The sequence below is a fragment of the Lethenteron reissneri genome, chromosome 11 (genome assembly GCF_015708825.2).
Source record: "Lethenteron reissneri isolate LAM-NWPU_2019-01 chromosome 11, ASM1570882v1, whole genome shotgun sequence".
Taxonomy (NCBI): domain Eukaryota; kingdom Metazoa; phylum Chordata; class Hyperoartia; order Petromyzontiformes; family Petromyzontidae; genus Lethenteron; species Lethenteron reissneri.
The window spans coordinates 1,340,089-1,628,446 of NC_083789.1; the positions used below are offsets into that span (position 1 = coordinate 1,340,089).

A 288,358-nucleotide genomic window follows, 5' to 3' on the forward strand; every position below is an offset into this window, starting at 1 on the left:
CGCGTCCCCCTCCCCCACCCCGCGTCCCCCTCCCCCACCCCGCGTCCCCCTCCCCCACCCCGCGTCCCCCTCCCCCACCCCGCGTCCCCCTCCCCCACCCCGCGTCCCCCTCCCCTCCCCCTCCCCCACCCCGCGTCCCCCTCCCCCACCCCGCGTCCCCCCTCCCCCCGCGTCCCTCTCCCCCCCGCGTCCCCCTCCCCCCCGCGTCCCCCTCCCCCCCGCGTCCCCCTCCCCCCGCGTCCCCCTCCCCCCGCGACCCCCTCCACCCCCGCCTCCCCCTACCCCGCGGCCACCTCCCCCCCCCCGCTCCCCCCCCCGCTCCCCCCCCCGCTCCCCCCCCCGCTCCCCCCCCCGCTCCCCCCCCGCTCCCCCCACCGCTCCCCCCCCCGCTCCCCCCCCGCTCCCCCCCCCGCTCCCCCCCCCGCTCCCCCCCCCGCTCCCCCCCCCGCTCCCCCCCCCCGCTCCCCCCCCCGCTCCCCCCCCCGCTCCCCCCCCCCGCTCCCCCCCCCCGCTCCCCCCCCCCGCTCCCCCCCCCCGCTCCCCCCCCCGCTCCCCCCCCCGCTCCCCCCCCCGCTCCCCCCCCCGCTCCCCCCCCGCTCCCCCCCCCCGCTCCCCCCCCGCTCCCCCCCCCCCCGCTCCCCCCCCCGCTCCCCCCCCCGCTCCCCCCCCCCGCTCCCCCCCCGCTCCCCCCCCGCTCCCCCCCCCCGCTCCCCCCCCCCGCTCCCCCCCCCCGCTCCCCCCCCCCGCTCCCCCCCCCCGCTCCCCCCCCGCACCCCCCCCCGCTCCCCCCCCCGCTCCCCCCCCCCCGCTCCCCCCCCCCCCGCTCCCCCCCCGCTCCCCCCCCCGCTCCGCCTCAACTGCATCGCTTCATCATCCCGCTCACTCGGCATCGCCGCCTCTATGCGGGACCCGGGGGAGCGTCCCTCCCCGCCTGCGACGAACGAATGAATGAAGGAATGAATGAAGGAATGAACGACTTTTCCCCGGGCCGGTCAGCGATCTCCCCGGTAGATGTACAACAGCGGAGAGGGCACGCAATGAAGGATTAGCGACGGGGGAGGAGGAACGACTCTGAACGACTCTGTTCGAGGAAAGACTTTTATTGCTGAGCAGTCGGACAAACACACACATACACACGCGTGCGTGATCTCTAAATGAGTTTTAGATTAAAGCAACATCTGCAGAGGTCGTGTCCAACAGGAGAAGAAACGAGTCATGGTGGAGAAGAGACCATGAAGTCACCGCGATGGAAGCGAGGGTAAGTGGAGCCTCCGGGCTGCCCGGAGCGACCCGGGGCGCGCCCAGGGCGCCCCGGGGCTGGCGGAGGACGAGGGAGGAGGGCAGGAGGGGGCGGGGGGGAGAGAGGAGTAGGGGGAGAGGGGGGAAGGAGGGCGGGAGGGCGGGAGGGCGGGGAAAGAGGGGAAGGAGGGCGGGCGGGGGGGGGGGAGGAAGGGCGGGCGGGGGGGGGGGAGGAAGGGCGGGCGGGGGGGGGGAGGAAGGGCGGGCGGGGGGGGGGAGGAAGGGCGGGCGGGGGGGGGGAGGAAGGGCGGGCGGGGGGGGAAGGAAGGGCGGGCGGGGGGGGGGAGGAAGGGCGGGCGGGGGGGGGGAGGAAGGGCGGGCGGGGGGGGGAAGGAGGGCGGGCGGAGGGGGGAGGGCGGGAGGGCGGGGGGAGGGCGGGAGGGCGGGGGGAGGGCGGGAGGGCGGGGGGAGGGCGGGGGGAGGGCGGGAGGGCGGGGGGAGGGCGGGAGGGCGGGGGAGGGGGAGGGGGGGGAAGGAGGGGGGGGGGGAAGGAGGGCGGGGGGGGGGAAGGAGGGCGGGGGGGGGAAGGAGGGCGGGGGGGAGAAGGAGGGCGGGGGGGGAGAAGGAGGGCGGGGGGGGGGAAGGAGGGCGGGGGGGGGCGGGGGGGGGAAGGAGGGCGGGGGGGGAAGGAGGGGGGGGGAAAGAGGGCGGGGGGGGGAAGGAGGGCGGGGGGGGGAAGGAGGGCGGGGGGGGGGGGAAGGAGGGCGGGGGGGGGGAAGGAGGGCGGGGGGGGGGGAAGGAGGGCGGGGGGGGGGGAAGGAGGGCGGGGGGGGGGAAGGAGGGCGGGGGGGGGGGAAGGAGGGCGGGGGGGGGGGGAAGGAGGGCGGGGGGGGGGAAGGAGGGCGGGGGGGGGGGAAGGAGGGCGGGGGGGGTGGCGGGGGGGTGGCGGGGGGGTGGCGGGGGGGGCGGGGGGTAGGGTGGCGGGGGGTGGGGTGGCGGGATGGCGAGGGGGGTGCAGCGAGTGAGGTGGGTGCATGGGGTGGGTGTGTACTGCGTGGGGATGTGTGAGATGTGTATTGAACGTCGCGTGTGGTTTTGTGCAGATCTACTGCCTGGATGTATATGGTTATGTGGTCGGGGTGTGTCTGGCTGTGTGTGTGTAGTTGTGTATATGGAGTCGTGTGCAGGTGTGTGTAGGTGTGTGTAGGTGTGTGTGTGTCGGTGTGAGCGTGTGTAGGTGTGTGTGTGAGTGTAGGTGTGTGTGTGTAGGTGTGTGTAGGTGTGTAGGGGTGTGTGTGTAGGGGTGTGTGTGTAGGTGTGTGTGTGTAGGTGTGTGTGAGTGTAGGTGTGTGTGAGTGTAGGTGTGTGTGTAGGTGTGTGTAGGTGTGTGTAGGGGGTGTGTGTGTGTGTAGGTGTGTGTGAGTGTAGGTGTGTGTGAGTTTAGGTGTGTGTGTAGATGTGTGTGTGTGAGTGTAGGTGTGTAAGTGTGTGTAGGGGTGTGTGTGTAGGGGTGTGTAGGTGTGTAGGTGTGTGTGAGTGTAGGTGTGTGTGTAGGTGTGTGCGTGTGTAGGTGTGTGTGAGTGTAGGTGTGTGTGTATATGTGTGTGTGTGCGAGTGGGGAGCGGTAGTGTAGCGGTTAGCGCGCTGCGCTATGAACCTGGCGACCCGGGTTCGATTCCCGCTCACGGCTAACACCAGTGACGATTATCTGAACCGGTCCTGGGCCCCCCCTAGGTCGACTCAGCCTTAAATGAGTACCTGGTGCGGTGTGTAAACATCGCCACTAGGGAGACAAAGGCGGTCGGGCGTGGTGCTGGCCACCCACCCCCTCGTGTACCGTTCCGGCCTTCATAGGTGCTCGCTAACAGCACTTGCCCCTACAGTCTGTTCAGGCTATACGGGGGATCTTTGTCTTTTGTTGTGTGCGAGTGTAGGTGTGTGTGTAGGTGTGTGTGTGTAGGTGTGTGTGAGTGTAGGTGTGTGTATAGGTGTGTGTGAGTGTAGGTGTGTGTGTAGGTGTGTGTGTAGGTGTGTAAGTGTGTGTAGAGGTGTGTGTGGAGGGGTGTGTGTAGGTGTGTGTGAGTGTAGGTGTGTGTGTAGGTGTGTGTGAGTGTAGGTGTGCGTGTGTGAGTGTAGGGGTGTGTGTAGGTGTATGTGAGTGTAGGTGTGTGTGTAGGTGTGTGTGTGTGTAGGTGTGTAAGTGTGTGTAGGGGTGTGTGTGTAGGGGTGTGTGTAGGTGTGTGTGAAGGTGTGTGTGTAGCAGTGGCGGCTGGTGATATTTATTTTTGGGGGGGCACATTTTTTAAATTTTATTGAGGGGGGCAAATAAATATAAAGCAGTACCAAAAGCCATTTTGACTACTTGAATATAAATTTTGATGATCTTTATTTACATTTCAGACCAAAAGAAGTACCAAAAAGCATGTTTCCTACTTGAACATAAATGTTTCTCTTTTATATACATTTCAGACCAAAGTACCAAAAAGCATGTTTCCTACTTGAACATAAATGTTTCTCTTTTATATACATTTCAGACCAAAGTACCAAAAAGCATGTTTCCTACTTGAACATAAAAACGTTAGTTTCATGCTATTATCAATATGGCTGCGGCTACTTTCATGACGTTTGCATTTGTCAGAGAGATGTTTGAGGTCTCTTACCCCCGTCGTTGTCCACAAAACTTCAGTGCCGACACTTTGAAATAAAAGACAGGGAAAACAAAAAAGAGAATTGCTAACATCACATCCAGCCAGCCACCTCCGTTTCTCATAACAAGCGCGGGTGAAGCTTCGTGTGTAGCTTCGTCCTCTGTCACTGGCCTGCTGCTGGATTTGTAAATCGGGTTGGTCCGGTCCGAGATCCTTTATCTTTTTTATTTCTTCCAGCGAAAGCCTTGTGAAAGGGTTTTTTTTGTAAATAAATTACAGAATTTGGATGAACTGCTGCCATTGTTTACACAAAAAATTTGATCAGCCTAGCAAGTGTCAAAGTGGTGTCGCCTTCGCACTCGCAGTAGTGGCCTACAGCGTAAATTTGAATGACAGGTGACGAGAACCAATCAGATTGGATAAAATAACATGTATCCAATTCTGATTGGCCAGGGACGCAACGACTTGCGCCCCGAGGAGAATCTTTAAGAAACCAATTAGAGACCAGCTTCAGGTCACATGCTGTCCGAAAATGTAAAGTCTCACATAGACATCCATTTGTCCGGCGCCCCGCATAAAACACATTGAAAAACATAGAAAATAGTTGACCGATTAAAGCCAGTTTTTATTAAATGCTGATGCTTTTCTTACTACCAGCCGGCACATCGTATGAAAAAAATATTTTATTTATGTATTTTTATATAAATTTTGTATATGTATATTTCTGGAATATTGATGGGGGCGGCGCCCCTGCGCCCTCTATTGACGAGCCGCCACTGGTGTGTAGGTGTGTGTGTGTGCGAGTGTAGGTGTGTGTGTGTGAGTGTATGGGGTCGTGATGGATGATCATCCTGTCCGCGCCGCGCCGCTTCTCCCTCGCCCCACCGCTCCCCTCCCCGAGCCGCACAGACCCCCTCGCCAGCGCGAGGAGCGCCGTGCCCTCCTCATTCACCCATTGCCACTCTCACGGGCACAGGCAATGGGCCGCTCGTCCGGTGCGCGCTGCAGATCGATATCACGCCGCCTCTCTGATCCCTCCGCTACGCGGGAGGGGCCATTGGCCGAAACGTCGCCCGTTATATAATTTTAACGCTTTTTGGGCCCCCCCCGCGTTTGGTTGACGCATGCTGTTGGGTTGTTGTTGTTGTTGGTGGTGGTGGTGGCGGCTGCGCTGCCCCGCTGCTAAGGCGGCAGCAGCAGCAGGAGGATCAGGATCAGCAGTCCCCGGCGCTCTGGTGATGCGCGTGGCCACGCGTGGAGCCGGGGGCGGTGGAGCTCACCCGGATCACAGCGCGAATCACAGCCCGGATCACAGCCCGGCGGCGGCGGTAGCGGCGGCGGTCCGGGCAGCGCGCGGAGCAGCAGCCCCTCGCCGCCTCGCCTCCCGGCCCGCCAGCTCGGCCACGGATCCTCCTGCCTCCTCCTCCACAGCGGGCGGTGAGTGAGTTGCACCACCCATTAGGCGGCCTAATGAGATTGATCGACGCTGGCGGTATCGGGTTAAAGCGATGTTAATGACAATGGCCAACTTGCGCAGGCCACGGCATTCTCCCCCCCCCCATTCCAATCCCCCCATCCCCCCCACCCCGCCATCCCCCCCCACCCCGCCATCCCCCCCCACCCCGCCATCCCCCCCACCCCGCCATCCCCCCCACCCCACTGCTCCGTGGCTATTCCCCGCCGGGCGGATTGGATGCATGCGACGTGCTGCATATGTATTCGGCGCGTGTGTGCGTGTGTTGGTGTGTGTGTGTGTTGGTGCGTGTGTGTGTTGGTGCGCGTGTGTGTGTGTGTTGGTGTGTGTGTGTGTGTGTGTGGTGTGTGTGTTGGTGTGTGTGTGTGTTGGTGTGTGTGTGTTCGTGCGCGTGTGTGTCTGTGTGCGTGTGTGTGTTGGTGTGTGTGTGTGTTGGTGCGTGTGTGTTCGTGCGCGTGTGTGTCTGTGTGCGTGTGTGTGTTGGTGTGTGTGTGTTGGTGTGTGTGTGTTCGTGCGCGTGTGTGTCTGTGTGCGTGTGTGTGTTGGTGCGTGTGTGTGTTGGTGCGTGTGTGTTCGTGCGCGTGTGTGTCTGTGTGCGTGTGTGTGTTGGTGCGTGTGTTCGTGCGTGTGTGTGTGTGTGTTTGTGTGTTCGTGCGCGTGTGTGTCTGAGACGGTGCTTGTCGAACGCAATTGAAACGGCGAATAACTCGGATTCATGTCTCGTGGATTGTATCACGCTGCAGTGGAGTGTCTCGTGGAGTGTCTCACTCGGCAGTGGAGTGTCTCGTGGCTTGTCTCACTCGGCAGTGGAGTGTCTCGTGGAGTGTCTCACTCGGCAGTGGAGTGTCTCGTGGCTTGTCTCACTCGGCAGTGGAGTGTCTCGTGGAGTGTCTCACTCGGCAGTGGAGTGTCTCGTGGATTGTCTCACTCGGCAGTGGAGTGTCTCACTCGGCAGTGGAGTGTCTCGTGGCTTGTCTCACTCAGCAGTGGAGTGTCTCGTGGAGTGTCTCACTCGGCAGTGGAGTGTCTCGTGGCTTGTCTCACTCGGCAGTGGAGTGTCTCGTGGCTTGTCTCACTCGGCAGTGGAGTGTCTCGTGGAGTGTCTCACTCGGCAGTGGAGTGTCTCGTGGAGTGTCTCACTCGGCAGTGGAGTTTCTCGTGGAGTGTCTCACTCGGCAGTGGAGTGTCTCGTGGAGTGTCTCACTCGGCAGTGGAGTGTCTCGTGGGTTGTCTCACTCGGCAGTGGAGTGTCTTGTGGAGTGTCTCACTCGGCAGTGGAGTGTCTCGTGGAGTGTCTCACTCGGCAGTGGAGTGTCTCGTGGAGTGTCTCACTCGGCAGTGGAGTGTCTCGTGGAGTGTCTCACTCGGCAGTGGAGTGTCACGTGGAGTGTCTCACTCGGCAGTGGAGTGTCTCGTGGCTTGTCTCACTCGGCAGTGGAGTGTCTCGTGGAGTGTCTCACTCGGCAGTGGAGTGTCTCGTGGAGTGTCTCACTCGGCAGTGGAGTGTCTCACTCGGCAGTGGAGTGTCTCGTGGAGTGTCTCACTCGGCAGTGGAGTGTCTCGTGGAGTGTCTCACTCGGCAGTGGAGTGTCTCGTGGAGTGTCTCACTCGGCAGTGGAGTGTCTCGTGGCTTGTCTCACTCGGCAGTGGAGTGTCTCGTGGAGTGTCTCACTCGGCAGTGGAGTGTCTCGTGGAGTGTCTCACTCGGCAGTGGAGTGTCTCGTGGGTTGTCTCACTCGGCAGTGGAGTGTCTCGTGGAGTGTCTCACTCGGCAGTGGAGTGTCTTGTGGAGTGTCTCACTCGGCAGTGGAGTGTCTCATGGAGTGTCTCACTCTGGCAGTGGAGTGTCTCGTGGAGTGTCTCACTCGGCAGTGGAGTGTCTCGTGGAGTGTCTCACTCGGCAGTGGAGTGTCTCGTGGAGTGTCTCACTCGGCAGTGGAGTGTCTCGTGGAAGTTGAACTCCCGAGCCGGGGTCACTGGCTAGGACGCGCCCTTGTGGGGTGGATGGGGGGGCACGTCTGTGAAGGCGAAGTGAGCGGTGAATGCGCGGACTCGATTTGAAAACCGGCCTCTGCCATCTGGCTTGATTTGAGCCCCGTGTCGTGAGTGCTGTATGGAGGACGGCCAGCACTGTGCGAGTGTGTGTGAGAGTGAGAGTGTGTGAGTGTGTGTGCGAGTGTGTGAGTGTGTGTGCGAGTGTGTGTGTGTGTGAGTGTGTGTGTGATAGTGTGTGAGTGTGTGTGAGTGTATGTGAGTGTGTGTGAGAGTGTGTGAGTGTGTGTGTGAGTGTATGTGAGTGTGTGTGAGAGTGTGTGAGTGTGTGTGCGAGTGTGTGAGTGTGTGTGAGAGTGTGTGTGTGTGAGTGTGTGTGTGATAGTGTGTGAGTGTGTGTGTGAGTGTGTGTGTGAGTGTGTGTGTGTGAGAGTGTGTGAGTGTGTGTGTGAGAGTGTGTGAGTGTGTGTGCGAGTGTGTGAGTGTGTGTGCGAGTGTGTGAGTGTGTGTGTGAGTGTGTGTGAGTGTGTCTGGGGAGCGGTAGTGTAGCGGTTAGCGCGCTGCGCTATGAACCTGGCGACCCGGGTTCGATTCCCGCTCACGGCTAACACCAGTGACGATTATCTGAACCGGTCCTGGGCCTCCCCTAGGTCGACTCAGCCTTAAATGAGTACCTGGTGCGGTGTGTAAACATCGCCACTAGGGAGACAAAGGCGGTCGGGCGTGGTGCTGGCCACCCACCCCCTCGTGTACCGTTCCGGCCTTCATAGGTGCTCGCTAACAGCACTTGCCCCTACAGTCTGTTCAGGCTATACGGGGGATCTTTGTATCTTTGTGAGTGTGTGCGTACACACGGGGCAGGGCATGCCCCAAGCGCTCACATCGCCGCGTCGGCGGCCAGATGTTGTGAAGGCGGTCACTTTTGTGTCTGGCTCGCTCGCTCGCTCGCTTCCTTTTAAGGCGAAGTCCGCCTGTCGAGACGGGACGAGTCGCGAGCCACCCTCCCTGTGCGGGAAGAGAGTCGAGCCCTCCGCTCGTGGGTGCGAGAGCGAACAATCCCGCAGCGACTCTCCTGCTCCTCCTGCTCCTGCCATATCCTACATAATGCGCTCCGATCAATCCGACTCGATCGGTACCAGCCCCGGAACACCCACTGCCCCCCCCCCCTCTTGTCCCCCCCCCCCCTCCTTCGCACACCGCCCCCCCCGGGGCCAGCATACCTTGGCAAGGACACAAGCACTCCATTGTTCCCGTGCCGCCCTTTAGCGCAGCAGCAGCAGCAGCCTTGCAGACATTTTACTGCTCCGTGTCCCGCGGCTCCGAGCGAGGCGTCTGCGTGGTTTTGTTATTTTGTGATTTGTACTCAATCCCCTCTGGGTTCTCTATCCAGCCATGAAGAAGAACCCATTGCCCGAACCGTCGTCCTTTTGATTAACGCAATTATGTATATATGTTGTTGTGTGGGGCAGTGATATTGGTGAAAGTGAATGTTCGTGGTGAGACACTGCTTCGAGATGATGTGCACGAGCAGACGTCACAAAACACCACTCGTGAACAATAACAACAACATGATAGACCACGTGTCACAGGCTTCCATCTCTCTGCCATGATACAGGACGTTTCATAGCAGTGCTATTGACCAGTGTGTGTATGCAGCGATGATATATGCGGACATCCTGGAAAACCAAAGCAGGTCCATTCATCGCGTTAGTAATTATCCAGGCACGTGGCGCAGATGGAGATGCCCGGTTGTTGTATTTCACATTTCGAAGGTCGAGGAAATAGCTTCAGCAGCTGAGCTCACAGCTGTGACGTTAACATAAACCCCTCCGAACTGTGACGGCGGCCGACACATCACAGTCACGTCACAGTTCACGTCATAGTTTACGACGTCACAGTTCACGACGTCACAGTTCACGACGTCATAGTTCACACCGTCACAGTTTGCGTTCACGACACTCTGCCTCTGCTTTCGAACAGCGGTGAGTTGATCAGCAGCATTCATGCCACAGTCGTGTCGAGGTTGGTGGTGAGCCCGTGGTGACGGCTTCAGGAGTAGCCTCGTGGGGAATTTTCGGCCACGCTGCCGACGACGGATCCGAGTGGCCTGTGGTGTCGCTCGTGACGATATCCTGGGGGCTTGTCGGACAATTTATGCGACAATAGATTTCAGGAAAAATCGATTCAGTGGGTTTTACTCCTGCTGGTGGGGGGGGGGGGTACAGCTGCATCTCGCAGTCATCTCAGTCAGCCAGCCCATGGCACCTGCTGGGTCTGTCCCGTGACCTCCCGTCGGCGAACATTCGACACTCTCACGCGGTTCTCAAAGTGCACCTGGCCTGGCACAGGCGCCGTGGTGGCGTCGCCGTCACTCGGGGGCGAATGGCGGCCGCGTTGGTATACCTTGAGTTGATTCACACGCGGTGCTGATTGCCCGCTCTTCTGGGTGGAGGGGGAGGGGATGGATTGAAATGAAAAGAAGGCTGTAAATCAGAGATGCGCGCGCGTGTTGTGTGATGGATGGGGCCCGGCGGGGCGCACGGGAAGAAGGGTCACTCCGTCACGCGGAGCTGCAGACTTCTTTGACGACGCTGGCTCCTTCACAGTCGCGCGTCGGATGAACGATGGAGGAGCAGCGAAAGGGGACGCAGACACCGACCGTGCAGCTCTGCGGGTCTACACTGCATCATCATCATCAATCATCATCGTTAATGTAGCTCCACACACACGTTTGATAGTACGCTTCTTTAAGGGTGACATTGAATGTTATTTTTAAACCTTGATTACAAAGGTGCTGGCTTTATTGAAGCTGCATTTGAGGTCGCTTTGTCTCTATCGTGCATTCTGGAAGGGGTCTTGAGATGCTGGTGCATTTCTCGGTCATACAAATGTGTTTGTGGATTTGTGTATAATTGTGTGTAGGCGTATGCGTGATGCAAGCATACGTTATGCACAATTGATAAATGCACAGGTTGAGCGATTCTCTGTCCATTCTGCATATCAGCGAATGCAACGTCACTCTTCACGACGTCTTGCACATCTCCCGTGCTGAGCTAGCAGGCGATCCATATTATATTGCTGTAACTTGCAGACACCCCACGGCCGAGATGTGAGTCTCCTTGCCCTAATGAGACTGAGCTATCCAATGCAGTGTCAGTACCGGTAGGTAGACCACGCTGATGAGCCCTAGCGAGGGTGAACCTTCGTGTGTACGAGCGCGGCTCTCTTTGTCAACTCGCTGCTGGATGACAGCATCCCCACGCCGTGCATCCTCATCACCGATCAGTGCCGGTTGATGGAGGCGAATAACACCGAAGTACGGTACAACGCTCGCCTTTGCACTGCCCTCTTGTGTCGGCAACTCAGCCTGGCAGCCCCATGATGGTGTACTCGTGTGTGTTGGTCGCCCGTCCTAAAAGTATCCACTCGACCCTGCTGAGCTCCCCGCATTTGACTGGTCGAATTCATGAGAGACCAATGTCTATAATGGATATCTGATGTTTTGATAAACCATCCCAGTTGCAAGTGATGATTCAATTCTCACTGCCAAATGTTAATAGCTCGCTGATATCAGGGCTATTGTCGGGTTATAAGGAGGTTCCTCGGTGAATGCCAACGTTGCCAATAGAAGAATGACAGTCACATGAAGATGACGAGCCAATGGTCAGTAGACCGACCAGCTGTATGGGAGGTGTTGGTGTCAAGGACATGGATTCACATTCGTTGTCCTATCATTACACAGTCCAGCGGATATTTTTACTTGAAGCTAGCATGACCCCAAAATGTTGTATGGAATGCACAAGTGACGATACAATGTAATGGTGAATACGCAGCCATAGCCTGCACAATTATATAACACCCTCCTCCATTATTATTTAGCAGATCTAGCCCACATCTTCCAATCACTCCTGCCCAATTGCTATCTTCATGACTCACTCAGGCTCATGAGTACCTTAATTAGATGACTCTATCCCAAGCGGCCGCTTGAGGGCCAACACTTGTGAGATGGGGTCATGGAAAGTGTGTGACTCATTCGCCTTGCAGGCGTCCCGACATTAATGTTCGTCTTCTGTGGGGGCGTATAGGCAACCACTGCCACCGCCACCACCACTGTTGCTCGCCTCGTGTTGACAGGGAGTTTACACAGCTCGTGATCCACAGCCTCCCACGCCTCTCTGCCATGCTCTCAAGCCCCCTCCGTTATTTTATTCATGAGATACACTCCGTGTTGTTTGATGTTGTCCTGCCCTGAGTAGAAGAGGACTGTCCACGCCTTGCAGTAACAGGTGCCCGACCCAGGCCCCCAGACCTCCTCTACTGCTGAGGTCCAGGCAGCACAAAGCCCAGCTTCCGACAGCGTTCGGACATTCCACGTGGCCAGGTTGTAGCGTCGCCCTCCTGTTCAGCTCCGTCGTCACGGCATCACGGGGTGTGAGTCGTCACGGGGCTTGCAGGCAGAGGAAGTGAGTGCAGCGCGATCAGGAGTGGCCCAGACAAGGTGCTGCGTCCACGTCAGTCCAGCACTGCCGCACTGAATGTGAGTCTAGAGAGCGCGTAGGTGCGCGCTCTTCTTCAGCCCCGATCGTTGCCGCCTGCAGGGCGCGATCTGTGATAAAAGAGCTTCATAGCTCATCGGATTCCTCCAGTCGACATACAACTTCTGACTCCGATAGCAGAGGGCAGGGCGCCTGTTAGCAGTTGGCACGGCCTGCAAGGCCCCCCACCGACACCGCCCTCGATCTCTCGCCCCCACCTCCAACTCGCACGCCACGACCTCGCATCCTGCTCCCGCGCCCCCACTAACAACCAAAGTGTTGTTCACCGAATCCCGTCTTGTGCAGGTGTTGACTTCAGCGCGGTGGGCAAGGAGCTGGGCAGCAAGACCGAGACGTCTCGGTTTGGGGAAAGTTGGGCCTCTGGAATGGGAAATGGTTTGGATTTGGAGCCATTCCTTCCTCGTGCTCACCACCACCACCACCACCACGCTGACCACCACGCTCACCACCACCACCACGCTGACCACCACGCTCACCACCACCACCACCACGCTCACCACCACCACCACCACGCTCACCACCACCACCACCACGCTGACCACCACGCTGACCACCACGCTCACCACCACCAGGTGCCTGCCGCCGATGACGCGGAAATCAGCAGCTGGTTCCATAGAACTCTCCTAAGCGGGGGGTGTCAGAGGGCGGCACGAGAGTGGAGGGAGGGCGGTACGAGAGTGGGGGGAGGGTACGAGAGTGGGGGTGGGGGGCGAGGTACGAGAGTGGGGGGAGGGTACGAGAGTGGGGGTGGGGGGCGAGGTACGAGAGTGGGGGGGGGGGCGAGGTTCGAGAGTGGGGGGCGAGGTACAAGAGTGGGGGGGGGCGAGGTACGAGAGTGGGGGGGGGGGCGAGGTACGAGAGTGGGGGGGGGGGGCGAGGTTCGAGAGTGGGGGGCGAGGTACGAGAGTGGGGGGGGGGGCGAGGTACAAGAGTGAGTGGGGCGAGGTACGAGAGTGGGGGGGGGGCGAGGTTCGAGAGTGGGGGGCGAGGTACAAGAGTGGGGGGGGCGAGGTTCGAGAGTGGGGGGGGAGGCGAGGTTCGAGAGTGGGGGGGGGCGAGGTTCGAGAGTGGGGGGCGAGGTACAAGAGTGGGGGGGGGGGCGAGGTACGAGAGTGGGGGGGGGGGCGAGGTACGAGAGTGGGGGGGGGCGAGGTACGAGAGTGGGGAGGCGAGGTACGAGAGTGGGGGGGGGGGGAGGTACGAGAGTGGGGGGGGGGAGGTACGAGAGTGGGGAGGCGAGGTACGAGAGTGGGGGGGGGGAGGTACGAGAGTGGGGGGGGGGAGGTACGAGAGTGGGGGGGGCGAGGTACGAGAGTGGGGAGGCGAGGTACGAGAGTGGGGGGGGGGAGGTACGAGAGTGGGGGGGGGGAGGTACGAGAGTGGGGGGGGGAGGTACGAGAGTGGGGGGGGGGGGCGAGGTACGAGAGTGGGGGGAGGCGAGGTACGAGAGTGGGGGGGGGGAGGTACGAGAGTGGGGGGGGGAGGTACGAGAGTGGGGGGGGAGGTACGAGAGTGGGGGGGGGGGCGAGGTACGAGAGTGGGGGGGGGGGGCGAGGTTCGAGAGTGGGGGGCGAGGTACAAGAGTGGGGGGGGGCGAGGTACGAGAGTGGGGGGGGGCGAGGTACGAGAGTGGGGGGGGGGGCGAGGTTCGAGAGTGGGGGGCGAGGTACGAGAGTGGGGGGGGGCGAGGTACAAGAGTGAGTGGGGCGAGGTACGAGAGTGGGGGGGGGGCGAGGTTCGAGAGTGGGGGGCGAGGTACAAGAGTGGGGGGGGCGAGGTTCGAGAGTGGGGGGGGGGCGAGGTTCGAGAGTGGGGGGGGGGCGAGGATCGAGAGTGGGGGGCGAGGTACAAGAGTGGGGGGGGGCGAGGTACGAGAGTGGGGGGGGGGGCGAGGTACGAGAGTGGGGGGGGCGAGGTACGAGAGTGGGGAGGCGAGGTACGAGAGTGGGGGGGGGGAGGTACGAGAGTGGGGGGGGGGGCGAGGTACGAGAGTGGGGGGGGGGGAGGTACGAGAGTGGGGGGGGAGGTACGAGAGTGGGGGGGGGGCAGGGTACGAGAGTGGGGGGGGGGGAGGTACGAGAGTGGGGGGGGGGAGGTACGAGAGTGGGGGGGGGAGGTACGAGAGTGGGGGGGGGCGAGGTACGAGAGTGGGGGGGGGGCAGGGTACGAGAGTGGGGGGGCGAGGTACGAGAGTGGGGAGGCGAGGTACGAGAGTGGGGGGGGGGGCGAGGTACGAGAGTGGGGGGGGGGGGAGGTACGAGAGTGGGGGGGCGAGGTACGAGAGTGGGGAGGCGAGGTACGAGAGTGGGGGGGGGGGAGGTACGAGAGTGGGGGGGCGAGGTACGAGGGTGGGGGGGGGCGAGGTACGAGAGTGGGGGGGGGCGAGGTACGAGAGTGGGGGGGGGGCAGGGTACGAGAGTGGGGGGGCAGGGTACGAGAGTGGGGGGGGGGCGAGGTACGAGAGTGGGGGGGCAGGGTACGAGAGTGGGGGAGGCGAGGTACGAGGGTGGGGGGGTTGTTGTGTGGACTGCATGGGTTCTGCGGGTTCACGCAGTGCAATGGCTGCTGTCGCATTTGACGAGATGTCTCGGCAGAGACGTGGATTTCACAATTGCGGCGTGATTCCCCTCGGGAAAGATGGTCTCGTGAAATGAAAAACTAGATTTAGAATTCCCAGGCAATCAACCACGCGACGTGCACTCGTGCTGTTGTGTCAGAGGATGCGACTCGCCATTGAGAGATTGCGAAACTCAAACGGTGGTTGGGATCACCTCGTAACGATTGTCTTCGTGCGGCGTGACTGGTCCTTGCCACACGAATGAGGATTTTCCACCACCGTCTCGGGACCGCCGAGGGAGATGAGCACCAGGTGAACGAGACGCTTTCTTGTGTTTGTTTTAGAAAGGTGGCAAGAGGTTGTTGTTGTTTTTCACTGGTGAGTTGACTCCCAGGCTCCGGGATGTCCACGTGAGTGTCAGCAAGGCGATCTTCGTGCCAATGCCGGCCGAGCAAAGTCAATGATTCGGAGGCGTTATTCTTGTCGACGAATTGACACGGACTCGTCACCTCGTGAACCCGGCCAAGCCGAGTTTGTCGCGACAGCGGTGGCTCGGCGCAGCGGCGAAATTATCTTCCGCGTTGCCGGCTCGGACAACGTCCCCCCTAGGGACGCATCAATATAATTTGCGGGTCATTTCGAAGTGGCCTGAAGTGTCAGTGAGCCGTGTGCCGTGAAGGATCGGGCACGAGCCCACCACCGCCTCCTGTGCACGTTTGTTCCTATGAACGCGGCCTGTGCGCAGGACGTCGCCCCCCTGCAGCGATTGGGTTTCATTGACAGGCGCTCATCTCACGCCGCGGGTGAGCTCAGAACACGTGTCGGAGGGGGGGGGGGGTATCGGAGGGTGGGGGTATCGGAGGGGGGGTATCGGAGGGTGGGGGTGTATGGGAGGGGGGGCCCAGGCGTGTTTCACGAGAGACGGCGCCCTCGTGCACGCTGCGAGGCGTCTCTGGAGTCGATGAGCGCCCTTCAGGCGAGCAGCGAGCGAGCGGCGTGACGTGTGGGGGTCGCTAGCCCCCGAGATCCCTCCCTCGATAACGCTAACGGCCGGGCTAGCATCATCAATCGCCCCCCCGCTGCTAAGCGAACCGCTGCTAAGTTCCTCACCTATGGTGTGGGAGCCGTCGCCCGCGGATTCCCCTCCACCGCGGGTCCGCGTAATGGGCATGGTTAATTACCGATTAGTATTCTGCCCCTCTCTACTATGATACTTCCCTTTCCTAATCGCGCGCCTGCAACCCACGCGGGGCGAACGCACGCACGCCCACACACACGCCGCTCCGCGCACTCCAACTCAACTCACGTTATACTCGCGCGCCTGTATCACACACGGAGCGAACACACGCGACACCCACTCTCTCACCGCTCTGCGCAGCGCTCCCCCGAGGCGAGCCGCAGCACCACAGAATCACTGCGTACCCACGCGCAACCCGCGCGCTCAGCTCCGCGCAGCGCTCACTCACGTGGCGAACCACTGTGCACACAGCGCACCCACACGCTCACACCGCACGACAAGATCACGCGAGACCACGCTTCGCTATTAATGATTTATTATATGCTACCTGCGAATTGATGTGGAATCAGTGAGTCGACGAGGCTGGCCTATTCCACTAAACCTGTACCCTATTCCCTATTTATCGGCTTACGATACCCTACTTCACCTCCCCACTCACTGCTTGGTGCCCGCGGAGGTTCGCTGCTCTCTGCGCTAACAGCGTACCTCGATGCGTCGCACGGACGTCCGGGTCGCTGGCTGGAAGTCCTGCTGGTCCGCTGGCCTGGAGAGAAGGGAGCTATTTTCCCTCTGCGCCCCTCTATTTATCCTCCCTACCTTCAAGGGGATGCTGCGCTAAACAATGGGCTCGCGATCCTCTGGCACGCGCACGGCGGTTCTGGGTGCTGTTGATATGCTAATCAGTGTGCCGCGTGCAAGGCGTAAATCCTACTTAATCCCTTACCCTCCCTAACAATGGGGCCTGCGCGCTCAAGCGCAATTATCCCAACCCTCCATGACTATGCGCAACAGCCCCTGTGACCCCGCTATTCATGCTGTCTCGTGCCTCCCCTGCTTGCCCCGTCGACTCGTGGGGGTGTGTGTGGGGGGAAATGCGCCTCAACCGCGGTGGCCGAATGCCCCACGCCACGACCTACCATATTAAGGCCGGCCGCAGCGCCGCGGTGCCACGTAGCACGGGGAGGTCATCCAATTCCCTGATCGCCGGAAACCGTGAGAATTAATCCCGATAAGGGTCTCTCGGATAAAAACCGGTCGATCAGGTGACCTTCCCTTCCAGCTCTATGGGGGGGGGGAATGCGTGCGGGTGTGTGCTTATGTGGGGCGGGTGATGGGGGGCAGTGCGGTGGGGGAAGCCGGGCGGCTCCCTGGTTCGGCAGAGCGGCCCCGTCGTTGTGGCACCACAGACGCATTTGCGGCCATGCGGCTGTTTGTGATGAAACATTCCTGTTCAGCGCGCTTCCTCCCAGCGTGCTGTGGTGACGGTGACGGTGGTAGGGGAGCGGCGGTGTAGCGGTCAGCGCTACGAACCCGGCGACTCGGGTTCGATTCCCGCTCACGGCCAACACCGGTGGCGATTATCTGAACCGATCGTAGGTCGGCTCAGCCTCAATCGAGTACTCGATGCGGTGTGTAAACATCGCCACTGGGGGAGACAAATGCGACCCACACTTACACACACCCTCACACACACACACTCTCAGGCGGTGACGTCACCACGACGCTTGTGCCAGGCCATGTGCACCTTGAGGCCACGTGAAGTGTCGAACGCCCGCTGGCAGGAGGTCACGGGGCAGACCCAGGTGCCACGGGTCAACTGACTGAGATGACCGAGATGACTGGCTGATGCACCACCTGTGCCCCCTACTGTGCCAACTTGCTGTGCTTTATCCACCCGGTGCTCCGCTCGTTGTTGTGAGCGTCGCTCCTCCGCCCTCCATTGTTGTTGGAGGGCGACTGCCTCCAACTGCCCAGTAGCGTCCTTCACGAGCTTCCTCTACAGAGGCCGATCTTGACACCGCTGGTACCAGTCATCGGCAAGTCCACTCAGCTCCACGTCCTCCTGTACCACATCACTCCATCTCTTCTCTAGCCCGTGCCGCGCCCGTTTAGCCCCCTCAATCCGGCCGAACAAAAGCTGTTTCGGCATGCGGTGGCTGGGCATGCGGGCTACCTGACCCAGCCAACGCAGCCTTGCTTGCCGGAGGAGCTCACCAATGTAACTTTGTCCAGATCTTTCAAGGATTTCTGAGCTCGTCACACAATCCAGCCTGGTTAAACCCAGGATGTATCGTAGACAGGCCAGCCTAAATGTTTCTAACTGGCGAAGATGTTCCATTAGGGGGGTCCACGTTTGGCAAGCGTAGAGAAGGGAGGGAATGGCCGTGGCCGAGAATACCTGAAGCTTCGTGCGGAGCGATAGACCAGGTAGCTTCCACACAGCGTTACGCAACCGATGAAAATATAATGCCGCTCTACTGATTCCGAGTGAGACCTCTGCTGTTAAACCGGAGCCGGTCATGAGCACACTGTCCAGGTATGGGAAACTCTCCACTCTCCACAACTGCCCTATCACCAATTGGGAGTTGTGGGAATGGAGTGTCCGATGGTACAAAATACCCAGGCAGGTGCTTCGTTTTAGTGGGGCTGATGGTAAGGCCCCACCTCTTAGTGGCAAGCTCCAGGTTCAGCAGCAGCGCCTCCAACTCCTCCTCTGAGTGAGCAGCATTCACCAGATCATCGGCATACATAACGTGGTTGAGCAATAGGGAGCCATCCCTTGACCGCACCCGGGCATCGATCAGCCTCCCATTGTATCTGTACCAGATGGAAATTCCTCCCGTGCAGCTATTGAAGGCTTCACGAACTACGTGGTCGAAATAAATCTAAAATAACGTAAGAGCCAGTGGACATCCCTGTCGCACCCCAAGGTGTACAGGGAATGGCTCCGATTGGCTCGCTCTCACGATGAAGAAGGCTGGCTCGCTCTCACGATGAAGAAGGCTGTCTCGCCCTCACGATGAAGAAGGCTGCCTCGCTCTCGCAATGAAGAAGACTGGCTCGCTCTCACGATGAAGAAGGCTGCCTCGCTCTCACGATGAAGAAGACTGTCTCGCTCTCACGATGAAGAAGGCTGCCTCGCTCTCACGATGAAGAAGACTGTCTCGCTCTCACGATGAAGAAGGCTGCCTCGCTCTCACGATGAAGAAGACTGCCTCGCTCTCACGATGAAGAAGGCTGTCTCGCTCTCACGATGAAGAAGACTGGCTCGCTCTCACGATGAAGAAGACTGGCTCGCTCTCACGATGAAGAAGACTGCCTCGCTCTCACGATGAAGAAGACTGCCTCGCTCTCACGATGAAGAAGGCTGCCTCGCTCTCACGATGAAGAAGGCTGCCTCGCTCTCACGATGAAGAAGGCTGTCTCGCTCTCACGATGAAGAAGGCTGCCTCGCTCTCACGATGAAGAAGACTGCCTCGCTCTCACGATGAAGAAGGCTGTCTCGCTCTCACGATGAAGAAGACTGCCTCGCTCTCACGATGAAGAAGACTGCCTCGCTCTCACGATGAAGAAGACTGCCTCGCTCTCACGATGAAGAAGACTGCCTCGCTCTCACGATGAAGAAGACTGCCTCGCTCTCACGATGAAGAAGGCTGCCTCGCTCTCACGATGAAGAAGGCGGCCTCGCTCTCATGATGAAGAAGGCTGTCTCGCTCTCACGATGAAGAAGACTGCCTCGCTCTCACGATGAAGAAGGCTGCCTCGCTCTCATGATGAAGAAGGCTGCCTCGCTCTCATGATGAAGAAGGCTGTCTCGCTCTCACGATGAAGAAGGCGGCCTCGCTCTCACGATGAAGAAGGCTGCCTCGCTCTCACGATGAAGAAGGCTGCCTCGCTCTCACGATGAAGAAGGCTGCCTCGCTCTCACGATGAAGAAGGCTGCCTCGCTCTCACGATGAAGAAGGCTGGCTTAATGCGTACAAGTCAAATCCACACACAAGCGCTCGCCCGCGCACAGCGGTTGTTGTCTTCTTGCACCGGCTGAGATGTGCGGTGCGAATTTATTTATAAAAAAAACTGCAGCTGGCGATAGTGCAGCTTGGCAGGCAGCTCCGCGCCTCTCTCGCACCCACCCAGGGAGTGTTTATAATGACCTCATTGGTATGCTCGCGTGGTATAATACCCAGGCAAGGCGGGAGGGAAGACAGTTTGCTTTGAAGGTGCTTGATGGTGTCGCATGTGCAAAACAACCGAAGCTCTTTGTTGGAATCCGCTCTCTCGCTCGCTCGCTCGCTCTCTCCTGGAGATTCCCACCGAGGGCTGCTGCATCGCTATTTTGGCTAAGCGCGGTTGATGATTTTCGGTCATAAACGAGGTCGTCGTCTCGTCTTTACAACGCGCGTGAGTAGCGCGAGCGCTTACGGTTTGCTTGAGGGCGGTGAGTACATTAGGAGGCTTTGACCACGTTGCATTATCTGCCTGCGATATAAACGTGAATATCAGGATAATATAAATAAACAAACACGCACACTCGAGCATGGTTTATCTGTGCACAAGGGACCAATCAGATGGGCAACATTAATTCTGCCGTTTCCCAACGGCGAGGTAGCATACCAACCTGCAAACGATCTGAAAAAAACCCCTGCCTACGTTACACCATCATTAGCTGACCACACCTGCGAACAGCACTTCCATCAGCATTGAAACATGTTTCACCATTTCTAATCTTATTGGAACACTCGTCACTGAGCAGTCGTCGGTGGCTGGCAATGCACAAAGCCGTCGCTACTCTCATTAGCAAATCCATGCTGTCATCACCCGCGGCTCCACCACCATTAGGTGCGCTCTGTCAGCCCTGCTGGAAGCTCGTCTGCCTTTTCTTAGTTGTCAGCCACTCCGAGGTCAAACCACCCTGAGGTCAAGGAGGCCGGTTACCGGTTAGCCACCACTTTCATATGACTCAAAGCAAGGGCTTTAGTTCTTACTGGATACTCTCCAAGTCGCTGGCAGACTGGAAAGTGGGCACGGGCCACTAGCCCACGGCCATCGCGAGGTGTATACTGGATGTGGTGCACCGGGTGCAGAAATAATTTAGCGAGTCACCGCTGCCGACAGACCCAAGAGAAATTAAGCCCGTAACTCCAACACATGCAGCTTCACACATCCGACAGAGAGGATGGGGTTTTGTAATGTATGAGATTATCGCGTTTCCCTTGCTGGCTCCGTATCGTCGCCATCTGTCACGGCCCTGCGATGCAACAATCCATCTCGGAGTGCAAGCACGTGACCTGAGCGATTGCAGCGAACCCATCCCCGGTACTTGTCTGGCATCGCGGCCGCCGTTCAGGTATCTTCAACGTCACCGTGCGAAAGTGTCCACCCGCAACTCTTGCTTAACATAGATTCACTCTCGCCACTTTGACACCCGCCAAAAAGGGCATGGGGTTCGATTTCTGACTCCGATGCCTTTCTGTGTGGAGTTTGTTCGATTTTTCCCCCTGTTCTGTCCTCCCCTAGCTAAAATTAAACACACACACACAACGTCACTCGTGTTGGCCAAACACTCCGATGTTGAAAAATGACCTGCAGCAACATCGCCCCCCCCCCACCCTACTGTGGAAACTTGGCAGGACCCTCCTGATAACAGAGAGTCTTTGGACTCTGTGAGGCTCCCCTGGGTATACACGCGGAATAGCAATACCACCACCTCCGTGGCAATCTAAACCTATTGATGCAGCCCTGTACAGCCCGATCTTCAAGCCAGATGTCCTGTGCTGCCCCTCTGCTTGTGTTGTGACCTATCGCTGCGGCGCGACTGTTCCAGTGAACGCGACTACCGCTGCCTCGTCCGCTGCGCCGACTCGCTGCCGAGTCCGATGACTGCAGCGCGAGTCGCCGGCGTCGCTGCCCCGGTATTGAAGTTTGGGTTTGCCGCGGGTTCTTCTGCCCGTCGGGACCTTAATTTCGGGATGGATATTGCGTGGCAAAGATTAAACGGTGGTAACTCTGGATCGCAGTGGAATCCCATTGTATCTGATTTGTAATCCCCGCGTAATTATTTTAATATATAGGGTGATCTATGTATACATACCCCACTACAATGTTTACATTTCATCGTATACAAATCAACATTTATTCTATATATTTTTTTTACCGCTAAACGTCTCCTACCAATCTCAATTCGCTTGCTAAATCGTCCAACGATCTCCTCTGTAACGCGTGGAGCCGTCGCTTTACTTCTGAAACACTTCGTCAGCCGCACAGCATTCTGGGAGTGGCTAACTTCAGCAGCACTGATTGAAGACGAGCACACTTCTGAACCGGTGTCGACACGCAGGGTCTCATCAGCAGCAGTCAGGCGCGCTTGCATCAACGCTGGTGGACTGCTCAGGAGGCAAGGGCACTCTCTGAGATCTAGGTGCTGGGGGTGCACGGGATTAGGCCGACCAGGGCTGTTGCGCCTCAGATCAGCGTTTGACAGCACAGAGTAGAGCACGCTGCCGAGTCGCTGCCGAGTCGCGTGCCAGAGACCACACGTGGTGCTGGCGATGCTGTACGGTTACTTTAGACTCCATTATCCTGTAACGCCTCATATCCAAAACATCCTAATGAGCTACTGGCAGGATTTATCTCCCTTGTTGAGCAGTTTCTAATTGTTTGTAGTCTCATGCGCAGTATACATGCCACGTTCCTCACTGGGATCATAATGCAGTTTGTTTGCCATGAGTGTACACGAATTAACGTGCCGTATTCTTGATTCTTTCGGTAAAGTCACGTAGAAGGGACATTTTATTGTTTTATATTTTTATTATTTCATTGTTTCCCTTCTACGTGACTTTACCAAAAGAACCAATAATATGAATCCCTGCAGTCACGAAAGCTTTACATAAAAATTTAACGTGCCGTAGTTTTCACACTGCAATATCCACCCGGACGCCCGAGTTTGACTCCTGGCTGAATCAGTCGTGACTCTTCCCTTCACCCGGGCTGCCTCGCCATGCCCGCTTCTGTGGCTCGGCTGTGCAGTGGAAAAGCGGTAGAAGTGTGCCGCGCACGCCGGCAGAGCTCTGACGTCGTTGGCACGCCGTTCTTGACACGCGAACCCCGTGGCTCCCGCAGCGTCTCCTGCCTGATCGCGCCAAGAGACATGACCCTGGTGCTGCCAACGATCAAAACATGCAGACTCCCGGATGACGAGCACACGGAGACACCCGCCCATGCGCAGCCCTGGGAGCGACACCGCCGAGCGAGCGCCCTCGTCGAGCCAGACTAGGGCCCTGTCGCAGGTGAGGATCCTCCACAGCGGCACCTGCACGACGAGCGGAGCGCTCACGCGGCTGATGATGCCGCTCGCTGGCGCACGCAGCGTGTGCGGACACACGACGCGAGTTGGTTTCCATTTTTGTTTTTTACACCGATAGTCCCGTTTAGCCAGTTGATCGAGTTCGATGACCGCTCGCGGCCAACATCGGTGACGATTATTTGAACCGGTCCTGGGCCTTCCCCTAGGTAAGTTCAACCCCAAATGCGTATCTGGTGCGGTGTGTAAACATGGCCACTGGGGATACAAAGGCGACCGGGCGTGGTTGCCGGCCACCCAGCCCCGTGCCGGACTTGTCCCCACAGTCTGTCACGGCTGTCGGGAGAGCCTCGCCTCGAACCCTCCGTGGGCGCCCGCGTGCGCGTGACCCCTTCCCCCTCCTCCTCCGCAGAGGGTCCCGGTGCCCGAGGACCGCACGCACATCCTGCAGCTCTCGGTGGAGAAGCTGCGCATCATGGACGACCCCGAGCTGCTGCTGCGCCGCTCGGTGCTCATCAACAACCTCCTGCGGCGCATCCACCTGCAGCTGCGCAGCGAGTGGAGCACGGACAGCTGCTGCCCGGGCCTCCAGCGGGCCACCATCGCCGCGGCCGCCGCGGCCGCGGCCGCCGCTGCCGCCGCGGCGGCGTCGTCCGAGCACGGCCACCGGCAGTACGCGGCGGCGTCCGAGGCGTGGCTCGCCACCCACTGCGGCCTGTCGCCCCTCTCGCCGTCGCCGCCGCCGCCCTACGGCAAGCGGCCACGGCTGTCGACGGGCCGCGCGCACGGCCACGAGTGCGAGGAGCGCGCCGCTTGCGCCGTGGCGGCCGGCGGCGTGGGCGGCGACGCCGGCGAGGCCGCCGACGAGTACCGCTCGTACGCGGATTGCGCGGTCGGATACCGCACGGCGGCGTCCGCGTTCGGCTGCGGCGCGTGTGCTGCCGCGGCGGCCGCGGCCGCGGCCGCGGCGGCCGCCGCTTACGCCGATGGCCCCTCGGCGGCCGCGTTCCAGCGGCACCTCGGCGCGGCTGCGGCGGCGGTGGCGGCGGCCGGCTGCTGGGCTCGCTACGTCCACGCGGCCGCGGCCGCCGCCGCCGGGAACGCCGGGGCCGAGGATCGCGAAGCGGACGACGAGGGGGCCCCCTCCGGGACCCCCGCCGAGGAGTCGGAGGAGTCGGAGGAGGACGCTTCGGGCGGCCGCTCGCATGCCACCGCCGCTTTCCCGCCGCGCGGCGTCGCGGGCGACCCGAGCCGGGCGGTGCGCGAGCCGTCCTCGGGCGTCAAGCCCCGGTGCTGCCGCCGCCGAGGGCTGGGGTCGCGGGAGCGCGCGGACGGGGCCGTGCGCGGACGTTCCAAAGTGAGGGAGAAACGCGGCGGCGGCGGCGCGGGTCCCGTGGCCCGTGGGGATCGGCCGAAGCGCGAGGCCGAGCCGGGCCTCTCTCGGTGCGCTCCTCCCGGGAGGCCCCGCGCCGTCGCTCTGCTTGCAAACCCCGAGACCTTGCCAGAGCAATCAGGGTAGATGATGAGGCCTGGGAAAATGTCTCCCAGATGTTCGCTTGTCTCTGTTAATTTACTCGGTTTTAGTCTCTTATGCATAAGAGATGCAAACTCAAATCCGCACGTGTGCTCTTACCTCCTGAGAGTAAGCTTCTGTTTGCCGAACCCGAGCAGTAGCAGTCAAGCCTAACGCTTATTCCCTACCCCATAACCATCGTGCAGAGAAGCTCATTTTAATTCTGCTCCGCTTCCCCGGTATAGGTCTTGCTATCCACGGAGATCAACTGTTCTGCCATTGTCCCTGATACTGCAGATCACCAATGGATGGCGTCCAAGATGTGTGAAGAATAGTAATCATTACTATTCTGAAGATGGAGCGCTAGTGCAGGAAAGACACAACTATGTTTATCTGAGCATGAAAGTGCTTTGCCTTTTTTTTAAACGCCTATAATCGATTGGCTTGCTCGGTGGCACCGAGGGAGCTGGGGCTGCCGCAGCTGCCGCAGTGCAGTCGATGCGGGCGGTGTCGGGTGAGCAGAGTGCAGCTCCACGGCAAATCCGTGCGTCAAGGTAGCCGGGGCCCGTGTCTGCCTGCCGCAGGTAGCCGGGTGTCATGGGTCCACGGGGAGCGTTCCTGTCTCTTGATGCGCACATGCATCTACGTTGGAATAATTTCGCGCTCCGTGCGTAGCCAACCGCGCTCATTGGAGGTGCACGGGAAGGGCAACACCAAACACAAAAAGCAGTTCTCAAGAAAAAAAAGTGTCTGAGACTGTGAAATCCTGGCTTTCCGGTCCGAGGCCACGAAGCAGCACATCACGGCTACATCATCATCATCGTACCCCAAACTCAGCCACCAACTGCATCATCATCATAATCATGCCAACCCATCATGCCGCCGACTCCACCCCTTCCCCATCACCAGAGGCGGCTTTGATCCTCACACTGCCTCCTGCCACTGCTCCCGCTAGGCCAACGCGTGCTCGTGTTGTCCACGATCGTCATCGACAAGCGGCAGCAGCATAAAATGGAGCCCAAAAACAAACAACAAGCCACGCAATTAGGATGAAGCCCGCACCTGTAACACCGCAAGAGGCGTGATTGTCTAATTGGGACGCGCCTGCGGCTGTGCGCGCCCCGTGGGCTGTCTGAGGCCGTCGCCTGTCACCCACGAAGCGGGGTGATGAGTTAGACTTGAGCAGGGGTCTGCAACACAAATAACAAGAAAATTAAAAAAATATATTTAGTAAAAATAAAACCTCGTTCAAGAGCCGCAATGCTCGTGAGTCCCAGACGGTGGTGGTCCTGAAATAAAAAAAAACGTCACGAAGCAGTCGTAGGTTGCGGAGACCTGGACTAGAACTTAGCTTAAATAAAACCCAAACACGAAAATTAGTAAATCAAATCCGAAATGTATAAGTAATCTAAACAGACACTGCAACATAAACACATTCGTGATGAAAAAAAGATAACGCAATTATATTCTGAACATAAATAATAATCGACTTAAAGCTTTCGTGATTGCAGGAATTCATATTCTTTGGGTTTTTCGGTAAAGTCACGTAGATAGGTTGAGAGAAAATAACAAAAAACGACGACGATTCCATCGCAACACAAGCGATCGTCATCAGGAGGGAAAACAACTTCTTTTTTATATTATTTCAACCTATATATGTGACTACCGAAAGACCCAAAGAATATAAATAATAATTATATATATTTTTGTTAACTTTTTCTGTTCATCATTGAATTCCACGGCCGGCGCTCGCAGGGCGCTGCCGTTGGCCCTGCACCACCCATTGCCCCCCCCACCTCTCCATTGTCTCTTTGCCCCCCCCCCCCCACAAGTTCTCTCCTCCCTCGCCGTGAATCACTGATACGGTGCCCCCCCCCCCCCCCACACACAACGGCTCGACTGCCCCCCCCCCTCTCCGAGATGAGCTGATCCGGACCTGATTGACAAACCCATTTAACAGCCCCCTCTCTATAGCGCCGTGATGGTATGCTCCCCGTACTCGAACGAAGAATAACCGCATCGGTTGCTATGAAGAGCCGCAGCTCGAGGCGGGAGTGGAGGTGCCATGATTCGTGTTGCCAGTGACTTCTCTCGCGATCGGCGAGACCAGAGTTTACGACCACCGCTACCCACGGGACCTTCAGACAGAACTCGGAGTTTTTTTGTCGATTCCCCCACCCCACCCTCACCGATTTTGGCGTCATCCTGAATTTAGTAGAAAGCATCCTCACATTGAGGAATTATCTGCACTCGTTCTGTCTTTACTCCAGATAAGATGTGTATGCAAGGTAGGGTGAGTGGCGAGTCTTCATGCCTGCGCAACAATGCTGCAGTTTAGGCGTATTGTCAATGTTTATATTTCTTAATTATTTTAACGAAGCCATCCCAGTCAACAAGGAACGTTGAGTCAACGTTTGGTTTTCACGTTGGTCCAACCAGATGCCAGCGCTGGCATGTCGACTGGGACGTGACGTCACGCGTGTGTGAACGCGGTGTGGACATTACAGCGGTTCGAATGAGGATCGTGAACTCGTAGTGAACGTGGTCTGTGGATGCATCATTGCTCTCGACTCACACCTGCACGCTCTCCAACCCGAGACCTCGCTTCTCTCGCTTCGCTACGGGGTGGAGGTCACGAGCACAGAGGAGCTGGGGGTCATTTTGCCACTGCTGAGTATTACTGATGCCAAGAGTTTAAACCGCTACTCAAATCCATTATATCAAAGAGACGCATCGACATCTTGATACAGCCAATGTCTATAGAATAGCTACTGGTTACGTTTAACAAGCTTTCTTGTATGCAAATTAATTGCAATGATACGTTTACAAAAGTGAGTAGTATTGAATATTGATGAGCGGCATTGCATTTCATGACGTAATTTTTTTCAAAGATAAAAATGGAAAGGTGTTTTTTGTAAATGAAAATGTTAAAGAGTTGTGAACTTTGTACAAAAGTGACTCAATAAATGGATATGAATACATTTTCATCAAACGGATGGAAAACTGCTTGGTGTAAGGGAGTCGTTTATTTATTAAATCGGCCACGTTCCTCTTTCTGTACCGATCTGTTTTCTTTCTTCCCGAAATCGACGAGATCCATTCGAGGTTTCCTTGAAAAGCTGTCAGCAAATCTCACCTCGCACCGCTGGCTCCCTGTCGCCATCCAGTGGACCGAACACGTGTCATTTTAAAAAACGGGCTTATTTGCATGTTTGAAATTGTAAGTTATCTACGAATTCTAAACGAAATATAGGTTTTATTTTACCAGGTAAGGCCCACTAAGCTATATAGCTCTTTTTCAGAGGCCATCTGGCCACAAATGGCAGCCAAAATAAGTCGCTAATCATGTGGAAATTCGAAATTCATATTACTAAACGTGGAGGGAAAAAGCGGAGGACCTGAAGAAAAATCCAAGCGACCACGGGGAGACACGCAAACTCGAAATATACAGCAGGCGTCAGGGTAGGGATCGAACCCACGGCCTCATGCAGACCAGGCGAGGGCGTTAACATCTCGCCACCGTATTTATTTCGAGTTAGTTGCTAATTGGTAACTTATGAGTTACTCATTCGGATACTGAGTATCCCACCTCAGTTTACTTGTGGAACAATGCCTGATATGTTTTAACGTACAAGCGGTAACGGTGGTAAACCCGCACTTGTAATATACTGCACAAGTACAGCACAGGCACACCTCGCCGAATATGGGGGGTTACGTTCCAGGAAAATGCCGTGTTGAGCAAAACCTCGTTTGGCAAATAATATACCTTATTGGAAACATAAGATTGCGTTCCTGGGTCTGAAATTATCACCCCCTCCTTTAACTAATTGTGCAATATTTTCTGCTTTTGTTATTGTAGTGAAGGATGCTGAGTAGCTCTCAATTTCTTGCGTGCACTCGTTACGTTTCCCTTCCACTTCCACACAAAAACCCTGGAAATGCCAGCCCGACTCTCGCCCCGGACTCTGAATTGACAACACAATCCTCGCCCCTAACTCTGAATTGACAGCACAATTCTCGCCCCCTGACTCTGAATTGCCAGCCCGACGCTCGCCCCTGACTCTGAATTGCCAGCCCGACTTTCGCCCCTGACTCTGAATTGCCAGCCCGACGCTCGCCCCTGACTCTGAATTGCCAGCCCGACGCTCGCCCCTGACTCTGAATTGCCAGCCCGACTCTCGCCCCTGACTCTGAATTGCCAGCCCGACGCTCGCCCCTGACTCTGAATTGCCAGCCCGACTCTCGCCCCGGACTCTGAATTGCCAGCCCGACTCTCGCCCCGGACTCTGAATTGCCAGCCCGACTCTCGCCCCGGACTCTGAATTGCCAGCCCGACTCTCGCCCCTGACTCTGAATTGCCAGCCCGACTCTCGCCCCTGACTCTGAATTGCCAGCCCGACGCTCGCCCCTGACTCTGAATTGCCAGCCCGACTCTCGCCCCGGACTCTGAATTGCCAGCCCGACGCTCGCCCCTGACTCTGAATTGACAGCACGATTTTCGCCCCTGACTCTGAATTGCCAGCCCGACGCTCGCCCCTGACTCTGAATTGCCAGCCCGACGCTCGCCCCTGACTCTGAATTGCCGCGTGCAATTCTATTTGCGTACTTTTCAGGTTCCTTTTCAGCGTTGTGGGGTTTTTTTTGTCATGGAAGGAAATCTATGTAGAACATGGGCAATAGAACACACACGACTCGACAAAGAAAGGCGCCCGTAGCCAGGAATCGAACGCCAGGCCGCCCTTCTTGCCGTGGGACACAAGTGCCACCCCCGCTGTCCAATCATCACAGCCGGAATCATCGTTCCTCGTGCGCGCGTCATGGTGGCCCTTGCGTGCACCAGGGGGCAGTGCGGGACGGCCTTGAGAGGGCACGCTCGGCCCACGCCTTGACGCTGCTTCATGATCCTCACAATTGCCACTCCCAACTCAAGTTGGCCCACCTCTCCCGGCTTTCCGAGGACGTCCTCTCGTCGAGGTAGCATTCAACGTCCAGTTAAACCAATCGGAGAACAATGGGCGCATTCGCACGCAGTCCCCCCACCTTCCCGCATCGTCAGAGATTTCATTCTTCGCTTGCAACGTCCGGACCTTTTTGTACTGCACGTATACCAAACGCCGAAGGAATAAATGTTGTTCATGTTTTGTTTAATAGATGTTTTGTGGATAAGGGGACGTCCATAAATGACGTCACGCACCTAGGGGGGGGGGGGGTCAGACATTTGTAACGATGTGTGACAAGGGGGTGGGGGGGGGGGTGAGAAATGTGACGTCAGATCAAAATGCGCAACTTTAAATATAGACAACACGTTCTACTTAATTAAATTGACTTTTAAATGTTTTCTCCTACAACATCAGAGTGCAGCGGCACATTAAATACGCACTACGATGACAATAGTTTAAAGCGATTTGAAGCATATTTTTGGTTCCTTCGGTTTGTCACGTAGAAGGGAAATAATAAAATAATAAAAATATAAAACAATAAAATTCTCACGACGTTTCGACTGCAACACAAGCACTCATCATCAGGTGTGACATCCACAACAAGAAAATTTGATGATGATTGCTTGTGTTGCAGTCGAAACGTCGTGAGAATTTTATTGTTTAATATTTTTATTATTTGATTATTTCCCTTCTACGTGACAAACCGAAAGAACCAAGAATATGAATCCCTGCAGTCACGAAAGCTTTAAATCGATTTGAAGCATGTTTTTTTTGAGGGGGGGGCAGAGCTTTGTGACGTCATGTTTGAGGGGGGGGGTCTGACTTTTTGTGACGCCGTGTGACGATGGGGGGGGGGGGGTCAAAAATTGTCCAAAATCGCGTGACGTCATTTATGGACGGCCCCTAAGAGGACATTTAACACGTAGGATGAAAACGCCACTTACCTGTGAATGTGTTTTCCTGCCAAGTTGATGAATGTGCTTCCACTGTCGAGCTCACCTGCTCAATTAAACAAACCAAAAAGCAATCCGACCAGTTCCCCTGGACGATGGTTGAGAGTGAGATCATCAGGCCTACGGGGCCATCGGCTTAACATTAACGAGGTGACTGGCTGAGCTGAATTACTTCAAACCATGCACTAATTAGGGGCGGTGGTGGTGGTATCTATGACCCAATTGGGACATGGGACTCTATTTTGAAATGAGCTTTGTCTGGGCATATTGTAGGTGGATTGTGTTTTCCGCGGTGATTGGAGGCACTGGACTGAAATTTCATAGATTATCAGGGACGTGGAGTTGCTCCAGATCACTTAGTCAGCTCCGCTTAACATTGCCCAGTCGTCAAATCCACGCCGACTCGTGTGAAGAGTCGCCCAGCAGCCAGTGATGCATGCAACATCGCCTCCGCTTCCCGACTGTGCCCTACTTACTCACCTAATGTCCCCTGCGGATTACAAACCCCGGGGCAAAGCTCACTCACCTCACTACCTGGACTGGAATCACTACATATCCCTGCAGGCAATGTGTGTAGTTCGCCACGAGAGATATTAAGCTGTACTTTAATAGCACATTTTCACTGTAATCATATCAACATCTGAGCTGAAGTTCAAGACATTTTTTGTTCACATTTCACGATGAGCTGTGGTTAATGTAACATGCTAATATGGTGAAATGAGAGAAGTGAAAAGACATTTCATTGAATGTTGCTTTGCCGGATGCCTGCCTAAAAAGGCAGAGCAGATAAACATCGGACGAAGCGAGGAGCGAGAGGAGGTTGGAGCGCTTCGGAAATCCGCGCTCGATAGCGAAAGGGATGCTTGGCATCCGTGGTTGTTGCACGCTTTCGACGCATGGATCAGAAACTGCGACGCTTGGGAGCAAGGCTGACAACGGGAACAAAGTTGACAACGGGAACAAAGCTGACAACGGGAACAAAGTTGCAAAGTGCACAAGGAAACGTGGCGAACGGCAGGCTTCGAATTACAGCGCGACCGAGAGAATAATGTGTGGGTCAGAAAGCAAGCGCAGAGTAGAGAGACACCATCACGACGGTTGAGTGGGATAGGGAGGGGTCATCGCCCGAAAGGGGTTGGTGGTCGATGGTCAGGAATGGCCAAGTGATCGAGAGGACGACCACAGCGGAGACGGAGCGGACGAGACTGGCTCGCGTGGGACACGTGTCGTTGTGTGACGAGACCGTGAGGGTCCGCGACGACTTGGGGAGGCCTTCATCCAGCAGTGGATAGAAGATGGTGGGAGACATTACATTGCAGTGCATACATAGGCTACACAAGATTGACTAGATTTCACCGGATGTTTAAGTGATGTTTACTACGTTAAGTAAACGTAGCAACGACCTGCCCCTGTTATCGTTGGGCGCTCAACATTTTACACAGCGAGTGGTTATCACATTTTTAATGTTTCGCTTTAGCTATGATTGTGAACTGTAGACCCTACATCATCCATATACAGGTTTCTTTCGGGGTTAGATCGCGTAAAATGATTGATTAGGAAGGCCCAACGATGTGTTCTCTCCTATTCTCATAATGCAGGATCAGGGCATATGACATCTCTAACAAGCTATGCACGACACCTTCAGATACACGGTGAGATTAAAAGGGAATTAGCTGGATTATTGAAGGCCCTCGCTAAATCTCATGTGAACTGAGAGATCCATGGAGAGACAAGTCAGATTAAGCTGGGATCAGGAGGGAAGAAAGCTCTTACTCCAACAGTACAGTCACGGTAATGGATTAAGAAAGGCTTTTAAAATACACTATTAAGGGAGTCGTACCAAAGTGGCAATTTAGTAATTGCTCAAAATACTGTAGTTTGTTGAAAAATCTATGTCGATGATGTTATACAATGGTTGATGACGCCTTCTTCCGTAAATATCTCAAATGAGCAACAAAGTAGGTGTTACACAGATACACATTAATTACACTACCTGTAAACCGGTGAGCGCAGCCGGCAGGGTTGTTAGCAGCTGGCTCGCCAGTGTCTAAAGGGCATTACCAACGTGGACATCAACTCTCATTGTGCTTGAAACAAGATTACATACTGTATATTAACAGTAATATAACACAAAGGAAAAAATATCACTCGTATAGCCCTAACAAACTTGTTGGGGCAGGTGGCGTTAGCGAGCACCTATGAAGGTCAGCACTGCACACGAGTGGACGGGTGGGCAGCATCACGCCAGACCGCCTTTGTCTCCCCAGTAGTGTTGTTTACACACCACACCAGGTACTCGTTTGAGGCTGAGTCGACCTAGGGGTGGCCCATGATCGGTTCAGATAATCGTGTTGGCTGTGAGCGGGAATCGAACTCGAGTACAGGGTAAAACGCTATAACTACCGCTCCCCACGAACACGTGTACACACACACACGAACACGATCTGAATTTCAATCGGGCGCTCTCTGCTTGCCGCGGTGCTGTTGTTTAGCAAGTATCAGGCACGTGCAGCGTGTGGAGCTATTTAAATGTGTATGTCAAAATAAAATATTGGAAAACATGGAGAGGCAGACGGTGCTGGATCACGAGGGCTGGTTCATCCGAGTAGTCCCCACCTCCCAACAGGTTCACCCGAGTAAGACCCAACACACGCAGCAAGTGACGAGCGCAGCAAGCCTGTAGGAGCAGTGTAATACTTTAATAGACACTTGACGTCTCACACAAAGGGCTCACGATTGCTTGGCATGTCAGCACGTTATATTCAATGATAGTGCTGTGCTGCATGCCTGTTTCAAGTACAACGCATTTCCAAACACGTGCCCACATTTCCCTCCAGTGTTTAGTGTCACGTTAATGACGTATCATAAAATAACAACGACAACAATAACAATCATACAAATACTACCTCTCGCCTTAGCAGTAGACGCCCAAGTAATTTTTTTTTTGCTATATCAGCACTTAAGTCTTGTGTTAAGAAATCAATTTAAAAGGAATCTATGGAGCCTTGCACTTCCAACAGCTGCCCCACTCTGTGCGAACCCTTCAGTGCTGGCGTCAACGACCGGCAGCGTCAACGAGCAGCGATGTAAAAACCTGATAAAAAGCATCAAACGTTTCTTCACTTTTCGAAAATGTAATTTCGTGACTTAAATACGTAAAAAACATACCTGAATATAAAACAACTCCCAAAAATATGGTACAATTTTAATTGCATTCGTGAAGTACTGTACTCAAAACACCAGTGACTTCCACTCTGAATCTTCACTCCACTGCTCACGGGTGTGACGTCCTAGCAACCTCAAGTAATAACACTCATGCAGTATTGTTTTATTAGTGATTTTATAGCGGCGCTCCTAGTCTCCTTATTGTTTTTTCAGAACGATGCATGCAGGCAAAACCACAGTCAAAACGTAAGGAAGTGTAAGGCTCTAAATGCATTCCAAGTAAAAGCAATCTGACTTTTGAGCAGAAATCTGGAAATAACAATTTCCTATTCACAGCTGCTTCACACACACACGCAGCACTGTAAACTCGGTCATGATATCTTCTCACCTCTTGCCGTATGCACAGTACCTTGTTTCGCATTCACGCGTCTCGCAGCAGTCACCACAAGGAATTCTTGACCACCTCACTTTATATAAAATAGAGTGTGATTAACGTTCACAGCATTTTAAGAAATCCAAGACAAATGTCGTTACGTCACTACCGTGTTTCAAAAATCCTTTTTTTTTTTTTAAAACCTTCTACCGAAGCAAGAAACTGTTATGCAAAACCTTCTCGTTTAAAGCTAGTTTTAGAATTGAAAGTTTTCCTTGTCGGGCGACGGCGTTATGGGCCTCGACATGTCGAAGACATCCTGCGGGGAGAGGGCGGGCGAGCGCGGCGCCGTGGAGGGTGGCCTCGCGTCCCTGCGCAGGAGGCCCAGGATCTCGGCGAGCTGCCTCTCGAGGCCCGTGACGCGCTCTCCCAGGGCCTCGATGTCCTCCTTGAGCTCCAGCTTCACCTCCACGACGGCCGCGTAGAGGCTCTGCTCGGGGATCGGCGAGAACGGCTGCTTGCCGTCCGCGGGGGGGGTCATCAACGCCACCGTCGTGGTGGCCGCCACCAGCGTGGCCATGCCGGACGCCGCCGCGGGGCTCGGCTCCGTAGGGCTGGGCCGCGTCGTGCTGGGGCCGCTGGCGCCGCCGACGCCGACGCACGCGCCGATCACTGGGCTGCCCGCGACGTTGGCGTCCCCCGCTCGGTCGAGCCGCAGGTCGCTCTTGGTGATGCCGCTGTCGCACGAGTCGGTCTTGCGTAGCGGCGGGTGGATGTCCTGCACGTGCATCTGCGCGCGCGTCCGCTGCGGCAGGGTCTCCATCGACTCGGCCTTGGCCACCTGCTCGCCCGCCCACTCGCCCCTCTTGGCGCCCTCCACCTGCAGGTAGTCGGCGGGGCCCTTGATCTTGGCCCAGCCCTTGCCGCCGCCGCCTCCGATGCTGGCCCTCTTGGGCGCGGACGAGACGGCGGCCCGCGCGTCGGCCACCTGCACCTGAGCGGCGTCCGCGTTCTGGACTTTGGGCCGCAGCAGGGTGACCACGGACAGGTGGGCCTCGCCGGCCGCGGAGACGCCGGGCGGCGCGGGGCCCGCAGTGTCGGCGCCGAGCTTGTCGTAGAACGAGCCTCCCGTCTCCAGGTCCTGCTGCTGCAGCTGGCGCTGCCGCTCCGCCTGCAGGCGCGCCTCCTTCTGCTGGCGGAAGCGCTGGAAGAGCTTGCGCACCGGGTGGTCCGGCGGGATGTCGAGCGGCGCTTCGTTCTTGAGCTTCTGAAGCTCCTCCTCTTCGCGCTTCACGTCGCTTATCTTGCGGAAGATCAGCTGCGGGGGACGAGACGCGCGCTCAATCGACGTGTGCTCGAGCGAGGGCGCGGTCGGTACGCGAGGCCACGCCGTCCGATTTCAAGGGGGTTTTTTTTGCCTCGGTATGTGAAGCTGAATAATTGATGAGGAAAAAAAATCTGCACTTAACCGCTCACAGTTATTACTCAAACAAAAAACTATTTTTTTAAAAGGAACTTCGACGAAAAATTTTCCTGCAATTGGAATCTGAAAATAGGAAATACACACATCGCAAGGTGAATACTGAATGTGGAATTATTTTCTAGAATTCATGGTCAAAAGTCAAACATGCTGTTCTTAAAACACAACATATGTTGGTATCCATCGTATGTCTCGAATGAAACGAACAATCAAATTAAAAGTGGTATTTATATATTGCCTATTTTGTGATACGTTAGACCTGTGTTTCCTCACAAGGCCTGGGCTGGATTTACACCAGGGGCATTCTCCCCCTGTTCTGCAGAGTTTGAGTGAGCGTGTGGAGTTTGTATGTTCTCCCCTTGTTCTGCGTGGATTTTAAATTCCGCGTTCACCGGTTCCTCCCATAGCTACACAACACACAATGTCACTGCTATTGGCCGAACATAGCAATGCTGAAAAATAACCTGACAATTACTCAATTGGGATTACACACAGCAGCAGCAACGTCGCTACATACTGAGAGTCAAATAGACTTTCCTGGATCATAAAATAAAAATAATAATAATCTTAAATGTTTTTATTTATGAAAAAAGTGCTGTCTCTTGAACCAATGATGCGGCAAACAGCCAAAGTGTGCGTTTCAGGTGTAATTCTCAAGACGTACACCAGGCCCTCAGTGTTATCGTTCACCCGCTATCCTGATGTGGCATCTGCATGTCTGTTGAACTTCTTTCGCACCACCGCACGTAGCCAACCGTGCTAATCGGAGGTGCGGGGGAAGGACAACAAACCAAACACTAAACTGTACAGACCCCTGACCTGCAGAGCGCTGAGGCTTTTTGTTAAAATAGAAGCCACAGTCTCTTTGCCAGTTCCCTTGGCAACGGCGGTGATGCGGGGTCCCCAGATAGAGGTTAGAGGAGCGATAGGCGTTAGATGATAGAGAAGCAAGGGTCAGTGGAATGAGGAACCCATTTGAAGGAGATTGAAGGTGACACGTGTAGTGGCTTGGTGAACCTGGCGACAGCTTTGTAAGTGTTCGAGGTGACAAGGTCGAAGTGGAGGAATGAGCGTGTTAACACGGGGGCACAGCAGCTACAATGCAACGTCTGATGAATATTGTACCTCCGGATCCTAAGCTCTTTTTGCAATTGCCAATAGCTTTACTATTATTATCTCAAGCATCTTGAGATGCAGTTGGATTCAAATGCCATTTACATTCAAATGTAGATGTCATGGCTCAATGTCGAGCTTGCAGAGTAAGTCATAGCACACTCCGCACTCGCTGAACAGCGCTAACAGTGCGAGAATATTGGAGCCCTGAGTAGCAGATGTCACGTCAGGGCGTCGCTTCACATTAATTAATTTATCGTAAACCTGCTCGACCGTAGCGCGGGCGCACTCACAGAGGATATTTGAGAGAGCATTGACATGTTTTAGCTGAACTCTCTACACTTAACCCTTGCTGTGTATCGTGCATACAAATGATTTGTGGAATATAGGTGTCGTGTTCGAAGACGGAATGCACACTCGTGTTTCTCTTGCTTCTTGGCAGTGTAATTTTTCTGCTGTTCTAAGTGACATGAATAATGGAGAATTTGTGCGATAGATTTTTTCATTTGATCAGCAGATGAGTGGAATATTTATCCTTTAGTGATATAGGCGCTTCCGCGCACGGGCTGTTCAGTGTGAGCGCGATGTAGGTCGTGCACGCACACACAAACACACACACGCACACACATATACGCACGCACGCACACGCTCGCACGCTCGCTCACCCTCTTGCGGAGCGTGTAGGTGAGGATGAGGTTCCTGGAGAAGGAGTTTGCGAAGGCCATGTAGAAGTCGAGGACCTTGATGAGCGCGTCGCGCCGGATGACGTGCAGGTCGCAGTAGGTGAGCGCGCGTACGTTGGCGCACGACGGAGCGATCACCCGCTCCTTCCAGAAGACGTCTCCAAACACGTCACCCTTTCCTGAACAGTTCCCCAAACAAAAACACAAATATAGGCGCTCTCCGGTTTACACCGGCACACATCTACGCATCTTATATAATGCCACCATGGATCTCCAACTGCTCAGCACTCCCAGGTCGAGGTTGCGCTCTGTTGGTGATCGTGCTTTCGTGAGCGTGGCACCCAGACTATGGAACGTCTTGCCACTTAAAATCAGGCAATCAAAGTCGGTAGATATAGTTAAGTCTGCTTTGAAAACCCATATCTTTACGTGTCCTTCCCTCTTGAGTTTTCTCGGTTGCCCTGCTGGTTCTGTTTTAGTTTCCTGCTCTTCATGCATTGCGCATTGTGATCCTAGGATGGAATGTGCATGATAAATCAGAATGATTGTTTACGACGCATCCCCCAAGACGACTCCGAACACATTTGAACAGTCAGTCCGGTTTCCGACGTGACCTGGCTGAAACTTTTTGTTACTCCGAGGCGTTTTTTGCGGATCGTTACCGATTACACCACGTTAGGTACACACCGGCAAGTGCTGTTTGTACTGCTTGTACTGTCTATGGGAAATTCGGGTCCGATTTACTACGATCCGATTTACGGCGCAGGTTTCCAGCAACGCTTTGCGTTGTTCAAGCGGGGACCGCCTGAACATGTGTGTAGAGAATTACGTTTTCATTTGATGGTGTCTAACGTGTAATCAGCGGTGGATGGTCTGTGCGGTGCCTCGTATAGACAAGTTGCTTTCGCGTTTTTACAAAAATATATACAAAGTATGCTTTTTAAATTAAAAGAAACAGTTAAAATAACCGTTTAACAAGTTGTTAAAATGTATAATTGATGTAGGTGGAATTGATTACTAAATTATATTAAATTCAAGGAGTCCAGTGTGTCCGGCCTAATGATACCGCTTAATAACCACTTCCCATGGGCCCTTGCGCACCACCAGCAGCCGTGCCAAATATTCGGCAAAGGTCGCGAATAATTAAATAATTCCACTTCCATTTTAAGGCCCCCCCCCGCCCGTGCCCCCCCCCACCGCCCCCTCGCCCCCCTCGCCCCCCCACCGCCCCCTCGCCCCCCTCGCCCCCCCACCCCCCGCACTGCCCCACCAAACATTTGAGCCACCGGCCACCTCAACACTGCACTCTGACACCAGCCGGCGGTCCCTGCACACACACACGCGTGCACACACACGCGTGTGCACACACGTGCACACACACGTGTGTGTGGAGACACGTGCACACACACACACGTCAACACCCGCCACAGGTTAACATTCAACGTAAGTCCTCAATACAATGCGCATTCTAATAAAATGACACCAATACAAAAACTAAATTGATAATTTTTAAATATTATTGATTACAAAATAAATTAGTCGAAACTATTTAATCTTCATTTGAATTCTAAATTTAAAAAGGCAACAATTTCCCATTGGACATTGCCACTTTAAAAAAATATAATCAGAATGAATGATCCCTGGATCATTGCAGTGCTATTTTTGTACTCTGGTGTGAAATTACAAATTAAGTTTCTATTAAAGTACAGTGATTTCTTTTTACTGAAAAATCTCATCGGTGCTATGGACCTAAAAGCAGATAACAGTCCCCCATCGCAGCCGTTGCCACACGGTGTGATCGGTGCATGCGGAGGGACCGAGCGGGAACAGCCTGTAGACTCCACAGTTACACGGTGTCTGGTGCAATTACACTTTGGGGTAAAGTGTGGAAAAGTAGGTAAAAATAGGCTGTTGATGGGCTCCCTGGTGCTCCGTCGAGTAGAGGCCCAGCAGTGCCGTGTACGTATGTACGTGTACGTATGTATGTGGAACTTCTTTCGCACCGTACGTAGCCAACCGTGCTAATCGGAGGTGCGGAGGAGAGACAAAAAGTTGTTGTTGGCTGTCGCGTCGCATCGACGATGACTGCCTGAGAGAAGGCTCGGCGAGTGCATCCATGTGTCTCCACGTGGCTCAGGAGAGTGATTCGGATGGTACAACAGCGAGCGCAGAGCTCTCGCTCGCAAGAGCCGGAGAGAGAGGGGTGAGGGGGTGCCTCGCGTGCCGCTCCCTTCCGTTCCCGCAGCGAGCGGCCGTCGCGCGTCAGCTTTCAAGTGGCGCACGGCCGTGGTGCTGCATGGAGGAAGGCCGTGGGGAAGCCGCCTTGCGTGCGAGCGTGCGAGCGAGCGAGCGATGGTCGCGAGGCCGCGGCCGTACCGGGGCCGCGTGTTGCGGCCGCGGCGGCGGCGGCGAGAGGTGACCCGGGCGGCGCCCTTACCCAAGATGGCCACGACCTCGTCGTCCTGTATGACCTCGAGGGAGCCCGACACGACGAAGCAGAGCGTGTCGACGCTCTCGCCCGCGTGGTAGATGAGGTCCCCCGGGGCGCAGTGGTGCGTCTGGAACTCGACGGCGAGCGCGCGCAGGCACCCGTCGCTGGCCAGGCGGAAGGCGGGGTGCTCGTTGAACACCTTGCGGTTGAGGTGCACGCAGATGTCCGCCCGCATGTCCTTTGGGCAGATGTGCAGCACCTGCAATGGATCGGAAGGGTAAGGCTCGGGAGGCTAAAGTTGTTTTGATCGTTGTGTCTGGGTTGTTCAATGGTCGGGCATTGGCTGCAGGGCCGTGGCGAAGGAATGCAGATGTGGTCACGTAAATTATCTTTAACTTTTTTCGCACTGTACGTAGCCAACCGTGCTAATCAAAGGTGCTATCTCTCTTAACTTTCAATGCCTAATAAACATATTTTAAGGTTTCCGATGTTTATTTAAAAATATGTGATTATTTGATTATATATACATCCCTTCCTAAAAACGTATCATACTTTGTCCAATAAACATATTTATGAAGCAGTGAATACGTTTTGTTTAGCAATCCTCTACACGTGGCGGATTCCATCCAATTACAGACACTTACAATGAGCACACACGCGGCGTTCGAAACACAACCCACAAATCAGCGCACAATGCCAGTAGGGGTTCTTAAAAGAAGGGCCACTATGAGAGAATGCAATTGACGTGTACATTTCCTGTCATACGGAAATGTTAAGGTGGCCATTTACACAAAAAATGAAACAATGACTGAAAAATGCACAGAGATGCACGCTTGGAATTACACTGAACGACACAGGAGCACATTGGTCAGAGAACACTAAACTAAACTTTTTTTTATTTTACCAGGGAAGGCCCACTGAGCTACATCGCTCTTTTGCAGAAGCGACCTGGCCACAAATGGTAGCTCAACGAAGTGGCTTATTACGTTGCAATTTATCGCAGCCAAAAACTCTAAATGAATGTTTCTAAATGTGAAGGGAAAAACCAGAGGACCCAGAGAAAAATCCACGCGACCGCGGGGAGATGGACATACAAATTCCAAATATACAGGTGTCAGGGTGGGGATAGAACCCACGACCACCTGTATACCAGGTGAGGTAGTTAACATCTGGCCAACGTGACGCTCACACCCTTGGGCATGATGCATCACGAGAAGGGACGATTGCCGATGGTCAGGTACAACGGAGTGGCAGCCGAGGAACGGAATGCGTCTGAGAGAACGTTCACCATGAAGGCGGAGCGATGAAATCGGTTCATGCGCAGGTGCCGGGTGGACTATCACATTGCAGGATTGTGAGAGGTAGCGGAGGCTTGGGGAGGCCTTCATCTAGCAGTGGATTGAACCATGGCTGATGATGATCGTAAGGAAATGTTATTCATGAACATGGCAAGTTCTTTTGGTATTTTTACTTTGACACAACTGCCAATGCTGTGAACAAATTTAGTTCAATTTATTTATGTATCCAACAAGATTGTTTGAACATAACATTCCCGCAACTAGTGATTGTGGAGGTGTTGGCCCAGGGGGCGAGTGCGCGAGTCCGAGCGCCGCCTGCGGTCAACTTCCCAAGGTGGCGATGGTCTCGGCTTCGTCACCGATGACCGCACTAAGAAAACACGGCGGCATCTTGAATTCGGTTTGACACGAGCATAGAGAATGCGCTTAACACGTGGATAAAGGGGTCCGCTGAAGTGACTTCATGAGCAACCCTGTGACATCATCGTGGTCCAGCGTTGCGCCACGGTGGAGCTGACGCAGTGGAGACGAAGCCGGCGGTGGTGGCTCAGAGTTGTTGGTGGGGCGGCGCTGCTGCTGCTGCTGCCCACGCCGCCCACAGTGGCGTGGGCAGCAGCAGCAGCAGCAGGGGGTGGCTGTGCGCGGATGCTACCTTGGGCCAGGCACCAGCGTGTCTAGCTATGCCCCGCTCAATCACGGGCAACACCTGTAACCGCTGCTGGAGGCCTGCAGTCACGCACGGAGCTAGACGAACAAACACAAGACTCTGTTATCTATTTTAATTCACCGTATTGTCAATTTGAAGACACTGGTAGATTGGGGGCCCTAAAAGTAATTACTGCTGGTGAATTATTGCTAGAACCCGCTATCACCATTGGGCACACACGTGGCGGTGACATACCTTCTCGGTGTCAATGCCCTTGGACATAGACCAGGTGGACACAATGTAGTCCATGACGCGCTCGCTCAGCCCCTTGGGCACCTGGTAGAGCTTCAGGAAGTCCCTGACGCTGTTGAGCATCTCGTGGTAGCGGTTCGTGTTGGCGTACATCTGCTGGAAGATCGTGGTCACGTTGCCAAAGATGGTCGCGTACAGGAGCGCTGTTCGGATGAAACGAGGCATTTCACAATGTTAACGCAATTGCTTTCTTGTTCCAAGAAAGGGTTATAATATCGATGTCACGTGTATCTGTCCGATGCACCTTTGGGTTATGTATGCCTCGAGGTCTGACGTTTCGCTTCACGCGTTGAGAGCTTCTTCAGGTAATGGACTGAAATGTCAGCACAACTGGAAACCGGATCGCGGAGCCGCACAGCACAACCGCGAAAACGGACACAGTGGTCGTGCCACTCCTAGAGCCTACGGGTGTCACCTTCACCCTGCGTAGGGGCTATCAAAATTGTCAATCCACAGCGCGCAAGAGCGCACGTTCCGGCAGGTTCAACTTGTGCACGCACATCATTTGCATTTAATGACAAAGTTTTAAAATCAGCACGGAACGTTCCGTCCGCCGAGAGGAGTAAACACATCGGGCGAAAGCCAAGCGCGGTCAGCCCTACCGGATCCGTATTTAATGAGACGTGCTGTATACACTGCGCGATATGGGAGGGCAGTAACGGATATAAACATTCGGTGACGCGAAGGCGACTCTAACGAGCACGCCGGCGTGTTTGCTCCACGCCAACTCGGCCGCTCTTCTCCCGCGCGTCCATGACCCCGGGTGACGTCCCGGCAAAATTGGGGAGAGAAGACGCTGCCAAGGTCCTTTCTGCTCCATTGTGCGTGTGTGTGTGTGTTTCACGTGTGTAGTCCGCGTGTAGTTCACGTACGTGTGTACGTATGTTGAACTTCTTTCACGCCGTACGTCCGGGGAAGTACAACACGCTTATTTCACGTGCGTAGTTCATGTGTAGTTCACGTGCGTGTGTATTTGCAGCACGGAAATGCAACTTGTTTCCTTTAACCTCGTTAATTTCTAAACGCGTTTGCGAGATTTTAAACTACATTCATCTGCGCGCGTCGCTTTGCATCGTGCTCTGGGCAGCGGCGCCGCGATCACGAGTCTCTGCCACGTGATGGTGCGCCAACGATTGGCCTCAGCAAGATGCTCATTCTTGGTTTATCGTCTACGCTGTAAGCCCCATCGCGTGGACAGCCCGCTTCACTTCATTTATAATTGATACCGAGCGAACTTCCGCCCGCCAACCACCTAAATGGCATCGATTTTCAAAGCGAAAAGAGAAACAACCCCGAGCGGAACGGCGGCGTACGAACAGCGACGGTGCCACCGCGGCGTAGATGGCGAGCGCGCTCGGCATGACGGCCGGGAGGTCGCGGGGATCGTCGCTCTCCCGGCGCGGCAGCCCCTTGACATCACCCCCCGCCGCCAGCGTCCACCATGCGGCGCGAGGCGCACGAGCGTCCATCGCTGGCCTCGCTTTGACTCCTGACTCACAGCCCTCCAATGTCTCCATGCTCTCTCTCTCTCTTCCCACACCCCCTCTATCCTGTCAGACGTTTCCTCCTGACGATAATTTATTTTCACGATTTGAATGCTCGTGAGGCGATTAGGACACCGCGCCGTTTAGGCGCCAAATTGAATGCAAATACGCACACACACACACACATATATATATATATCCTTGTAATTAGGTTGATAAGACACAAAGCTAGTTTACTGTCAGAATACCGCACGCTGTTTTCATTTTGATTCCGCCCCTGTAAATAAACCTGCTTTTCGAAAAACCAATTACATCCAAGGTGTAAAAATACGATGTCTCAGAGGCCATATAAAATAGTGCATGTCATTACTGTGGTGCTGCACCGCACGGTCCAGACATATCGAGGTAGAAGCTCTCGCTCGCCGCTGTACTCGCAGAGATAGGCGATGACTTTGAGCAAACACGAAGGGCCTGGGCACACACAGATACGGGGTTTTGAGATCTAATTCGTAGAGAACAGCTGCTATCGCCGCCTTTGTGGGTTTGAGCAGGGATAAGCAGGGCTGTAAAGCGACGGCTCACGCATGGCGACACTGCTGACCCCGCAGCACCGGGGCACCCACACCACCGGGGCACCCACCCCACCGGGGCACCCACACCACCGGGGCACCCACACCACCGGGGCACCCACACCACCAGGGCACCCACACCACCGGGGCACCCACCCCACCGGGGCACCCACACCACCGGGGCACCCACACCACCGGGGCACCCACACCACCAGGGCACCCACACCACCAGGGCACCCACACCACCAGGGCACCCACACCACCGGGGCGCCCACACCACCAGGGCACCCACACCACCAGGGCACCCACACCACCAGGGCACCCACCCCACCGGGGCACCCACACCACCAGGGCACCCACACCACCGGGGCACCCACACCACCGGGGCACCCACACCACCGGGGCACCCACCCCACCGGGGCACCCACACCACCGGGGCACCCACACCACCGGGGCACCCACACCACCGGGGCACCCACACCACCAGGGCACCCACACCACCGGGGCACCCACACCACCAGGGCACCCACACCACCGGGGCACCCACACCACCGGGGCACCCACACCACCAGGGCACCCACCCCACCGGGGCACCCACACCACCGGGGCACCCACACCACCGGGGCACCCACCCCACCGGGGCACCCACACCACCGGGGCACCCACACCACCGGGGCACCCACACCCAGCTGCTGAGGAGGAGGAGGAGGAGTTGCACTCGAGGTGCAGATGCTGCGACGAGGCACGGGCTGGCCGCCCCACGCGGTGCGTGCGGGGCGCGATGCGGTGGCCCCCCGAAGCGCCGCTCGCGGCTCGGCCCTCCCGTTCTAAACCCGTCGCCTTTCACTTTGGTTTAAAATTTAACATTGACCGGGTCGCGCACCCCCCCCCCCCCACCCCGAGTTACTGTATGGCCCCACCTCCGTCTTTAACCAAAGGTCACGCTTCAGGGCTGGGTCAGCGCAGTGGACGGTGACGGTCGGTCGTCGTGTGCGGGGGGGGGGGGGGTGAAGACGAGGACGCGCGTCGGCAACTCCAACTCACATCCGATCATCATCATGGCGACGGCGAAGATCTTCTCCCCGTCGGTGGTGGGCGCGATGTTGCCGAAGCCGATGCTGGTGAGGCTCGTCATGGTGAAGTAGAGCGACGAGATGTAGACAGCGTCCTTGCTGGGGCCGCCCTCCCACTGGGTGCCGTTGAAGTGGTACGGCGTGCCGATCGTCTCGCCCAGCTGGTAGAGCCACGAGTGTTTGCGGATGAGGTTCGTCGACTCGTCGATCACCTGCGCGCGCCGCCGCCGCCGTTGATTAGGGCGGAGGTGGGGGGTGTTAGGGGAACACAGCTGCTAAAACGCGGCAAGTCGGCACGGGGGCACAGCTGGCGCATCGGCCGGTCATCTCGGTCAGCCGGCCCACGGCACCTGCTGGGTCTGTCCCGTGACCTCCCGTCGGCGAGCCTTCGACACTCTCACGTGGTTCTCAAAGTGCACCTAGCCTGGCACAGGCACCGTGGTGGCGTCGCCGTCACTCGGTGGCGAATGGCGGCTGTGTTGGTACTGGAGAAGACGGCGAAGCGTCGCCATCGTCGCCGTTTGTTATTTGCGCCACGCCTCCCGTGCAGTGGGGACAGCTCAAGGCGGTGGATTCAACTGTCGGGAGTTGAGGGGCAGCAACTTTGACAGGGAGGAGCATTTCCACGTTGACTGGCTCATGAAGACGAAGTGTGTCGCGTTACCCTCCTGCGCTCGATTTGTAACCGGCTGATAAGAAACTGCAACGCCGCGTATGATGCACCCTCACCTGCCTTGAATGGAACACACCTGCGCGTCATACGTACGCGTTAAAGCTGCGTTCATATTGATATCAAAGAGCATCAGGCACTCGAATTCACGTATACTCATCAGCTGTCCGTAAATCTCCTGGCAATCCAGAAAACTACCAGGTTTGGAAGGTTTCACAAATCTTTTGTGATCCATCAACTCCAGGACGGGGCTTCTACCTGTCCTGTTTCCCCCCCCCCCCAGAATCCTCCTTGTCTAGAGGTAGCTGCCCTGGGAAATCTGAAAGTGGCGTAATAATTACACCACTGATTTACACGGATCTCCAAAATTCTGATGTTGTGAGATATTCTTTTTGCCAAGATATGTCCCGGTTTTTTTAACCTCAGAGGTGGCAACCCTAATTCCCATCCATTCCACGTCGATGTACAAGCCCATTGTTAAAGATTGTTTCAGAACCTCTGGAGAAAAACTTAAATCCAAGATAATATTCGTCTGTTATTTTAACGCTTCGGAAAGTAGAGAGCGGCCGTGGTTATAAACACAGACGTGTACATTTTACACAATTCACACGTTGGTGGGAGAGATACAAACACGACATTTCACACAGAAATGCAACATTGTAATCAAGTTGTCTTTCCTGCAACTTTCCCGAACGTTTTTTTGTAGCAATCACCTGAGAGAAAAATGTTTAATTCAACAATTAAACTTTTTGACATTATTTGTTTAACCTCCATTCTTGCGTGCAACGTCTATGAAACAAACACGACGTCTAGACGATGATCGCACCGGTTTGCCCTCATTCCGTTGTCTCTCGCTAAGCAGCGCCTGCTATCAAGCTGTCGTGGAAAAGGGCTCAGAGCTAAAGCATACGATTGGGTAAAGCCGTCGGGCCATCGGCGTGGAGAGCGGAGGAGGGGAGCCGGCCACGAACGCCGCTTCTCCACACCTCCAATTAGCACGGCTGGCTACACCGGGCCTGGCACGTAAACTATCGCTAATTCCGTCAATGGACGACGACTTCGCGAAGCACAGCCAAGCATGCAATAATGCGCTCGCTCGGGTAACACGGACACACGAGGTGTCGCGCACGCGTGGTCCCGGCTCGCTCCGGTAACACGGACGACGCGTCGCACAGGCGTGGTCCCGGCAGAGAGCGGCTCAACGCGGCGTGGACGCACCTCGTAGTCGCCGATGCTGTACCAGATGCAGGCGAGCCAGTGCGCGGCGAGGCCGAACACGCACACGAGCAGCACGAGCACGGCGGCGCCGTACTCGATGTAGTGGTCGAGCTTGCGCGCCACGCGGCCCAGGCGCAGCAGGCGCACCACCTTGAGCGAGCTGAACAAGCTGCTGATGCCCTGCGGTCCGACACACGGCCACGCGTCCAGCAGCTGGGGAGGGAGACCTCGTCCCGAAGGGGCCCCGGCTCTAAGCGGCCCGGACAACTTCCCCGACGCAGTGTTCGGGCGGGTTTCCGCGTGTGTCGTTCGGCACGGTGTCCGACGTTCCGCCCGACAGTGCCGGGAGCTTTTTGAGGAACTGAATTGGGAGAAGCTCGGAGCGTGCGGAGCGGAACGCCGGACGTCGTGAATGGCGCAGCACGACCGGAATGCACAACGAGGAGATACGCGGCGCCACCCAGAAGACCTGTGCACCGGTGAATAGGCGAGACACCTTGTCTTGGAGGCATCCTTGACAACATGACGTGTGAGTTCCAAGATTAGTTAGTAGAGAAAGAAGTGCCAAGCGTTATGAGCTTACGATCGTGAGAAAGAGGCACGGGCTGAATAGAAACTGGATGTGCTGCTTGCGTTTGGCTCAGCAGAGACAATGAGAGAACGAGTCTCACATTGAAGGTGACAGGGCCTCAGAATCAGCGAATCAGTGAAAGGTCAGCGGCGAGCTACAGGAATCTGTCCTGGCCGCCTGCAGCAGCTGCTTGGGAGCATCCAGGGTGGACTTTGAACGCAGGATTACAGCCAGGTGTAGCGTCGCCAGCACCACGGCGGACGGGGCTGATCGTGAAGAGCTGCTACTTCGTTACGCTGTCGTAGATCGACTGTTTTTTTCTTTCAAACCAACGAGCTAATCCTCAAGAGTCGGAGTTCATACAAACGATGTGAATAATCACGTTTTAATACGATGGGTGTTTTGTGTCATCGTTGGCGACTGGGCGGAGACCGTCAGGCATCATGGACTCGATGAACCCAGTTAAATCACGGGTGGTTGGCCGCGTTTTACCTCGGGATATCAGAATTGCCAACTCAGTGCTTAAAATAGAATCGTGCTTAATCCCTCTGAGCTACCCAACCACCACGGAAAATAGTTTAGAAAGAGCAGATCCAGGAGATATTTCGATTAAAAAGAACATCTTGTAACTAATCTATAGCTATGAGTTAAATAACCTGTGGCTTCTGTAATCCCCGTCAGCTGACACCTCCGGTGGCCAACCGGATGGTCCGAGCACGTGATGACATTACCCGGCAACTCGGTAGTAGGAAGGCAACCCTGGTGGCTCCTTGTCATCCGTAGTTTCACTAAGTATCGCCCAGTGTCATCAACCACTGATAATAATAATAATATTGTTGTGTGGGGTAGACTCCTAAAATAAAATAGGACATTGCCTAGATTTTCAAACAAGTGTAACGACTGCATTGCCATAGGGAGACACGTGCAGCCAAAACAAAGAACCCCCCACACTGTTCGCTTGAATGTGAATTCTGAAAAGGAAAGCGCTCACATTTGAAAATGAATACGGCAAATCAAAACAGCTCGTATGACGGGTGAAGCAGCGGCAGCAGCAGCAGTGGTTGCAGTGGCGGTGGCAGTGGCGGTGGCAGTTCTATGGTTCACGGACGATGATGTGAACATGGCGGCAACCTGAACTCAAATCGAGCCAACGTCCATGGAGAGAGAGAGAGACCTACGATCCAGTCATGGGCCACCCCTTTACCAACCGCCACTCATCGGGGTGGTAAAGTGTGACCACACAAGCGCCATCGGGACCTGATTCGGCCCGTGTAGCACATCATCCAGCAGTGGATCGCTAAAGGGCGGAATGTTATTACTTCACGTTGTAAGATACACTGCGAATGAGCAATAGCGTGTGTGGACGACAGAACCAGCATTGTGAGCCGCTCCTAATGGGTTCTAAGATCATCTGATTGTGCCTGGTCATCACCCAAACAGGCTTTGTCCAGGCTGAATTCTGCTTAGCTTTGGCCACCGGGCGCATCCCGTGTGATTAGGTGATAGGTGAATACTGATGCAAGAAAGTGCTACGCCACAAGAAATACATCTTCACTCTTAACAATCAACCAACCAACGCCGCTCGTGGAAGGAAATGGGATGAAACTGTGGAGATGAGACACGAAGCGTGGCTGGTGGACAGCAAGCTCAGGGTAGAGACGGAGGGAACGACGCCGTCAGACGCAAGGTTCAGACGATCAGTTTGTGCCCAAGGCGTTTCCAGGAAAGATTTTGATTCTCGCAAAACGCTGCGGTGCTGTTCACCTCACGTCGTGAGGTGAATGTAGAATTGAACATGATTATGCTCGTTGGCAGCAGTTTCATCGTCGATTCGTAACGCTGTTTTCAGATCGCAGCGATTTTAAGGCATACGGCTAGAAACGTGGCTTCGTAGACGTAGTTAGGGCTGACTCGGCACGAAGGCTATCAGTTGTGGCTAGGTTGCTTCTTAAAAATATCTATATAGCTCAGTGAGCCTTACCTGGTCACATAAAAAAAATTAGTTTTTATAGTAATTCCGCAGGCACGGGTGACGTAGGTGGAGGCCGAGCAATGAGCGTCTCCTCCCATCAAGCTTTTGCCACGCACTACTGCAGGCATCTTCAGGAGTTGAAACAATGAATCACTCACCCGGGTCTCCACTCTTATCAAATTGTTGTCTGTTAACGGAATAACAATGACAATAAGAGTGGCGACCGGATGCTTCGCGAGAGTTTGAGAGAAGAAATGTTCAACACGTGGCCACACTCGGACAAAGGACCAGGTGGTAATTAAAGCAGTACATTCCGGCAGGATAGCACTCGCTATTCACGTTTGACAGCATCGTTGGGAAAAATGGCGACCTGAGCACGTGGGAGAAACCCCACGTGGGGCTTCTCCCACGCCTCGGTGAGAGTCTCTCGTCGCTTACAGGACCCGCTGGATCTGAAGCACGATTTTATGCGAGGTGGACGGAGCCGTCCCCTCTCGTTTGTTTCCTCATCTCGAGGACGACGGCGCATGGTGGTGCGGTGCGTTCGCTGCTGTGCGTGCGTGCGACGCGCGTACTCGCGTGATGGCGCGCTCGTTCCAGCTCTGCGCGGGCACGACATCGCGTCGTCCAGCCATGCAAGGAGCGAGTCATGCAGCGTGAGGAGGGAACACGGGTAGCAGAAAACAAACAGATAAAGAAGGAAACCATAACAACAACAACACGGGGCGGCAAAGGCAGAAATAAAAGAAGATAAGTAACGCCCCCGAACGTCCACTGGACGTGTGCGGGGCACGAGGCAACAGGTGTCGTGGCCTCGTACGTACGTACGTTAAACTTCTTTCGCAATGTACGTAGACAATTAGCTAATCGGAGGTGCGGGGTCGTGACCGCGTAGAGAAAATTAAATGTAGAGCGAGTCGGATAGGGACGCTCGATGTTACGTGCTTTACGAAGCGAGATAATTGCGTGTCCCTTTCGTTTTACTGCAGTTCAACTGTTTTTTTTTGTTCTTTAACACACACACACAAAAACGTAGCCTACTCTCCATGACACCTCCCATCGTTGAACGTGGATAAGTGGGCAGAGCAATGTTTTTTTTTATAAAATGCAACCACGGCAAAAATAAACCAATGTAAAATGCGCGGCTGTGGAGAGAAGCGGAGGACACGGCGTTACACCCCCCCCCCCCTCCGACGGCTCCCTCCGCACGCGGGAACTACTCCACCCACCTCGTCGACGTTCTCGAAGGCGTTGATGATGTCGTACGGCAGGCAGGAGAGCAGGTCGATAACAAACCACGTCTTCAGGTAGTTCATGCGGATTAACTTTGGGTCGGAGATTACCTCCCCGGCTGGCCCGACGAACGTGGTGTGAAAGTTCAAGACGATGTCCACCAGGAATATGACATCGACCACGCTGTCCACCACCAGCCAGGCGACGTTGTTTTGCTTGGTCTTAAACGAGACGTTATAGGGGACCATTATGGCTGTGTAGAAGGTGAGGATGAGGATAATCCAATCCCAAGTGGTTTTGAAGGCACAGTAGTGAAGGATTATGTGTGGAGGTGTCTTGGGTGTCTCTTGCTTGTACTGAGGCAAGATGTCCGAGCCCAGCTGAAGCACCTACACAGTAAAGGAGGAAATGGGCATGTCGAGGCATGTACTTGTAACTTATAGGAATTATTCCACGTAGCATCATTGGTGCAAGTTGCATCTCAAAACGCGGCGGAATATGTAACAGATTTTTGTACAGAAGCACATTAAACCACAGCCTCGCGGCGAGGCGGCCAGGAATGGAGCCAGCAATTTCCCAAGCTCTGTGGTCCTACAATGGGATGGATGGCCAAGCCCACCGACGAGTGCTCTATACACGTGGGAGGAAACATGAGTTACCCGAGAAAACACACGGTGCGAGGTGGGCAACACTCAGTCCCAAACAGGCGGAGATTAACCCGCTTGCTGGACTGCAATTCACTTGTGATGCCGAGATGGCGACCTCGACGCCCACGGGAAGCGAGTTTCACGAATTTGTTGCCTTGAACCACCAACCCTCGCTGCGGAGTGCTGGACTACGGGCAGCCACGTGCAGCCGCAGAGCCACCAGCGTCTGGTTTGAGATCTATGTTTCACCACATTGAGACCAATTGTTCAAAGTAAGGCGAGCGTGCAATGATTACAACTCAATCTGTGCCAACACACATGACCACCATCATGCGTGAAGTTGCCAGGAATGTGCCGTTTACCGTCTCTGTTCAACGTTTGGTGACGACCGTGGTAATTCCGCCGGCCACTCCCGCTCATGGCAACCCGGGTTAGAGGAGGTGCACGTGTACGCGCGCACTTACGGGGACGTGGCCACGAGCTAAGCATCGGCGGTGCCCCCACGCCGTCCGGCCTTAGAAAACTCGAGGCATCGCCACCCAGAGCCCCCGCGGTCGTCAAGGGAGAGAGGAAGACGAGCAGCTTCACCCTTTCCCGTTCCTAGACGTCTGCAAGTTGCAGGGTGGTGATGGTGGTGGTGATGATGGTGGTGGTGGTGATGATGGTGATGATAATGGTGATGGTGGTGATGATGGTGGTGGTGATGATGATGGTGATGATGGTGGTGGTGGTAGTGGTGATGATGGTGGTGGTGGTGGTGATGATGGTGGTGATGATGGTAATGATGGTGGTGATGATGGTGGTAGTGGTGATGGTGGTTATGATTGTAGTGGTGATGATGGTGATGATGGTGGTGATGATGGTGCTGATGATGGTGGTGATGATGGTGGTGGTGATGATGACGATGATGGCGGTGATGTCGATGGTGACGGCGATGACGGCCGAGTTGTTCTCGCGCTGCTCGTCTGTGCCACTGCTGCCGCCACTGCGCGCTGTGCTGGCCTCACCTCGGCGAGGCGTGAGTGCTTGTGCACGTTCTCCCCCTTGTGCACGTTGGGCGTCAGCTGCTGCAGGACGCTGCGGCTGTTGGTGAGGGCGCGTGTCAGCCGGGCAAACTTGGTCCAGCCTAAACGGTAACAACAACGGGAACGCACCGAACGCACAGTCGCTGTCGACGGCTGACACGGCACGGCGAGCGCAACACCAGAGTGCGCCTCGGGCACCGCGTGCCATGGGCGTGATGCGTACGCGTCCCCGGCGTGACTCTCGGCAGAGACCTGTCGCTCGGCGGTGACGTCCCTAACGCCGCGACACCGACAGCGGAGGTGGCGATGCCGCCGGCCTGCGGGAACGCCGTCGCCTCGGCTACCGCGACGACGGCGCACCGGAGGGACGGCGCCCAAATCGTCGATCGCTCGGCCGCGGCCGGAACAAACCTCGCCCGAGTCGGGCACCGTGCGGGTCGCGTCTCAGCCCTCCGGCGACTCCGTTGGCCGCCCACGGAGCGGCGCGTCGAGCACGAGGCGCCCGCGAGCGCTCTCAACATGGCGGCCGGCCACGCCCACGCTCGGTGACGTCACAAAGGCCGATCCCGACGCCCGGCGGGCAAATAACTGGCCGACGTCGCTTCGCGGTCTCCGCTCTCCGATTAGCGCGGTTGGCTACGTACGGACGCTCTGGACGCGCATTCCAGCGGTCACCGGTTCAGGCTGACCTCCCGGCGCGGCAGCTGAGAACGACGGTGCAAGTTTCTTCAATGGCCCCCCTCTCTGCCTGCACCATGGTAACACCGCATTGTGTCCATCGGCGGGTCACGTTTGGTGGGCCTCAAGTGTGGGTACTGCCACCTATTTCAAGATGTCTGGCCCGCGTGATCACATAGGCCACCACATGCACGCATCAGCTGCCTGCGGGAACTGCGCGGCGAGCGATCCGCCGTGAGGTGACAGCGGCGGACGGGGCTGTGTGGGGAGAGACGCCGTCGCTCCGCGCCCCGTGTGAGCGACTCGCCGCACAAAGCCTCATTTGTATTGTTTTCACATCTCTTTGTCAAGTGATTAGGCTTTCATTTTGCTCTTTTGTCTGCTGGGATGATTATTTTAGCAACAGTTTAATTAGACTAATCCAACATTTGGGCTTTGACAGAGGCGTTTTTGCTTAATGAAGGGGGAGCTGGTTGAAAATATTAACCTCATAATTATATTTTTAGTGACGTAACTTATTGTTAAAGGTTTTTTTATGAACGTTTAACATTATTCAAATCGTGGCATTTTGTGCGCAAATGGCGAGATATGAAAATCTAATCGGTTCAAATCTGAAAATATAAAAATATGCAACAAAAAAAACCTTCAATTGGCTCGAAAAATAAAAAAATCTGATATCCAAAAACATTTTTCTGAAACGCATCCCTCATACACAGCAAATCAGCAAGCCGCATGCTAAGATGCGCACAGCATTCTCCAACACAACAACAAAGAGGCGTTAACGACCAAAATTCGCATTTCACGCCATGAATGTCGTAAGTGGCACGTTCCTTCTCCGAATGACACGTGCTTTTGTCAGAGCAGCTTTGTCCGTGACATTCACAGACTTTGGAATTGCTGTTCTTAGTGAAGATGAAATCAGATATAAACCTGGAAGAAAATTAGGCTGACATTTTAGTCAAATTGTATTTTAAAACGGTTGTACGTTATTTCGGCCGGGGAGGGGGAAGTGGGGGGTGGGATAAAATGACCTGCGTTGCGCTCTGGGTGGTCAGTGGCCCTGGCTGTGGTTTAGCTCACAGCCCACGGGCATCTTCGCCACCTCAGGGGTCACAACTCCTGATACCCGCTTTGCTTATCCACAACCCTCTCCTACATTGTCGCAGGTAAGAGGGGTTGTCCAGCATCAACGCTTCTACTGATAAGGCGTGGTGAATTATGGTGAAATATGGTGAATTATGGTGGAACGCACCCACGACCAACACAGCGTGGCGAGGTTTTCATCCATCGGTGGAATGATAGAGGGCTCTGTGAATTATTAATATTTTAAGTGGTTGAAAATAAATGTTCATCAGTCGTGGTCAATCCACTGCTGGATGAGCCACGGCCACCTCTCACTACGTAAACATCCACCAAGCATCTGCGCAATTCATCGATTTCATCGCTCTCAAGAATACGTCATCTTGGATGCGTTCCCTACCTTCATCACACTTATAAGTGTTAAAACAAATCAACAAAAAACGATTGCATTACGTGCAAGTGGATGATACTCAAAAAATTATACGGAAAATTCTTAGAAATATTTTAATGCCGTTAATTTGGTGACACGTTTACACAGATCAGACTGCCCAGTGGATCGACGTCAGTACAGCAACCCACCTTTCGTGGAGTCGTCTTCTATGGGCTGCTTGAAGGCCGTGATGTCACGGAAAGTGCAGAGGAAGAGGACCACCTTATCGTGCTCGTTACGGATGGGAGCGATCTGCATGTAGAACCACAGCGGAGTGCCTGGGGGAGCGAGGGTGGGGGGGTGGTCAAGATGAAGATCATCAAGGGAGGAGCACGTGCGAACGCCTGCCTTTCAAAACACATAAAAGACAAAAGTGCAGCCCTGCATTTGCTTGTTCACGCAACTGCTGGTAGAAAGCCCCTCGTTAGACGGAGCTCTAGAGAGGAGCTCCTCTGTGGTGGCCTACGTGATCACGCGGGCCAGACATCTTGAAATAGGTGGCAGTACCCACACTTGAGGCCCACCAAACGTGACCCGCCGATGGACACAATGCGGTGTTACCATGGTGCAGGCAGAGAGGGGGGCCATTGAAGAAACTTGCACCGTCGTTCTCAGCTGCCGCGCCGGGAGGTCAGCCTGAACCGGTGACCGCTGGAATGCACGTCCAGAGCGTCAGCCGTCCCCCCACGGTGGTACCATTTCATCAGTCCGACTGATAGAATCTCGCAGCGGGACATCTGAATTGAGACACTGAGCTGACAGCTGAGGTTATCTCCGCTGGCTATACAGAGGATCCCCTGAGTGGCCTTATCCTCGAATTTAATACAATTCCACCCCTCCGGGCCGACGGAAACTTAGCAAAACCAGGCAATGGAAATACACACGTGGGGCGTTTTAATTTCCGGCAGCATTACATGGATAATGGAACCAACCGCACGACTCGTCTCATCTACAGCCACCTCGCTCACAATCCATTTCCATCGATGATGTCTAGGATCGACTCTTCTTGCCTGTGCATTACAGACGAGTCCAGCCGTAGGGGAATAAAGTAAAATGTAAACAGTTCTTGACGAAAACGGTCCCGCAAGGAGGCAGATCGGTCCTGTCCACAGTTGTCATCCAATGTTGTTTTAATTAGATCATGAAAATGGCTTGGAACAAAAGCTGAAAATTACACAAGAACGCATGGAGAGTGAGTGATTGGAGGTTTGCACGGATTGACGCAATCTTAAGCGTAGGCCCTCCGTTAGTTGCCATGCCATCTTCATTTTCGAGCACTGGCCATCAATCCCTTCTGTCCTTCATAATCCACTCACTGTTATTGTGAACAGTGTATTGGATGTATCTCACTCGGGTTTCCCTTTCTGCCTCTCAGCTTCATTCCAAGCACGCACGTCTCCACGTTTCTCGTGCATTACGTCTTCAGGGCTCTTCTATGTAAGGAGAGCAGCCAAAGAGAGGGTGCAGGGAGTTCCGACTCAAACGAACTCGCAGGCACCGTGGGGGAGGGGAGACACAGCCTGGGCTGCAGTAGTTTCCAACGCCATGACAGGCTACGGTTGCCACCTCTAAGGGTACAAAGATCTGGGACGTATCCTTAAGGGAAAAAAAACTGCCTGACAATTCTTTAAGAGGGAAACATTTCATGTAAATTAATTTTCTTCAGCGACGTCTTCATAACCAAAACCAGGATTCGGCGTGTCTCATAGAGACTTACAGATTTGCCAGAATCGCAGCGGTCTCGGCAAGAGAGGAGGGGAAGTAGATCAAGCAGGGGCCTCGGGCCTGATTGTGGCCTCGGGCCTGATTGTGGCGACGGGCCTGATTGTGGCCTCAGGCCTGATTGTGGCCTCGGGCCTGATTGTGGCCTCGGGCCTGATTGTGGCGACGGGCCTGATTGTGGCCTCGGGCCTGATTGTGGCCTCGGGCCTGATTGTGGCCTCGGGCCTGATTGTGGCCTCAGGCCTGATTGTGGCGACGGGCCTGATTGTGGCGTCAGGCCTGATTGTGGTGACGGGCCTGATTGTGGCGATGGGCCTGATTGTGGCCTCAGGCCTGATTGTGGCGATGGGCCTGATTGTGGCGATGGGCCTGATTGTGGCCTCGGGCGAGACTGCACACGGATATTGCAATCATACCGCGCATGTGGGGAATGGGGATTGAACTGTGCTTGACGACTCTTGCTCATTGCTCGCATATATACACTCTGTTCTCCTGTAACGCCGCGTTTTCATGACGCGAATTAGATATGTAACGCGACCGAGTGAACGGAACTACGTCGCGCGAGTCGGAACAAGCGGTCATACGGCTGCCTCGGCGTAGCATCGCGCAACAAGGCGGCGGCGGGATGCTGCTGGATGCTTCTAGATGCTAACCAGGCGCCCCGGTCTTTGTTCAACCTGCGTACGCATCTCACGCGTTATCGCGGCCTGCGCTTTCCCCTATCTTATATATGATTTATTGTCACGCGAATTTTCCATTACGCGGTGATCTTCAGGAACGCAACTACCGCGTTATAGGAGAACAGGCTGCACGGAGAACTTCTTTCTCACCGTGCGTAGCCAACCGTGCTAATCTTACTTCGCTCTGCTTGACAGAGCACACGCCCCCTTGAGTGTTCAATTCACGTACAGCTCTGAGAAATTAAATATTGGTGCACGACGAGAGAAAGTCTCCCCACGCTGGACGACGTGGGGCAAAGGAGAGCGGGGAATTACACAGAAGCGACGTTGCCCTCAGACCTCGTAAATAATCTGACATAAATATTTAAATCGAGCGCAGCCTCTGAGTGCTCACAGGCGAGACCTCACATGCGTAATGCGAGGCGTCGCGGTGGAGTGAAAGTGAACACGGGCGACATGAGAGCGAATGAAAGAGAATGAAGGCTCCGCTTGGCTCCGCTTGGCTCCGTGGGAGTCTCGGTTCTCACCGGGTGACAGCAGCACTCGGTCACATACGATGAGAACATTCAAGCCTGAATGTGCGTTTTCCTTGCAGTTTAGGGTTGATGACAAAAAATCTGAACAACTCCAGAGCCATGCTCGAGAGCTGGCCAGGAGGGTCAGAGGTCACAGGGCCAAGCAGGCATCACCGACGTCCTGGATTTGAATCCGGGCAGCCAACGAGCGTCCTAAGTTGATGGTCTTAGCCAAGTCACCAATGACTGCCAGAAAAAAATAACTATTCCATTAAATGTGGTTCTGTATTTAGTTTGTCTAAATTCCTGCTCTGAGGATTCTTAATATCGATTTGAGTGTCGAAGAGAAGGTGAGAAAGTGTTTCCCAGTACTGGGTGGACAGCATTTACTTTAAGCGATATCAGATGTAGTATCTGCTTCCGTGGACTGTTTTCTGACACCAAATGATGCACTGCTCTATGAAATAACCACTGGGATACTTCATCTCATGCCATGACACCGTTAACACATTTGTAAAACAAAATCATTGGGGCAAAGACCAAACATAAACCAGACAAGAGTGTGGAGAGCTCACTCATCGTGGTGCTGAGTGTGGAGACACTACTCACGGTTCTTCTTGTACATGAGGATCTCAAAGGAGCAGGACTCGTAGTTTTCAAACGTCTGCTTCACCTTCTCCACCGTCTCCTTGTCGGTGAGGTCCCCGTACATAAAGCTGCCAGGACACAGATGCGCTTCATAAAAATGCACAGCATCCAATTATTCATAATCTTCATCTGAAAAATCTATCGGATCCACATATCTTCCTATCAATTGCCGACTCTATGGGTTTACAGAGAGATTGAAACGTCACTCTAACCACAGTTTGGTCCCACGACGTCTGTGGTCGGTGTGAGTCTGAGTGATGCCGAAGAATCGAAGATTCCCTGTCTACAATATTAATAACGAACGCGGACGTCATCGCCTGCAGTCGGACAGTCACGCTCACACCGAGCTGCCCGGTCAGCTTATGTCTCCCGTGCATCTTCATCGGAGATAGAACTCATGGCAAAGGGGGCAAGATAGTCAATGACAGCTGATGCCCTCACAATTCTCGCCTCCACTCCCGATTGCACATTCCAACATCCTTGCAAGATCCGCACTCTGGCTTTAGATCCGGATTAAAACCTCCGTTGAGGCCACTCCAAGGTTTGTCTCGTCACCTGCCCAAGGCTGGCGTCTAGAACTCCCTTGCTCACGCATCCTGCTGAGAAATTACCAATATCCTAATTACCAATATCCTCCACATGCACCACTAAATAAATCTTGTACAGATTCTATATCTATTTAAGTTTAGCCTCTCTAATCCATACAGTAGCACAGACATTACTGTTATCTCAAACACCCATATCCCATAGAAATGATTACCACTATAATCATCCAAAGTGGTTACGTCGCCCATGTAAAAATCCACCCCAACATTTCTTCACGCGCATTACTCCACAGGTACACAGATTGTTCTACAACTTCTATCCGGCCATGCTGACTGTTTGCTTACCCACACCGTGGACCGTATATGGTGAACCACACGTGGTCTGCGTTCCTTCAACGGAGGAGGAACAGCAACGCTCCGCAAACTCTTCCTCCTGAAGCCCCCTCGTTGCCAGCAGGCCTCAACATTGCCATTGAACTCCTGAACATTCTCGAACTGCTGCTGCCACCATGCATTATAATATAATTTACCCTTTGGGTGTTAAGTGACTTAAGAAGGGGCATTGACACTGCATTACACTGACGTGTAGCTTCACGGTGTGATTATTGGGATACATGAACAAAAAATGTGAAAAATTATTGACTAAGGACACCCGTCGAATGGAATCGCTACCTGTTCAATTGCCCACACGGATGTGCACGAGTCCTTACATGAGCTTTAGTGACTTGAGACTTCCAGACACTTGGAAGTATCCACAAAAGTGTTCTCGTCACAGGGCAGAAACTCTGTTCACCGAACGCCGAATTGATTTGCTGAGCGGAATCCCTTTCCACACCGACGAAGCATTCTGCTGCTTCCCGTGTGCGGCATCAAAGCGTCGTCACCACGGGAAGCGCTGCGGACATCGCCGTGACCCTTTGACCCTAAGAGGCGCGGGGCTTCACGCAGCGGCTCCGTTCGTTTCTGCACCCGACCCCCCCACAAGGCCGGGTGCTCTTCTGGGCCGACACGCGGCATAATGAGGCAAGGGACGCGCCGAGTGCACGGACATCTACCGCCCACCTCAACCCACTGCGGGACGAGGGCTCTTCACGACGAGCAGAGCGAGTGGGGCACTTGCCCATACCTCACCACGCTGGACAGTCCGGTTTGGTTAATGTGGCGGAGGTCAGCGATGGAGATGACCGCACTCTCCCCTCTAATGTCCACAACGTGCCCTCTGTGCCCATCTTTTGAGCAAGGTGGCCGCCCATCCAAGCACTTTCCAGGCTCAACCCAGCTTAGCTTACGAGGTGTAACCGGATTGGGTGCATTCTGTGTGCTCGTAGAGAGGGTGAATATATTCACTCCGACAAAGACGCTCATCGTCATCGTCGTCTTCTTGGTCGTATCAATTTGTCCGCGGCCCATGGCGTCACACTGCAGCTAAACATCGTCAGGTCCACGCGCTCTTACAGCTGCCGCCACGTGCGTGCAGTATTCCCACGGACGTGTGGATTTAAAACAGCTGCATTAAGATACCGAGTTGAATTGTCGAGGAAAAACCGAAAAAAGAAAGGATGCAAAATCCAACAATGACCCGCGCACTGCAAGCCTCCTCGCCAGCCGCTGGACGCCGACTGTCACATCCGCCGCCGCCGCCGCGGGCACCCGGAGCCTCAAGCCGCAGCGTCTCCTCGTCACCGAGGAGGTGGCTGGGGTCGCGCGGCGTCATTCAAGTAGACGGAGACGACGCGATCGATTTGCCACTCGAGAAAAGCCATTAGGGCGGCCGAGGGCGTGCGGCAGGGCCCTGGGGGCTGTGTGCCGGGCCCCGCGGGGTGGGAGTGGGGGTGGGACACGCGCTGGCCGTGTCTGCCTGCGTGGGTCACTCGCTGGTCACGGACACGGTGGTGAGACGGCGCGCCGGGCTTCTGCTGATTCGGGGCTGACAATCTGTGGGGGGGGGGGGGGGGGGGGGCAGCGCCGGCGTCTCCCCCCGTGCTCCTCGCTCGAGGTGGTTCACTATCCGTCCCACAATCTTGTCACGTTACGAGAGACGTCAAATGCGTTCAGCACGACCTTGCGGTAATTCACCGTCGGATACATCGGGCAACGTCGTCTGAATCAGTCAACACCAAGTTGATACTTTTTATTTAACTGAACTATTTTTTTTACCGGGTAAGGCTCACTGAGCTATACAGCTCTCTTTTCAGAAGCGAGCTGGCCACAAATGATAGCTCAACGAAGTGGCTCATTATCACGTGGAAATGCATAGCGGCCAAATACTACAACCACACGATTCTAAATGTGTAGGGAAAAACCCGGAGGACCCGGAGAAAAACCCACGTGACCACGGGGAGAACAGGTAGGCGTCAGGGTCGGGATCGAACCCACACGCCCGGTAGGTAACACCTGGCCACGCGAATTTAAAACGCGCGACATTTAATGACCAGCCCCTCACCCTCCCCTGGCCCTCCCCTTGCAACGTGGGCATCTTCTAAATCCCCCTGGGACCCGAGTCGAGCTTGTGCGCGCCTTGCTCTGAGGTACGCGCAGGTGAGCAGTTCAAGGTACGCACAGGCGAGGTACGCGCAGGTGAGCAGCAGCAGACGCGTGGAGGTAACTGCGGGCGTACCTACACGTGCTGCTCTTCTGCATGACCTCGGCGCGGTGGTACCCCGAGAGTTTGCAGAATCCGTCGTTGCTGTAGACGATGGGCCAGTCCAATATCTGCGCATTGCCCAGCAAGAAATTTGTATCTGCGGAGTGGATTGCGGAGTGGATTGCAAAGCGCCGGCGTGTTGGGGGCGGGCGGGGTGGAGAGTTTGCGGATGCGCGCGCGCGGGGGGTGTTTGAGCGTTCGTGTGCACGCGCGCGTATGGTGTGCAGGCGAGTGAATGTACGTGGTGATGTTCGTGTGTGTGTGCGTGTGTGCGTGCGTGTGTGTGTGCGTGTGCGTGTGTGCGTGCGTGCGTGTGTGCGTGTGTGCGTGTGTGTGTGTGCGTGCGTGTGTGCGTGCGTGTGTGTGCGTGCGTGCATGTGCGTGCGTGTGTGTGCGTGCGTATGCGTGTATGCGTGCGTGTGTGCGTGTGTCCGTGCGTGCGTGTGTGTGCGTGCGTGTGCGTGCGTGTGTGTGCGTGTGTGTGTGCGTGTGTGCGTGTGCAGGGAAGGGGAAAGAGAAAAAGAGAATCTGTGATTTCTGCGAAGCACGTGTTCTGACTGTCGTGTGACACAAGTGATTTCTAGATAACACCACTTTCTTTAGAACTTCTACATATTCAGCTGGGTATCTTATATATACAGACAACAACCCTCCCGTGTAGCCTTAACAGATTTTTGGGGCAAGTGGTGTGAGCAAGCACCTATGAAGGCCGGCACGGCGCACGAGGGGGTGGGTGGCCAGCACCACGCCCGGCCGCCTTTGTCTCCCCAGTTGCAATGTTTATACACCCCACCAGGTACTCATTTGGGGCTGATTCGACCTTATCTATATACACACACATATGCATTAATTAGTGCTGCTACATTGGCCGTGGTGTACAAGCACAATTAACAATGAGCCTAATATGCGGCACTCGCCAGCCTGAAAACTCTCCGCCCTGTGTGAAAAGTCATTCCGCCCGAGCAAGAAGTACGAGTCGAACTCAGGCGTAGAGTTTCGCGACGAGAGAAGCTCCGAAACGTTGAATGGCGAGTTCGGGGGCACGCTCAGCTGACTCGACGCGACGTGGAATTTGCTTTCGGTAAATTCTGACGCTTCACGCTCGCATCGAGCGCTCCCCGTGGTGGCCTCGTGGCAGCCAGGACCGACGTGGCGCAATGCCGAGACGGGAACATCGCTCCGATGGTCACGTTGAGATGAAGGCAGGGCATCGTTTCTCATTTCTCCTGCCCAGAGTGGCCACTCTCACAGTCCAACCCTCCATTTCGGAAAGCCGGAAAGCCGGAATCTGTGTTTAGACTGCAGCAGCAGCAGCAGCAGGAGGAGGAATCCGGTGAGGTCCGAAGCGCTTTGTTCACAGATGTCCAGCAAGGGCGGCTCAAAAAGTTGCAACAACGATGCAAAACCCGACAGAGGTGAAAAGTATCGGAAAGGTAAGCAAGTCGCTACAAATAAACAACAAAGCATGTAAGTGCAACGTACATATATACGCCTCACACACAGCCTCCTAATATGCGAGATTCATCGTCCAATCACATATGACCCAAGTCACCAGGAATACCCCCGATCTCATCAGATCTCGCAAACACAAAAAGCAGCTCTAAATAAATTTGTTTAAAAATCTCGAAAATGTGTTTTCAATCTATGAGAAAATTGCGACCCTATTTAGAAATTGTCATTGTGGCTCTCAAAGGCGGCGCGAGTGGGTCGTGGTGGAAGGGTTCAGGGTTCGAATATTGGCGTCGTGACTCAGGACTGTGAGCTGGAGACGGGCACTTTCCTCGGCGCTCATTGGAGCAGCAAATCACGGTTTGCCGATTTGGTGTCATAGAGCCTTTAAATGCAAACGCATCTCAAGATGCTGTTCAAAAAAGAGAAATTGGCAAGGCTAATTTGTCCTCTCCTGACCAAACACAAATGCATTTCAACATTATCTTCTTTCCATCACACACAAGGGCTGACGTGCCAATTTGGGGAACGTATCCACCGTTGATGGCCTGACAGACCAATAAGATGGCCTGGCTGGGAGTTTCCCTGATTGTGCTATCAGTGTCATGGCACGCGAAGAAATATTCATTCGAATCTCTCTCACAAGCAGTGCAACTTTGACACGTTGGACAGCGGCCCACTGAAGCGAATTATCACGGAAGCTACTTGGGTGACCTTGAGCTCACCCAGTCGGGAGCAGCCCTCTCCCACCCACCCTGGCAATTGAGAGCCATGTTTGTTGCGTGACGGTCAAACCAATATTAATAACCGTCACGGCTGCCACTTAAACACATTCAGGACGGAACCAAATTGTATTCTGATTGATAATTTGCGCAGTCAGTGGTGACCGGGCCGAGATCATCGACGCGAGAAGCCGGTTTGATCGCAGATGGCTGGAAGCCATGATCTCAGTGGGGCCAGCCAGCCTGAAGTCTGGTCTAACACGAGACGGCATGGCTAGGTCTTAATCTAGGGGCGGATTACCTGTGAATGATCCGCTGGTTATGCTGTATGCGATCAGGCGTTCACATGGCCCCTGCAGCTACGATTTGAGACGTGTTCACCACAATGTAACAAAAAATATTGAATTAAATTGTGAGCCCGAAACATGACAGTTCATTCAAATTGCGAGCAGAACAAGTTTCTTCCTGCCAGGAGGTGCCAGTACAGCAGTGAGGGCAGTCCACAGACAGATTTGGTTCAATAACTGGATAGAGTTTTGGCTCGTCGATTGAATCTATCCGTTTGGAGTGTTGAGTGTTGATCTACCCTCCCCACGATGCGCGGGTTCTCTCCAGGGCTCTGTTTCCCTACCACCCATTCATCGGATTGGCCAAACGTCTCAATAGAGGAGCCACCTGAAAAAGGGCCTTAAAGACTCAATGAGGATTTACAATGAAAGTAATTAACTTTATTGAGTATAATAACGTAATAAATGTTTTTTAAGCAAGCCGTCATTAACAATCGTGGCGTTCTATTGCGTGCTAAATCATCCCAAACCCGTGTTTCTGCTAATATTGTGGATATGTAATTTTCACACGTTTCAAATGTCAAGTATATTTTGTGTAACCAGGTGCGAATTCAAGAGACCAGGACAGAGTCTCATTTACACGAGTGACCGGGGAGTGGGGGGGGTCACAAAAAATGACAAAAGATAAAAAGATATCCTCGCGTGTACGGCAGAGCAACGGGGCAATTGGGAATCGAGAGTAGCACAGGAGGAGGAACGCTGCTACCGCTACCGCTCCATGCCGACGCTATTCCAGAGTTTTCATTACAGCGGCTAGAGAGGCCAAGAGGTCGCGTGCAGTGCGCGTCCACGGCTCCTCGTGACCCCAGTGACCCCGCCGAGCGCATCCCGAGCCTCGCAGCGGAATTGAAAAGTCGGGTCATCCAACAGCCACACGGAGCATCGCTGACCGACAAAGTACTGGTGCAGTGTTAATCACGTGTTGACATTGTACACGTGATCACGTGACGACTACTACCATTTAACGAATGCCTCTTAATAGTCCGTTTAGTGTACGGGCACGGGGTACCGTGTTGATAACGGTGTGGTGTGGGTGTTTTGGAGTGTAAGTTCATGGCGATGGTGCTTTGAGGCTGTGATGACACAACCCGCTGTGACCCATAACGCTCAGCAACAACGCATTGTGAGTTTGCACACCACGCTGCGTTTTTTTTGAGAGGGAGTGCTCTTGCCACTAATTTGTGATAATTATGCAGCAGCATTCGTTTGACAAGCCTGCTTCTGCTGATGAGACCTCGACGGTCAAAACCGGTCCGGATTTTTGTTTGGCTAAACACACGCTTGCTGGGCAATACTGTATTGGTCTGGGATGCAAATATGCTGACGGAATAAAAAAAACCACGTTATTTATATGTGTAGATACACAAGGGAGATGATGCTTATATTTGTCATTACTTAGGGTGGAGACTTCTCACAGAGGAAGGGTTCATGCCAATAGCCCAAATAGTGCCTCACAATTCTCTGTTGGCCTTTGGGCAGCAGCCCACCCCAGGCTGTAAGCACCCCACAACAACCTGAGTAGCCACGCAAGAAGGAGCAAGTCCCAGTGGGGTTTCTCAACAGCAGCCGACACCTTGAGGTGCGCGCGCGCACGTAACGGGTCGCTCTCTCCCATCTTTGCCACCACAGCACCAACGCACGCCACGGTCGTCCGCGCGATGAGAGAGACGCGACTTCACGTGGTGGCGCCAGCGATGATCACAACGGGGCTGTGTGACGCGTGGCGTGCTCCGTGAGGCTGTGAGAGAGTTCGCGTCGTCACTGCCCCGAGCCAAAGGGTCGGCAAACGAAATAACAAGACGCATCTTTGTTTTACGTCGGTAAAAAAAACCCTCAATATGTCAAGATCCGCAATGCATGTGAGCCGTAATAAATGACGTCACGAAGCGCTCCTTCACGAGCCGCATGCGGCTCCGGAGCCGCAGGTTGCCGACCCCTGACAACAACAACAACAATAACAACAGCAACAACAACAACAATAACAACAACATGCATGCAGTATATATATATGTCGATATAAAACAGGTGATGTTTCCAGAAACGGGCTTTGCTCACAGCAGGCATCATCAGTTTGATGAACGCGTCAGGCTGTTGTGCTGCGTGCTGACGCACCACTGCCAAGCCAGCGTCACAACAACGCCAAGCAGATGCTGATCCCCACTGCATGCGCCATTCCCCTTGGCGGCACGTCCACACTCAAACAGGTCTTCACGACACCGCGCAGCCCAACACGCGCAGCCAGAGATTCATTTCAGCCGGGTCTGTCGAGGTGGGTGACCTGGACAAGGTCTGCTCACTCGGTGCTTCACTTGCTGCAACAGCAGCAGGATCGCTCCCGCTGAGAATGTGGGCTACCAGTCACACGCCCGAGTCCAGATCGACCAGCCACCAGGGAAACATTCAGTGGAGAATTAAGCCCTGCTTACATCATTCAGTAACATGAATGCACTCCATGTAACAAGGGGACGTACGAAGACCAACTAGATATTGGTAGCAAAAATAAGCAGCATTCTGCTCAGTGTCTGCACATATGAAGACAAAAATATTGTCCTAAGTCCATCAGACGACAGTATTGGCTTTTATCTTCTTGGTTCTTTCGGTGAAGTCACGTAAGAACCAAGAAGATGAATCCCTGCAGTCACGAAAGCTTTAAATCGAAATTTAGTATTGGCTTTCTGGACCAATACAATCCCACACAGCGCCTGTTTGAGCGAGAAAACTCAGGACCGGTTTCGGCCTCCTGGGTCAAATCAACGAATGCCGCTGGTTCATCAGAAGTAATAATCGTGGCGCGAGCACTCCGTCCAAACTCGGGGACCGCGAACAACACCCTACGAAAGACGTGACGACTGTATGAGCGCAGGGCTGTACACCCACGTGCTTCTGCTTGCACGGGCAGCCGTGCCCCTGCTGTGTTGGCGTCCACCCGCAGACGTCGCTCCTCCGCGCTCGAGGCCTCCTCGCCTTGCGCGCGCGTCGCTTCACGAGTCATCATCGACACGGTCGGCCGCAGCGCCGCGGGGCGAGTGGCGTTGCCGTCACCAGGCTCGCCGGGATTGCCTCTTTCACCCCCTGTATGGTCCAACGTCGGAGTATTTGTGTACCGACTAACGCGCCGAGAGCGTATACTGGGCGGATTGTTGTCGGTGGGCGCGCGCGTGTATCGGGTACTTAACTACCGAAGGTATACCATTCACGCGAACTCCGATCACCCGCACGCACGCGTCACGTGCACCGCGCGCAGACGCATTTGGACGTTTCGGGGGACGCCTCACACGCAGGAGCTGTGATTGTTCTCGTGCCGAGCTAAGCTCAACGCACGGAGCCCCCCACCACCACCCCTACCCCTGACATCACACACACAGCAGCAGCAGCGGCAGCAGCAGCAGCAGAGACACCGCAGTGAGCGGCGCAGTGAGCGATGCGTGCGTCGTTCACAGCCCCGTGGCTCTCCACTGCTGGACGAGGGCATCGCCACCGCCGAGTTGGGTGTCATGGGGGGGGGGGGGTTATTTGACCATACTTCACCACGCCGCTGAGTACGGGTTGGTGAAGCCAGACTGATTACAGGACTCCAACCCGGTCACCGATCACACCCCTATAACATTTGCCTTCAAACGAGATGACGCGCACCGCCCGCTCAAAGTCTATGCAAGGCTATGGATCAAAGCAAATAAATAAAATGTGGATTATATAATTAACAATTTGCATTTCGTGGCGGTGGTTGGACCGGTTGAGTCGGTAGGGGTAGAGACGAGGGGTGGGGGGGGCTACCCTGAGAATACAATGACAATAGTCTGGTACTATTAGGGTAGACAATGACAAGTCTGCTAGTACTATTAGAGTAGACAATGACAGTCGTCCGGTACCATTAGCTCTGCGAACGATGTTCTCCAGGAAGGTGTTTTGCGGAGCCACGAGTCCCCGCGTGCCTCCGGGCATGGTGGAGGTGCCGCCGCCTCCTCCACCGCAGTGCGCAGCCCCCGCGCCCGTCCCAGCAGCAGCAACAGCAGCAGCAACAGCAGCAGCAGCCTCGGCTCAAAGGCGGCGGCGGCGATGATGATGATGGTGGTGGTGGTTGTTCCCGGGGAGGGCAGCAGCAGCAATGCGGCGGCGGCGGCACTGGTGGTGTGCAGGGGGTGGTGATGCCAGTGCCCAGCGGTCATCCTAATCAGCGCGGTGCGATCCCAGCTGCAGAAGCGCCCGGGCGCTGCCGAGTCGAGGAGGAGACGCGGGTAACCCCGCGGAGCATGCGCGCTGACAGGGGGGCGCGCAACGCCACCGCACGCCGTCCGTGTGTGTCCGTGGTGTGTCCGTGGTGTGCGCGCGTGTGTTTACTGCTGGGTACTTGTGCGTGTATGTTTGTGTGTGTGTGTGTGCGCGTGTCTGGCTGATTGTATGGGGCGGAGCGACGGCAACTGGGCTAGCGCGGTCACACACACACAGAGACAGGGGAGATATTCCTGTGAGATGACGTAACGCCAGCAAACAAAAGCCTTAGCTGGGATGAATCTTTGGTAATTAATTCAAGAGGCTGTCATGCGTGAGACTCGGTCGACGCTTGCACTGTCAGCGGATCTTCTGCCCCTGCGGGGATGTTGCCTACGCGCCGTCTCCACCTAGCGGGCACGTGGCCGCACTGCGCGCCCCACGCCTCTCCGAACGCCACGCGCGTCGTCCGTGTCGCGGTGAGAGGGGCCCACCACATTCGCCAGGGACACCATCGCAGCGACACCCAAACCACAGACAGACGCCGCAGTCGGTGGTTGACTGCATCCAAACGCGACATCGTCACGACTCTTCTTGGTTCTTTCGGTAAAGTCACGTAGAAGGGAAATAATAAAATAATAAAAATAAAACATAATAAAATACTGTAATTCTCACGACGTTTCGGCCACACCGCAAGCAGCCGTTCTCAGGTGAAGATCAGGTCTGTCCCTTCTACGTGACTTTACCGAAAGAACCAAGAAGATGAATCCCTGCAGTCACGAAAGCTTTAAATCGAAATCGTCACGACTGCCAGTGGGTTCCCGCTGAGAGGCAGGGGGACATTGCTTGACTCACACAATGCGGCACTGACGCCAGTGGTGATCGCGCTGCGCTAGCGAGGAGTCCCAGTGTCTAACGCCGGCTGCGGCCGCTGTTGTGAGTGGCGTTGGATATCTGAAGCGCTCCTGCCACACCACCTCGGAACTTTTCACCAATCCGCACTGAGCAAAACGCAGCTTTTGAGAGGGCCTTCATTCAGCAGTGGATGATTGACAAAGGAGCCGTAAAGTATATAAGTTAAAACATTTCTCCACATTCACTGCGTCCTAAATTCACGCATTCCATAACAAAACACATGGACGTGTAAATGGGACCTCGCCTAGGCGGAGGTCTTAAGCGATATCATTCCGACCCATCCGATCGATTTTTGCAACAATAACAAAAACCGTTTCAAGCGAACAGCGCCGATTTGAGCAAAAAACACAGAGGAATGATACCCGCAGGGTGTGCACATTGATTCCCCTCCCCATAATAACCATAACACAACCTCCTATTAAATGTGTATGGCAACGAGACCAATCTAATTACGCCTTCTATTATTATTATTTTAAAATGAAGGCCATTGTGAGCAAGAGAAACGGAGCGCGAGAGGGTTATCATCAGTGAACGTTGATTTAAAGCTTTCGTGACTGCAGGAACTCATACTCTTGGGTCTGTCGGTCAAGTCACGAATTTTGTATTGACGTAACTTGATCGAAAAAGCCAAGAGTGTTAGTGAATGTGTTATGTTGTTCTTATGTATGGGAGTCGCACCGTATCTAGATCTACATTCCCATCGTGACGCTCTGGATCTCTCAAACGGTGCCATTGCTGTTGATGTGTCAACTCGTTGTTGGTGATGATGTATGCACTATATGGATGTTGCACTTCTTTCGCACCGTACGTAGCTAACCGTGCTCATCGCAGGTGCGGGATAAGTGATATTGTTGTCAATGTTGTCGATGTGTCGTCACACTATCGTCAGTGCTGTTGATTGAAGGTAGGCTCGCGGCTGTGACCGGGAAACGAACGGTAATGAAGCGACATCGCTTGCACGGCACCCGGAGTGCCGTCGCAAGCGGACAGACGCGGCGCTTGCAGCACTCGAGCCGGGCCATCTGCTCGTGGGATGGGCGCCCTCACAGCTCCAGTGACTCCGCGTGCTTGAAGAGAATCGCATCCCCATCAGTTCTCTCTCCTCCCGTGTGTGCAGGTCACTCTCAATTATTCGTCTGCAGATTATCCACGTTGCGGATATACCGCGCTTGTGGAGGGAGAAATACAGAGAGGGAGAGCGAGCGGTTGTTCCACAATCACTCGTGTCCCGTACGCGCACGGCGCTTTTACCCGTCAGCTGTCCATCACCCCGGCGACCCCGGTGACAAATTCCTTTAAAAGAGACAGCAACACCGACACAGGCTATAGCAACAGACAGACAGACAACGTGTCTGCTCACTTACATAGGACGGGGGCGAAGGTGTACAATGTGTCTCGTGGCGAGGCAGGCCGCGGGTTTGTCTGGACCCGCGTTTCTCACCACGGCCACGCGTTTAGTTATTCCGAGGATGCAGCGAACGCTTTATAAGCCGGCTGACTCAATGATGTCCAACCCACCAGCAGTCGAATTGGACCGGGTCTGCACGCTCGCCTCACCACCCCCAGAGCTGGACAAGGGCGTTGGTATTCATCCATTATTATTATATTATTAATCATCATTAACCATTATTATTCATCATCATTATTATTTTGATGATTCATCCGTGCAAGGGCGTTGGTATACCCCCCCCCCTCGTCGCAGCGACTCGCTCGTGTGACGTCATTCTATCTATGAGAATATATTTTTGCCAGCAACCCAAAATGATGAAAAATAAGCATAGGTTTTTACCCATTCTGGCAATAAAACAGTTGTGTTAAAATGTTCAAACACCAAACAGATACCTTGTGCAAGGCAATGTAAATATTATCATCAGAGCATGTGTGTTTGCATGTTTCTGCCGCAAGTACGTGTTGGTCAATGCTGACGTCATTCTGTTTGTGTTTCTTTTGCGAATTCGTTTCCGCAGATTTTCATTGAGCGCGTGCCGTTGCGGTGTTGTGACTATGAATATTGGTTACCGCAAACCATTTTTTATGACCCACGAACACATTTTCTCAACCACTGGGGGAAACCCCCGTGCCCCCCCCCCCCCCGGGGTACGACTCCACACCACACGCCCAAGAAATATTCAATTGTTTACGCGCGGAGATGTGCGCACGCACAAAGGAGTGAACGCACCTGCTCGCGCTACACGATTTCGCACCTCCGACGAGTACGTTTGGCTACGTACTGCGCGCAAGAAATCCAACATACATACAACATACATACAACATACATACACCTACAGTACTGCGAATGCTCGCTTGTATGACTTGGTCGACCCCCATAATTCGATTGGCGATCTGTGATGTGTGCGCGCGCAATTCAGATAATGTAAAGGAATTGGCAGTGGCTCTGCCAAGATTCAAATCGGAGGACAGCTCCGTTTTCATTTTCTGTCTGACCGTGAAAGTTGGGAACTGCGTCAGTGCTCCTGACAGGCTATTTATAGCCTCCAATACATTAATGCACTGCGGGCAACATTCCTTTCGCAGACATTACATTAACCCCACATTCCCACCCACACGCTGCAGGGATGCCGCACTCTGCCTGCCCGTGTGTCAACAAGGAGGCGCCTTTGGCACAATCCCCAAGGCCGCCCTCCTCACCCAATTCGCGCTCTGCGATGTTTGCGCCTTGCAATGGGCAGCAGGGCTGCTGCAGCTGCTGCTGCCGCGTTGGACTTGCAAGTCAGACACAGATCGCCGGCTCGATCTGCTGACGAGGCAGCTGGAGCAATGGGGCCACGCGTTTCTTACACCCGTTACTGCGCACCTCTTAGCAGTGCGCACGGGCGCGGCACAGCGAGTCGATTGGCGGTTCGCGTGTGATGGGCTCAAGTGCTGGGTTGCTCCCACGTCATCCGCTTGTAATAGTTCACAGGCCGGAGAGAAGTGGCTCTCTAGAGCACCCTCCCGCCTCGGGCCTTCCGCCAGCAGCGGCACGAGCTCGCACTTGCGGGGCTGCACCTTTACCGTCGCCCTTGAGCGATGCCAGCGGCGAGGATCGAGCCGGGGGTGGCCGCGTGCGTTCGACGCACTGCGTCTTCACCCCGCGGCTGCACCCCCTTGGGGGGTAAACACGGGCGCGCCGCTACATTCGGCGCCTTCGCCAGCAGCAGCAGCAACAGCCAGTGCCGCATTGTGTTCATCGCGCAATTAAGCATTTGTAAGCCCACCGTGTGCTTACCGCAATACGCAACGCCGTTAGGGACCGGCAGCAAATCATGCATTGTGCAGCGCCGCCGCTGCCGCCGCTGTTCCCACACTCGCTCGGTGCCCCGAGCCCCAGCCTCCTCGTGCTGCATTCGCGCGTCAGAGCCACGCGTTACAGCTCTCGTCACACACCCCACACACACACACGCGCAGATGTCACTGTCGGGGCCAGGGTGCTGTTAGCGAACCTCTATTAAGGTCGGGCGCGGGGCTGAGGCCGCTACCACGCGCGACCGACCGCCTTTGTCTCCCCAGTGCGGATGTCCACGATGAGTTTAACACGGAGGCTTTTGCGACCAATATCATCTATAATACACGTTTTTTGGGTTAGATCGCGTAAATGTACATAGATCATGTAAATGTACGTGTACATTTACAAACCACGTGTATTATGTTCACGATTGCTCGTGCACATTGATGGGTGGCGCTGCGTCTCAAGACGCCGCTGCACGCATCCACAGCGGGGACTCGCCTCTTGCTTTCGTGCCAAGGGAAGAGGCAGCCTCGGACACCACCGCTCGATGTTCTCCACGGCGGGGAATCGAACCCAGGCGCCGCTTCGTAGCGTGTTGGGGTAAACCACTGCGCCACGGAGTTCTCGTTGCACGCAATTATTGCCGTTGAGAACACCTCAAAGCGCCAGTCGAGATGCTACACGCGCTCTCATTTGAAAACGACGACGAACCACGGTGGCATTCTAAACGTGCATGACATATACGCGCCGTGTGTTTGCTGTTCCCGTGGCTTTGTTACTAAGCCCGAGGCAATTAGATCCTTCTGCTCAATAATGAATCACAGCGTGAATACATAAATGTGGCAGTCGGACACCACGTCTCCATCAATCAGAAACACCACAGAAAGTCGATGGGCACATGCCTTGTTGATGATGGGTATGGTGGGCTCCCAATTACAGTCCTGATCGATCAGGAGCGGCAGCAGCAGCAGGCGACTATACACGCCTCAACATGACGAAGCTCTGCACGGAACGTGTTGCCAGAAATTGCAAACGAGAGTGGCTGCCAACTCTCCCCGAATTACTCTTCAATCCTCGAACTCCCGGGCAGACCAAGCCTCCCCCGGCCCCCCCGCGGCGAGTCGCCTCGGTACCCTGCGACACGGACGAATCTCTCCGCTCGTTTTCTCCCCCTCGCCGAGTCCACGTCGCCAATTATCTCGGCTCACTTCTGCGATGTTTCGATTCGCTCAGCACGATGCGCGCCTGTGCACGGTGCCGATCAACAGTCGGAGCCGGCTGCTGTTACCCTGCGTGTCCCTCTCCGGCGAGATGTTTTTGTTTCATCTTCCCAGTCGAGCGACCGCGCCCGGCGAAGCAAGAAGCCGAGTGACTCATGCCAATTAACCAATCGATCTTCATCCATCTCGCAACTTCACATCGGCTAATGAATCTCGGGGACGTGAACATTCATCACTGAGCTGGCAAGCCGTGGGACGCCGTCCCGTGAGACGTGTCGCTCGGCGCCGGAGACAGAGAGAGCGCCAGTCGGTACACACTGTGACTGTGTCCTGCAGAGCCGTGATGACACGGAGGGCCCCTGTCCCCGTGTGCGTCAGCTGCTTCAGTTTCATTTATGAGGCATAACCCCGAGTCGTCGCGTCTGCTTGTGATGTGCCTCCAAGTGGGAGTCGTCTCTGCGTTTGATGCGTTTGCGTGCGACGAGCCTTCGACACTTGACGTGACCTCGAGGTGCACCTAGCCTGGCACCAGCGACGTGGCCACGTCACCGCCACGCAGTGGCGAATGGCGGTCGCTGTTTGTTGTACGTCTTGACCGCATCAACAATCGCGGGACTCACCGCGCTGCAAGGGTTCACACGTGACTCGGTACTTAATCATCTACTACAGGCGCGGCGGTCTCTCACCACAAGGAGGTGACAGACAGACGACCTTGTAATTGATTTGGTGAACACCCTCGATCAATCTTCCCTCAGGACACGAGCAAAGCCCGTCGCTTGTTGCTTTATCAGTGACGGTCATTGCCCTAATGATGGGTATATATTTGTGCTTTCACTCTGGCGGGAATTCGTCCCAAGAGCTATTATTGTTATTTATTATTTTTGGATTGGACAATGCTCACCCTTTAAAGGACAAATGTGTTTTTTTTTTATCTCAGGATATCGATTTGTCACGAGTCAAACCGATTCTCGTGTAGATGGGTTCTGTAAGCGGAAGTGACGACAAAACAGTTGGGCCCTTCGTGTTTTAGTGACTCGTTTGTAAAAATGTACAATTAAAACACGTATCATGCTGTTTGCAGAAATGGTGATGAATGTTTAATGTTAAACTTTAAAATACACATTAAACCATTTAAAAATGCAATGTTCAAAATTTAAAACACTTATTACAAAGAGTCCCTTCGGTTATGCATACATGCTTCAATCGTAGTATATACATATATAAAAACTAACTTAAACACATATAAGAATAGAAACTCACTCCAGTGGTGACGGTAATATGATTGAACAGAAATATCCGGACACCTTTTGAATAATTGCAGAGGTAGCATTATGAGGGTTACTTTAAAACAATCTCTACATATCACAGTGGGACGTTTGGTAATTATTGAGAGTGTGTTTGTGTGCCAGTGGCCACACTCAATGGTTCAAATCTCAAACGTCATTCACCCATCACTCCGCCGGGTTGTTATAATGCATACCGCCTTGTGCTATACAAAGACAAGGCTACAGACCCAGGGAACAGCAAAGGTGAGCATGGAAACACTGTGTATTTCAATTACATTTAGTCAGATATTGATTATTGATTTTAACGGAGAGAAACTAGGTTATTTACGTTTAAGGTTGAGGAAAGTCAATTTGAAGTTCATAATATAATACTTTAAAAACTGTTGTTTCGCCTCAGCATTTACATCAAAACAAGTTTATCTGGATTGGATAAACACAGACAACATTTTAATTAAGCAATGAGTAAAAAAATCACTGATATAACATGCTATATATTTCCCTATGCACATGCACCCAATGCGACAGGGTGTGTCTGAAGCTCGTAACCAATCTGCGACTAAAACAATTTCTGCTGCTGAGTCGACGGGTTACAGAGATGAACATGTTTATGAAACAAGACTTTAACCTTGAGGAAGACGAATTATTAGTTTGTTTTATAATATAGCGCAGAGTTCGGAGCATTGCACCGCCACTACTGAGTTCCTGGGCTCAAACCCAGCAAGTGGCCTGTGCTCCAACTGGGTTCTCAAGCTACGAGAGTTAATGGTCAACCGCTCACTAACGACTGCACAAAACAAAAACCCTTTGCATTAAAATTTGGTTCTGTGGTGGCTAAATTACAATATCGCTTTGAATGCCATGTCACCAACATTACTGTCATATGCAGCAGAGCGTGTGTCAACGAGTTCCCTTTGCTGTGTGGACCACAGGTCACTTGCTCTGTGAGATCCACTTATGTGGAGGCTTAAGTCCCCATGACAACACTGCAGGAATAAAACTGGGTGAAAATGGCAACGTTATATATATATATTTTAATAAAACATAGACACACAGACATACCGGTGAAGTGGTACGTTAGTCTGAGTAGTGCATCGTTCAGGATACCGGCATGAATTTAAAACTGCGCCGACAAGGACGTCAAACAGCGAGAGATCACCCCTTGGCAACAGGGGCAGCAGAACGTAATCAGCCAACAGTTGTGATCGCAACTGCTCATTCATCTGCAAACCTGCGAACACAAACAATAATAACAGACATACCTTTAAACAAATTGTACATACTGTGCACCTACAAATAAGCAAAGGGAGAAGATGTCAGAGAGTGAATGTGTTAATAATAAACAAATTAACACGTATGGCTAAATTGGGACCACTTTATTCAGGGAACATATTACACGATGTCCAAGTCGATAAGACATGCTTCATTAAATGGCTTAAATATAAAATAAATGGCCGAAATATACAACATTATAAGCCTTCCTAGTATAGGCCCAGGTTTAAAACATTCTTCACCCCAGTTAATCTCTGATGTTTGAAAAGTATTAATACCAAAATTAAATCAGGTAGCTGCCTAGTAATCCACAAAAGATGCTCAAACAGAACGATTCAACCTCCGATTCCAGCCCCGGTCACCGGTGTCATAGTCCAGCGCGCTAACCACTGTGCCATTGCTCCTCCTTGCAAACGGGTAAAAGCGCAATCCTGCAATAGCTCGCTCACCCCACTGCTGTCAGAAGGGCCTCCGCTAACGGGTGCTCTGGAGGCTGTTTGGTCTACTCGTCCACGCTGGCCAGACGTGTTTGGAAGAGGTAAGCGTGCCCAAGCCTGTACCCCACCGCACACGACTTACCGATCAACTAACTGTGTGCCGATGGGTGGATAGAGGCGGCGGTGCGTTTTATGAAACTTGCGCAAATATTGTAACTGCCGTGCCAGGAGATGGAATCGAACCGGCGCCCTCTGGGGAGTGCGGTGTGCCAACCATCACACACTAGGGCAGCTCGCCGCTTTAAAGGGGTACGAGGGGTGACGTTTGAACGTGGGTCACGGCATCACTCTGGCGCTCCTTGCACAGCGATACGGGTTGTGCTAACGTGATCTGCAGAACACCGCGTTTCATAAAGGAGAGACACAATTAGCACCACCATGTGTGCTGGAACAAAAAAAAATCTTTTACTCCTCAGTATATCGTGTGTTATCATTGCAAGGTACGTAACTTTGTGTTTCAGTCCTTTATTTGCTACCGCTGGGTAGATTTTCTCGGACCGACGATTCGTCACTAAAATGATAATATTTCTGAGGCCGTACAAATGATTTGTACAATTTCTTGTTTTTCACTTGATCGCTGCCATTTTGTTTCACGACAAAAATCAATCACCCAACTTTGTGCGTTGTTTGTGACTCCAGGCCGAAATTACACGATGAGTTCCCTTACTGCTTCCGACAAAATTACACATCGCCAGGGCAACTCTCACCCACGCTGCCATCAAATCTTCCCTGGCCTCATGTAGCAAGCGATCGGTTTTGTCACCGCACGCGGTTATAAATAAAGACGTAGATTTATTCATTATTGTTTTTAAAACACTTGCAGCTTTGAGTGTGGGAAGAAGTCCATGCCAATCCATCACTGCATGAAGGCCACCCTTTACCACGTCAATCGTGGAGATTTGTTTGACCATACGTCACCACGCTGGTCAGCGCGTCAGCGAGGGGGGCAGCCTACGAGCGGTTCGGACGTCGCTCGCCGCCGATGTTGGCCGTGGCGGAGAATCAAACTCACGTCGCCGGGCTCACCACGGTACAACGCGCTCACCACGGTACAACACGCTCACCAGGGTACAGCGCGCTCACCACGGTACAGCATGCTCACCACGGTACAACACGCTCACCACGGTACAGCGTGCTCACCAGGGTACAGCGCGCTCACCACGGTACAGCGTGCTCACCACGGTACAACGCGCTCACCACGGTACAGCGTGCTCACCACGGTACAACACGCTCACCACGGTACAGTGTGCTCACCACGGTACAGCGTGCTCACCACGGTACAACACGCTCACCACGGTACAGCACGCTCACCACGGTACAGCGTGCTCACCACGGTACAGCGCGCTCACCACGGTACAGCGTGCTCACCACGGTACAACACGCTCACCACGGTACAGCACGCTCACCACGGTACAGCGTGCTCACCACGGTACAACGCGCTCACCACGGTACAGCACACTCACCACGGTACAGTGTGCTCACCACGGTACAACGCGCTCACCACGGTACAGCGTGCTCACCACGGTACAACACGCTCACCACGGTACAGCACGCTCACCACGGTACAGCGTGCTCACCACGGTACAACACGCTCACCACGGTACAGCGCGCTCACCACGGTACAACACGCTCACCACGGTACAGCGTGCTCACCACGGTACAACACGCTCACCAGGGTACAGCGCGCTCACCACGGTACAACACGCTCACCACGGTACAGCGTGCTCACCACGGTACAACACGCTCACCACGGTACAGCGTGCTCACCACGGTACAACACGCTCACCACGGTACAGCGCGCTCACCACGGTACAACACGCTCACCACGGTACAGCGTGCTCACCAGGGTACAGCGCGCTCACCACGGTACAGCGTGCTCACCACGGTACAGCGTGCTCACCACGGTACAGCACGCTCACCAGGGTACAGCGCGCTCACCACGGTACAACGCGCTCACCACGGTACAGCGTGCTCACCACGGTACAACGCGCTCACCAGGGTACAGCGCGCTCACCACGGTACAACGCGCTCACCACGGTACAGCGTGCTCACCACGGTACAACACGCTCACCACGGTACAGCGTGCTCACCACGGTACAACACGCTCACCACGGTACAGCGTGCTCACCACGGTACAACACGCTCACCACGGTACAGCGCGCTCACCACGGTACAGCGCGCTCACCACGGTACAACACGCTCACCAGGGTACAGCGTGCTCACCACGGTACAGCGTGCTCACCAGGGTACAGCGTGCTCACCATGGTACAACACGCTCACCACGGTACAGCGTGCTCACCACGGTACAGTGTGCTCACCAGGGTACAGTGTTCTCACCAGGGTACAACGCGCTCACCACGGTATAACACGCTCACCAGGGTACAGCGTGCTCACCACGGTACAACACGCTCACCAGGGTACAACGCGCTCACCACGGTACAACACGCTCACCAGGGTACAGCGCGCTCACCAGGGTACAGCGTGCTCACCACGGTACAACACGCTCACCAGGGTACAGCGCGCTCACCAGGGTACAGCGCGCTCACCAGGGTACAACACGCTCACCAGGGTACAGCGCGCTCACCACGGTACAACACGCTCACCAGGGTACAGCGTGCTCACCAGGGTACAGTGTGCTCACCACTTCAGCACTGCGCCCCAGGTTTCAGGTAGTGAATCACAACACGTGGCCTAGCTGGAGTTGCACAGACGGGTAATGCGGTCGAGTATCTAGTCTTCGGCCCCACGATCACCAGCGATGATCTCTGTTCCCCAGCGGCATGCACGACACGTACGATGGGACTTCCGCTAGCGTGCGACGCGTTACTCACCTGCCACGGTCACGTCGCCTTGCTGCTGCTGAGGGCCGAGAATGGAGCCAGCAGCTCCTGGTTCAGCCACTCCGCTTGCCGGCGTAGCTCGCGCACGGACAAAACGCCTGGACCACGTGCGGCGCTGTCCCAGGGCGGCTCGCGGTCCTCCGGCTCCGCGGGGAGAAGCGTGGGGCACGGCCCGGTCTCCTCGAGGGCCTCCCCGGCGCGGGCCAGCAGCAGCAGGTCGAGACGCAGGATGTGGAGCGCCGTGTAGGGCCGGTTCTGTTGCACCGCGGCGAACACCTCGGCCGGGCCACCGCCTACGACAGGGGGCGGCAATCAAAGTAACAAGAAGAGACATTTTATCCAAACTCGGTTAAAAATAAAACCCTCCATATTACAAGAGCCGCAATGCATGTGAATATGAGACGGTCCCTTCATAAATAACGTCAAGAAGTAGTCCTTAAAGAGCCGCAAGTTGCTGACCACTCGCTTAGAATAACAAAGGTAAAGGCTGCTCGCGTAGCCTTAACAGACTTTCGGGACAAGTGCTGTTAGCGAACACCGATGAAGGCAGGCAGGGACACGAGGAGATGGGTGGCTGCCTTTTGTTTACACGCCGTACCAGGTACTCGGTTTAAAGGCTGAGTCAAACTAGGGGAGGCCCAGGACTGGTTCAAATGTTGACCACTGTTATGTTGGGTTCATAGCGCAGTGCACTAACCACAATAATAAGCACAGCGTACCCCTACACTGCAAATATTATTTCTCTCAAAGCTATACACACTTATTTTAACAAGCACATTCATTCATTCTAATTATATTTACCCATGTATGTAATAGAACATTTGTCTCAAGACTTGTTTTAGGATGTTCTTGCCATGTGTGGCCATTTCCTTTCATGAATATTGTTGTTCAATGTGGTAGGCAATTTTCTCTAATCTTAATTATGGTGATTATTTTGAAATGTGTGTATTAAAATGTGCGTACTATGTACATTTAAACTAACATAATGGGGTGGGGGGGGGGAAATATGACCATTTAAAACTGGACATGACATTGCATTAGTCACCCCTGAACGTGCCCAACCACCAAGGGAAGCCGAGGAGTTGCGGCGAGAGACGCGGCTACAACATCGCACACTGTCCACCGCTGTGCGAGATTTGAAGGCAATTAAAAATTTGGGAACCCAAATCTACACACACACACTGGTCTACTCTTGCAACGCAGAAGTGCGAAGGGGGTTGGCAAGGTGTGGTGGTGGTGGTATCAACAGCTGTGGCCATGATGACGTCTTGATCTTGCAGGTTACTCAATCTAGATTGAAAACTCGTTTCTTTAGAACTTGTTGTTGTTGTTGTGTTTAGTTTGTTGTCCTTCCCCGCACCTCCAATTAGCGCCGTTGGCTACGTACGGTGTGAAAGAAATTCAACATACATACATAAAATTAGGTCTTTGTTGTGCAGATGGCTCACTTTGGTAATCTCACAAAATGAATTAGGTGGCTGAAGACAGTATCATCCCCTGACTAGCAAGCTGACTTGGCGACCAAGTGTTAGCCTCTACTCCTGCTGACTTATCAACGAGGGAAGATGTGGAACATTGACAAAAGTCGCTTCATACGTGAGGCCATGATGGCACGAAGCAATTCAATGTGCTGATACCATCTCTATTCTCTGTTGGCTCTCATGAGCCGCTGAGGGGTCAGACATTTATACCAAACTGGGAGAGAGTTATTGGCAAGAGTAAGGAAATGTCCTACTGATGAATAATATGGCCAGCGATCACATTCGTCATGGGTTTAATGTAATGTAATAAGTTCACAGTGTTGTTTACTTGTGAAAAGGTCCACTTAACTGTAAAGAATCTGCACTCGTAAAATGTGTGTTCTGGCCGATGGGCCGATGGCATACATCACGATCACATGTCATATTAGTGCGGAATGACCGAGAGGCAGGCTCTTGCCAAAAAATGCAATAATAGAACCATGATGCTGAAGGGGCGTTTGTCTGCGGAGCCCGGAAAGTCGACGGTTTAACGTTTCAGTCCAGGGTATGCTTGCCTGTCACACGTTACGGGTCTTCCTTGGGCATCCACATTCCCGAACGTGAGCAAAATTACTCGAGAGATAATTCATCGGATCATTTGAAGCGTATTGCGTCTTCCCAAGCCAGGACCACTGTTCAAAATAACACTGAATAAAAGAAAAACATTCACCGCGAGAGAAATGCTCTTCCTGCTAATTAACATGTTGGTTATACTGTTCAAAATGTCAAGCAAAGTCATTGGGCTTACAAAGCTCGCTAGAAGGGACGATGGGAGATGATCAAGAGTAACGACGGAGCGACAGCCAAAGGATGGAACGTGTTCGGGATAACGTTCACTCAGGAGATGGAGCTTTGAAATCCGCTCGTGTGCCGGCGCTAGTTGGATTATTATGCCGCAGGATCGCGAGGCATGGTGACGGCTTGAGGGGGGCCTTCGTCCAGGAGTGGATTGATCATGGCCGGCGATGATGAGTGGCAAAAAAAAAACCCCATGAAACTAAAAAGGCGCCGTTCGACTCCCTTCACAAACGGGGGGGGGGGGGGTTACAAAATCTCCCGGAGACACTCACACTGGCTGTGGAACTGGCGGCAGTGCTGTAGAAGACTCCCGGTGGAGGCGATTCCACTGAGCAGCCAGGCGCCGAGCAGGCTGCGGCCCTCGGGGTGGGCAGCCCAGGAGACCACGGCCTGCTCCAGCAAGGGGGCGGCCAGGCGAGCGAGCGCCAGCGGCTCTCCGTATGCGCTCCCCTCCTCCTGCTCAAACAGGTTCAGGGGCCTGCACGCCGCGTGGGAGGAGGAGAGCATCATAAGTCAAAACTATAAACTATTTAAACTAAAATATTGTTTTGTTTACCGGGTAAGGCCCACTGAGCTATACAGCTATTTTTCAGAAGCCACCTGGCCACAAATGATAGGCCAACGAAGTGGCTTATCATGTGGAAATGTATGGTAACCAAATAGTCTAAACGCGTGTGTGTAAATGTGGAGGTAAAAACCGGAGGAACCGCAGAAAAATCCATGCGGCCATGGGAGGAACATACAAACTCAGGTGTCGGGATCTAACCCACGACCTCCTGTATACCAGGCGAGGTATTTAACACCTTGCCACCGTGGTTCATGGATTCTCACTATGCGCACACTTATAGATCCGTAACATTTAACCCAAAGTAAAAGAAGAAAGGTAAAGGTACAGCCCCCGCAACAGCTCGCGTCACGCGAGTAGTTACAACCAGCGTCGTCGGGCAAGCCACAGAAATGTAAACGTGAACATCCGGGCTTGGGGGTTAAGCATGTTTTTCCCGCTCAGTGTTCAGTGTTGTATTCCTTCACCGGATGATATCCTGTAAGCACGTGCCATTCTTCCATTTAAGTCGCATTTTTTATTCTGTCAACTTTCTGTTTTCATAATTGTTATCATAATCAAAAGCACCTTACAAAGAACCTGTGTCCAGAGAACGTAAATATGCATTCCAATTGTAAATCTTAGGTGAAGCATTGGTACTGTGAACGTGACTTTAATTCATCGTTGACTGTCATTGATTCTCTGGGCAGCTCAAGGGTGCACACTTTGATCCATAAAGGGAGCCGCACGTAGTCCGCACGCTGGTGCTTTGATGTCGGAAACCTCAAACAGCGTCCCAGCTGCTGACCTTAGGGTACAAGCAGACCGAGATCCGGGACATTATTCATAAGATATCTACAGGGGAAACTACATTATAAAGTCAAATGCAATATTCCATTAATTACTTTAACATTAAATCTTGATTGCGTGGGGCAATGCTTCATTGACGAGCAAACTGCGCCATGAACCCAGCAACAAAGGTTAAATGTCAGATCAGAGTTCACATCAGTGGGGAACGATATCTAAACCCGTCCTGGGCCTACCCCACTTCACCGTCCTTTGCAACTCCACCTTCGCCATGTCCTGTGATTGACTACCTGCAACCTGGGGAGCAGTGCTGCGGTGGTTAGCGCGCTGTACCCTGAACCCGGCGACACGAGTTTGATTCCCAGCCGTGGCTAAGGTCGGCAGCGAGTGACGTCTGAACCGGACCGAGGCCGCCCCCTTGCCAACGCGCACTGACCAGCGTGGTGAGGTACGGTCAAACAATCCCCAAGATCCACTCTGTGGATTGACAAAGGGCTGCACACGTACACAGAAACGAATTCAACTTGTGCACAGCTCACGCCGCCAATTTAACTGCGCAGCGCGGCGGAAACGAGACCACACGGCGCTAAGCGTTCGCGCGACTCACTTCGACGAAACCGCCGCGTGGACGTGCAAGGCGGCGCCAACGTCGGGCAGCGCCAGGAAGCCGTGGAGGGCGACCAGCGCCTCCCAGCACCGGCGGCGGGCCAGGCGACCGAGGAAAGCCGCGGCGAGGCGCGTCGCCACGCCGCCGTGCACCGGCTCGGAGGGCGGCGCGCCCAGGGGCCCCGTCGCGGCGGCGTCCTCCTGCTCCTCCTGCTCCCCCTCCCGCCGCTCCTGCTGCGGCAGCGGCGACGGCGTCGCCTCCTTCTCCTCCTGCTCCCCCTCCTGGCTCTCCTGCTGCGGAAGCGGCGACGGCGTCGCCTCCTCCTCTTCCCCCTCCAGCTCGAGCTCCGAGAAGCAGGAGGCAAAGCAGGCCGCGTCCAGCCGAGCGGCCTCTTCCTCGTCGCACAGCAGAAGGACGGCGGCCCGCGCAAGCCTGGCGGGCACGAGAGCACGCGATTGTTCCGTACACGGCAAGTGACTGGAAGATTGTTGTTATTTTAATTCATGTATTAAAAAAGCTACTGCTATTTTTAATGTTAATTATGCCAAGGAACAGAACTGGCAAGTCCCTGGTGTCAACAGTAGAGGGCAGTGCAGCAGCGCATCGTGAACTCAAATCAGCAAGTGTTGGATAAGATTTACAGCAAAATTGTCCATCAATCTTGTAGATGAAGCCCAAAGCACGGACAGCCATCCAAACACTCATGCAACGAGAACGCACAGGGAACTGTAAGATCAGAACGTATAATTGGGTGTCCTTCATAAATATGGATGCGTGCGCATTACGAGTCTCGAGATGTACCGACTGAGTCAGCCCGGCGGCGGGGGAGGGAACGCGCTGCAGCAGAGGGAACGGACTGCTGCAGAGATGGAGCCATGAAATCGGCTCTTGCGCAGGTGCTGGATGCATTGTTACATTGCAGGACGGTGAGAGGTGGTGACGACCCGGAAAGGCCTTCATCCAGCAGTTCATAAATCACGGCCGATGATATGCGTTGACTTTGTGACAATGAGGAGCGTGAAGGATTGTGTACATCTCACGGGATATTCATGGAGGGGTTTGGTTCGTCGCACCTGAATTGTCAGAATCAGAATCTTTATTGAGACTCGTGGAGGGGGAATCCCATGAGCTATGAATCTCTGTTTCGCTGATGTCCAGCAGGGGCGGAGAATTGTAATGATCACAAGCAGCCCATGGGTTCACACGTTAAAAGCTGAATGCCTTTTGCCATTTAAAACATTCTACTATGCTAAGCTCCCACTGTCAGATTTGCCGAATGGCATAAACTTAAGCAAATTTATGATCCAAGAGTGCTGATCTTGCCTTGCGCCACGCAGAGACAGCTGCCACTGGAGGATCCCCTTGATGAAGCCGCAGCAGGGCATGGAATGGTTAAGGTGAAACGTGATGTAAGGCACTTTCAGTTGTTAAGCAGGCACCATTATACATGTACATCTGTAGCCTTGCGGTGCAGAACATCTCTAAAGTCCTCCGAGCAAAGGAGGAAGTGGGTCTCCTGATGTTTAGCTATGAGAGTGAGTCGACAGATCTCATGAGCCAGATGGAAGACCAACACTCTGGGCTAGGGATTCTTGGTGGCAGGGACTGGGTAATCAGCGTCACTGAAGCTTCCGCGGGAGTCGTAGTTCAGCCGGCACACATTTCTCCAATGAATCGAAAAGAGGGTGGCGAGGGCAAAAGCCCCTGCCGCTTCAGACAAGAGTTCGCATTCTGCGCTGTAGGGCATCATCAGCTAGCCGAGATCAATCGTGGGATCCGAACGGCTGCCTAGTCCCACTGCGGAAACGTGGTGGGCGCAAAATATTTGACAAGTGCTTGTGCACACGTGCGCGCACGCACGAGTCTGAAGTACATTGATAAACATGTGGAATTTCTCCATGATGGGGTAATGCTCTCTGACAAGTCCTTCCCCACAACACGTCGCTGGCTTCTTAAGAGTCGGGCTCTGCAGGTGGGGCGATTCACAGGGGACGCGGAGTGCGGGACACACGTGAAACAATGCAGAACACCTCCACGTGACAGCTCGAGTACAAGCCTCCCAGCTGGATTGTGAGCGAGCACGAACGAGCAGCGTGCCTGCTCACGACTAAAACAGCCTCCTCGGCGTAGTTGTGGTAGTCGAGTTTTGAGAAGGGGGGGGGGGAAGGAATCTACATCGCTACGTTATGCAAGCCGAAGAGGAACGGGTGTCTCGTAAATTTGGCGGCGAGGGCATGAAAAATCAACTATGGAGGTAAATATGTTCACAAAATAAGTCTAAAAATACAACTCGCGATAGATTTTTTTTCTGTCTTTCACGTGTGCGGAAAGTGCTGCGATGTTTGAGTTGAAATGAAGTGGAACGATTTTTTTAAGCTCACTCAATTTCACAGCCCTATTTAATTTGGTGCGTTTCAAGCGTTGTTATTTGAGTCAAGTTTAAGGTAAGGATTAATTACTCAACGATGATAGTGATACAGCACTCGGTCAATCCACTGCTGGTACAAGGCCTCGTGGGGGTTATTTGAGCACACTTCTCCGTGCCGGTTAGTGCAGCCTGGTGAAGTTTGGCAGAGCCAGGAATGGCTCAGATATCGCTCGCCACTCAGGTCGCCAGGTTCATCGCTACGACAACAAATTCCCTTTCGAACGTATTGATAAAACTCGACTATATTTGTACAGAACTCAATTTCTTCTGTATGAATTACATCATCGCCGACGCAAACAAAACAGATGCATTACCTCCAATTAGCACGGTTGGCTACGTACGGTGCAAAAGAAGTTGAACGCACATACCTACATGTAACCTACGACTGCCTGGTTTAATATTAGGCTCAGATGTCGACGTTAAAACGAGTCAGAGACATGCAAACGTATGGAGAAGCATTCCACGTAGCTTGCTAACTAACATTGCATGGCCGCCAACATTCGTCAGTCACAGCCACCACTCTTGATTTCGCCCTCTGCACACCGGTCCCAATCGTCGAGTCCACGAGAACGAACGGAACGGATGGGGATTGTTGGAGGATTATTCACGGTGGAAGGGGGGGGGGGGCGAATTGGAAATAGAATCCATTTTGAAAATGGTGGCGGTGCGGCCGCCCTGGTTGACGCCGCAGTGGCCCGTGTCACCTCCGGGGTTTTCGCTCCGAATTAAGAAACGAGCGTTTAGATCATTTGGATTATTTGGCTGCTATACATTTCCACATGATAAGCCACTTCTCATTGAGCTGTCATTTGTGGCTAGGTAGCTTCTGAAAAAGAAGGTAATAGCTCAGCAGGCTTTACATGGTAACATAGAAAAATAGTTTAGTTTAACTTTTTGTGTGGTTTGCTCACCCTTCCTATACTTTGCATTCCTCTGTCGTGTTTTTGTTTATTGTAACTTTATGACCCGTCCCTACTGGACATGTGTGAAGAAGAGCTTGGTAGCTCATCGGATCCCTCCTACAATATACATAAAGATTCCGATTCTTACTGCGTGCCATCTGCTCCGCCGTGGACGGTGAAGACCCCGTGATGTCATTCTAAAAAAGAGTTTGCCACGACGCTGCCATTTCAGTGCCGGTGTCATGGTCACATTTGAAATTTTACTTTTAAATGACTGAATTTTTAAGACGAAAAAAGCCCACAGCGACACCCCAGGGCTCTCCTGAGAAAGTTCCCCGATAAACAAACGTTCCATAACGCATGCTTTGGAAGTACAGCTCTACTCCGAGCATGTCACCTGATAAGCTCTAGCTTGTAAGATTGAGTATGTACATTTTTGTAAAAGAGCAAATAAACTAATTAAAACTGCACATGTGAAAGAGAAGTTGAAATGCACGCACATCTTAGCTCACGCCCAAAGCGACACGGAACACGAAGTGTCGCAGTCCTCAAAGCAACATGGAGACGTACAGAGGAGTGCAGATTGAATTAACAACTTCACAGCAATTCCCACGATGAAGAGCAGGCGCATCGTGCAGGTAAAGGTGAACACGAGACTCGAGTGAAGGTTGCTCCCAGGGTAAACACTGCAATAACACGTGTCAAGCGGTATTCGGTGCAATACACACACACACACGCGCGCACTCTCATCACGCGTGTCCCTCCAAGCGCACCGCCACCCTCAGTCTAATTCTAGCTCCCAATGGAACAAATGAAAAGGTAAAGTTGCAAGCCGTGCACATTTCCTGCTCATGCCACTGCTGGCTGAAGGCTTTCCGCGAGAGGGAACCCCTCTAAATGGTATTTGATCTACTCTTCCACACTGGCCCGACATCTTGGCAGTGCCCACACTCGACTCCACCACACGTGAACATCAGAGACCTCTGGACTGTGAAGTCCAGGCTGTTGATCATTTCGACCACATAAATTTAACAAAACAATGAAAATTATCACCTTTGTCATAAACACTGCATCATTATGTAAAATTACAGTGATTAAAATATCTTATCTTGCAAATAGAATGAGTCCCAAATAAGTATTTTTTAAAATGTATAACATAAACAAATAGAACTAATTATCCGGTGAGCCTCAAGGGATAAAACACGAAATGCAAAATCAACAACAATACAGGTGATCTTCATTTTACGACAATCCACGTTTACGATGTTAATATAAGATGAATTTCTTCCGACACGACTCCGAACACATTTGAACAGAGTCGGTCTGGTTTCCGATGTGACTTGGCGTGGAGCTTTTGTTTTATGGTGCCGCGGTGGCGAGATGTTAACTCCCTCGCCTGGTGTGCAGGAGGTCATGGGTTCGATCCCGACCCTCACACGTCTGTATATTTGGAGTCCTCAATGTGTTTCGACTATTTGGCTGCTATCAATTTCCACATTATGATAAGCTACTACTTTGAGCTACCATTTGTGACCAGGTCGCTTCTGAAAAAGAGCCATATAGCTCAATGGGCCTTAAAAATAAAAATAGTTTAGTTTATAAATAGTTTTTAGTTTGTGTTTTGTGCAGTGGGTTACCTGACTGCTATGGGGAGTGCCCTCCCCCGCACGCGCAGGCCGAACGTGACGGCCACCCGCCCCGCCAGACGCAAGCTGCTCGCCGCTGCCAAGCGCAGCACGTCCGGAGAAGAGTCGGAGGCGTTGGTCTCGAGCGTCAGACTCCAGCGCTCGATCAGCGGGAGGGTACGCTCGTCTGCAGTCCTGTTCACGGCGCCATGTGCAAACATACCCAAAGAAAAAAACACACAAACCACTGATACAGCTATCGTGCTGTGACGGTTCCACCTGAAGACGGAGGCTTGTGTTGCCTCCGAAACGTCGTGATTTTTATTTTATTTTTATTTCATTAATTTAAATTTTTTACCTACGTGACTTTACCGAAAAAACCTAAGAATATGAATCCTTGCAGTCACGAAAGCTTCAAATCTAGAAACACAAACCAATATTGGAAGAGAAAAATATTGCCGGGTTCTCCATATTATCAGCTGCTCTGGATTGGCAGATGCACCCAAAACTCTTGTCCAGTGTCGATGAAGTTATACAAATCTGGTCACACCAATATCAATATGCGCCATTCGCCACTAAGTGACGGTGACGTCACCATGACACCTGTGCCAGGCGAGGTGCACTTTGAGGCCACGTGAAGTGTCGAAGGCTCGCTGACGGGAGGTCATAGGACATACCCAGGTGCCATGGGTTGGCTGACCGGTAGATGCACCAGCTACACACACAAACACACACATTCCTGTACTCCCAACTACTTTTGCTTCAAGATCGAGAGAGAAAAGGTTGCGTATTAAAATCTGCGAATGCTCGCTATTTCCGAGTGCTTGCGCCACACGGCTCTCCGCTGTCTCTCAGGTCGTGCCGCGCGAGGCTTGGCGCGATGTCCGACGTTTGACATGGAGAGAAACGTCGGACGTCAACGTCCAACAACCCCAAGAACACTTCGGAGAGGAAAATATCCTCGATGCTCATTTATCAGGTTTTACTCTGTAAGCCACAAGTTGCTGAAAAGAAATGAGTTCGTGCAAGGTTTTCTTGCGCGATCAAAATTAGGTTTTGGATCGGAAGAATTCGACCCACAGAGCGATCAAAACTGGAGCTTTTTCATTCGTTAACCACCGCAAAGGGGTCTGTAAGAGCGAGACATTGTTGGCAACTGTTGAGAATTATTGAATGATAGCTCCATGCAATACCTTCAAATGTAAACTGTTATTCAACCAAAAGTATTGGTCCAGTCTTATTAGTATATCCATCAATTTCGCATCGCAAAAAAACATAGCATTAAAGATTTTTAAGGCAGCTAATGGCGCTATTAAGTCCGCCGCAGAAACCTCACACTCGGGCGTTGTTTGCTTTGTTTCAGGTGACGCTGGCGGCGCGAGCGTCGCGCAAGCGGCAGCTGGGCCCCCGCAGTAGCGCACATGTGGCGAGCGCGGAGCCCGGCGCGCAGAGATGAGCTCACGTTACTCCTTGTGAAAACGGCTGCCAGGTGAAATTAATCCAACGGAAACGCGTGCAACACGGCATTTTGTAGTGAGGTGGGGGGGGGCCCGGGGAGGAAAATAAATTAATATATAAACCGAATTAATGCAGCCACATCAATGTACAATGTAAGAAAATAAATAAGTGAATAATTTTAGCGGAGCCCAGCAGAACGGCCACAACGCCATTCTGAGCACGCGCGTTCATTAATGAGTTAATTAGCCAGCCTGTTCCTGCACTGCTTCAAATTTCACTCTGTGGACACTCTGGAAAAATCAGTCTTCTTGTGCTCTCCTTGTGAGCCCCACATCCAAAGAATGCTCTCTGGGAAACACAGAGCCCTCACTGTGTGTGGCAATATCTGCTGGATTTCAGGCATCAGGAAAACATGCATTTATACGTACCTCTCGATGCATAGTGTGGTCTATATAAAGCCACAAGCAATGTGATGTTAATTTCTACACATGTAAGAACACGTGGAACAGGTGAAACCCAAAAAGAGGGAGCGGGGCTGGATACTTTCAACCGTCACCGCACTTTGGCTGCCGCGTGCTTGCTCCCAAATTGAAGATTTTCAGACGCTCCCGTTGTGTGACGGCGATTCGGGAAGGAGAAACCAAACATGCAACCGGAGAGAAAAGACCAACGCCGAGGATCGAGAAAAGTTGTCGTGAAGCGGAGAAGAAGTGAGAGGTCACAGCTCGGGCTTCAACAAAGCGAAGGCAACAGACTGTTGGACAGGCAACAGACAGTTGGACAGGCAACAGACAATTGGACAGGCAACAGATAACACGATGTAACACAATTTTTGTTCCTGGGTAGTGTAATTGCTAATGCCTAAAGAGTAGAGAAAATGTCTATTATTCCCTACAAACTTTGCTTTTGTGACCAGGACAGTGATATTTAGAAATTGTAATTTTGATTCGTATGTTGTTTTTGTCTGACTTCATGTGAACGAAAAGACACAAATTCGTCCGTTTTTTCATTGAAAATAGGTAAATTAAAAAAAATATCACTATCCTGGTCACAAAAGCAAAGTGTGTGAGGAATAATATCGATTTTCTGTATTTTTGAGACATAAGCAATTAGGAAATAACACTTACTACCCAGGAACAGAAAAAAATGTTACACAGTGTATAATTGGACGGGCAAAAATTGGTAATGAGGAGTTTCCCCTTCGATGGTGGTTGTTGTAGGTACAGTGAACCCTTGGTTCCGATGTTCTTCAAGGGACTGACCAAACTGAAGGTTCGATGCAAAAACATTTTTGACGAGAGACCAACTTGAATGTGCTTCTTTATTTGAGACAGCACATTCTGAATCGCCGGACTCTTGGAAGCGAGAGGTGTTGGCGAAGCTGTCAGGGGAGGGGGGGGGTAAGGAGACGAATATCGTCGACGCTTGCGACCCGCGCGCGCCGTAACCTGTCGGAGACGAGGCGAGGCAGCAGGCAGGCGGCCATGCGGAGGGCGCGGGCGGCCAGCACCGGGTCGAAGGTCGCCGCACAATCCTCCCCGCGCGCGGCGAGGGCCAGGAGCGAGCGCACACTCTCCTCGCAGCCCTCCCGCTCGCAATCCGCCACGCCGAGCCCTCCGCTCGAGTCGAGCAGCGCCACGCAGGCCTCCAGGTGCAGGCCCAGGCACCGGCGGTCGCTCTCCTCGTACAGGACCCTGTGCAGGTCCTCCTGCGACGATGCCAGCAATCGAGCGGATGTGTCGCTTTCCACACAGCGTGCAACTCGCGCAGACAGAATCATTTCTAGGCACCCCACTGACTTCCAATGCCCCTCTCCCTCTGACTTATCGTCATGGGAGAGCGTGAAAGCGATCGTTCCGTAGCTCCAACAAGAAGGGTCCCACCCAGTAACCAGCGTGAGGCAGGCGATGGAGGAAATGGAGTGTAGGGAAAACAAGAAGCTCTGTTCTAAAGTCTAGACGATGGACGGGTATTAGAAAACCTTCCTTCACCCTGTCAGCTCGTTCACGTGAATGAGCTGACATTCATGTGAATATAAATCAAAGTGTTTTTCCTTTTTCTTTTGGGAGTGGGTTTATATCGCTGTATGAGAATATAATGAATGAGCCCATTATTGTAATTAGCCTGCAGGGTATGGAATCGCATTGTGTCGGCATTAGCACTTTGCGAGCGAATGTTGGCCAGCTGCTGCAAAGATGTCGCCCTGCCCAGGCACCACGACACGCGCAATGCCATTCACAGCAGGCGCTCGCCCAACGGTGCTTTCCTCAGCAGTCTAGGTTTCAAATAATGCCTGTGTGTGTCCGTGCGTGCAGGTGTGTCCAGGTGTGTCCAGATGTGCGTTCAAGGCGACCCTCCACTTCAGGTGGCCTCGTGACACGATGGGGCCTCAGGTGCGGAGCGCACGCCACGCGCAGCGCAGCAGCGTCCACCCCTCCCCGGGGTCCCTCCTGGCAGACCCCCCAAGTGAGCTCCAAGATTATTGGGTGGTGAATGGTGTGGCTGTATCCCCACGGACGTTCACACGCGCACACACGCGCGTGAACGTTATGACTGCGCGTGGGCGCGAACGAGACTGCGTACGTGTGCGCGTGTGGAAATGTGCAGTCAATTGCAAACCACGACGGCGTGTCACCGGTCAACTTGACCGTCAACAAACAAGCACGGGCACTGCTGGTCGGCACGGTGCACCCCTGGCAGCTGTGTGCAACATCATTACGCCACGCAAAGTCACGACGCGTGACTGCGGTCGCCAACTCGTGTGTCAACAACTACAAATAAATAAAACCACTATTGCAATTGCCGATCGTGCCAGTAGAGGTCACAATACCACTTTAAATATTAGCTTTAGAAGCTTGGTGGATTTCATCCTGCAACTAATACACCTTTTAGACATGTGGCTCTCTTTTTAATATTTTTAATGGCGACTGATAGTGACGACTCTTAAGGTCTTATGCCTACATTAATTTAAACATGACGAGGCCAGCCACTTTGAGATTACTTCCTAGGTGCACGCTGACTCAATACAAGCAAACTCTGTGCTGGTTTCGACATACAGAACCTCATCAGCAGTGTCAGGCTTGCTTGAATCAGTGTTGGTGAACTTCCAGATGTTATAGGCACGGATCCCTCTCTTTAAGATATGGGTCCTGCTGATGAGACACTATGTCGAAACTGCTTGAATTCAATCAGCCGTGCGGGAACGACGCACTCCCAGAAGGCTGTTGGAGGGAATAAGTTGCGTAAAGTATACTGACGTGGAGACACGGATATATATTCTCCACAATCACGCGAATTATTGCTGTGTTCACGGTCGTGTTTGATCACCTCCCCAAAGATGGCCACACAACAAGCTGAATAATTCACTAAATGGACCGAGCCTCAACAACCAAAGGCACACCCACCCCAGCAGCTCTGGTGTAGCTCCCACGTATTGCATTACTGTATTATTCCTCGATAACACCTCGAGCATGAGGTAAAAACAGCTTGCGCCAAAACGAAAATGCTGATAAACTCACCAAATAATTTCTTTGAAAAAAATGCTTGGATACATCTAAGAAAAAATGGTTAAAAAATATAAAATAATTAAAGTGGCTCATTGATAATACTGATTACTCAATATAGTTTTGATGCTCACTTCTTTACAAAAGTGCCAAATATTATCAACAAAAATGGCATTACTTAGGGCTGTACCCTAAGCAGCGTCTCTGTTCTGGCTCGGCCTCAAACTCAGGGCTCGGCTCCGGCTTGGGTCGCTCGGCTTCTTCCAAAGACGCACGAGTGGCTCGGCCGTGGCCTGGCTCGGCCGTGGCCTGGTTCGGCCGTGGCCTGGCTCGGCCTTGGCTCATGGGAATCCTGAACGTGGCCCGGTCTGTGCTTAGAGCCGGCTCAAGTCAAGCACGGCTCTGAGCCGGCTCCCTTGAGCCAGAGCCAATCCTGCGCGAGGCTGTGACAAACAAAAATAGCGAGTGGACACGAGCACGGCTTTAAACTTTCATTGGCAAAATGTTCACGGAAATAGAGTACTGCCAATTAGTTGGTAAGTTAAACAATTTCAACAATGTTCAATGATGAGGTACAAGTGAACTTTCTCCCCAAATCCTCTCACTCCCAACTGGGGCAGCCCCATATCCAGAGGGCGTGAATCGGAGACATTCCCCCGTTACACAAATGTGTGTACCAGTTGAGGCATTACAGAGGGGTTTCCCTCGGTCAAGGCTGTGACGTGGTCAACAGCGTATGCTTGAGGGCCCCAGTTTTTAAACTCATGCCCAAGTTAATATTCAATGTTCATATGCATGCACAGCCATTCTGTCACTCTACCATCAGATGAGGGTCTGCTACATGTGGGTCATAGGGGCTGTTTAACCATACATCACACCGTTCATGTGGGGAGCATAATTGGAGGCGCATATTACAGTACAACAATGAGCCTATCCCAGAGTTCCCCTCTTCACTGAACCCGCACTGACAAGCGTGGCGAAGTATGGTCAGACAGCCCACGTGACCGACAAGGCCTTGATCCAGCAGTGGATTGTTTAAGGGCTGCAAAAGTGGGATGGATCAAGAGCAAGTACGAGTCTCTTTGGACACAATCGACTCGTACATGACAAGGCATCATCAGGTCACGAGATTGTAATTTCTCCACATAATGGTCAACGTTGGTCAATGCGCTTCTAGCATGGTGACGCGAGCACGACGACACCATGACAGTAGAGGCCTCAGGGTACGCGTCACAGCGACCCCCGACCTCACGTCGGGCCCTGCAGCCGTCAAGCCTTCAGCAATATCTGTTTCAATGCCGCCGTCGCCTCCGCCGCCCGTGAACTGCTTATCCCACTTCCTGCCATCGCGTTCACACGTGCAGCAGGTGTCCCTGTGCACAAGTCCACACTCCGCTGTGAAACTCAGCAGCCTCACCAAGGCCCTCTCCGGCTGGAAATCTGATTCAGACCTCCTGATTCCAACTACCGCAGCATCGCTGGGCACCTAGACGGGGCGCTACGGTGAAACTGCCGCTGCTGCTGCTGCTGCGGCGTAGCAATTGACTGACATTGTGCTCTCCACACGTCTTTGTCAGTGCAGTGGACTATGACAGACTCCTTGTGCATACCTTATAGTAAGACCTGAGGATTTGTAAATTATGCTTGTGTTGAAGGCAGAAGCCCTTTTTAAATTACAGATGAGGTCAAGTCTAAATTATTTTATATACGGCAGAATTACTACTATGAGCCAATAATGTCTGTTTGTGTGTAACGCGCGTGACGTCACTCCACATGCCGCACCCCCACGTCATTAATATTCATGAGCAGGTGGATTTTACACTCACGCAGAAAGTCGAGCGGAAATCATTTTTTTCCAGCAAATTCGCTTTAAGTTTGACGTTTCTTAATTGAAAGTGAATCTAATAAATAATTATACGCAGCAACAAAGTGGATTTGGTGTCTTTATTCATTTCTTCAGCACTTCAGACAAAAGGTAAGTTTAATTTATGCTTCTACATTATGGTAAAATAGACATTTCTTGGTGATTTTCCAGATATTGTATCGAATTCCAATTTATTTCAACCCCAGCGACCAAAAGCAGAAGAGAATAAAGTATTAGAGCAGTGAATTTGAACAAATTGAAGGTCAGTTATATACAGAGCTAGAGGGACATGAAGGGAGGTGTTTTATGACTTCGTTTTGTGCCAGATTCACTGCCATTAATACAGTGCTACAGTGAACTGCAGTAAAGTATTTGATGACTTACTATCGTGCAAGATTCACTGCCATTAAATTTACACAAGATACAATTATACTCTGCTAAAAAAATTCGTAAATATTACAGCTTCCGTCCTAGGACGGGCAAACAAGCTAGTCTGTATATAAGCACGATGTAAAAGAACACGATTGGTAAAAGCAACATATCCTTACATTGGGGGGGTGGGAATGCAACTTCTGTTTCAAGAAACTACTCTGGATATAAGCGCACAGGGCCTTGCTGCTCTAAAGGCGAGTGCTTCTATTTGGCTTCTGCCATATTCAGTCCATCTACCTATGTACAGTACGCGACTTGATATGCAGGATTACACACAAGTTAACAATCAGCAAAACTGCACAAAATAGCCAAGCTCGTTGGTGAACGAACCGTTGCGTTTAAGAGCGCGCGTGGCATGCTTTTTTGTTGTTGTTAAGTCGACACAGCGTAAAGATAAAGACATTTTAGCGATTTATAAAGTGTATAAGCAATAGGAAGAGCGGGCGTGAGCACGCGTGGGGCGTTGGAGGAGTTTGGGGTGGTGGTGGTGGTGGTGGTGGAGCCAGCTCCGTGGAGTGGGGGCCGCCGGGGGCAGGAACTGCCTCGGCTGACCCCAAAGCCGAAGTGAGACGCCCCGCAGGCAAATTCTACCTGACATGCAAATAGGTGCAGCCATCTGGTCCCAGTTACTGACCAGTGGGGCCTGAGAAGGATTTTATACAGTGAACCCTTGACCCCGGTCATTTTAATAACTATTATAACAACCGCCAGCCTCAAATTAAATGCCACTAAGCGTATAGCAATTACTTTAATGCCGTTTGAGATTCCTAGTTTTTTCCCGAAAAAATATTTTTTTATTATTTCTATTTTCTCTCTCTCTCTCACAAAATGGCCCGGTTAGCGTTACAATAAATCACAATGCTGGTGGCTTTGATGCGTATTGAAGTGAAACCTTATCCCCAATTTTCAGTTTAAAATCCTAGCCCGAAAACAGATTTCGTAAAGTTGTCACATCATCACGCACGCCTTTGTACACATCCATGTCGTTTCAACACCCAGCATGTTTCCATTGTTTGCCACAATTACGCACGCTATGATTAAATAACACGAAAATACCATTTACATTACCCTCTTTATTTCATTACACAAAATGCACTGGCGATTTTATTACGTATAAATAGCGAAGCTATTCAACAACAGCAGCTTGAGTTGTTGCATATTGTGTTGTCTTGCACATTTAATCTTTTGCCAGCTCGTTATTTGAATTTCTGTTTCTCTCCCTACGTCCACAAACTCGCTTTTTCCCTGCATTCCTTGAGGCTTTTAGGCCAAGAGAGACCCGTCCCCCAACGGGCTTTAACAATGTCACTAAGAACACAGCTTAACACCAACGGCTCTCATCTTGTACATTCCCATCTACGTCGCCTGTCCCAATTACAACAACAATATCTGCGGAGACATTATTATTTACACGATGGCATTGCATCTCAAGCAACGTTACAAAGCCACGTGAGGTATGGAGGGGGGGAGTCAGGGCGGGGGAGGTGAGCGCACAACACCGCGGCACAGCAACTGGGCCCCAGCGCCAGCTATGAGCCCCGCATACGGTTGGGCAGCAGCCTTAGAGTCATCCACGTGGGGTTGGAAAGCCTTGCAGGTGAGAACGCGTTGTCTAATGCTTTAGCCGGGAGCGCTCCAGTGATGCCACTGCTACCGAAGTATTCGAGGAAGTACGTAAACGATGGCAGCGTGGAGGGTAGAGCCGTAGCCCGCAATGCAGGAAAACATTATCCACGCAGCTCCATCCATCCCCAAGAAAGACTGCGATTGCGGGGGAAGCACGGGCACGTGTGAATACGAGCTTTTCTCAGCCCTCAACGGTGCGAATAAACCGCGTGGGTCGATGTCCGAGGATTTTTGCATTTTCGTAACATGATATCCAGGTAAGTAAAAAAAACTTAAAAATATTTCAACGAAAGAAATCCCGCGAGCGCAGAGAGTTTGATTTTTAAAAAATATTGTGAGATTTTTTTAAAAATCTTACCCCTGTGTGTCCCTGCAGCTCGGCCCACTGCTACGGGCCGCGGTGTGCGGTCCACGAACCCTTCTCACTCCGCAGCGGCGGTGTGTCCGTGGATCACCACCAATAATCCGCGAGTTACAGGGATTCACAGATTACATCACGCAACGTTACCTCGCACGTAAAATGACACTGATTTATATGATTTATGAGAGGACAGCGGAGTTCGTGAATAAGTGCATTGTATGTGCATGTCATAATTCGCAGACGACTACAAAACTTGAATCTGACAACATTGTTGATACTTGTCTTGTTAACGCCGACACGAGGCCTCGACGGCATGCGGAATGTTGCCGCCGTGAAACACTTGCAACGTAGAGGACCGCAAGCGCTAAGGGGGCAATGACGTGCGCCTGAGTGAAAACCTCAAACGCGCAGCACACCACACCTGCACTCACGTACCGTGCTCTGTACACGCAAGACAAACAGGGTGTTTTGGCAGCCCAGGTGTTTAATAGTGCTTTTAAACGACCGCGGGTGTTGGAATGATCAATCAAATGACACAAATCACCACCACTAAAGGCTTTGTGCTTCGAGGTACAACCCAGCTCAGAGTGAGATTTGTACGTTTGAGAAAGAAAGAAGAAAAAAAAATAAAAATAGAACGGCCGAGGGTGCGGAATGTTTGAAAGTCCTGACGCACGCGGGGCTCGGGTTTGTTCCATCACATTCATCCTGCGGCAAGTCTGTGCTAATCTCATCACATTACGTCAAAATCCACACTCCGCCCAGGGGGCTTACCGATGGTGGGGGGAGGGTGGGGGGTGGGGTAGGGAAAGGGGCATCAGTTAAAATAGCTACGATGGCAAAACCATTCAAAACGCACCGCAAGGAAGAGAGTCTATGCCATTGTGCGTGTGCAGGGGAACTCCTCTTAACCACGGCAATGTGGCGGCAGCGATATCGTGGATCCTGTTATCCGCGGTGTTAACTCCACATGTTCGCAGGGGGGGGGGAGGTGGAGGAGGGGGAAAACATCGCGGATAATCGCGGATAACCGGGTGAACTTTTCGCTTGTTTTCTGCGTAAAAATGTTTGGAGAAAACGAAATGATTCCGCAAGGCAGGATTGAAAGATTGTGTCAACCAATGCCGTGGAGCAGTGTTTAACAACTCCACATAGTCTGCCTATTTATGATTACACAGCTCTTATATGCACATGCAAATTGCATGCGTATTAAGGGTGCACTACTCAGAGGCCCCACCTACTTCTCTCCCAGCCCCGCCCACCACTCGAGTTGTAGAATCATGAGCGTGCGAGGAAACCAGAGTACCTGGAGCAAACCCATGCAAGTAAGGAGGTCATATCAAAGAATGGAGGTTATCTCAAGCAATCCGTTTGCTCTACAGTAGTCTCCTAGATTCGCCAAAGTTAATGCCTAGAGCACCTGGCATTCCCAGGAAGTCTCCAATCCAAGTACAAACCAGACGTAACCGAAGAGATAAATCCAACACTTATATGAATGATAATACTCCGGACGGCAATACGTACCATCGGTACAGCACGATCCCATTAGGAGCCATCGCGTCTCACAGGCGCAGAAGTCACTAAAATGGATCGACCAAAAAGTCGGAGTTGACTTTTAGGTAATGGTCGATCACTCGGCCCCCTTCAAAGATGGCGGCCGCCCAGACATCCCATCTCCCGAAGGCAGGAAACCCCCAATGAGCCACGCCCAGCGAAGGTCAGCTGATGACGCCGACGACGTCACCAAGCCCCGCCCATAACCTCCCGTCCAGCGGCACAAGTAGAAACATTGGTGAGATAAATTTTTATTTCCCGTAACTATTTTCGTGCTATTGGATTAGTCGAGCAATGGAACCGATAACCGGTGGAGTCGTCAATTACTTAAATAATCAGAGAGGCCAGCGCTACGGGATGTTTTGTGAACGGCAGCAGACACGACTGACGAACACAGGAGCTCTATTATCACAACTTATTAGGCGAAATAGGGAAGTGAAACACCAACGTTTACCCACGTAAAAAACACACTTGTGTCGACTCAAAGCTTGTACAAATTAGGCACGGATTTGGATAAATATTTGCACAGGCTGACCAACTCGGCCGGGATGAAGGGTGAGGGAGCGGGTCACAAAAAGAACGGGGAAAAAAAAAACACATCAGGGATTCGGGTGAAATGCACGACGGGCATTGCTTGGGAATGCCTGGCGATAAAACGAGCCAACGACACCCGGGTGACGACAGCGGCTCGCGAGCTATTCCCGAATCGTACTTAGTGTATGTACGAGCGTATTTCTAACGTATCGTGGGGGTTTAAAATTCTTCCGTGCGGACAACAAAGTAGTGAACGCCAAGAGGCCCTGTGTCACTGTCAGTTACCAAAGTGGCGCTAAAATTAAAATGCTTCTGGTGCAGCAGTAAACACACAAGGCCACCCCCCACAGAGATTCACCGGGCCTGTGTGCGATAAGCCACGGCACCCTACATAGTTACCAGGCATTCAGCACTGAGTTTTACCCGATTCATTGCTGCGTTTGTGCCATTAAAATGCAAAACGTCGACTTGCTCACACACATGCATACGCACTACATGCGTCCCCACACGTCATGTATGTACGCATGTTGAACGTCTTTCGCACTGTACGTAGCCAACCGTGCTCATCGGAGGTGTAATCACGTGAACCGTGACACCGGGACTGCGCACGTCAGCCGTAATCGAGCGCAATCTCGCCCGATCTCGGAAGCGACGACGGAGGGTTGAGCCTGGATAGGGCTCGGATGGCTGACCAAGGTTCCCTGATGCCGTTCGAAACAAGCAGGCCATTGCGTAAAGGCGTCACGGTCCAAATTCGTCAAATTAGAAAAAAAATTACCCTCCAATTACTCATTTGGGATTACACATAGCAATGATCGCACCCTACTAGTAGACGGATGCCCATTTGCAGGCCAGGTGCTGAGTCACCTTGCGCCACACGGGGACAGCTTGCCACTGGGCTGCCCTTTGAAACATCCCGGCGTAAAGGGCGCTCTATCTGTCCGACTGGACATCTGTGAAAAAACATGATTTTTTAGCTCATCGGGGTCCTCCGGTATGCAATAGAGATTCTGATTCTGATCAAAATCCACAGTTAACAAGCTCTGCAGTGGGCACTAATTGTAGAGGCACGTTGCCGCCGAGAGCCACAAGCGGCTGCTGGGGGTCTGGGCAGGCACGCTGGGTCCGACGCGGAAGCAGAGGGCCCTGCTCGAGATGGTAACAGAGTCTCGCTTGTTAAATAATGAAACTCAGATTCTGGGCTCGGCACACGTACATTGGGTCTTGGCAGTCGGAGTAACAGGAAATTCGGAAGAGAAAAAAAAAATTGTTGAGACGTTATTTTTTTTGTTAGTCAATTGTTTCTACCTAGCAGTTTGAAAATGCGCTGGCACACGGCATGGAAAAGCATGGCAGTCGTGCATTAGTTTCAGATGGTTTTCCTTAGTCGAGGCAAGGAGGTGGAAGAGGGGTCCGGGAAGGGGCAGTGTGATGGGATGGGTAGCCGGCTAGGAGTGGGTGGGGTGACTGCACCATTGAAATGGCCAAACTTGCCCATAGGCAGAGCTTATTACTCAAAACTGCAGCCAATTAATCTTTAAAAAGCTCCTTGTATTAGATTAAGATCGCTAGAATTTCAGCGACGTATTTAATATGCCAGCTCAGATGTTGCGAGGAATGCATTCCACGCAGGAATAATGAACACCCAAATGAATTCCAGCTTCTCTCTCTTTTTTCGGTTCTTTTTTCTCTCTCTCTTTCTCTCTTACATCTGGGTTGGAGATGTTTTGTTGCAGCCACTCTTTGGGAACAAAAAATATACATTGTCGCAAGGGGAGGGGAATAGGGCTGTTCATACAAAGCCTCTAAATATAATGCTTAAAACCCTTTAATACAACAGCAGAAGCCAAAACTCTGTGTGACTGTTTTTTGTTATGTAGGCCACCTCCTCCTTGCGTCGTTTTTCGAGTATGAAGCGTGCGCCGGACTGCCAGCCACAAGCCCTTTCTCCACTCATCAATCCCCTGACTTTTTTTGGCCCTGAACTATTTGTGGAAAATTAACGACATATTTTTTTTATTGGCCTATCACATCTCATCTCGGTCTGTTGTAATCTTTTGCGAGTGATTTCCTAACTTACCGTACCCCCTCCCCCCACCATCAACTTCTGTCTGCTATGGAAAAGGCACGCAAAGTGAAAATATGTGATCCCAATTATTTAATTGGGATCACAGCGTTTTGTTAATTGCATTATTTCAGCAAGACCTGAAATCCCACAGCAATGCCTGCCCACATGTCTCAAGAAAGATTGCTTTTTCGGACATTGCTTTTTTTTATACCCAGTCCTCCGACAGTTTAAAGTATTTAAAGCTAGATTATGTAGATTATGCACACAGACTATTCTGTGTTAGCTGTTTCAACAGTGGAAAAGGGAAAACATTGGTGAAAAATAAATAACTTTATACCACAACCGCTGATCATTGTAGTTCCTTGCCAAAACGTAGCCCTTTCCTCCCAGTCACAGGCCCCGTACGACATCGGTTGCTCAACTGGCACTGGCACTACTAAACTTTATTAAAAGAAGCAAAAGAGCAGGCAACCCCAAAGCTATTGCGCAGCCACTTTGTGCGAAGTGGACGTGAACAAGCCGAGAGCGCCGAGTGAACGACGATGTTCGCCAACCTCAAACCACGTTCTCTGAGTCTTCACCTCCTGGCCCTGTGATGTTTGTGTTGTACTCGACAGCTTATTTACACCGCGTACACGCGCCAATCACCGGCGTTGGTCCACTCATAGTTACTAAGCTGGCTCGGGAACACCGACACTTTGGCAAATGTGCGTGTTTAAAAAAATTGGGTTTTTTTCAGCAAATATATCCCCACTCTGCTGCCAGAATCCGGTAAGGAGCACAACATCTTTGCTCAATTTCAGAATCCCCTAAAGACAAAAGTGCTACTTATTATTTTGACAGGATCAGCCTCGGAAAGGGTACTGTAGCAATTCTCCCAATGCATTTCATGGGCCGTGATTATATATTAATAAATATTCGCACGACAGTGATTTTTAGAAGGGCAGATGATGCAAAAATACAATGTGGGTTTGTCAGAGCACGTGACCAGCATTGCACCTCAACATGCTGCATTGTCGGAGAGGGAAGCTGCTGCTGCTGCGGATGAGGAGGGGGAGGGGGGGGGGAGGGGGAGGAGGGGGAGGGGGAGGAGGGGGAGGAGGGGGAGGAGGGGGAGGGAGGAGGGGGAGGAGGGGGAGGAGGGGGAGGGGGAGGGGGAGGAGGGGGAGGAGGGGGAGGAGGGAGGAGTGGGAGGAGGGGGAGGAGGGGGAGGAGGGGGAGGAGGGGGAGGGGGGAGGAGGGGGAGGAGGGGAGGGGGGAGGAGGGGGGAGGAGTGGGAGGAGGGGGAGGAGGGGGAGTGGGAGGAGGGGAGGAGGGAGGAGGGGGAGGAGGGGGAGGAGGGGAGGAGGGGGAGGAGGGGAGGAGGGGGGAGTGGGAGGGGGAGGAGGGGGAGGAGGGGGAGTGGGAGGAGGGGGAGGAGGGGAGGAGGGGGAGGGGGAGGGAGGAGGGGGAGGAGGGGGAGGAGGGGGAGGAGGGGGAGGAGGGGGAGGAGGGGGAGGAGGGGGAGGAGGGGGAGGAGGGGGAGAGGGGAGGAGGGGGAGGAGGGGGAGGAGGGGGAGGAGGGGGAGGAGGGGGAGGAGGGGGAGGAGGGGGAGGAGGGGGAGGAGGGGGAGGAGGGGAGGAGGGGGAGGGGGAGGAGGGGGAGGAGGGGGAGGAGGGGGAGGAGGGGGAGGAGGGGGAGGAGGGGGAGGAGGGGGAGGAGGGGGAGGGGGAGGGGGAGGAGGGGGAGGGGGAGGAGGGGGAGGAGGGGGAGGAGGGGGAGGGGGAGGAGGGGGAGGAGGGGAGGAGGGGGAGTGGGAGGAGGGGGAGGAGGGGGAGGAGGGGGAGGGGGAGGAGGGGGAGGAGGGGGAGGAGGGGGAGGAGGGGAGGAGGAGGAGGAGGAGGAGGGGGAGGAGGGGGAGGAGGAGGAGGAGGGGGAGGGGGAGGAGGGGGAGGAGGGGGAGGAGGGGGAGGAGGGGGAGGGGAGGAGGGGAGGAGGGGGAGGAGGGGGAGGAGGGGGAGGGGGAGGAGGGGGAGGAGGGGGAGGAGGGGGAGGAGGGGGAGGAGGGGGAGGGGGAGGAGGGGGAGGAGGGGGAGGGGGAGGAGGGGGAGGAGGAGGGGGAGGAGGGGGAGGAGGAGGGGGAGGGGGAGTACGGAATCATCATGAAGGAGAATATAGAGCAGGGTTGTAATGGAGTAATGTAAAGCAGAGGGATTCTGTACAGTACAGTCAATAAAAGTTACTACATAGAGCGGGAGCGGTTCGACATTGGGAAATGATTATGGATAAAGGGCAAGACATCTTGGGCTTGGAATTGAACAGGGGGAGGGAGTAAGCAGTGTGGATGGGCCTGGGCCGCAGTGCGAGACAGCAGCAGAGTGACCGATTATGTATTAGCAGGCAGGGCCTGGCTGCTGCACGGATCGAGGGCTGAGCTTTGCTTGATTTGAAGCTTTCGTGACTGCAAGGATTCATACTCTTAGTTTTTTTCGGTAAAGTCACGTAGGTAAAAAAAGTTAAATTTAAATTAATAAAAATAATTCTTTATGAATTTTAATTGCACTTTTTTTACCTACGTAAAATTAATAAAAAAATAATTGTTTTTATAAATTTTAATTTCACTTTTTTTACCTACGTGACTTTACCGAAAATAACTAAGAATATGAGCTTTGCTTGCTGGAGAGAAGGGCAATGGGGGGAGAGGAGCAGCCCATATGATTATGCGTTGAAGGAAATCTTAAGGCAGACCAATGCGAGATCTTGTTCTTGTCACGAAAGCAGCGGTGACTTCACAGTGTCTCAGTGGGCTGGCCAGAGCACAAACCAGAGCGGACTGGAGCCATGCAGACCAAGCATGCGCATTCGTGATGGACTGGACCCATAAGAGTGCGCAACATCAGATGTTATGACTTACTTATTTGATAAATGTGAACCGGGGACTCTGTCTAGGATTTAATAAAATGAGAAGAGGTTATAGAAAGAGTGGGAGTGTGCAAGCAGTATCGAGCAAGCGCTTGCCATTTTATGCACGGAAATGATGGCAGCAGTTTTCATATAATCAGGAATGAATTAATAGAGACGTAAGCTATCTCAAGAGCTGTGATGGATCTCGAATGTGATAACGTCTGTAATCAAATAAAAAGCCAGAGTCTCTCCATAGAATAACCAGTTGTGTTACTTCCCCACAATGTGATACTCATGATTTTTATCAACCCTGTCGGGATGATGGGCAAGAGCCAACCCCCAACCGGTTCGCATGCTTGTGATTGTGAGCCGCTCGCTCTGCCGCTGAGCCACCCGGCTGGTGATGATGGATTCGGGGTACGAGACTCCCTGCTTTCAAGGTGGGGATTACAAAAGCAACGCAAGTCGAGGAAATGATGGGACCAGACGTGGGGAGGACAGGCAGCAGGTGGAACAGGCCAAGAGGCTGGAATGTCGATTCTGATTTTCCCAACCACGTTTAAAGACTTTGGGAGGGCAAATTCCTGTGATGTGGTAGTGGTAAATCCAGGAGGGTGATTACCGTATGGAATAGTGATTAAGGTTTCCAGCACTAGCCGTGTTGAAGGCAGAATAGGAATAGCGGACGGGAAGATAGAATTATAAAATTTGACAAGTGCTTTCCAAACACGACTCCACTGAACGGATGGATTCCGTCCACTGTCTTTCAAATACGAGGAAAGCGAATTGTATCTCAATGATGGGCTGGAAGAGACGAGTGGACAGCGGAGATGAAAGATGACGCTCGGGTGTTCAAAGGGGTCTCTTTCTATGCTTCTTACTCCTTGAATGACAACTTCTAACTCCATGTCCACATTCACTGCTGACATGAAATTCTTTTACCTTCCCTCCCGTGATTCAATACATCGTCACAATTCCAGGTTGCCAATCAATAATAAGTTTACTGTCTTGTTGCTGTTGTCTTGGCTGTACTCTTTCTTGCTCGCTCAGTCTTGTTTGCACAGTTATTCCCGCTCCATTAAGCTAAATGTATTGCGAGCATAGCATGCGCAAGTCATTTGAATAAAACCTAAAAAATGTGTTTTGACATGCATTATCTTTGTATGTATCGTGAGTGTTAGGATTGTTTTTTATCAATGAATCCGTGTTTTTTACAATGCTTGGAGTTAAAAAGTCAATCATTTGTTCACAAAGTGAATATACACGCACAGTCCACGCGTGTCAGCCGGTGATGACGTCTGCGTCTCTACGTAACACTACAAACAGAGACAAGCCACGAGGCGGAGAGAGATCCAATTGTGCCCATCGTCTCTGAGACAAGTCGAAAGGCAGCTCGCGAAGGAGGAGGATGAGAAGACGCGACGCTGGCCTGCGCCGCAGGATGCTCCACAGAGACGCAACGATCGGCGCGCGGGCGGACACTCACCAGCATGATGCGCGCGGCGGCGTCGGCGCCGTGGCTTCCCCGTCCGCGCTCGGCGAGCCACTCGCGGCTCCGCCGGCGCACGTCGACGTCGCGGCAGCGGAGCAGGCGCAGCACGGCGGGGGCGTCGCACGGCCCGGCCGGGGCGCCCAGCGCCAGCGTCAGGACGAAGGCCGCCAGCTCGCCCCGCAGCGCGGCGGCGCCGATCTGCGTACGACACCGACACCGACTCGGAGATCGAGGACGCGCAGTGCGCGTGTCAACAACTCGGCCACGGTGGCGAGATGTTGACTGCCTCGCCCGGTATACAGGAGGTCGTGACGCCTGCTGCTGTGTATTTGCAATTTGCATGTTTACTCTCCCCGTGGTCGTGTGGATTTTTATCCGGGTCCTCCGGTGTTTCCCCCCAACATTTAGAAACGTGCGTTTAGAGTATTTGGCTGCTAGAAATTTCCACGTGATAAGCCACTAAGTTGAGCTATCATTTGTGGTCAGGTCGCTTCTGAAAAATAACTATATAGCTCAGTGGGCCTTCCCTGGTAAAATAAAAGTAGTTTATACCTTAGAACACTATATTAGTTGGATACGTGACTGATGATATGCTTAGGGTTACTCCCAGCCGGCAGAGCGGCGTTCCAGCAAATACCGACCGCGAAGTGAAGCCCTTGGTGCTACCCGGTCGCACGTTGCCACAAGACGTACCTCGCGAGCCGCCGCCGGCTGGTGGAGAAGGAGGAGCTCGTCCTGCGCGATGGCGTGGAGCGATGCGGACAGCCGCGCAATGCCCGGGTGGGAGCCGTGGGCCCGCGCCAGCGTCGCCAGCAGCCTGACGGCGAGCGCTCGACTCAGCGGGCACACGCGCGCCTCGCCCAGCAGCCAGCGACGCGACGCCAGCGCGGCCACCAGCGAGTGCAGCACCGGCTGCTCCAGGGCGCTGACAAAGGGCACAGAGGTCGAGCCTTGGAACGCAACGACACGCGAATGATGATGATGATAATAGTGATTTACACCGGGGCATCCCGGAGAGCTTTGCATGCGAGAAGTGACTCGCACCGCGTCTGTTCTTACGATTATGCTTGCTTATTCAGCAAAGTCTCACCGTGTTTCAAGTTTTCAAGCGATGATTGCGATTGATGTCAATTTGCTCAGCCATCAATGGAAGTACCTCAACACACTGGTTAACCGAGATGGAGTGGTCGTCATCTGACAAGACGGACAGCGTGGGCAATATCAAATATGTCCAATTTAACCACCCGCAGTAATAACCAGGGCGGCTTGCCAGATTCGAACCGTGAACATGTTCACTGAGCGGCAATCGTGCTACTGCTAGGCCAGGACACCGTGCGGTAAACTCCGGTTACCACACGGGCGCACACGCACTAATCCCATTCCGTTATTTGGCAAGCCAGCTCATTGAATTACAAGCAAAATGTTGATGATTTTAAACATGCTCTTAGTTTGCCGAAAAACTGAATGAATTGGAACGTTTGTCCACCACGTGACAACGAGATTTGTTTGGCTGTGCCGGGGGGCGGAGGCTAAAGAGCCGCAATTAGCAGGATACCTCCTCAGGCTCGCCCGACAGAAACCAAATATGAATCACAAGCATATTCACTTACGCAAGCTTACAGTCAATTCCTTCGGCATTATTTATATTACATTTTACCTTCAGTTAAAAATGATAGTTTCATGGTTCATCCCTATTTAACATTAATTTATTTGATGTCATTTTTGCATATATTAATGTTACAGTATTTACGTTCAGTGGTTTTATATATTTGATGGATTTATATTTTTCCACCTGTAGATGACATCGTTGGTCTGATACGCATCTTCCTCCTCCTCCTCCTTCATCGTCCTTCGCCCTGGCAGTTACCATCAGTGCTTGCTTGCGTTGATTACAAGTACCGTGCAAGATCCTTCATTGTTAATCAGAATATTTAGTTAGACTGGAGGAATCCGATGAGCTCGGGAGCTCTTGTTCGTTTTCACGCTCACCCTCCCCGTTCCTTGAGCAGACACTTGAGCAGGGCGAGCATCTGCAGCAAGCGCCCGTGCAGCGCGTTCTGCGGCACGGCCAGGGGGCACCACCGCTCCGGCAGGGCCGTGGCGAGGGCGATCAGCATCGGCGCGCGTCGCGACCTTGTCACCATGACGACCAGCGTCTTGGCAGCCAGGACCCGCACGTCGTGGATGGGGTCGCTCGCCAGCGCCACGACCGGGGCCACGAACTCGGACAACAAGCTGCAGCAAAAATTAACACGGGGGATTCATAAACAAATACAGCTCTGCGTAAAAAAAAATAACAATTTCATAACAAGTAGATCATTAATAGTTGCAATTTCTGATTCAATTTACAAACATGAGATGCTAGATTAAAAAAAAAAGTTTAATCATCTGGTCTCTCATCTCCTCTGCCTATGATTCTGGCCATCATGCATTTTATTATTTTATTCCACAATGCCATTGCACCTCCTGGCTTTGACATCAACCGCATCGGAACATCAGCAGGCCGATGCGCACGCACCCAACGCGATCGCAGTTACCTGTGCGAGTCCTCGCCACCTGGCTGCAGTTTGGAGAGGAGGGTGAGGACGGGATGAAGAGACGGGGAGAGATGGAGGCGCCCACTCGGACGGCTCCCCTCCCACGGCCCGCGACCCCCGACCCCACCGGCGCCCTCAGTGGCGCCGCTCCCGGCCGGCGCTCGGCCTTCGGGGGCGAGCGCCTCCGCCGGGGGACGAGCGCCCGAGGCCGCGGCGACGGCGACGAGGAGCTCGAGGTCGCGACCCCCGAGGAGCGGCGCGGCGGCCGCGCGCAGCTCGCTCAGGAGGAAGGCGGGCAGCTCGGGGTAGTGCCGGAGGAACTCGCCGGCCGTCACGGCGTTCTGCGGAGAGTGCTCGTCGTGCGTCCGCATCTGGCCGAGCATGCGCCCGACCAGGGTCCCTGGGCGCACGCGCGGGCGAGAGAAAATCGAGTGGCAGGTGATTTAGGGATGCTGCCGCCACCGTCGCAAGACGGTGGGCGGATGTGCAGGTGCCCGCCCGGGGATGGGCTGGCACGACAGGCGTGCTGCTCCGCGTTGGCGGCGATTGCGTAAGTGGCAATGACGAGCTCACGTTCATTTACTTCACCCAACAATCGTCTAGCGTCTCAAAACGGACAAGGGCGTGGTCATGGTGCAACGATGAGAGCGCTGGAATTGCAAACCAGAGCTTGCCGGTTCAACTCCCTACTCCCGGTGCGGCAGACGAAACAATGGGGCGGGTTTCTTAAATCCGCTCAGCTGCCTCTGTCCACGCAGCAGCGGAATCGCTTTTAGTTCCGTCTTTTTCATCAACGTCCATGTTTCTCATCCGTGTGTAAGAGCAGGCAAAATCACACGAATGAAAGCATTCCTGTTTAGGCACACTGCTGTGTTGATTTTGATTATCAAGTTCAGACTTCCAAAAGCATCCAAACCTGCTCTTGTCCACTGCTTTATTTCACTATTTTGATTTTGGTCCACTCTCAGATCAAGATACTTACGTTGAATTTGGCAGCACGGCACGCGAAGCTACCGGGCCGAGTCCCACCGAGTTGGAACGCGAGGCAGCCAGGCAGCGACTGTGCCCAACAGCGAGGAGAAAACCCCTCACCCCCACCCTCGACAATCGCTCGCCGTGAAGAACGGATCTCAGAGGCGGGCCGTCCTCCAAAACGAAGGGGCTGCGAGAGAGATCCCGAAAGGGCTCCTCGTCCCGCCGGGTGACAACCGAGAGGACAACGGGGTTCGAGTCGCGATCTTGTCGTAAGTCCGTCAGGCCTTACCAAACAGCTGAATGGCCCCATTGCGCACGGCCCAGCTGGGGGAGCTGAGGCTGCGGATGGCGAGGAGGGCGGCGCCGCCGGCGGACTCCATCATGGCGGCACCCAGCGAGGAGTCCCGGAACAGCGCCTGGAGGATGTGCAGCGCGTGCACCTACAGGGCGACACGGGAGATCCGCGTCACGATTGGCGGAGTGCAACGCTGAGTGTATAACAGCGGCAGAGAGATGGCTTCAGCTTGGGATGGCTTTTGTCCAGCAGTGGATCGATCACTGCCGATAATAATAACGACGACGCCTTATGTACGTACGTTTAACTTCTTTCGCATCGTACGTAGCCAGCCGTGCTAATCGGAGGTGCGGGGGAGGGACGATGATGACGACGACGACGTCGGCGAACTAGATTTGGTCGGCGGTGGCACCAACGCCATCGGCGTTCGCCGTCAGACGCACCTGCGGCAGGTCGCGCGTCGGGTCGATCGCGGCGGGCAGGGGCCGGGCGGCGAGCCGCAGCAGCGCGCCCAGCGCGCGGCGCAGCAGCGGGCAGTGGCCGCGCGAGCGGCACTCCCCGCTCACCAGGCCCAGCACCAGGGGCGGCAGCGCGCCGGCGCGGCGCGTCACCGACGAGCTGGTGCCCACGCATGCCAGCGCCTGCGAAGAAACCCACGCGGTGCGCGAGGGCGGCGGAAAGCGCGCGACAGAGAGAGGGAGGGAGAGCCGGCCCGCTGAGAAATGCTTGCACGTCAGTCGTCCTGCGGATGGGCTTTGCCCCTGCCACGAGAACGTTGAATTCCCAGCACCGGTAACCGTATCGATGATTATTTGAGCGGGAAATCTCACTTAGACATTTCAGATGTAATAATATGAGACTGTGCGACTCGCTACCGGAAGATTTGGTGACAGATGGAGTCTCACCTCTTCCAAGAGGATGGAGGGAATGTTCTGCAAGGCAGGGCTGGGGTGGCTGCTGAGTGCCCCGCACAGCTTCACAAAGCCCAGGCTGCACCCATCTATAGCACCCTGCACACACACATAGCACAAGCAGCACCCGTCTATAGCACCCTGCACACACACACAACACAGGCAGCACCCGTCTGTAGCACCCTGCACACACACACAGCACAGGCAGCACCCGTCTATAGCACCCTGCACACACACACAGCACAGGCAGCACCCGTCTGTAGCACCCTGCACACACACAGCACAGGCAGCACCCGTCTATAGCACCCTGCACACACACACACAGCACAGGCTGCATCCGTCTATAGCACCCTGCACACACACACAGCACAGGCAGCACCCGTCTATAGCACCCTGCACACACACACAGCACAGGCAGCCTTTCAGCCGGACAGACATCAACACACTTGCTTTCAGCCGAACAGACATCAACACACTTTCTTTCCACTGGGCACGAAGGAGCCGCGCCGGGGCCATGCCGGGCCAGCCTGGCACGGCTCGGGAGGCGCCCGGTTGTTTTTCCACCGCAGCAGCCGAGCCGTGGTACTAAACTAAACTCTTTTTTTTATTTTACCAGGTCAGGCCCACTGAGCTATGCAGCTCTTTTTCAGAAGCGACCTGGCCACAAATGATAGCTTAACAAAGTGGCTTATCGGGTGGAAATGTTGATTCTAAATGTGGAGGGAAAAACCGGAGGACCCGGAGAAAAATCCACGCGACCACGGGGAGAGAGACACGCAGACTCCAAATACATAGCAGCAGGCGTCAGGGTAGGGATTGAACCCACACACCTCCTGCGTACCATGCGAGGTAGTTAACATCTCCTAGCCACTGTGGCGTTGTCACAAGCAATGAACGAGTCGAGTTGCGTGTAGATGATGCAGTGAAACACACACACATACACTTGCACGCGCGCACACAAACTGCTATGACGCGCTCACACACACTGCCTGGCACGGCAAAGGAGTAATGGAAAACCACCCATGCCGTGATGGCCTCCGTGCTGGCTCGGATGTGCCAGTGGAATGGGGTGTGTGAGACTGTGGTCAAACGGGGCGCATCGCCACTCATGTGCGTGCTAATGAGCGCCACCGATTACCACCAATACATCCTAATGTAATGTTTACTTACAAAGCACTTTTCCAGTAACTTTGTTATACGGAGGGTGTTTCAATAGAGTAAATCAGACGTAATATGTATGTAACCTCTTTCGGTGCAATTTTAATTAAGAATTGTGTCCTAAATTGGGTAAGATCCCGATGCTCATGCACAAGATGTATTTTACAGATTTTGCCACCAGATGGCGGATGTCTCACATCATCAGTGATGGCAGTGCCCTTGCACAACTGCACATTGAGAGAACCGCTATTGATTATTTGTCCCCTGGCGGTATAAAGACAAGAGACATTCATCGACCAACAGAGCCGTGACAACGATTACAAAGAGAAGTCACAATTACATGGCAAGAAGAGAAATCTCTCGATTTGCACACTCATAAAGCAACTGTCCAGCTGACAGGTAGATGTGTTTGAACATAGGCAATTATGTGAGATTAGCAGATTTAAACCTTGGGAGTTTGGCCAACACCAATTTAACATTATCACAATTGTTGAATTGTTTATTTGTATTACTAGTCCATTAAGTCTCTATTGGTCTAACGGTCACCATGGCCGAATAACTAATCTCAAAGCCCTTAGTCCGCAGTGATACTGGATCCACCAATCAGGGCATCCTCTGGGAAGGTGAAGAAGCCACGGGTGTTAAGAGTCATTTTTCAATGTGTTTTCGGGTTGTACCGCACGTTGTCCTACGTTTCGCTCCACATGCCGGGAGCTTCTTTAGGAAATGAATTGAAGACGAATCTCCCAGCGCGTGCAGCGAAATGTTGGACATCGTGCCGAACGACGTCCAGCAGAACCCACAAACACGTCGCAGAGCTACAGAGCACAGCCTAGAGAATCTGTACAGTCGGATCACTGGGTGTGAACCACAGGACACATTCAAGATTTCACCTCTCTTCTCCACACACAAGACAAGCACGCACACACTTAAACATCATCACAACGGGACTGCTCAGTGAGCCCATAACGCAAGAAAATCGTGATGCACAAACCCAGTGTGGCCTAGACAACACATTCTACCAGCAAGATGCCGAGTTATCTCGTGCACGGGCGCTGGCACCTTGTGTCTGCAGCAAGTGAGGATGAGCTTCAGCACGTCCGTAATGGTTTGCACGAGAGCGAAAAACGGCGTCCCCGCTCCGGCCGCCCTCTGATCCCGCGCCGACAGCAGCAGCACGGTCTCGCCGAGGCCGCCCATCAGGTGGCCAATTTCCTACGCGGGGTTGTTCGGGGAAATCGGGCGTGGGCACGCGCGCGGATCGGAGTTACCGACGGCTCGGCCCTGCCGGGCCACCTGGGGCATCCGCGCCCGGCCCGCTCTCGTGGATGAGCGGCGTGCGGCGTCGTTTGACGACGTCGTGCGTACTGTTGGCATCTCGCGATGTCGCACGTATTGACGTCACACGGGGAGAGGGAGCAATGCATGTACACGGAACGTGATGCAATCACCGTGGTCGAAAAGGCTTCTTAATTATCCCCGTTTCTATATCACCAGGTTTTGATCAACGTGGACGGTTTTGTCGGCTGCCAGTCCTTAACAGCAACCGAACTTGATGTTGTGTCGATCACTGCCAGACGGGCGCATAAAAAACACGGCTCGTGGTTCCCCCGACAGAGGCACGAGCAACGACAAAGAGCGGGCGGGGGAGGCGGGGGGAACCTTGAGCGTGAGCCAGCAGCACGAGAGGATGTGGCTGTGCTCGTGCGAGATGAGAACGTCGTCCCACGCACGCCCCTCACTGTCCACGCCCTTTCCCTCGGCCACCACGCGCTCCACAGCCCGTCCAATCTCTGCAAAGGAGGGAACCGCATCTGCCGAGACAAACAGTGACGTACGTACGATGTAGCACAGAGAAACTTGCAAGGCGGGGTCAACCAATAAGAATGGAGCCACGTGCCCAAAACATCACAGTTGATGCTCCCATGTCGTGGATGTGGCAAGCGTCCTCTAACATTCTGAGAGCAATCTCTGCAGAGATGCTCATTCTACTGCTTCCCAAAATTCCTACGGAAACTCGGTCAGAAAGAAATGGATGAATGTCCTCAATGAGGACCACCACGTGACACATTGTCCACGATGTTCACACTTTCCACGGACTTGCAGACCACTGGGTGTGGCCTGCAGGCCACAGGTTTGGGACCCTTCACTGCACTGGGGTGGGGAGGGGTTATAAAGAGTTCAACTCCATGAACTAGGCCAGCGCTTCTCAACACTGCGGTGCTCGGCACACCCCCCCCCCCCCCTCAACGGCCCGCCTGCTCGTCATGACCAATTCTCCAGCCCTGAATGTGATGCCGCTTGTGGGTAATCACGGGAGAGCTGCACCGCTCGGGGATCCCGAGTGCGCGAGAAACGCCGACGCGTACGACGGCTTTGCTGCAGTGGCACCGAGGACCACACGGTGAAGGAAAGAATCGGACTCACCCAAAAACTCGATGGATCATTCCTTTCTTCACAAAACCTGCACTGACCAGCAAGGTGAAGTATGGTCAAACTAATCCTCACACATAGAGGCCCACATCCGGCAGTGGATTGACTAAAGAGGCAAGCGGTGTTGTTGAAGTGCACTCACATCGATACTAACACCAAGGAAAACATTACACAAACCAGACTGCGTCTAATCCACATACACTTCTTTCAGATGGCACAACTTACACGGCAAAACGCTCTAAAAATGTTCGGCAATTATTTGTCTTTTGCAAGTTAAGTTCGTGAATAGCAGACTCTCTTTTTTTTTCCAAAGTTAAGAAGATTAACTCTTTTGCTTTGCTGGTAGGTGCAGTTTGGAAACCCGACCATGTTTTCAGAGTAACCTTTTCAAAACCGATGCGCTCACACCAATGGGGTAGGCGGGCGGGCGGGCGTCCACCTTATAACAACGAAACATCCCCACCGCCACCTCCGCCGTTGTCGTCGTGTGAGACATCGTAGCCGCGGGAACGGCGTTAGGGCCGTGCGGTGGCTTGGGCGCATTCCACGCGGCCTGCCTGAGCAAGCTCTCGCCAAGTGGCACGATCTGACGACGGCGACGGAGGCCACCCAGTGGCGGATCCCGCACACATTCAACGACCTCTCAAATCCACGGGAAAATTACGCCACTTTTTCGGGGGAATTTAACTCAAATTCTGATGGGGCCACAGATATTATTTTCAGCCCCCATCTTTTCGTGATATAGTTTAGCCAACGATGACGCAGAGTTGAATCACGCAGTGATCTGTCTTTGGTACGGGAGGGCTCATGAGATGGTTTTCATACAACATTAGAGATTAAAACTAATTTTAACTTGGTGACAGACAGAAATCTTGCCATTGTTTTATTCTTGAACAATCCAGGATCTAATCCCATGGCCACTGTCTGGGCGATGAAAGTGGTGTTTAGCACAGCACGCGAGTTTTCAACTAATCTGAACTGGCAGGTTTCAAACTCCTTCCCACTCATATCCTGTTTACAGCGCTAAGTCAGAAAATGTCCATTTCACCAAAAAAATAACATTAAATGGTATTTAAATCCATCAATCACCGTGGCTCTACTCGTTCAGCTCAAAATGAAAGCTGAAAGATGCTAAACCAACAGAGGTGAGCAGAAGTGGGAGGCTGCTTGACACGTGACTTTGAGCGGACGCTGGCGGAGAGGCGTAGAGGGGTAGAGGCGGCAGGGCGCTGTCGGGAGAGTCTGGGGTGCTTCGCGCGCCGTGCAATCGCAGCGATCGCGGGAGATCGATCTCCCCTGTGGCCGGTCGTCTGTGTCCTGCGCGTTCCTCCACGTCACGTTTGTGGGATCTGACTTCACAACTTTGGGGGAGTTCACAAGTTTCGAGATGCTGCAATTGAGAGCCGCGGACCCACCCAACGCCCGCTCGCATCAAGAGAGATCATCTCAAGTTAAACTGCTGCAGTGACCACACAAATTGAAAGCGTCTTAGTAACATGTCAGTTAGAATATGTAAATGACAAATTCGATTATTCATTCAAGTGTTAAAGGTACTGGTAGATACACAACCTCTGCTCCCCACGGTGCCACCTGACTCTGTGCGAGTCACGTGGTACTCTGCTGCTCACTGCCGTTAGCCAGCCACCCATTGGAGTCGTTAACAGCCTCCTCCACAGAGGCCGAAGTGAAAATCTCTCTCATCTTCAGCAACAAAATAAATAAGTTTGAATTCAACTTATATATACATATCTCAGCTCGTGTTTTCAGTTTTCAACTCTTGCACAAAACGACTGGCATAATTAAGCGAGTCTGCTTAACAAAATGTAAGCAACGTACATCCTGCACCTCCGATTCGCAAGGTTGGCTGCGTATGGTGCGAAAGAAGTTCAACGTACGTACTCACATCCCTGTACTCGGTACATCCCTCAACTCAAACAAGCGTCAGAAAGTCCTCAACTCGTCATAAACCGGTGGTGGACATTTCTACGGCCGGGATGAATCTACAACACAATGAGAGCTGACTCTGCGCAAAGTGTAACTCGAATTGACCCCTGAACCCGACCAACGCGCAACCTTCCTAGCTGTGAGACAGCCACTCTGTCACAGCTTCTCGGAACCGGTGAGCAACTGACATCCATCGTGGGACTCTGACCGAAGCCTACGCTTTTGTGACCCAATCCTCATCTCTGCGAGATATCGGGGTTTGTCATCAGCTTCATTCACCGCTTTAAACCCATCCTTACGAGCTCTCGAAAAACCAGGTGAAGAGCAAGGCGTGGAGTTTGGATGCGTCGCTAGATGTGGCCACGATGACCATTTGGGAGCACACAAACTTCTACGAATTCATACTCTTTGGTTTTTTCGGTAAAGTCATGTAGGTAAAAAATAGAAATAAATCAATGAAAACAACTAAATTAAATCACGACGTTTCGGGCGCAACACAAGCGTCCGTCATCAGGTGGGAAAGCTTGGCCTACTGCTGATGCAGACTGTTTTAAAGGTTATATGAATTCATACCCTCGCCTATCGCAATACGTCCATATTTATAAAGCACCAAATATTACAGAGACGCTACGTTTGCTTCTCGGTGCTGTGAAGAAGGGCCATTGCCCGGAACGTCACCTACGATACACCTTGCCTTCCGAGGCCACGGTGTTATTGACGGAGGTGTTGTTGTTGTTGAAAATTTAGTTTTCGTGTCGTTTTTTGAGAAAGACGACTGTTTCGCTTCGCCAGCCACCACCACGGACGTCGGCGGTTAACAGCCGGGAATGGATGTTCCCTTGCCTTGTTTACCGGCCACAAAGACCCAACTGTACCACATCGGATCACCGCTGCGCACGCAAATATTGTCCTACATGTGAATGTGTGAGTTACGGAGCCACAATGTGCGTTTGGGCTTGAGGCTCCACGCATTGCCTGGGCCATTATGTGGAGTGAAAGCACCAGGTTTTAAAGCATCCTCCTTTTGATCCGTGAGGGCAATTGAAAAATGAAAAAGAACAAATAGTCTATTTTTTCTCTTTCTCTCCACTGAATGGAAGATTAGACGGCTTTTCTAAAGCAGCTAATACCTTAATCCTCTTAAAAAACGTTAGGTGTAATAACGATGGATTTTGTCTGTGAAATCAGGCGGTCAAGACGACAGACTGGCATAAGCTAAGAGCATCGTGTATCAACACTGGCCGGATTAACCCAGAGAGCAAAAGGAACTGTGTTAATCTTAATGCTCTGGATGAGAGAGAGAAAAAAAATCTATTTTGCTCTGTTTGCCGACACACAATACGAATTTTTACAGACGCATTTACCGTGCAATTGCGTCTGACGACAGGGGTGGCCACGACAAAAGGCCGTCTTACTTCGGCGATGCGCGGACAATACCACCCACATTTTCACAAAAAACGCTCCAGGAAAGCAGTTGCTCGTGATTGACTAGCTGTAAAATTCTATTTGGGTTTCGAAAAGTGTCGTATAATAAACACCAACACGGCGACAATCTGATCCCGCGCGCGGTCCGAACCTTCACCAAGACTCAGCGAAGCGTCTACGGGACTCTTTTTGGATCGAGAGTGCAGGTTACACAGGCACATCGTGCGCGTGAGGAGTGCGTAACTTTGCATCGAGTGGACTGTGGAATGTTTTTCATGAGCGCGGTATAGTTTTACGAACATGGTAACCGAAAAAAAGTCACAGATCCAGACACAGTTTACGCAGTCAGCATTTTCAAGATTGACCTTTATCTCTTAGGAGCAATATGAAAACACCAACATATTACTTTAGATACTGATGAGAATTGACTATTTACCCTGGCTCACATCAGTGAGTGGTGGTGCACTGCACTACGAACCTGGACACCTGGGTTCAACTCCAGGCCACGGGCTAACATTGTGTATATTATCGAGCCAAAACCAGCACAAAAATAAATAGCATGTGGTACCACCTATATGCATATAAAACAGCACACACATATAGTACATCACAAAAAAAAATGATCTCAAAATATAAATAGTGAAATCTAGCAACTGTGCCTAGCCAATATCACCAAGGTCTCTCTTGTGACAGGGAGAATTATGTTCAACCGAGTTTCATCCTGCGCACCTGATTGCACCAGAACCGATGGGATCCGGCACCACATTCGCCTCTGGCTGCAACAGTGGAATATATAAACAAGATGGTCTCAAATAAGCCAAACAAACTATTGGGAAAAGTAGTGCTGTTAGCGAGCACCTATAAAGGCCGGTACGGCACTCGTGGTCAGCGCCACGCCCGGTTGTCTCCCAAGTGCTGACATTTACACGCCAGGTACTAATTGAAGCCGAGTGAACATAGTGGTGGCCCAGAACCAGTTCCTAAATTCACTATACCAGGTATTCACTGTACCAGGTATTCACTGTAGCAGGTATTCACTAGAGGCCGGGTGGTAGACCGACGTTCAAACACCACTTCCCGATGGCACCGTGCGTGGCCACGAATCAAGCGTGGGCAGCGGATGAGCGAGCTACACGCGCCACGCACACGGCCACAGCGCTGTCTGAGGGGTCCTTTTCCACGCTGTAGCCGTGACGCGCCACGGCTCTGTAATATTTTGCAGGAAACGTTGGACTTTTCAGACAAGTCAAGCCCAGTGGAATGGCATCACGCAGGCATGTGGGGGGCCCCCGCGCGTCGCGAGCAGCGGCCTCCCCGTCCGTCCACTTGGGGACCTCCATCCCGGCTTCCCTGTCCTTTCCCGCTCCTGCTGCCCCACTCCCCTCCCCGTGGAACGCCACGGCTAAACGGTCCTATTCGTTCTCTTCAAGCACAGTATAACGGAATATGGTGACATACATATACGTAGAGATGTATACGTATTCTTTTTCCAGGTTAATGCATGTCGCATTGAATGTGCACAGAGAAGATAGTGCCTCACAGCTTTGGAATCTGCTGCTTAGTACAAAGAAGCAACCAATTTAAAAATTTACCCACAAATGTTTCTTGTTGCGCATCTGTTGCGCATTTCACATGAAACGGAACCCATAGGCCGCTTCTCGCTCGTAATAAGATTAGTGTTCTCACATGATTTGTACTTCTTAGAAATGCGGGCACAGATTTTTTGACCACCGTTCCTGCAGAGAACCTTGAGATGTGGTCGCATTTAGACGCCGCTGTATGAATCAAATCTGCGCTGTGCATTTCAACTCAAATACCATAATCCAGCCCAGAGAGAGAGCTCTCGAGACAACTCCTCCCCGAGGGGGGACTTTGGCCTACTCTTCCATGCAGGCCGGACATCCTGTAAGAGGCGAGGGCACCCACACTTTACCTCGTCACACGCAACTTACTAATCGGCTGACTGTGTGGTGACCTCATGGACACTGCTGCGTGGGCGAGGGCGCGTAGAGATAAGCAAAGAAAAAAACTGTTAAAGAAAAACCTTCACCGATGACATCAACTGCGGGAAGGCCACCGTGCTGCGTGATTGATGCTGTCCACATGCGATCGCTCTGCCGTGGTTCCAAGCGTGTTATTTATTAAAGTAAATGGATAACACGTCTTAGGCCGTTGTTGTCGTGGGTATTGTCGAGCTCAGCCACCCTACTTGCATTTACACAAATACCACGATTGAAAGTGCTCCGGTTACAAAGGGTGACACGGGATGTGTGGCTTTAACCCGTAAGCCGTTACCTTGCGCGACCTCCTCGTGAGAATTCCACACCGCTTTGTTTGTTTTTTGCTTTCTTCGGCAGGTTCAATGTCATACACAACGTGGAAAAAACAACGAGGACTTGTTTGAACGGTAACATGTGCTTCAACGACCGACGTTCTTACGAGGTCTCAGCGTGCTTTTACTTTTAATTTTAAATGCTCAAAAATATATGCGAATCGGTTGACATCCGAATTGCACCGCAATTGTGCTCTGATTGGCAAGAGACAGTGGGAAGTGACTCCTGCTCCACCCGGCCGAAGGCAACAAAAATATCTGGTTGGAACATCAAATGGCAATATTGTCCAGTGGCCTTCACAACCATCAACAAATGTTTCTCTACCTGTGCAGAAGACAAGCAGTGTCCACTCTCGTACAACACGAGTCTTTTAAACAACCGCTATGTGATACGTATCCTTTGTGCAGTGATTTCAGACCGAAAATCATGCCGCATTTAAGATTTAACAAAACATAAGGCCGTGCTCCACTAGAAGGGAGCTCTAGAGGGTATTTGGTCTACTCTTCCACGCTGACCGCCCGTGGTGAAAGTACCCACACTTTACCCTGCCACACACGACCTGCCTCGACTGACTTAACCTCGCTGTACCATCGCCGAGTGACTTAACCGCGCTGTACCATCGCCGAGTGACTTACACGGCGGACGCGGAACCTCACGGTGAGAGGCCCGAGTACGAGCGACGTTCACGCGACACGACGACAACAACTGTCAAGACGTACTTTGACACAACCGTCGCGGTCTCCGCCCACAATATTTGTTTTAGAAGAAGATGGTCGACAACAACAACAACAACCGTCACGCTGAAAGCTGAGATCGCCGTTGCGAGGAGGTGGCCAGTGTTGCACCGCTCTCCGTGAACCCGTTCAGTCGTCACCACAGCGGAACCAACGCAATGATTTAGCACTCCTATTTATAACATCCTTGACGTGTTGTTGCAAATAAAAATGCCATTTCCATATATATATTACACTGCTGTTGGGGTAGTGCTTTCTAACATCAATTCCGATTATTGCTCAAGAGGTGAGGAATGCAGGGGGCTACGTTTATTGGAAACATGAGGCAGTGTTCTAAAGCAGACACACAAGCTGCTGCTGCTGCTGCGGACAAAACGTTCCACCGAATGCCTTTGCAGTCTCCGAGGCGTCATCCCGCTTCTCCTCGGCACCGTGGATGTGCTCACGACCACGAAGCCTCAAGTTGAATTCCTGGCCATGGCTCACACCAAAGGCGATCAAATCAGCCATGAAATGAGCGCGTGGGTGAGCGGTGGAAACATCCAACTCTGGAGAGACAAAGATGGCTGGGCGTAATGTTGGCCACATCACCTCCTTGTGCACGGTATTGGCATTAATATCTGTGTGTCTTTGTTGTGTTTTGTGTGTGTGTGAAAGCGCACATTAATAGTATCCGTGTACTGGATAAAGGCCCCCCCATGCCGTGTCGGTCATGGGCGTTGTTTAACCATACTTCGCCAGACTGGTCAATGTGCGTTGTGAAGGGGGGACGATCCTGGGAAAGTCTCGGTTCAGGTTCAAATAGTTCAGCAGCAGTTATTCCGGCCATCATCCCTTCTGGCGATGTCACTTGTCCAAGCCCACTTTCTACGAACCTGCGCTATGTTCTCTAATCCATGTGTCCCCCCTTTGTTTCTCGAATAAAGAGAAGGCTGCAAAGTTGGACTCGAGACACATAGGACAAAAACTAAACTTACGTACAACTGAATGACACAATCAGAAGGTGGGTCGGGATCAAAATGACGAACTCAAGAGGCTTTTGGGAAAATTGAAATCGACAATGAAAAGCGAGAGACGGACGTGTGTGATGCATCGCTGAACAGTCCCCGCTGTGACGCGGATCCCAAACGTGGACATTGGCGGAGAAGCTGGAACCGGATGCTCCGCAGCGCTCAAAGGGCAGCATCGGGAGACGCACGCTTGAGACGCACCGCAGAGAAGACGAATCAGTTATCGGCGTAAATCAGTTATCGGCATAAACAATTTACACCGGTAACCGGTTATCAGTTTAAATTCATAATCGGTAGAAATCGATTATATTATCGGTGTAAATCAGATTTCAGTGTAAATCGGTTATCAATTTAATGCGGTTATCGTAAATTGGTATCGGTGCAAATCAGTTATCGGTATAAACTTGTTACCGGTGTAACTCGGTTATCGGGGTAACCCGGTTATCGGGGTAACTCAGTTATCGGGGTAACTTCCGAGGGAACCGCAGAGCGGAGCGGGACGACCCCGCCACAGCTCCTCACCGGTGCCGAGGTCGGTGCTGCCCCCGTGCGGTGCCCCGTACAGCACTCGCAGGATGAAGCGCGAGATGGCGGCGGCCATGGCGACCAGTCTGGGGATGAGGCCGCGCTGCGCCGCGGAATTCTGGGAGCTTCCAAAAAGCACGAGAGACTCCGGGATCTCGGTGAGACACCGACGCAGCGCCATGATCGCTCCTGCAAGACAGAAGAGTCGGGCCGTCGTTGAGATGGATGTCCAGTTCTACGGCTCCTGCGGTGTCGTGACACACGGGAGACAACGGTTATTCTGACCGCTTGCTCTCTGACCTGAAGCTGCCCGATGCAGTTTCAAGCGAAACCTCATTTCTAAATGCTGAAGTTGGTTGTGAGAATTGTTCTTCAGGCTGAGACAATAACAACTGCCACGTTCAATTGTTGCACAAGCGACACTCTGAATTGTCTGGCTATGTCCGGTGGTGGAGGGCTCACAACAAAAATTTGCCCAGATAATCAATTAGTGGTCAGATCATTAAGTTCCCCGCCCCCCCACGGGAATCATTTCAACATTAGTCTTTGCGATGTATGATTCACCACAGACACTGAAACTCACAAATAACACCGTCAATAAAACATCTTACACATGTTATCAATCTTCAGCTGATAACATATGTAAAATGCAATGTTTTATAAAATGGCCTTGTGTCCTAAGCCCACAGAAAAGTACAGGGTACAACATTAAGCATCAAAGTACAGGGTACAACATTAAACACAAAAGAATTCTGCAGCAACAATTGAATATTTTTTATTATTCCTGGTTTGCCGAGGATTCATACTCTTTGGTTTTTTCGGTAAAGTCACGTAGGTAAAAAATAAAATAAATTAAAATGAAAACTAATAAATTAATCACGTGATATTACTAATAATTAACCAAATTTATTTTTAAGAATAATATGTATTGTTTTTTTGATCTCCCATGTATATTTATGAAATAGATCGTAATGTGTAAAATATCCTCGGAAATTCTAGATTTGAAGTTTAGTAATATGCCTCTTTTTAAAATATGCCTCTTTTTAAAATAATAACAATTATTAATTTGAATCTCCTTATCAATTCACTGCAGCTGAATGAAAGCTTCCCCATATCGTGATAGCCATGAGTGTTGTTTGACCATACTTCACCACGCTGGTCAATGCGGGTTGATGTAATTGATTGGGCGGGGGAGAAGAGGAGCTGTCCTCTGGAATCAAACTCAGGTTACTAGGTTTAGAGCGCAGTATTGCTAATAACCACTACACCCTTGCTCCCAATAATCCGTTTCACCACTCTTGAGTTATGCATGTTACAAAATACAAAAGAAAGGCATCGTACAAATAAGTATGAGACAAATAATAACAGTGTTTAACACATAGGCTGTCACGACCAATATCATCCAAATATAGTTGTTTTGCGTTAGATCGAGTAATATGAGTCGTTAACAATGTGCATGCATAATGTTTGTCAGTCACCATACAAATAACCCAACCGGCAATGGATACCCGTTGTCATTGATATGCATTCAATAATCCCCCCCCCTTCGCACGTGAAGGGCTCACAAGTGACGTCATCACATCCACCCCTCTATTTAAGGAACGAAACAGGAGGATTTCTACACAAATCTGGCTGTCTGCCTGATGATGCTAGTTGTAATTACTGGGGAAACGTCGTACTCAGATTGTAAATGTTGTGGCTTGGCTCTCCAACACACCGGTTAGTGCTGTACTAGTGACGAATTGGCATGTTTTGTTTACGTGACATCCCTTACTCGTTGGCTGTCGGGTGGTGGCGGGTTTAACGACACATTTATATATTTACGCGACCTAACCCAAAACAACCCCTCTATTATGGAAATAATAACGTGGCTTTGTGAAGTTTAAACACGTAGGTCTCAACGCACAGGGCCCGAGTCTGAAGCCTTCCCGTATACCGCATTTATTCATTACGGGCTCCGACATTCCAAAACATTACTTATTACAATGTGGTTTTCATCAGTGCTTTTATTTTGTGCCATTCTTGTCACGAACGTTTTGGATTTACAAAGGCAGAACGTTTCACAAATGCAGAACAACAAAGAAAACGTGTTTCCTAAATGGAAGGAAAACATGAACCTCATGGTGCCACGTAAAGGCGTTTGTCTTGCCTTCTTGATGTGCGCTAAGAAACTAATCACATCACATTTCAACGCGTCTCAAGATGGTAAACAGCCTGCAATTACATTGCTTTTTTCCACAATGAGCGAACACAGCTACATCAAGGCACTGATATTTTCAGTTATTGCCACGACTCCAGCCAAAATCAGCCACCGAACACTGGAAACGCAGCTGTTACACGCCTAGAAAAACAACACGGTGAGAGAACGGCTGCTCTGTGATGCGGACCAAGATTTCCAACGAAAAGCGAGATTTTCTCTAAAGCGTCACAACGTGAAGACAAATTTGGCCCGCAACGTTCCAGGGTGCCGGCAACATAGTACGTGAGCAAATGGCCAAAACGAATTTTGGGAAGCCCAATACCAATATTTTGGATGATTGCAATTTTTTCTGCCCTGCACTGGAAGCAGACAAAATTTCAACATCAACTCCACACAGCCACCGCTCGATTGGCGATGAAAGTCCACCGGCAGTAGAGGTTGCGAAACGGCTCTCCTGGTTGCTATTCGCGAATCCCGCACCGCTCATTTGCTCTAACGTCCTCGCCCATAGAGCGCCGCTGCCGCGATGCAATGACGCTCCGGGCACTCGCCACGGCAAATCAATAGGTCGGCCGGTTCGATCCCCCGGCGCGGCAGTTGAAACAATGGGGAGCGTTTCATTAAGTACACCCCCCTCCCCCGCCTCGGTCCATCCAGCGACACGAGCGGGTGCCACAAGAGTTTTCCGGTCGGCAGGTCGACTCCAAAGTCAATTCGAGAGAAGAACTTGGGACGATTCTCCTGGTCCTGTCAGAGCGACATCGGTTGCCTTACTCGTCATTCCCATGGGCACCGGGGAGCAAGGCTCTGCTGGCCCAGGAATGGCCCAGTTCGGGCCTAGGATCGGCAGCAATCACTTGTGCATAACCTTGACACCACGACGGGACTGGTTTTTATTGTTTGCAAGATACATGTAAAAAGTGTACAACCCTTTGTCAAGATCCACTGCTGGATTAAAGCCTACCCCATGCCGTGTCAGTCATGGGGGCTGTTCAACCATACTTCACCACACTGGTCACCGGTGGGAAAATATAGATATAAGATGTAATTTTCCACTCACGTTAGATGCGGTAAGGGAATTGAACTCATGACACCGGGTTCATGGCGCAGTGCGCAATCCACTGTACCGTCAACCTACCCCCGGGGTTCAAAATAAACTTTAAAGGTCTTCGGCAGCACATTTAGTTGGACATTAGAGACGATTTCATGCCGTGACCATGAGAAACATAATATGAAAAACATTTCACCAAAGCCTACGCTGACTTAAAAATTGGCAACGTTATTTTTATACCAATATACTCTCAGCCTCAGCCGTGAGTTAATATATCCATGGAAACCACTTTGTTCAACACAATTCTGTCTTTGCGGGTAGTTTAGTGAAATTACTAAACTTAAGGGAGCCTTTTAACTGGATATGTTTTGTGGTTTTCTCTTTCCTTTGCCGTTTTCTACGACATCTCTTCTGCGCTAAAAACAAAAACAACCCCCCGGCATCAATTACGTCCCCCAACTGCAGATAAACATCCGACGTTCATCGCGACCGCATTTGGATGGCAAACCCTTGATGCGATGGTAGTGGCGCCTCCCTCGTCACACGCCTTGCGTCACACCCTTACGTCAGCGTCACGTCACACACCCTCACGTCACACCCTCACGTCACACACCTCACGTCACACGCCCTGGCGTCACACACCCTCACGTCACACCCTCACGTCACACACCTCACGTCACACGCCCTGGCGTCACACACCCTCACGTCACACCCTCACGTCACACACCCTCACGTCACACCCTCACGTCACACACCCTCACGTCACACCCTCACGTCACACGCCCTGGCGTCACACACCCCCGTACGTAACGGCTCCCGACACCCACTCCGCGGAGGGGCTATGACGGGTCGCCAGCTGGGAGGCCTCGTGCCAGTGCCGACAGGAAAAGGAAGAGGAGGGGCCCAATCCGTGGATCCAATTAATGCACAATTACAGCAGGAGGGTCCAAAATGCCAGGTAATTAGGCCTAATCGCCAGTATCGCATTCCAGATAATTTTGCCCAAAGGCAGGGGCGGCTCTCGCGTGGGGCTGTAACCACGAGCAGCACATTTCCTCCAGAGGACCCCCCCCCCACCCCCCACCACCTGATGGTCTACTCTGGGATCGTAAGGAACGCTGTGGAAATCAGGGCCACTCTGCCGCTATTGCTGCTTTTAGCCACAGTAACCATACAAGGGGCACAGCAAATTTATAATGGTTTATGACTTGTAAATAATTGAATACAAAATTCTTTGAGCAGGAGACTAGCGCAACCCATCCGGAATAACCGGCACGTTTGGCAGGCACAATGAGGCCCATTCTGTTCACTTGAAAGGAAAACGTGGGGGGGGGGGGGGAAATATTGTAATTTTTCACACTTAGATGTTTTTAACCACAAAAATCAATCGTGGTAGAACTTAATACATTCGTGTACATGCACGACACCGCCAAGTTTTCTCACACCAAGCTAAAGGGTTTTTTGGCAGAAAAATCGGTTACGAATCCCGGCCTACACAGCCTAGCCCGTTCGCCCGGCGGGCGGCCAAATGTCGACTTTGCCTTCACTCGGTGACATTGCGGATCGTCAGTGCCGCTGAAATGCCTGTCGGGTACATTTCTGACAGCTCACACTCACATGTTTCATTTTGTCCTAACGAGTGTGGAAGTGGGCTCGCTGTGCACTTGTGAAAGCACCTGAATGCCATGCTTATGGAAAACAAAAAAGGGTTACGTGAATTTACTACCCCAAAAATATATATTCCAAGTCAAGAAAATAGCCACGGCTTTTTTTCTTCTTCACATTTGCTTACGCTCAAACATTATTGCGCGCTCGGTGAAAAAAAGTTTACGTTTTACACGGCTGGTTGGCGCTCTGGGCGGAGGTCGAGCGCCGCCAGTGCCAACGAGCGGGCGGCCGCCTCGCCGGCGAGCCACTGCCATGCGGAGCGACGGAATCCGTCACCAAGCGTCAGTGCTGCACTGCGGACCTCGTAGCCAAGTTCGATTCCCGACCACGGGCTAACGTCGGTGCAGTGCCGGGTTAAGTTAGTGCGGGGCCTGTAGCATCCGTTATAAAGGGGCTCTAAATATTAAAAAACTCAAATGTTTAACTTGCATAGTAAAGTAATTGTATTGCCGGATAATATGACAAATCACTAACCTTAAACACCCAGTCGTTCATAAAAGTTGAAGGCGGTATAGTACTATAGTAATAGAGCAAGTGTAGAAACACTGAACTAGAATTGATAGCTTGAAAGCATTCAGTGCAGGGCCCGTAGCAACATATGTAGCTAGTTTTGCTACTACAATATTCCACACTGCGTCGGTGGTGAGCGATTATATACGAACTGGTCGTGGTCCCCTCCCACCCCGCACACCGGCCTGTGCTGACAAGCGTGGTGAAGTATGGTCAAACAAGCCCCTTGGACCAACATGCTGCACGGAGCCTTCACACAACAGTGACAAAGGACTGCAAATTATTTTCATTTCAATTTTTTGTGAACAAATCTATTTAAGCAGCGTAAAATTGGGAAAATCTGGAACATCTTAGAAGCCCATCGGTGCTCGTATATTTTTAAGTGGCTCATACAGCCTTATAAGGTTGAGTGTATTTCTGTATACACTTTATGAGTAAACATGGGAACTGTGTAACAGAGTCCTGACAGTGACGACAATGATGATAACGATGACGTCTTAGAGAAGAAGAGCAACATCTGCCAGCGTGGTGATGTTACGGTCTCTGACATCCAGTCAGGAACCACACTTATCCCAACATTAGTCAAAAAACGCTTCCACTCACGAATGCCACTTTCATGAAATTTGTAGACAAAACGTGAAAATGTTTATGCTCGCAGTGAGTCGGTCGGTCGGTCGCGTGCGGTGGAGTCAAGTGTGGGAACTCCCACCTCTTCCAAAACATCGTCCCAGCATGCTGGAGTAGGCCAAAACACCCGGTTCTACAAGTACATTACCACATCTCACTCCAGGGCTCACTGCAGCCGAGGCCCTTTCATCAGCAGTGGCGTGAGCAGGCCATTTCGGGGCTGCACCTCTACCGCTTGTATGTGTATGTGTGTATGTTTAACTTATGTCGCACCGCTAATCGGAGGTGCGGGGGAAGGACAACAAGCTAAACACGAAAAGTAGTTTTAAAGGAATGCGTCTACAATCTATATGTAAAAGGGCGTAACTCCAGTGGCTTCCTAATCTCGGAAGGAAGAGCTTTCCAGACGGCCGCAGAAGTGCATCTGAAAGCGCGCGATGCGGTGACCGTCTTTGTTCGAAGGCCAGCCAACAGCTGCTGCCGTGAGGATGAGCGGAGCTTGACGTCAACGGTGCCACCTCGTGCACTACCCACCGTGCATGGGCATGGTCATGGAGGCTTCGAGGATGCTCGTCTGGGCGCACTCGAACTGCGTCTGCAGCGTCGCCACGACCTCCGACACGAACTCCGCCGCAGCGTCCTGGCAGGAGTCGGCCCCTTGGGCTCGCGACGTCGCCGAGTTCACCACGAGCCTGCGGCGATGCAACGACAATGGTGGGGGGCCCAGCACGCGGCCACTGTAGTATCATCGTCATCAACAACATCATTATCATCGTCATCAACATTATCATCGTCATCATCAACATTATCATCGTCATCAACAGCATCATCAACATTATCATCGTCATCATCAACATTATCATCGTCATCATCAAGATTATCATCGTCATTATCAACATTATCATCGTCATCAACAGCATCATCAACATTATCATCGTCATCATCAACATTATCATCGTCATCATCAACATCATCAGCATTATCATCGTCATTAACATCATCATCAACATTATCATCATCATCAACATCATCAACATTATCGTCATCAACATCATCAACATTATCATCGTCATCATCAACATCATCAGCATTATCATCATCATCAACATTATCATTGTCATCATCAACATCATTATCATCAGCATTATCAACATCAACATCATCATCATCATCATTATCATCAGCCATTGTCACCCCACTGCTTGATGAAGGCCTCCTCAAGACCCCCACCCATCTCTCACAATATCATATCGCTCGTTGTGACTCAACGATCTGTAGTGACTCAACAGTCTATACGATGCATCTCAGGTGCACGTGTTTACCATTGGTCAGAGTTAGAGGGCTTGGGGAGGACACGTCACTGTGAGAACAAACGCAGTAGCGCCGAGGCCCTGATGTAGCCTCATCCTCACTATCCTCAACTTACCTGCCGCATTGCTCCCGTCCCTCCGTCCCTCCTCCATCCTCTTGCTCCTATTTCTCATTCTTCTTCTCTCTTCCCTCTCCCATTACTCTTCCCCTTTCCAATTGCATCCTTGACTCGCCTCCCCGTGGCGTTGTGCCACAGCTATAATGGTGCTTGTCTACATTCGAGCGCAAACACAACCTTAAAACGGAAGGCCATACAAGGCTCTGGTACGCTCGCACATGTTTCACCGTGTAATTGTTATTACGTAACTTCCAACACCATAAAAACAAAAGGGATGAGGGAACAGCCATATTCACTCACCCCATATGTTTGGCAAAAAAAAAAAATATCACATTTTAAAGTAAAGAATGTGAATGAATTTATTTCCAAAGCACCCCCAGTTATTTGCCCTGGCTTATTTTAAGCCGCTATCCAAGGGGCCGCTTGTTTTAAGCCAATTTCCGTGCTTCTTGCAGCGAATATTAATGAGCGCGCTTGAACACACGGCCGCATTCACCGCGGCCCTGCAGCCAATTTGTTTACTGGACGTGTGCTGGGCCCTGCGAGTGCTGAGCAATGCTCACGCCGACTGCGTCGCCAGGGACCGGTAGCCTGCTGGTGTTTGTGCTCGAGGGTTTCTATTTTATTTTTTATTTTAAGCCGTTTAATAAATCAGCTCACAGTCCATCTGGTCAATGTAACCGGGCTCCACTCATTGACCAAGATGGCAGTGCGTACTTTCTGCATTGTGTTTTTTTGTTTTTTCTTCTCTACAATTGATCCCATTTGTAACCGTTTGAAATAAATATGCTTCCTTTAATTATAATGAAACGTTAGTAAAAGTGATGGCCAGCTCAACACTTACTAGCACCAACTCACAAAAATGGCCAAAACCCGGTGTAATCCCTCTAATGACCACTCTTTTTCCCGACTATCGTTTTCTCCGGATTATAAGACGCACTTATTTCCCTGTACTTTAGAGCAAAAGTTGGGGGTGCGTTGTATAATCCGGCGTGTGCGTGCGTGTGCGCGTGACCAGAGTTGTGTAACTTTCTCAGCGCTCAGCACGATTTCTTTGGGGTTGCCCCTTTCCTTCCTGGATGCCTTCGAATCCAGAGAATACGGTGACGGGAATAGCAATGGTGCAGTGGCCGGAACACTGCGCTTGTGAACCTGGGCGACCTCAGTTTGATTCCTGGCCATGAGTAACATCAGTGGCGACTAGTCCTGGGCTCAGGCATCATCCCAACCCGCAGTGACTAGCATGGCGAAGTATGGTCAAACAGGCCCCATGACGTATATGGTCTGAGGAGGCCTTGATCCAGCAGTGGATGGATAAAGTACTGGAAATAATAACAAGAACGGTTGCTATTTTATTAATTTATATGCATAAAAATACTATTTGAAACCCAAATGACACATCAGTAATCCTTCAAAAAAAGGATTTAAAATTTAATTGAAAAAGTAAAGCTGCAAAACCCTAACACCAGCTTAAAGTCAAAAAGCACATTAATCACTCAGTGTATTCACAGTCATTAATGGATCTGGAGTGTTTTTTTTTTACAAACATCATTAACAGCCTTCGTGGATACTCTCCCCTTGCCCAGCTCTTCCTCTGTTGACGAGCTAAGCTCTGCTACGCATAAACTAACGCAGCCTCCACGACAAAGACCACCCCCCCCCCCCCCCCCGTAGCCTGAACAGACTGTTGGGGCAAGTGCTGTTAACGAGCACCTACGAAGGCCGACACGACACACGAGGGGGTGGGTGGCCAGCACCACGCCCGGGTCGCCTTTGTCTCCCAAGTGGCGACGTTTACGCGCCGGGCACTCATTTGAGGCTGAATTGACCTATGGGAGGCCCAGGACCGGTTCAGGTAATCATCACCGGTGTCGGCCGTGAGCAGGAATCCAACTCGGGTCTTTGCCGGGTTCGTAGCGCGGCGCGCTGACCGCCGCACGACGGCTCCTGCCGACACGCACGGCCACGCACGCAGCCCGCTGCGCCGTGGACGGCAGGCGAAGTGTCGCCGACACCTCACGGGCCACCCGCAGCTGCGGGAGCCTCGCGTGCCGGCAGCCCCCCCCACCTCCCCCTCCCCCCACAACGTCCCACGACGTGCGGAACGAAGCTCGACGATTCCCCCGCGCGTCTCCGCTCTGCGGCTCTCTCGCCCCGGACCTCGCTCCGACAGGTGAGGGCAGAGTCAGGGATTATCCGCGGGAGGCTAATGGTTGACCATTAGCCCCATCACAGGGGAGAAGCCAGATTATAACAGGATTATGTGGCTGCTGCCTTTCGATCGGCTGAAGTTAACACCATTGTCCTATTCAGGCGGCCAGCTGAGGACAGATGCAGAGCCTAATCCAGCACATAAAGAGCGAGCAGCTTACGGACAGGGTGGGATTGTGCGTAAGCCTTGCGCCAGATTGAAAGCGCCCCCTGAGACGGAGGCGAATGAAGTGCGGAGTTTTATTCCAAGTGCCCCCCGAGCTTTCAAACTCGCTATGAAGACAGCGCTCAGATGTGTTGTCCGGTTGCGCCGCACGTCGATCGGCACCATGTCCGACGTTTCGCTCCGCACGCAGAGAGCTCCTTCGGGAACCGAAATAAACCCTAGGAGGTCGCCACGGCGCGGACTCTGCAGCTGCTGTGAAGGGCTGCACCCCCCGCAGTGGGGCTTACGTTTGCACGTGTCATGTAAAGAGGTGGCAATGCTACCCTTTAAATTATAAAACAATTAATGAGAAACAAATCAAGGCAAAGGCAAAGCTTTAGAACTGGTAAAACATTTCTACCAGTTCTGCAACGCAACAGAACAGCAAAGGCATCCAAACAGCCGCGACGCTGAACTTTGCGTAAAATTATTAAGACGACGACACTTATTTACCAATGCTGCTATTTAGTTATGCCGCATAATACGTGTACATGTGCTATGTAAAATGGCAAGCTGAGATGGATCCCAGGCAATGGCTGACATTGTAGTTGCGAGCGGTACCTGGAGCGGTCCCGACTATTTCTTGGTCTCAACGACCGTAGCTGCTTCCTGGACGTGGAGCGTCTCAGCTCTGGCCACGGTGCTAATGAGGCAACTCGTTGTTGGCAATAGTTTGGTAACAATTTGGCCCATCAGGAACGCGTCTTTCACACCACTTCCGCTCGTAACCTTTCCGCCGCCTCTCCAATGTAATGGCAGCGTACGCTCCGTGACTATTTGCGCCAATTTAAACTTAATTTTGGACAAATCTCGCACCTTGTTTCCATTAAATAATTAGTTACGCGCTGTGACAACACTGCCCTTTATGCAGCCCCGAGATATGAATAGGCCCGTTCAAGTTAAGTTTTCACCAAAAAAAACTACAAAGGCAAACAAAAACGTTTGTAGTTATTTCCCCAATGTTCTCTGGAGCGTACCGTCGACGTCATGGCATGAGACACAGAGCCCCGGGGAATTCTCGCAGAGCAGAGAACGGTCCACAGAAGGAGATATCACAGAACTGTTTCTGAATTCTCAAGTGGCCTCTTATCCTCTGAAAGGGCAGCGCTTTCCCACCCAGCCTGCTGCAGAGAGAAATGATTGCTGCATAACATGCAAAAAGCCATAAAAAAAATCTCAGATGGAATGTAATATGGATGAGTGTTATTGTTCAGTAATCGGTAACTGAAGCTTAGCCCATCATTCCACTAGGCTGGAGAGCGCAGTTTAACTCGAGGCGGCTGCCCAGATTCAAACCCAGGCCTCTCAGTGGTGCCAGCTCGAGATTCTGGCCCACATTTATTCGTTATTTATGTTTCCATCTCAAGGCCACACGTTTATTAAATTTCATGTTCCCAATAAATACTGCTCAGTTTTCATTTGAGACCAAGGTTACTTTTTTTAGGCCTTCGAGTTGCTGAGCCTTCTGCGGTACAGAGGAACAAATATAATTAGCGTGCTCTGTGGGAGATCGATAAACGTAGACCCGGGGTGTCCCTTGCAAGAGGAACTTGCACACGCACTGGGCTCTCACCTCATCTGTCTGTCTTCCGTCTAACTCGGTCACGTATCACGCACAGTGACAACACAGGAGGGAAAAGTTAAACAGACAGGACCCAAAATAGCGACATCAGATAGACAACCCAATTGAAGCGTAGCAGACAGACCGCTCTCGTAGACACTCGTGTGCCGATGGACGGAGAGCCAGCAGCACAGAGACAGAGCAGAGAAAGACAGGGAGACAGGTAAATGCATGACCAGACAATAACGAACAGACACAAGATTCTGATTCTAAAGACTTTGAACTAGACGTGTATGCAGAGACAAAGGCCACGTGATACGGCCGAGCGGGAGCGCATTTACCACGCGTTGCGGAGGTTTGCGGTTGGACCCCAGCGGCCACCCCGGTCAATGTTATTGGTGTACTAACCAAATAGTTTGCATCGTCTTCTCTGCAGTGGACGTCAAGAATCCCGTGATGCCATTCGACAGGAGGAAGAGGCCATCGCGTGTGCCGGGGCATCACGGTAAAATAATGTTGTCGCATTAAAAACAAAAAAACTCGCAAATCGCCAAAAGTCACGTGGCCACATCGCCCCCTGCTGCGGACGAGCGCGATCGTCCACGCGGCACCTTCGCGACGAGCCTCGCGGCGGTCAGAGTCGCGCGGATACCCGGGGCGCACGAAACGCCGGCCGGGCCACGATGGCCGGGCGCGCCCGTCACGAGGCTCACTTGTGGTAGACGAGCTTGAGCAGCAGGGCCCCGGCCTCGGCCTCCGGGGCCTTGGGGCTGCGTAGGAGAGCGGCGGCTTGGGACGAGAGGACGTCGCGCCACGGCAGCAACGCCTCCGCCGGGAAGAAGCCCTGGAGCAACTCAGCTGCGAGCTCACGCACCTCCACGCAGCCACACGGCCAGCACAGAGAGACCAGGAGCGAGGGGTGGGATGCAATTCATCACAATTAGTCGCCGAGGGTTGTGACGGGTTTCTTTTGTCATTCCCGGTGTTCCGTGCCCCTGGGTACCGTTCCCACTCCGCTGCAATGCGCTCAGCGGTGCCCACTTGATTGAGAACAATACTGGCACGTAAAATAAATAAATAATCGTTGATGCGGCACTGCGATCTTTTTGCTCGCACCGACTGCTGGCGTCAGTGCCTCCCCGCTAGAGGGAGCTCTAGGGGGGATCCTCTAGAGCAGGGGGGTCCCTAACCCCCGGGCCACGGACCGCGACCGGTCCGTGGCCTGTTAGGAACCGGGCCGCACAGCAGCAGGAGGTGAGAGCGGTGAGTCCGCGCGTGGCCCCCCGCCCCCTTGTTTGATTATTCACCACTTCCCGCACTGCTCACTCGTCTCAGTCACACAGTGTTGGTAAGCCCACCAGCTAACCCTAGCCGCCAAAATGAGTAAAAAACAAACGTCGCTGGAGAGCTTCTTTGAAAAGGGGGAAAGACCCAATGATGAACCCCACCCCCCACCCGGTCCGTGAAAAAATTGTCTTCCACGAAACCGGTCCCTGGTGCCAAAAAGGTTGGGGACCGCTCGCTGCTCTCGAGGGCTTTGGCCTGCTCTTCCAAGCAGGACAGATGTCTCAGAAGAGGCCCTTCTCATTATTAACCACACGTACTGTTACGATGCACCAGAACTTTTGCCGTGCAATGAATGTCTCTCAGCTTCCCTTTATGGTCAGAGTCGGCCGTCCGTTCTCGTCGATAAATGACGACAATGTTGTAACCTCACGACTGGGTCCAGTCAAAGTCAGAACTAACACCGTCTTGTTAATTAAATTTGGTGCACATGAAAGCCATGTGCCGCTTGGGGTTAACTCATTGCTTGGAACCAAGATGTACAGCTTGCTCGGTCTCCTGTAGAGGATATCATCCCTCTGCTTTACATCTCCAATACCGGTGGATATTTTTTATTTAAGGTGGATTTAAAACTTGTATTTACATTTTTGTTACTTTCTTCAATCCCACCGACTCTGTCCATCCAGCAGCATAAACGGGTTCACCACATTTAGTCGTAGTCTTTGGTTGTTTTTTTGTTGTTTACGTGACTTTACCGAAAGACCCGAAGAATATGAATTCCTGCAGTCACGAAAGTTTTTTGTCCACATTTAGTCGATCGCCAGGTCTCGTGTGACGGGATAAACTGTGGGTCCTCCCGCCACTTTCAACACATCTGGCCAGCGAGCAAGAGAAGAGTAGGCCAAATACCCTCTCTCGAGGGCCTCCGCCAGCAGTGACGTGAGCGGGCTGCTGCAGGGCTGCCCCTCTAGGGGTTTACGAGCTGAGAGCTGTGGCAGCGTTCGTGTGGCGTGCGGGACTGCAGGAACGGAACATTTTCCCATGAATAACAAAAAATAACTAAACCTATTACATTTGTAAGCAGAAACTAAATAAAATATATATATATATTAAAAACAAAAATACACGTTAGCTTTTAGTCTTCTTCAAGCACTCAGATGCTATACTCTGCAGAGGCCGACATCAATCAAATCAATTACGGATAATATATTTTATATTAATATATTGAACGGTTCTCTAATATGAACCTTTCCAACCACCCGCTCCCTTGTCCCATGTCAACTTTCTTCCGAACTTGAGCTCAAACATGCGTTGGAGAAAATTATATGATTCTAATCTTTCCGACAACTAGTATATTCGTCCACATCTGTTCGAGCGAACGCCGTCGTCGCCGCTGCTGAATTAACGCCCCCCCCCCCCCCACCAAGCTCGCTTAAACTGTGGCTCGAGTGAAGGAACCCAGGGAGCGGAGCTGCCTCGCAACTCCACGGGCAGACACACCGGGTCCCGGGTGTAACCGTGGTTTCTTGTCGGACGAACACAATTTTTTTTATATACAAGTTCAAAATGACACGCCCGAAGATCAAAGTTGAAGAGCAAAGAAACGCTAACTTGTACGTGGCCGAATCTCCACACGCCACGTAGTCCCGGGTTAGCGCAATAATACGGTACAGTAACTACGGTGGAATTGGGTTTTGCGTTCCAGACCAGGTTCTGGTTACTTCACTGCAACAGGGTGTTTTGATGTACTATGAAGTCATATCGCAGCTGTCGATGGGCTAACATTGGTCTTCATGCAAACAACGGGGCTTTGATAAGAACAGGAATATACCCAGGGAACCTCAAACGTACATGTGCCCAGCATGTCGAGGGCACGCTGTGTTCAGCACACCCCGGAATGTGGCACTTACGATGAATCAATGAGACGATACAGACAACTATTTGTAGCAAGGCAATCGTCCTCATAAACCATTCTCTAGCCACTGCTGGATGAAGGCCTCCCATTGGCCGTCACCATCTCCGACAACAATCCATCTCACTCCAGCAGGGGCACCTCTGTCACCGCTCCATCTCCAGGATGGTCGTGTTATCCTCGAACAGGCCCTGACATTTGTTGGAAAATTACCTTTTTTTTTGGTTTATTTTAGTACGTTTTGCTCAAACGAAACCCGTTCGTCGCTGTCACAGTACGAACCAAGTGGCGGAGCGGTTTGTGGAGTGGTTAGCGCACTCCGGTATCAACCAGGCAACCTACGTTTAATTCCCAGCCACGGCAAACATCGGCGGCGAGCGATTCCTGAACCGGTCATAGGCCGCTTTCCCCCTAAAAACAATCCACATTCATCGTCGTGGTGAAATATGGTTCAATCACCTCCACGACCAAAACGGCACGGGGAGGACTCCATTCCGCAGCGGAACGGTAAAGGGCGACACAATCACCATCAAAATCACCATCACCATCACAATCACCATCACAATCACCATCACCATCACAATCACCATCCCAATCACCATCCAAATCACCATCACCACACTCTTGTCTTTATTTTGACTACGAACACGCGGCGATTGCTGCCGCGTGCGTGAGCGCCTACGGTTGTCAACGTCACGGCAAACGGCGAGAACGTCGCAAGGGCGGCACCGCTGCGAGCTGTGGCGCTGCGCCGCTACCTCGTTGGTGCCGTCCCGCAGACACACGCAGAGCACCGAGACGCTGCGCTGCGAGCAGAAGTCCCACCGCCCGCGGTGACGCGCCCACGACACGAGCTCCTTAACGTCCTCTGCCAAGGCAAACAAACAAGACGCGAGGATTTGCACGGGGAAGCTTGGGAACTTGATATTTTAAGACGTTAAATGCTTAAAAAATAAAGAGTTACACGAAAAAAGAGCGTCTTTTATAGTCCACGTTTTCACGTAAAGCCCTTCTAAGAACACTTCCCCGGCGGAGACGCGGCGCTGCCGTGCAGGCCGGCAGGGCTTTAACCTCGACACCGACACCAAAACAAACGCACGGACCGACGCAACGCTGGCGGAGCGGTTGCATGCGGCCATGTACCTGTCGACTCCTTTCCATAGGTGCATTCGCAACGACGAAGGGCAATTCTCCTTTTTATTATTACACGCTTTCTATGAACTCACTCTGTCTGTTGTTGTTTTCGTATCCTCAAATCTTGCAACTAAATTTTAACCCACTTCCCAATGTGGTATCCACTGCAAACTTGGTATACTTATGTCATACTGATGACAAAACAATATTCTATCAAAATAAATAAAGTATTTTTAAACATTCATGTTTCGGCTTGGGTCTAATTGTCCACGCTCAACTGACATTGGCTGTAAATGACCACGGTCCCTTACGTTATGGCAAGCCTGGAGTCGTGGAGTTCTGCCATTACCAGTAGGGTACATTTCATTAAAGCGTGTTTAAAAATATATATTTTTAAATATTACTTATAAACACATTCATCAATAACACTGTGGCTTCAAAAGAAAAGAATATATAATTTCCAACGTTTTGGGCAATGGCCCTTCTTCATGGTGCTGCCAAGAAGCGTCACCTCCTCAACGCCGCCCATTGTGCAGCGTTATAGACGAGTGTGGTCAGTTGTCTGACCAGGTGGCCCCGCCAGAAGAGGCCACGCGTCACGCGGCTCAACGGGCCTCTACCTCAGCTACTCCCGATGGACGCTCAGCCGATTCACGAAGCAAAGCAGGCGTCCTGACCTGGGGGTTTGCCTTTCTTCTTCTCGGGCTGCGGTACAACCGAGAAGGTCTCCAGGAGAGTTGACAGGAGCAGCAGACACATCTTCTTGCGCTGGAAGCTTGCGCCAGGGAAGAGGGAATTGAGGCACAGGTCCAGCAGCCAGTCGACAAATTCTGACGACGACAAACGGTGAACGTTAAACACGCCTTCAACACAGAGCGGTAGCGTGGACGTTGGGCTCAGGTTGTCTACAGTCACTCTTCGATGGCCAGGAGAAAACATAGCGTCCAGACGTTGTGGTGCAGCCCTGCAAGTGCCTGCTCGAGCCACTGCTGGTGCAAGGGCCTCCACTAGAGGGAGCTCTAGAGAGTCCAGCTCGAGGGCATTTTAGCCGACTCTTCCAGATAACCGCCACTGATATTGGCCGTGAGCTGGAATCTAACTCGAGGCTTCGGGTTCGGAGCTCAACACGCGAACCACCGCACCCCCCCCCCCCCCCCGCCTCTGAACCCTTACCTGCGCCTTCGCAGTTTCAATCTCTTACCTTTGCGCCACGTTTTACCATTAACCTTGCCCACTAGTAAGGAGAAAATGACTTTAAATTTACAGTCAATGTAAGCATAAGCTCGGAACGCAGTACTGACGAGCGCGATGCAATCACCGCTCGATGGCGAGCAAATGGCACTGACCGACGGTGCGGTCGAGGACGCCCGGCGAGCGAGCGCCAGCACGCTCGTCGCTTGCGCGCCGTCGGCGCCCCGAAGCCGCCTCTCCCGCCGCAGCGCCACCAGCGCGGCGTCGCGCAGGTCGCTCAGCGCGCGCCGCACGCCGCCCTGCAGCTGCTGGCGGAAGGCGGACGAGCCGACGGGCAGGTTGAGCGGCACGAACTCGCGCAGGAGCGCCATCTCGGCGGGGCCCGCCGGGTGCCGGTGCCACGGCCCCACGCCGCACACGAAGGCCAGCGCCGCGGCGCGCACGCCCTCGTCCCGGTGGCGCAGGCACCGGCGGATCTGGGTCGACACCGCCCAGCGTCCCTCGGGTCCGGGATTCAGCACGGACCTGGCGACGCTCACCTGAAGGGGGCGGCGGCAAGGAGTCTCACTCAGTTGGTTCGTCACGTGCGCAGGTGAGTCCACGCCACAGGTCACCGCTCCTCTCTTTCTACTTCTTCCCTCCCACTGCTCGGGGAAAGACGACGACGGCAATTACCCTCGCATCGCCCCCCCCCCCCCCCCCTCGAGTGCTCAGAACCTCGCGCGGGTGAAGGAGACAATTCGCTCCCATCCATTGTACCTGCGAGCAGCACTGTGTGTCGCTGGCGTTCTGGGCCCCGTGGATTGTGTTAAAATAGAAAGCGTGATAAATTCAACTACCGCTAGCCACACGTGAAATAGCCACAACATATATTTATCAAGCAAAGCCGAGAATTAATTGAGTTCGTTTCGTGATGACAGGTGTCTCCGACTTACCAGATTTATCCAGGGCAGGAGATCATTGGGGCCACTGAAGTGGTCGTTCATCAAAGCAAACGTCTCTGGGAAAACCTGGTCCACATCAACGAGCACATCAAATACAAATGCACATTGTAGGGAAATTAGGGTTTGTTTGGAATGGGTTTTTGTACTGCGTTAAGAAACGTACATTCCCAAAACTTGCTCTTGAATCCATACAAATTAAAATAAAGACAATAGGACACGGTGGTTCGTGTACTGCACTCTAAACCCACGACCAGAGTTTGATTCCCGGCCGTGGCTAACATCAGTGGCGAGTGAGATCTGAATTGGGCCTGGGTGGCTCTCCTTGACCAATTTGCACTGAGCAGTGGGGTGAAGTATGTTGAAACAAACCCTGCGACTGACATTGCATGTTGGAGACCATCATCCAGCGGGACTGACAAAGGACCGTACGTAGGTTATTATTATTGTTCAGGTTCATCATAGTTATTCAAACCAGAGGAGGAGTATCCACGGGATGCTGGGTCGGGTCTTGAAGAGGAGTTTGATTCTCCCTTTCCAAGCCACCCGAGTCGACAGCTCAGGAGGCTCCAAGCCAGACGGTGAAGACTCACCACCGAGAGTTCATTCTCAACTGAACTATTTAAACTATTTTTTTATTTTACCAGGTAAGGCCAACTGAGCTCCATAGCTCTTTTTCAGAAGCGCCCTGATAGCTCAACGAAGTGGCTTATCATCATCACGTGGACATTTATAGAAGTTGATTCTAAATGTAGAGGGGAAAAAACTAGAGGACCTGGAGAAAAATCCACATGACCACGGGGAGAGAGACACGCAAACTCCAAATATACAGCAAGCATCATGGTCGGGATCGAACCCACGACCTCCTGCATACCAGGTGAGGGAGTTAACATCTCACCACCGTGGCGCCCACTCTCCAGACCACAGCCTGGAATCCAGGATTGCATCCAGAATAATGTAGCGAGTTAATTAAACTGCTTTCCTCCCATGTGCCAGTATAGTAATAATAATAATAAAAACCTACGATGGTGTGTCGTAATTGACACTGTGAATGTTATATCCGGTAGAGCCAACCTTGAGGGTGCACGGCAGGAGGTAGCTGGACACGTTGTACAGAAGCAAGGAGACGCCCGACGTCAGGGCAGAGTGCAGCATCTTGAGCCACCGTCCAGCCCACATCTCTGCCAGCCTCGACTCTTTGGCGTGGAGCTCCGGCATTAGAATATCCTGGCGCGCCTCTCGACGGCCAGCGTCTCCGCGTGACGACCCCCCGTCTCCCCCCCTCCCCCCGTCTCCCCTCCCCCCGTCCGATTGCTTGGCGGCGCCCAAGCCCTCCGGCCGTGCGGACTTCGTTGAAACCCCGACGGCGAAGCGGTCCGGGCCAGGGTGGCCGCGGGGTTTTGAGGTGTCCGCTTGCTGCTTGCGTTCTGGGAGTTCGACCGGCCGAGTGGCGCAGGGACCGAGCGACAGATCGCTCTCCCACGCGTCCCTCTGACTCTTCAGCAGCTCCTTGTAGAGCTCGGCAGCCAAGGGAGCCAGGTAGTTAGTGGAGAGGCAGGACAACATCTGCTGGGGAAGATCTGCGTCCGCTTCCAAAATCTGCGGCCAGCAACAAGTCACGTAGAAGAAACAAAAAATATACACAATCCCCACCCAGTTAGTTGCCCGTTATGTACGGCGCAATGCCGCCAGGGCTACAACAACGCAGGCCACGTGTATACTTACGGGCGTGAAGATCGCATTCTTGTGTGCACGCATTTCTCACGTAAGTGCGTTAAAACCCACTGGAATGAACCTCGCTGAAGTTTCAAAAAATATATTTGGCACGGTGGCAGAACCTGCGATCCAGCGCTTGAGTGGCGAGGGTCGATGGCTCGTAAGAAATTCCTGAAACTCTCGAACCCTTTGGGATTTTGGCCAGGGACATGGCGGTACAAAATAAGGTGGCTTCGTGTCTCGCCCTCTCAAATCACCCACCGTACATCCGACATTGCAGTGGCGCTGCTGGCCACCGTGCGAGCTACTCACCGTGCGAGCTACTCACCGTGCGAGCTACTCACCGTGCGTGCCCCGACGTGCGGCAGCAAGGCCCTGAGGAGGGCGGGCCTCCCCCGCGACTCCCACGGCAGGCCCAGCGCCTGCCTGAGCAGCAGCCCAAAGAGCGGCCGCTCCACGCAGCAGCCAATGTCCTCCTGATGCTCGCGAGCGTACAGCTCCAGCAGCAGCTGCATGCACCCATACACGCTCTCCACCACGCCCTCCACCTGGGGCACCACCCAGGCACGTGGATGATCCGGTACTCGGCGATTCTCTCCGATAACTCGCACGCCGGTGGTTCAGTCGCCCCCTTCTATCGCAACTGCTACCACCGCCACGGTTACTGTTCCTGTGAACTTCACTCATCGATTCTTCCGCCCATGTTGAGGACGCGGCCTACCAGAATGTTTACCTCACGCTGCTCCACTTTAAAATCTGAGCTTATTTTACGTGAAAAAACCCCCAACGTGAATACACAGATCAACTGCATTACAATACGCCTTTCAACATTCATAAATACACAATAAAGGCAAGGCAATATATATATACACACACACACATACATAGTGTAAGTTGTATACAAATAAAAGTACTTGTGTTAACATTATGCACGTGTCAACATTAAACAAACGGAATCTACTTTAATCCAGCGGCAGTGCAACTTGACGGTGAGCAGTTAGGGAACTTAACTGCAATCCAATTATCGAGGTCAGATGCTGTAATCTGTAATGCATCACGGAACATTCACAATTGCCAGGCCAATGTGCTGCACATAAGAGGGGAACTCTTCCATGCCCTCCTCCCTCCTCACGGCTCCCGAGTTTACGCAGAGACAAGAGGGCCTGCGATTGTGTTCGATATCTACAAACCCCCTGAGGGTTTACAAATTCCCAACGATTGTCAACTGCCCCTAATCTCCCTAAGTATTTACAACAGAGACTTAAGAGTTGGTGGTGCAGCGCGCTGTTCAAGAGATCAAATGTGCAAAGTGATGACTAAACTTGAAAAAAAATTACGTGAGAGATAAGTGGGTGACACTGCTGTCTCTCCGTTGGTTTGGTGGCCCCAAGCATAAGACCACTTGTGCCCCAAAACACACACAGTTCGGAAATCTCGTGTCCACACCTCTGGTCGACGTGGAGTTCGTAAGGCATTTGTTTCACATTGCGCATTAGTGCGTTGTTACTGCAGCGTGTGTGCCGACTTAGCACGCGCACACGCATTCAAAATTTCTCCTGCACGCTATCCGTGCTGCAGCCTTTAACCCCGCCGGTTGAGAACCACCGATGTAAAGGAACGGCTGGCTCACCTCACGTCTCGCGTTGGGGGGAGTGGCACAATTTGACCTGATCCATCGACTGACCGCTGACTGCCACGCACCCACTGGACACTGCTGGGCGGGCACCGGCCGCGGGTGGGGATTTGTAAGTGTGCACATTGAATGTCTTTCGCACCGTACGTAGCCAACCGTGCTAATTGGAGGTGCAGGGGAAGGTCAACACCCCCGTTGTTTCGACCGCCGCGCCAGGAGATCGGACCGGTCGACCTCTGTACGGCGAGTCCGGCGCGCCAAGGACAGCTTGCTGCGTTCTAAACGAGTCCGAGCGAGACGTGGGGGGGAGGGCGGGGGCGGAGCGGAGCTGCGGAGACGGACGACGAGCGAGGGCTCACCGGGCTCTCCCAGTTGCAGCGCAGGAGCAGCAGGATGCTGTCGAGCCGCGGGCCGCCGTCGGGGAAGACGCGACGCCCGGGCACGAGGTCGGCCAGGTCACGCCAGTTGTTCCGCACGCACCGCATCCACAGCCACAGCACTGCCGGGGCCCGGCACCGCACACACGCACGCAGAACGGAGCACGCAGAACGGAGTGCGTAGCGCGCACGGCAATTGCTGTTTGGCCACTTGTTAAAGCGTTAATGAAGTGCCTGCCGTCAGGTGACACGCGTGTACGTAATGGCAAGAGAGGGGCGCCTTGCAACATGAGCCTATTGTCGTTGGTTCATTGAGCCTGGTTTTGATTTGGAAAGTCCATTTCAATGTTTTGTACGTTGCTCTAAACCCAGATTAATAGAGTCATTAAAATGTTAACAATAAAACAAGCTGTAAAATTCTGAGGCTAAGGCAGAGCTATGCTAATGAATTCTGACCGAAGATTATAACACACAAATGCTTCAGAATGTACATCATTAGACTGTGCCACATCTGCAAAAGACAAGAAATGGAAACCCCCGCATCAATAAAAACCTGACACGGAGCATTAGCATCAAGCGTGAAACACCGCCAAGGAAAAAAAAGCTGCTGAAGATGGAAAAAGAAAAAAACATTAAACACGTCGACTTGAATTGGCTGTGCAAAGCGCTCGCCACTTAGCGGCTTGCTGGATACAAATTCGTGGCACGTGAGAGATGACTCCCCATCTCCATGTGCACAGCACCGTCACCATACCCCGCTCCTCAAGCTGGTAGACACGGCTGAAGTTGGTAGACAGAGATAAAGTGTCTGCTTCAATGTTCGGTGCCAAGGGGCCTAAACATTGTTGTTCCCATTTAGTGCAATAGTTTTTCAATTGAAGTAAAATTTTAGTGGTTAAAAAAATGTCCTTTCATGTAAACAGATTTAGGATGGCTTGGGGAGCCCTTCATCCAGCAGTGGATTGATCACAGCTGACGACGATACCATAATGTAATAATATTGACATCGAGGCATTTAACAAGGGCAAATAGGCATGGGGTAAAAAAAAAGAAGCAAACTTCCAGGCTCTCGATAGCCATCAGTGACCAGAGGAGCTTCCAGCAAGCACACAGTGAAAGCTGTCAGTGACCAAGCAAGAGCACGGTTATCACTCGCCCCATCGGCGAGCGCCGAAGCAAAGGACATCCACATTCTTTTCAGACATAGCTCGTTGCTATTTTATTTCAAATGTCAAAGTCCCACGGATCAAAGATCGCTTTTTTTTTTGATGAGCTCAGCACAACGCGGTTTAGAGTCAGGAAATTCCCAGGAACATGAGGATTTTTTTTTATTTCGCTCTCTCATTCTTGTTTTTAAAAAAAACGCAGTCAAGATCGGAGAGAATTCAGCCGCTATGCGGGGGTCTCCTCTCAGGCTGGACGTTTCTCATCCCTGACTTTTTGAGAACATTTGACATTCATGAGAAATGAGTACATTTTAAACCCACCGAGGCTGCCGGAGCTTTCATTCTCTGGCCGTGGTCTCCGTGCTTTCGTCTCGCATCGCTAAGTATTATTGGGCATGGCGGTTCTTGTTGTTTAATGGAAAGCTGCATTTCACTGGAATCAAGATTCCCAAATGTATCTCTTGTATTTTGACAATTTAGCATTACGAAGATTTGTTTTGTCCGTATATCTTTGCAAGCTTACCCCATTTGTTGACGTGTGGTGTTATCGTGAACAATCCGTGCTCAGTGTTAACCAAAATCATGGATAACAATTAAGCATTTCTGCCGTTCCGTGGTTTCTAGGAAATGATCACGATTCACCCCGAGCGGGTGTTTCGTGATGAACGCGGTGGAGTGTTTTTGAGGTGTCCTCTGAATGTGCCCTCTGAATGGACTGACGTACCCTGGAACGCGTGGTACTGGGCCTCCTGTCGCTGCCCACAGAGTCTGCACAGAGCTGGGAAGATCGAGTCGAGCAGCAGGCAACCCTGGCGCGCGACACACGACGATCATGTTCAGCGCAGAGGTTACAGCGGCCAAGCGGCTTGAGACAGCACCTACCGGCTCCACTGACATAAAGCAGCAAATGTTGAAGCAGGAAACCTGCGGCCCAGGCCCCTTCAACAAAAGCTACTGGATTGGCAGACGTCGCAGACAAAAGTCCAACAGCACTCTGGGGGAACGTGCGGCGCAAAACAGAAGAAAACGCAATGATGCGCCATCATGGAAAGTCGACCCTTGTCCAGAGTTTGCCCGCTTAAACAAATGCTGCAAGAAAACACGTGGTCCAGAAAGCCAACATGCTGATTGACCTCAAAGAAACGATTCATGTAGCGAGACAGGCGAATCTCTTGATTACTTTATTACCGATAGTACTCTACGGATAGGAGTGGTGGCTGTGCGATAGACCCAGCGAGCCGAGTTCGATCCCCGGTGACAGCTAACATCAACGACAGGTGATAGCAACCAGCACTACCGGTGGCGTAGTTAAGGATGGTTAAATAAACAATGCTGTCACGGCGTGAGAGAAGGCCTTCGTCTAATTGTGGACTGAGAATGGCTGGAATTCCTCCATGATGGAGGTGATTTCATATTCAAACAATGTATTTAACTCCGTGGTTGTATTTACAAACAGGACTATGGATATTATCCGGCGGCGTTTGTTTAAAGCAAGCAAACTCTGGATTAGTTTTGCCATGCTGGGTCTCATCAGCTGCACCATGCTTGGTAAACAAATGCTTCTGGGTTATTGGCAAGGGCACTCCAGCAACATATGTTTCACAAACTCACTGCTGATAAGAGCCAGAACGTCAAAACCAGTCCAGTTTGCTTACTTGAACAAATGCTGCAGGATAATATTGGTCGAGAGAGCCGACAGGCCGATGAACTAAATATTGGTTTTCTGTACATGCGGAGACACAGAATGAGATTCTGATTAAGTGTTTTCAACACAGCCAAAGTTCATCTTTTCACAGATCAGATATTACACAATATAAATATCCACGTTGGCTATCTCTGGAGTAATGTTACTTTGCTCTTAATATAAAAAGGTCAGCAATCAATGTGCCCCCATCGATTTGCAACATGCATGTTAGTTTTGGTTTCAATAATTTCCAAAACACACATTGACAGCGTCAAGCATTTATCAGTTGCAGGCTTGACGTGGCTGCATGCTGGCACCAATTGCATTTTGCAACGACACAGGATCAGCCTTAAAATATTCTGGGGGAGAAAAAAAAAAACCCTAATATTTTTATATTTACGAAGAAGTCCCCCTGCATTAGCGTCAATGCACGAGGTTCACCTGCGCATAATGAAGAACGTCGTGTCTCAGGAGGAGACACGACGTCTTTTCACAGATCAGACACGACTAACACGAAACATCTCAACGGGAGTCTCGGCCGGCTGGTGACTGCCATGATCTCCCGTGAGCCACGTTGCCAGCGGTCAGGGTCTCCAGTCACCCAACCCGCACACGCCTCAAGGCATCTAAGATCGATATGCAATAGAGGGTGTCCGTAAAGATATCCTTCCACGATTAATGAAAAATAATAATTGGGCAGCAGCATGCGCTACTTCGATACGCCTGGCAACATGAAGATTTTATTTCGCATGTTTTATCCCTGCCAGAATATTAGTCTCGTGCATTTGGTGTTCGACGAGTGAGGAGCAGCTAATAATACAACCAAGCGAGCACGGTTTAATCGGCAATCCAGATGAATCGAGAGTTAACCGGACATACAAATATTGTTGCCAACATTTGAACCACGCAGTTAAAACTGCTGCCTAATTACGAGCCTTTTATAATGGACGACACTTTTGAGGACACCCTGTGTGTTTCATAATAAGAGCCCCGTCCACAAGCCGCGTGTGTATGTTGAACTTCTTTCTTACCGTAGGTAGCCAACCGAGCTAATCCATGAGGGCTGTGTGTCATGAGCCAATGTCACGGCACACAAATTCAATATTTGCAGATGCGGACATCGCAAGTGACCTGCGACGGCCAGCGAACAAGCGCTCCCTCGGGTCCGCCCGCCCGCCCTGCCGCAGGGCCGCGGGGCCGCGGTGCATCATCGCGCTCGTCGCGGCACGAGAGACGCGCTCGATGGTGACGACAACGCCGGTGAGATTTTCAAGAAGTTAGCACCTGAGCATCGACAGAAGACAGCAGAACATCCTTCCTGGCGCAGGTAATGAGACCCCTGCAGACGGCGAGGCACGAAAAATCATCCCACTGCAAGTCTGATGCACGCAGCCGGAACAGCCCAATCTGCAGTACACCTGTTCCTGCTGAACATGGAGAGAAACAATCCGTCAATTTGCTGCCCTTTAGGACATGGATCTGGCATCATGCACCATCTCATTGGAAAAACGTGCAGGTTCTAACTTTCAAAATGAATATGCATTATCAAGTCCCTAGCCGAGACCGGACACCGTGGGGCATTACGTTACACAACAGACACCGGCCAAACTTTCGCAGGGCAATGTGTGGCACATGGACAGTGTGGTACACATTACGGTAATAGTCAATTCCTCACTCGAAAGAAGATGAGCTTCGTTGAGAGTCGGTGATGCAAAACACATGCCAAATATTCCTGGTTTTTATCATTAAAAAATGTGACTACGTTTTATTTGCTATACACTTTTTGGAAGGGTTTCTGTTTTTTTATAAATTAGGCTCTGTTCTGTTCTTCGAATCAAAGAACAGATTTAAAAAATCTACATTTTGTGTGGCACAGCCCCGTGCGGTGACGTGCCAATCGCGTGGTGAGCGTCGGCTGGTGCTGGGCAGCCACCACTAAAGCCCTTGGGCCATGGCACGAGGGGCATCAACTCAAGGGGCATCATCACTCGAGCTTGCAGCAAGCAGCAGTTATGAAGCGTTCCTCGATACAATTTACAAAAGCAGACTCAGGATCCTGGAAAATCTCTCTGATTGGTCAGTGAGCACTGCAACCCCAACGAGACCAAAGTGAACACATTCGTCAACAACACGGCCTTGCAATGAAAGGTGACGGGCGACGTTTCAGGCAATGGACCTTCTTCATAGCACTCCAACCCCCAATAGAGTCACGTCATAATATAGATGTGTGTGTTTGTCAGTTAACAATAAAAGAGCAAAGCCGCGAAGACTGACAGCACAAGTCGTAAGCCCTAGTGCAATATTCGTATAATGTTTGTACAGCATTAGTCACTGAGAGTGGGATTTGCCCTTTGATCGGCTTTCATGGCACAATCTTCTGAAATGTACACGAGAATGTTCCATGTTGATGTCTGATGTTACATTTTGTATTTCATGTTTTTTTTTAAACCCACAAAGACAAAACTTGCATTGACATAAGTTCATAATGAAAATAAATTACAACCTTTGTCCCTACAATTGGGAGACCTAAACTCGAAAATTTGTATTTTTAGACGGTTCTAGCTATGACCACAGACATCTCTGCTCGTGCCAATGTTCAACTCCCTCGCCATTTGGGTTGCAATTTTGGGAGCATCAAATTTGGCTGGATTTTAATTATTTGATGTCTTTTTTTATGCAGCGCTAATTAAAACCTCCACATTCAAAGCTTCACAAGCCAAGATAAAAAAATAAAAATGATCAACATTTTTACTCCCCAACGCCGGGGCACAAATTTTTATTGTATTTATTATTTTATATATTATTAAGTTTTAAGACTTTGCTTGGTACAAGCATAGACCCGACTCTATTTGTAACACATTTTAGCTTTCGAGCTCCGGATCTTAATTAGAATTTACAACACTCACCTACTCACTCGCAAATGGATATTCATATTCGATACGTTCTCAATGAATGTATTGAATTAAATCAATGTGGGTTGAGGATTATCCAAAGTAATTTAACAAGCTAACTGCTACTGTTACTTTTTTGAAGAGTACAATTTCTGCCGATCTCGTCAAGGAACACAAACCATCACGCAAACTCCGGTCATCCTCGCAGCAAATTCTGGCTAACCGTCGAATAAAGACGGTCACTGCATCGCGGGTTTTAGGATGTGCTTCTGCGCCCTTCCGATATTAATAAGCCATTGGAGCTATGCACTTTTAAATCTAGATTGAAAACTCTATAGATTATTGTGTTTAGCTTTTGTTGTCCTTCCCCCACACCTCCGATTACCACGGTCGGCTACGTACGGTGCAAAATAAGTTCAACGTGCATACGCACAACATACGCACAACATACGCAGGTACAAATGCAAACCAAAGTCGGTGAGCAAGTGTCGTCGTGCGCGTTCCACCTGTCAGACGGAGCGTGTCCCTCGCTGCGGCCGCCGCCTGCGTAGGCTCCTCCAGGAGGTTGACGCTCAAGGCCAGGGCGTTGGCTGCGAGGAGTCGGCCGTCTTTGCCCGTCACCTGGAGGAGGCACGCGCAGCAGACGCAACGTGCACCAGGTGAGAGCGAGCAGGGCCGCCTTCAGCGCCTCAAAGTTACGTTCCAGAAGACCAGAAGACTTCGGTCGAGCTGGACTACCCAATTGGTCACGTAATCGATTACTCTGCCGATTATCAGTTCGATAACTCGACTAATCGGATTTTCGCTACAGCAGTTGGGGGGGGGGGGGGGGGGGGGAGTCTCACCTCTGTTCCCAAGTGTGCCACTGGACGGGAAAATAATGATGTCATCGGCATCATCAGCCATGTCACGCTAGGTGTGGCTTGCAGGGGGTCTCCCGCCTTCAGGAGTCAGGATGTGGGGGGTGGCTGCCCGGGTAATTGACCACAAAGGAAGTGGTCGATTGTAATTTTAAGTCAAATAATCGACTTAATTCACCAATCGTCTCAGCTGCAGACTTCCGCCTGCGACACGGACCCCAGGCAGCTAGCGGCCGTGTCTATTTATAAACTGGGTAATGAGCATGTTAAATTCACTATTTCACAACAGGGAGAACGCGTTTGCCCGTGTCAAGGCTTTCCCACATCGCATTGCGCCACGTCGCTAGCGCGTGGTGATGTTCACGGTGAATTCGCGTTCAAGAACGTAAACATGGACAGCGCACTTGCATGGTTCAGGTCTGGAGGGGCATGCGGGCGTCACGCTCTATTAGACGTGATCATTGCAGCCGCCCGAGTCCGCTACACGGTTTGCGGATCCCAATGCTGGGTAGCAAAACACGATTCCATCGGCTGATTATGATAACAAAACCTTTCACACAATACAGTACTGTAAGAACACCCTTAGTGTTGAGAAAGCGTATAACCCTTGTGTTTTACTATATATGCACGTTAATTGGTACTTCAGGCCAGTGATGCTGTAGCGTACTGGGTTACAAGCAATGCGTTAAACGACAAGGATCTAAGGTTCAAATCCCAGCGCAATATTTCATATTCGTGCTACATGGGGAGTGGTGGCACAGTGGTTAGCACACCGAGTTCGATTCGCAGCTAAAGCTGACATCAGTGGCAGCTGATATCTCGCTCGGCCCTGAATATCTCCCCTCCTTCATCAACGCGCATTGACTAGCATGACGACGTACGGACAAACAACCACAACAACTTACACGGTGTGGTAAGGCTTTCATCCAGCAGTGGATTGACAAAGCATTGCACATTATTATATTTATTTCCGAGAAGGAAATACATACTGAACGTTTCAGCTTAATGGTTTTATGAAATAAATATGACGCAATAAGTGAAGGTTAAGTGATGTAATTGCTTGCTCAAGCCACTGCTGGCGAAAGAAACTCCACCAGGGCAAGCACGAGAGGGCCCGTCAAAGAGAGTATTTGGCCTACTCTTCCACGCTGGCCAGACAGCGTGGAAGCAGGCAGGAATCCCCCCCCCACACTTGACCCCGCCACAATTGACCACCGCTTCAACTGGCGTGCCGAGAGACCAATTCGAACCCGTGACCTCGAAATGACAAGTCAAGTGTGTTAACCATTACACCGTGGCAGCATGCCTATATGATACACAATTAGATAAACACACGCACACTCCTCTTCATTGCTGTGCCTTTGTACACACTATCAGGCCTCCTATGGTTGTTAATTCGGCCTATAAAGCCACCCTTACAACTGAGCCTTTCTAATCAGTCAACACAAGCTTTCCTCAGTAGCTACAAAAGTACAGAATTGGCTTAATTGAAATAAAAGTGCCGGAAGTGGTTCACCGCATATTAAAATAAAGTAGCAATCTAACCATGAGCCAAGTTCTGAACACAACTACTTTCAACCATGAAATTAAGACACACTGACTCATTCAACTGTAAATCCACCCAGTCTGTGCACTTATTATAAGGATGAATACATTTAATGTTTGCTTGGTTAAAAAATACTCAATTACATTTTTACTTCCTAACTGTTAATGTACACATCACAAATGTGACTTTTTCCTGGGAAATGTCAAAATTTGGGCAAGGCCTTTTCAAAATGAAAAACGAAAAATATCGTGCGCCGGTCTTGAATGGAATCCACAGTGGGGCCTCACCGTAGACATTTTAACGTACACTGCGTCACGTGAGCAGCCGAACAGAACACAGCGTAGCCCGTGGTGGACCGGCACCCGCGTTCTAGAGAAGCCGTCCCACGCCGCAACAACGGCGCTGTCGCGCTCCCGCGCCGTGTCCGACGTTTTGGTCCTCGTGCCCGTAACACGCGGAGCGGAACGGCGGACATCGTGCCAAACCGCGTGCGGTAAAACCCCAAAATACACTGGGGCAGCACAACGGTATATTCATTTACCCGGCCAGAGTAATCAACTTATTCTGTAACAAACACGTAAATCCCAAAGGGCACGTGAAAACTATTTTATATTTTATTTTAAGACCAAGCGATCAAAAATACCACGAAACAAAAAATTGAATTGTGCCTTCTAGTGTGCACGCCACATCTGTTCCTATGGAAAGCGATGTTGTTGGAAGCTTATTTATTCATTGTCCCTCCTGTTCCCATTGTAGCGCCAACCTCCCCACCACCACCTTCACAGAGCCAGCCAGCCCCTCCACACGCCCCCCACCCCTTGCCTACCCTCCCTAAAAAAGGCCGCCCTCATTAAAATGTTTTCAGCGAAGTGAGGCAAGGCAAGGGAGAGGCACGGAAGTCTGGGAACGCATCTGTGGGCAATTTCCATCGATGAGAAGCCAGCTTGTACTGTCGGACGGCCAGCGATCGTGAAGAATGTTCGACCAAGTATGATGTTAAAAAGCTCACGGCATTGCTAAATATATTCGCATTTTAACTATCTCTCGCCAATAATCCATCCGTCTAAAATGGTTATTGTCGAATGATGCCCCAGAATTATTGGAATGACTGCAACAGTGTTGCACCATATTCATCTCCGTTCTACTTGCCTCCTCCCCTCCTGCTTCGTGAGCTCACAAGGCCTACCCCTTCCTGCCAATATGGCACTGGCAAGGCTCAAATGTCAGACCGCAGAGTTAAAATTTATTTTTATTTCAACAAGTTTCATAAAAATGTGTATTTGAGGCGTGGATTAGCCACAACACTTGGCATCAAACGTTAGGGCCCTCTCATTAGACGCCTGTGTGAAAAATTGAAATAAATCATTCCTCGTTATAGTAAACCCCTTGGCAAGCTGGTTCCAACCCCCTCACTCAACCTTACGTCTGCGCCAGCAACTTAATCAATTCCTTTTTTTTTTTCAGAGGCATTTCCCAGCCTTCGTCATTCACACGGGTAACATTGAAATATTCAAAAACTAAAACAAAAAAATGGGGCTATTATTGTGGAGCCCCAGACTTTAATTTTACAGGGCTAATTAACTATTTTAGATGCAGATTAGTCACTTCCCAGACCAGTCACGTGTAACGAGCGCTAATTGTGGTGCGTGATCCGTAAGCCTTGGAAATGTTGCTGACGCTAATGGATTTGGTCACCGCGACCCCCGCTGCCGCTGCCGCCGTGGCCGGGCACCTGCTACTCATTAATCGGCCCGGCGGCTCGGCGCGCAGGCAACGGTTCGCGTGCACGCGTGCGGACCCAGGCACGCGCGCGCGCGCCTCTCCGTGCCCTGCGGGAACGAGGGTTGCGCGAGCGAGTGTCCGCGTTTGTTCTCGCGCACACCTCGTTGCGGTCGCGCGCTTTCACAACGATTGCGCCGTTTGGTGCAACGTTCGGCAGCGCGGTTCGTTGTGTGTGTGTGTGCATGCTGCCGAACTTCTTTCGAGCCGTGCATAGCCGAACCGCGTTAATCGGAGGTGCAGGTTTCAGCGATACGAAGCAAAAAAGCGCACAAAAGTAAAAGGTGAAGTGGCTCTCGTGTCGCTCTGTGGTCGGTTGGCGCAACACAGGCGGTCGCTCTTTCTCTCCCCATGTATGCGGGAGTCACCGGCGCGCTGGAGGCGGCACCTGCCGTTAGCGGTTGTGGTACGCGACGAGTGCGGCGACCCTTGACGAGACATCCTCTTTTATCAGCCACCGACGGAAGACTCCACTCGCGATGTAGCCCATCTCCCAAGTGGAGACCTCAACGCAGGTGGAGGGATACTCTAAGACAGAGCCTCAAAGGTCGTGTGTCAACTTTGAGGTCCCTTGCTTTCTCCTGCTGCCCCCATCGTGTGGAACTTTCTTCCCCCAGGTATCAATGCTGTCCACTGCCGCCCCCTCCGTTCAAGTCCAGACTCAAGACCTCCCATTTTTTCCTCTGACCGTCTGTACAGAATAAATATTCCCACCGTTTATGTATAGCGGCCTTGAGATGCGATTTTATTTGGATGCTATATAAAGCCACATTGCCATCGCATTGCGGTGGCATCAATGGTATTGACCGTGATGACCTCCTGACCTTCACTTTTAATGGATTACTCGCGATGCTAGAAATTACCGGGCAATACTCGGGATGTGGAATCTGCAACGCGCGAAAGGACATCTGTTCACATTTATGGTTCACTGCACAATGAGGGATTTAAAGCCTGGCTCTGTAGGCACAGGGAACAGCACAACTTCATTAAAAAAAAATCACGTAAAATTTCGCAGCCACCGTTGACATTAAGCAATGAGAGCAATAATACAGAGTTGATTCACGTATAAAACGTTTTAATGAAAACGACGCATGAGGTTATGTAATAAAGGACATCATTGCCTTAATGGCATCTATTGCGCTTGTATTTCTTAATTAGCAAACGACCAATCCAATCACCGCACGAGACGAATAGTTCAAGCACGACGACAGTTTGGTGACGAAATGCTTCTAGAACAGAAACGAAGTCCGCAGAGAGGCCAAGCACGCTCGGTCCTCTCACGGCGTCGTCTGTAGGCAATGCCCACCTCCGTGTTTCCCGATTTCATAACCACAAGCGCTGCCCGGAGGCTTCTGGAAGGCCCCGGGGGGCGTGGAGGTCCCGGCGGCATAATGCCACGTGGGGCCGCTTACGCGCGAGTGGAAAAAATAATACGGGGCCTGCCACTCTGGGGCCCTCTTGGGTGTGAGGCCCACGGCAAGTTGAACTTTTTTTTCCTGCCCCCCCCCCCGCCCCCTCGCCCCTCTGGGAGAACATGATAACCACCACTTGCCGCGTTCTTTTACAAGCACGTTCTATCGAGCTTTAAAAGAAAAAAAACAAGTATATAGTAGACACGAAATCCCAGTGAGAAAGTAGTATTTTACAGTTCTACATATGTCAGCATTATTACGACTACGACAACTCTTGTATTCCCAGGAGAGTCCCACTGAATATGGGGACCATTTTCAGGATGGTCCCACCAAACGGTTTAAAGTCCCGCCCTTGGAAGCTGAAACCCACTTCTATAAGACTTTTCAATTAACGATGATGCATGTTGTGTTGAAGTTCCGCACGGGGAGAATGTTGAGATTGGAGAATCCGGCCGCTAGGAACTGAGATCAACTTAGACCAGAGATTTGTTTACTTGGTGCTAACATTACACACACATATTGTGTGCTTAGCACTCGTCATCATCTACTTTACACGCCAAACCAATCATCCGGGGATCCTTTTCCCGTGCAACAATGTGTGACGTCAACGATCCAAATGGATTGCGTTCAAAAGCTTGTAAACAGCACTCTGTCTTGGTCCATTATGCCAAAAAAAAACATCAACAGTTCCTGAAGAAGTGCATTGTGGTCTGTCTTGCTTTGGTCATCATCAACATTTATTTGAGAAAATGTGACGACTGATAGGCAGCAGACCGACGGATGCACACACGTTGCTCAAATTAAATTTGACGGTGACCAAAGACACGAAGACCACAATGCACTTCTTCAGGATCTGCTGATGATTTCAGCATCATGCACAAATGACAAGCGGTTTAAGACGCAGGCTTTCGCGACCAATATCATCCATAATAGAGCTTTTGTGGGTTAGATCGGGTAAATATATAAATGTGTCGCTAAAACCCGCCACCAACCGACACAGCCAACTAGTAAGGGTTGTCACGTAAACAGAACGTGCCAAATCGTCACTAGTACAGCACACCGGTGTGTTGGAGAGAAAGTTTACAACATTTACAATCTGAGTATGACGTTTCGCCAGTAATTACAACTAGCTTCATCAGGCGACATCCAGATTGGTGGAGAAGTCCACCTGTTTCGTTAGACTGATGAAGCTAGTTGTAATTACTGGCGAAACGTCGTACTCAGATTGTAAATGTTATGGCTTGGCTCTCCAACACACCGGTGTGCTGTACTAGCGACGAATTGGCACGTTCTGTTTAAGTGACAACCCTTACTAGTTGGCTGTGTTGGGTGGTGGCGGGTTTGACGACACTTTTACATACTTTAGCGATCTAACCCAAAACACCTCTATTATGGATGACAAGTGGTGCTTGTGCACGTTTTGTGCGTTGTTTTTAAATTGGCCTGAACTATTTTTCTGGAATGATGGGCTTTTCTTATCATTTACAGATTCTAAGAAGCATATTGTAGACATATATCATGAACAATGGGGAATAGCAATCACATTACCGATGACTTCACCAGTTAACCTCTCTCCAAAAGATTCCCTTGGCCTAGTGCCATCATTACAAGGCACTGCCCGGCAAAACTAATACATTCAATATGCATTCTAAACTTGAGGCACAGCATTTAAAACCTCCATATGACTGTCCTGTGATCAATACAAATGAGGCCTAAAGGCCAGGAAAGCGCAATCCTTCCGGCATCTCAGTTCCATCACCGACGATGCTCGTCACCGCTCTGCTCCACAGCGGAGGCAGCAGCTGGGACCGGCGATCGCGGCCGTGGCGATGACGACCCCTGCCGCCACCGATACCGCTGTCATCTAAACGGAGCGGGTGAGGGGCCCAGGGCTTCCCCCATTTCACACCAAAATCGATGAAAACATCGTGAAATAATGAATCCACATTTGTTGCAATGGATTCCATCCAAATGTATTCAGATGTCAAAGCAATTACATTTGCTTTGATTTATTTGTTTGACTTTGATGTACGTATGTATGCAGAACTACTTTGGCACCAGACGTAGCCAACCGTGCGAATCGGAGGTGCGGGGGATGGACAACAAACTAAACAAACAAAACACGGTTTATTTGGTTGGGCACTATCGCACCATGTTCCTTGGCATTTCCATGATTTATTGTTTTACTCCCCGCACCTAAGCCGTGATTTTCACTCGACATTGCCGTGCCAAGATCGTAGATGGCTTTACCCACGATCGTTTTCCATTTGTGGGTAATGTGCAACTGTATTGCGAAACAGCAGCAATAAAGTTGCAGTGCTCTATCACGGCACGTTGCGCAACATTTGAAGTCACGGGCAGAAAAATGACGCCTTTAAATGTCAGCTTAAGTGCGTTTTCCTGAAGACATTGTGATCACGTGCAGAAATATGTAACAACAATAACAACCACAGTGTTTGTGTGGGGCTGAGCGTAACATATGGCAAAGCCAAGTCGTAAAAATCAAGGCAGGAATAACCCCCGGCAGACTAATTCGGGGAACTATCACACACAAACACAAACATGGCTCTTGTATTCCACACAAGCATCACAGTGTAAATGCTATACTCACAATTAAACGAAAACAAAATACACACATGACGCATATAATACATCTCAACGATGTTGAAAATACACAGTCCAGCGGATACGTTGATACACAAGAACTTGAGAATGTCTCGATGAATGTCTCACCAGGCCAGAAACGACTTGGAGTAGAGACTGGAGGATGACTGTTAGGTTGTGCTGGATAGCAACCCTCTCTCGCGACTCCAGGATACTTCTCAAATCGGAGACCAACAGCTGGAAGATCTGCAGGCACACCTGTGGCAACCGGGGAGCAGAACACGGATCTCACTCGCACAGACACAACATTGGCAGGCATCTCTATATCATCCGTTTTCAAACTCTACCCATTGTGTTTCTCCAAAAATCAGAATTTCATGTTAGGAATTAAGGCGATCGCTAAGGCATTACATTTCATGGACGATTGCAGCCTGCAGTAGTTTCACAGTCGAGGGGGGACATCGCTATGTGGCTTCATCCAAATAGGCAAATTGCAAGTAATTTTTAAATTTTGACCGTGAGGCCGGCACACATGGCCTTCTTCTTCTTTAGTGCTGCCTAACGGCGTGTGCGACTTCACGATGATATTGGTCCCGGTCTAGCACGGCGTGTAGAGTTTGTGCTGTTGTTAATTGTAGCCATGTTTTGATGTTACTGAGCCATGTCGTTTTTGGCCGTCCTGGTCGTTTTTTCCCTTCGATTTTTCCTTCCAGGATTTGCTTTAATAGCTGGTATTTGTGGTCGTTTCGGGCAATGTGGCCTAGGTAGTAACACTTCCTGCTAATGATGGTCTTCAGCAGTTGCCTGTCAGTGCCCATATCTTGCAGAACTTGTGTATTGGTGGTTTTGGCTGTCCATTTCTAAATAACAGCGTGGATTTTCAACATTCGCTTTGAACTAAAAACGAATTACATCTTTTTACAAGGTAAGGCCCACTGAGCTATACAGCTCTTTTTCAGAAGCGACATGGCCACAAATGATAGCTCAACCAAGTGGCTTATCACGTGGAAAGTAACAGCAGGCAAATACTCTAAACGCATGCTACTAAATGTGGAGGGAAAAACCGGAGGACAAGGAGAAATATCCATTACGACCACGGGGAGAACGTGCAAACACCAAATATACACGCATCAGGATTGGGTTCAAACCCACGACCTCCTGCATACCAGGCGAGGAATTTAATAGCTTGCCATCGTGGTGCCCCACCATGAAACAGACGACGCCATCTTGTTTTGGTGAATACACCCGCAGTATTAACCAGGGCGGCCGCTTGTGTCAAACCACGAAGCTCTGGAATACACGGCACATGCTCTCCCACTGGACAATGCCACCGCCCCTTCAAACGTGAAATAAATATAATGCTGGTTAACAATTTTTTAAACCCAATATCTTCAAACTCCATTCTTCATCACATTACAGAAATGATGACTTAAAGCTTTCGTGACTGCAGGAATACATATTCTATGGGTCTTTCGGTAAAGCCACGTAGATAGAAAAATAATACAAATATCACGACGTTTCGATCGCAACACAAGCAATCGTCTTCAGGTGAGAGCAGACGATTGCTTGCTGTTGCGATCGAAACGTCGTGATATTTTTTTATATTTTTCTATCTACATGGCTTTACCGCAAGACCAAAAGAATATTACTGAAATGTACAAAGATAATCTGGAACTAGGGGGCGGGGGTTGAGTTTGAAAGAAGAAACTTGGGCTGAGGGGAAGTTGTAGGCAGGGGTACGTCCGTGTAGGTGGGATGTTACAAATGGTGAAGCTGATCTTGAAGTCGATCGTGTGGGGAGCCAGTGGAGGGATCCGAGGAGGGTTGGGAGAGACGCGGTCACGTGTGCGGGTGTGGCAGAGGCGCAGGCTGGAGCACGGCACGGCACATGTGTTTTTGTTTGGTTAACGGATAACCGCGAACCTGACAGCGGTAGGCTGCAGCATCAATGCCTGGCAAGCTTCTCAAACATCGGAAACAGATAATCTTTTTTACCCCCCAAAAAAAGACTGCCGCTTAATCCGGGTACAAAATGATGTTGAGCTCGTGTTTGAGTTGAAGAGAGCCAAGTAAACAAAAGTCAAGCTGAATTTCACAGAACTCATAAACAACTGCAGTTAAAATCTGAGGTCTCTCTACGTTTAATATCGGAACGCACGGCAGGGCAGCACAAGTGGAGGCTGCCGAGCCAATCACGTCCGCTTACTCAACGTAACATTTGCTGAACACAGTTAATAAAAATAAAAAAATTGCAGCAATAAAACCATATTTGAAACTCAATCAATTGAAAATTTGATTTACTCTTGGTGCTACATGAAAATCGAGTAATTGTATTACGGTGCGCTTCATTAAATGTGGGAGTTAGAGGAATGCGAGTCTCATACAAAAAGCTCATAATTGCACCACAATGGCACGCATGTAACATGCATAATGAACACCTCATGCCAACTCGGAGCAGCTGTGCTCAACTGCATTCGACTTCTCACCACAGGAAAGCGATATATTTTCCACTGGCCTATCATTTATATACGCAGGGGTGTCCCAAGCATTCTGTGTTAAGGGCCGGACTGCCGAACAGAGTGGAGGCAGCAGGCCACAGGCATACTGAACATAACGGGAGATAGGAGAGAGAAATGTATTCATAAGAACTATGGAGCAGTGGTGCGTGTAGCGGTGAGCGTACTGCACATCGAACCTGGCGACCCGAGTTTGATTCTGGAGAATACAGAATCAAAAACCCAGCTTGCAGCAGGAGTGGAACTTTAAAAAAAGACCCTGTTATGTGTTTTCATTATTAATTCCGCAACTTCTGTCACCTTGGCTTGAACTTGCACACGAGTTTGAAACTCTGTTGAATAAAATCATCGGCTTACCTTGATGACAAAGTAGCACCAGGGGCTGTCCCGGGTCCCGCTGTCTTCGAGCACCAACGTGAAGCTCCGGGCCACTTTAGCGATGACGACCTCCAGACTCTCCCTCCAGAGACCTCGCACCAACACTCCCTCCTCCAGGTACGCAGACACTGGGCCACAGAACAGCGCTCGGTCAGTGGCCATGTTCATATTTGCCTGTCACCTTGGAATAATCGAGTCGGTCCACAGGCAAAATTGTTCAGTACAGCCATGGTTGTATTTTTGACGACGAGATTAACTCCTCTGCCCGTCAACTCTGGCTGCGTGCATGGCTAGAGCAGAATTGCCAGAACCTGAGCCGGTCCTCCCCACCCACCACTCTAGCTGTCAGGGTGTGTGTGTGTGTACGTTGAACTTCTTTCGCACTGCACGTAGCCAACCGTACTAATCGGAGGTGCGGGGGAAGGGCAACAAACTAAACACAAAACGGGGTAACACGAGGCTGTCCACAGGCCCCACGTTCGTGTGATCACGTTTGAGTTAAAATTATAAAGGAGACTTCACAATTCTTTCTGAACTGTTGTAAAAAGAACCACACAACACAGCTTGATCGAGGCACACACCTGCCTGCAGCTCTTCCTGCGACATCGTCTGAAACAAACAACAGCGGGGTGCAGCGTTAGACACGTGGACTGCATATGCACGTATTGTTCAACGCAAACATTTATCCATTCATTTAATTTTAAAATATGAAAATCGATATTCGTATACATGCGTCACCTAGTCAAACTACGAAGTGCTTTAAAAAAATTGGTTCCCTTAGACAATGAATAGCTGAGACGTGTCTTTCTTCTCGTGTTGCAAAGGGGCAATGTTGCAACACAAGACTGAGGAGATGGCATTCGTCCAGCAGTGGATAGATCAAATCTGACGATGATTATGGATGAAGGCGGTAGCCGATAACGCAGACAGGAATCCGAGTTGCCCGTTACAGCAAAATGTAACGGTAAGGAATAAGCAATTTGAAAATACAAAATTTAATCCGAAATTGGCACCTGAATATCCACCATCTGATATCGACAAAACGTTTATTTGAAACTCATCCAGAATAGACTGGACTGGTCCATAACCCCAAAGCATCGACAATCGAGGTTTTTCCCGGCAAGACCTTGCCGAGCCAGAGAAAATGTGACAGACGTTATTTTCACTGGGTGTTGTTGGCCATTTGGCGTAGACCTTAGGGAGTAGAATCGCTCGTAGAGCGTTCGCATTGATACTGACGAGAAGCCAGACAGGTGGTACGGCAAAGTGACGCGGCTTCGTTTAAATCCAGGTCAAGGCAAAGGTTCTGCGTGACTTCGCCGCGTAAAGACGGGGAAACAGGGCCCAGTTCCAGAAAGGAATGCCGGTTACAGCCATCTCTCAGAAAGAGTAAACGTATGTTTTGAATTTACAAACTTCTTTTCAGCCCGTCTCCATCTAAAGAATCATCCGTCAGCGCCGCATTCACAACTGTTTACTCATAAATGAGAAAGATATCGCCAAACGACACGGCGTCAATATCAACTGTTGTAAATTCTTGTTAAAACTTGAAAGGAAACAAAATCTTACCCAAGTGGCCTTAAAATTACCATGGGCTCGGCAACGTTGTTTCATTGTCCTTACGTAACAAGAACGACGCATATCTATGTCTCCACTGCAACGGAGGCAATGAATTGTAGGTAAAGGTGCAGCCCTGCAATTGCTCGCTCACACGACTGCTGGCAGGATGTCCTCCACTAGAGGGAGCTCTAGAGGTAATTCGGTCTACTCTTCCACACTGGCCAGAGGCGGGAGTGCCCGCAATTAACAAACCGTGCCCAGTGTTTAAGCTTCGCCGCCGCAGTCGTAGCGTACGCGTTTAATTCGAGCGTGCCACGTCTGGTGTCCTAACCGTTACGCTGCTGCGGCAGCTCCCATTCGCCTGTGTCCCAGTTAAATAGGTTGGCTTACAGCCCTGGTGTCGTGACCTCCCGACCTACGTGTGTGGGATAGCGGTATTCGGAAGACATGCGATACCCAAGATTACACTTGCAAACAGGCACCAGTCGCTGGGCCACTTCTCTTTGCTCGTTCTGAACATTTCTCCATAATGCACTGTGGCAGTGACATCCTTTTTTTTCAGGGGCAGCAAGTAAAAAAAAATTATTAGGCACTTTATTTTCCCATAATGTACAGACCCGCGAAAAGTGATCCATGTAATGTCATGCAAAGTTGCAATTAAAAAATCAGTGTTTTAACATAACAACTTAATTGCATTCAAAGGCAATTACATCACCGCCCAAATATATATGCAGGAGCGCAGCGAGGGGAAGTGTGGCAGGCTACGGCGCAACCCACGTGATCCGAGTAATAGCCATGACCAAGTACGAATATAATTTAAATGTATAAGCTCCATTGTGTTGAGGTAATGTGTAAAAGTAGTCCTGCAGCAAAGAGTTAAAACGATCCTAAAATTAAAGTGGAGGGACATCCCTACGACGGAGCCCACTGAGAATGCCCTTCCCACTAACGAATGGTAATCCAGGCGCATTCATTTTACATTCCAGACTCCACTGATGAGAGTCAGGTTACAACTGGTCCACAGATTCGCTTGCTTGAAGAAATGCTGATAGATAATTTGGTCTAGGAAGGTCAGGGCTTAGCAACATGTGGAGTGTATTGGCACGTGGAGACTCAACCCAGATTTGTGTTTATATTTGCTTTTAGTAATGAATTTATACCGATTAGTAAGCTTTATGATACGTGCATCCAGTCGCGTGTGGGAATTGATGTTTTATCTGTGTCAAGTATATGCGAATTATATGCTGTTATATTTAGGCTAATGGAGCAAATAAGATAAGGTGTAGTAAATAAGAAACAATACACATTGTAAAAATGTAAAGGTGCAGCCCTGCAATTCTTCACGCACACTACTGCTGGCGGAAGGGCCTCCACTAGAGGGGCCCCAAGAGAGGGCAGTTGGCCTACTCTTCCACACTGGCCGGACGTCTGGAAATAGGCAGCAATGCGCACACTTTACCTCAAGCGAGCTGCCAATTGACCAACTATGGTGTGGACAGGGGGGGGGGGTGACCTCTGGGACACAAGTCCAGCGTGCTGACCACTACTCAGCACACCACGAGCAGCGTCCGTACAAAATAATAGATTTTTTAAACTTTTTTTTAAACACGCTTTTATGAAATGTACGACTCCAGGAAGTGGCCCCGAAGCTTGCCATAACGTAAGGGACCGTGGGCAATTACAGCCAACGTTAGTTGACCATGGACAATTATACCCAAGCCGAAACATATAACATAAAAAGAATAATGTTTAAAAATAGATATTTTTATGATAGAATATAGTATTGTCATCAGTATGACATAAGTATACCAAGTTTGCAGTCGATACCACATTGGGAAGTGGGTTAAAATCGAGTTACAAGTTTTGAATATACAACAACGACAACAACTACAGACAGAGTGAGTTAAATAAAAGCGTGTAAAAAAAGGAATTAATTCTTAAATCGAATTATGGCGCTAAATTTCAACAATTCATTTGATTGCTGGTGGAGGTGGTGGGGGGGGGCCTTGGGTGGAGCCACGGCTCCCTGGAGTACGACAACGGCTCTGGCCAAATGGAATGGAGGTGCAGTTCCCACACTTCACCCCACCACCACCACAGGCAACAGCGCCGCAGCGGGCTTCACACACAGCACCCATTCACTGCACGAGGCAGCCCGAAGCAAAAGTGCAAAGAGAAAAATGCTCCGGGTTTTTGTTAGGTTTTAACAGTCAAGTCCGGAACGGCTCACCGTGTTTTAGCCGGTGCTTCTCAAACATGCTCTGCTAACGTGTCCAGTTAATTAATTGCAAACTTTACACAGAAATGTAATTAAGATTTGTATTTAAAAAATTTGAGGTTTCACAAATTTATAAAGGGGACATTTATTTTGAACAGCATTAAAAACGGCCCAATTTGTCTTCCACGATGTCACAGATGTGAGTGGCAGTGAATGAATAATACATGTACTGTGTTGGCAGTGAAAAACGAAGTGTTTAATTTTCTCATTTACAGAGCACATTATTATCACGTGAGTAAATCAATGATACCGCATTTTTCAGTGTTGTAACTACTATAAACATTTTAAATCCAACTGCACAGCAGGCAGCAGACATCTGCTTCCTGCGCAACGAAAGCCTTGCAAGGGGCATGTTGTCTCAAATTAATTAAACACGCGTGTAAAACACAGTTTGATTTTATTACATTATTAACAAATTAATAGGCAATTAATCAGCCATGAGATTGTACCACTTTCAAAAGTTTTATTTCAGACAGCACTTATGTATATGTGGCCGTCTTTACCATCACTAACGAGTGTGCCCAAGTTAGCCGCAAAGTGGCGGTGTGTATTCACGGTTGGGAAGAGGGTTACTTTAACAATCAACACAAATAAATAAAATCAGGTGACCACTCATTTAAAGAGCCACGCACACACACACACATGCGTGCGGCAGACATGCAGGGGAAAAAGCGTTGTCTCTGAATTTTAAACCCAGAATAAGTTGTCGCGAATTGTGTTCTGCGTTCCATTTACCGTATTCTCCGGGTCGTAAGACGCTTTGGAAAGTACGAAAGCAATGCACACTTTGGGTTTATTTTCAAGAATAAGAAAAAAAACCCAATCCTGAATATGCAATGTCCCAGGAAAATAGAAAAAAAGCGGGTAACATATAAAGTTTTGAGAAGCAGAGTGTACGCTGGGTAAAAAAAATGCGTCTTAGTTAGCTTTGACAATTCTATAACCCTTTTAGAGTTTGTGAATAAACATTATGTTGGCACAAATAAGAGCAATTACTTTCTCTGGGAATGAATATTAAGTTTTCAGCAGCATTTGTAAAAATGTTAAGAAAAAAAACGCACGTCTTACTTTCAATTTAAATAACTATGAAATGCGTACAGTTGAGCACAATAGATAAAAAAATGTGTATTCCGCTTGCATTAGCAGACCATGAAAAGAGGGGGGGCGGTGGGGAACGGAATAAAATGCATTGGCGACAGAAGGAGAGGCCCCCTTTAAACCCGATACAGCGAAGCTAAGAAATGAGTTTTCCAGCATTTACTTCGTATTTAGATACGCCGTTTAATGCGCCACCCGTCATTTTGTCAGAGCCGTTTATGCTTTCGTTAACATTTTAATCAACCGAATCGTGGGGAGAGGTCGGGGAGCACAGAGAGCTCGGGTGGTGGTGGTGGTGGTGGCCGGGGGCGGTGGGTGGGTGGGTGGTGGTGGTGGTGGGGGGTTAGGAGCGAGGTGGAGGTAAGGTTGCCGGGGTTGTGGTGAGGTAAAAAGTCGCCGACTTCTCGTCCCATCAAGACTAAGGAAAAAATTAAACAACAGTAAAAAAAAAATGTAAGTGCCCAGGAATCGAGTTGCACGTTCCAACGCAAAACTCCATTCCTCGCCGGTCTCAGTTCTTGTTACAAGTGTATGGGCGAGGGCTTTTGTTTTTAACAATTAAGGAACAAAAATGCTTTAGAGACTAAATCCTGTGGCCTGATAAGAAATCTTTAAATCAGCCCGGGCCACAAAGCAGCAACGACAATTAGGGAAAAGGTCACGTTACCAAACTTGCAAAACGTGCGTTTGTGTAGCAGTGGAATATACGGCACACAAACACAATTTATATTCATCGCGTAATCTGCAAGGCTCGGATTATCTCACGACCTCGGTCGACACGTTGGCTGTCCTCCCGGTAGTATCCAGTCAAGGGTGGACCACGCCGGCACGCGTGCGGGTGACAAGGTACGTCGGGCGTGAAGCCGCCGTGATTCAAAAATTAATTTATTTGGTTATGGTTGATCAAAGTCACACAAGCATGGGACGACATCAATCTTTGCCACCGACCCAGTAAACAGTTGACGGTGGAAGTTGGTCCAAAGTCAACCAACGTTGGCTCAAGAACAGCATGTTTACTGGATAACGCTCGTGAGCCAGTAGTGGAAACTCCACATTGCTATGGTGGGGATCATTCACTCCACAGCAGCACAACAACTTCTGACAATGTATTACTATTTTACTGACCTCGTAGGGATACAACACTGAAACCACTTCTGATTGGGATTTTAATTTTTGACGATTTGAATTTTCAACCAGACCATCGTCCAGCTGGTTATAATATCATCATGATCATTATCATGATCATCATCATCCTCACAGCCATGATCAATCCACTGCTGGATATACAACATGTACATTTTTTTATTATATATTTAAATATATACAGATGTTTTCACGATTGTTCAACTGTAAACTGTTCTGAGCTAAAGACGCTGTGGGGTTTTATCCGATTGCACCGAGGTACGAGTATTAACAACGTAGTGGAGGGACACACCCACAACAACTTGCTCGGTCATTTCTGGCGGCTTTGATTTGGTTCCACCTTGACAATAAATGCAACGAGGTTATTATTTTTATTCTGCTTGCAGTGGGTCAAGGCTTTCCTGGAAGCAACCGCTTTTGATGTGCTACTCTTAAGAGACAAACGTTTTCCATCACAGTTTGACGAAATGAAAGTGTAACATCACTCACACGCGTGCGCGCCGAACCTACAAAGAGTGGCGAGACGGCGACGCTGACGACGATGATGAAAGAAGCGTGAATTTTCCAAAGTTTTCGTCACAAGGATCTTTCTTTTTCAGTTCAAAACTCGAACCAACATAATTCAGTCAAATCATTCCACCGCCTTTTTTTTAACCACAATGTAAAATAATAATAAAAATTTCAACGGCATCGCAGAGTAAAACTTCTGAAATGTTTGCGAGAGTTCAACATGAAAAGGTCCACGTTGGTTCCATTTATAATCCACTGACATGTGCGAGGCAATGCGCGGGTAATAACGTTAACATTTCTCATATTAATCCATCACTCGCGCCCATTAGTCTACTCGCGTTTACAAAATATTACTTCAGCACGACACTTCGGATTTCGTGTAACGGTCCTCATGTCCATCCTAAGCCTTTTTGAAACTAACTTGCATGAAAACGTTTAACCTTCCATTCGAATACACATTTGATAAATACAGTATTTATATACACACACACACAAACACTTTACCATAACCGTCGTCTTCAACAAGATGACATAAAAACGCCGAGAAGGGCCCAACCGCATGAAAGAACGTCTCTGTGAGTTGCAATACCCACCCACCCTCCCGTCCGTTTAACTGCAGATCAGCATACTTAGGCGGTTTAGTTTTAGCCTCCGATACGCAAAAACCCGAAGATCTGCAAGGCAACAGGACAAAGGTGAAACGGTCAAGTTTAAAGAACCTAGCCCACGGCCATCGGCAGCTCCAGTACTCCCTCCCCAGCGCCCAACGCAAACCCAACCAACCCCACGGCCCCGCAGCCCGGCTCCCACTTGTCTCCAATCTACACGAAAGGGGATACATTGAGTGGAGTCTCTGGAACCAAGGGTGCTTGCTGGGGTCATGCGCCATAATTGCGCTGTCAGTCTGTCGGCGTAACGCGACCCCCCCCCCAGCCCTTAGCCCGAGCGCCGGCGCTGACCGGACGCGGCAAGCCAGCAGCCCCAGCCACGATTCCGTTTCTCCTGCCGGGTTATTTTATTTATTTTGTTACATTCATTTCCTCTGTTTTGGCCGTTTATAAAGAGTTGTGTTTTTGCTTCTTCCACTCACAATGTGAAAGATTTGAAGGCAATATAAATGTTTCTTGATTTTTTTTTTGATATATACATTTTTTTTTATTTCCTTCCCTCCTTCAACTGTTTCTTGTTTCTTGTTTGTCACAGACATGCGCCCAGCGACACTGCCCGAGTTCCCACTCTCGCAAGACATCTTTTATTGCAGCCATTCTCAATTCGACTGGACGGAGGCCTTCTTCACGCCATGGGGTTTTTTAGACCATACTTCACCATGCTGGTCAGTGCAGGTTCGTGAACGGGGTTGGGGGGGGAAGACCTCGCGTGATATAAGCTGCTGTTAGCCATGGCTGGGAATCGAAGTCGGGTCGCCAGGTTCATAGGACAGCACCCTATGAACCTGTGTTTCTCTCTGTTGTTAAGAATCCTTTACTCATGAGAATTCAACCGAGTAGAGTAAATATTGAAACTGGTCGCAACAATGTTCATGGCCTGTTGAAATCTCAAAGTCAAAAGACGATATCTGCCAGTGTGGTTTTTATACAAAGAAACAACAACTCTCTTGTAAACCAGCAAGCGCCGCTTCCACGGCTACGCGGTGCAGCTGACCAACGCCAAGACACGCGGCCGCGATTCACGGTGGAGCACCGCTCGCTTTCCTCACCCGCTGATTTGCAGCGGGGCATTGTTTGCTAAGTTACGACAACTTTAATAGAAACTTTGGTTCGAAAGTGACATGACCTCTGCATGACAGCCCGCCAGACAACAGTGTGGGGTGAATTGGGGTTATAAGCAGAAACATGAGGGACTCATTTCGCAGTGGTGAACAAGCATCAGCCAAGCAGGGCTTGCGTCTCCTGTTACTAACACCACTGTACTCGATACGTAAAAAAAATGTACTGTAGCTGGTGAACGAATATGAGGCGATGGCCCATATTAAGAACGAAGGGGCAGTTGTAAAGTATTGGAGACGACATATTCGGATTTGGTGCCTCAGAAAGAATGAGGAATTTCAACATCATTGATTTACAAGTGGCTAAAATGAGCAAGCAACAAATCTTTCAATATTACTCTTCTAAATTCCATTAAAAGTGTTCAACTCTGAGAAATTCCTAGGTATCCATTGGAAATCCCAGAAATAATTTAGTGGCAAAAAAGACTTTGAACTGTGAGAAAGAAAAAGCCTACGGAACACTAAAAAAGTTAATAAAAAAAAGTTTAAAAGCCAAACTGTTTAACGTTGAATAATTTTAACGTTTCAATTGAAATATAGATCAGATAAGCACTGTGCCTGCTGAAAGAGTTACACTCATGTCTGCCACTAATATAATTCCATGCAGTTGATAAATTATGAAACAGTTGGAAATGTGGAGTGCACCGAGGTGGCAGGGCTTCGGTTTACTCTGACATACTCCCATCTCGCCATGGCCCTACAGCTCTTGCTCCAGCACAACACTCAATTAAACCGCTTTTGAAACCAGGAGTTAAATGTAGGCCTTGACATTTGGGGTAATTATAGGGTCAGGGCACCTTTTCTCCCCCCACTTGTGTCTATTCCCCCCCGACCCCTTCCCGCGCTCACTTTACCAAAATCAACCAGTGATGACATATGCCCAGGTCACAAGATCCAATTCGGGACGTAAATCACCCGTGAAGATCTCACTGTCACAGCAACACAGACGCTCTCGCAGGGCTCGTCCGTTGGCAGTGGAGCAAACCGCCGCGCGGGATGCCGCAGGAGAGCGTCCCGTCGACCTCGAGGTCGCCGCTTCAGTTTCCCGGGCGGCGGTTCAAAATGTGCCAAGTTACTTAAATCACCGCACACCTCTGGTCCATGTGACGGCACGCTTGGGTAAACCACGGCGAGCGGATTGGCGGGTCGCAAGTGTTGGCACTTCCACCTCCTCCTCCGAGACATCTCGCCAGGATTGACTAGTGGGCCAAATACCCACGACAGTGGCTCTCTCGCGCTCGCTCTCGTCAAAGGGCCTTCTACCAGCAGTGATGTGAGGAAGACATTGCAGGCCTGCACCTTTACCGTTTCCCCTTTTATCCAGGTTAAAGTAGGGGCTCTGTTACAAAAAGTATTTTTGTTATCCACCTTCTACTGCTGCAAGCAAGGAGCAATTGTGAAGAATACTGATTTCAGATTTTTTTTTATGTTTCCTTAAAATGTGTAACAGTTTGGAAGTTTTTTTTTATTTGCACAAATATATGAAAAACGTGCAATACCGTCCAGACCCACCAGAGTGCATATGCACAGCAAGCCAATCTAGAAGCTGTAATGTTGTCAAACTAGAAAGAAAGTCCAGATCTGCATGCTGAAATCATAAAGTAAAAAAAAAATTATTGAGCCTCACCGGGAACCGACATTGCCGACGGTTATCGGGCAAAAATAAAATGACCAACGGAGATTTTCGGAACTCACATCCAGTGCTCGTTCTCCACAACCACAACACTTTCCCCCGCCACCTTTAAGGACCGTGATGACCTTCATAATGGTGACAGTTTCAGGACGTTGCATATCACAGTGAAGCAATTGCATATCACAGTGAAGCAATGCCTATTCAAAGCTGCCTCTTATACAATACACCATAGCGACACACGTTGTGAACGTGCTCTTGTCGACTTGTAATTAAACATCCCACAAGAGACGGTGTTGCTGAACCCTTGACAGCGCTGACAGCCTGCGCAGCTCTCAGCGGCTGACCGGCCAAGAAGAAGGATCGCGATGCAACACATCGGCGGAGAGACACGCGATGGACACCGCAATCAGAGCCGCTCCAGAGTCAACGCTTTGATTTCAGGGGGCGGGGGGGGGGGGTTTCCCCACCGCTTCCGCAGCCGACTAAACGCAAACCTGCCGAGAGAGACGACACGAGACCGGTACCGACAGCCATATGCCGCGCACCTGCGCGCACGGCCTCGCGGGATGACTTAGCCGAATGGGGGATCCTCGGCGGGGCCGGGAGAAGGCGGACGCCCGGCTCGGCGGGGTTTATAAACACAAAGCCCTCCGGCGGCGGCAGAGGTCGCTTCCCCAGAGCGGTCCGCGAAAAGCAGCGTGGCCGGGCTGCACTTTGTAGTTGAACTGCACACGAGATTCTCCCCGCCGCTGCACGGGGTCATGCGAGGGACCACGGCGGCGCCGTTTGTCCCCTCGTCGTCAACGTCGTCAACGCCGTCAACGTCGTCGTCAACATCGTCAACTTTGTAAACGTCTTTAACTTCGTCAACGTCAACGCCGTCAACGCCGTCGTCAACGTCGTCGTCGTCAACATCGTCGTCAACGTCGTCATCAACGTCGTCGTCAACATCGTCAACATCGTCAACTTTGTAAACGTCTTTAACTTCGTCAACGTCAACGCCGTCAACGCCGTCAACGCCGTCGTCAACGTCGTCGTCGTCAACATCGTCGTCAACGTCGTCATCAACGTCGTCGTCGTCAACATCGGCGTCAACGCCGTCGCACCTCAAGCAGCAGAGTTGCCCAACGCAGCCAAGGTTTAAAAAACACAATACTGTACATGTAGTATAATGTACGGACAGCACTTATTGACTTCACATAGTGTACCGATAACAATGAAACAACACTTCACGTACAAATCAACCTCTAAACCCACTTTGGATTAGCTAAATCCTAACTTTGATCACCCAACGAGATGGCTCTATCCCGAGGGACCATTTTAACCAGCACCTGGGACAGGAGGTCATAGTAGGCATCCGACTCATCAGCCTTGCCTGCATTCAAGACAAACAAAGACAAAGACCCCCATATCGCCATTAGAAGTTTGGGTATGGCCGCCTCTTCGAAGACGTTTGGTCTTTGTTTTGAGGTCATCCCCAGAAGAGGCCTTCGCAGGAACGAGAATAACGGAACGTCAAAACTGAAATCCGACTCATTAAAGAGAAAACTCGGCTGCATCAAGCCGGGGACCCGGCGTCGTTATCCGACAGCTCAAGCTCCAGGTGCACAACACTGGTACAACTCCTCAGCGACGATGAGGGAGTCACCCTCGACACGTGCTTTTAAGATCCATCATCGCCATACATCTGGGCCAGAGCGCGCCGTTCCATTTGTAGCACACGGCAGCGATACAGTGCTGGGAAACTGCACTCGCATACTTTTATATTTCACTGGCTTTTTTGCCTGTCTTTATTTTGCGGTAAATCTGAAATATTCAATAGATAAATTGTTCAGCTCATGATTATTAATGAGGGGGGTGGGGTTGCCCCATGTGGAGTGACGTCACCCGTTAATGGTTATTGGGGAGGGGTGCGGCATGTGGAGTGCACGTCCGTCTTGTTCGTTAGTATACATTTCCACGCGGGCATGAATATTAATGAGGGGGGGGCTCTTTTGCAGTGACGTCACGTACGGATGTAGCACTGTGCTGCGTATATTTTTCACCGTCACTTTCTGTAAAGAAACGTCATATTTAAAGCGACTTTGCGTAATAAATTATTTAATTCAGCTCGACCTTCCTCTGCGTTAGTGTAGAAATCCACTCGCTCATGAATATTAATGAGGGGGGTTGGGCCTCACGTGGAGTGACGTCATGTGCGGGACACACATTCTTGGCTCATTATATGAGTGTATAATTGTCAGTACTGTACACCACTGTGGTAAGATAACGACGACAGCTAATGGACACAATGAATCATCACGCCCGGCACAACTACGCACGATAAAGAAAAAGCCCAACAGAACATTCAGTCAACACATCAAACCTGCTTGCAATGTAGGCTGCACACATTACACATGCATAGTACAATCGAATGCTGCCGCAAACTATCATTTTACAATTGCAAATTGCTTCTTTAGATAGGCACGATATCAATTATTTTACATTATTATCAGGAGGCGAATGCATAAGTAGGCCTTGCATGTGCATACAACGTTGGCCATCTTTGCATGACGGTTGTCCTCTGGTGGCTATTTGATGAAATCAACACACGCATCATTGCGACGTTGGCTACCCGGTTCCGCACCTCGCCTCGTCAGACTTCAGAAGCTCATCAGGCTGGAGCCTGCATAACGCAAGGAGACGACCCTCGTGAATAAGAACAGGCGCTGTAGGTCACTACGGGGAGATGTTGTCAGCTGAGGACGGTGCAGCGAAGTCTAATGCTGGACTGTACCCAGCTCCGACGTCGTTACGCAAAGCAGGTAGCCCCCATGGCACGGACAGCTCCTCACGCAACGCCGACAAGTTGGAGCCTATTCTACGTGTTACACCGATGATCCCGTTTAGCCGGTTGCCGGTGAGCAGGTGGCGGGGGGGGGGCGCGAGGGGAATAGTGGCAGAGCCACAATGGCGAGATGTTGACTACCTCGCCTGGTATACAGGAGGTCGTGGGTTCGATCCTGACCCTGACGTCTGCTGCTGTATATTTGGAGTTTGCGTGTTCTCCCCGTGGCCGCGTGGATTTTTCTCCGGGTTACTTCGGTTTATTTTTTCCACTTTTAGAAACACGCGTTTTAGAGTATTTTGGCCGCTATAAAATTCCACGTGATAATCCACTTCATTGGGCTATCATTTGTGGCCAGGTCGCGTCTGAGAAAGAGCTCCGTAGCTCCGTGGGCCTTAGCTGGTGAAATAAAAAACAGTTGAGTTTTGGTGCATACGGTTACCTCGCCCGATGCCAGCAGAGAGCCGAGCCGCTGCCTCAGCGCTTCGAGGATCCGACCGCCATGGCCGTTGCTCTCCCCCAGCTTGCACAGAATCTGTGGGGACCAGACGGCAGGAAATAAAACCGTTTAGCTCTCAACAATCACTCGCCTGCTGTAGCCGCACGTTTACGCGGGGGTCTGTAGAACCCAATGATCTTGGTTTAAATGTAAATATATTTACACGTGAAATATATAGTTCAATAAACTTTGCCGGGGTTAGAAAAATAAATAGCAAGAGCACTTGAAGATCTATTTCCCCTGATAATTTCACGGGAATTGTTTTGCTTTGTTTCAAATGTACACATTAGCTCTGCTTTAAATTCAAAAGTATGGAGTCTAATTACCACGAGCAACATTGGTGAAGAGGAAACGCTTTCTACTGCTAAACGTAATTACGGCTTAAAATCTGTATTTTAAATAACAACTCCACTAAGACCGCCAAAATTCGGAAATACCCTGCAGGCACCCTGGTGATCAATTTTTGAAGTAAGTGAAGAGATTAGACGTGAATTGTTTTAATAAGAACGGAGAGGTTAGCCACAACTGTGCTGCCCTTGACACAACGTCTCTGCGAGCCCCGGGAAATTACAACAAGAACCCCAGAGGTGTCTACATCTGGCTCGATGAGCCATGGCCAATGACAAAGAATCACAGCAATCCGATACAATTCCTTAGTCACGGTCCTCTGTGTGTTCGTGCACAAATTGTGTATGTGTGTACTGTGTACACTACGGGGAGCGGTGGTGCAGCGGTTAGCGCGCTGCGCTACGAACCCGGCGACCCGACTTCGAATCCCGCTCGCAAGCAACAACAACGACGATTATTTGAACCGGTGCTGGACTTTTCCGAGGTCGACTCAGCCTCCAAGAGTACCTGTTGCGGTGTGTAAACATCAAGAGTGGGGAGACAAAGGCGGCCGGACGTGGTGCCGGCTACCCACCCGCTCTTGTGCCGTGCCAGCCTTCAGAGGCGCTCGCTAGCAGTACCTGCTCCAATAATCTGTTGAGGCTACAGGGGGGGGGGGATATTTGTCTTTGTGTATATGCAGAATGTATGACTGCTCACGTCCTTATTCTTGTCTATCTAAAGAATACATTAAGAAGGGGAAAGAAAAATTAATGCATGACAATATCTGCTGACAGTTGTGATGTCCCACGTGCCGTTGATGTTTTTGCGACAAAATATCTAAAATAAATATATTGGGATTTCTTTTTTCTTTATCACGAAAACCGAACTCTCCTCAGGCCCAAAGAAACGGAGCGGCACGACGCCTCGCTGCCAGCGGCGTCTCCAGGCTGCGCGGGCCACGGGGCCAGTGGGGTCCCATTCTAGTGCTGTGCCACACAGGGCGGTGGAGCGGAACTCTACGGAATTGGTGAGCAAACTCCGAGCTGTACGTGGGCTCAATGTGTTGTTTGTGGATATAGCAGAGGGGCCTTGTGAAGGAAAGTGACGTAACATCGCACCCCGAATCACCATGGCGAGCCCGCTATTTCGCGGACACACTGGGTATGCGAGTTTACAAACTGCACTCGTATTATTACGACGACGACGCCTTATCACCCAGGGAAGCCTCACTGGCTCTCAAAACTCCTTCTAAAGGAGTTTCCTGCCATACTTGTGCAGTAGGAGGAGGTGGGGAGGCTGCTGTGTAATCCCATTTGAGTGACTTGCAAGTCATGTTTCAGCGTTGTGATGTTTGACCAAAATACCCGGTCCAATGGTTTTAAACCCATGCAGAACAGGGGGAGAGAATACCCATAACTCTTCACAAAACGGCACCCGAGTTGGGAATCGAACCCAGGCCCATATTGCCGTGAGGCGCGGGTGTTCCCACTGCGACCACCGCTGTGCTTTCGTACTTTGGGAGCACCTCAGCAGGTTTTGCTTCAGCAAGTGCCGAAGACGATCTTGACTTGTCCTGCTCGGTTCGCCGGTTGAAAGGTCATATTTACATGAACTCCCCTCACACAGGCAAACATTTGCCACTGATCCAGGACATGAATGTGCAATGCATGACTTGTTGAGTAGCCGCCAGAGAGTTAACAACGATGGTCTACATTCACGTATATTTAAGCACAATAATTAAAACAAGATAAAGTGTCTCTACACGTCAGCGAGTGTTTCATTCCAAAATGTACTCAAAGGTGTGGTTTATATGTTGTGACGTTTTAATGCTGTTGTTTTTACGTACTGTACAAGGGTGAACAAGTGGAAATAGGCAAAGGTGCAGCCCTTCAATTGCTTGCTCAGGCCATACTAGCGGAAGGGTCTCCCCAAAGGAGAAGGCTCTAGAGAGTGTTTTGGCCTACTCTTCTACGCTAGTCAGATGTCTTGGAAGAAGTGGGAGTACACACACTACACCCCACCACACGTGCCCTACCAATGGGCTAGCTGTGTTGCGACCCCGTTACACCGCTGAGTCCAAAGAGACAGTGGGGAGGGTGGAAATGTTAAAACCTTCCACCGTTGTTTCAACTGCCGTGCCGGGAGATCGAATCGGAGCGACGACCTCTGGATTGCAAATCCGGTGTGCTAACCGCGAGAATGTTGTCCTTCCGCTGCAGGTCCCCCGTTGACAGCATACATAACTCATACCTGCGACATTTTAATTTGTCGGTTTCGTTTCAGGAACTAATCCTTCTGACGAGTGGAGACCGGCGGTTTCCCTTCGCGTTGAGCGGCGCCGCACGAGCGTTCTCCCGGCCCACCGACCTGCTCGAGCTTGCGGAAGAGCTTGAGGTTGTGGCCGGCGTGCGTCCGCTGCAGGTGAATCAGAGCACGCGCCGCGGCCAGCGCGGTGTGGTCGGGCCACGGCAGCGAGCGCGGCAGCAAGCGGTAGGCGTCGTCGAGAAGCCGCTCCCCGGCACGACCAGGAGGTCCTCTAGGGAGAGGGGGGGGGGCACGGGGGGAGGGGGGGCGACCAGGGCAGCCACGATCGTCAGCCACAACAAAATAAATAAACTCAGCTACTAGAACCAAATAGCGCAACTTTACTTCTACACCTCCATGACCGCTGGCACAAGCGAGCCAAGCAAGCGGGGGGCGCCTCGCAGTGCGTGTGGTGTTCCACCGGCGAGCTTTCGTGCCGAGCTGGAATACGCTGGCCTCACGTGACGTCCAAATCTGGACTGGCGGGCCCAAGCGGGGCCGCGGCGGGGCCACCGGCGGCGTTCGCTCGCCGCGGCTTCACTCGGCGCAGTGTGAGGACGCGCAGGCACCGCGCCGTGCATGTGCATCCACGACGCGTGCGACGCGTGCGACGTGAGTGGCACAGCAGCTCCGGGTCCTGCAGTGTCTAAACGAGCCGGGCGCCCCCTGAGCCGTGCAGGGCTGCCTCGGCAGGGCCCAGTTGCATGTGTAGTGACATAAGAAGGGAGGGGCTGCTGGGGGCTCTGGGACCCTGGGAGGGCCAGGCACTTAAGCCTCTTGGCGTCAAGCGTTGGGTTCCCAGGCGCTTATGTGTGCTCTGTGGGATATCTGGAGGCGCACACGGCCCCACCCTTCGTTGGGGACTGGGCATAAAAGGGGAGCTCCCTGGACGATCAGGGCCAGTCGAAGCTCAAGACCCAAGACACAAGACCAGCCATCTGAGGACCCTGGGATGCTGTGAGAGCGAGTGGTGGGACTCTGGAACTCCCGACTCTACGACCTTGTGAGGGCGAGTTCCAGAGCATAGCCAGAGTAGAGTATCTAGGCTGTGTACCTAGGCTGTGTACCTGGGAGTTGTAACAGAGTATCAGGAGTGCTGGAAAGTTGGAGTATTGGACTGTTGGAGTGTTGGATTGTAATAAAGAAGTTATCTCTACAAGTGTCTCCGGAACCCGTTACACATGTACAGCGGACTAAAGGGGTACAGCATTCGTTTCCCCAGGGGAGAGACGCTTCCACAATCAGTGGAGTTAACGTCTGCTGTTTTATTGTACGAATGTGGTGTGCTCTTTACGATATATACGGAATATTTATTTTGTAATGATAGTATGTTTAGTTGTATGTTGTTGTGTTTATAAATCTGTGGGCCTTGGGTCCACATGTTCAACCGTTATGAATCAACTTCGAGATGTAATGACATTTTAAACCTGGCAAGATAATGTAATCATGGCGATGCTAATCTCACTGTAATACAACAAGAGGCATAACAAACCAAACAAAGTTCACTCACTCGGAGAGAGAGAATTCCCTAGAACAGCAGCAGAGCAAAGTATCGTGTTGCAGAATGGCCAGCCTGAGACATCGTGACCTTCCCTAAAATCCTTGAGGCAAAGTTTAATAAACTAAGTGGAGTCTGTTACGTTGGCTGACCAAGAGGGGCTTTCATGCAGGCCTATCAAACAAGTCCTCAGATCTAGGCCTCACCTAATCACTATACAAACGCCATAATTTTCTGTACATGCTCTACAATAGTTTATATCGTGTAGAAATACTTTAGACTTGTGACGTCAACCTCACTTCACCCTAGAATGTGATTTTACTTTCAGGGGGAAAAAAACCAATGAATCACATTTTACTTTTAGAAGCCTCCAACTCACGTTGACCATCTCTTTATGATGAGGATGGAGTTTGCATTTTGGGTGATCAAAAACCTGGATAGCACGTTGATAGTCTCAGAAGTATCACCAATAACTGCATGAAACATGCCAATGTATTGTTCGGTTTTCTACGCAATTTGTCTAAATCCCAGCACTCATAATTATAAATATCGCTTTGCCTCGTGCACCAATCTCATAGCGGAGTTCGTGGGAAAGTGAGGCGCCCGACTGCATAAAGAAGAGAGAGTCCAATGGAAAGGTTTTTTCTGAAGTGCAGCGAAAAATCTTTTCTGGGGCCCATTCTGTGCCAAATGCGGCGAACCGCTCTGCGATTTCAATTTTATTTTTGGTCTCATGACATGACGCTGATAGCATAATTGGAAATTACATTTTATTAAAAATATGCAAACGCCACAACGGAGTTTCGATGAGATTAATATTTCGTCAAACCAGCCGTTTCTGCTGCAATGAAATCCACAAAGTTTGTAATAATTAGCATCTGCCGTGGCGCAAGACTCGGTGATACATCAAGCCAGAGGCATTCTGCATTGCGGGGAGACCACGGCAGTCTGCTCCACCTCTTTGCTGCTAGCAAGGATCCCTTAGCCTGGAACGAGGCCGAAGTAAAGTTTATTGTCAGAGGATTAATAGCAGACAGCCTGAGCATGCAGCTGCATTTGGGCTCATAGGATTTGAGACGATATTACCGTTAATCAAGGGCGGAGTGATTAAAATATTCCACTTGGTTCGGGATCCAGTATGGCCTTAATATAGACATACCATGGCAGCACATCACCTTGGAACAGCGCATGGTTTACTGGCTTTTGCACAGCCCCTATTAAACAGAGAATCCCGTCCTTCAAGAGAAACAACGAGGTTTAGGCAGATATTCATCACCGGTGGTAGTGACAAAGGGTTGTACGTTAATATCCTTACCATAAGACAGATGTAGCTAATGACGAAACATTGTTTGTAAACGTTAAGTAGTACAAGTTATGAATCAAAGCAACTTTTCATCGTTCTGACGTTAGCGACTGATGCATTGCATCGTACGTGTGAACATGTATTATGTAAATATTACGCAAATCATATGAAAATGATTATCCTAAGATAGATTTTAAATGAGGCTAATGAAGAGAAGACAAATTTACGAACAAGAGACAATGAGAAACGATACAATAAACTGTCAACGATTCCTCAATTGAATCGCAATCCCAAATAGTGACAAATTATTACAATTAACCAAATCTCTCGGTATTCAATACTTACAAAAATAATGTTAATAACACGACCATAAATCGTATTGTTATTATCTGATGAAATCATAAATCACCCACGGCCAATCGCCACTGGATGAAGACCTCCACGAGCTTTGGCGATCCCTCACGGTGCCCCGATGCCACAATCCACCCCACAGCAACTCCATCTCTTTCGACGTCCTCTGGTGCACACTCCACCCCTCGAGCTGCCACTCCGTTGTTCGTCTCGACCACCGGCCATCGTCACTTCTTCGTGACGTGCCCGGATCAAGCCAACTTATTTTTCTTAACCCGTCAATGCGACGTCCTGAAATCAAGGTTTGTGGCAGGGATTAATCATAATACACGGCATACATTTTAATCTTGCTCGAACACTCTACGGTGGAGCTCCTCAGTTACTTTAAAAGCTTTTTTTCTTTCTAAAGCTATTGTCAGGTAGTCCAGAAAGCCGTGCCTAGATGCGAACCTGCCGAAATAAAACCCGATTTTTTTTTTTCGGTTGGGTAAAAAAAAAATCTTATCGTTTTAATTAATCGTGTGTTTTTCCAAGCGTTTCGTGATGTTTTTTGTTGTTGTTGCTGTTTTGATCACCGAATACAATGCAGCGGCGGCAGCGGCTCCCTTGAAGAAAGAACGATATACGGAGCAGAAAGAAAAATCAGCCCGCCCGATCCGCATTTCCAAAAACGTGACCGGTGACCCCCATCGTGGGATGTTAAACAGCGAGGAGGTCAGACCTCTGGCAACGGGAGGCTGATCGTCAGACAACAACAAGCGGCGCGCCCCGTGTGCGAGATGCACACACGCGCACGAACGCACGCACACACGCGCGCACAAGCACACACGGGGACCCAGCTGAAACAACGCAGCACTCCCAATTGCGCGCACTGCATCCTAACTCCAAAGTAATTTTTTTAATTTGGTAACCACCGACTCATTTCTGAAAAAAGAGGGGGGGGGGGGAATTAAAATGATTTACTAATTGCGTGCCGAGGGTAGTGGAGGCACGTAGGAGGGGCTGGGGTGGCGGGGGGTGGCGAGCAGCGGCGGGGGGGGGGGGTGAGCAGCGAGGGTTGTATGAGCAGCAGCAGCCTGGGCTGGCTCCGCGAGCGGGGCTGTGCGGGCAGCCAGGGAGACAAACTGCAAAGCGACCTGCGCTGCTGCTGCGCGCCATGCTTTCTGGAGCCCAAAGCACGAATCTTAATGAAGGACTGATGCCATGCAAATAATTGCATCATTAAGGTATTTGTAACATGTGGGAGTTATTTGGGGCAGAACAACGCGGCATTGTCTCAGAGCGCAGGCCGTCGGGGCCCCGGCTGGGACGGGAGTCCCGGGCAGTGGAGGCGCGCGGCTCTGCAGCCGCCGAGTTCCAGCGATTATGAAGTCGCGCGCGGCGGCAGGCATCAGCGCCGGTACCTGCGGCTGACCCGGGCCCTCTCGGGGGCATTAAACGTTTCACTGCCGACTTTGTTGCTCTGCGCAATTTTCATACAATGGGCGCAACATCTTAAAACCGCGCGAGTTTTTATTTTTTTTATTTTTGAGTTTAACAAAAATATATATTAAAGTTTTTTTTGGTTACTCACTGAAAAGCAAACGCGCTTCGGCGCTGTATTGTGACATTTGATACAAGGTCCGATTCATGCGATGGGTGGCAACTGCTTTTACATTAATTTCTGAGCAAAAAAAATAACGATTTGCCAAAAAATATTGGTAGTTTGGGGAATAAAATCCCCACCGAATATTGGCATAAACGACCTTTCAGCAAGCACGTGATTAATACCCCGAGTATGTTCATCGAATAAAACGTGTTCGTAAACATTTAGTGTGCGCACATGACTCGTGTTGCAACTGCATGGCCTTTTAAAAAATATAAAGTATTTACTTGCCTTAAAAGTCTTATATTTCATTTAAAAAAATACACACTGAGTATGCATAGGCAGAAACAGAAGTGTCTGTTTTATAACACAGCAATCTCAATTGAAATGTCAGAAAGGAGCATATTGAGTAATAAGTGGAGTGAGTGTTGATAGTGTTGATATCACATTCTCAGAGCTTCTCAATTACCCTTGATGCAACTATCCCCTCAAAAAGAGGGGATAGTTGCATTAAGCAACTATTGTGCCAATTGGACTTTTAATCCAGTCATCTGTAAAAGCTGCTATTATCCATGACCACTTAATCAGCATATCATAGCTAACAAGATAAATGCATCTCCCAACTTCCCTTAACCCATTGAAAAAGATTCAAAAACAATTTCCGATTAGCGTATTCTCCGGATTACAGCACACTTTGGAAAAGGAGGTACAACGCATCCCAAACTTTGCTTAAAATTACGAATTTTTATCCGGATTATCACCCCCCAAACGTTTTCTTGTAAAACTGGGGAAAAAGTGCATCTTATAATCTTTTAGAATACGGTATAATGTATCCTTATCCGTTGGCAACAAAACACGTAGCTACGCAAACTAAACTAAATGTTCACGCAAGTTCTTGCAACACATTTGCATTGTTTGGGCAATCACAAAACACGAGATTTCCCAATCCCAACTCAAAAAACACATGAGCCTTGACCCAAACATGAAAATGCGAAATTATATTGCTCGAAAGTGGGCTGCGTTCAAACACAAACCCGCAGGGTGGCGGTGACGCGTGGAGCGCACGGCCTCCCGCGGTTCCTTTGTGCACCAGAAGTCTCCGACTGTGGCCCGAAACTGAACCCACGTCAAAGGTGGCAAAAACAGGGGCAACTCCGGAATGTCTTGCTCTCGCCGCCGCCAGCGGAAGAGCTTCCACTTGGGGGAGCTCTCGTAGGTACATACTCTTATAAAAGCTCGGTTATCACGAGCCCTTCTGGAGGGTATTTGGCCTACTATTCCACGACGGCCTGACTTCATGCAAGAGCTGGGAGCGCCCCACACTCCACGCCACTGCCGTGCCACACTGGGAGGTTGAACCGGCGACCTCTGGGTCGCTGCAAGTCCAATGTACGCTCGCCGTTACACTGTTGTGGCGGCATCTTTCTCTTTAAAGATATACACAGATGCGATTAATTTATTTTATTGACGTGCAAACGCAATGGGCAGGTGCCATTGCAATTGAATGAAAAACCTAAAACTGTTTTTAAAATGTCTCATTAAATCTCTCCTGTGTCCAGACAAGTTGATCTGACAAGGCTTTGCGTTGCTGTAAATAAACATTGTCTCAAAACACACACACACAGACACACACAGACACACACAGACCCTTGAGCTCATAATCAACCTCGAGTCCTCAGGGCCCAACTCTGGCTCAGAGCTGCATGTCATCCAATCGGCAGAAGCATTCGCAAAGCACAATGTGCAGTCGACGTCCAGAATCAGGGACGATCGGTCAACGTGAAAGTCAAACACCGAGATAGCGAGACCGAGGGGCCGGTTGGACTTGAAGAAGCACCACTGGTCCGAACGATGATCTACGCCAAACATCAACTTGGGGTTTTTTGTGGCCTCTGTTTTCGTTTTGCACTTAAGACGTTAACTTCATTTAACATCAAGTGCGGCGTTGTTTGGAGCTCCGTCTCGTTATAGTCCAGAGCCAGCAATTCCACGTGATATGTTAAGATACTTACTCTGCAGAAAGAAAAAAAACACACGTGCTGCCTATAGAGTGTCTGTCATTCAGCCCTCCCCCAAACTGTTAAACCAAATCCAATTTACATTGTGCAGGAACTCATGTCTCCTATTAGCTCTTAATGCTCTGTTTTCAGGTCACATAATTAGGAGTAAGCAAATCTTTGCGCAAACCCAGGCAGCCATTGCTCCCTCCAAATCTCTTCCAGGTGTCACCGTTGCATTGGGCTCAAGAGGGGGGGGGGGGGTTCAGGGTGGGGGGCAGGAGGGCCGGGGGGGGGACAAAAGGGAAGGGGGCAGGGGCGGTGTTTGCGGGGGCCGGCCTGGGGTTGGGGGGGTTGGGCAGGGGGACGGGGGGACTCAAGGAGGTTGGCCGAGGAACAAACTCGAGCCGAGCCTCTGGCCTTTCCTGTTGGCCGACAAGAAGGCAGTTTGGGGGTCCTGATGGAGGTGGGGGGGGGGGGTGAGGCTGGAGCCAAGCCAGGGGCCAACCAACCGCATAACAACGCCCGCCCGGGTAAACCGCGCAGCAGCCAACCACGCGCCGGGTCGGGCAGCCCAGGGCCCCGATAGCCGTGGCCGGCGGCGGGGGGTTTGGTGGCGAGGCATTTGATGGGGGGTTTTGCAGACGAGTCAACTTCAGTCGGATCGTAGCCACGGATCAGTTACCGCCCCGTTGCCAATCCGCTGCTGGCCGACGGCCTCCCCACGCCGCGTAGGTCGTGGGGGGTTGTTTGACCGTACTGCACCGCGCCGGTCAGGGGTCGGTGAGCGGGGTGGGGCCGGCGGGTGTCGAGAAGCGGTTCAGAAGTCACTCGACACCGGAGTTAGAGCCGTGGCCGCGAATCAAACTCAGGTGGCCGAATTTATCGCACGGTGCGTGGACCGCAGCCCGGCCGCTCCACGCCAAGCATAGAGAGAGCCTCACCAGCATTACCATCACCACCATCACCACCACCATCACCACCACCACCACCACGTGTTGTTTATACCGTGCTTTCTGTGCTGTTCATCTCGAGGCGGCATTATGAAAGTGCATTTGGGATACTTAACAAAACATAAACGCTGCGCTGGAGTTGACTCTGCTTTTTGTCCACTTCTTGTGCTTTTACGTTTCTCTCTTCCTCCGTCACTGCCGCTAACCTGTCCAATTCACCCACCCACCCGCCGGCCGACACATCCCACCATCATAGTCAATATCCTGCGTCTGTCGGAGCCACGGGTCAGCACGCAGAGCGCTGCGCACGACAAACTGCTGCCCTCTGTAGTCTTATCACTCAAATCCAGGAGGATGCCGCTTGGCCAACGCTTGCTGGGGTAGTTTCCAACCTGCCTGCCATGCATCCAAGTACGCAACACCCTGCCCGAGCACACTTCCCTTTACAAACATGCAACGGCATTTACGCCTCGTGTAAAACCAAGTTACACTATCGTGTCATCATCATCAAAGGCCACGATCGATTAATCCGCTGCTGCTGCACGGAGGCACGCGTGCACACTTGCGCTAAGTTGAAACGACAGCCGATAGATAGGCGAAGGGAGATCCTCTGTAATCCCATTATGAAGAGAAACGGACACCACGACTCTGCAGCAAAACAGACGCTGACGATCAGTCAGTCACCGATTGTTAGCTCTGCACCAGCAAGATGAAACATGCAATGTACGAGCCAAAATCATAAAGCAAGTAGAGGCATTTTGCACAGATCTCTTAGAGAAAATAAAAAAATATAAACCCACGGGCGACAGATACTTTTTTCAGATAAGGCAGATGATATTCCAGAGGCCAGCGATGCCCTTTGCAGTATAAAAACAAAGAGACCCCCCCAGACCAGATGAAATAACTATAGACATCATCAAAGAAGTGGGACCAGCTGTGGAAACCAATTAGCTGACCTATTTACTAAGTGTTTACACAGAAATGAATTTCCTCCATTGTGGAATGATCCCTCAATTATTCTTCCGTTCAAAAAGGAAGACAAGACCAACTCGAACAATTAAAGAACGATTAGCGTGTTATCGCGCACACAGAGACTGCGCGCTTTCCATGAACGTCGTAGGAAAACGAATTATGGCATTTGGAGAGAAATCCCAAAACGTGTGAAGAGGATGGATTTAGCAAAGTTGCCCCCACCAGTGACCACAGACACGGAATGATCCCAGATCACTAATATAATCTTATTAAACAATATAATTTACAGCCCATTGTCAATCCACCGCTGCATGAAAGCCTCCCACGGCATGTCCGTAAATTGACGTTTTGACCGTTTCATCTGCCGCGCCAGGAGATGTGATTGAACTGGGGCCTCCGGACTGCAAGGCCAGTGTGCTAGCCATTTGTATGTATGCATGTTCAACTTCTTTCGCATTGTACCGAGCCAACAAAGGGATGCAGCAGCAGCATCCCTGGTGCTAAAACGGAAGCGATAATCCGTTCCATAGACAGTCTGGTTACGTGAACAATCTATTCCCGCCTTCAATAAAGTATGCATGCGCACAATAAGAAATAAAGTAAGCATGATCGCAATAATTTCACCGTGTAACTGCATAGCCTAGCATTTGCTAAATATAATTGTAAACATGTGCAACCGCAAGCAGGTGCACACACAATGCCTGGGCGCAAAAATGCATCGTCTATTGAACGTTGAACAGATATTTGACGTTGCCTGTGCTAGAGTTTCACAACAATGCATTCCTCCACGTGTTTGATTGCACTCCGGCAATTAACTTGTTTTTGGTTTTACTAATAACGGTCACGGAGAGCAAGGAGACGAAGCTGTAAGCACGTGCACCATGCTGGGCCAGGTTTTGTTATCACCGCGGGACACCGTGAAGCCACCGGTAAAACTGGCCACTTTAATAATCACAAGCTCCACCTCATCGCCATCATCGTCATCGCCATCAGACAGCCAATCGACTGCTGGATGAAGGCCTTCCCATCTATCTCGGTCCTGCACTGTATCAATCCATTTTGCGCCCACGCTGATTTCGCCGCTCAATCTCAGCGCTGAACGTATCCCCGTACACGCTCCCTCCTTTGGCTGCCGCTCCACGGCCAGTCTCGACCACTTTAGCAGGTGCCGCATGTTCCGCAGGGCTGCTCTACGAATCGCGTAGAGATAAAAGCGCCACAGCTCTCGTCTGGAGCCAATAGCCAACAGAGGGCAGGATCAGGAATCAAACACAGCAGGCATATATTTTCACTCAGGTAATCATTAGGCTCGTGCAAATATTTTTCTAAACATTACCTAGGAACACCAACGCGTATAATAATGTAGCAGATGCAAAACACACATTTTTAAAGCTCAAGTATTTTTTTATTGTTATCCGCCGACACAATCTCAAGTAACCAACGCTACGAGGAATTCCGTCGCACGCAGCTTGCGGTAATCTTAGCTGCTCCTCGTCAAGGAGCGCGAGCCCCACCGCTTGGCCCCTTCCACGTTCACCCGCGGCCAGAGCCCACACGGCACAGCCCCGCCAGCGAGCTCCCCCACGACTGTGACAGCAACCCCCAGGGAGGGGGGCAGGGTGTGTGGCACAGTGGTCGCGCACTCGTGCACCACAGCAAGGACGTGGGTTCGATTCCCGACTCTGGCGCCTGTCTGCGCGGAGTGTTTGTGTCTGTCCTCTCCCCCTGTTCTGCGTGGCTTTCCTCGGGGTTCTCCGGTTTCCTCCCAAAGTAAAAGAACAAAACACAGATACAATGTAACTGGTACTGAACAAACAGCACATTTCTCAAATCGGATTACACGTGGCAAAATCGCCCCTTCCTGGAACAAACAAAAAAAACTTGGCAGGAGCCAACTGAAAAAGAGTGTTGAGACTCAGCGAGGCTTTCCTGAGCAAAATAGCAAAACAATAAAAATACTTACGCCAGGTTCAGATCTGATCAGTTGCAGAACAAGATCGCTCTCGAAATCGCACCACTGAATCGATTATCGCCTGCAACTGCTTTGTCCGCATCTGAGCGGGCAGTTGCGCATCAAGGTTCCCGCGTGTGGAGATCGCTCGCGTGAGCGTCGTCGTGCTTCTGGTAACCGCTGTGTCCGTCTCCTTCGGTACTGTCAGCAACCAAGTTGCGCGCAACCGATGGCAGCTGAGCCGTGGAAGACGGCCTCTGGAATTCGCTTAGCAGTGCACAACTATGTCGAGCCGTTTACTCTCTTCACGCGTGTGCGGTGGTTCGTTAGCGCGCTCAGATTTTCCGCGAAGCAGCAGCAGCAGCGGATGGTGAGGGGGGAGGTCGCTAAACTAAAACCGCCGCGAGGAGCGGGAGGCATCAAACTTCAGTCGGACCACATCACCCCCCCCCCGGCCCCGAATCGAAGTCGATCGCCAGGCGGTAGCCGCGCGGACAAACATCGCCGCCACGACGAGGCATCGTCAGGAGTCGAGTGCCGTTGCCGACAGCACCGTCCGTCTCGCAATCCCAGGCGCTCGCGTGCCGGGCCGGGCGCCGCATCGTCGTCCCACCGCTCTGGGGGCACGGCGCGCTGATGAAACCTGTCAGGTGGCAGATGTTTGTAATTTTCGCTAATATAGCCGCGGCAAAACGGCGGCGGTGCGGGGCGAGTGGACACTTTCGCCGGTACGTTCCGCGGTGCCGGCTCCAATTGCGGCGACCCTGACGCTCTCTGGCAACTGCGGCAGATGCGGAGTTCCCTCCCGCGGCGGCAGCAGCGGCGGCGGCGCGAGTCATAGTGCAGTCCGCTTCAATCAGCCTCTTCAGAAGCCCGCCGCCAACGCCTCTCGACATGGAAGAAGTTCACGTTGATTAATCGCGGGGGGCTGGGATAGAGCCTCTCGGTTAAGAGCACTCGCCACTAAGCGCCCGTGAAACGCCAATGCCAATTGGGTGTCCAAATCTGCCGGGGAATTTTCTGCACGAATTTACAAATTGAGATTTGCCTTTCAACCCCCCCCCCCCCCCCCCCCCCCACGTAATAATAATTCGGGTAGCGGTGCAGGGCGGTGAGAGGTGGTGAAGACTTGGAGAGAGACCTTCATTCAGCAGTGGATAATAAGGCATAAAGCTCTACGCTGATCTTGTGCATTATATTAGAGCCGGCACTTATGAAGACAAGGCGCTATTACCGATCTTTTTTTTATAAACACAATTCATGTCAAGATAGAGCATGCGCTAGCAATTCTAAATCAAGTCACTTATCTGTTGTATGAAGTTCGGGGAGCTGTTATTATTCTTATTGTGACGTAGGGAATCAAGTCGCATATCGATTTCCGAGTTCATTGCCTGATGAAGCTTACGAAAGTTTGGGTGAAACGTCGCCATCCTACGTTGATGTTAAATTTGGTCGTGAAATGACTTAAGGCGCCAGCGACGAGTTTTTTGATCAGCGTTGATCAATACATTGGCCCGTATAAATAATATTGTTGTAAAGCTTGTCGGGTGGTGGAGTGTTAATGTCAATAATTTGGGCATAAAACTACCTGGTGAAATAACTCAAAAACAAATATACACTCAAATGTAAGTATAAAGGTTAAGCTATTGTCAATTAAATGGAGTGTTAAAGACGAGTAAATGTTATTCACCTTTAACAAATGCATATTGATTCCATAAATGTATGCTGAACTTCTTTCGTACCGTACGTAGCCAACCGCGCTAATCGGAGGTGCGGGGGAAGGACAAAACAATTACACTGGTCAACAAGAAAAAATTCAGGCCTGGACTTTTGCAGGGTGCTGATTCCAATCTGATCTCAGATTTGCTCTATCATCTCATTTTTATGCTATCGGCATACCCCGTTTTCATTGATTTTACCCGAAGTTGTTGCGAGTCAGTGACTGCTTTAGTGTTAAAATATGGTGTTGTATTTTTAGGATAGTGTGTTTATAATATCATTGTATGTAGATATTCACATTTATTTAATATTCTTCTTCTGCAGTTTTAATTGAAAATCCAATATTTGATATCTCAAAAACCTGATGTGATAAGACAAAAACTGATGCCAGATTTGGAATCAGAACCCCAAAATTACTTTAAAACCGTTGGAATACCTTATGCCAGAAAAAGTGTGTTGACCAGTGTTATCACAAAAAGCAGTGTTAATCGAGTTTTCAATCTAGATTTAAAAGTGCATAGATCCAGTGGCTTCCTAACGTAGCTGCACGTGTATTCCGGACATTCCCCATAAGAAGGAAAGGTTCTCCCAAAGGGCCCTAGAGATCTGCCGGTCTCGAATCAATGCTGCTAAAATTGCGGACACCTCAAATAAGCCGTGGGATCGACGGACTGTGTGAGACATCGTTTGTTGATGTTTGTCTGTTGTGAGACGGACACGAGAAGGAGGAGATAGAATGGGTATCCATTCCCTTGAATGGGTCCGGCTTGGAGAGGCGTTTGATCTACTGGACATCTGTGCAGACAGAGCTTGAGTTCAACATGTAGTAGGCTTCCGCGACCAATATGATTAATAATAAAGGATGTTGGGTTAGATCGCCTAAGTATAAATGTTGTGTCGTAACCCTCCACCACCCGACACCGCTAATTAGTAAGGGATTTGTCACGTAAACAAAACGCCAATCAGTTACTACTTTAGCCCACCGCTGTGTTGGAGAGTAAATCGACAACATTTACAATTTGAGTAGTGCGATGTTTCGCTGGTAATAAAAAAAAAACTTTATTATGAAAAAGAGCTTCACGGCTAAGGTGCCGTCCATAAATGACGTCACGCGATTTTGGGGAACTTTTGACCCCCCCTCCCCCCCTCGTCACACGGCGTCACAAAAAGTCAGACCTCCCTCAAATATGACGTCACAAAGCTCTGCCCCCCCCCAAACCATATTTCCATTTTGAAAATAAAACATGCTTCAAATCGCTTTATACTATGGTCATTGTAGTGCGTATTTAATGTGGCCCTGCACTCTGATGTTGTAGGAGAAAACATGTATTAAAAAGGCGTTGGAAAGCTTAAATTTTGCATAAAATTCACTTTAAAATATTCAACGTCTAACTAAAATGCAGATGTTCAAAATATTATATTGAAATGTCTTATAATTATAAAATATTTAAAGTCATTGTAACTATAAAAAATACTTTAAACTTTGTAGTAGAACGAAGCAAAATGGAGAGTACAATTATAACAATCACATATTCATTCCACAGAATGAAAAGCCCTGGTAGAATCATTAAAATAAAAATGTTTAATAACAATTATTAAAAAAATGTATGCTTCTCCATTCTCCCATGGAGAAGCAAAATGCTTCTTCATAGAACAAATAAAAGGTGACCTCAGTAAATTTAAATAATCAAATAGTTAATCATGAAAATTAATCAAAATTAGTGTTATAACAATTATATTGTTTAAATTTATATAAAGTTGCGCATTTTGATGTTACGTCACATTTCTCAAACCCCCCTCCCCCCCTCGTCACACATCGTCACAAATGTCTGACCCCCCCTCACCCCCCCCCTAGGTGTGTGACGTCATTTATGGACGGCACCTCATCGGATTCGTCGAATATAAATATTTTGATGAAAAAAATAATAGGTTTTATCCTTTCTGATAATAAAATATGAGGTGTTAAGATGTTCAAATAGACACCTTTTCCAAGGCATCGCGTGAGGGTAACAACTATTATTGTTGATTGACAACTCTGACACGGGGCACAGAAACTGGACAACAACAAGGGGGTAGACCCCAAACAGTGACATCATCACTCCTCACGGGGGGGGGGGGGACACCCGGGGCACGCGGCGCGCTTTGCCGCGGACCCCCGACCCGAGCTACCAACGGGACACCGCGGAGCACGCGGGGCGCTTTGCCGCGGACCCCCAACTCGCGCTACCAACAGGACACCGCGGCGCGCTTTGCCGCGGACCGCCGACCCGCGCTACCCTACGGGACACCGCGGGGCACGCGGCTCGCCTCCAGCCCCGCAGCAGAAATCGGCGACGAGTCGCGGATTTCTGGATGAGAATCGCGGATTTCTGGATGAGAATCGCGGATTTCTGTATAAATCGCGGATTGTTGTCACCGCGGTACCATTTGGTGACGAGAAACAGCGGCAGCGTGAGAGCAACACAAACACGCGTGACGCCTCCTGCCACGACTGCTGTACATCACTGCCAGCAGCAGCAAGCAGCCTTGGTCAATCCACTGCTGGATTAAGGCCTCCACCCCCCCACCCTCCCCCCCGATGCTCTGCGATGTAAATGATAATCCGCCCTTCGCCAGCCCCAGCCAGAGAGCGGCACTCACCTCGCGCACGCTTTGACTTTGTCTACGAACTCGCAGTAACACGGCCTTGATGACGATGCTGGTGGTGATGCTTGCGCCTTTGCCGCTGTCATTGCTGCTCCTGTTGTCGCTGATGATAGTGGTGCTGCTGCTGATGATAGTAGTGCTGATGGTGGTGATGATGATAGTGGTGGTGCTACTGATGGTGGTGCTGCTGATGTTGCTGCTGCTGGTGGTGCTGATGATGACGCTGATGATGGTGCTGATAGTGGTGGTGCTGCTGATGATGGTGCTGCTGATGGTGGTGGTGCTGATGATGGTGCTGCTGATGATGGTGTTGCTGCTGATGGTGATAGTGGTGATGATGGTGGTGCTGATGGTGATAGTGGTGGTGCTGATGATAGTGGTGGTGCTACTGATGGTGGTGCTGATAGTGGTGGTGGTGCTGCTGCTGATGATGGTGTTGCTGCTGATGCTGCTGATGGTGGTGGTGCCGGCGGCCTACACTCATCGCGGGCCGCCGCCGCCTCTGGCGTCTCGCGAGTTGCGTGGCGGCGGCACCCGCGGCAGGGCAGCCCCGAGCGCAGCAGCTCGAGCAGCAGCGGCGGCGCCTCGTCTCCCTGCACCTCCATGTCACCCCGGGGGTGTTACCGTGAGAGGGACGAGGTGTGTTACCGTGAGGTGTTACCGTGAGAGGGACGAGGAGAGACGGGGTGGGGGGGAGAGAGCGCGTGGAGCCGGCGCAGCGAGCTCGGCTCCACGTGTTGCGGCTCGCGATCGGCGCAAGGGCGGAGCAATCGAGCGAGTCGAGAGAGTCGATTGCGACTGAAGCCGTTCCGATGATCGTGACGATGATGATTTGGGATGGGGACGCCTCGTTCTGAATAATCCGAGCCGCGTGTAAATGGTTCGTGGTGCGGCTTCTAATGCGGAGAACGCGACGGCGCCACTCCCGTTTGCAATCATCTTCTGGAGCAGTCTGGTACTGGTGTTACAGGGTGGTCCAGATGTCTTGTGACCCCCCCCCCTCCCCATTTGATTCTCTGAAACGTAAGATCTTTTTTCGAAGTAATGTTTATTTGAAACAAATTAATATGCAAAGGCACAAAAAAATAAGGGGTTAATTATTTGGCGGGTCACAAGACATCTAGACCACCCTGTGTGCATGGCTACCCGAAGGACAGAAGGCCCCACCAGAGACATCCCGCATCATCGTCCAGTCGAAGCGCTTTGATGCACGCGGTCAAGCATTCACGTGGGCGCCAGCATCCACGTCCCGTGCTGAGTGGGGGTGGTGGCCCACTCCCTTGAGTCAACCACCTGCACCGACCGGGAAGGTCCACAGACTCTCTTCTCTTCGATGCAAAAGAGACGAGGTGACCTTTTTTCAAACCCCACGTTTCCAGAAGTCAATGTTATCAATGGACTTGCTACAGAATGTAACAATACAGCTACACACCGCGTGTAAATCTTGCCCCACACATATCGGTCCGTCTCCTGGACATCTGTGAAAAAGAGCTTCATAGCTTATCGGATTCCTGCAGTATAAATAAATATGCTGATGTTGTGCTCCAGCCGCGACACCTACAGCCGCAGTGCTTTGCCGCTCTCGCAAACCTCGCCGGTTAACCACCACCTCCTCCTGCAGCCTCGGAAGTCGTACGGCCCCCACCCCTCTGGGCCCCCACGGCCCCCACCCCTCTGGGCCCCCACGGCCCCCACCCCCTGGGCCCCCATGGCCCCCACCCCCTGGGCCCCCACGGCCCCCACCCCTCTGGGCCCCCACGGCCCCCACTCCTCTGGGCCCCCATGGCCCCCACCCCCTGGGCCCTACACGGCCCCCACCCCTCTGGGCCCCCATGGCCCCCACCCCCTGGGCCCTACACGGCCCCCACCCCTCTGGGCCCCCACCCCTCTGGGCCGCGCTCTCCCGAGTTCCACAACTAGACGTCGAGGCCACTTGCGCCAGCCCAGCGCAGGGCGATGATGATGATGCTCGTCGCGTCAACCTCGCTACAGTCAGAACCTGGTGACCTCCCCCTGATCACCACATCCCCTCCCCCCGCACCACACCCCCAAATCTTCTTCTCTCACCTGGCTGCTGATGTAGGTGCAGAGCGACGGCCACAATGTCACATTGAGGTGGTGAAGCCAGATAACCGCGTCACGTGCAGCGGAGTGTATCGCCGTGATTAAATTTTGAATACAAAAATTCGTGGCTGCAGGAATTCATATTCTTGGTTCTTTCGGCAAAGTCACGTAGATATTAAATGAAATTACAAATAAAAGCAAAAAACCACGATGTTTCGATCGCAACACAAGCGGTCTTCATCAGGCGAATTATTTTATTTTTATTTTCTACCTACGTGACTTTACCGAAAGAACCAAAAATATGTATCGCCGTGATGTGGATCGGGGGCATTGCGTGACATCCCCAAACGTCGTCTCTTTATCGCTGCTCCCCTCGTGAACGGAATCAACCCCAGACTTCTCCTTAGCGCTGCCTCTGTCAACAGGAGGACGTAAATCATTCCACATCCGTGGGCTGGCATCGTAAAGCCAATTAACGTATCCTACACACTCGGCCTACGGGGGTTCTTTATGCGTTATACTCAGGCTTACCTTTTGGCTGTAGCGCCGGCACTCCCTTGGTGACTCGATACACATGCAGATAATGGGGCAGTGTTCGGTCGTGTGATAAACAGGCGCGGTGGCGAGATGTTAACCACCTCACCTGGTACACAGGAAGTCGTGGGTTCGATCCCGACTCTGACGCCTGCTGTATATTTGTAGTTTGCGTGTCCCTCTCTCTTCCCGTGGTCGGGTGGAATTTTCTCCGGGTTTTCCGTTTTTTGCCGCTGCCACATTGAGACACGTGCGTTTGGAGTATTTGTCTGCCATGAATGTCCGCGTGGTGATGAAAAGCCACTTCGTTGAGCTGTCCTTTGTGGCCATGTCACTTCTGAAAACGAGCTGTGCAGCTTAGTGGGCCTTAGCTGGTTAGATAAAAAAAAACATAGAATTTGTTTAGTTTATAACTTGGATTTTCCACGTGTGCTGCTGTAACGTGTGGCGACGTCCAGATTTCACCTCCCCCCCCCCCCCATATGGACAGCGCCTCGTTAAGAGTGGAGACGACTCTGGCTTTGAAGGTGGAGGAGGTATTCCGTCTCAAGTTGCGCGTGCAGGTGATTCGGGAACTTCATCAAAGCTTCTTCCATCAGGCGGAACCATTAATGAGCTCGGGCAAGCCTGTCATGAGAATCGATCTGGCGAGAGACCAGCAATGGTGCTTTATTACATATCGCCTCCACATTCTAATTATCCTTTAATTACCTACATGTGTCACCTGCAACTGGGAAAGGGTGTGGGGCGCGGTAGTGTAGTGGTTAGCGCGCTGCGCTACGAACCCGGCCACCCGAGTTCGATTCCCGCTCACGGCCAACACCAGTGGCGAATGAACCGGTTCTGAGCCTCCCCTAGGTCGATTCAGCCTGAAATGAATACCTGGTGCGGCGTGTAAAAGCATCGGCAATGGGGGGCCGCGCGTGTTGCTGGACACGGACTCCCTCGTGTGCCGTGCCGACATTCACATGCGCTGGCTGACAGCACTTGCCCCAACAGTCGGTTAAGACTCTACGAGGGATATGGTGTTGGGCAAGATGTGTACGCTCGCCTATGCTTCGTTCATACGATAATTGCGCATCAGTCATTCGAGGAATAATTTAGAAAATGACGCATACGGAGAGGTGATACATTTTAAATATTCAACAACACTTCTCAATTCATGTTTACCGCATGGCCAATCCACTGCTTGGATGAAGGTCTCCCAATGTCTCTCCAAGTCGCCGCCCGCCGTCTCTCGCCATCCTGCCACGATGTAGCAGTCCACCCAGCACCTGCGTGCCCGCTGATTCCATCGCCACATCCTTGACTGCCACCCCGACCCGAGTCTTGCCCATGAAACAAAACAATTAACCCGTGGCGAATACCATCACTGCCGTTATTGCATTCTCCAGGATTATAAAACTCTCCGGAATTTGGATGCACCCACAAAAATTGTGCCGGGTGTCAGTAAAGTTATGCCAATCTCGTCTCTCTCATACACAAAGACAAAGATCCCCCGTATAGCCTTAACAGACCCCATCAAATTGCGGCTAATGCTTTGTTCTGTTTCCCAACACAACCCGGAACACTACCGCTGTTTAGGTGATCGCGGCTGTGCGGCAAGGCTCTCCAATGTGTTTTCCTGTTACACCGCGTGTTGTTCGGCACGATGTCCGACGTTTCGCGCCACGTGCCGGATGCTTCTTTGGGGAAACCGAGTTGAAACACACTACGCTTAGAGAAGTCGCGCTCAGGTCATCGTTGTAGGTGCGCGCGCGTGTCGGTGCGGCTTCGACATTTAGACCGCAGCATGGCAAGTCGTAGCGGATCGTACCGCGCTCGTCACACGGAACGAGCGCGCGCGCATTAACGCGTCCACTGCGTCAACGCGCCGGAGCGAAGTGAATGAACGAGCGCATGGAACGGACGCTCCCATTAATATTCCACTAGAGCGGCGGGAATTGCGGGGAGGTGGGGGGGGAGACCCCTTCTCAAGACCATCCTTTATACATAAATCAAATCCCACAGCACACACACACACACGGCGTATGCGATACAGATGTTTCATGCGAAAAATTATACACATTATACATTCTGGCCGATCTCCCTCCTCTCTAATTGTTTGCAGGCTCCAGGGGGCGTCCGTCGGACTGAATACCAATTGGGGGACTTGCGGAGCGCCGCGAAAACTCCCCTCTATCCCCTCTCTCCCCTCTATCCCCTCTCTCCCCTCTATCCCCTCGCTCCCCTCTCTCGCTCTCTGTCCAAGGGTCTCGCAGCTCTCTGTGCGCGACGTGCGCGCATTACGATGCGATATCGTGCAGCGGCGCGGTCTGGCGGGACAGATGCGTTATTTGACATCGTACAACATTGTTGTTGTTGTTAAAGAACCCAGCCTCGCACGCATCGTTTTGAACGTCGATTGCCTCCTGTGCGCGGGGCCCCGAAACGTTGTGAAAAGAAAGAGCCCCATTCAGCTGCTGCCCCCTTTGTGACGCGTGGCGGCATTGATGGCCACGTGGTCCGCCTCACTCCGCCTGCCGCTCGATTGCCACGGGCACGGAACACGGTCGGTGTTTGTGTGTGTCGGTGTTTGTGTGTCGGGTGTTTGTGTGTCGACTCAGCCTCAAATGAGTAGCTGGTGCCATGTGTAAACATCGCCGCTAGAGAGACAAAGGCGGCCGGGCGTGGTGTTGGCCACCCACCCCCTCGTGTGCCTTGCCAGCCTTTATAGGTGCTCGCTAACAGCACTTGCCCCTACAGTCTATTAAGGCTAAACGTGGAGCGCCGGGTGGCTAAAGCACAGCAAGTTGGCACAGTAGGGAGCACAGGTGGTGCATCAGCAACTCATCTCAGTCATCTCAGTCAGTTGACCCGTGGCACCTGGGTCTGCCCCGTGACCTGCCGGCGGGCGTTCGACACTTCACGTGGCCTCAAGGTGCACATTGCCTGGCACAAGCGTCGTGGTGACGTCAACGCCACTTAGTGGCGAATGGCGGTTGTTGTGTCGGTGTGTGTGTGTGTGTGTGTGTGTCGGTGTGGTGTGTGTCGGTGTGTGTGTGTCGGTGTGTGTGTGTCGGTGTGTGTGTCGGTGTGTGTGTGTGTGTCGGTGTGTGTGTGTCGGTGTGTGTGTGTCGGTGTGTGTGTGTGTCGGTGTGTGTCGGTGTGTGTGTGTCGGTGTGTGTGTGTCGGTGTGTGTCGGTGTGTGTGTGTCGGTGTGTGTGTGTCGGTGTGTGTGTGTCGGTGTGTGTCGGTGTGTGTGTGTCGGTGTGTGTGTGTGTCGGTGTGTGTCGGTGTGTGTGTGTCGGTGTGTGTGTGTGTCGGTGTGTGTGTGTCGGTGTGTGTGTGTCGGTGTGTGTCGGTGTGTGTCGGTGTGTGACCGCGACACTCCCGCCAGGTACTGGACGTCTGTGAGAAAGAGCTTCACAGCTCATCGGATTCCTCCTCCGGTATAAATACTGATTCTGCTGCTGATGAAGGCACAGCAGTGTTTATAAGTGAGTCTCTTACGTGCTGCGAACGAGCCGTGGCCTGTTGTGTAAATCCTCTCCCTTCTCACGCCACACAGTGCCACTGATGGATGGTGTTGAGTGTTTGTAAGATGCCACATTCTGTGGATGACGAGACGCACTTTTCCCACCTGGAATGTTCAATCCGTCAAGTTGTGCTGCTGCTGCTGCCTTGAGAGTGGCGCTCAAGCACACAGCAACTCCACGTCCACGGCACTGCCCGAAGAGAACAATGGACACACACAGGCGACGTTTCGAGTAATGACCCTTCATTGCCCGAAGAATTGCCGACTATATGTTTGATTCGTCAACTTCATTGCCCTGAAAGTAACATACAGTATATATATACAATATACGCGTCGGGCAATGTATAAGGGCCTTTGTTCGAAACGTCGCCTATTATATTATATTACCTTCATGGCTGCGTTTTCTGATGAATGTGTTGAGTTTGTGTACTCCTCCTCTCGGTGTGTGTCACCAGATGTGTGTAAGTTCATTGACACCGGGCACGAGTTTGCGTTCCATCTTACTGTTCCGCGCGTCTTACAATCCGTGCATAGAGAACACGGTTAGCATCGTTGCGGTATAACCGCTACAATCCACAGCAGGATAAGTTCTCCCCATGCTATGTCGTCAGTCATCTCGCGGGTTGGGCGTGGGGGGTTATTTGACCATACTTCACCACCGTGGTCAGTGCAATGTTGTTGGCGTGTCTATGCTCGAAGGAATTCTGGGTGTGAATGCAGAGTGCTGAACTTCGTTCGTACCGTACGTAGCCATCCGTGCGAATCGGAGGTGCGGGGGAAGGACAACAAACTAAACACAAAAAGCAGTTCTCAAGAAATGAGTTTTCCTAATATCGGAAGGGGAAGAGCGTTCCAGATAGCCGCTGAAGCTCATCTGAAAGCACCGCGCGATTCGCGGTGACCGCCGTCTGTGTGAGGACCCACGTGCACCCACGTGTGTCCTGTAGGGTGTACGCTAAACAATAGCACCACACCACCTGCATGATAAGTTAGGCCTACGCGCATTCATGATAGGTATAAATTGACAAGACAGGATTGTTGTTGTTGTTGCATGGCAGCAATAAGTTCGCGAGCTCGATGCCAATGTCGATGTCTGTTGGCCACAGCGAGAGGGCTTCAGTAGAGAGAGAGAGTTCGTGTCGTTCTGCTCTTCCTCCTCTCCCTTTGAAGGATCGCAGACCACAGTGGGGTTACTGTGTGCTCCATAGTTTGGGTGACATGGCCACAATCGCACTCCTGAGGATCGTCACTGTGTCTCTATGGGTCTCTGCATCTCTGTGAGTCTCTATGGGTCTCTGTGTATATATGTGTGTATCTATGGGTCTCTATGTATCTGTGTGTCTCTATGGGTCTTTGTGTATCTCTGTGTGTCTCTATGCATGTCTGTGTGTCTCTATGGGTCTCTATGCATCTCTGTGTCTCTATGGGTCTCTGTGTGTCTCTATGGGTCTCTGTGTGTCTCTATGGGTCTCTATGCGTCTCTGTGTGTCTATGGGTTTATTACGTGGTTCATAGTTTGGGTTGCATGGCCAAATTCGCTCTGTATTGTGTGTTTTGTCTTTAATTTTCCATTTAAAAAGACGCCACCCTCGCGTGCACAATTAGAATAGCATGCAGCGATGTGTAAATTCAGGGGGAAGCGTAGGGCCGGTTCAGCTATTAGTCGCCACTGATGTTAGCCGTGGCCAGGAATTTAATTTAGGTCGCCCGCTTCGTACTGCAGTGCGCTAACCACTGCGCCACCGCTCCACCGATTGAATGCGTAGCAATACAATAATATTATTTTGCTTCATAGGTCGATTGTGGTGAACGGACCCCTATGTGATTTTTGGATGACTTTTAAATTTAGAAAAGGCCAAGACTCGGCTGATGAGCCTCGTAAAGTCGAAACCCGTCTCACGTTTGTTCGACTTATAAAATATTATGCTGGAAAAAAAACAGATCAGCATTTACATTTGCCATTTGATCTCGATTGCTATTTTATCCTGTTTACTGGAATGTATTTTATTTAATATTCTTGGTGGTGAGACAGACTCTTGCCATTTATCAGTTACATATAAGTGCAGTTATTACATTTAAATACATCGCCCGGTTACAAAAAGGACACATATATACACATACAAGAAATAAACACTCATACTAACATTACATATGAAACACATATATGTGCAGGCTTACGTATGTATCTATATGTAAGCATAATTAGACTCGCACGTGTGTTTTTGACATGTGAGAATAACATACGTCCGTGTATGTATGAATGTATGTTGAACTTCTTTCGCACCGTACGTTGCCAACCGCCCGAATCGGGAGGTGCGTGAGCTGCGAAGGAGCCTTGGCCGAGCGGTGGCGCTGTGGTTAGCGCACTTCGCTGTGAACCCGGCCGGCCGCGCGAGTTCAATTCCCGGCCACGGCGATCGCCAGTGGCGAGTGACATCCGAACCGGCCCTGCTCCCACTCCCCCCCCTACTCTCACCAACCCGCATCATTACCCACGACCGACATGGCGTAGGGGAGACCTTCACCCAGAAGTGTATGGACATAGGGATTCAAGTTAATCTCGCGTGTTGTTAACGTGAACCTATGATACATGTGTGTGTGCGTATATATAACCACTGCATGTTTACGCGTATTTGTGCTTGAGAGCGTGATGCGAGTGATGTGGCACCGCTGCGTGGGGTTCATCTGAAGCCCCCTGGCCCCCTTCGTGCCCAGCCAGGGAACATTCCCCGCACCGATGTCTGCTGCGACTTCTATACAAGAGGGAAGTGATTCGTGCCTTTGAACGGGCTTTTTTTTTCAGATCGCGTTTGGCCGATTCAAACCCGGTTTGTATCCCTCCGTCCCGAGTACAAGTCTCGGAATAAAACGTATACAAGTCGAATGTACGGTACAATAAATATCCGATGATAATATACACAGTCTCCTTTACAATCCATTGATTAATCAATGCCTGCCCCTGCCGTATCGATCGTGGATTTTGTGTGAGTGGGGGAGGGGGTTCAGGAGCGGTTTAGATATCACTCACACACAGATACATATAAAGATCCCCGGTATAGCCTTAACAGACTGTAGGGGCAAGTGCTGTTAGCGAGCACCTATGAAGGCCAGAACGGTACACGAGGGGGTGGGGGTGGCCTTACCACGCCCGACCGCCTTTGTCTCCCCAGTGGCGATGTTTACACACCGCACCGGGTACTCATTTGAGGCTGAGTCGACCTAAGGAAGGCCCAGGACCGGTTCAGATAATCGTCACTGGTGTTGGCCGTGAGCGGGAATCGAACCCGTGTTCATAGCTCAGCGCGCTAACCGCTACACTACGGCTCTTCACGCACACTCACACACACCAACTCACACACACTCAGACACACACTCACCCACTCACACTCACACACTCACCAACTCACACACTCACACACACACACTCTCACCCACACACACACTCACCCACTCACACACACACACTCTCACACAATCACACTCACACACACTCTCACCCACACACACACTCACCCACACACACACTCTCACACTCACACACTCTCACACACTAACCCACACTCTCACACAATCACACACACACACGACCGGGAAATGAACTCGGCTACGCCACTCACAAGTGGAGCGCGTGGAACGGGCACTGCGCCGCCACTGTAAACAATAGCGCGTAAATAATAAACATAATAAAAACAACAATCATAAAACTGAAATAACAACAACGACGACGGCGATGATGAAGGCTATCGACAGCTTACGGGCCAGGTCGCCCGAGCACGTCTTCACGGCAGCAGCGGTGGCGGCGTTCTGCGCGGTGGAGCGTGGAGACACGGGGAGGAGACACGGGGTGGAGACACGGGGTGGGGACAGGCGATGGAGACAGGCGGTGGGGACACCCGGTGGAGACATGGGGTTGGGATACGGGGCGGAGACGCGAGGTGGAGACACGGGGTGGGGACACGGGGTGGAGACACGAGGTGGGGACACGAGGTGGAGACACGGGGTGGGGACACGGGGTGGAGACACGGGGAGGAGACACGGGGTGGGGACAGGCGATGGAGACAGGCGGTGGGGACACCCGGTGGGGACACCCGGTGGAGACACGGGGTGGGGACACGGGGTGGAGACACGGGGTGGAGACACGGGGTGTGGACACGGGGTGGGGACACGGGGTGTGGACACGGGGTGGAGACACGCGGTGGGGACAGGCGGTGTGGACACGGGGTGGGGACACGGGGTGTGGACACGGGGTGGGGACACGCGGTGGGGACACGGGGTGGGGACAGGCGGTGGCTATTAATCTGGAACCGCACACCGCACACGGGGCACGCGAATGGGGAGAATGTGGAACTCGCGCAGCTGCTGAGCGGTAATTAAGCGGTTCAAAACGCATGCTAATTTTTCAAATCATGCAATTGCGTAACGAAGTTCTCGTGTAATTTTAACTGGCTGCAGTTTATGTAAAACATGTTTAATGGTGCGGTGTGTTGTTTCTTTCTTTCTTCCTCCAGCCTATATGTCCATCTTTCAAAATCCACTGCTGCACGCAGGAAGGAATTGGAGTGTTGGGCAGTGTTTATTTAACTGATTCCGTTCGGGTGCAGCCGCAGCTGCAGCCCATTATTGATCGGTCCGTCGTCTTGCACGCCCGCGATAGCTTTAAGTTACTCTGCTATTCCAGACATCGTTCCGCGGGTAAAGTTTATTTGAAAACATTATCGCGTAGGTTTGAACGGTCGTGCTGTATTCGTTCAACGTGCCGAGAGCTTCTTCAGCATCTGACAGCCTGCGGACAATTATTCGGTTCCTGAAATAGCTCCCAGCACGTGGAGCGAAACGTCGGACATCATGCCGAACAACACGCGACACAAAGTTGAACACTAATCGGGAAGAGTACAGAAAGGGAGAACGTGGAAGTCCAGAATTATGCCGTCATTCGAGACCCACACATCATCGCACACCGACTGGCTTTGACATTCCTCCTCAAAGACACGGGTGGTGTGACCATGAACTTGCATCGGGACATCATCGGGACATCATCAGAACCGATGCGCACACCTCATTCATAAAGGGAACATTGTATTACAAGCCGCAGTAGTGCGATTGTGGTCACGCAATTCAGACAATGGGCCACACAGTCAACCCACTGAGGTCTAGGCTCCTTGAAAGGAGGAGGAATAGGAGAACTACACGAACTCTCTCTCTCCTGAAGTCCTCTCGCACACCTCCACATTGGCATTGAGCTTCCTGGACACGTTGCCACACGCGAGAGTGTAATCACAAAGCTTCAGTTTGAACTCCGTACGTTGCGCCCACCCCATTCCTGGCATCGTAGCCTCCCAGTCCACAGCCCACCCACACACTCACCGTGCCCCCTCCCCTCCCTCCATCCCCCGCGACGATGTAATTCCTCGTCACGGCCATCTCTCAGACACACTTAAGCGGTTGTGCTTTCGCTACGTTGTCCCCACCTGAAGAAGGACGCTTGTGTTGCGCCCGAAACGTCGTGATTTTATTTAGTTGTTTTCATTTATTTTATTAGATTTTTTTCCTACGTGACTTTACCGAAAAAAAGATAAAAAAGTAGTGTAATAGAGGGATACGAATATCCTGCAGCGTATACTCTGCGTTTAAACACAACGCGTGCCAAGAACGCTCCCGCCCTCAAATGAATCCAACTTGTGCTATCGACGTTCGGTAACGAGACATCACAGAACTACATCTGAGGTCACTTAATGTGCCTTCTTTATCCGTGCATCTCACCAGGAAACACACTTTGTGCTCATCTTCTTGGTTCTATCGGTAAAGTCACGTAGAAGGGAAATAAAATAATAAAAATAAAGCATAATAAAATACAATTCTCACGACGTTTCGGCCACAACGCAAGCAGCTGTCTTTCCGACAGCCCTGTTCTTCACCTGAGGACGGCTGCTTGCGTTGTGGCAACGTCGTGAGAATTGTATTTTATTATGTTTTATTTTCATTATTTTATTATTTCCCTTCTACGTGACTTTACCGAAAGAACCAAGAAGATGAATCCCTGCAGTCACGAAAGCTTTAAATCGACACTTTGTGTTATTTATACACCCTGAAAGAAATTGCAGCATGTCAATAAATCAACCCAACATGTTTCATTTCTGAGTTGTATTATTTTGCAAAAAACAAAAAGGTTTAAACCCAAATTGAACGCGCTGTGTATTTCAGTTGTCCGTGTCGCCAATTGTGACTCGGCTGAGACGACCATCAACATCGTCATCGTCTTCTTATGTTTTTTTCGGTAAAGTCACGTAGGTAAAAAATTTAAATTAATAAAAGTAAAATAAAATAAAAATAAAATAAAAATCACGACGTTTCGGAGGCAACACAAGCTTCCGTCTTCAGGTGGAACCGTCACAGCACGATAGCTGTATCAAGTGAATGTAGCTCTCATTTACTTGATACAGCAAGCGTGCTGTGACGGTTCTACATGAAGACGGAAGCTTGTGTTGCCTCCGAAGCGTCGTGATTTTTATTTATTTTTCTTTTATTAATTTTTATTTTTTTACCTACGTGACTTTACCGAAAAAACCTAAGAATATGAATCCTTGCAGTCACGAAAGCTTCAAATCTAGAATCGCCATCATGTCCACTCGCCACCGTCGGAGAAGCTGCGATTGAACTCGGGCTCCTCGGCAGAAGCGCCTCAGCTGCCCTGTTCCCCAAGGCTCCCTTGTAGTGAACTGTTTAGACAACACGTTATATATATGACGTACGAAATTGTTAAGTGTTTAAATAACTGCACGATGAGGCGTACGCCTTAGCACTACACGGAGTGTGTGCACACTCACACATTGCTCTATGTGTGGACTGTACGCGTCGATGAATGAATGGGGAGCGGTCGCACATTATCGAGAGCGATATCATATAAAGTACCCTAAACGTTAACCTTCTGATTGTTAACTCTTCACTTTACGCACGCATCGCAATGTATAAAATAAACGCATGATGGTTGTTTTCCTCTTCTTCTTCTTCTTCGAGAATTAAGACTGTTTCTGCGAATATTTAAAATGCAATTTCTCAGAACGTTCTGATCGCCCGAGTAACAAAGACGTGTGTGTCCCGCAGGTCGTCACACACTTACACACTTACACACACTTACACACACACTTACACACACGGTTGGGGCTATGGCGAGCACCCTGGGACGGCCGGCACGGCTCACGATGGGGTGGTGTGGCATGCCCGGCCGCCTTTGTCTCCTCAAAGCCGATGTATATACACCGCACCCAGGGGCTGACTCGTTTAAGGCTGAGTCGACCTAGGGGACCGGTTCACTGATGTTAGCCGGAAGCACGAATCAGAGTCGGGTCGCTGTACGTCGAGGCGCGCACTGCACTGAGCACCACTCGACACAGCCCGCATGCACACGTGTGTGAACATGTCAACGCGTGCGTGAACATGTCAACGCGTGCGTGAACATGTCAACGCGTGCGTTATGTTCGCTTGACTCATCACACGTGGACAACATTCGGAGGTTGACGTCCATCTTCCCTGGAATAGATTTCCTCCGTTATCTTGTGTAGTCAGCCGCAGCTATGGAGAAATATGCATCAAGAGAAATTTGCATCAATATCATTCCAGTGAAAAACACAAAAACTCAACACATTCTTCGATAAGACCGCTCCGAAGAGGAGTCAAACATGTGTATATGTGTGTGTATATGTGTGTGTATGTACATAAATACACATGTTTGTCATGTAGCCCGCATGCCCAGCCACCGCATGCCTAAACAGCTTTTGTTCGGCCGGATCAAGGGGGCTAAACGGGCGCGGCACGGGCTAGATAAGAGATGGAGTGATGTGGTACAGGAGGACGTGGAGCTGAGTGGACTTGCCGATGACTGGTACCAGCCATGTCAAGATCGGCCTCTGTGGAGGAGGCTCGTGAAGGACGCTACTGAGCAGTTGGAGGCAGTCGCCCTCCAACAACAACGGAGGGCGGAGGAGCGACGCTCACAACAACGAGCGGAGCGCCGGGTTGTTAAAACACAGCAAGTTGGCACAGTAGGGGGCACAGGTAGTGCATCAGCCAGTCATCGCGGTCATCTCAGTCAGTCGACCCGTGGCACCTGGGTTTGCCCTGTGACCTCCTGCTAGCAGGCGTTCGACACTTCACGTGGCCTCAAGGTGCACATGGCCTGGCACAAGCGTCGTGGTGACGTCACCGCCACGGTGGCGAGATGTAACTACCTCGCCTGGTATACAGGATGTCGTGGGTTCGATCCCGACTCTGACGCCTGCTGCTGTATATTTGGAATTTGCGTGTCTCTCTTCATCATCACGGTGCCAAGGAGATGTTAACTACCTCGCCTGGTGTACAGGAGATCGTGGGTTCGATCCCGACCTTGACGCCTGCTGCTGTGTATTTGGAGTTTGCGTGTCTCTCTCCCCGTGGTCGTGTAGATTTTCTCCAGGTCCTCCGGGTTTCCCCTCCACATTAAGAATCTACATTTCCACGTCATGACGATAAGCCACGACGTCGAGCAGCCATTTGTGACAGCCAGGGAGCTTCTAAACAAGAGCTGCGTATCTTCTTGGTTCTTTCGGTAAAGTCACGTCGAAGGGAAGTAATAAAATAAAAATAAAACCTAATAAAATAATTCTCACGACGTTTCGGCCCCAACGCTAGCAGCCGTCCTCAGGTGAAAACCAGGTCTGTCGAGGCGACAGCGTCTTATTTTATTACTTCCCTTCTACGTGACTTTACCGAAAGAACCAAGAAGATGAATCCCTGCAGTCACGAAAGCTTTAAATCGACTTTTAATAGCTGCGTAGCTCAGTGGGCCTTACCCGGTAACATAATAAAAGTTAGTTTCATAGTTTAGTTGTTGTTGACGAATGTGTTGAGTTCTTCTGTTGTTGTTTTTGTTAATCGTGCACCACTCTAAACGCGGTGTCATCCGTCAAAACTGCGTGCGTTCAGTAGAAGAATGTGATCATGTTGTATCACAGCGGACTGGCGCACGCGTTCTCTGTCGTGAGCCTGTCACTACGGATCAGTCGCGCGCTGCTGTTTCGCTCAACGTACAATGACCGGGCGGTGCTTTCGCTGTTTACCCAAATTACCCTGAACGACATGCATCACTCCGGGACGCTGTGTGAGTCACTCCGTGACGCTGTGTGAGTCACTCCGTGACGCTGTGTGAGTCACTCCGTGACGCTGTGTGAATCACTCCGTGACGCTGTGTGAGTCACTCCGTGACGCTGTGTGAATCACTCCGTGACGCTGTGTGAGTCACTCCGGGACGCTCTCAGCCACTCCTGGACGCTGTGTGAGTCACTCCGTGACGCTGTGTGAGTCACTCTGTGACGCTGTGTGAATCACTCCGTGACGCTGTGTGAGTCACTCTGTGACGCTGTTGAATCACTCCATGACGCTGTGTGAGTCACTCCGTGACGCTGTGTGAGTCACTCCGTGACGCTGTGTGAGTCACTCCGTGACGCTGTGTGAGTCACTCCGTGACGCTGTGTGGGTCACTCCGTGACGCTGTGTGAGTCACTCCGTGACGCTGTGTGAGTCACCCCGTGACGCTGTGTGAGTCACTCCGTGACGCTGTGTGAGTCACTCCGTGACGCTGTGTGAATCACTCCGTGACGCTGTGTGAGTCACCCCGTGACGCTGTGTGAGTCACTCCGTGACGCTGTGTGAGTCACTCCGTGACGCTGTGTGAGTCACTCCGTGACGCTGTGTGAATCACTCCGTGACGCTGTGTGAGTCACTCCGTGACGCTGTGTGAGTCACTCGTGACGCTGTGTGAGTCACTCTGTGACGCTGTGTGAGTCACTCCGTGACGCTGTGTGAGTCACTCCGTGACGCTGTGTGAGTCACTCCGTGACGCTGTGTGAGTCACTCCGTGACGCTGTGTGGGTCACTCCGTGACGCTGTGTGAGTCACTCCGTGACGCTGTGTGAGTCACTCCGTGACGCTGTGTGAGTCACTCCGTGACGCTGTGTGAATCACTCCGTGACACTGTGTGAGTCACTCCGTGACGCTGTGTGAGTCACTCCGTGACGCTGTGTGAATCACTCCGTGACACTGTGTGAGTCACTCCGTGACGCTGTGTGAATCACTCCGTGACGCTGTGTGAATCACTCCGTGACACTGTGTGAGTCACTCCGTGACGCTGTGTGAGTCACTCCGTGACGCTGTGTGAATCACTCCGTGACACTGTGTGAGTCACTCCGTGACGCTGTGTGAATCACTCCGTGACGCTGTGTGGGTCACTCCGTGACGCTGTGTGAGTCACTCCGTGACGCTGTGTGAATCACTCCGTGACGCTGTGTGAGTCACTCCGTGACGCTGTGTGAGTCACTCCGTGACGCTGTGTGAGTCACTCCGTGACGCTGTGTGGGTCACTCCGTGACGCTGTGTGAGTCACTCCGTGACGCTGTGTGAGTCACTCCGTGACGCTGTGTGAGTCACTCTGTGACGCTGTGTGAGTCACCCCGTGACGCTGTGTGAGTCACCCCGTGACGCTGTGTGAGTCACTCCGTGACGCTGTGTGAGTCACTCTGTGACGCTGTGTGAGTCACTCCGTGACGCTGTGTGAGTCACTCCTAGACGCTGTGTGAGTCACCCCGTGACGCTGTGTGAGTCACCCCGTGACGCTGTGTGAGTCACCCCGTGACGCTGTGTGAGTCACTCCGTGACGCTGTGTGAGTCACTCCGTGACGCTGTGTGGGTCACTCCGCGCGTGCTGCATCACGGTTCTCGACATCCATCCTCTCGTCTTCCAATCCCTCCCCAGATCCTGCAAACGCCGAACTCATTTGCAATGCCTCCCTCCGTGCCCCTTGAAGTGAATACATGTTAGACGGGCGTTGTGCGTAAACATACGTGTATAGGGGTGATCAGCATATACTTATTAATATAACTGAGAATGCAAGGTTAATTATGGATAAAACAACTTTCTATTTGAAAGCCTCCACAAAGCCTTAGGCTGCATGAAAGCAGATCTGTACAAGCGGGCTCTGCTGTGATGTGTCCTCCAAGCGCCACGCGTGCTCTTTCACTAAAAGTGAAATTAAATGTAGAATTACCGGGGCTCGGTGATGTTATTGCTTTCCGTAATTAACCCGAACAATGTGGCCGAATGTGACTGCGTGTGTGCAGTGGAGGTGATGTGTGTTGCCAGGACCTCCTCGTATTACAAGGCCGATCGTTCTTGCACAGCCGAACTCCTGTTCAGTCCCACGCGATCCTGGATGCTGAGATATCAACTCAACACGTTCCTCGACAACACTGCCTTGAAAATAAATACATATAAATAATGTGCGACGTTTCGGGCAATGGCCCTTCTGCATAACACACATATTTATTGAGGAATGTTGTGAGTCTCGTTGTTGTTATTTGTAGTTTGTGCACCACTGTCAACACAGCAGCAGCAGCAGTAGGCATCGCCAAAGAATTTGACTCGCGTTAAGAGTTGCACACACACACACAGAGCGCTGCAGCACGTGAGCTGTGAGCCCAGAGACAGGGAAGAAGAACACCACCACGAACATGAGGTACGTCCCTAAACCTTAGAGCATTGAGCTGGTGGCCACCCAGCCCGCAGGGACTCCCCCTCGCCCCACCACTCCTGCTCGGGGGAGTCCAGTGGGCCTGGCACCACCGTCAAGAATGTCAGCGTGTTGCAATGTAGGATGTGGAATAAAACATTATACAGGGTGTTTCACAAAGATGGGCCCAATTCCAAAGCAGTATATTTCACGATGGCAACATGTTACAATTACGCAAAAAGTTACAAACGCTTTCATGAGTGATCAAGTTTTACTAAGCATTTTATAAATACGCTTTGGTTCTTTCGGTAAAGTCACGTAGGTATAAAGTAAAATAAATCACGACGTTTCGGGCGCAACACAAGCGTCCGTCATCAGGTGGGAAAAGCATTTTCTACCCACGTGACTTTACTGAAAGAACCAAAGAGTATGGATTCCTGCAGTCACGAAAGCTTCAAATCAACATTTTAGAAATTCTCTATGTGCCCTCCACCTGCTGTATACGGAAAACATCGAGAAGATAGTTGAATTCGTCCCAAAAGCCTTTCAAAGTGTCTTCTTCCAATGAAGTCACCGCTGCCGTGATTCTGTTTTTGAGGTCATCCAGATTAGTCGCTAATGGTGGCACAAAAACACGGTCTTTTGTGCCACCATGTTCTGTGACATTAGCAGATCAATGCCAAAACGCCGTTGAAACCCACGCTGCACCGCGATTATGGATTCAGTCTTGCTGAACTGCAGAACGCAAACCTCATTGTGTCTTGGCGGGGTCGCCGTCTTGCGAATGACTGAGGCTCGGGGCTGTTTGTGCGCTGGGAGAGGAATCTCGCGGTGATCATTTTAAACTCTATGCCCCGCCTTCTCTATGCCCCGCCCTTTCAAGTGGTAAGAGTTTCATTCATGGGCGGTTCGTGGTTGCAGAGATATAGCGATTTCAAATCGGGTCCATCTTTTTCAAACACCTGTAAAAAGAGTTGCACATACGCAGAATACACAAATGGGAAAGCACAGGCTGAACCGTTTGCAGATACCCCACTTAGATAAGAGGAGGAAATGATGGAAAACACAACAGTTAATTTAAAATCCGACACGTGTCTCCCACCAATCTTGAGCATCCATCACTTACATGGTATTCATCAGCTGTGTAGCAAAGACATTAAAAAAACGTTAATAATCAATAGGGTATTTCGAAATGGATCACCCCGTCGTATAACGAACCGACGTGTAGCTGTAATGTATAGCGACTCAAATGGAACGCCAAGTTATGGTGCGATTCGCATCACAAACAGACGAAGCTGATGAATGTAGAAGCCAAGTCGACAGCTGCAGACGTGAGGTCTAACCTGCTAAACACTGGCTATTCCTCAAAACCTTGTGTGTACAGTATGTTGAACTTCTTTCGCACCGTACTTAGCCAACCGCATTCATCGGAGGTGCGGGGGAAATACATCAAACCTTCATACATACACAACATACAGACACACATACAAAGATAACAAAGATAAAGAGATCCCCTGTATAGCCTTAACAGACTGTAGGGGCAAGTGCTGTTAGCGAGCACCTATGAAGGCCGGAACGGTACACGAGGGGGTGGGTGGCCAGCACCACGCCCGACCGCCTTTGTCTCCCTAGTGGCGATGTTTACACACCGCACCAGGTACTCATTTGAGGCTGAGTCGACCTAGGGGAGGCCCGGGACCGGTTCAGATAATCGTCACTGGTGTTGGCCGTGAGCAGGAATCGAACTCGTGTCGCCGGGTTCATAGCGCAGCGCGCCAACCACTATACTACCGCTCCCCACTATACATACACACACATACATACAACAACAACCGCCATTCGCCACTAAGTGGCGGTGACGTCACCACGACGCTTGTGCCAGGCCATGTGCACATTGAGGCCACGTGAAGTGTCGAACGCCCGCTAGCAGGAGGTCACGGGGCAGACCCAGGTGCCACGGGTCGACTGACTGAGATGACCGAGATGACTGAGATGACTGGCTGATGCACTACCTGTGCCCCCTACTGTGCCAACTTGCTGTGCTTTAGCCACCCGGCGCTCCGCTCGTTGTTGTGAGCGTCGCTCCTCCGCCCTCCGCTGTTGTTGGAGGGCGACTGCCTCCAACTGCCCAGTAGCGTCCTTCACGAGCCTCCTCCACAGAGGCCGATCTTGACACCGTTGGTACCAGTCATCGGCAAGTCCACTCAGCTCCACGTCCTCCTGTACCACATCACTCCATCTCTTCTCTAGCCCGTGCCGCGCCCGTTTAGCCCCCTCGATCCGGCCGAACAAAAGCTGTTTAGGCATGCGGTGGCTGGCATGCGGGCTACATGACCCAACCAACGCAGCCTTGCCTGCCGGAGGAGCTCACCGATGGGACTTTGCCCAGATCTTTCAAGGATTTGTGAGCTCCTCACACAATCTAGCCGGTTAAACCCAGGATGGATCGTAGGCAGGCCAGCCTAAATGTTTCCAACCGGCATACACACACACACATACACACACACACGTTGAAATAGACATCCACCTGTAACTCGACAGCCTGTGTTGTTTGTAGTCACGGTGAGTGTTGTAGTGTGGGAGTGTTGTAGTGTGGTGAGTGTTGTGGTGTGGTGAGTGTTGTAGTGTGGTGAGTGTTGTAGTGGTGAGTGTTGTAGTGTGGTGAGTGTTGTAGTGTGGTGAGTGTTGTAGTGTGGTGAGTGTTGTAGTGTGGTGAGTGTTGTAGTGTGGTGAGTGTTGTAGTGTGGTGAGTGTTGTAGTGTGGTGAGTGTTGTAGTGTGGTGAGTGTTGTGGTGTGGTGAGTGTTGTAGTCACGGTGTGGAATCTCATGGCGATTTCCGATGCATGCCGTCTCTGTGTGGGGTCTGTGGCAATGCATCCAGGCAAACTCCGTACAATACTTGTTGATGTTTAAGTACGACATGTGACCGTGCCGCTTATATTGCTCATCTATTCGTGTTAATCCTTCGATTCATCAAACGATTAGGTGACGTGTTGTTTTGGTATTTATTTATAATTAAAATTGCAGGCCACGGTAGGAATCTCATTTTCCTCGAAGCAGTCGTCCTGCGGCGCCACGTGTGGCCTCGCCAGCGCCGTTGTGCAAGACACTCGGAGTCGTCGGGGACATCACCCAGCCCGCACGCTCCATTGTTGGGGGGAGTTCTCGCCCATTAGCGGCTAATTACTACCCGGGGAGAGAGAGCCGTGCCCCCGGGGCACCGCCACCACCACCCCCCGCAGAGCCACGCCCCCGGGGCCAGGTGCGCGAAGCTGGCGTCGGTGGAGGTGTTTGTCCCAATCTTGCGCTCTGCGGGAGATCCCAGCACACACACACAGGGAGAGCCCAGCACGGACACACACACACAGCTCAGCACGGACACACACACACACAGCCCAGCACGGACACACACACACAGCCCAGCACGGACACACACAGCCCAGCACGGACACACACACACACACAGCCCAGCACGGACACACACACACACAGCCCAGCACGGACACACACACACACAGCCCAGCACGGACACATACACACAGGGAGAGCCCAGCACGGACACACTCACACACAGCTCAGCACGGACACACACACACACACAGCTCAACACGGTCACACACACAGCCCAGCACGGACACACAGACACACAGCCCAGCACGGACACACACACACAGGGAGAGCCCAGCACGGACACACACACACACACAGCTCAGCACGAACACACACACACACAGCTCAGCACGGACACACACACACAGCTCAGCACGGACACACACACAGGGAGATCCCAGCACAGACACACACACATACAGCCCAGCACGGACACACACACACACAGCCCAGCACGGACACACACACACACAGCTCAGCGCGGACACATACACACACAGCCCAACACGGACACACACACACAGGGAGATCCCAGCACGGACACACACACACAGCTCAGCACGGACACACACACACAGCCCAGCACGGACACACACACACACAGCCCAGCACGGACACACACACACACACAGGGAGATCCCAGCACAGACACACACACACACAGCCCAGCACGGACACACACACAGGGAGAGCCCAACACGAGAGAGATCCGCACCGCACACAGCGCCTTACACCCCTGCCTCGCGTGGCCACAGAGAAGTGGCCCAGGGTCGAGGCTAAAGAAAGGTTGTGGTTAAGCGTTAAACGCATGCGTTTATGTCGATGGGGGAGGGAGAGAGAGGGAGGGAGAACGCGAGTTTGGGTAGAGCGGTGGCGCAGTAGTTAGCACACTGCGCTACGAACCCGGGACGTGAATTCCATTCCCGACAACACCGAACACCAGTGAAGATCACACTGTGTAACAAATTAGTTATATTTGTTCCTGGGTAGTAGTGTTATTTCATAATTGCTTATGCCTCAAAAGTACAGAAAATGGCTATCATTCCCACAAACTTTGCTTTTGTGACCAGGACAGTGGTATTTTGAAATTTACCTATTTTAAATGAGAATTCCAGATAGATTCAGTGCTGAGTAAACTTGGAGTAACTTCTAGAATATTCTAGAACTTTCCAGTAATATAAATTGTAGTATAAATACAGGGGCCTTCAGCCCACCAGGTCAGTATAGTTCCAGCTGCCTAAGTGAATACATATGTTGTTGTTTTCTGACTTTAATGAACGAAAAGACACAAATTCGCCAGTTTTCTCATTAAAAATAGGTAAATTTCAAAATATCACTGTCCTGGTCACAAAAGCAAAGTTTGTGGGGAATAATAGCCATTTTCAATATTTTTTAGGCATAAGCAATTACGAAATAACACTTACTACCCAGGAACAAAAATTGTGTTCCATAGTGTTATCTTCCATCAGGCCTGTGCATCGCCTAGGTCGACTTAGCCTTGAATACATGAGCGCACGGCGCGGTGTGTAAGAAGCACGAGCGCTGGGGGAGATGAAAGCGTTCGGGGCGTGGCGCTAATGGCGCCACCTCCTCGTGCGCCGGTCACACGGACATCACCAGCCACCTCGGTTCGATCCCCCTGTATGAAACGAGCAGCTCGAGGTTGCTATGTCAACATTGGGGAGACAAAGGCGGCCGGGGCGTGGTGCTGACTAACGCGACCCCTCCGCGTGTCGTGCGGGGCCGCAGTCGCCGTGCGCGAGCCGCTCACGCATTCCCCGTGAGCCTCACCCGGAGATCGTCGCCCCTGATGATCGTCTTTGTCGGCTATGGCTTCTGCAACGCACGAGTGAGCTGCGTTAAACCCCTAGGCCTCCCAAATAGGTCGCTGTGAACGACACTTGCCTACTTTTCTTGATATATGCGTAAACCACGATAAGGTATAAAGTCAGACAGCATGCCTCATCGTTCGCGTGTAACCCGTCTCTCCACATCGAGAATGAATAAAGGCGGTTTATGGCACGACCCATCGGCCACACGGCCTTCACGGAGTGCGTGATTTCAACAACAATGATTCAAGACGAGCAACACCTCTGGGCCGGTGTCGCCACACAGCGTCTCGTCAGCAGCTGCAGCAGGAGCGTCAGGCTCGCTCGAGTCAATGCCGCACGGCAAGCGGCCGACCCCACAGAGGTAAGGCCCCACTACGCTGCTCGTTGCCGTGCCGATGGAACGGTGGCCAGCGTCAACGGCGTCACGAATTCAGTTTCCGCCCATGGACACAATCGGTGGCTTCGTTTAGCCCGCGTCTCGCCCACGGTGCCAAGCGCATCGCACGAGGAGACAGAGGCAGACGAGATGAGTTGTTGGCGACCCCGGTCGAGAATCACATTTAGGTCGCCGGGTTTATAGCGCAGTGTGGTAATCACTGCACCACCGCTCCCTCATATCAATTGAATGTACTCACGCAGGTATCCTACATTCGTTTGTTGTGGATTTGTTGCTGTAAATCTTATGCTGTACATATGTCTCTATGAATCGTAAGAACAGTATTTATTTTATGACTTATACCATTGCGAGCAACGGCTCTTTTAAGAATATCTTTTGCCCATTGTTACACAAAGTTGTTATGTATGTATGTTGAACTTCTTTCGCACCGCACCTATCCAAGCATGCTAATTGAAAAGTGCCCTCTCAACGCAGGTATTTACATAGATACGGTACAGCACGCAGCAACTTGCATGTCCCTTGCCCTGTGGTATTGTATGTATATACATAATTGAGTTCCGAAAAATAATAGGGCAAGAGTTGGCGCACTGCGCTATGAGCCCGATGCCATGAGTCCAGCCACAGGTAACATCAAAGGCTACAGTGACATCTGACCTGATGCTGGTGCTGTCGTTCCCTTCACCGACCCGCACTGACCAGAGTGGTGAAGTATGGTCAAATAACCCCCCACGACTGACATTGCATGGGGAGGCCTTATCACGCAGCTGATTGACAAATTATCGTTTTTGTTTTATTAAAAGGCAAAGGTGCAGCCCTGCAATTGCTCGCTCACGCCACTGCTGGCAGAAGGGGTCTCTTGGATAATTTGGTTCACCCTGGCCCAATGTCTATCGGAAGAGGTGGAAGTGCCCACACTTTACCCCACCACACGCGATTTGCCGATCAACTAAACTGTGGCCAATTCATTCACACCGCTGGTCGGACAGCTGCGGAGAGGGGATTTAAGAGACGTGCACCACCGTGTCAGCTTGCCGAGCCGGGAAATCGCACCGCGGCCACCGCTAAGTGCAGTGCGCGAGCCGTTACTCCATCACCACCACCACGAAGGTGTTAATTTGTGTCCTTATAAGAAGGGAATTCCCGCTGTGGTCCATCGCATGCCGTAGGATTCTGACCGCGCGGGCACCCACGCGTGCATGTGCACGCACGCTGCCATAGCGAGGAAGACCGAAGCCCACCGAGTCGATACGAGAGGAGGTCTAAAGCTGCTTATGACGGATTTACACAGGAGCGCGACGGGACCCCCAATCTGCAGATAATGCGGCTGCGATGCGCAGGATGGGCCTGGCCAGGGATATAATTGCCAGGATTACAGAAAGCTTTCTCACAAACAGCCTCGCAGTGAATTAACGAGATCCGGACAAAACAAGTCACAGTTCGTACCCGGCTGCATAATCCGGGGCGCAAAATCACCTGTTAAACCCCGGGCAGATCGGATTGAATTCGTTAACTAAATAATAATTATTTAATAATCACACCCCCCCCCCCCTCCTTTGTTCCTGTCACTCCACTACTGGACGAAGGCACCAAAGGCGCGTGGGTTATTTGACCATACTTCACCACGCGGGTCGGTGCTGGTGAAGTGATGTTAGCCGTCGCCTCCAGTCGAACTTGTCGCCGGGTTCATGGAGGCAGTCCGTGAACCATCGTGCCACCGCTCCCGCTGCGTCTACCCACGTGTGCATGTGTGTATATATACACGGTACACACTATACCGGTGGCGGAGTGGTGGCGGAGTGGTTAGCGCATTGCTGAAAGGACTGCTGCCACGAAACCGTGGACCCGAGTTCGATTCCCGCCCACAACCAACAAACAGTGGCGAATATTTTAACCGGCCCAGGTGTCCTCCCCTAGGTCGACTCAGCCATAAATGATTATCTGGTGCGGTGTGTAAACATCAGCCCTGGGAAGACGAAGGCGATCGGGCGTGGTGCTGACCACCCACCATCCCCTTGTGTGCCGTGCGGGTCTTCTTTGTGTTAGATGTATGTATGCATACAAACATCATAGCCATGTGCTAGATGTATGTATGCATAGCATACAGACATCATCGTCATCGCCATCATACTCACCGTCATCGGTTGTTCATCAGCACGGGAGTCGCGGGGCCGTGGCACCGCTGTGGCCCCCCATCTGCCCCCATGTACCTCCCCCCCCTCTGGAGATTGTGTTTCGTGATGTCCCCTTTGTGTTACGCCGTCGCCTGTGCAGTCTTTACTATTTATTTATTCAGTCTTTACTATTTATTTATACGACCGCGCTCTCTTCCCAGGTGACAATCGCAATAAGCACAACATTTGTTTTGGAGACACACACAGAGTGTCCCTCGCTGATTTAACGCTTACACAGTAACGATCTTTTATCCACAAATGAAGAACGTATTCCCCGGATTATAAGACGCGCTCTCCCCTCCTGTACTTTTAAGCATAGAGGCGCGTCTTATAATCCACTCTGTGTGTGTGTGTGTGTGACCAGATTTGCATGACTTTATTGACACCGGGCACAACATTTATTTAGGGGGGGGGGGGGGGGCTAGCGTCTTATTTTCCAGAGCGTCTTCTAATCCGAGGGAATAGTTAAACGATTGAAGCGGCGGCGATCACCGCGCCGCGAACACGCGGACAGTAACGGAACTCCGCGAATCATCATCGCCGCGTTATTCATCAAATCGGCTTTGCAATCGTTCGATTCGGCAGCAGAAGCGTCCGCGCAACAACAATAGGGCATGGAGTCGGATTTGGTTGTAAATTGACCAGATAGCTCAGAGATTAAGGAAGACGTGTAGGACCACCTAAGCTCCTGCTAATAGAAAGGATTAGCGTAATTTCATTATGTCCACAATACACAGATCAGCCGCTGGACGAGGAGCCCACCGCCCTCGCAGTTGTTTTCTCTGTTGGCGCTCGGGAGATTCTGCAGGGGGGTTTAGCGAATGCGTGTGTGTGTGTGAGCGTGTGTGTGTGAGAGTGTGTGTGTGAGTGTGTGTGTGAGAGTGTGTGTGTGAGAGTGTGTGTGTGAGTGTGTGTGAGAGTGTGCGTGCGAGTGTGTGTGTGAGAGTGTGTGTGTGAGAGTGTGTGTGTGAGTGTGTGTGTGAGAGTGTGTGTGTGAGAGTGTGTGTGAGTGTGTGAGAGTGAGTGTGTGAGTGTGTGAGTGTGTGAGAGAGTGTGTGTGAGAGTGTGTGTGAGAGTGTGTGTGAGTGTGTGTGAGAGTGTGTGTATGTGAGTGTGTGTGTGTGAGAGTGTGTGTGTGTGTGTGAGAGTGTGTGTGTGAGAGTGTGAGAGTGTGTGTGTGTGAGAGTGTCTGTGTGAGAATGTGTGTGTGTGAGAGTGTGTGTGTGAGAGGGTGTGTGTGAGAGTGTGTGTGTGAGAGTGTGTGTGAGTATGTGTGTGAGAGTGTGTGTGAGAGTGTGTGAGTGTGTGTGTGAGAGTGTGTGAGAGTGTGTGTGTGAGTGTGTGTGTGTGAGAGTGGGTGTGTGTGTGAGAGTGTGTGTAAGAGTGTGAGTGTGTGTGTAAGAGTGTGAGTGTGTGTAAGAGTGTGTATGAGAGTGTGTGTGAGAGTGTGTGCGTGTGTTTGAGTGTGTGTGTGAGTGTGTGAGAGTGTTTGTGTAAGTGTGAGTGTGTGAGAGTGTGTGTAAGGGTGTGTGCGGTGCGAGTGTATGTGTGAGTGTATGTGAGAGTGTGTGAGTGTGTGCGAGTTGTATGTGAGTGTGTGTGTGAATGTTTGTGTGAGAGTGTGTGTGAGTAAGCGTGTGTGTGATAGTGTGTGAGTGTGTGTGTGCGAGTTAGCTTGTGTGTGAAAGTGTCTTTGTGGGCCACCAACATCAGTGACGATTATCTGAACCGATCCTGGGTCTCCCCTAGGTCGACTCAGCTTCAAATGAGTACCTGGTGATGTGCGTAAAGACATCGCCACAGGGGAGACAAAGGCGGCCTAGCGTGGGGCTGCCCACCCACCCCCTCGTGTGCTCGTTGCCGGCCTTCATAGGTGCCACTCGCTAACAGCACTTGCCCCGACAGTCTGTTAAGGCTACAAGGGGGATCTTTGTCTGTGAGTGTGTGTGAGTGTGTGTGTGAGACAATCCGCTTTGCTCACGTTTTTACATCACGGCGCGGGCCCCGGTGCGTGACGCGGAGACGGCGTTAGCGCTGCCCCCCCTCCCTCCAGCTGCCCCCCCTCCCTCCTCCCCCCCACCGCGTCTGCCTCCGCTGCCCGATGCTGCACGGAGCCTGCGCGTTATTTCACCCGCACGCGACTCCCTCCAGCGCTCACAGCGCTCGGCTCCTCTTCGCTTAGCTCAGCTGGGCCAGCCTGCGATATAGAACTTCCCTAGAGCGCACCACGATGATGATGTTATTATCATCATCATAGTCCAACTCTGGCGTCACCGCTGCCTTCACATTGAAGAAGAAGACGACGACTACGAAGGCCGTGCCGCGTGCCCCTCCTGGGAGAGCGAGTGAAGGAGGCGCGAGTCGGGAGCGCGGGCGGAGTGGAGTGGAGTGACGGGCCCTCCTAGTGCCTCGCAGCCTCTACCCCCTCCATCTCTCGACAAACTCCGCCACAAACATTCCCAACGACAACAGCCACAATACAAACGTCTCGTCGCGCTCCAGCAGCAGCAGCAGGAGCAGCAGCAGCAGCAGAGATGTCCGTGCATGTGTTCAGCATCGACAGCATACTGGCCCGCAAGCCCAGCGGTAGCGGCCACGGCGGTGGCGGCGTCATGACGACTGGAGCCGGGTCTCTCCCTGCGTCCTCGGGCTTTCAACGCGTGATGCACCACCACCACCAGCAGCAGCAGCAGCACCAGCAACAGCAACAGCAGCAGGCACCAGCGGCGGCGGCTCCTCGCAAGGAGCTGCTGGATTACGGGGGGCTCTACGCGTGCGCGCCCGCGGGCTCGCCCCCAGGCTACAGCTCCAGTGGGGGGCCTGCCCCCCTAGGATTTGGTTACCTCTACGGGCCGCTGAGCGGCGAGTTGCCGGCTTCCCCGCACGCCTGCTGCGGCCCTCCGTTCCCGCCCTCGTCGTGCGCGAAGTGCCCCTACGCCGTGCCCGCAGGTAGGTCGCGCGTGCCGCGCTGTCACCTGCGCTGAGCCGCGGCCCCGTCCGGGCGAGGGCAGTGGAGGGGGGTGGCCCCCCACCCCCTCCGCCCCCTCCCCCCCTGTTTGAATTCCGCGAGTCCGTAGAGCGCGCGGAGATGGAACGACGGGAATTAGTTCGAGAAGTGGCCTTCATCCAGCAGTAGAGTGGCCATGGCTGGCTGGTGATGATGAGACGCAGCCTCTCGCCATCCGTGCACACGCGGCAGCGGCAGCAGCAGCGGGTGGGAGACGCAGGCGACTTTAGCGCGAGAGACAACGGCGGATCTCCGCGTTACCGGGGAACCTTTCGTATTTGTTTAAAGTTCGTTTAAAGTTTCTTTAAAGTTCGTTTTAAGTTTCTTTAAAGCCACAACTGTCGTCTATTCCCCCCCTCCCCCGTCCTAGCGCTGTGCATCCCTCCACCTGCCTCCCTTCCCCTTTAAACAAAGTCACGCGACCCGTTCCCTGCCGCCTCGTGTGACGATGTAACGATGTAACGTCGTAACGACGTAGCGAGGCGCCACGGTCCCCTCTCCGTCGGCCACGTTCGAACGGAGCGCGCGACTCACACACGGAGCTGCCGAGTGGCGCGTTCCACGCAACTTGAGAGCGAGCTCGGCCTCAGCAACTCGGTCGGCGCGCGTGTTGACGGCGATTGTAAAACGCGGCCCCGCATCGCTCGATTCGCTGGGCGAAGGCCTCACCCACCCCACACCGTGCGGGGGGACTGACACTTTTGTTCGGCCATACTTCACCCGCTCACGGTCAGTGCCGCTTTATTTTGAAACGGCGGAACGATTGCTCGTTCACGTGCCACTCGCGACTGATGTTTGCCGTGGGTGGGAAATGTGACGACTGCGGTGACCGGGTTCCTAATGGCCTCACCGCTGTGCCACCGCTCCCCAAAGTTAGCGATAACGCGTTGTTCCGAACCACCCGTGGTTTTAACTTTTAATATTTAAACATTTTGAAATCCCACCGATTAGAACATCCAAATAACGTCTCCTCCTCCCACCCAGCCTAAAATACGCTGCCAAGCTTAGCAGTGTTCATTAGGACGCTGTCTTTCCGACAGCTCTGTTTTTCACCTGAGGACGGCTGCTTGCGTTGTGGCCGAAACGTCGTGAGAATTTAATAGTTGTATTTTTATTATTGTATTATTTACCTTTTACGTGACTTTACCGAAAGAACCAAGAATATGTTAATAGAGTACTTTACTATTATTCAATTTCACTGCCCCAAAACTAGAGTCGTTATGGTTTTATATGTGCACTATACTATCATTTAACTACATTCGTTACACAATACACTGCACACATATTGGTCTATATACAGATAAACAACGGCGCCCTTATTTCTGTGAAGTAATACAATCATCTCGATAGCCTCTTGTTACAGCAGCCCTTTTGCCCACTTCAGCTATTATTGTTTCTTGCTGTGGTTGTCCCACCTGATGAAGGATGCTTGTGTTGCGCCCGAAACGTCGCGATTTAATTTATTTTGTTTTATTTTATACCTACGTCACTTTACCGAAAGAACCAAAGAGTAAGTAATACAATGCTCTACAACAGTAGTAGGACGCGATTGCCTGTATGGTACAGACATCTCCTCCACTGCTCACCTGATACAGCCGTATATAGGATCCAGTGGCACAATACAGGGCGATCCATTTATAGATACCCCATCCATTAATAAATACTCTTTAGTCTAAACCCGGGATCCAGGCTCGGTAATGATAATAACCTTGGCAGAGAGGAGAGAGTGTGCAAAAGATTGATCAATACGTGTATAGCATTGAGATTGGTGCTGGGAGAAGTGTACGAAGCTTTAAAACGAAAGGATGTCACCTGCAATTTTAGTGGGGTGTCTACAAATGGATCGCCCCCGTATCGCTTCGCAAGTCCAGAGCGACTGTGCCGCCTTCGCTTCTCCTCCCGTCGCTCGCCTCGCGATTCATTCGCGGGCGAGCGGTGCCGCGTGAACGCTTCGGGCAGTCAGTCGATGCGCATTGCGTGCGCTCGGACTACCGACGCACGAACTCGCCACGAACTCAACGAAGTCGCCACGAACTCAGCGGTGCTTTAAAAAGGAAATTACATAAACGGTACAGAAACAAAGTGGGTGACATGTGAGGCCATGGCAAGAGCTGTACGTGGCCGTCGCCTTCAACTTCACACTCAGTCGTGCTGCTGTTGAGTCGCGTTCACAGTACCCGGCGGTGGCCAACCACTTATTATACATATCACGTCACAGGAGAGATATCGCTTGCCTTTTTCTGAGCAGGCAGATATCACCGCTGTGTAGAAGGAAGGGTCATTGCCTGAAACGTTGACTATTTGTTTATTTTATGGCCGCAGTGTTACCGACGAGTGTGTGATGTATTGTTGGTCGCGGTGGTGCACCATTGCCAACGCAGGATCGCCATCTTACGTATAGCACCATGGCATAACAAGAGCGTGTATATACATAACATATATTTAGAATACACGTCAACATATACACATCAAGTGTGGAGTGACGGCCACGTGCATGCACCACAAAATAACGAGCTCCCCTCGCAGTATTGTGGTGTGGCCAATGTGCCTTGTGAATGTTAGATAGTGCACTTCTCGCCGTGATTTTGTATGGCTTCGTAAGATCGCTTGGAATGTTATATAATGTTACAATATGATAACAACAACAGCATGATAGGCCAGCGAAATGAGAGCACATCGTGCTATGAATTAGCCCCCGTTTGACGGTGTCAAACATTTGGAGGCTGCTGAGTCTGCTTGCCTCGCGGATAATAATCACCGAATGACGGTACCCGTGAAAGTGTCTCCGTGTTGACAGCAGTTTTAACACACAACGGGCATTTTTGCCAGTATCAAAGTATGCAAAAATAAGGATAGGTTTTACCCTTTATTATGGAAATAAAAAAGGCGTTAAGACGTTCAAACACCAAATGGAAAGGGTAACAGCTATGCTCTTTTCATAGCAGTTTAAATATTTACCGCGCATCACAACATTCTCCATCATCACGGCCCACGATATAATTTCGTTTGCACGCATGTCATGTCATGTATTGTGTTTGTTTGTTAGTACAACTGCAAGCCGTGGTGCACACCTGCGTGGTGAATGATTCGAGAAACATCTCAGACTCTACCTTTGACGGGCCTTAACGCACGCAGTGTGTGAGTAGCCGGCCACGTGTGTTCGTTCACACACGGCATGACAACAACTCTTTAAAGTTGCGCGCGAGACTCGGCGCGATTTGCAAGATAAGCAAGATTGCCGTATTTTCTAGCCTTTATTGCGCACTTTGATTTCCCGTGTATCTTGAGAAAGCTAAAGTTGGGAGTGCGTCTCTTAATAATGCGGCAAGCTATTGTGTCTGTGTGTGTGAGCAGATTTGTATAATTTTGCTGATACCGGGCACGGGTTTGGGGGTGCGTCTTTCTTTCCGGAGCGTCTCACACTCCGGTATTCACTGCCAAGGTGCGGGGCGGTTGAGCAGTGGAACACGCACTGCGCTTTGAACCCGGACACACATGAGTTCGATTCCCGGCCACGGTTAACATCAGCGGTGACGATGCAGCTACAATCGGCCATGCACCCGCTGTGAACCATACAGAATGACACCGACAGTTGTCAACAAGATCGACAGGGTGGATCCACTGCTGGATGAAGGCCTCCCCACTGCCATGCACCCAGCACCTGCACGCCATCCCATTCCATCGCTCCATCTCCTCAGTGGACATCCTGTCTCTCGCACGAGTGCCTTGCCTTGGTTTATTCTTGACAACCTGACATTAAGCTAACACGCACGTGTATTATAAATGACATAACTTACGCATTCGGAAAATTGTGTACGGCAGGCCATATAAAATCAGGCGTCTACTTACCGCGCACAGGATATTGAATAACTATTGTCATCTGCTATTATTAACAAGACCTTCGCATGGCAAGGGATGGATGAGTGTTGCTAATGAGAGTGTTTCACCAGTGGATGTGTAGTCGTTCGTACTGGCAAGCGGCGATATCAATTGAACTTCGATTCGCATTAGCATGTAAAGTATAATAAAAGTCAACATTAGTGGCCCTACAATTATGAATATGTGCATGCTATATATATATACACACACATATTAAACATCTCTGCATGTTTACTTAAGCCTAACGTTAGCAATGTAACCAGATCTAAATTTTTGACTCGTATATTTTCCGGGACGCTGCTCAGCTGGCTTGAAGTCGTGATGTCGACGTAAGGCACTACCACTAGATTACAAAATACGCCTATCACTAATAATAATAATCATTTACTCCTCTACCCTGTGTCTCGACAGTCCTATGAGCAACTTTATGAGGACGATATCATCATTGTCCCGGAGCGGCGCTTGAGCGAGGTGGTGATGAATCACCCTCGTGATGGCCACGGCGGCCTGGAGAGGCGATAGCTCACGAGCGCCTGGCGACCGCCCATTGAGCCAGCGAGTTCAGAAAGTTCAGGTTCGATACCAGTGACTGCCGGCGATAATAAGTCACGAGAATAATGATAAGAATATCGCGCCGCTCACAACGGAGTTCAAGTGGCCACCCTCACCGTGGATTGTGTTGAGATATTCCAGTGCTGCTCAGAGCGAGACGTCTTTGCATTATTCCCACAGAAGCAAAGAGTGGTTGTCAGAGTTTAATGTTTTGTGTACGGGCCTCAGTGAGGTATTATCCTTTCTCCAGTGCGACGTTGGAAAATTAGGAATAGTACTCCCTTTTATATGGTCGTGTGGGTAATAATTGCGTAATGTTATCAATCTATCTAGGAAGGATTCACGGTGTAGATCGTGTATGTATATATGTATACTGTATGTTGAGGTGTGTATATGCAAATGTTTATAGACGTAGGCCTCCTGCACTGCAATGTTCGGTCAATTACTTTACAAATCGCGTCGCTGGCTGGACTTACGTTTGGCCACCTCGTAGCAAAGCGGGTTTGGGATTTTCCTAAATCTCTGCGTGTTCCACCAACCCTTGCCTTCAAAACGCCGCATGACGGGCGTTCATTGCCACCACTCTCGCCGTCTCAAAGGGCTCGAACGTGCTGAGAGAAGCATCTAAATCTTCATCATCATCAAACATCATCATCACCATCATGCATAATACGTTGTCTCCCATGCAGTACATCGTGGGGCGCAAGAATAACGTGCATTTAAGATTATTACAGAGTAAGGAAGAGATTGCAGGCCAAATGCAGTGTTCAAGAACAACACGGTACAGGCAATCTAGACAACACACGGGAAGACGCACGATGTTAAAGGAGAGCTGTGCACGAGACCATATTCTCATGATTGCGCACTTAGTTTGAGCTATTCAGACGATACGCATACAAAATCATAAACCTACGTGCCTTTGATTTCATCTTAAATAGGGCAATTGTGGGTGCAGTGATGATATTTCCAGGGAAGCTGTTCCACAACTTTGGTGCCTGGGTTCGGAAAAAGTTGGTTTACGTTTTTCTCTCTCGAATCTCCCTCCCGCACGAGTGACCGCAAAGGTGATTGTGCGTGTGCGCGTGCGTGTGCACGTGTGTGTGCACGTGCGTGTGCGCGTGTGTGTGCACGTGCGTGTGCGCGTGTGTGCGTCTGTGTGAGTGTTGAGGCTATACGGGTGGTCTTTATCTTTGCGGTCGTGTAGCGGTTAGCGCACTGCAATACAAACCCGGCTACCCGGGTTCGATTCCCGCTCACGGCCAACTCCGGTGACGATTATTAGAACCGGTCCTGGGCCTCGCCTAGCTCGACTTAGCCTCAAATGAGTACCTGGTGCGGTGTGTAAACATCGCCACTAGGGAGACAAAGGCGGTCGGGCGTGGTGCTGGCAACCCACCCCCTGCTGTGACGTTCCGGCCTTCACAGATGCTACTCGCTAACAGCACTCGCCCCAACAGGCGACACGGGGGATCTGTGTGTGCTTCGTGCCGTCCGTCGAAGAGAAATGAACAACTTTCAACTGCGTAACTCCAACAGCAGCCTCCGCGCACTCTCCACTGGCTCTAGCGTCACACTCGCCCGGGGTCCCCCAATAACCATCACGGTGACGGTGTGGTTCGCAATTTTTGTATTAACAAAACAATGATAAGTGTTCTATTGTATTTGCGCGCGCGTTTGAGACCGGGATTCGCAGTCGAGTTGGAACTCGCAGGAGTCGATCTCGTAGCAGCTTCCACAGGGGCGGGGTGGGGGGGAGGGTCAGTGGGGGGGGGGGGGGGGGGTGCTGACGAGAGCCGCCACTCAACGCAACGGAGACCAAAGCAACCTCTGGGTCGTCATTTATTTGGGGGGGGGCGGTGGGGGCAGAATTGGAAAGTGTTGCTTTGAAGGTTTTTTTTCTCTCCCAAGTTTTTTTTTATTCGTACCTCCCAGCTCCTCGGGGTCGCGCTATCTCGTGTTAAAGGTCTTCGCCTTGCGCGCTCTGCCCATTGTGTGTGTTTAGTTTGTTGTCCTTTCCCCCGCGCCTCCCACGATAGCACGGTTGACCACGTACGGTGCGAAAGAAGTTCAGCGTACAGTACATTCCCACTTTGACACAACAACAACAATTGTTATTATTAATCTGCGTCCCGGGTTCAATTTTGTTCCTCCGTACATTCCTGAACGTTCTTCGGACTTTCTCGGAGTCGGGATCATCGGCGTTTGGACCTCAAAAATAGAGGACGCCGATCCGTGGATCCCTCGTGCACGATCGCTGTGTATCCTGCATTCCTCACATCATTTCAAAAGGGGTTTTATACGAAGTATGAGGTCAGAATAAGGCGAAATGCATGTTGCGTGACAACAACGTTATTCCCCGAATCCTCCATACACATGTCAAGTCAGTTTGTTTCGGCTTAAGTCGACTGAGCTAACACGCTCGTCTTTAACGGCGACAGGGCCAGGAACTGCCGACACGGCGATAGCGAGCACGTCCCATGGCAAGGGACGAGGGGTTCACAGGGAACCCCATAGAACACAGGCAGAGACAATTGTATAAACGCGTCTCATACATCACCAGACACACGTACAACAGAAAATATAGCGAGCAATGCAACGTAACATCAGGCGGCGTGACACGAGTGAGAGGAACTGACATTTACAATTGAATGTATAACCAGCAATAATCATAATAATAATTGCATTTCCTATTTTACGTTTAGCTACGGCGATTGCCTCGCTGAATGTCGCTGCCGTGTCGACTGAAAGCGGTGTGCTCCGCACGCTGGAAGCGCGAACATCTCGCTGCGTTGCTCGATACGAGGGGCATACAGACGATGCGGTATACACATCGACAGCTGCGGTTAAACACTGAAATAAACGAACGAAATCTATAAAAAAAATATTAAAAAGTGACGCCTCCTCTTACATATCGATGCGCTATGAAGAAGGGCCATGGCTCAAAATGTGACCTGTTACAGATGTTTAATTGGGAGTCCACGCTGTTGTTATGGTTAACGCACGTGTTGAGTTCGTCATGCTGTGATTTGTTCTTGTGCGCCAGTGCTAATGTAGCAGCATCACCAAACAGTATGCGAAGTTATTTCATAAAAACAAGTTTTGCTGGCTGGCTGGAGGCAGGGACGGAAGGAGTTGAGCGGCGTGCACGCAGTGCGGGTGCGAGTCGCCGGGCAGGGCCGGGCCCCGCGTGATCCCAGACCCAGGGCGCTGGCTTGGGCTGCCCGACACGAGCACTGGGGGGGATACACGGGGTGGGTCACGGGGTGGGTCACTTGGGGGGGGGGGGGGGTCACGGGTGTCCCCAGTGTCCCGCACGAGCGGTCGACCAGCTGCGTGCTCCGCTGGTCCCGCTGTGCCGCACCCCCTCCCCGTGTGCCGCGTGGGCCTCCTGCACACGGGATCGCTAACGCCTCTCATCGTCTGGGTCATCGGCCAAGGCACATCATGCACATTGAACTTCGTTGTGGAGAATTTAATTAACAACTCTATATATATTCCTGCAATACGGATATCGTGCGTATTATCTAGTTTTGCGTTAAGGGAGGATCTGTTTGTAGCAGAAATGGTTTTTGCCTGACCTTGCTGATGAGACACTGAATTTCGAAATCAGTTCAAGGTTTGTATTATACCCACGGTGCTGATAATATGCGCTCACCAAAGGCTGTGTGGCTGATGGAATAAAAACTAAGATTTTACTGCGGAGACGAATACGTAAGGGAGGCGTTAAGTCTGATGATTTATTTTATCATCAGCCACGATCGATCCACTGCTGGATGCAGCTCTCGCCAAGCCTTCGCCACCTCTCACCTTCTTGCGACGTCATTATTCACACGAGCTGATTTCATGCTCGACCACAACGCGTTCCGTCCCTTGGCTGTCATTCCGTTATTGTTGTTGACCAGCGTTTACCACGGCACCCTGTGTTGGTGCAGGGTTTTTTTTACTGAATTAGAACTCTGCATTAAACCGTTGATATTAAACATTGAAACTTGTGCCGACTGATATAAAGTAAGAGCTATAAATTTTCTGTTGCAGTTAAAATTGTATCTTCAGTTTTAACCGTACGATTTTTTACGGCACTGGGCTGTAATTTCAGGATGATTATATTAATCACGATCATTCATATCCCTTTCACCAGCCCACAATTGGAAGTACGTTGATCTTATTTCGCACCGTGCGCATTCAACGTGCTCATCGCAGGTGCTGATCAGGTCTCCCGACACCGTGTCGGTCGTGGGGGTTGTTTGGCCATACTTCACCACGCGGGTCCGTGCGAGTTGGTGAAGGGCTGGCTGTTTGGATATCACCCGCCACGGGTGTTACCATCACCCGTGACCGGGGATTGAACCCGGGTCGTCAAGCTTTGAGCGCAGCGCGCTAACAACCAACCTCTGCGCCGCTGCCGCCCCCTCCTCCCACTCACTGCGGAGTTAACAAAAAAACCTGATGAGCAGATTTATTAGCTTACATTTCATTGCCTAAAGTAATTCTACCGTGTCAAATAACCCGCTAACGACAACATGGATTTTATTGCGCGCAGTGAAGTCGTGTTTCAAGAGGGCCTCTGTAGAGTCACGGCCTGTGTCGTCACGTGCTGTGTAGTGTCACGTGCTGTGTAGAGTCACGTGATGTGTAGAGGAGTCACGTGTTGTGTAGAGGAGTCAGTCACGTGCTGCCTGATGTCACGTGCACTGAGCAATGAGACATTTGCATTTATCGGGCGCAGAAATGCCCCAATAATTACAATGACAAACTCTCTTATTATCTTTTGATTTAAAGCTTTCGTGACTGCAGGGATTAATATTCTTGGTTCTTTCGGTAAAGTCACGTAGAAGGGAAATAATAAAATAATACAATATAAAACTACATTTCTCACGACGTTTAGACTGCAACACAAGCAATCATCATCAGGTGTGGATTTCACACCTGATGATGATTGTGTTGCAGTCGAAACGTCGTGAGAATTCTTATAGTTTTGTATTTTATTACTTTATTATTTCCCTTCTCCGTGACTTTACCGAAAGAACCAAGAATATCTCTTATTATCTCTCTAAATTTAACGCGTTCATACTTTCGCGACCAGTGTTATAATTCATAATAATTAATCTTGGGTTGTGGCCGAAACGTCGTAAGAATTGTATTTTATTATGTTTAATTTTTATTATTTTATTATTTCCCTTCTACGTGACTTTACCGAAAGAACCAAGAAGATGAATCCCTGCAGTCACGAAAGCTTTAAATCTAAATAGAATCACAAGTGTTTTTATCACTGGGTAAAGCCAATAGAGCTAAGGAACTCTATTCCAAGGAGCTTTTCGGCAGGCAGACAACATCAAAGCATTCCACAATTGCAGATTTGTAAAAAAAAAAAACGTAATAATAGCAATTATGTTGTAAAATAAACATGCGTGTAGTCCACGCTGCTGGGCTGTGTCGGGTGGAGGAGGGTGTACGACACGAATAAACCTGCTGACAGCCCTTCCTGTGCGGTGCGTGAGGGACACATCGCTATAGGGGCCTGCGAGTGGGGAGTTCGTCTGTGGGTAGGGGCTGATGTCGCTATTGGCTACTCCAATTAAGTAATTTGCGAGCAATTTTCCAAATTTGAGCAGATTTGGACCGTGACGTCGGCACACGTGGCCGAATTTTCGCGGATAATGTCGCGAGATATTTAAGGTCCACGTTCGCGGTGAATGCGTCCGCAGTTGTGCCGATTGGCAACACACCACCACCACCGCCACCACCGCCACAACTGCCCGAACAAATACTTCGTAAGGTTCCATGACACTGATACCAGGGTTTGTTTTATGGAGACGTGCACTTTTTCTTGCTATGGCTCATGTTGATTTAGAGCAACGCTTCTAATGTTACGTTGAACTTTGATTGAGCCAGACAGCGTTTAATTAAAAAATTTTGCATCATCATCAACATCATCGAGTATCCACATCTGCTGCTGGCACGGTGTGTGTGCGGATGAGGTTTAGGGTTGCCGAGTCGTGTACAAGTCTACTCAGATCACGCACACTCCATTTTCTGGTGCACTGGTACAAATGAAGAGTTTTTTTTAACAAGTTAAATACAAATCAACATGTAAATGCGAGGGTGTTGTCTGTGAACTGCGCTGCCATTGTGTGTAGTGATACACGCCTGTGTAGAGGACACGCACATGTTTTACTGCGAATAAGAAATGGTAACGGGGAGGGGGACTGGATTCATGTTTAGGGGGGGCCTGGGCTGTCATATTGGGGGACTCCTCTCTGTTTAATCCATTCCTCACCTCGACCTTTCACGACCACCACCACCACCCACGCCCAGCGTTACTCACTTTGGCTATTTCAGTTCGAGTTTTGTCTTCTTCTGTAAATGCGAAGCACTAGTTGTAAAGCCAACTCAACGTTAGCACGAACCAATGTATACATTTCGATTTAAAGATTTCGTGACTGCAGGGATTCATCTTCTTGGTTCTTTCGGTAAAGTCACGTAGAAGGGAAGTAATAAAATAATAAAAATAAACATAATAAAATTATTCTCACGACGTTTCGGCCATGACGCAAGCAGCCGTCATCAGAAGACCAGGTCTGTCGGGGAGAAAGCGTCTGAATGAAACACCACCACGCTTGGAGCGTCGTGAGAATTATTTTATAATGTTTTATTTTTATTATTTTATTACTTCCCTTCTACGTGACTTTACCGAAAGAACCAAGAAGACGAACCAAAGTAGTTTACATTCGGCAACATAACCGGTGAGTCATGCACACCGCGATGTGGTGACTTTAACGATTACATTACGCTGTAGGATTTATCGCAGTGCGAGAGTGTTGCATGTCATCCATTATGAAGCTGTTTATTGAAATATATGTTGGAGGGAGGGGGGGGGGGCACTCACAATCCGAGGCCCAGGGTGCAACCCCTAAAGCCCTCTGGCTCAACGAGGCCCCGGGACGGGTGTGGCGCTGGAGATTGCGGCGTGAGAGGCTGGGGCGAGTGTTGGCGCCTCGTGACCAGGTCACCCAGAATGCGCCGAAACTCGTGAGGTCTCAAGAAGACGCTGAGCATGGCTGCAGCAGCCGGGAGAGAGCTCTGGATGTGTTCAACGCCGTGCACAAGCAGAGGTTGTCATCGGCAGGCCCGTCCACAGGGGAGGGGCTGTGCCCCGGGGCACGTCCCCAGTGCCGGATTAAGCTAGTGCGGGGCCTGTAGCATATGTTATAAAGGGGCCCTAAATACAAAAAAGTAAATATATATATAAAATGTACTTGCATAGTAAAGTAAGTGTATTTTTTCACTTGCTATACAGCCAGATAATACGACAAATCGCTAACCTTAAACACCCAGTCGTTCGTAAAAGTTGAAGGCAGTATAGTACTATAGTAATAGAGCAAGTACAGAATCACTGAACCGGAATTGATAGCTGGAAAGCATTTAGCGCGGGGCACTTTAAATCGCGGGGCCCGTAGCCACTACTACATATGTAGCTACTACTACATATGTAGCTACTACTACTACATATGTAGCTACTACTACATATGTAGCTACTACTACTACATATGTAGCTACTACTACATATGTAGCTACTACTACATATGTAGCTACTACTACATATGTAGCTACTACTACATATGTAGCTACTACTACATATGTAGCCACTACTACATATGTAGCTACTACTACTACATATGTAGCTACTACTACATATGTAGCTACTACTACATATGTAGCCACTACTACATATGTAGCTACTACTACTACATATGTAGCTACTACTACATATGTAGCTACTACTACATATGTAGCTACATAGCTACATATGTAGTATCTACATATGTAGCTACTACACATGTAGCTACTACTACATATGTAGTATCTACATATCTACATATGTAGCTACTACTACATATGTAGATACCTTTGCTACGAGGATAATCCGGTACTGCGCATCCCACTGTGGAGCCCCAAGTGCTTTCAAACTCCCCAGGAAGTATCACGTCTGACACCGTCACGTCGAAGTGCGGCCCCCCTCCACCCTCCAAGCGCGGGGCCCGTGCTGGTCGCGCCGTTTCGCCAAAACCTGGGGACGGCTCTGGCCATCGGCGTCTGCGTGTCACTGCTGCGGTGAATTTCTGGTCGCAGCCAACAGATGGCAGCGCAACCGTGAGCTCAGTGCAATTTGGTCCATTCGCTGAATCGGCGACGTTTCGAATATTACCCTCTTGCAGGCATGGCTTTTCTCTGGATACTCTGGTCATATGAAGGTGGTGTCGGGCCTCACCTGAGTTGCTGACTCGCCCGTGACCTCCGTCTTGCAAGTCCGGAGTGCTCGCCGTGACGGCACGGAGGCACCGCTACTCGGGGTAGAGAATGGACATCTTGACAGGGGATGCACTCAAATGTGCTCGCTGATAGCACTTGCCCCAGCAGTCTGTGAAAAGGCTACGCGGGGGATCTTTGTCTTTGCGGTGTGTGTGTGGCCGTGTGCATAACACGTGCGGGAAGAGCGCTTACGGTTATCGGATGTCCTTAAGGACACTACTTATACATTTAACTTCCTTGCTCTGAGAAAAAAACTGTCTTTAATAAGGACGCACGTAACGGTGAGTCCATGTATCAATAGTATTATAGGAACACAATTAGTCTTCGACTCGAGTGGTAGCCCCTTACGCGGGGAGTTCCTACGCCGAGCTGTGTGGCTCAGGAGGCAGAGCGAACTAATCGTGACCGGAGGGTTGCCAGACTAGTGCTGTGATTGCGCTTTCAACCAGTACATCGTCGCTTTAGGGGGTCGATAAAACAGGTACCACTTTGTGAGAGAATCAACAGCGGTTATCTTACGTAATAAGAATATGGGATTTCCACCGCTGGTTTAGGGCTGTAAACGGAAAACTATTCCATTGAACGAAACAATGTTTTTTTTTTTACAAGGAAAGGCCCACTGAGCTATACAGCTCTTATTCACAAGCAACCTGGCCACAAATGATCGCTCAACAAAGTGGCTAATCACGTGGAAATGTATAGCAACCAAATACTCTAAACGCGTGTTTCTACATGTGGAGGGGGAAAAAACCAGAGGACCCAGAGAAAAATCCACGCGACCACGGGGAGAGAGACACGCAAACTCCAAATACACAGCAGCAGGCGTCAGGGTCGGGATCGAACCCACGACCTCCTGTATACCAAGCGAGGTAGTTGACATCTCCTAGCCACCGACAACCTCAGGGCCTCACGTGAGCAGCAGGGAATCCCTTCGCCCGTTTTAAAGTCAGCCTCGGGCAGCGTTCCGCAAAATATCCCATCGCGAGAAAATGCAGCCGCGCTCTGCTCCAACGCACGCACGCAAATGTCTTACCGCAGGTTTCGGGAGCTCGGCTCTGTACGGGCCCGCGGGGCTGCCCGCTCTCTGGCCCTACCTGCCCGGGGAGGCGGCGGCTCGCCTCGAGATGCACATGCTGCACCAGCTGCACAAGCGCAAGCGGAGGCACCGCACCATCTTCACGGACGAGCAGCTGGGCGCGCTGGAGGAGCTCTTCGAGCAGAACCAGTACCCGGACGTGAGCATGCGCGAGCAGCTGGCGCGCCGGGTCCACCTGCGGGAGGAGCGCGTCGAGGTGAGGGGGGGTGGGGGGGGGGGGGCTGGAGGGGGATGGGGGTAAAGTGGGGGGGGGGGGGGTGCTGTCCCCCACACCACCACCATCATCACAGCTGTTGAAGGCTCAGGCCACCTTCTAAATGCTTTATCGGGGCCCACACGCACGGGCGATTCAGTTGTGTCGAACAAAAACAAACTCAACGCTGTGGCCTTAAACGAAATATATATCATAGGCGACGTTTCGGGCAATAGCCCTTCTTCACAACACATAATTCACAGTTGTTTAGAACGCGCGGTGGAAGGCATTGCGAACGAATGTTCGCTAATCACCGTGTTGTCAAAAGTGAAAATGGCAAATGCACGCTCTTGTTGCAAAGTTGCTGCGATCGTGAGAGGGGCAATGCGGCAGCTCGCGCGCCGGGCACGGCCAGAAGTCCGCTCGATCCTCTTCCACAGTGGCTGACGTTGACCTCCGATTCCAGACGGGGTTCTGAGAACACTTGCTCAGAAGCAGTCGCGTGTAAGTGTGAGTGTGTGTCTGGTGATTAAACCCGTGTCGCTTGGATCATCATAGCTCGGTGATTATAATAACAACAACAACAAGTGAGTTTTATATCGCGACTTTCAAAACAATTCACAAAGCGCTGAACAATGACGCAGCACTATAATGACTACACTGAGAGGCAGTCCAGGCCGTACGGATGTATATATTTATTTATATGTTGAACTTCTTTCGCGCCGTACGTAACGGATAGGAGAGAGACCCGTGGGAGCAATGACAAACATGGGGTGGCGAGGAGCGGGAACGCAAAGCGACTTACATACAGCATGCACACAGCTGTGACTAATATACAGCATACACATAGCTAGAGCTAATATAACATACAGTACAACTCTCTCACACACGCAAATTATACGTTCAACTTATAATAAATTAACTCTGGTGGGATGTTGCACCCGGATACAGCTCATGCTGACGTTTTGGGCGATGACCCTTCGTCGGAGAATAGAGTCGTTGTACATTACAATAAAATTTGCATCATCCAGAATCAAACATAGGGTAGGAACAGGTCTGCCCTATATGCAATGTCCCGTCACTGGGAATTGTGATCGTGCCGGTTGCTGATCTGTACCTTACATGCGTGTGTAGAACATCGTATCGGTAGATGCATGATACAACACGATCAAAATACAATCTGGATTTACGCTATATACAGAAATAAGTGGGTTGATCACGGCAGATATATTTTATATATATATATACACAAAGACAAAGATCCCCCGTATATCCTTAACAGACTGTCGGGACAAGTGCTGTTAGCGAGCACCTCTAAAGGCCGGCACGGCACACGAGGGGATGGGTGGCCAACACCACGGCCGGCCGCCTTTGTCTCCCCAGTGGCGATGTTTTGACATCGCACCGGGTATTCGTTTGAGGCTGAGTCAACCTAGGGGATGCCCAGGTACCGGTACAAATAATCGTTACTGATGTTGGCCGTGAGCAGGAATCGATCCCGGGACGCCAGGTTCATAGCGCAGCACGCTAACCGCTACATTACCGCTCCCCACACATATATATATACACACACATATATACACACACATATATATACATACACACACATATATACATACACATATATACACATACACACACATATACACACACACACACATATACACACACGGCACTCACAGCCACAAACTGCGAGCTCGAATTTCACGGGGACTGCTGCTGCTGCTCACCATAACAGAGCCCCTTTTTTAGGGTCAGCTCGCGTGAATATAATTGTGTCGTCAACCCACCACCACTCGACACAGACAATCGCTCAGGTTTGTCGCGTAAACAAAACGTGCCACTTCGTTATGAGTTCAGCACGCCGCTGTGTTGGAGATCTATAATCATTGCATTTTAAAGCTAAATTCTGTGGTGCGTCTTATAATCCGGCAGGTGTGTGTGTGGTCAGATTTGTGAACCTTTTGCTGACGCCGTGCACACGCTTGGGGTGCGTCTTACTATCCGGAGAGTTGTATAATCCGGAGAATGCGACGTGCGTGTGTGTGTATGTGTGTACGCGTGTGTGTATGTGTGTGTACGTGTGTGTATGTGTGTGTACGTGTGTATGTGTGTGTACGTGTGTATGTGTGTATGTGTACGTGTGTATGTGTGTGTGTACTGCGGTGATGTAGCGGCTAGCACGCTGCACTACGAACCTGGCGACCCGTGTTCGATTCCAGCTCACGGCCACCATCAGTGATGATTATCTGAACCGGTCCTGGGCCTCCCCTAGGTCGACTCAACCTCGAATGAGTACAGTACCTGGTGCGGTGTGTAAACATCGCCACTTGGGAGACAAAGGCGGCCAGGCGTGGCGCTGGCTACCCACTCCTATGCGTACCGTGCCGGCCTTCATAGGTGCTACTCGCTAACAGCACTTGCCCCAACAGTCTGTTAAGGCTACACGGGGGATCTTTGTCTTTGTACTGATCTATTATAGACTCGGGCAGTGCCGCGGTGAGAGGCGCATTGCGCTCCGGGTTTCAATTCCCGGCCACGAAGGGCCACGAAGGGCCACGACGGGACAGGTCTCTACCTGAACCTATTACGTCGTGGACCTTCCCCTAAGTCAGCTCAGCCTGAAACGAGTCCCGTGCCGAGCTGCGCTGCGTCACCGCCCGTGTGGTGGAGACAAAGCAGGGCAAGGCGTTGTTAATAGGTGCTCGCTAACAACGCCTCTCGCCCCGGTATTATTATCATCGATGCTGCGCCTCGACATCACAGTAAATACAACCACGTTCTAACTTTATATGATGGATCCGTGATTCATGTATCGCTACCCCACTGCTTTATAATCGCCCTCTTACGCGAATTCTCGTGATTGAATGGTGTGAGAGCGATGGCTCCGCATATGACAGGGTAGAGAGCTAAATCGTTGATGCGTGCGTTGAGATTCGTGGGAGACGCGGAGGGGCTTTGAAATAGTTGGTGTGATTTGTTTAATTTGTAACGGATCCATAGTATATTAGCGGGGTATCTGTAAATGGATCGGCCCGTATACCTTAATACCAGCCATCACAATGATTCCGTTTATTCAGGATGTGTCCGCGGGTCTTTCTCTTTTCTGCGCAACATGTGAAGTCGTTTGCCGGTGTGGACACAGCGTGTCAAGCAGTCGTGTCTAGACACATCAGGGCAAGTGTCCGTGTAGCCCTCAACAGACGTGTGGAGCAAGGGCTGTTAGCGAGAGTGAATGCCGACACGGCATAGTGGGGGGGGGGGGGGGGGGGGGGGGTGGCCAGCACCACACCGGGTCCTCATTTGAGGCTGAGTCGACCTAGGGGAGGACCGGTTCAGATAATCGTCACTGCCGTTGGCCCTGAGCGGTAATCCAACTTGGGTCGCCGGGTTCGTAGCGCAGCGTAGCGCTAACCACTACGCTACCGCTCCCCACCCAGCAATACACACACATATATACTAGATATATACACATATATATACTGGATATATATACACACACACACAGCTGGCAAACTAATTTCAACTGCAATCATGATGTATGAACGAGTTGAGGGACATGGTATCTCCTCCATACCAAGTTAGTTCTCCGATGTGTGTGCCGCTTGGACCGCGCACGCTGTTCGGCATTTTGTCCGACGTTCCGCACCACGTGCTTGGTGGGGTGGTTCAGCTGGGAGTGCGATCAGGAAGGTTATTAAACATTGCCGAGCGTCCGTGCACGAATTGAAATCGTTGCAGCGATCACAATAACAGCGTGTTCCGGATTATAAGACGCACTCCGCAACTGTGTCCGGTGGGACAACGTTCTAGAAACCCCGCCACACACACGATTAGCACGGTTGTCTACGTACGGTGCGAAAGAAGTTCAACATACAGTAACACACATACGTATCGTCTGTCGTTCGGCACGATGACCGACGTTTCACCCCACAGGCTGGAATCTCCTTCAGGAACTGAAGGAAGCTCTCGTCTTAGATACATACCACGTGGTGTCTTCTTCCCATGCTGTCCGACACGAGCTCAAATCTTGATTAAATAGAAACCCACATTTATAAAACGGCAACTTTAGTGTAGCGAAGCTGCATTAAGAAGAACGCACGTGGCCATGCGTTGACGTCACCATAGTGCCCCTGACTGATTTGATTATTCACGAATGAGGCTTTAATTTCGTGTCGGACGACCCGGGCAGGACAGATCTCAATCTACGAGATAAGTAAGAGCCGCGCGTTTTCTCTCCGTTCCCTGCCTTCTGTAAAGTTTAAACAACCAAACGCCTTCGCCTTTCGCCGTCAAACCCAGCACTGCGGCCCCCTGCCTTGAGACGGCTGCTGTAAACCTCCTCCCAGGGTCTGGGTCACGATTCGCCATCGCTTCTTAGACATTGCGACCGCAATTTGATCATCATCATCGTCATCATCGCTACAACGTTCGGCGACTCTGCTGCGTTGGCAGCGGGTCACAAGTCACACGCCGAGGTTCTGACTCGCACCCACTGGACATCTGTGAACAAGAGCTTTATAGCTCATCGGATTGTGCCTCTATAAATGCATGTTCTGATTATGATACGCTACCTTGAAACGAAACAAAGTAGATACTTGTTCGACGTTTCGGGCAATGGCCCCTCTTCACAACACATAGGCCGGACAGCTCGAGCGGATGCGAATTTCTGTTTCCAACTCTTATCCACTCCGTGTAAGGGCTATCCAGAGCTCCCTCTGGTCGAGGCGGCTTCTGCCAGCAAAGGTGTGAGCAAGCAATTGCAGGGCTGCACCTTTATCTTGGACCCTTAATATATTTTGTTAAAAATCGACAACAATAAAACGTAATCGATTGCAGTTTTGAGAAAAATCACATTCACGTTTAGGATAATAGATATTGTAAACGTTTGCTTCCTCAACTAAATATATCCACATATATATGCGAGTAAATGTTTACTTACTGAAACATATTCACGCAATAACATATTTATTTTATCCGCTATGAAGTTGGGATTACATTTACTGTAATGCTTTTGTCAATGTAATATAATGTCTAAACTAACAGCGCACACGTATACACACATTTTTCCTTTGGTAAGCATTACATCACTTTGACAATCCGTTCTGTCTATATTGCCTTACGTAAATATATTCGAGCTGAGCGTTGTTCCTGCATGACGCATCTACCTGATGTTGAACTTCTTTCGCACCGTACGTAGCCAACCGTGCTAGTGACGCGTCCGCCCTGATTGACCGGGTTCCCTGACAGCGAAACGCGAAGCGGGGAGACGGCCCCGAGTGAGAGACGGCGAGCAGAGCGGGCGCGCTCACGGGAATGTTGTCCATAGTTATTAATGTAAATAATAATTATTATTTACATTTATAAGCCGCTATTCATCCAGGGATCTCGTGTGCCACGTGAAGCGACTCGAGGGTTTGTCGCTGCCGTACATCTTTGATTGAGAGACGCCGGTTCGATCTACGGGCGCGGCACCAAAACACGAAAAAAGTGCAAGACTCTTGAAACCCGCTTCGCCGCACGCAGCAGCAGCAGCGAAGTCCACACGCGCACTGCACGCTCAGTCGATCGGCCGTCCGCGTGCGGTGGGGTAAAGTGTGGGTACCCCACCTCTCCAAAGATGGTTGGCGAGCGTGGACGAGTAGACCAAATACCCTGTCTAGAGGAACCCTCGTGAGCTCCCTGTAGCGGAGGCCCTTTCGCCAGCAGTGGCCTGAGTAAGAAATTGCAGGGCTGCTCCTTTGCCTATCTTTCAATCAGAATTCGCGGGGTGGGTGGTGGCGCTTTGATTAGAGGGAGGCTCTCGACTCACGGTCAAAACCCTGTGAGTAGAATGCTAAGTCCGGGAGACTACACAGCCCATCATCACTACGTGGGCGGGTGATGGAGGGGGGGGGATAAATCGGTTTAGAATTGTGGGACGTAAATAGCGGCCGTGGTGCGGCATGAACCCCCCCCCGACTCGGGAACGCGCAAAGGAGAAACGAAGAAACGCTGTCCCACGCTCGCGTGAGCAGGGAGACCCTGCGACTCTGACTTACTGAGTGTGTAACGTAGTCGCGATCACAAGGAACTTACGGTGCAGACCCCCCCCCCCCCCCTCGGGACCTCGTGCCCTTTGCCAGAGCCTGCATCGCGTTCGCACGACCACGGCAGACGCGTGTGGCTCCTCTGCAGGGACGGGACGGCGCGGTTCCGTCGAGAACTCGCGCGCGCATCGTGCCCTCTGACTATTCCAACGTAGAACAATTAAACAAACAAAGTGCCGTGTGTTGCTGGCCGCTTGGCGTTTGTTGGGGGAGGTGGGGGCTGTGCTCAGGAACGTGCCGTAATTCAAATACGGAGACACTGTTTGTGTCCTTTGCGTGAATGACAACAAGTATGTGCTCGCGTGTTTATTTCGTGCATATTCACAGCCGATGCGTGTGTCGCGATGTGTCGAGATTGAGCACAAGTCTGAGATCGAGTCTAAGTTTTTGTGTGCACAGTATATACACCGTAGGGATATATATACTGTATAACATTAACTGCTGAAGTAGGCAGCCTTTGCCTCCCTATCCGCATATTTCCTGACCCTTTGCTCGAAATTCTCCGTTCCTGTTCAATAATTTACTCTTATTTTCCATTCATCTTCTTCTTTCTTCCCTATTCCGTTCCTATCGCTTTGCTCCGTACACACCACCCTGGACTCAAGCTCCCTTCCCGTGGTGTAGCCACGGGTACGGCGTCGTCAGTCTCATGACGACGCCGCTGCCCCCATGCCTCCTCCAACGAGGATGCCACTCACCAGGATGCGGGTTACTTTGCACGAGTCGTGTTTACCGCGCCGAGCGTGATGGAGAGAGACACAGAGAGTCGGAAATAACAGCTGACATAGGCAGGTAGGATGGAAACATCACAGTCAGTTAAGACTTTACTTGGTTAATAACGTCCTTCCAATGGTTGCTCAGTTTGTACTCATCCTCTCGGTTGAAGTTGTGTCTGTTTATATATCTGGATGGCTTCGTGAATAAATCTCTGAAGGTAGCCGGTAGGATTGCAGAGCATCTACGTCTTGGAAAAATCAGTTTCGTGTGAGCCCATAGCGGTCCGAGACAGGTCGTTTCGTTTGGCATGTTCTGTTAACGTGACAAACCTTACTAATTGGCTGTCGGGTGGTGGCTTGTTTAACGACACATTTATATATTTACGCGATCTAACCCAAAAAAAAACCTATACTATGCATGATATTGGTCGCGAAAGCCTACGTATTAAACAATCATTATAATAATAATAAACCAACGTACTTCGGGAATGACTTTATCCGTGAGGTTTGCTGGCCCCGCATGCAAGCGTCATGTGTCTCTGGGAAACACAGAGCGAGTAAGGCAAGCGGCGGTGTACGGCAGCAGTGGAGTGGGCTTGCTGGAGGGAAGTGCGTCATTGTAACAACAACAACCGTGCCATGCGTGTTTCTACTCGGGAGGCTTGACAGCCCGAAGTGCTCGAGCACACGTGTGATCACGCACACGTGTGATCACGCACACACGTGTGATCACGCACACACGTGATCATGCCACCGACAGCCCTCGCCACTATAATGCCCACAGCACGTTCAAGGGGAACGGGTACAGCTGTGACCAGTGTCGGATTAAGCTCCGTGCGGGGCCTGTAGCACACGTTATCAAGGGGCCCTAAATAATAAATGAAAACTAATATTAAAACACAGATTTTTTTACTTGCATAGTAAAGTTATTGTATTTTTTCATTTGCTATGTAGCCCAGATAATACGACAAATCGCTAACCTTAAACACCAAGTCGTTCATTAAAGTTGAAGGCGGTATAGTACTATCGTAATAGAGCAAGTGCAGAATCACTGAACCGGAATTGATAGCTTGAAAGCATTTAGCGCGGGGCCCTTGAAAGTGCGAGACCCGTAGCTACTACATATGTAGTACTACATAATGTAGCTACTACATATGTAGTAGCAGTAGTACTACATATGTAGTAGCTACTACATATGTACATAGCTACTTTTGCTACGAGGATAATCAGGCACAGGATGTGGCATCTCGGCAATTCTGCGTGAGGCCCACAGAGGGCGAGCGTGTTGCGTGGCTCTGTGGCACGGTTTATCCTCACTATTTCAAGATGAATTGTTGACCTGTGATGTTTTGTATGCGGCGTGTGCGTGCACCGTCAACTCGCGGTCCTTTATTAACCCAGTCGGGCGATGGTGGCTATGCACCTGGCTCTAATCCAGCACTGTGGGGGCAGCGGCGAGGGCTGGTGGATGGCACGCACATGTCGTGAAACTCCCGTGCTCCCTGTCCACGCGAACTGTCAGTCTACTCTTGCTCGTGGCAACGCGTTCGGGCGCTCGATGCCAAATGTCGAGGCGTGCGCTCTCCACGACGAGAGGGCTTCAGGATAGATTGCAAGAGAGAGGAGAATTCGTTCGTGAAATTGTCTCCTAGTCCTCCCCGTCGTCCGCTGAAGGAGCGCAGGCCACCGTGGGGGTTTTACTCCCCGGGTCCATGACTCGCGTCTGGCGTCTCTCCCGCGCAGGTTTGGTTCAAGAACAGGAGGGCCAAGTGGCGGCGACAGAAGCACGCGGCCACGCCGGAGGCCAAGGCCGAGCAGTCGCGCGGTGGCGGTGGCGGCGGCGTCATCTCGCGCGACCCCGACGCGGAGCTCTCCCCGCCCTGTCCAGACACGAGGACAACCGAGAGATGAAGACCCCCACCAACCACCACCACCCGTGCACTCCTCTACCAGCACCGCCATCGTGACACCCGTGCCATTGCACAACGCCGGCCGGCGTTTGTGCCCGTGTGATGTGATGCGTAGAGGGGCCTGCGCAGTCAGCCTTGCAATCGATCGGAATGCCGCCCGGGCAACAACCATGCTATAGCCTACACAGACTGTTGGGACATCTGCTGTTAGCCAGCCGATTAGCGCGGTTGGCTACGTACGGTGCGAAAGAAGTTCAACATACATACACATACACGAAGGCCGGCACGGCGCCTATGAGCGAGTGATGTGGCCAGGACTACGCCTGGCCGCCTTTGCCTCCCTCCACGCCAGTGCTGATGTTTACACACCGCACCAGCTACTCATTTGAAGTTGAGTCGCACTACGCGCACACGCACACCTCTGTTTTGTTCCGTCTGGTTTCGTTTTTATAATTGCCCTGACTGTTACACACAAAGACAAAGATCCCCCGTATAGTCTTGACGGACTTTCTGGGGCAAGTGCACACACGCTCACTCACACTCGCGCATGCGTCTCGCATGGACGCGCGGCGTCGCCATGTGTGTGTATATACTGTACCGTAATTGTAATTTATGCTTAATTGAAAACAAAAGTCCAAACTAATAAATACTTTGTGTTGAGTACATCTGTCTGTGTCACGAGGTCGTTGTATTCAAGCCGCCCCAAATCTACCGATGCGGGGTCGTACCTCGTGGTGCCTTCGCTCAGTCAAGGTGGTAATTGATACGCATTAGTCGTGGAAATTCCACATTCCTATGACGAGAAGAATAATATTTGTATGTTTTTTTTATCTCCAGAAATTGGTTGTAACTTTATCGATGCCGGTGAGATTTGCAAACCGAGTCGAAGCCGCGGGCACGTGGCAAGGATCAACAACCCATGAGCGCGTGGGTTGCTGATCTCAGCACGTTCCGATCACGATACTCACAAACTCTCCAGGACGATGCAGTTGTAGAAGCCTCAGTGACATCATAGGGAGAGAGAGAAAGCGATGTTTTACTTTAACGCCTCTGCACGGCTCCCGTTACTCTCATGACTACGTGCTACATATACTGACACTGCAACACGTGGAGCCGTCGCTTGCACGGCATTAACAAAAACTCCGCACATTGGTCAATAGCATTGCATTAATTTAAATAATAATAATAGACGACGTTTCGGGCAATAGCCTTGCAATAAAGAAGGAACATTTACCAAATCCTCGCCTATTTTGAGTGTGGCTATATATGTATGCAATATACATTCGCCCATTGCTTCTTCGCAGGCCACTTAATTTGCGGCACAAACGCGGAAGTTTCGAGCGGGTTTTCTGGTCCATTCCTAGATTGTGACGCTGCCATGTCGACTATCTTGAACACTGTCAGGTGGCCTCTGGCCTGCGCAAGGAACGGGTATTTCCTCCTTTAAATTAAATGCATTTTTTGTGTGTGCCATGAATAGTATACATTTACATACACTTTACATGTCTCGCCGAGTAATACTATACATTATTTAATAATTACGTTAATGACGTAAAAATGAGGAGCATGGCATAACATATGTGGACAGTGGAGGTGTACAGTTATGCTGGAACTCACCATGTCTGGAGCCGAATACATACACACAACTTCCACAACAAACACAGAGGCCCACCGTGTAGCATTAACAGGCTGCTGGGGCAAGTGCTGTTAGCGAGCACCTATGAAGGCCGGCACGGCACACGAGGGGGTGGGTGGCCAGCACCACGCCCGACCGCCTTTGTCTCCCCAGTGACGATGTTTACACACCGCACCAGATACTCATTTGAGGCTCGACCTAGGGGAGGTCCAGGCCCGTTTCAGATAACCTTCCATGGTGGTGGCCGGGTTCGTAGTGCGCTGGCCACTACGCTACCGCTCCCCACAGCGCACGCCACATGCCCTGCCGGTGGGTCAGGGGCATCTGGCGGATTTCACGCGTGGGGAGATTCTGCTGCGGAGGTTTACTCTGTGGGCATCCACTCGGTGTGACGCGCTGCGACGTCCGTTTTTCCCCGTCCACGAGACCGTCGGCGAAGCGCTGAGCTCTCGACTCAGTGGGTACAAGTCGCGGATTCTTGTCGGAACGTGTTGGAGAGAGAGACAGAGGGAGAGAGGGAGAGGGAGGGTCGTTAGCGCAGCGGCGAGCGTCGTGCGCTCTGAACCCGGCGATCGAAGTTTGAATCCCAACCGCGGCGAGCATCGGTGGCGATTGCTCGTTCCATCCACCCCCATCGCTTGTCGCGTTGAGTTTGTTGTCCTTCCGCAGTACCCTTGATGAGCAAGGTTGGTTACGTACGGTGCGAAAGAAGTCCAGCATACATACGATCAGCGCGGTATGAAGTATGGTACAAAAAAAAACAACAACGGAGGGGTTTTCATTGGCGAATTTGAGAACGGCTGGGATGTTTTTTTATTGCTTCATTATTCATTGCCTACCCACGATGGAGACTGCGGGCGCCCTACAAAGTGGGTGACTTGTCGTCAACCACGAAACAGGCTTCTTTGGCTGAGTCGACCTCCGAGCATGAGCCGAAGACGGAAGGCGGCACAGCGCAGACTCCTACACGTGAGTCGAACGCGCCATGCGCACGGCCACCACGGAGCCCCTGCCGCACCCCCCCCCCCGCGAAATAATGGCAAGCAGAGCGCACACTCACGGTCTCTCCGGCCGGGCTAGAGACGGACAACTCTGTAGACAGGTGCACGTTATTTAGGCTAATTGGCCAATTTTTAAACAATGTATTACGTTTCAAAATGTATAGATTAAAGGCCGCGTAAGTCTCGAGTTAGCGGGCAACGGTTGGAATAGCGTTACTGCGATTGGTGTGTGGGTGGGGGGGGCATCTGTGTTGTGATTACACAGGAAGGGTCGCTCCATTGACGCTGGCCCTGGATTAGAGGTATGTTTAACTCGATCGCGGGGATCATTAGACGCTTTATTAATACAACCTGGCGATGTGTGCGTGGCTCAATGACAAATGTTCAATAAAAACAAATCTCTCTGGAAATGTGATTCTTGAAATATAGTTACCTCCCGATGTACAATCGTACACCGCATACGAATTTCTCCTACTTTATGGCCTTTATTGGCCTCACATTGATACCGAGTGCACTTGGTGGGAACGGGCGATGAGCAACTCGGAAAGAAAGTCGTCTCAACCGGCACTAACCAGTTTATAAAGTGGCCTGGAGTGTCGGTTTCATTGCCACAATCGCACTCCTGTGGTTTGCCATTAACGCGTCTTTATGGGTCTCTATGTATAGCTTTGTGTCTCTACGATTAGCTCCGTACGATGCGAAAGAAGTTCAGCATACATACACACGTTGCTATATGGTCACATTTAGGTGTGGAGAGTGTTGCGCTCCGGGACCGCACCGCGACCGCTGCCTGCAGCAGCCCCTCGTCTCTCTGAGCTCTTTCTTGCGATGTTGGCGAGCCAACCTCACCGTGCCCACCCCCCTGCTGTTTACCCTGTCCACCTTGGCAGTGCAAATCCTTCGTCCGCCATGCCTCGGCCTCCATCCCTCCATCCTTGCCACGTGCCCACGCCAAACACAAGTTTGTGGTTTTACACATCGACTGCTTTACGATACTTGCCACTCCTATCGTGTGCGTTGCATCGTTTGTTGGTGTAAGGTTCTGAACCCGCCCCAGACTGGACGTCTGTGAGAGGGCCCTTAATAGCTCATCGGATTCCTCCAGTAATAGATACATATTCTGATTCGTAACATCTCACGTCGAAATGTTGCACAGAGATAATTTAATTCACGGGCAGACAAGAAACGATATGGAAATTTCACTTTGGAACATGTTGCCCAAGGGTCGACAATCAAACTAACAAGAAGAGACATTTTTTTTCAAATTCGGTAACAAAAAGAGCCCCCAATATTTCAAGAGCCGCAATGTACCGTGAACACGTGACTCCCGTGAGCCTGAATGGGCAACGTCACGAAGCAGCTCCCCCGAGCGCCGCGTGCGACTCCGAGCCGCAGGCTTGTCGACCCCCCCCCCCCCCGCTGACCCAGCCTCGAGCGGAGCCAGACAAGCCCGGGGGGCCACTGGGACACCACGACACGGCGAGCTGGTCTTGAGTGGAACGAAGAAAAAAAAATCCGCTTCTCTTGTGCTTGTGATACCTTTCATATCCCCGACGTTTAGCACCGCTCGCAGAGGGAGAGCGAAACGCATAAAGCACGCACGCACGCACGCACGCACACACGCACGCACACACACACGCGCACACGAACACGCATACACACACGCACACATATATGCACCCACACACGCGCACACACGAATACACACGCACACACATACGCACACACACGCACACACACGCGCACATACACGCACACACGCGCACACACACGCGCACACACGCGCACACACGCACACACACACGAACACACACACACACGCAGACACACACACACACGCGCACACACACACGCACACACGCACACACACACACGCGCACACACACACGCACACACACACACACGCGCGCACACACACACGCACACACGCACACACACACACACACACGCGCACACACACACGCACACACGCACACACACACACGCGCACACACACACGCACACACACACACACGCGCGCACACACACACGCATACACGCACACACGCACACACGCACACACGCACACACACACACGCGCACACACACACGCACACACACACACACACGCGCACACACACACGCACACACACACGCACACACGCACACACGCACACACACACACGCGCACACACACACGCACACACGCACACACACACACGCGCGGCTTAGAGGGCGCCTACAAGCGAGGGGGCGACTGTCGGGGGAAGTGGAGTGTTTATTTTTTTTGCACAATTAGGAAAAATATCATCAAGGATCATTGCGAGAGAGCCGCGTCCCACAGGGGCGAGGACCTGCAAAGCTGCAGCAGCAGCAGCGGCAGCAGCAGCAGCTCCGCTGCTTTACTCGGCGCGCTTGTGATTCGTTTGTAACGTTGCAGGCAGCGCGAGTTGCGCGTCTTTGAGAATGTGACACACAGAAAACGTGGCCCAGCGGTTAGCGCGCTGGGCTATGCACCAGCTCACGCGGTCACTACCAGTGACGATTATTTTAACCGGTCCTGGGCCTCCCCTAGGTCGACTCAGCCTCAAATGAGGATCTGGTGCGGTGTGGGGAGACAAAGGCGGCCGGGAGTCGTGCTGGCCACCCCCTCTTGTGCTATTAGGGCCTTTTCGGTGCTCGGGGTCATCTCTGTTTCCGCGTGTATGTGTGTATGTATGTGTGTGTATATGTGTGTATGTGTGTGTATGTGTGTATGTGTGTGTATGTGTGTATGTGTGAACGGGGAGCGGTGGTGTAGCGGTTGGCGAGCTGCGCTATGAACCTGGTGACACGAGTTCGATTCCCGCTCACGGCCAACACCAGAGACGATTATGTGAACCGGTCTTGGCCCTCCCCTAGGTCGACTCAGCTTCAAATTAGTACCTGGTGCGGTGTTTAAACATTTCCACTAGGGAAACAAAGGCGGTCGGGAATGGTGCTGGCCACCCACCCCCTCGTGTACCGTTCCGGCCTTCATAGGTGCTCGCTAACAGCACTTGCCCCTACAGTCTATTAAGGCTATATGGGCGATCTTTTATCTTTGTCTTTGTTGTGTGTATGTGTCTGTATGTGTGTACGTGTATAATATGGGGAGCGGTGGTGTAGCGGTTAGCGCGCTGCGCTATGAACCGAGCAACCCGGGTTCGATTCGCGCTCATGGCCAACACCAGTGACGATTATCTGAACCGGTCCTGGGCCTCCCCTAGGTCGACTCAGTCTGAAATTAGTACCTGGTGTGGTGTGTAAACTTCGCCACTGGGGAGACAAAGGCGGCCGGTAATAATGTCGTCTATAGCCCCAGCAGGAATTCAGACTGGCGAATAATTATCAATGACAATGGAATACACTGATACAAACACAATAAACAGAATGAACACAATGAACATAATACACATAATACACATCATAGACATTTAAACATAATGAACATAATAAACAAACATAATAAACAGATCATGAGACCTCCTTTGCCAGTAGCAAAATATAATAACAGGTTTTTTACCCTTTTATCTGGCAACAAAACTGATACCTTTTTTTTCCAAGGACAATGCATACATTATCAGAGTTGTTTTTTGTTTGCATTTTGACCGCATGTATTGTGGTTAATGCAAACATGTCCCTTGTAAAAAATGTATCAGTTTTGTTGCCAGATAACAGGATAAAAAAACGATAACCAGTAAAACCTTGGATTGCGAGCATAATTCGTTCCGAAAACGTGTTTGTAACCAAAGCACTCGTACATCAGTTGTGATCACATGACGCTCGGCAGACAAAGCGTATACACGTACTACTCGTATTGCAAGACCTCGCTCGTTTATCAAATTAATATGAAAAAATTTTGCTCGTCTTGCAAAACAGTCGCAGACCAAGTTACTCGCAATCCAAGGTTTTACTGTATTATAATAAACATAATTAACATAATACACATAATTGACATAACAAACATGATAAACACAATAAACATAAAAAAAACAATAAACACTCTATTAAAATGTAAAGACGATAAAGGTGCAGCCCTACAATTACCTTCCCGTGCTTTTCCTTGTTCTGGGCACTGGCGAGACAAAGCCATCAAGGAAGCCAACCAGTGTCACTGACAGTGCGGGCATCACCGATGCAAATTCATTGGCGTGTTTCACCACAAGTGGCGTGCGTGTGTCTACGTGGTGTGTGAACATTTGACCACCTCCTGTATATTGTAATAAAGCTTTCGTCTCGCTCGCTCCGTCAAGATGTTGGTCGCGGTGCTGTGGGAGTCGGCGATGTTTATGCCCCGAGCGTGCGACACTCAGAGGTTGGCAGCAGTCGTCACTTGCAGCAGCAGCAGCAGCCACATTCAATTCCGGCATCCACGTGTCCTCCTGTCAGCCATGGGGTGGTGGGGGAGGCACCTGCTTGGTGCCAAGCACCACACTCTCTGCTCCATAAGACGGGTTGGATAGTAATACGCACCCACAACTGTGGGCTGATGTTTAAGAAGGCGTGTTTCTGTGCATTGGAGAAGAAAACGGTGCCGTCGTGGAGAGTGCACGGCTATCAAGGTGCCACTTTAAACTGGGAAGAGATGTCGTCGAGATGGCTGCTGCTGCTGCTGCTGGTGGTCTTGAGTCCTCTGTGTGGCACTTTACTGCCACGGAGAACCGTGTTCGCGATTACAAGACGTCTTCACGATGACAAGACGTCTTACGCAAGGCGACGTAACCTCCGGATTCATTATAAGACACGTGCATCACCCAGACCTCCTCGCTTTAGAATGCAGGGTCAAAGGTGGGCCCTATGATCGGGAGAATTCGCGACGAGCTCCATTCTCCACTGAGAACACCGCCGCGGTCATGCGAGTGGCGGCAGGGCTCTGGAGAACTCACGGCGCGGTGATAAAAACCCACGGGAGATAGAAGCACGCTGCATCGTAGGGCGTTGCTTGTCGGGCTATCTGACCTGTGTATAATCTACAATGGCAACAGACGCGCGCACATACAGGTGAGTGTGCCGTGTGCCCAGGCACCAACGAGTAATCGTGGCACAGGCAAGAGCGCATTTAGTTTTTCTTGGTGAGAGTGTAATAATCCATTGCTTGTTGAATGCATGCATTATTAACGGTACAAAAATGGCACATTTGGAAACAAAATATCATATGTGTGTGTGTGTGGCCTGTTATTAGATTTATCCTCAGACGTTAACGATGGCTGATTTCGCTGCTCTGCCCTTTAATTCGTGCCTTTTTATTTTATTTAATTGCGCATTTTCTTCAAAAGCTTCGATGGTAACAAGCATCCTTTATGCGGTTAATTAAACCGATGCGTCTACTTTTGAAATTTCATCTCGTGTTTACGTATACCGTGAAGTACAAAAGGCAAAAGCTATTGGCAAAAAAAAGTTTCTCGTGAAAAGGCACCAGCTACTGGTGAAGAGCGATTACAGTATGTATTTGTGCGTAAAATAAAACGGGTGAATGTGGAATGTAATATTTAGGCTTGCCTATGAAGTGGCGTCTAGATATGTTTACACGAGCACATGTAGGCCTATCCTTGCAGATGCCACATGCAGTTTAAATGTATAAGTAACCGAAATCACTTTATTACTTTAATATGAACGGTGCATTTAATCATTAGCATTGTTTGAAGCCAGATTTTAAAAAGCGTTTGCCTTTTCGCCGCAATTCAAGAATACACGCGGCCAATGCGTGCCGCGGATGGCATTACACACCGCGACGTGCGGCCTAACAATAATAAAACCATGAATTACTTTATAATGTAATAATCAGCCCACCCACTCTTAGCCCTTTCTTTTGAAAATTGGAGGGAGGGGGCATTAGGAATTATTCACGTGGCAGATCGAATAAGCGCATTCAAACGGTTTAATATTCATGCCCTTGCGGCGGACAAAACTGCCCTTGTGTGCCGATGCGTGCGCCTCTGTATGGAACCCATTAAATATCGGGCAAAACAAGCCCCCCCCCCCCCCGGGGACACAGGTTGGACCCCCCCCCTCCTCCTTCTCTCTCCTCCCGCAACGAGCCGACAGAGTTCGCTGCTGCCGCCGCTGCTGCAGAGCGCGGCTAATGGGATGTGTGATTGCCGTTCGTTTGTGGCACGCGCGCTGTGTGTAGGGAGCGAGAGAGAGGGAGCCGATGTTGTTGTTGTTGTAACTTGCTGACCCGCCCATACTGGATATCTGTGTGGGGGGAAAAGAGCTTCATAGCTAATCGGATTCATCCAGATCTCACCTGCCAAAGCGCTCACCTCTCCAGGCTGGTGCACGAAGAACGTTGCGCTCTGGATCTGCGCCTTAAAGATCGCGATTGAACACTGCGTCCGATTCGTGAAATATGGGCGAGTAATACATCGTGTTTTTTTTTTTATAAAAGTGATACCTTGAGACAGTTTTGTATCAGTCCACATCAGCGATGAGTTTTGGATCAAACGTTTTCCGATGTTTCGACTGAATTTCGGATTATATTATTACAGTAGTTTTTTGGTGAATCCGGCCAGGGTCATAACTTGGACATTGTGCAAATAAAGCGTGAATAGGCACATGCTGCGACTTACACTGAGAGACAGAAAAGAACTCACGATTCAGAGGACGTATGCAAGTCAGAGACATCATGAGACATCGCCTCGTAAGAGCGGGACGCGTGGCTACAGAGGGGTGGTGACCTCTTGTCGACACTGAACCACGTGGATCACCACCGAGGACGCCCACTGCAGAGACGCCGCGATGAGATCCGCTTCAGTGCCGGGGGGACTGATGGATTCCTGAACCGCATGAACGGGAGAGGTGCTGACAGCTTCATCGAGCAGTGGGTAGATCATGGCTGATGATGACGATGGCGCAGGGCGACAGCAACGGGGAGTGTTGATGTTTCTCGGCTGCCATTCGGGCTGCCAAGATAATAGGAACGCACGAAGAGCGTCCGATTTGGGGCAAAGAGATTTCAATAGGATAAAAACGTTTCAAAAGGGTTGGGGGGGGGGAAAGAAGGATGAGAAAAAAACCACATGCATGCAATTATTACACGAAATAACTCAAACAAAAGTGCGATAAAAAATCATAAATGAATATGGCAGCAGTTACATCGTGGAGGCTAAAGCAGAGGAATTATTGCAATTCTGAGGTCCAGAATTCCGGAATAAACCAGCGCGTGTCACGGTTACGTGGCGTGTCAAGTTCCTTTGACTAAGTTATCATAATAATAAAAATAATTCCACAAACAACAGAGATGCATTCACTTGTATACCGAGTGGTCTTTATTTAGCTCCTGCTATGCTGTTAGCTCCGATGACAAATCACTCAGAATGCTGTTTATGGAAGCGATATTCCAATTTTTGGCAAACGTTGCATGAAGGCGAATGGAGAAGACGCAAATTTTACGGATGACACGGATAACAACCGTGACCAGTGGGCGCTAGTAACCGCCAAACTAACTTGTTTAAATGCCACCAATACAAAACGGGATGGTCAAAACGAGACCGTATGCTCGTCACACTGACGCCCTCCTCATGTCTGCCAGTGGGTGTGCGTGCATCGTCTAAGCGCGCGTCTTCATGTACGTCTGCTCTGTATGTCTCTGTGGGCACATAATGCGCTACAGAAAGATGCTGGCTGAGCTGGCTTGACTCGCAAGATCGCCCTCTGTGGAGGAGGCTCGTGAAGGACGCTGCTGGGCAATTGGAGGCAGTCGCCCTCCAACAACAACGGAGGGCGGAGGAGCGATGCTCACAACAACGAGCAGAGCGCCGGGCAGATACAACACAAAGAGATGGCATAGTGGGGAGAACAGGTAGTGTGCATCTGCTAGTCATCTCAGTCAGTCAACACACAGCACCTGGGTCTGTCCCGTGATCTCCTGCCAATGAGCCTTCGAAACTTTACATGGCCTCAAAGTGCACCTAGCCTGGTACAAGCGCCGTGGTGACGTCTCTGCCACTTAGTAACGAACGCCATTTTTTTGTTGTTACATATGTATAAGTGCACGTCTTTATGTATGTATGTCTGTATGTATGTCTGTATGTATGTCTTTATGTATGTGTGTATGTTTATATGTCTGTATGTCTGTATGTATGTCTGTATGTATGTCTGTATGTATGTCTGTATGTATGTCTGTATGTATGTATGTCTGTATGTATGTCTGTATGTATGTCTGTATGTATGTCTGTATGTATGTATGTCTGTATGTCTGTCTGTATGTATGTATGTCTATATGTATGTATGTATGTCTGTATGTATGTATATCTGTATGTATGTCTGTATGTCTGTATGTCTGTATGTCTGTCTGTATATCTGTCTGTATGTCTGTATGTATGTATGTCTGTATGTCTATCTGTATGTATGTCTGTATGTGTGTATGTATGTATGTCTGTATGTATGTCTGTATGTATGTCTGTATGTATGTATGTCTGTATGTCTGTATGTATGTCTGTGTATACGAACTGGGCGACCCGAGTTCGAATCCCACTTGCGGCCGACACCAGTGACAATGATCTGGGACTCCCCTAGGTCGACTCAGACTCAAATCAGTACCTGGTGCGGTGTGTAAAAAACATCGCCACTGGAGAGACAAAGGCGGTCGGGCGTGTTGCTGGCCACCCACTCCCTCGTGTGCCGTGCCGGCCTTCATAGGTGCTACTCGCTAACAGCACTTTTCCCAACATTCTGTTAAGGCCATACGGGGGAACTTTGTCTTTGCACATGTGTATACGTCTGTGTGCCAGTACAATACATGTTAATACCCCCCAACCAGGCTGCTATGCTTGAGCACTCCAGCAGAGGGAATGAAATTACATCACTCCGTCCGCGTGTTCTCATTGACTCTGTAACACGCCTCTTTAACTTCCGAATCAGCGCAAAAGGCATCAGTCCATGTTTTAATCACTAGGTAAGGCCAACTGAGCTGTATGGCTCTGTTTCAGAAGCGCCCTGGCCACAAATGATAGCTCAACGAAGTGGCTTATCACGAGGAAACTTAAAGCAGCCAACGCACGTTGATTCTAAATGTGGAGGTAAAACCCAGAGAACCTTGGGGAGGCCCAGGACTGGTTTCGAATAATCGCCAGTGGCGAGCACCCTAAGGACGGTCCATAAATGACGTCACGCACCTAGGGCGGGGGGGGGGGGGTCAGACATTTGTGACGATGTGTGACGAGGGGGGGGGGTTTGAAAAATGTGACGTCACATCAACATGCGCAACTTTAAATAAATATAGACAACACGTTCTACTTAATTAAATATACTTTTTAATAAATAATTTCTCCTACAACATCAGAGTGCAGCGCCACATTAAATACGCACTACAATGACAATAGTTTAAAGCGATTTGAAGAATGTTTTATATTTTAAGAGGGGGGCAGACGTGTGACGAAGGGGGGGGGGGGGTCAAAAATCGGCCAAAGTCGCATGACGTCATTTATGGACGGCCCCCTACCCGTCGACTTTTCCGCCTACCGACCAACAGAAGCAGCAGGTGTGTGTCTTTTTTTGTCTTGTTAGCGGCATTCTTCTGATGCAAGTCTCTTTTACACCACCGACATTCTCAGGAGGTCTGTTGTCATGGCCTGGCAGCCATACAACTTGCAGCGCGCTCAGACACAACGCCTCGACGTAGCAAGGGGGGTCTGGCTGCGAAGTCCAAATGTCTCCAAAGCGGTACCGAAATTGGCACAGAGTGGTTTCTGTGAGCTGGCGAGCGTGACATTCAAAGCGGCTGCGCTACTTGCAACAAAATGACGTGGAAACAATGATGGTCGAGGACTGTAAATGTTGTACAAATCATCGGGCATGCACTGTGACTGCAAACATCATTCCGCTGACGATTTTCGATTGAAATGAGTTGAATATTTAGCAGGCAGATAACCGCACTATTGCTGGAAACCCAACACGTTTGTCAACACAATTATTGGGGCGCCGTGGTGGCTAGGAGATGCTAACTTCCTCGCCGAGTATACAGGAGCGTTTGGGTTCGATCCCATCCCTGACCCCTGCTGTATATTTGGAGTTTGCTTCTCTCTCTCTCATCATTATCATCACGGTGGCTAGGAGATGTTAACTACCTCGCCTGGTGTACAGGATAACTTTGGGTTTGATTCCATCCCTGACGCCTGCTGTATATTGTGAGTTTGAGTGTCTTTCTCCCCGTGGTCGCGTGGATTTTTCTCAGGGTTCTCCAGTTTTTCCCTCCACATTTAGAATCAGCATCACGCGTTTAGAGAATTTGCCGGGTACACATTTCCACGTGGTAAGTCACAAAGTTGAGCTATCATTTGCGGCCAAGTCACTTCTAAAAAAAGAGCTATATAGCTCAGTGGGCCTTACCTGCCAGAATACATTTTTTAATAGTTTAAACCCTCCAAGCCTTGGTCCGCCCAGCGGTCCAGATGGGTACAACCGCAGATAGTCGATGGGCCAGTCGCGAGTGTGGTGGGGTAACCAGCGAGGAAGAAGGTCCAATAACCGCTGCTCTTGCTGTGTATCGGCGGTGACTTTGTGTGATATTGTGCGAAGAGGGAACTGCAGCCGTCTTTGCAAAAAAAAATGTGAATCCATTGTTACGGGTACTGCAGTAACCTTGGAATGGTTGGGTCAATAAGGATTTAAGTACGGTCCAGTATCACTCCATCAGCGCCAATGCGCAGTGTTTATTTTTTTTCATCAGTAGAGGGAGCTGGTTGAACATTACAAGTGCGTGCTGGTCTCTGATTCTGCTGTGCATTGAACTTGTGACGCGAAAAAACTCGCGCTGCTGCAGGGAGGCTGCTGCAAACTGCAGAGTGAGCGAGCGGTTGGGTGGCAAGCTGCTGCAGCGCCCTGACACTGACACGCTGAGAGGATCACGGCGGCCACAGGAGGTGTCGCGTTACCGTCACGAGGAGCTGCACGTGATTAAGATGTTTCGAGCGGTGATCAGTCCAAGGGCGGCTGCCGCTATTACGCAACAGCGACTCGGGAGGCAGTGACCACCTTGGATGGGACACGTTTACCCATCGTTCCATGTAAGGTGGTTGTTTACCAGAGTCGTGTTTTGACTCTTGACTCAAAGCTTTCGTGACTGTAGGAATTCATATTTTGTGGGTCTTTCGGTAAAGTCACGGAGATAGGTTAAAATAAAAAAAACAACCTACAACACAAGCGATCGTCATCAGGAGGAAAGAGGAGAAAAGCTGCTGAAGGCAGACTGTTTAACAGGGTGTAGTAGTCCTAGGGTCATCAACGAAGTGGGAGATTAGCATGTTCATGTGTGAGATTAGCATGTTCATGTGGTAGATTAGCGTGTTAATGTGGTAGAATAGCATGTTCATGTTATAGATTAGCATGTTCATGCGAGAGATTAGCATGTTAATGTAGTAGATTAGCATGTTCATGTGAGAGATTAGCATGTTCATGTGAGAGATTAGCATGTTCATGTGAGAGATTAGCATGTTCATGTGAGAGATTGGCATGTTCATGTAAGATATTAGCATGTTCATGTGAGAGATTAGCATGTTCATGTGAGAGATTAGCATGTTAATGTGGTAGATTAGCATGTTAATGTGAGAGATTAGCATGTTCATGTGAGAGATTAGCATGTTCATGTGAGAGATTAGCATGTTAATGTGAGAGATGAGCGTGTTAATGTGAGAGATTAGCATGTTCATGTGAGAGACTAGCATGTTAATGTGAGAGATTAGCATGTTCATGTGAGAGATGAGCGTGTTAATGTGAGAGATGAGCGTGTTAATGTGAGAGATTAGCATGTTAATGTGAGAGATTAGCATGTTCATGTGAGAGATGAGCGTGTTAGTGTGAGAGATGAGCGTGTTAATGTGAGAGATTAGCATGTTAATGTGAGAGATTAGCATGTTCATGTGAGAGATGAGCGTGTTAATGTGAGAGATGAGCGTGTTAATGTGAGAGATTAGCATGTTAATGTGGTAGATTAGCATGTTAATGTGGTAGATTACAATGTTAATGTGAGAGATTAGCATGTTAATGTGAGAGATTAGCATGTTAATGTGAGAGATGAGCGTGTTAATGTGAGAGATTAGCGTGTTAATGTGAGAGATGAGCGTGTTAATGTGAGAGATTAGCATGTTAATGTGTGAGATTAGCATGTTAATGTGAGAGATTAGCATGTTCATGTGAGAGATTAGCATCTTCATGTGAGAGATTAGCATGTTCATGTGAGAGATTAGCATGTTCATGGGGGATCGCCGAGTCACTGCGACGCAGAGGTCGGCGGCCGCATGTGGCCACGTTGGCGCGAGAAATGCAACCTGCCGATGTGAAATCGGAGAGCCGAAGCCACGGGGGAAAGAATACAAAGTTAACATCGGAAGGTGGCAGGAAGGGAACATCACAGCCAGTTACGACTTAAACTGGTTGATAACGTCCTTCCAATGATTGCTCATTCCGTACCCATCTTCTCGGTTGAAATTGTGTCTGTCTCTATATATGTGGATGGCTTCATGGACGAATCTTTGTTGATAGCCAGTGGGCTTGCAAAGTACTTTCGTCTTTGAGAAATCAATTTCGCGTGAGCCCACCGCATTAAAACAATGATCAGCCACGGCCGAGGTATTGGTCCTACCGTGTTTCAGATCTACCTTGTGTTCACGAACACGGTCCGAGACATGTCGCTTAGTTTCCCCAATGTAACTACTGTCACAGACACAGCTTAGTTTGTAGACGCCGGGGTATTGCATGTCAGGGATCACATCCTTCACAGATGGGATCAGATCACGAATTTTAAGTACTGTGGTAAATCGAACCTGGATCTTGTGTTTGTTCATGATTTTGGAAATATTTTTAGTGACCCCTGCTATGTATGGCAAGGTGATGGTTTTGATTGGGTCCTCAGATGCGGCGCTCACCGCAACGTCGCGCGCTCTCAGACGCGCTTCGGCGGCCGTCTGGAACGCTCTTCCGTCCGATATTAGGAAGCCGCTGGAGCTATGCACTTTGAAATCATCATCGACATTGACAAACTCTGATGTAATAAAACGATACATAAATAATGAGTAAATATTTACCGTGTACGTAATGACCGCAACAACAACAACAATGTATTTCTGTGCTCATATCACCGGTGGTATGAGCGTTGAGTGACAGGAGGCACGTGTGAGCCACATCCCCCGAGCAAGTATCATCTCGGCACGCTGCCATGCTGCAGGCAAAAATAACCCCCCATGATTAACAAACACACACAATAGCGTCAACAAAAACAATTCCGTCTCACGTGAGAGGATAGACGTTGCTGCCACCACACGCATTTAAGAGAGAATCAGGCTGTAAAGCCACGTGATCACACTGAGACATGCATGGGTCATAAATATTCCGATGGGACTAAGGCGGACGTCGTTTTCACGAGTGGAGACAGAGAACCGGGATTTTGGCTGTATTTGTTTCACCCATAATGCTCCACCGGAAACGCAATGGGTGAGTTTGTGTTGTGCTAACACAACAGCGTTTGTTAAACAGCCCTGACTCTGCTGACGAGACCCAAGAAAGTCAACACCGGTCCAGAGTTTGATTGCTTAAACAGATGCTGCTGAATTATGTTGGTCTGAAAAGCCAAAGGGCTGAGTGACTCAAACACATGTTCATTCATACGTGGAGACAAGGACGGAAGTTGTCATGCAACGATTCATTGTCTCGTCAATTGAAGCTTCTTATCATCTCAACGCAGGCAGCACCCTGCTGCAAACAGAGTCTTGGGCCTCTGTGGGTCTTCCCCGGGTAAATCATTGCAGTTGTAGGTGCTGCGCGAACCACCGTGCATCGTTACTCCTTGATGTGCACTTCTCAGAGCCGTCGTCACGCACAGCGATAAGGAACGGCCCTTAGTAGCAGCACTGCATTTGCCCGCTCAGATGTCGATGCGAGATTTACCGACACGGGAAGCGTGAGCTGTCGCAGTGCACGCGAGGCATGGCAATCGGGTTCGGGTTTGAGTTGTACGCACGACGTTACCCACCTTGGTGATCTCGTCAAGGAGCATTGAGATCACGCAAATTCCAGTCATCCTCGCAGGGGCTCCGGCTGGGCCATCGGACAAACACGGCGGTCACTGCATCGCGCGGCGCTTTCAGACGCGCTTCTGCGGCCGTCTGGAATGCTCTTCCTGCCGATATTAGGAAACCAGTGGAGATATGCACCGTTAAAGCATCATCTAGATTGGAAACTTATTTCTTTAGAACAGCTTTTTGTGTTTAGTTTCTTGCCCTTCCCCTGGCAACTCCGATAAGTACGGTTGGCTACGTACGGTGTGAAAGAAGACTATAATGTTGTCGATATCACGACCAACTATCTAGTATATATTTCCCAATTACAGGCAAAGCTCGCCTATGCGAGGAGTTGATTGTTTAGTGAGTAGGGGCTGGGTACATAAGATGAGGGGGAGGCCCAGATATGATGATGGAACACTGCGCACGGAGATTTGGCCTGGACAGTCCCCGTTTCAGAAGGACTGCGTCCCGGTGTGCTGAAGCATTGGGATCGTGTCTCGGTTTAACATTTCTAGCCCTCATCTTTTCATATTTCTGTACATGGAATGTAATTGACCTGTAAATACGACAAAGACCAGGCATTGTAAAAGATAAAATCACATGATTGGGATTATTTTTAAACAGCCGATACGTAGACGTCTGCAAAGCGTGGAAGAGTAGGCAAAATACCCTCGAGAGGAACTCTCTCTAGGCCCTTCCACCAGCAGTGGCGTGAGTAAGCAATTTCAGGACCGCACCTTTATATTTTGAGTGCACCAAGAATTACATGAACAGAGCATTTGGCGAGGGGAAGAACAGCTCAAGGGTACGCAAATAATCGATGAAAATCATCGGGCATGGAGAGCAAGCAGCTGGAACGCCACGGAGACACGGAGCTCGTGCGGAGTGGACGCGGCGACCCACCGCCGGCGTGCACATTCGAAGCGAGCACTGCACTGCACGCTGCACATGCCGACACGACGCAACCGTGCGTCAATGCGCGTCGGCTTCACGCAGCCGACGGCTTGCACAGGCTGGGCAGAGAGAGAAAGCGAACATGTGCTCTTCAGCTCAGCGCATCGCACATCACGCGGCGTTACCCGAGTCCTCGTCTAGACGCGTGTGGGGGACGTTGTCCCGCTGCAGAGTGACTGCCACCGGGAGATGGCGTTGGACGGAAGCTTCAGTGGAGATAGAACGTCGCACAAAGATACAAAGATCCCCGTATAGCCTTAACAGACTGTAGGGGCAAGTGTTGTTAGCGAGCACCTATGAAGGCCGGAACGGTACACGAGGGGGTGGGTGGCCAGCACCACGCCCGACCGCCTTTGTCTCCCCAGTGGCGATGTTTACACACCGCACCGGGTACTCATTGCAGGCTGAGTTGACCTAGGGGAGGCCCAGGACCGGTTCAGATAATCGTCACTGGTGTTGGCTACAGACACACACACCGACGCTTTTTAACAAAATCACTCGCAATGCGCCCGATCCCGCCAGAGCTCGCAAGCTCAGCAGATATTGAGCCTGGATAGTGCTCGGATGGGCAATCATCACGCAGAAAAAATAACATGTTTAGTAGGCGCTGTGGGCAGTAGGGGGCAGCGCAGCAGCACAATCCATTGTTCATCCACCTCCACTGAACCGCATTGACCAGCGTGGTGAAGTATGGTCAAATAATCTCAATGGCCTGCCACGGTATGGGCAGGCCCTCATCCAGCAGTGTACTAATACGCGGGGCTGCATGTGTACAGATTCAGTGCGAGAAAGGTCATTTTAATCATTTGTTGTTGAAATGTTGGTGGACGATGTTTTGTCGAGTGAGCAAATCAACGTTCACCCACAAGCACATTCGGCAGGGATGTCTGCGAACGTCTTTCAACATTCCAGGAGAAAACTTTTCTTGTCTGGCCCGCACCTCCGATTCGCACGTGGGGCTACGTACGGTGCGAAAGAAATTCAACATACTAAGCACACATCCACTCTGCGCAGCGGACAGGAATAATGCGAATATCCACTGGTACATATTTGCAACAACAAAAAGAAACGTGGAATGACCAGGAAAACAGAAACACAACCTGCAGCAAGTTGAATTTGTGACAGCAGCAGTGGCAGCCTCGCGGTGACGTCATCGTATCCCTGTCACGTGGGCCAAGAGCTCCACGCTGAAGCGGCGAAGCGCACCTGGCCACGTGGCCATGGGCCACAGCACGCGGGGGCCTTCTCGATTTTCAAAACACAAGGGAGACAGAAACAAGTGACGCATGTGGCGTGGATTCTGTCGCGTTCTCCCGCATTGCCTCGGTGCTCGTATGAAAACGATCACGAAAATAATGAAGGCACGTCACTCGCCGTGACGCTATAGGAGTCAAAACGAGGACATTAGCGGAGGAAATGTAAATTGTGCAATTAATGGGAAAGTTTCCAGAGACGCAGGGAGATGTCCGTGCTTGGAGTTACATTGAGAGGCCGAAAGATGAACACGTGGATTAGCGGAAATGGACACGTTGGAGACGCGATTTTGACATTCATCCAGCAGTGGACGGAGCATGATGAATATGAGAAAAGCAATGGCAGATGTTGTGTGCAAGGAGCTACATCGGGAGACCTGAAGACGTGAACATATGGATCGGGCAGCAAACACGAATCAGTGACGATGTGTTGGGCTTCATCCAGCAGCGGAGAGCTCATGGCTGACGTTGTTGAGCTTCTCCGTGTGCGAGAGTCCCCAGGAGGGCGGCGAGGCGATGCCTCTCAGCCTCTGTGCTGGATATTTTTATTTACGTGAGAAAATGAAAATTGACACCTCACACGGTCCCCGGATTGCACACGAGATGTCTCCGTGTCGCTGTGAACCCGTGAACCCACGTGCCCCAAATGCGTGAGTGGTCTGTGTGAGTCTCACTCTGTGTGTGCACGGTCAATGCGTGAGTGGTCTGTGTGAGTCTCTCACTCTGTGCACGTTCAATGCGAGAGTAATCTGTGTGAGTCTCACTCTGTGCACGTTCAATGCGTGAGTGGTCTGTGTGAGTCTCTCACTCTGTGCACGGTCAATGCGTGAGTGGTCTGTGTGAGTCTCTCTGTGTGTGCACGGTCAATGCGTGAGTGGTCTGTGTGTGTCTCTCTGTGTGTGCACGGCCAATGCGTGAGTGGTCTGTGTGAGTCTCTGTGTGTAGGTCAATGCGTGAGTGGTCTGTGTGGGTCTCTGTGTGTGCACGGTCAATGCGTGAGTGGTCTGTGTGGGTCTCTATGTGTGCACGGCCAATGCGTGAGTGGTCTGTGTGAGTCTATGTGTGTGCAGGTCAATGCGTGAGTGGTCTGTGTGAGTCTCTCTGTGTGTGCACGGCCAATGCGTGAGTGGTCTGTGTGAGTTTCTGTGTGTGCACGGTCAATGCGTGAGTGGTCTGTGTGAGTCTCTGTGTGTGCACGGTCAATGCGTGAGTGGCCTGTGTAAGTCTCTCTCTGTGTGTGCACGGTCAATGCGTGAGTGGTCTGTGTGGGTCTCTGTGTGTGCACGGTCAATGCGTGAGTGGTCTGTGTGAGTCTCTGTGTGTACGGTCAATGCGTGAGTGGTCTGTGTGGGTCTCTGTGTGTGCACGGTCAATGCGTGAGTGGTCTGTGTGAGTCTCTGTGTGTGCACGGTCAATGCGTGAGTGGTCTGTGTGAGTCTCTGTGTGTGCACGGTCAATGCGTGAGTGGTCTGTGTGGGTCTCTGTGTGTGCACGGTCAATGCGTGAGTGGTCTGAGTGGGTCTCTGTGTGTGCACGGTCAATGCGTGAGTGGTCTGTGTGAGTCTCTGTGTGTGCACGGTCAATGCGTGAGTGGTCTGTGTGGGTCTCTGTGTGTGCACGGTCAATGCGTGAGTGGTCTGTGTGAGTCTCTGTGTGTGCACGGTCAATGCGTGAGTGGTCTGTGTGAGTCTCTGTGTGTGCACGGTCAATGCGTGAGTGGTCTGTGTGAGTCTCTGTGTGTGCACGGTCAATGCGTGAGTGGTCTGTGTGAGTCTCTGTGTGTGCACGTTCAATGCGTGAGTGGTCTGTGTGAGTCTCTCTGTGTGTGCACGGTCAATGCGTGAGTGGTCTGTGTGAGTCTATGTGTGTGCACGTTCAATGCGTGAGTGGTCTGTGTGAGTCTCTGTGTGTGTGCACGGTCAATGCGTGAGTGGTCTGTGTGAGTCTCTGTGTGTGCACGGTCAATGCGTGAGTGGTCTGTGTGAGTCTCTGTGTGTGCACGGTCAATGCGTGAATGGTCTGTGTGAGTCTCTGTGTGTGCACGGTCAATGCGTGAGTGGTCTGTGTGAGTCTCTGTGTGTGCACGTTCAATGCGTGAGTGGTCTGTGTGAGTCTCTCTGTGTGTGCACGGTCAATGCGTGAGTAGTCTGTGTGAGTCTATGTGTGTGCACGTTCAATGCGTGAGTGGTCTGTGTGAGTCTCTGTGTGTGCACGGTCAATGCGTGAGTGGTCTGTGTGAGTCTCTGTGTGTGCACGTTCAATGCGTGAGTGGTCTGTGTGAGTCTCTCTGTGTGTGCACGGTCAATGCGTGAGTGGTCTGTGTGAGTCTATGTGTGTGCACGTTCAATGCGTGAGTGGTCTGTGTGAGTCTCTGTGTGTGTGCACGGTCAATGCGTGAGTGGTCTGTGTGAGTCTCTGTGTGTGCACGGTCAATGCGTGAGTGGTCTGTGTGAGTCTCTGTGTGTGCACGGTCAATGCGTGAATGGTCTGTGTGAGTCTCTGTGTGTGCACGGTCAATGCGTGAGTGGTCTGTGTGAGTCTCTGTGTGTGCACGTTCAATGCGTGAGTGGTCTGTGTGAGTCTCTCTGTGTGTGCACGGTCAATGCGTGAGTAGTCTGTGTGAGTCTATGTGTGTGCACGTTCAATGCGTGAGTGGTCTGTGTGAGTCTCTGTGTGTGCACGGTCAATGCGTGAGTGGTCTGTGTGAGTTGCTGGCTCTCGATTTTAGAAAGATATGAAAAACATTTTTTGTGCTCGAACCGAATTTGTCCCCGTGTCGAGGTCGACCAATTGCCCGCACGTGATGAACGGTTCAAATCTATTCACTCGTTTTAAACAAAACAGGACCAACACCTCAGCCATGGCAGATCACTGTTACAACTCAGTGGGCTCACATGACATTGACTTCTCCAAGACAGAGGTTCTCTGCAAGCCATCTGGCTATCATGAGAGATTCGTTCATGAGGCGATCCACATATACAAACACAGAGACAATTTTAACCGAGAAGATGGATTCTGGCTTAGCAATCATTGGAAGGACGTAATAAACCATTTCGGATCTTAACTGATTGTGTTCACGTTTACGGTGACTTTCAGACCGCGTTCCACTCACTGGCATGGTGCAGTGTGCAGAGTAATGTATGGTGTCGTAATTGTATAGTAAATATATAGCAGTGTGATACACATTAGGGTGGGTAGAATAATACATAGTGTTATATTAAAATGGATAAGGCAGCAACTGCAGCAGCAGCAGCAACTGCAGCAGCAGCAACTACAGCAGCAGTAGCAGTAACTGCAGCAGCAGCAACTGCAGCAGCAGCAGCAACTGCAGCAGCAGCAGCAACTGCAGCAGCAGCAACTGTAGCTCCCTTTGATGCTGTTAATCCTGCATAATGCACATGCATATGCAGTACTAATCACATTCCTGCATTTCCCATAAATATGCTAAATTCCTCTTGATATGCAATTTCCTTTGTCAATGCGCCCAGCTTATATATATGCTCCAAGCTCGTGTGCTGTTTCATTCAGACTCTGTCGCCTCCACGGACCTGGTTTTCACCTGAGGACGGCTGCTTGCGTTGTGGCCGAAACGTCGTGAGAATTGTTTTATTATGTTTTATTTTTTATTGTTTTATTACTTCCCTTCTACGTGACTTTACCGAAAGAACCAAGAAGAACAATTATAGTTAACAACAACTATCTGTACGCATTGTTGATAAACCGGCAGCTGTTTTATAACGGCAGCACGCCCAGCGGGACGCGGTGACGAGGGGCGATAAGTATGACGTCATAATCATAGCCGTCTGACGACAACGATGACGACTGTGACGTCGTCAATTCCATTGCATCCTGTGACTGAACCACTTTGTGAGCCTCACGTGTTGAAGTGCATAGTTGACTGATGATGATTGCATGCGTTTGTTTTTTATTTGATGATTAAATTAATTGAAGAAGTAACCAAAGCCTAAGTTAATCATTTCAATAGTTAATAGTTGAAGGTTTAACCCAAAATAACAAATATGAAAAATAATAAATCCACCAGTTCTAAACTGCATAGAATACCGAGGCCGTTTCGGTATTCGAACGCTGCCCACGACAACTGCATTGCAGGCTGTGATTCACGAGCGCACTTGCCGTGGCTGAGTGACATCTCCACGCGGCGTGTACACAACGCACAGATGCCGGCTTCATTCTCTATCAAAGCAGGAACGGAACGCAGGCCCGGCTCAGATATTATTATTATTATCCACTGGTGTTTGCCGTTACTGTGAGTGTCACTGTGTCACTGTGTGTGTCGCTGTGTGTGTCACTGTGTCACTTTGTGTGTCACTGTGTGTGTCACTGTCAGTGTCACTGTGAGTGTCTCTGTGTGTGTCACTGTGTGTGGGCGAGGTTTAAGACTGTGACTCATGCAGCTGCAATGGCTGCTTTGGGTACGCGGTCCAGACCTCCCCAGAAACCCTGGCTGACAGAGGAGGTGTTCAGGTTAATTGAGAAAAAGCGTCAGGCCCACTCTCATCGCCTACAGCATCCCACGTCAGAGAATGAGGAGGTTTACCGCAGCCTTCGCTCGGAAGTTCGGAGAGCCGTAAGGCGCTGTAAGGATGGGTGGTGGTCGCGGGTTGCTGAGGAGATGGAGTCTGCCTCAGTGGCCCGTGATCACAAATCACTATTTAACTCCATCAAAAAAGTAACCTGCAGCGCCACACCTATTACCATCATTAGAGGAAAAAACGGTGATCCAATCTCCGACCCCCAGGAACAGGTTTGCAGATTTGCTGAGCATTTCTGTGAAGTCCTGGGGGAGGGAAATTCTCTCAGCCAGGAAAACATCATGGCACAAAGTGGTGATAACCCTGCTGAGGCTGCGGTGCCTCAAATATTGGAAGAGGTCACCCCCTGTGAGTGGCTGGCTGAGGTGCCAGCTGTTGAGGAAGTACTGAGGGCGATCCGGAGTCTGAGACCAGGGAAGGCATCGGGCAGAGATGCTCTCCCAAGCGAAATGCTGAGGGAGGGTGGCGTTTGTGCACAGACTGCCCTATATGACATCATAACAACAGTCTGGACCACTGGACGGGTTCCGCAGGACTGGAAGGATGCCCTGGTGGTTCCCCTCTTTAAGAAGGGGGACCGTACCGACTGTAACAACTACAGGGGCATCTCACTCCTCAGTGTGCCGGGTAAGGTCCTGGCAAGGATTATTCAACATCGCCTTGCTAGGCACGCTGAGGAGAGGCTTGCGGAGCCCCAATGCGGTTTCAGGAAAGGGCGGTCCTGCACAGATGCCATATTTTCTGTCCGTCTGCTACAGCAGAGGTGTAGGGAATTCCAAAAAGACCTACATCTCTGCTTTATTGACCTGGTCAAGGCATATGATACCATCAGTAGGACTGGGCTCTGGGTTGTTCTTCGTGCTTTCGGAGTCCCTGACCCTCTGCTCACGATCATTAAGGACCTTCATGATGGTGAGCGGGCCCGGGTAAAACTACGTGGCCGGGAGTCGGAGCCTTTCCCTGTACACCTTGGGGTGCGACAGGGATGTCCTCTGGCTCCCACATTATTTAACATCTATTTTGACCGCGTAGTTCGTGAAGCCTTCAATAGCTGTACCGGGGGAATTTCCATTTGGTACAGATATAATGGGAGGCTGATCGACGCCCGGGTGCGATCAAGGGATGGCTCCCTATTGGTCAACCACGTTATGTATGCCGATGATTTGGTAATAGCTGCTCATTCAGAAGAGGAGTTGGAGACGCTGCTGCTGAGACTGGAGCGTGCCACCAAGAGGTGGGGCCTTACCATCAGCCCCACCAAAACTAAGCACCTGCCTGGGTATTTTGTACCATCGGACACTCCACCCCCACAACTCCCAATTGGTGATGGGGCAGTTGTGGAGAGAGTGGAGAGTTTCCCATACCTGGGCAGTGTGCTTATGACCGGCTCCAGTCTATCAGCAGAGGTCTCACTCCGAATCAGTCGAGCGGCAATATCTTTTCATCGGTTGCGTAACGCTGTGTGGAAGCTACCTGGTCTGTCGCTCCGCACGAAGCTTCAGGTCTTCTCGGCCACGGTCATTCCCTCCCTTCTCTACGCTTGCGAGACGTGGACCCCCCTGGTGGAGCATCTTCGCCGGTTGGAAACATTTAGGCTGGCCTGCCTACGATCCATCCTGGGTTTAACCAGGCTGGATTGTGTGAGGAGCTCACAAATCCTTGAAAGATCTGGGCAAAGTCCCATTAGTGAGCTCCTCCGGCAGGCAAGGCTGCGTTGGCTGGGTCATGTAGCCCGCATGCCCAGCCACCGCATGCCTAAACAGCTTTTGTTCGGCCGGATCGAGGGGGCTAGACGGGCGCGGCACGGGCTGGAGAAGAGATGGAGTGATGTGGTACAGGAGGACGTGGAGCTGAGTGGACTTGCTGATGACTGGTACCAGCGGTGTCAAGATCGGCCTCAGTGGAGGAGGCTCGTGAAGGACGCTACTGGGCAGTTGGAGGCAGTCGCCCTCCAACAACAACGGAGGGCAGAGGAGCGACGCTCACAACAACGAGCGGAGCGCCGGGTGGCTAAAGCACAGCAAGTTGGCACAGTAGGGGGCACAGGTGGTGCATCAGCCAGTCATCTCGGTCATCTCGGTCAGTCGACCCGTGGCACCTGGGTCTGCCCCGTGACCTCCTGCCAGCGGGCTTTCGACACTTCACGTGGCCTCAAGGTGCACTTGGCCTGGCACAAGCATCGTGGTGACGTCACCGCCACTTAGTGGCGAATGGCGGTTGTTGTTGTTGTCACTGTGTGTGTGTCACTGTGTCACTGTGAGTGTCACTGTGAGTGTCTCTGTGTGTGTCACTGTGTGTGTGTCGCTGTGTGTGTGTGTCACTGTGTGTGTGTGTCACTGGGGAGCGGTGGTGTAGCGGTTAGCGTGCTGCGCTATGAACCTGGCGACCCGGGTTCGATTCCCGCTCACGGCCAACACCAGTGACGATTATTTGAACCGGTCCTGGGCCTCCCCTAGGTCGACTCAGTCTTAAATGAGTACCTGGTGCGGTGTGTAAACATCGCCACTGGGGAGACAAAGGCGGTCGGGCGTGGTGCTGGCCACCCACCCCCTCGTTCGTGTACCGTTTCGGCCTTCATAGGTGCTCGCTAACAGCACTTGCCCCTACAGTCTGTTAAGGCTATACGGGGGATCTTTGTGTCAATGTGTGTGTCACTGTGCAGCAACACCTACACGTGGAGACCATTTCATTGATGTGGATAAATTATACGGAAAATTTCCGATAGAGCATTAATCCAGGCGACAAAGTGCGTCTCATGCTCAAAGTTACGTCGGGAAAGTGTTTGTATCTAATATTAGCTACTGGGTTAAATTGTAACGCGGCCAATGACTTCACAGATTTAATTCCGGCTACGTAAACCGAGCTGTCTGACCTTCCATTATTATCGGATTCCTCCCTCGGGTACAATGATCCCCAACGTTCCGTTTGCAGCCGTTATCCAGATGGTCCGCACGCACCTATGGCATGAATCTCTGCCCTCCCTGCGGTGTGTTCTAATATGGAATGGAAATGTGCCTCGGGAGTGGTGGCTCGTGGATGGTTCTGGCAACGAGGGTCGGTCACGTCGGAGCTCCGAGTTGACTCCACCGTGAGCCTGGGTTCATCTCGGGGAAAACCCGCCCCCTGGTTCAACTGCGTGCTGCGCTGTGTTGTCGTGCCCTGCGTGTGCATAGGTCAGAAATATTGACAACACTCACAGAATCGTCGGTGTGCATCTCCCATTGTCAGAGTGCTACACGCAGGAAAAAAAGCCAAGTGCTTGTGCAGTCCAGTTTACACCAATTATTATCCATAATGCACTTTTTTGCGACCTCGTATAGTGCATTGAAATTAAATGTCGTAAAGCAATGTGCATGACGCGTGCACGCCGGATGCTGCAGTCGACGCGTCAGCGCACATCATCACACCGAGCCGGGAAAGCCAGAGAGCCGATGGCTGTGAGCAAGCTAAGCAAGTCTAGATTTGAAGTTTCCGTGACTGCAGGGATCCATACTCTTTGGTTCTGTCGCTAAAGTCACGTAGGTAGAGAATAAAATACAGTTATTTTGCTGTGCCGTTTTACACCTGATGTAGGAATGCTTGTGTTGCCTCCGAAACGTCGTGATTTAATTTAGTTGGTTTCATTTATTTTATTTTTTATCGATTGTTTTACCGACGTGACTTTACCGAAAAAACAAAGAGTATGAATCCTTGCAGTCACGAAAGCTTCAAATCTAGAATCTGTCCATGTTATTGGCCGTCACAGTCCTTCGTTGTATTGGCTACATGCGATTTCAAGCGTTGGGATTTGAGCTCTGTCTATCAGCATTTAATTTACAGTAAACAATGGGCTTCATAAAGCCTGGTAGAAATTACTGGGTGGCTGTAGGATTTTAAACCGCTTAGCCCTTGAAAACTGTCTCAGTGGGGAATACATCGTCCAAAAAGATAACCTGCTAAGAAAATCTTTGTACAGTGTACAAATATATAAAGACATCTGGAATAAGTGATAATGAGTGATCTCTTAACATATTTTAACAACGTAACTTAGCAATTTAATTTCCGATTGAGCCAGCTCAACTGGTAAGAGATAAAGGCGCACCCCTGCAATAACCGGCACAATGTGAGCTCAGAGTGAGCTCAGAGCGAGCTCAGAGTGAGCTCAGAGTGAGCTCAGAGTGAGCTCAGTGTGAGCTCAGAGTGAGCTCAGAGTGAGCTCAGAGTGAGCTCAGTGTGAGCTCAGAGTGAGCTCAGAGTGAGCTCAGAGTGAGCTCAGTGTGAGCTCAGAGTGAGCTCAGAGTGAGCTCAGAGTGAGCTGAGTGTGAGCTGAGTGTGAGCTCAGAGTGAGCTCGGAGTGAGCTCAGAGTGAGCTCAGAGTGAGCTCAGAGTGAGCTCAGTGTGAGCTCAGAGTGAGCTGAGTGTGAGCTGAGTGTGAGCTCAGAGTGAGCTGAGTGTGAGCTCAGAGTGAGCCCAGAGTGAGCTCAGAGTGAGCTGAGTGTGAGCTCAAAAGGAGTTTTTTATGTCATCGAATTCCTTCAGTATAATATAAATATTCTGTTTTCAGAGTGCTTGCCTTAATTTTAATCATAAATATAGTGATGAAGTTAAACTTCATATCGCACCTTTTACGAGTACAAAAAAACTGATATTGAGTGAACCAGGGTGCCCAAGGTGTATAGCTGCTGCCTGCAGTACTAAACGTTGAGCATTTACGTTAAAACTAGGACCGCAGGACTCACCTCATAGACTACATGGATTGTGATTGTACGAGGAGCGAGTGTAAAGTCTGTTGCCTTACATTAGTTCAGTGGTTCAACAAATGGTGAATGTGCAGGTTAAAGTAATGTTGTTCTAAACGTTTAGCACCTTTCATTGGAATATATCAACCGACGTTTATTTTTGTTTAGAGGCGTCTGAAATCAGCATAGACAAAAAATAGGGAACTCTGAGTTCGTGAACTATCTTAAAAAGAACGCAATTCCACAAAAAATGCAACATTCGCATGGGAAACGCATCATAAGAATCTGCCCTTACAACCACGTCCCATCGTTTTGAAATCGGCGCGCAAAGTTTGCACGCACATGATGAGAGTTTAACGAACGTGATGATGGAGGGTCTTGGGTTTCCTTCCAATTTTCGCAACTCAAAACTTTGTCCAATAAAATAAAAACCGATTGGGAGACGCGTCTGCAAATCCAGCCCCATCAATCTCTCAGAACTCATCTGTCAGCGGTAGCCAGACCCCCCCCCCCGCCCTCCCTCCCTCGTGTTTATCGGAGCGGCTCGGAGCGCCGCGACCTGTGGGACAGCGCCCAGCCCGGCGCCCGTATCGCCACGACGCCAATTCAGCTCGCAGGCGACGCCGGCGTGTGGCGAGGCGCGCCAGCGACGTCGTAAAGCAGCCGCGGCTCTCTCCTCCTCCTGCTCCTCAACACCAGCAGAGGGTCGCCAACCGGCGCTTACGGAGCCGTATGCAGCTCTTGAAAGACTGCGGTGCGGATTTTGAAATCCGAAAAAAAATGGTTGTTCTTGATATTTTGGTTGCCCGCCCCTGACCATGGGAGTCCATATGGGGACCTCATTTGCCAGTAAAAATATGATAATTGGTTCTTTACCCTTCTATCTGGCAACAAAACTGACACCTTTTTGCAAGGAGTCATGTTTGCATAGACCGCAATACCTGCAGTCATAATACAAACAAAAGAACATAACTCACATTATCAGAGTTATGTTCTTTTGTTTGTATTATGACTGTATTATGACTGCAGGTATTGCGGTTTATGCAAACATGACTCCTTGCAAAAAGGTGTCAGTTTTGTTGCCAGATAGTAGGGTAAAGAACCAATTATCATGGGAGTCCAGTTTACCATGGGAGTCCAGTTTACCATGGGAGTCCAGTTCACCATGGGAGTTCAGTTCACCATGGGAGTCCAGTTTACCATGGTAGTCCAGTTCACCATGGGAGTCCAGTTTACCATGGGAGTCCAGTTTACCATGGGAGTCCAGTTTACCATGGTAGTCCAGTTCACCATGGGAGTCTAGTTCACCATGGGAGTCCAGTTTACCATGGTAGTCCAGTTCACCATGGGAGTCTAGTTCACCATGGGAGTCCAGTTCACCATGAGAGTTAAGTTTACCACGGGAGTCCAGTTTACCATGAAAGTCAAGTTCACTATGGGAGTCCAGTTCACTGAGCTACGTGGCTCCTTTTCAGAAGCGAGCTGCCATCACAAATGACGGCTCGTCGAAGCGGCTTGCCGCGTGGAAATGTCCAGCAGCCAATTAGTCTAAACGCGTGACGTTGATCCCAAATGTGGAGGGAGAACACAGAGGACCGGAGAAAAATCCACGCGACTACGGGGAGAACCTGCGAACTCTAAATATGCAGCAGGTCACAGGGTCCGGATCGAACCCACGACCTCATGCATACCAGGCGAGGTAGTTAACATCTCCTAGCAATTGAACCCACGACCTCCTGCATATCAGGCGAGGTAGTTAACATCTCCTAGCAATTGAACCCACGACCTCCTGCATACCAGGCGAGGTAGTTAACATCTCCTAGCCACCGCGAGCTGTCCGCCGCGCACGGCCGCAGGCATCTCCAGGAAATGAATTCAGTAATTTGGTCGCCTGTTCACACCCACGTATTACATTATATCAACACGTACTTATTACTTACACACTCTATATATAAAACTTTAAAATACCACTTCATATATTACCAAATTCAACTGCTGACGATGCCCACAGCGGTGCGAGAGAAATAAATACCCAACATGAATCCCAGCCAAGGAGCACCCGCGCTGGGATTACACGTTTCTGCGAAAGCGGTCACGTCCAAGAGCGTCGTCCCGTGGCAATTCACGAACGCCATCGATGCCCACAGCAACAGCAGCGCGCTACCCGGTGTCGACGGGAGGGGCAAACCCCACCCCGTGGGCGCCCAGACACTTTTAAACCAAACCGGGACGCCCCCCCCCCCCCCTAAAACGCGGGGCCCGGGGCAGTCGCCCCCGAGTCGCCGTACCCTCGGGAGCTGGGGTGCCAGGGTCCCGGGGTGGGAGTGCCCACACTTGACCCCACTGCACGCGACCCGGCGTGCCCACGCACACTGCCGGTTGGACGGCGGTGGAGGAGAAGTAAGAAACCTGAGCGGGCGACCTCTGGGGCTGCAAGTCGATCGCGCTGCCCATCGCTCCGCGGCAGCGTCCCTCGACGTAGCAACGTCTAAATCGGCCCAGCGGCCGTCAGAAGTGTCAACAAGCCGCAAGTACTTATGCAAGAGCGATCAGCTGCTGTTTCTTAAGCCCGATGCATCAAGTTACTTCACTGTCGGGGTTTTCTGGCCTATATTTACTCTTCAATGGAGGGATTTTGGAACATTCTTAATCGCTCTACATCAAATTACTGTCATTTCCCGTAAGATAAATCCACAGGGTGAACGTTAAACTATATTTGAATTCGCATTTGCCACACTAAACACCCGAGTTGTAAACATTCTTTGTTATCCTCTGGGCATGTAAAGGGGAATGAAGACCTGACACGGTATTTTGTTATTCTGACATGAAACTGGGATGTTTATCTACAGTGCTGTTGGAAAGCTGCCGCAACTGCACTTTGCAATGTCGTGTTGGATTCCTTTCTAAGAAATGTCTTTCGAGTAGCATTGCTCGTACCGGTTGGGATGCTACCCCTTGTGTGCCCGTCAGCCCACGTGGCTTGCAACCCTGCAGAGGTCGACGATTCAGCCTCCCGGCGCCGTAGTAGAAACACTAGGGGCAAGTTTCTTAAAATCCGCCCTCAACTCTACCCACCGAGCAGTAGGAGTGGGCCCGTGGTGGGGTAAAGTGTGGGTGTCACCACCTCTTCCGAGACGTCTAAGCGGCGTGGAAGAGTAGGCCAAAACACCCTCAAGCCGAGGCCATTTCGCACAGCAACGACGTGAGCAAACGATTGCGTCGACGGCACGCTCACCTGACACTACGAGACAGGCCGGAGTCAAAGATGTCTCACGGGAAAGTGACATTTTCTCCCCAACTGATTGTAGTGCGCCAACGCGCTGCGTGCCTGCTCACACCGCCTGCTCACACCGCGTGCTCACACCGCCTGCTCACACCGCGTGCTCACACCGCCTGCTCACACCGCGTGCTCACACCGCCTGCTCACACCGCGTGCTCACACCGCCTGCTCACACCGCGTGCTCACACCGCCTGCTCACACCGCGTGCTCACACCGCCTGCTCACACCGCGTGCTCACACCGCCTGCTCACACCGCCTGCTCACACCGCCTGCTCACACCGCCTGCCCACACTGCCTGCTCGCACCGCCTGCTCGCACTGTGACTGGCATCATGCCTCACAGGCAGTCGGCGTGAGCTGCTGATGGGGTGGCGCAACTCTCAATAGAAGTGCTGGCTGGCTTCTCCCCACAAGGGCCCGCCTCTGTGTGAGCCTCGTGCAGCTGCGTGACATCGCGTTGTTTTAATCTCTGGGGGGGGCAAAGCGATCTGATTAGGCGGTGCATTTATTCCATCGCGAATGCAAAGGCTTCTTCATCGTCCCGAACTATTTCCTCATCAGAGATTTCACAATCCACGTGCTCCAAGACAAAAGGCCCTGTGGGCGGCAGGGGTGCTGGGGTTGCCACAGATACAAGGATTCGCGGAACAGCGATGAATCTCGCCGCGTGTGGAAGATATTGCTCTGATCGACAACCTGCCAGCTGCAATGCCGCTTGATGGAGGGATTATCACGGACTCCTAGTCATGGAAATAAATAACAAGATGACAGTTTTGCTGTCCAGCCACAGCTGTACTCCTCTTAGGGGCCATCCATTTAGCACGTACGCATGGAGGGGGGGTTAGCCCAAATGTGTACGCTTGTGCGTACACATAGGAAACGGGGGGGGCGGTGAAGCCTCGATAATAATTTGTCTACATCGGCCTTCAAATGCGTTAGATAGTCCGGCGGTGGACTATATGTTTGCTTAAACACGGCAATATTATTAATCCTTGATCGTTTCTGCGTGGATTAAATATCGGCCGTTCTATAGGATTCGGGGGGGGGGGGTGCGTCAGGCGAACGTACGCAGGTGGGGGGGCGGTGTAAAAAGTCCGCGTACGTACAGGGAGGGGTCAAGTTTTGACAGATTTGTGCGTACCTACTCAATGGATGGCCCCTAAAACGGAATGTGAATCGATAGCTCACAAACAGTCTTGGGTGGCGGCTCTTGACGCGTGTTTTTTTTCATCGCACGACCTTTGCGGGAACGGGATGTGCTGGCGGTCCGGGAATGGTCACTTTGCATTCCGGGATCAGCAGCTCGGCTCAGATCCCTGTTACGGCGTTGCAGAGGGCACGAGGCAGCTGTGAGTGCGAAGTTCTCCGCGTTCAGCCCACACCTCCCCATCCTCTCTACCACCTCCCGCGACGGGCATCCTTTCAGACAACCGCTGCACGAGTTTGGGCAGAGGGTGCCAAGGATAGGCGATGGAGGGCCCCCATCTCCACCCTCTCTCACTACTCAATTACCCCCAACCTCTCCCTCTCACCACTCAAACACACCACGCACCCGCTCGCACTCCCTCTCACCACCCGCTCTGCTCCTCTCTCCACTCACTCACGCGCCCACAATTCTCTCACTCTCTCCACTCTCTCCCGTCACCACTCACTCGCTGAACACTCGCTCTCCCCACTAACGCCCTCCTCACCACTCACACTCACCTTTCCCTACTCGCTCGCGTCCTCTCATCGTGAAATTGCCGCCACTGAAACTGACCTCTAACCGGGAAACACGACAGCTGATATGGGCATGAGCGCGTTATCGTCATTGCCATCACCGTCATCATCACCATCATCGTCTTCATCCACTTATAAGTGAGAAATTTGCGGACAATAGGATGAATGTAAGGGATGTCGGAAACCACGTGTGCATGACCTCTCTTATCCGTGAATACAAAAGCGGATGATCGGGTCACTTTGACACCAACAGCGAACACTTCTGCGTGATCTCTACCGAACGTCTGCACCAATCGGCAGAACCGATCCGCGGATGGTGCTATGGTTTTTTGCCGATCGATTCGGGGCCTCGGACAATAAATACGCCTCATGAATAAGGTTTATAGAGTTGTATTTACTCGACAGCAGTGCGTGTTATTTCGTATAGAAAATATACAAATGTAAAACAAACAAAAATATCCACTCTTCATATTTACTCATTAAATCTCTTGTTTGGCAAAACAAATTATATGTACGTGCCATCACATTGTATTGGCTACAGCTTTGAAATACCTGTGTGTATACCTGTGTGCCTACGTCTTTAAGAGTGCTGCTGGTTGCTGGCCGCTTGGCGTTTTGGGCCCTGTGCTCAGCAACTCTGATTTAAAAAACATCCACCACCAATACAATTGCCTTGAGCAGCATTATGACTGCACCATGAGCCCACTGACATTGTCATGGTGCTAGCGCAGCATTCACGAACAGAGATTCCAGTTATTAGTGCGCGTTCCAAACCCCCACAATGCCCTCCACCACCACACGCACCGCCGCTGCCGTAGGAATGCGTTTTTTGACCAGCGTGATCCGCGGTGGCTCCTGGAATATCTCCCTTCTCACACCGGCCAACTTGGCAGACCGCGGGCCACCCAGAGAGTGTCAGCTATGCAGCTTAGCCGTGCGAGGGCAGTGTCGTCTGACATCGGTGAATCAATGGGCAGCGAGTTCCCGGGGCAACAGCTTGCACCCACCACCACTCACACACCACGTGCCACATCGCCTATAAATAAGAAACCCATACATGTTGAAATGACGGTAAACACGAGCCCAATATAAATAGGGCGCTGGGAATGCCGCATTAGCGCTCTGTGAGCTGTACACCTCCGCCCTGTGCTGCAAGGGCTTGAGCGGCCGCGGTGCGTTGCCAAATCATACTCCAGCAGCAGACAGCAGGCGCTGCCCCATCATACAGGTACTTGCGGGGCATTGCACTGTGGGCACACACGAACATAGCGGTGCCTACAAGGCTGATTGTGTTTGTTTTGTTTGTGTGTAAATTAAGCGCGTGCGTGTGACTCTATTGTTCAAGTGCTGCCTCGCAACATTGACAATGCAGATGATGTGTGTGTGTGTGCTGAGCGTGGTCCAGGCCGTTTGAGAAGGTAAGGGTGACACGAATATCAAGTGTCACTGACAAAGATGTGCTTCTGATGGGTTTAATCAATCTTCGTGAATTTTTTGTTTTTAAATATTCTCACGTAAAAAAAACAAATTCTTCAGCCCCTCGGCAGACGTGTGATTGTTTAAAATCGCAGCCCCAGCGTTCGCGTTAGAATGGAAGACGCGGCTGAGACGCGGTAATTCAGGAAGCGCCAGTGTCGCATGCCAGGCAGCGTTCAGGGTTTGCGTGCCACGATACTTTCACCCACGCTGCATCTCACTGGCAATCGAAATCTCATTTCTTTTGTGTGTCGACTGTGACGACCGAACGATTTTATTTAACGTTACCAGGTAAGGACCTCCCCCCCTCCCCCCACTACGTAGCCAACCACAGCACGCGCGCTCTTCATTGCACGCAGCAAGGTTGTGTCAAAAAGACGAGCCGGATGACTGTGGCACACGCACACACACACACGTACACACACGCACGCACACACGCACACACACACGCACACACACACACGCACACACGCACACACACACGCACACATACACATGCACACACGCATACACATACGCACGCACACACACACACGCACACACACACGTTCGTGTGTGCGTGTGTGCGTGTGTGCGTGTGTGGTTAGCACCACGCTACGCTACGAATCTGGCGACCCCGGTTCGATTCCCGTTCACTGTCAACACCGGTGACGATTATCTAAACCGGTCCTGGGCCTCTCCTAGGTCGACTCAGCCTCAAATGAGTACCCGGTGCGATGTGTAAACATCGCCACTAGGGAGACAAAGGCGGCCGGGCGTGGTGTTGGCCACCCACCCTCTCGTGTGCCGTGCCGGCCTTTATAGGTGCTCGCTAACAGCACTTACCCCTACAGTCTGTTAAGGCTACACGGGGGATCTTTGTCTTTGGTGTAAGTGCAATGAGTGAATGCTGTACATTGGTGATGCATTTTAATGCCAAACTGAAGCCAGGGGTTGTCGTTGCTTGACCCCGTTGCCTTGGAGCAGATAGCGGGATGGATGTGGTTCCCACGCCCCTCTTGCTGCTGCGTTTGGCCACACTAATAGGATCCATCGATTTGCTGAATCTTCAAGTGAATCAATCTTCTTATCCGTTTCAGTGAGGATAATACTGCATCCAGTAAGAATTGACGCGCAGATAATACGAGCAAGGGTTGCAGATGCTGTAATATGAATAGTGCGTAACAGAGCTGTGGGTAAGAGGCGTTCCAGAGTTTCATATTATAATAAGTATAACCCGTAAAAACAAAGTTTTTCACTCTAAATCCTTTATATGCGTGGCGGCTAGAGTCCTCTCGTCCTCTGGCTTGAGATGGCTGCCACCTATGGGTCAGACGATTGTCTGCCAGTATTAAGCAATTGGTAATTAAATATTTAATTTGTTTTCCCTAAACAGTGTAAAATTTTGTCTCGCACAACGAGGCTGTGTGCAAAATGTCAGCTCGATTGGATCACGGGAAGTGGGTTAAAAAACGACCGAAAGATGTGCACGGTCGTAAGCAAGCAAGCAAGCACGCAAGCAAGCAAGCAAGCGAACTTAATATAAAGGATTCAATAAGTATAACCCGTAAAAACAAAGTTTTTCACTATAAATCCTTTATATGCGTGGCGGCTAGAGTCCTCTCGTCCTCTGGCTTGAGATGGCTGCCACTTATGGGTCAGATGATTGTCTGCAGTATTAAACAATTGGTAATTACATATTTAATTTGTTTTCCCTAAACAGTGTAAAATTTTGGAAATGTTTTTTTCACGAAAATTAATTGTCACGCACAACGAGTCTGTGTGCAAAATGTCAGCTCGATTGGATCACGGGAAGTGGGTTAAAAAACGACCGAAAGATTTGCACGGTCGTAAGCAAGCAAGCAAGCACGCAAGCACGCAAGCAAGCAAGCAAACTTAATATAAAGGATTTAAAAATAAGTTTTGCTGGCTGGAGGCCATGCGCCGTCCAGCGCGCAGAGGGGAGGGGGCGCGCGGTGTGAGGGGGGGGGCACAGAGGAGAGGTGGGGGGGGGGCGTGGGGGGCCGTGGGGAGGAATGCGGTGGGGGGGAGCGGGGGCGACTGGGATGCGGTGGTGGTAGTGGGGAGCGGCAGCGTAGCTTTCAGAGCGCTGCGCTACGAACCCGGCGACCCCAGTTCGATTCCCGCTCATGGCCAACACCAGTTATGACTATCTCAATCGCTCCTGGGTCTCCCCTCGGTCGACTCATCCTCAAATGAATACCCGGTGCGGTGTGTCAACATCGCCACTGGCGAGACAACGGCGGATGGAGATTTAAGAAAGCTGCCCCATTGTTTCAACTGCCGGGAGATCGAACCGGCAACCTGTGGATTGCAAGTCCAGGGTGCGGACCATTTTACACCAATGTTGCAGCATCGCTGATTTAATGTAAAGTACCTTATAGCACTGTTCAGCAAACGATAGCTAAATGCACAGCTGCATAGACATCATGCGCACCATCCAAGACAATTAGAATATCGCCAGGGGCCACTTTTTTAAGCACGTTATTGTTCCATGAAACTAAAGTCGTCTTCTTTGCGAGCTTGTGAATCGCTCGGAAAACATCCAATCCCTGCGGCAATGGAATCTCCAGCTTGGCAAGGCAGACACACATTGCTGCCTCCGTCGTAAAGGAAAATGCAACCGGAAAGCAATCGGGTGGTGCTATTACATTTCTAACACAATACAAAACAGTTGGACCCTACTCTGAAAACAGGACTCGCATGCCCCGCATGGATGGTTTAATTTAGCAGTAAATATTTGCTTGACCCATGCCCTAAAGATATGCTTAACACGAGCAGCATAGCATTTGGTGCGAGCAATGAAATCGGAGGCCCCTGTCCACCATTCCTCTGCATGTATGCATGTTGAACTTCTTTTGCACCGCACGTAGCCAACCGTGTCAATCCCCCCGGGTGTCTGCGCACTGCGGTAGCGGCTCGCCACTGGCCAGCCCCACGAGACCCTCGTGGTGCCCGGCGGACTTGATGGACGGTGCTGGCGAGCTCCCTGCTACGGGTAGCCCAAGTCACCGCATTCACACTTCGCTATTCGAATATCCGGGGTGGGAGAGATCGGCTCGTGCAAAGATGCTTGGACCCTGTGCTGAATGACAGCTGCCGATGCGTCTGAAGACGCTGTCTTTCCGACAGCCCTGTTCTTCAACTGAGGACGGCTGCTTGCGTTGTGGCCGAAACGTCGTGAGAATTGTATTTTATGTTTAATTTTTTTCATTTTATTATTTCCCTTCTACGTGACTTTACCGAAAGAACCAAGAAGATGGGTGGGACCAGTTTATAAATCACTGGCCACGGCCATGCTCTGGTCATTGCAGCAGCAGCAGCAGCGCCTTTTGGCTCGCCGTCACCGCATCGCGCGCTTGCAGAGGCGCTTCTATGGCCGTCGCTCTCTGTTCTGGCGATGAAGGATGAGATGTAAATAAGTATAACGCGTAAAAACAAAGTTTTTCACTCTTAATCCTTTATATGCGTGGCGGCTAGAGTCCTCTCGTCCTCTGGCTTGAGATGGCTGCCACCTATGGGTCAGATGATTGTCTGCCAGTATTAAGCAATTGGTAATTAAATATTTAATTTGTTTTCCCTAAACAGTGTAAAATTTTGGAAAAAAAATTTCACGAACATTAATTGTCTCGCACAACGAGTCTATGTGGAAAATGTCAGCTCGATTGGATCCCGGGAAGTGGGTTAAAAAACGACCGAAAGATTTGCACGGTCGTAAGCAAGCAAGCAAGCACGCAAGCAAGCAAGCGAACTTAATATAAAGGATTTAAAAAAAGGGAGAAATGACGCCAATTTTTCGTGGCACCGTGACTGTCAGGGTGTTTGATTGTCAGCAGGACATGCGTGCAAGCTCTGCTCATTTGGCTCCACACACAAACACGGTCACTGCATCGCGCGCTTTCAGATTCGCTTCTGCGGCCGTCTGGAACGCTCTTCCTTCCGATATCAGGAAGCCACTGGAGCTGTGCACTTTTAAATTTGCATTGAAAACTCATTTCTTTAGAACTGCTTTTTGTGTTTAGATGGTTGTCCTTCCCCTGCACCTCTGACGAGCACGGTTAGCTACGTACGGTGCGAAAGAAGTTCAACAACATGCCCCGAGTGTACTCGGTGGCTAGGAATAAAATTCGGGTCGACTGGTTCACATCGCTGGACACTAACCACTGCGCCACCCCTCCACCCCTTTATTAATACGAAGGGTAAAGGTGCAGCCCTGCAACGATATTATTCATGTCACTGCAAGCAGAGAAGCCTCCACTATCGGGAGCTATAGAGAGCCGCTCCACATCCCCACCACACCCCACCACACCTCACCACACCCACCACACCACACCCCACCACACCACCCTCCACCGCAGCACACCCCACCCCCCGCCCCACCCCCCACCCCACCACACCACACCCCACCACACCAGACCCCACCCCACCACACCACACCGGACCTGCCGACCGAGTCACACTGGTGCACTCGTAGATGCACCGCTGCGTGGACAGAGGGCGTCGATTTAAGAAACCCGCCCTGTGAGGCCACTGCCGCACCGGGAGGTCTAATCAAACCGGCGACCTCGATATGCTAACCATTACGCAACAGCAGGGTGCTTTATTAATGTACTACCCTTCAAAAAAACCTCTTCGACGAACATGATCACTCTGAACCCTGGCATCCCTTGGCAGTGACCACACTGCCTAGACGACGCGTCCTGACGAACTCTGACTGCGTGTGGCATGGAACTAGATTCGAAGCTTTCGTGACTGCAGGAATTACTCTGTGGGTCTTTCGGTAAAGTCACGTAGAAAATCAAATCAAATAATAATAGAATACGACGTTTCTGTTGCAACACAAGCAACCATCATCAAGTAAGAATGAATGATCAAACACAGACACGGGAGCAGCATAGGCAGACACACATGCAGAGAGAGACACACACACAAAGACACACCGAGCGAGACACACACCAAGACAAACAGCGTATGGCATGGTGATGAACTTCAGGAACCTGTTATTGCATAACTGTGCGCGAGTGAAGACCAATAACAGCATTCCGGACACTTTCGTCTCTGCTCAAGGAACATGCTGCGCCTGCATCTTTCTCGACAGAGTGGAGCACAGGTCAGGGTATTCTGATCCTGCCACGCTCTCTAGCACGTGTCCACGTGGCACTAAAAATAATCTGCATCACCCCTACACCTGCACAAGATTGTGGAGACTGGCAGACGCCCTGGCAACAGATTTGTTCCAAATGTCTAAGTCAGCTGGTCTTCCGTGACATGCGAAGCCAGCAGGTCATTACTTCTGCAGCCGGTGATGGCTGTAAGCTCCATGTTGACTGGTGGGAATGATGCCAAACAAGAGATTCAATTTGCATCTAGATTTCAAACAGGGCACTACAGTACTTCGCCCGGTGCTTGTGAGCCTAGTGCCTTCTATTTAAAAAAAGAAACATCGATATCTACTATACAAGTAATCCGAGAGGCAATCATCGCGTGAGTTGTGATTATGTGGGCTCATGTCAGCAGGGTGTATTGTGTTGTGAGACAAAAGTGTGGGTGGTGGAGGAGCAGTGATCGCACTGTAACTACGAAGCCAGCCCACCCCAGTTCGATCTCGGCCACGGTTAACACCAAAAGTGGTGAGTGGTATCTGGGCCCGTTCTGGGGCCCCGATTCACCAAGCCACACCGACCGGCTGGGTGAACTATGGCCACACAACACTCACGGCCGGCATTCCATGGGGAGGCCTATTTCCGGTCGTGGATTCCTTTGGGCAACGATTTAATTATTATTTCCGCAATGTTGTTATGAAATATAATATGTTTATCACATGGGGTCTCAGAATGATGATGAACAAAATAAATGAAACAAAAACTGCCAAAAAATGACACAAATCCAACTGTCAAAAAAAGTGGGTTTCGAATGGAATTCCGTCGTCGCGCGAATCTCGTTCAAGGTTCCGCCTCGAACTCAAACAAAAGCGACGCTCCGTGGTTTAGCGTCGACATCCCGTGGCCTCCCCCCCCCCCCCCCCAGCAATAGGAGCACCCCAAGCGGGAGCACCATGACGGGCACGCGCTCCGAGGACCGCCGGCGTCGCGCCGCCGACCCCACGAGCTCCTCCGCCTCCTGCGGGCTCAGCGCGGACGCCGCCCTGCGCAACGCCAACCGCGCAACCCGTGGCCCCTTCGTGTGGCAGAGGGCGCGCGAGCCCTCCCCGCGCGCGCCCTCCTCGCGCGAGCCCTCCTCGCGCGAGCCCTCCCCGCGCGAGCCCTCCCCGCGCGCGCCCTCCCCGCGCGTGCACAGCGACGCGGCGGAGCCACTGACGCCTCCGCGGTGCAGGTAAGGGACCCGCAGACGGATGTTCCTGTCGCGACCGGCGGTATTTTTGTTCTTCGCGCAGCCTGCGTCGTCGTACAGACACCAGACTCACAAACAAAAAAGAGAACGGATGAAGGGGAGAGGTAACGACTTAGCCTGCTATGGTGGCACGGAGGGCAATGTGATACGAGCAGGTGGTTGTAACACTCGGGCGGCGGTGACTACAGTCGCATGCCAACATTTACAATAGTAAATGTTTACAATAGTAAATGTTGTGGCTTGGCTCTCCAACACACCGGTGTGCTGTGCTAGTGACGAATTGGCACGTTCTGTTTACGTGACAACCCTTACTAGTTGGCTGTGTCGGGTGGTGGCGGGTTTTAACGACACATTTAGATATTTACGCGATCTAACCCAAAAAAAATCTGTATTATGGGTGATATTGGTCGCGAAAGCCTCCTCCCACGTGTTAAACTGAGAGGCGTTCAGCTGAAACCGGGGGGTGAGAAACCAAAAGAACAAGATGAGCCACTTTTTTTTCAAATTCGGAACAAACAAACAACTCAATATTTCAAGAGCCGCCAATGTAACGTGAACAACGTCACGAAGCACTGCTGACAGAGCCGCAGGTGGCCGACCCCTGGCTTGAACGTGGAGCATCTCGAGATCGCATTTGCATGTCCGTCGCGCGCACAGCACTTGCAAAGTTGCACGGGAAATGAATCGTAGCTCTCAGCTTCGATCAAAACGACGTCGGCTCTCCGTGAACTTCCGACTCGTGCTCCACAGCGCCGCGGCGGAGAGGACTGCGAGCAGGCGCCCGGGTGCGCCGCTGCTCCGCAATGATGAAGACAGAAGCCACCGCGCCCTCCCGCGAGAGGTCGCGACCCCGCGCCAAACGAACCACGTGTCCGTGCCACGCGGAGCTCTACCGCCCCCTGGTGGTCACGGCGAAGCAGTGCAGACAGCCGCACCTCCTCGGACGAGGTATGTGGCTCTATCACTCGTACTACATTTTCTTCTTGGTTCTTTCGGTAAAGTCACGTAGAAGGGAAATAATAAAATAATAAAAATAAAACATAATAAAATAATTCTCACGACGTTTCGGCTACAACGCAAGCAGCCGTCCTCAGGTGAAGAATGAAACACCACCAAGCTTGGAGCGTATATTTAAGAACCAAGAAGATGAATCCCTGCAGTCACGAAAGCTTTAAATCGTATTACATTGTCATTCATCGCGCGCGTGCTTTCTTTAATGGAATGTTTCGTCAAAGCGCTTTCTGTGGCCATGAAGCCAAGGCCGAGTGGTAGACTTGACGCAGGCAGGATTAGTTGTGGGTCACGTGACACATTTCTGGGAGGCTCAACTCGGGACACACGCCGAGGGGGCCTCTTGTGAAGTTTTATTGGTGCCCTGAACCTGCGTTCTCAAATCTAATCATGCATCGCTCCACGCCCATCTGTGCACTATTCCGTTTGAGTTGATTTGTTTGTATGCGTCTCCGTCACAATGTGGGTTGCTGTTCTCTGCTGCGGTGGTGGGGGGGGGGGGGGGTCTCATTGTCCCGAATGTGGTTTCAGTTCCAAGGCGATTCAAGGATGTTCGCACAAGCCTCCCCCAGAAGACTCGTGTGAAGACGCCTCACTCGGCCTCTCCCTGCACAAGCAAGTGAAGCTGCAGCAGCAGTGAGTTGTCGCCCCGGCGAGCGTGCTCGCCACGGGACCCCGTTTGGACATCTTACGCGTCTACGACGGGGATACATTTTTGAATGTCATATTTTCAGAGATCGAAGATTTTTAGCCCCAAATGGGATTGTATTTCTAAGCTCCATATTTTTGGATTTTGACGTATTGAATGCGTTGATATATTAATAATGGAATTGCACATTGTTACGAAATGTTCCATCGGTAATTTGTTTGAACGTAAACGGTTTCTATGTCACGTGACGGAACCTTTTTTTGGCCAGAAATGCACGGCAGTGATGTGACGTCACGTCCAATGGTCACGTCTCGTGATGTCACAAATTTCGGATGAATCTGATTTCCCAAAATTACATCCAAAAATGTCATTTCGAGGCCCGAATATTGAATTTTGTTCAGATTAATCCGAAAATGTCGAACACGTGGCCTCGTTTTATTCACCCCTTCTCGCGACACCCGTTAAATCCACGTAGCCATCTCTGTGTCCTGGATTTCCCTCACTAGCTACAGATTCGAACTCAAGCACCAGAGGCGACTTAAATTCATAGCTCGCCACGGAACGGTGCTTGGATAGCAACGCAACGGATCGCAGAGCTGGGATCGACAAAATAATTGTCTGGACCAGGCGTCAGCAGCCTGCAGCTCTGGAGTGGCGCGCGGCTCTGCAAGGAGCGGCTTCGTGGCGTTGTCCGTTCGGGGCCACCACCGTCTCGTGTTCACCGCCACAGTGCATTGTGGGCTCTTGAAATGTCGAGTCTCTTGTTATTTTGGTTGCCGACCCCGCTGGTCTGGGACTCTGTGCGAGGCATCACCTCCTGCGCCGCGTGTGCCATGTGACCACCAGGTGGAGCCCCGTGTCCATGGCCATCAATGACGACAATGCCTTCGAGCTGACGCTCTTGAGGGAGGCTGGGGTGAACCTTCTCCGCGTTCCCGGACAGCTCCTGCCGGCCATTCACGAGGCAGCTATGCTGGGCAAGACTCGCTGCCTGCGAATGCTTACTCAAGGTCCGCACAGAGCACACGCAAAAATGCCCAATTACGCTCTTTCGTCTTTCCCCAATTTGACATATCTTTTTAAATCCTTTATATTAAGTTCGCTTGCTTGCTTGCGTGCTTGCGTGCTTGCTTGCTTGCTTACGACCGTGCAAACTTTTCGGTCGTTTTTTAACCCACTTCCAGTGATCCAATCGAGTTGACATTTTGCACACAGACTCGTTGTGCGAGACAATTAATGTTCGTAAAAAAAAATTCCAAAATTTTACACTGTTTAGGGAAAACAAATTAAATATTTAATTACCAATTGTTTTATACTGCAGACAATCATCTGACCCATAAGTGGCAGCCATCTCAAGCCAGAGGACGAGAGGACTCGAGCCGCCACGCATATAAAGGATTTAGAGTGAAAAACTTTGTTTTTACGGGTTATACTTTTTTTAAATCATTTATATTAAGTTCGCTTGCTTGCTTGAGTGCTTGCGTGCTTGCTTGCTTACGACCGTGCAAATCTTTCGGTCGTTTTTTAACCCACTTCCCGTGATCCAATCGAGCTGACATTTTCCACACAGACTCGTTGTGCGTGACAATTAATTTTCGTGAAATTTTTTTTCCAAAATTTTACACAGTTTAGGGAATTTTTTTTAAATATTTAATTACCAATTGCTTAATGCTGGCAGACAATCATCTGACCCATAGGTGGCAGCCATCTCAAGCCAGAGGACGAGAGAACTCTAGCCGCCACGCATATAAAGTATTTATGGTGAAAAACTTTGTTTTTTACGGGTTAAATTTTTTTGGTCAACAACACTTCGACTCGTAATTGAGATGTTTGCGCCATTCTCACGGCAACGGAGGCCGTCGTGAACGAACGTGTTCTGTTTCGCACACGCGCGCCGTCTGGCAGCTTGGGGGTAATGTCGCAATTCATGACGAATCCGTGACCCGCGGGACGAACCTGCACGGCTCGAACCATGAACGTCTCTCTGCAGCAGCAGCAGGCAAATCCACGTGCTGCCAACGAGTGCCCCGATGGTGGGGAGTTGCTGACTCCGAATTAAAAGAATGGGTTTCTACGTGACCTAAATGAGGGTGGTTCAATGGGTAAAGGGACTTCGTAATAATTTTGTGATCAAAGTCAAAAATGTAATCGTGAAAGACACGTAGCCCTGGTACTCGTATGCATGTGTTTTCTTACAGATCGTGGACTAGATTGCAAACATAGTGCGCTCTGTCTGATATGGCAGTGCCCTGGCACAACTGCACATTACAAGTGCAGCGAGCTGGTATGAATATTGTGCAGCAGTATCGCATTAGTAGCTATAACGTGAGCACATTATAGCATGATCATCATCATCAAAAGCAGAATCACAGTAATAATCATAACAGCAGCAGAATGTCTTTTGGCTAGCCATTATGCAACATCACACATTGCGTGCCGTTGAGAAGGGTGCGGATTGAATTGACATGAAACGACGTGGCATATTCGCCAACATTTGTACGTGTTGGCATTTAAACTGGAAGAGAACATGTCTCTACAATGGAACAACCAGTAAGTGGGGCAAGAAAACTCACGCCGCATGCTGTTAAGTCTTTCGACTGAAAGCTTTAAATCGGAAGTTAGTAATAGCTGGCGGACGAAACTGTGCTTACACGTCCGTTCGATCTGCTCGCGATTCCCATTGTCGCCGCTCGCTCAGCTTTCCCAAAAGCCCTCGACGAGAGAACGAAGACCAACGATACCGCCCTGCACCTGGCGACCTGCCAGGGCAAG

General features: G+C 51.3%; 6 protein-coding genes across 11 annotated transcripts in view; 3 read left to right on the top strand and 3 right to left on the bottom strand.

The window, feature by feature from the left end:
* The window catches only part of SERTAD4 (SERTA domain containing 4), a 27,112-nt gene extending 1,757 nt beyond the window's left edge, over positions 1-25,355 (top strand). The window contains exons 2-5 of the mRNA XM_061549740.1: positions 1,201-1,258; positions 5,075-5,324; positions 22,604-22,770; positions 23,197-25,355. Of these exons, the coding sequence (XP_061405724.1) occupies positions 22,675-22,770; positions 23,197-24,303 (1,203 nt within the window). The 5' untranslated portion in view covers positions 1,201-1,258; positions 5,075-5,324; positions 22,604-22,674 and the 3' untranslated portion in view covers positions 24,304-25,355. The remainder of the gene's footprint in view (positions 1-1,200; positions 1,259-5,074; positions 5,325-22,603; positions 22,771-23,196) is intronic.
* Positions 25,356-32,892: 7,537 nt separating this feature from the next.
* LOC133341254 (potassium voltage-gated channel subfamily H member 1-like) lies at positions 32,893-68,185 on the bottom strand. Of its 3 annotated transcripts, XM_061549741.1 has the most exons (13): positions 67,483-68,185; positions 61,069-61,192; positions 57,868-57,974; positions 54,491-54,619; positions 52,136-52,254; positions 50,478-50,870; positions 49,824-49,850; positions 46,706-46,885; positions 44,789-45,029; positions 41,635-41,834; positions 39,442-39,694; positions 36,987-37,183; positions 32,893-35,046 (listed from the first exon to the last, which is right to left on the bottom strand). In XM_061549741.1, the coding sequence occupies exons 1-13, from the start codon at positions 67,553-67,555 to the stop codon at positions 33,985-33,987; spliced, it is 3,105 nt and encodes a 1,034-aa protein (XP_061405725.1). In that variant the 5' UTR covers positions 67,556-68,185; the 3' UTR covers positions 32,893-33,984. The 3 variants fall into 3 exon arrangements, with proteins under 3 accessions (XP_061405725.1, XP_061405726.1, XP_061405728.1); XM_061549742.1 differs by lacking the exon at positions 49,824-49,850 and having other exon boundaries at positions 67,483-68,184; XM_061549744.1 differs by lacking the exon at positions 67,483-68,185 and having other exon boundaries at positions 61,073-61,131.
* A 6,085-nt stretch (positions 68,186-74,270) lies between these two features.
* Positions 74,271-145,220, bottom strand: LOC133341183 (tRNA (32-2'-O)-methyltransferase regulator THADA-like). The gene is made up of 27 exons (XM_061549637.1): positions 145,172-145,220; positions 143,998-144,137; positions 142,350-142,553; positions 141,364-141,888; positions 140,284-140,358; positions 139,761-139,887; positions 139,504-139,701; positions 138,835-138,987; positions 137,782-137,891; positions 134,541-134,701; positions 128,956-129,113; positions 122,363-122,554; positions 113,624-113,775; positions 113,024-113,176; positions 110,798-110,902; positions 110,336-110,533; positions 109,887-110,037; positions 108,623-109,022; positions 108,075-108,320; positions 106,779-107,010; positions 106,080-106,283; positions 91,216-91,475; positions 88,322-88,504; positions 83,355-83,786; positions 81,669-81,874; positions 79,070-79,371; positions 74,271-75,700 (listed from the first exon to the last, which is right to left on the bottom strand). Exons 1-26 carry the CDS (start codon positions 145,218-145,220, stop codon positions 79,079-79,081), a joined length of 5,307 nt encoding a protein of 1,768 aa, XP_061405621.1. The 3' UTR covers positions 74,271-75,700; positions 79,070-79,078.
* On the bottom strand, positions 144,147-192,792 carry LOC133341255 (protein ALEX-like). Its single transcript, XM_061549745.1, has 9 exons — positions 191,789-192,792; positions 176,883-177,051; positions 174,129-174,221; positions 161,433-161,460; positions 160,831-160,979; positions 158,087-158,215; positions 150,263-150,377; positions 148,150-148,292; positions 144,147-145,990 (listed from the first exon to the last, which is right to left on the bottom strand). Exons 1-9 carry the CDS (start codon positions 192,397-192,399, stop codon positions 145,820-145,822), a joined length of 1,608 nt encoding a protein of 535 aa, XP_061405729.1. The 5' UTR covers positions 192,400-192,792; the 3' UTR covers positions 144,147-145,819.
* Positions 192,793-219,379: 26,587 nt separating this feature from the next.
* LOC133341160 (homeobox protein goosecoid-like) lies at positions 219,380-243,609 on the top strand. Its single transcript, XM_061549611.1, has 3 exons — positions 219,380-220,186; positions 234,024-234,277; positions 242,823-243,609. Exons 1-3 carry the CDS (start codon positions 219,772-219,774, stop codon positions 242,988-242,990), a joined length of 837 nt encoding a protein of 278 aa, XP_061405595.1. The 5' UTR covers positions 219,380-219,771; the 3' UTR covers positions 242,991-243,609.
* Positions 243,610-277,187: 33,578 nt separating this feature from the next.
* LOC133341256 (ankyrin repeat and SOCS box protein 2-like) overlaps positions 277,188-288,358 on the top strand; it is a 17,548-nt gene continuing 6,377 nt past the window's right edge. For 2 of the 4 annotated variants that reach the window (XM_061549746.1, XM_061549749.1), the window contains exons 1-6: positions 277,188-277,327; positions 283,603-283,908; positions 284,677-284,874; positions 285,469-285,573; positions 286,433-286,596; positions 288,285-288,358. The exon at positions 288,285-288,358 is cut by the window's right edge and continues 82 nt beyond it. In XM_061549746.1, coding sequence (XP_061405730.1) covers positions 283,631-283,908; positions 284,677-284,874; positions 285,469-285,573; positions 286,433-286,596; positions 288,285-288,358 — 819 coding nt within the window. In that variant the 5' untranslated portion in view covers positions 277,188-277,327; positions 283,603-283,630. The remainder of the gene's footprint in view (positions 277,328-283,602; positions 283,909-284,676; positions 284,875-285,468; positions 285,574-286,432; positions 286,597-288,284) is intronic. The other 2 variants (XM_061549748.1, XM_061549747.1) reach the window with 2 other exon arrangements.

Coding starts and splice junctions, on each gene's coding strand:
- LOC133341254 (XM_061549741.1), bottom strand. CDS start 67,555: ATGCCCGGAGGCACGCGGGGACTCGTGGCTCCGCAAAACACCTTCCTG. Junction 61,193..67,482: donor CATCGTTCGCAGAGCTAATG/GTACCGGACGAC, acceptor TCCACTCCGCAG/ATACAAATTTCTTGCTGGGC. Junction 41,835..44,788: donor CGCCATGATGATGATCGGAT/GTGAGTTGGAGT, acceptor TCATCCGAACAG/CGCTCCTGTACGCGACCATC.
- LOC133341183 (XM_061549637.1), bottom strand. CDS start 145,220: ATGTCTGAAAAGAATGTGGATGTCCTTTGCTTCGGCGCTCGCCGATGG. Junction 142,554..143,997: donor GCTGCAACTGGGAGAGCCCG/GTGAGCCCTCGC, acceptor GTGGTGCCCCAG/GTGGAGGGCGTGGTGGAGAG. Junction 138,988..139,503: donor CGTCCTCGACCGCACCGTCG/GTCAGTGCCATT, acceptor TGTCGTCGTCAG/AATTTGTCGACTGGCTGCTG.
- LOC133341255 (XM_061549745.1), bottom strand. CDS start 192,399: ATGGAGGTGCAGGGAGACGAGGCGCCGCCGCTGCTGCTCGAGCTGCTG. Junction 174,222..176,882: donor TCTTCCGCAAGCTCGAGCAG/GTCGGTGGGCCG, acceptor TGGTCCCCACAG/ATTCTGTGCAAGCTGGGGGA. Junction 145,991..148,149: donor TGTCTTCTGTCGATGCTCAG/GTGCTAACTTCT, acceptor GTCGCGCGCCAG/GGTTGCCTGCTGCTCGACTC.
- LOC133341160 (XM_061549611.1), top strand. CDS start 219,772: ATGTCCGTGCATGTGTTCAGCATCGACAGCATACTGGCCCGCAAGCCC. Junction 220,187..234,023: donor CCCCTACGCCGTGCCCGCAG/GTAGGTCGCGCG, acceptor GTCTTACCGCAG/GTTTCGGGAGCTCGGCTCTG. Junction 234,278..242,822: donor TGCGGGAGGAGCGCGTCGAG/GTGAGGGGGGGT, acceptor TCTCCCGCGCAG/GTTTGGTTCAAGAACAGGAG.